Source organism: Salvelinus alpinus, chromosome 8 (genome assembly GCF_045679555.1).
Source record: "Salvelinus alpinus chromosome 8, SLU_Salpinus.1, whole genome shotgun sequence".
In the NCBI taxonomy this organism is placed as follows: domain Eukaryota; kingdom Metazoa; phylum Chordata; class Actinopteri; order Salmoniformes; family Salmonidae; genus Salvelinus; species Salvelinus alpinus.
The window spans coordinates 76,182,805-76,471,162 of record NC_092093.1 but is presented as its reverse complement, the minus strand read 5'-3'; the positions used below and the strand labels follow the sequence as shown (position 1 = coordinate 76,471,162).

Below are 288,358 nucleotides of genomic sequence, written 5' to 3'. Positions count from 1 at the left end.
GGGTGTCAGGTGCTACACCTGAACTAACAGGCCTGTTAATGAGACTGCTGGGTTTAGACAGCTAACACCTGCCTGTCTGTCCCTACAGAGCAACTCACAGGCTCTGGGAAGTCCCACTGGAGACTGAAGAGGGAAACTGAAGGGCTGTGGCCCTTAAACTGAAACCTAAGCCAGGGGAACATGGGAGAATGTAAACGGCAACAGGGGATTGGAGAGCAGGCACACAAAGAACCAAAATGGCCACCAACAGATATGAGGGGGGAGGGAGAGAGAGCGAGAGCGAGAGCGAGAGCGCGAGAGAGAGAGAGAGAGAGAGAGAGAGAGAGAGAGAGAGAGAGAGAGAGAGAGAGAGAGAGAGAGAGAGAGAGAGAAACAGAGAGAAAGACAGAGAATTCTACAACTGTAACATTCCTAGCCTAGTGATACTTCTTGGCAGTTAAATATAAACAGTGTACCATGATGTGGGAAATCTCTATTTTCTCTCCTCTCCTATTCTTCTCCTCTCAATAATAAGCGTCGAGGCTGCTGAATAAAAGATCAGACGGAGTTGAGCAGCCCGTTTGTGTGTCTCAGCGGGATACTGTCTCTGTGTGTGTACCATAGCGCACCAAGGTGTGGGTGAGGCATAGTACTGAGGTGTGTTTGAGAGACATATGGTAACACACGTTCCCCTGACCAAACACCACCATGCTCTCAACCTCTGCTCCTCTCAATCCGCTAACAGGTAGACACGACCACACACACGACCACACACACGCACTCACGCACACGCACACACACACACACACACACGCACACACGCACTCACGCACACGCACACGCACACACACACACACACACACACACACACAGCATCAGCACCGAGCCTTCACAACGCACAATGTCTGATGGAAAAACAACATGAGACAAAAAACATCCCACCCCCCTGTCACTGTCTGATTCAGAGGGGTGTAGTCCCAAACAACGTCTGACTTTGGAGGGGTGATTCTCCCAAATGAAAGACCGAAGAAAAAAAGATCTGGAATAGAAAAACAGGTGTCTTTCTATTGTCTGGGTATGGCTGGTGAATACGGTGCACAAATGCACAGACGCGTTACAGATATGCGAGACACGGTTCCAATTTATAATAAGAAATGCAGCTCCAAAATATTTGTTTTATGACGCATTATTGAAAACCCTGTCATCATGCTAGGCATGAAATGAGCATTACTTGACTTCTGAATAACACTCGTTGTGCCACCTCCCTTGTTTTTTGGTCAACAAGAGACAATTTCAACTGCAATCCGTATCCATGTTCCACAATGACAAGCCTATATTTCTGTACCAAACCAGAGCGCATAGAAAAACATCATCAGCGTGCCTGTGTGTATGCACGTGCGTGGGTTTGGCAGGTGTGTGTCATGAAGGGGGCAGATCAGTGGCAGAGTTCCTCCTGGCAGGAGAGGATCAATACGTAAAGGACCTGCGAGGCTTATGGGAGTGGGAGTTCGCCGTCTCTCAACTAGGTCATCTAAGGAGAGGACACACACACACACACCTTCCAGAGCCCTAATGGCTGCTGACTGGGCTGCTTTGGCCGGGGCTCACTTGGGGGTTGACAGCAGGAGGTAGGCTACACTGGATCTCATTGGTCGACATTAGTTTCAAGTTTTATTAGTCGTATGTACAGGATACACATGGTACACAACGAAATACTTACTTGCATGTTCCTTCTCGACAATGCAACAACAAAAAATAAAGAAATATTTATTTAACCTATATTTAACTAGGCAAGTCAGCCAAGAACAAACTCTTATTTACAATGACTCGCCTAGGAACAGTGGGTTAACTGCCTTGTTCAGGGGCAGATCGACAGATTTTTACCTTGTCAGCTCGGGGATTCGATCTAGCAACCTATCGGTTACTGGCCCAACGCTCTAACCACTAGGCTACCTGCCGCCCCAAAATATAATACGAACATAAAGTAAATGGCTCAGTAGAATATATATATATTTTTTGCATAAGTATAATGCAGGAAGGGACAATTTATAGTCCAATATTTACACATGTATCAGAGTAAGGGGGGATTTAGGGGAAATAGTTTAAATTGCGTGGGGTCCTTGATGATGCTGTGGACCTTCCTCAGGCACCGTTTCAAGTACATGTCCTGGATGGGTGGGAACACGGCACCAGTGATGTACTGGGCCAACTTCACTACCCGCTGGAGGGACTTGCGGTCTTGGACGGAGCAACTCATGTACCAGACCGTGATGCAAACGGAGAGGAAGCTCTTGATGGTGGTAGTATCTGGAGAGGACCTGGGGTGGCATGACGAATTTCTTTAGCCGCCTACATTACAGCATCCTTAACGTTATGGTAGACATTACACCAGACGTTATGTAGACATTACACCAGATGTTACGGTAGACATTACACCAGACGTTATGTAGACATTACACCAGACGTTACGGTAGACATTAAACCAGACGTTACGGTAGACATTACACCAGACGTTACAGTAGACATTACACCAGACGTTACGGTAGACATTAAACCAGACGTTACGGTAGACATTACACCAGACGTTATGTAGACATTACACCAGACGTTACGCTAGACATTACACCAGACGTTACGCTAGACATTACACCAGACGTTATGGTAGACATTACACCAGACGTTATGTAGACATTACACCAGATGTTACGGTAGACATTACACCAGACGTTACGCTAGACATTAAACCAGACGTTATGTAGACATTACACCAGACGTTACGCTAGACATTACACCAGACGTTACGCTAGACATTACACCAGACGTTATGGTAGACATTACACCAGACGTTATGTAGACATTACACCAGATGTTACGGTAGACATTACACCAGACGTTACGGTAGACATTAAACCAGACGTTACGGTAGACATTACACCAGACGTTATGTAGACATTACACCAGACGTTACGCTAGACATTACACCAGACGTTACGCTAGACATTACACCAGACGTTACGGTAGACATTAAACCAGACGTTACGGTAGACATTACACCAGACGTTATGTAGACATTACACCAGACGTTACGCTAGACATTACACCAGACGTTACGCTAGACATTACACCAGACGTTACGCTAGACATTACACCAGATGTTACGGTAGACATTACACCAGACGTTACGGTAGACATTACACCAGACGTTACGGTAGACATTACACCAGACGTTACGCTAGACATTACACCAGATGTTATGGTAGAAATTACACCAGACGTTACGCTAGACATTACACCAGACGTTACGGTAGACATTACACCAGACGTTACGCTAGACATTACACCAGACGTTACGGTAGACATTACACCAGACGTTATGATAGACATTACACGAGACGTTATGCTAGACATTACACCAGACGTTATGATAGACATTACACCAGACGTTATGGTAGACATTACACCAGATGTTACGGTAGACATTACACCAGACGTTACAGTAGACATTACACCAGACGTTACGGTAGACATTACACCAGACGTTATGATAGACATTACACGAGACGTTATGCTAGACATTACACCAGAGCCTCACTAAAGTTGAATCCTTTGTTTATATGTAATTTAAGTGCCTTAATATGTTTGGATCCCAGGAGAGTACAAATAAATAAAAAGCATAAAATATTTGACTGATTCTAAATAATAATTGACTGACTCTTTCTACAGCCAGAGACACTGTGATTGTTAGGCACCCATCTCTATGGTCAGTGTGATGGAGCCCCACTCTCACATGAAGAACCATGGATTACTGTCTTCAGCTCTAATGGATGTCTTTCGCTACTCTAAAGGAAGGTTCCTGCGGACTCTCAGGTGAGACTATTATGCAGGCCTCTCCATCTCTCACTCACACACACACACACACACACACACACACACACACACACACACACACACACACACACACACACACACACACACACACACACACACACGCACACACACGCACACACACGCACACACACGCACACACACGCACACACACGCACCCACACGTACCCACACGTACCCACACCATGAGCAGCAGCACATCAGGGGTCCTAGGCTGTGGATACCACATCTGTTATTAAAGAGGATAGAAGCATTCAAGCAGAGTCCTAAAAATGTGTTAATAACACACACGGTGTGAGTGAGGGGTTAGACTTATTTTTGTATTTCTCTGTGCCTATAACACGGGCTCAGAAACCATTGGCAATGACATATACATATTCTCATGTCAAATGCATATAGAAATGAATGCAAAACATTAGCTCGCATGAAAACAATCTTAAGCTGAACACAGAAAGCACTACAGCATGTGTCTAGTAGCAAGGAAGAATGTAATGGAGAGAGGGAAAGAAAGGGAGAGAACAGGGGGAGAGGAGGAGAGCATGCCGTGTGGAGAAAAAAAAGAGTAGGAAATAGGGGAGGGGGGAAAGAGAGATTTATCCTTTAATGAGAGAGAGGATTGTCTGCAGGCTCTACAAATTTCCATTCTAATTTCATGTGGCACAGTCACGGAACTTCTGTCTGTTTTGTCTCTGTGTGTGTGTTTGACTGTGTGTGTGTGTGTTTGACTGTGTGTGTGAGTGTGTGTTTGACTGTGTGTGTTTGTGTGTGTGCACGCATGCGTGTGCGTGCGTGTGTGTGAGCACAAGTCAGATTTAGAAAGGCGGAAGGAGGGTCTCTTTGCCCCACAACCAAAAACCCTTCTGGAAAAAAGTATTGTCTGCACGCACGGGTTAAACACACTCTAAAATTGGCCCAATGGCGTACACTTCCCCTCATTACTAAACAGATTTGAATGTGCCTGACTGTTGGAAATAATCATAACATATGTTGTAGTCTCAAAAACGTTGTCAAAGAGAGTCAAAGTTATGAATTAGCCATTCTCTCGTATTGCCATTGTAGACTAACTTAATCCTGGATCATTTAAATGCGTTTTGAATCAAATGAGAATTCAATTTCTCACGGACCTAACTGATGTTTCTAACAGGTTTTTTTTCTTCAGCACCTATGAACATGTCCTCCATTCCAGAGCCCATCCAACAGTGTCCACAGAGCCTTGGTGGTGGGGTTTAGGTACCCAGGCCTCGTCAAGTCCTAGAGCAGCTCATGGCACTGTGTGGAGTGCTGCATCTGGGTGGAGAAGACTGATCCCCTTGTAAGGGGATGAGAGTCAAGCCTCGTGTCTTAGAAAGGATACTGTCTAACTGACTGCAACAACAATACGGTAATACCCCTCTGTGATGACTGACTAACGGCCTGTCTGTGCGCAAGCCTCTCCACTTCAGACTCAGACAAGCTAGGCCCCTGGCAAAGTCAGCTGCACCTTGGCACTGCCCCATACCCAACATCATCATGCCCAGCACGGCTTATAGCCTCTTCTGCCACCTTGTTGTGGCTGGCGCCACGGAAACGGATGTCCACTGCTTGCTAGCTTGTGTCCTTCACATCGTAACAAATCCTCAAATGAGCCACGATAGATATCATACAGAACACGTAGCATGCATATCGCCTTGGCCTATGTCAAATCAGAACTAATAAATTAACTTAGTTTAAGACCCAGGCTGAAGCTGTGACAAGGTTCCCCCCGAGTCAATTTGAGAGGCAATTTGAAGTGCCGACCTTGGAGCGACTTTGAGGCAGAGAGTAATTACACAGAGAAAGTTTCACAGAACCATGCGAGAGAGAGTGTTTCATGGTGTATGGCCACTTGAGACCTACCGGTAAGCTTCCACAGTAGGCCTATTTTGAATGCAAAAACGGTTACCCCCTGGTTGCATCACATGGTGCAGTATAGAATAGTGATATTTGACATTGGGTGTTTCTACATTCAGAGATTAGCCAAACCAAATTCCGTATACAGCAAAATCCCCTGAAAACCCCATTGTTTTAAAAGGAACAATCCTCTTTGAAGATCCAACAACAAAGGGCAATGGCGCCCTCCTCAGGAGAGGTTAAAAATGAGTCAACCATGTCAGATTATAACATATAAGCAGGATATGCTGAATGTACTAAGCCTAACACATCACTGATTTAGACAAATACAATCCCAAGGTATGCATAGCACAGATAACTAGTTCACCAGACACAGCCACTGGGTAAAAAAAACACATCAAAGTCATTGAGTGCCACATGAGGAGAATCCAGCCTCTCCTATCCTCTGTGTCAGGATGTCAGTGTATCAGTCCCATATCTGTCCCATATGCCCATAGTGGGAAACGGGGCTTTGTTATCTTACCAAGTCCTGGAAGGACCTGAGTCCTCTGGGGGTGGGGTAAGGGCTAACGCGGAGCCCTATCTCAGCAGGGGGCCTGGGACTGTCACCTCTATTTAGGTCCCCCTGTGCGGTGCCCGACCTAAATCAGCCTCTCGGCTGTGCAGGGCCGGCCCAGTGAGTCCACGCTGGCAGTTAAGAGGGCCGTTTGGCAAAGTGCTTAGACACTGGAGCCAGACTAGCCCTGACAGCTGTCAACAGAGACAAACATCCCAGCCTGACACAGACAGAGGATTGGGGTAGTGTTTATGGGGAAGTGTGTGTGTGGGAGTGGGGGGGGGCTGCATGTGCGCGTGTGTTGTCTTTGGTACAGTAGTGCCAGGTCTGGGTTGAAGCACTAGTGTTACAGACACTGTGCACCGCAAGGCAAGCAGACACGTTGTCAGGAATCATTTGGTGAATGGCAACGCCGCAGCAAGCTGTCAAGCTAGGCACATCATAACCACCTACATGCCCAAATCGTTTGAGTTCCCCCTGAAAGGAAAGCCCAGTGACTTGACCTGATTTTAAAACAATGTTCCTAAAAACACAAGCCCTCCTGGCAAAAGCGTAGAGTGTATTTTAGCTGCAGACAGTCTGAAAGAAGAAGGGATATCATATGGTTCCTTGGTGGGGCAGTTCTGTTTATGTCTGAAAACACCATTAAACGTGTCTGGTTTGCAACTTCATCTGTAGGGTTCTACAACTAAATGCATTGTTCCAATATTTCCTTACAAGGAAACATAATGCTGCTGTGTGTGTGAACGAATCAAACTGCCTAAATATGATTATGGGGCTCCAGCAGCAGAATAATGTTTTTAGCCAGAGAGAGAGAGAATAATATTTATACCATATTTATGCTTATTTATTTTAACTTGTGTGCTTTAACCATTTGTACATTGTTACAACACTGTATATATATAATATAACATTTGTAATGTCTTTATTGTTTTGAAACTTCTGTATGTGTAATGTTTACTGTTAATTTGTATTGTTTATTTCACTTTTGTATAATATCTACCTCACTTGCTTTGGCAATGTTAACACATGTTTCCCATGCCAATAAAGCCCCTTGAATTGAATTGAATTGAGAGAGAGGAGAGAGAGAGAGAGAGAGGAGAGAGGAGAGAGGAGAGAGGAGAGAGGAGAGAGGAGAGAGGAGAGAGGAGAGAGGAGAGAGAGAGAGAGAGAGAGAGAGAGAGAGAGAGAGAGAGAGAGAGAGAGAGAGAGAGAGAGGAGACTTGCCACATACTGTAGTATGAGTAGAATCCGAATAATGTCCTATGATTGCGTCAACATTGTGTTCTTTCAGGACACTTGAGTGGATAACTCTGTTATTGTCCTCTTTCAGAACACTTGAGTGGATAACTCTGTTATTGTCCTCTTTCAGGACACTTGAGTGAATAACTCTGTTATTGTCCTCTTTCAGGACACTTGAGTGGATAACTCCGTTATTGTCCTCTTTCAGGACACTGAGTCGATAACTTTGTAATGGATAACTCTGCTATAGTGTCTCAACCTAGCAAACTAAGTCTGTTCTGTCTCATTGTCTTCCTCCAGGTGACTCTGGTATTGTCTCTTCTCCTCCCTGAGCTGCAACAGCAAGGTTCCCCAACTGGTGGCCCGCAGGCCAAATTTGGCCCGTGGCTATTTTTATTTGGCCCCCCAAGTTTCCTGAGCAATTTTTTTAAATTATTGTTGTACATAACAGACTAAAAACACCAGGAAATCAGCTCCAAGTGATTTGAACTTAAGAAATCTGTTCAAATATTCACAGGCATAATAGAGAGAAAAATGTGATCGGATACAAATGTAAGCAAGGTTTCAAGTATGTTTCAGTAAAACATTATCTGTTTTAGGGTTGTCCCCTAAATCTTGGTCGACCGAAAGTCGTCTGTTCTTTCGACCAATCGATTGCTAGGAAAAAAAATTGTGTTTTTTCCCCATATATAAACACAACCTACACTACCGTTCAAAAGTTTGGGGTCACTTAGAAATGTCCTTGTTTTTGAAAGAAATGCACATTTTTTGTCCATTAAAATAACATCAAATTGATCAGAAATACAGTGTAGACATTGTTCATGTTGTAAATGACTATTGTAGCTGGAAGTGGCAGATTTTTTATGGAATATCTACATAGGTGTACAGAGGCGCATTATCAGCAACCATCACTCCTGTGTTCCAATGGCACGTTGTGTTAGCTAATCCAAGTTTAACATTTTAAAAGGCTAATTGATCATTAGAAAACCCTTTTGCAATTATGTTAGCACAGCTGAAAACTGTTGTCCTGATGAAAGAAGCAATAAAACTGGCCTTTAGACTAGTTGTGTATCTAGAGCATCAGAATTTGTGGGTTCAATTATAGGCTCAAAATGGCTAGAAACAAAGAACTTTCTTCTGAAACTCGTCAGTCTATTCTTGTTCTGAGAAATGAAGGCTATTCCATGCGAGAAATTGCCAAAAATTATCCTCCCGCTGGCTAAGCAGATTCTGCCATTACTCTCCTGAAGTTGCCTGTAATAGGTTACACGAGGAGTCAGCAACCTTTCTCATGTGAAATGACAATTTATCTTACCATTTCTACCCATCTGCGTGCCAGTTATGGTTCATATGCATATTTTCGTGAAACAGTTTCATTTAAATCATAATAACGTCTACATATCTCAAATTCATTGTCATGTGTTTAATCAATATTCTATCCCAATCTAAATGAAAATGATACAAACCTAAAAAGTAACTTCTATTGCCATTGCCAACTACGCAAAAATAGCCTAAGGATAAGAAGCAGTGCTTGTGTTGGGGAGGAGCTCACCGGAGCTGATTACCGGCACCTCAAATGTTCTACTGCTTGAGCTCCTGTTCCTCTTAAAGAATATTAGCTCAAAGGTATTGTGGAGCTGTTGCACCTAAAGGTAAACAGTACCAGCACCCAAAATGAGTACCGGAACCTGTTTCAGACCAAGTCTAGCACTGATAAGAAGACTATTTTATGACATTTCCACCGGATCAGAGCATGACATTTTTCCCTTTCACGCTGAGTGGTTATTGAAAGGGAGAGAGCTGGAAAGATTGTTCAAATACATTAAGGAACTATTGTCATTCTCAACGGATGTAAAAACAGACTTTGTTTGCTTGCTGTTTGAGGTGAAGAAAACATTACTTTGAGAAGCTCCACAGGTCATTAGTGGTGGTGCGTTAAGCCAATCAGAAATACTATCAGACCCCCTAGTGGGTGCATTTACATGTCTACATTTGCGCACAGGCCAGGTAGCCTATAACAGGCTGACCACACCGCTCATGTCGCGTGTGTTGCAAAATAAATTTAGAAATCTATGTTATTCAATTATTGCAGGCACACTGCTCATGCGCGCTAACGAGCGTCTGAGTTGCCAAGGGCTAAAATAGAAATCAGTTCTATTTCTGATGCATATCGCACTGCAAGTCCTGCCTCTCCCATCTCCTCATTGGTTTATAAAAGCAGGTACCCATGTGCCATCTCCTCATTGGTTATACCCACGTGGGTGACTGAAAGACAAACAAGGTCAGTGGCGGTAATGCACCTAATTTATGAAAGTTGCCAATCGCAATATAAAGTCAAGAGAAGAAAAGGTCTGGAAGGAGGAGAGATGACCAGAAACGATTCGGGTTGACCGTTTTATGTGTGGATTAATTGGTGGAGTAGAGGACCTTGTGCATTTCAGGTGAAATAACAACTCAATGTTTATATCCCAGGACAAATTAGCTAGCAACAGCAAGCTAGCTAAATAGGACAAATTAGCTAGCAAGCTAACTAGCTAAATTGACATAAATGTTTAATGCTTTTCGACCTGTCCCCAAGTTAATATAATTGGTTCAGAGTTTGTTTTGATATTTTAACATGCACGTCGTGATCGCGTTTGGTGTGGGGGGACAAAATACATTTATGCATGATGGCGCACGCGCGCAGCCGGTTTGGGTTCCGTGTAAGCCTACTTCTATGTGTACGCGTCCTTACTCAATATTAACAGGAGCACTCCAAACAAAAGACAATAATTCAATTGACAGAACTCGTAAATGGAATTAAATAAACCAAAACTTGTTTCTCACAAGTGTGTCCACTCCGACAATGAGAACAGAAAGCCTGGAATAATAGTATTGAATGCATTAAAATAAATTACCATAACCAAAGTAACAAACATTGTAGATTAGAAATTATAGGAATTAACGGTAAATCTACTACTGGTGATATATGTAATGGGGAATTGATATACACTAACAATCAAACCCAAACAATTCACACAATGAAGTTATGAAACAATGAATGTGCACAAATTGGCAGGAGACAGCGCATTCTGGAGAGAGTGTATTGTGCATCTGGGTGCGTGGTCAATCCAACATCAGCATTGGCCATGCAGCATTTATGGTGATACGGCCTCAGAAGAAGTCAGGGCATTCATACCTCTTATGCTTCGCAGAGCAGAGCAGAGCTTTTGTCAAGGAAGTGAGTTTGTGTTTATACAGGATGTACCGCCCCCACCTACCGTCAACCAATCATGTCAATGCGGAGCAATACAGAGCCCTCCGCATTGTTAAAACATTTAGGAGGGGCACGGCGATACGGTACAGAGCTTGATTTGGACTCTGCATGCCTCTGGAGGCTCCGGAATTGCGTCACACCCTCCATATGGAGCCTCCGACCACATTTTAGGATCAAGCATAAATTGGCTTTTAGTCTAGGCCTCCGCAATGGATCAGTTCACTGAGATGGACGCAAATAAATATATATATTTGTTACTGCTCGACTAAACAATCTCGGTCGACCAACTGCCTAACGACCAATTGGAGTCAGCCCTAATCTGTTTGGGCTTCTTGCAGTTAATTTGCAGTCCAAAAATGTATGTTATTATGTCGTCGTCGTCGTCGTCCCCCCCACGGCTGAAGATCCCTGTGCTACAGTCTCAGATGACACCCTATTCCCTACATAGCGCACTACATCTGATCAGAGCCCAATGGGTCCTAGTGCACTCTATAGGGACTAGGGTGCCATTTGGGACACAACCATAATGTTGTCCTCTCCCTGGAGCTGCTGATATCTGAAAGTATACAGAACCAGGAGTGGGTTTCCTCTGTATAGAGACTACCCATCAAAACTCTGATACAAACACACGCGCTCTCTCCTTCAGTCTCCCAGTGCTCCTAGTTCTTCTTCTCCGGGCTTCTATTCATCACTATCACCGTCTCTAGGCTTGGGCGGTATACCGTATACCGGAGTAAAAAACACGGAACGGTTTTTAAAACCATTTCTTTGAAGTTTTTCAAAAAATTACATTTTTACATTAGTTCCCCAGAATAGTTGAGCCAGTCACATGTTTGTTTTAATAGCACAATGGGAGAATGCGAGCTGGTGAGTGCATAGCGTTCTGTATCTACCGGCGAGTCTCTGTTGTGATGTGCACATGAGATGAGGAAGTTACACGTGTATGTAAATGTTTGCCATCAGATATCTTCTAATGGCTTTCTGTCAGAAGTCAAAGAGCTCTGGATGAGTAATCTGTACAGCTGACATTTATTCCCTATGCTTCCTACTACCGTTTTTTTCTTCTCCCATCTGCTCTGTGTACACATGCTGCTCTTCCTCCAGAAAAGGATGCATCACAACTTTGCCAATTTGCAAATTTCTCTCGTTCACTTTCGCTTGTAAATGTCCACACACCGAGCTGGATTTGCCCGTCTTGGCAATTAGTTTGTTTGTTTTCGTTTTCATTTTCTATGTGATTTCGGTTTGTGCTAATTTTGTTATCATTCTGAAAGTAATAGAAGCCCAATTTGCTTTTTTTCTCGCATGTTTAGCGCCTCCTTGTGTGCCATGCCGGTCATACCATAAATTCCGGGACGAGAGAAGGACGGAATGACGATATGAAAATCTGGATACCGCCTAAACCTACTGTGATCTCCCCATCTCCCTCGCTGGGTCTCTAATCCCCCATCCTTCCTTTTGGTACTCTGTTGGAGCGAGGGACAATGCCATCGATTAAAGCCGGCATTCCGAGGTGTATTATTCATCATTCAATTATGAGGACTGACCAACAGCCGCCACCCAATAATCAGGCATGGAGGAGAACCAACGGCAGCCAGCCCACTATGCTTCAAACAGCCCAACTATACTTTAAGACAAACCCTCTTAAAACAGACACATAACAACAGCACAGAGGAATCAGGCAGTAGGCTAGCCTGGTCCCAGATCTGTATGTGACAGATAGATAATCAGAGGAGTTGGCTAAAGTGAATGAGTACAGACACACTCACAGTAAGGGAAGAAGAGTTAAAAGGGAGGGAGAGTTGGGTGAGGTCACGTATTGACTCTCTTGGTGGAGCTCCGGTCATTGATTGAAGTCAGCGAGAGTCATTGATTAAGTGACAAATGGAGTTAACGCACTTCTCCTAGACCTCCCAACCCCGCTCTAGAGGACAGCTCTCCCTGGTTCCTTCCCAAATGGCACTCTATTCCATTTAGGAAAATGCATGCTAAAAATGTATTAGAAGAGTAGAGAGAGAAGCGGGAAGGGATAGGGAGAGGAAGAGAGAAAATGCATGCTAAAAATGTATTAGAAGAAAGGAAAAAAGGAAGAAAGAGATAAGGGGAAGAGAGTGGGAGAATAGAGATGGTGAGAGACAACTGGAGACAATAGGGAAGCTTTTAACCTTTGCCAACTAAGGAAATTGCTCTGGCACACGCAAATGCAGTGTGCCCACCAGTGCCGTTAGTATTTGATTTCCCCTGCTCTCCGGGCCACTCTCTGTAGCCTAGTGTAGTGTAGTGGGGGGCAGCTGTTGGGGACCCTGCTTAAGAATCGCCTAATTTACCTCCCGGCTTGATCTCTACTCAACACAGGTGCTGCCTTGGCACCAGAGCACTGTTACCATGGAGATACACTCAGGTGGGATGCCGTGTCCAAGTTACCCAGCCTGCTCTGATCCAGGGATGCCCAGATCCTCATCATTAACTAACATAAACAGACAGCCAAACCAGTCACAGCTGTATAGGATAGATTGTACACACAGCATAAACATGGACTTGAGTGCCCCCAAGTGGTTTGAAAACACAACTGCAGTGCCCACTGAGGAATGCATCCCAATAACTGAAGTTACTGAAGTGTGCATTTGTTCAATACATCCCTTCAATCTAAAAGCATTGGATTGTTGAAGGTAGGGAAAGGAAAGGTGGCTACCTAGTCAGTTGTACAACTGAATGCATTCAACTGAAACGTGTCTTCCGCATTTAACCCAACCCCTCTGAATCAGATAGGTGTGAAGGGTGCCTTAATCAACGTCCACGTCGGCTAGTGGGAGTTTACACCCTATTTCTTATTCCAGTCATGTCCTTTCAAATCATTAAAGGGAACTTAGTGAACAAGTGCACACTTTAGGAGGAAAGGAGAGATAATTGGGACATAGTCACTGAACTACTATGCACCTGACATGTATAACACAACACGGCAACACGGAAACACCTTACTCAGGGGAATCTACAGTAATGAGCTTTTGCGTTAGTAGCCCTTAGAGTTTCCCTTGGACCTTGTCATCATTAAGTCACGTGGTGTGTGTCTGTAGACAGACAGATAGTCCCCCTGTACAAAGCTGATCTTTCACGTCTCCAACACTTACTTCTCTCCCAGGTCCTGTCAACCAGTGGTGTAGTGCTCTTTTTTTAGTTGAGGAGGCACAAAGAAAATGTACAAAGAAACATTTGTTTAACACTAAGAGGACATTAGAATAACATTTATAGTAATGTACTGTTAAACCAAAGTTTTTGGGGAATTTACGGTAATATACTGTACCTTTTTTTACAGTAACTTACAGGTAAATGGCTGCCAGTAAGTTACTGTAAAAACAACTGGATTTTTTTTTTTACAGTGCAGCGACTGTCACAAAGTGTTACTAAGGTGACGTGAGTTAATAAAGCACCCATAAGGTCATGATGGAGCCAGTCGCCCAACAGTCTGGCTGCTACCTCAGCAGTCTACCCAGAGGGCCGTGTTTTATTTTATTACAGTGTGGAGAACCACCTTCTACCAGGGATCTCCCCGAATGTCGTTACACACACACACACACACACACACACAAACATTAGCCTGTGGGTTATGGATGGGGAGAGAGACACAGACACACTGTCTGGCACACACCACCAACTGAACTCGTCTCATTACAAAGGTGAAAATGCAAAAATATATTCTGTGGAACTAAAATAAAAATAAGACTTTACATTTTAACAGTATACTGACATACTGTGTGATTAAACTATTCAAAATTCAACGCAATGAACACTAAACATATGATACAATGTCCACACATTTTCTATGGTGTTATACTCAAGCAGCTTTGTTTTTCATTCAACACATAGGGAAACCACCTGACGTTAGCAAATGTAAGAGAATTTGAATACTTTCAAATGAGCTGCCAGCATAAAAACGGCTGCTACACACATTTAGTGGCACTAACATATACCGACCACTAGGGGGCAGAGGCATGCCATTATTGACAGGAAACAAGCCCAAAAAGGCTTGGTCTCGGACCATCTTTACAGCTATCTATCATTTGTTTTTCAACAGGACAATGACCCAAAACACACCTCCAGGCTGTGTAAGGGCTATTTGACCAAGAAGGAGAGTGATGGAGTGCTGCATCAGATGACCTTGTCTCCATAATCACCCGACCATAACCCAATTGAGATGGTTTGGGATGAGTTGGACTGCAGAGTGAAGGAAAAGCAGCCAACAAGTGCTCCGCATATGTGGGAACTCCTTCAAGACTGTTGGAAAAGCATTCCAGGTGAAGCTGGTTGAGAGAATGTCAAGAGTGTGCAAAGCTGTCATCAAGGCAAAGGGTAGCTACTTTGAAGAATCGCAAATATAAATATATTTTGATTTGTTTAACACTTTTTGGGTTACTACATGATTCCATGTGTGTTATTTGATGTCTTTATTATTCTACAATGTAGAAAATAGTCAAAATAAAGAAAAACCCTTGAATGAGTAGGTGTGTCCAAACGGACTCCTACTGTATATCTTAAAGATGTTACATGTGGTTCTGAGGGGAATGGTGGCGGATTGAATATTTCACAGACCTGACACATAGATCATCCATGCTCTGGACCAAAAACACATGCAGCCACTAACCCTAACCACATTGCATGGTACAGTATATTACCCATGTGTGTTTTGTGTAGATACCCCAGACAGTGCAATGGTCATTTATTTGCTCATAGAAAATGGGTGTTACAAAGAAATACTACCTAAGTCCCAAATGGGACTCTATTCCCTATACAGTGCACTACTTTTGACCAGGGCCCGTAATGCACTACAAAGGGAATAGGGTGCCATTAGGGACATACGCCTATCAGCATTAATGACTCTACTTGATCAACCAATCATCAAGACCATGTAGGGAAGATCCTGAGATTGTTACTGGTGCTTGAGACAGAGCAGAGTGTCACCACGACTACCCATAATGGCCACTTGACGAGGCAATGGGGTGAAAAATCCTGTTTCTGCCTTCTCCTTAACTCAGCGCTGTGACATGTTCAAAACCTTTCTGTGTGCGATGTGACTAACCTGAGTGTGTGCGCGCACACGAGAGAGAGAGAGAGAGAGAGAGGGAGAGAGAGAGAGAGAGAGAAATCAGTGTGAGACTATCAGAGACTGAAAGACAGAACTGCACAAAAAGCTCCCTGCACAAAATCTGCTGTAGTCTAAAATACTCGACAACCATGTCTATACACTCCTGGACACACACAGCATGGAATGTCTACAGGCCTTTGGACTGCTGGTCTGGGTAGCAGACTTGAGCCAACCACAGCTAGACGGACATTTTCCAGCACCTAGATGTATAACGTGAAGCTGAATGCTGGCCAAGCTTCACACTCCTCCTATTCAAATGTATTGGCAGGGTGTGGACTCAACACGTTCAACGGTAAGAGACGCACTGAGGTGCTCATGACCTCCTCTATCATTCAACTCTGATAGTGTTCCATATGCAACAACACCCTTGCAAATAACAGCTTTTTGTCACTGTCCATTCACTGAGTCTGCATCCCAAATGGCAACCTATTCCCTATTACAGTACACTACTGTTGACCAAAGTCCTATAGGCCCTGGTCAGAAGTACTGCACTTAAATCAGGAATTGGCTGCCATTTGAGACACAAACAACATCAACACACATAGTGCTCAGCTTCTCCCTGGTTCCCATGGTGACTGAGCCATAAAGATTTGTTGGTTGTTTCACTCAAGGTTAGCTAAATTAGTCTTAAAAGGATTCTTTCAACACCGTCTGTCTGCTACAGTGTTTGGTAATTAGTCCTGATTGTTTGAGCGCAAAGAGCACAAGATTGGGTCTGACAATCCTTAGAAAACCCACAACGTTGAATCCTACAGTACCGATATGAAATACACAGAGAGAGTGGGCATGCACATGTGGACATTACTCCACCACGAGCTACGCCAATTATCTACCATTAAGATCAAATTCAACCCCATGCATTTCATCTATCGCTCTATAGCTGGGAGAAAAAGTACTGACCAGCTGTAGCTTCACACAGTACATAGCCATGACAACCATTACTCCTGATGAAATCAATATAATGATCATCTAAGACAGTGTCCCAAATGGCACCCTATTCCCTATATAGTGCACTACTTTTGACCAGAGCCCTATGGCCCCTGGTCAAAAGTAGTGCACTATATAAGAAATTGACTGCCATTTGGGACACAAGTCTACAATAACTACAAGGAAGTCTCTCTTCAGGTCTGTTAGCCTGTTGGGGGCCCTGGCTGGGCTCTGGGCTGCTTCGGCTGGCATACTGTTTCTATTAAAGGTAGAGAGAGGGAGAGGGAGAGGGAGAGGGAGAGGGAGAGAGAGAGAGAGAGAGAGAGAGAGAGAGAGAGAGAGAGAGAGAGAGAGAGAGAGAGAGAGAGAGAGAGAGAGAGAGCGAGAGAGAGAGAGGTGAATATAAGCAGATGGTGGAACAAATGAGGTCATCACCCACTCCCTGCCCAGAGAGAGAGGGAGAGAGAGAGATAGGTGGGGGGAAGAGGGAGAGAGAGACGTAGAAAGAGAGAAAGAAAGACAAAGAGAGAGAGGAGAGATGTGGCGGGAGAGAAAGAAGGAGGGATGGAGGGATAGGCAGAGCAGATAGCCACTTTAAACTATGCCACTTTGTTTATATACCCTACATGACTCATCTCATATGTATATACTGTACTCTATACCATCTACTGCATCTTGCCTATGCCGTTCTGTACCATCACTCATTCATATATCTTTATGTACATATTCTTTATCCCTTTATACTTGTGTGTATAAGGTAGTAGTTGTGGAATTGTTAGTTTAGATTACTCGTTGGTTATTACTGCCTTGTCGGAACTAGAAGCACAAGCATTTCGCTACACTCGCATTAACATCTGCTAACCATGTGTATGTGACAAATAAAATTTGATTTGATTTGAGAGGAGAGGAGAGATGTCGCGGGAGAGAAAGAAGGAGGGATGGAGGGATAGGCAGAGCAGATAGAGAGAGAGGAGAGATGTCGCGGGAGAGAAAGAAGGAGGGATGGAGGGATAGGCAGAGCAGATAGAGAGAGAGGAGAGATGTCGCGGGAGAGAAAGAAGGAGGGATGGAGGGATAGGCAGAGCAGATAGAGAAAGAGGAGAGATGTGGTGGGAGAGAAAGAAGGAGGGATGGAGGGATAGGAAGAGCAGATGGAGAGTGGGTCTTTCACAATGACTAACTATGAAAACGTGATTCCAGTTACAGGAGTGCAAACGCCTTATGTGAGGACTATAACATGACATGGGTGTTTTACCACGCTCATATAACACCAGAGAACACACACACACACACAGTGTACAGACCATGAAACCACATCATGGGGCAAGCCACATTAACACACCTACAGGCCAACCAACAAACAGAGTGTGTTCGCACACACTGACTGTCTTCCAAAACCATTTTGACAAATTGAAGGGCAGAGTCACTTTAAATGTCCTCAAGTCCATGTGACATAATTGACTAGCTGAATGGATGGCACTGTTACTGCTGCACCACAGTCACAAGCAGACCCTACAAACACACTCCTGAGTATCTAAACCGTTACAGATGCCTGTCAAGGGAGTGTGCCTATCCTGAACTACCCTCCCTCACAGACCTGACTCTAGTCAGGAATACCTACTGTATGACAAATGCAAATCAACCACTGTTGAATATAAAGACAGCCTTTAACCAGCCTTGACAGGGTATATACCTTCCTCCTTTACCCCAGGGACAGACAACCATGTTAGGGGGGATTGAGTCTCTCCCTGCCTCTCTTAAACAGTGGCCTTCCCCGGTGCATAGTATGTGCCAGGGCATTCTCAACAGGGCTATGTTCCAGGCAGCACGACTATATTGCACGTAAGTTTCCGCGAACGCGCACACGCCCAGACATGCGCATTCTGTCATGCTGTATCACCGCCTGGTACGGCAACTGCACCATCCGCCACCGCAAAGCTCTCCAGAGGGTGGTGCAGTCAGCCCAACGGGGTCACACTGCCTGACCTCCAGGATACCTACACCCGGTGTCACAGGATGGCCAGGAAGATGATCAAGGACCTCAGCCAAGCAACGGCCTATTCGCCACGCTACAATCTAGAAGGTGGAGACAGTATAGGTGCATCAAAGCTGGGTCTAAGATTGAAAAACAGCTATCTCCAGACCATCAGACTGTTAAATAGTCACCACTAGTTGGCCTCCGTCCAGTACCCAGGCCTGAACCTTAGTCACTGTTACTAGCTGGCTACCACCCGGTACTCTACCCTTCACCTTAGAGACTGTCACTAGCTGGCTACCACCCAGTACTCTACCCTTCACCTTAGAGACTGTCACTAGCTGGCTACCACCCGGTACTCTACCCTTCACCTTAGAGACTGTCACTAGCTGGCTACCACCCGGTACTCTACCCTTCACCTTAGAGACTGTCACTAGCTGGCTACCACCCGGTACTCTACCCTTCACCTTAGAGACTGTCACTAGCTGGCTACCACCCGGTACTCTACCCTTCACCTTAGAGACTGTTACTAGCTGGCTACCACCCGGTACTCTACCCTTCACCTTAGAGACTGTCACTAGCTGGCTACCACCCGGTACTCTACCCTTCACCTTAGAGACTGTTACTAGCTGGCTACCACCCGGTACTCTACCCTTCACCTTAGAGACCGTCACTAGCTGGCTACCACCCGGTTCGCTACCCTTCACCTTAGAGACTGTCACTAGTTAGCTACCACCCGGTACTCTACCCTTCACCTTAGAGACTGTCACTAGTTAGCTACCACCCGGTACGCTACCCTTCACCTTAGAGACTGTCACTAGCTGGCTACCACCCGGTACTCTACCCTTCACCTTAGAGACTGTCACTAGTTAGCTACCACCCAGTACTCTACCCTTCACCTTAGAGACTGTTACTAGCTGGCTACCACCCGGTACTCTACCCTTCACCTTAGAGACTGTCACTAGCTGGCTACCACCCGGTACTCTACCCTTCACCTTAGAGACTGTCACTAGCTGGCTACCACCCGGTACACTACCCTTCACCTTAGAGACTGTCACTAGTTAGCTACCACCCGGTACTCTACCCTTCACCTTAGAGACTGTCATTAGCTGGCTACCACCCGGTACTCTACCCTTCACCTTACAGACTGTCACTAGCTGGCTACCACCCGGTACTCTACCCTTCACCTTAGAGACTGCTGCCCTATGTACATAGTCATTGAGCACTGGTCACTTGAATCATTTGACATACTGTTTTACCCACTAAATATGTATATACTGTGTTCTAGTCATGGCTCATCCTATATAACTACTTGTCTATTCATATACTGTCCACACTTTCTTTACACACCATTCAGATACATATATATTTATATTACGGATTCTGACGTTTTGATACATCTTAACTTGTTCTTTTTTTCTTAACTGTTTGATTATGTGTGTAGTTATTGTATTGCCAGATATTGCTGCATTGTTGGCGCTAGGGGGAAAAAGCCTTTAGCTGCACCTGGGATAACATCTACAAAACCGTGTACGCGACCAATAAACTTTGATTTGACACACCCACACCCACACCCACACCCACACTAAGATGTAGGGGTTGCCACTCGCTGCTGCGCTCAACTGGCATTAGTTTCCTGCTTGTACTACAATCACACTTCCTGTGAAAGCTGGAGAAGCGAAGGTCGGGAGCACAGACTGGAAAGATAACCAGAACTAGGTCTGAAATGGCACTCTATTCTCTATATAGTCCACTACTTTAGACCAGAGCCCTGGTCAAATAGTTCACTAAATAGGGATTAGGGTGTCATTTGGGACGTAATCCAATTCTGCTATAGGTAAAGGTTGTAAAGAAAGAGGTATACTAAAAAGCATATCTTCATTTAGTATAGACAACCTAATATACTCTGTTTGTTCCTACTGTCAAGGCAGAGGTGGTTGTGCTCCAAACTGGTTTTGAAGTCAAACCAAAATTACATTGTGTAAGAAGCGGAAGGAAGCAGCCTAGACTTATTTTTAAGACTGGGCCGACCAGCTCCACAACCCTGCCTGTCAGTAAGTCAGTCAGTCAGTCAGTCAGTCAGTCTGGAGGTTATATAGGCCTTAAACAATGCTGTTAGCTTTAAACTGCTCAATAATCACTGGCGAGCAGTAACACGTACAGGCGGAGTCCCAAATTACACTAATTTCCAAATATAGTGCACTACTTTTGACCAGGGCCAATAGAGCTCTGATCAAAAGTAGTTCACTATGTCAGGAATCTGGTGCCAGTTGGGACGCACAGTGCACACACAGTACAGTGGATATGCATAGCATTACACGTACAGCCACTACTGTGAACAGACCTACTGCTTTTAAAGGTACTGCATGTGTCAGTCTCATGACAATGGCATCAGTGCAGTTATGCAGACAGACAGACGGACTGTCTTTCATTTATGCATGCCAAGATACATAGGATCCTAAATATAACATTTATAGGAACTGTTTTCATGGTCTTTAAACTCAGCAGGGTATACTCTTGTCACAGCCATATATAGTACCGGTCAAAAGTTTGGACACACCTACTCATTCAAGGGTTTTTTCTTTATTTGTACTATTTTCTACATAGTGGAATAATAGTGAAGACATCAAAACTATGAAATAACACATATGGAATCATTTACTAACCAAAAAAAGTGTAAAACAAATTAAAATATATTTTATGTTTGAGATTCTTCAAAGTAGCCACCCTTTGCCTTGATGACAGCTTTGCACATTCTTGGCATTCTCTCAACCAGCTTCACCTGGAATGCTTTTCTAACAGTCTTGAAGGACAGTCATCCGTTCACCTACTCAGTGTCTCACAAAAGACACGGTGCTTGGAACCAAAAATCTCAAATCTGGACTCATCAGACCAAAGACAGATTTCCACTGGTCTAATGTCCATTGCTCGTGTTTCTTGGTCCAAGCAAGTCTTTTCTTATTATTGGTGTCCTTTAGTAGTGGTTTCTTTGCAGCAATTCGACCATGAAGGCCTGATTCACGCAGTCTCCTCTGAACAGTTGATGCTGAGATGTGTCTGTTACTTAAACTCTGTGAAGCATTTATTTGGGCTGCAATCTGAGGTGCATGTCTAGTAACTCTAATAAACGTGTCCTCTGCAGCAGAGGTAACTCTGGGTCTTCCTTTCCTGTGGCGGTCCTCATGAGAGCTAGTTTCATAATAGTGCTTGATGGTTTATGGGACTGCACTTGAAGAAACTTTAAAAGTTCTTGAAATTTTCCGGACTGACTGCCCTTCATGTCAAAGTAATGTCAAAGCTTATTTGAGCTGTTCTTGCCATAATATGGAATAGGTCAATTTACCAAATAGGGCTATCTTCTGTATACCACCATTAACTTGTCACAACAAAACTGAATAGCGCAAACGCAATCCTCTTGACACTACAGGGGGTGCTGTTTCAACTTGGACATTTAGCGTTCCCAAATTAAACTGCCTCGTACTCAGTTCTTGCTCGTACAATATGCATATTATTATTACTATTGGATAGAAAACAATCTCTAGTTTCTAAAACCGTTTGAATTATGTCTGTGGGTGAACCAGAACTCGTTCTGCAGCGAAAATCATGACAGGAACTGCGAAGGTCTGAAAACGAGGCTCTGTTCTCAGATCAGTTTAAAACTCTGTATGTATCCTATGGGTCGACATGAACTGCACCCGCCTTCCCCTGGATGTCAGTAACCAATGAGAATTGGAATGGAGTGTCTACGTAGATCTCAGAGCTTATAAAGCTCCAAGGAACGAAGGGACCTCTCTTTTTGTCGTTCGTCATGACGCGAAGCAAGACCTCAGGATGAAATTTTGGAAAGCTCAGTTATCGGCCTTAGATGTATCCGTCTGTAATTTAATTCGATATAGGTGTTAGAAACATCATAACGAAGTTATTTTAAACCGAGTTATATCAGTTTATGCGAGTATATTGCTATTTTCGGAAATTCCTTAGTATTGCATTTTGAGGATTTGGGCATGTCTGCTCCACATGGCTATTGTTAGCTGCTAATTCCGAAGTTGAAGACGACATTTTACAACCAAGCAACGATTCTTTTGGACAAAGGACACCTTGCCCAAGATTCTGATGGAAGCTCGTCCAAAAGTAAGAACTATTTATGATGTTATTCCGTATTTATGTGGAAAAATGTAAACGCATTTGTCCGCCGTTATTGCGGCACTAGTCTGGCTGTAACGCACACTGTATGTCTAGTAACGTTAATTTTAAAAATCTAACTCAGCGGTTGCATTAATAACTAATGCATCTTTCATTTGCTGTCCAACCTGTATTTTTTAGTCAATCTAATCGATAAATAATCGTAAACTTAGGTGCCTTTCCAAGATGGCGCCGGACAGAATGCATGACCTGTTGCCACTCATCACATTGTATAACCACGATTTGTGCCGCTAAATATGCACATTTTCGAACAAAACCTATATGCATTGTGTAATATGATGTTACAGGACTGTCATCTGACGAAGTATATCAAGGTTAGTCCAAAATTATATATCTTTTGCTGTATTGTTACGATCGCTAACCTGTGCTGCTGGTCAATTGCTTGTGTTTCTGGCTATTGTGCTAAGCTAATATAATGCTATATTGTGTTTTCGCTGTAAAACACTTAAAAAATCTGACATATTGGCTGGATTCACAAGATGTTGGGCTTTCATTTGCTGTACGCTGTGTATTTTTCAGAAATGTTTTAAGATGAGTAATTAGGTATTTGACGTTGGTCTCTGTAATTATTCTGGCAGCTTCGGCACTATTTCAGATTGCAGCTGCAATGTAGAACTGTGATTTATACCTGAAATATGCACATTTTTCTAAAAAAACATATGCTATACAATAAATATGTTATCAGACTGTCATCTTATGAAGTTGTTTCTTGGTTAGTATATCTTTATTTGGTCGAATTAGTGATGGCTACTGATGGAGTAAAAAACTGGTGGAGTAAAAAAAGTGGTGTCTTTTGCTAACGTGGTTAGCTAATAGATTTACATATTGTGTCTTCCCTGTAAAACATTTTAAAATCAGAAATGATGGCTGGATTCACAAGATGTGTATCTTTCATCTGGTGTCTTGGACTTGTGATTTAATGATATTTAGATGCTAGTATTTACTTGTGACGCTATGCTAGGCTATGCTAGTCAGCTTTTTTACTGTGGGGGGTGCTCCCGGATCCGGGTTTGGGAGGAATTAGAGGTTATTAAGGAAAGAAATTCCACAAATTCACTTTTAACAAGGCACATCATTCAATTGAAATGCATTCCAGGTGACTACCTTATGAAGCTGGTTGAGAGAATGCCAAGAGTGTGCAAAGCTGTCATCAAGGCAAAGGGTGGCTACTTTGAAGAATCTCAAATATAAAATGTATATATAATATATCACTTTTTGGTTCCTACATGATTCCATATGTGTTATTTCATAGTTTTGATATCTTCACTATTATTCTAGAATGTAGAAAATAGTAAAAATAAAGAAAAACCCTGGAATGAGTAGGTGTCCAAACCTTTCACAGGTACAAATATATATATTATATATATATATATATATATATATATATATATATATATATATATATATATCACACATACTGTATATATACACCTTAGACAAATACATTTAAACACTGTTTTTCACAATTCCTGACATTTAATCCTAGTAAAAATTCCCTGTCTTAGGTCAGTTAGGATCACCACTTTATTTTAAGAATGTGAAATGTCAGAATAATAGAGAGTGATTTATTTCAGCTTTTATTTATTTCATCACATTCCCAGTGGGTCAGAAGTCTACATACACTCAATTAGTATTTGGTAGCATTGCCTTTAAATTGTTTAACTTGGGTCATACGTTTCGGGTAGCCTTCCACAAGCTTTCCACAGTAAGTTGGGTGAATTTTGGCCCATTCATCCTGACAGAGCTGATGTAACTGATTCAGGTTTATAGGCCTCCTTGCTCGCACACGCTTTTTCAGTTCTGCCGACAAATTTTCTACAGGATTGAGGTCAGAGCTTTGTGATGGCCACTTTGTTGTCCTTAAGCCATTTTGCCACAACTTTAGAAGTATGCTTGGGGTCATTGTCCATTTGGAAGACCCATTTGCTACCAAGCTTGAACTTCCTGACTGATGTCTTGAGATGTTGTTTCAATATATCCAAGGCAGTTAACCCACTGTTCCTAGGCCGTCATTGAAAATAAGAATTTGTTCTTAACTGACTTACCTAGTTAAATAAAGATTCACTTTTTTTTTTATAAAAAAATATCCACATAATTTTCATTCTCATGATGCCATCTATTTTGGTAAGTGCACCAGTCCCTCCTGCAGCAAAGCACCCCCACAACATGATGCTGCCACCCCCGTGCTTCACGGTTGGGATGGTGTTCTTCGGCCTGCATGCCTCTCCCTTTTTCCTCCAAACATAACGATGGTCATTATGGCCAAACAGCTCTATTTTTGTTTCATCAGACCAGAGGACATTTCTCCAAAAAAGTATTAGCTTTGTCCCCATGTGGAGTTGCAAACCGTAGTCTGGCTTTTTTATGGCGGTTTTGGAGCAGTGGCTTCTTCCTTGCTGAGCTGCCTTTCAGGTTATGTCGATATACGACTCGTTTTACTATGGATATAGATACTCTTGTAACTGTTTCCTCCAGCATCTTCACAAGGTCATTTGCTGTTGTTCTGGGATTGATTTGCACTTTCCGCATCAAAGTATGTTCATCTCTAGGAGACAGAACGCGTCTCCTTCCTGAGCGGTATGACAACTGCGTGGTCCCATGATGTTTATACTTGCGTACTATTGTTTGTACAGATGAACATAGTACCTTCAGGCGTTTGGAAATTGCTCCCAAGGATGAACCAGACTTGTGGAGGTCTACAATTTTATTTCTTAGGTCTTGGCTGATTTCTTTAGATTTTCCCGTATATATTTGCGCACTATTGTTTGTACAGATGAACGTCGTACCTTCAGGCATTTTTTTCTGAGGTCTTGGCTGATTTCTTTTGATTTCCCCATGAGGTCAAGCAAAGAGGCACTGAGTTTGAAGGTAGGCCTTGAAATACATCCACAGGTACACCTCCAATTGACTGAAATTATGTAAATTAGCCTAACAGAAGATTCTAAAGACAAGACATAATTTTTTGGAATTTTCCAAGCTGTTTAAAGGCACAGTCAACTTAGTGTATGTAAACTTTTGACCCACTGGAATTGTGATACAGTGAATTATAAGTGAAATAATCTGTCTGTAAACAATTGTTGGAAAAATTACTTGTGTCATGCACAAAGTAGATGTCCTAACCGACTGTATATATATATATATATATATATATTCATTCTATATTTTTCCTCGTACTAGCTCTGACTCTGCTGATAGCTACTTCATTGAGATGAAATGTACTTACTATGACTGTGATATGTGGTTGTTCCACCTAGCTACCTTAAGATGAATGCACTAACTGGAAGTCGCTTTGGATAAGAGCGTCTGCTAAATGACTAAAAGATGTTATGTATGGCTCTCTGGGTATAGCAGTGTACTGTACTGTCACTGATGTTAAAGGACAGAGCTACGCGTATTGTCTCCACTGCTATTTCCTGTCCATGTGCAGGGGAGTTTGATGGGGAATAGCACAGAACCCAGGGCCTGAATAGCAGACTGTGTTGATAGGAGAGGGATGAAAACAGAAGCATGGCATGCCACCTGGAAAAACCAGCTCACGCATCCGGACCACCGCTCTAACACACACACACACACATGCACACACTCAGAGATACACATACACACACAAGCACCTGTCTGGTTGACGAACTGTCCCATAAACAGCAGCACTTCCGACAGGCCGGAGATTAACACACAGCTCTGGCTCACAACGTCTAAAGAAACACCACCGTCATAACTGGAGGTGGCATGGTCTCTCTACCCACTCTGTTTGGCTTTCAATCTAGAGTGAACCCGCACACATGTACGCAACCACACACACACATACCTACACACACACGCTGTACCAGCCAGCAGTCAAATAACGTTTGCCAGAGGAAACTGCAGTAGTCTGGGTGTACTAGAAGAAGTAAATAGTGTCCAACGGCCTTGGGCTAATATTTGGCTTGACTAAAATGTAAATGGAGAATGTGTTTTCTCAAATGTTCCCATCCTATACCTTACTATAGCTGATTAGAATGACCTCTACTGCTATTACTAAAGCTCTCTCTATCTCTGTTCGACAGTAGCATAACACCAGGTTACACTCTGATTCAACACTTAAGGCCTTTTCACACTGCATTGTTCTTAGCCCCAGGTTAAGACAGGCCCTGGGCTAGCTTAACCTGTGTTCATACAAGTAGGGCTAAGTGAAACCAACGGTCCCTTTTCTGGTGTAGAATATTCAAATTAGGTATCAAAGGAACTCTGATTGGCTAGCCCCTGGGTTAAGGTTGGTGCTAGCCCACTTTAGAATGTGCACGTGTGAACACTTGCTTAGCCCCAAGCTCAAACCTCCCTTATCCCAGTGCTTTGAGGCATTTAGCCCTCGGCAGTGTGAACGTGCCTTTAGTAATCTAATCTAACACAGCACCTAACTACCCAAGCCCTTTTGTGAGCCACATAAACCACTGAAGCCCTGTCAACAGCGTTCGTCTACTGTCCATATGCCATTAAACGGCAGCATGTTTGTAGATAAAGTATGGCTGCAATGACATCTTATGACAGGCAGGGGGCTCATGATTCTGCTCAGTAGAAATATGAAAACAGATTTTCATAAGCGAAGAGATCTCGTAAATAGACAGTGCAGCCAAAAAACACGCCCTTTCAAAGTTTACAAAGACTGTTTCTCTGTTTTATAGAGTTCATTAGTCATTCAACCAGAGGCAGCAGCAGCGTGTCACATTTAAGTAATTTAGTTATCTATTTTTACACATAAATATCTAGTTTTAGACGTTGTCATTTTCTTTTTCACTTTGTTCTCCAGTTCTCGATTTTGCGGAGATAAGACAGCTAGCATCTGGTAGGAAATGGCCTGTGAATTCATCTGAGAAATATGCCTCTGTATTTGCCAGTATTGTAAGCCTGGGCATCACTTGGCTGCTACTGTGGGGATCACAACAGGAAGTGGCAGACTAATTGGTCCAGTTATAACACAACATGCATCATAACATGGGTATATGCAAAGCAGGAAGGACATCTAAGCAAATGCTTTTACCCTGAAATAGCTCAAATAGCTTCCTGAGGTGTATCAAGCCCACTGACCACAGCGTGACTCACCCTGTCTTTGTCATCGGCCACATCACACAGCGTGTCGTCCAGATCCAGTATGCCTCCGTCCCCATGCTCCAACCGGTGCACCTGTAGCCAGTAGCCAGAATCCTAGAAGGAGGGAGAGAGGAGAGAGGTGAGACATGGCTTATTTTAGAGAAGAGAGGTGAGACATGGCTTATTTTAGAGAAGAGAGGTGAGACATGGATTATTTTAGAGAGAAGAGAGGTGAGACATGGATTATTTTAGAGAGAAGAGAGTTGAGACATGGTTTATTTTAGAGAAGAGAGATGAGACATGGCTTATCTTAGAGAAGAGAGGTGAGACATGGCATATTTTAGAGAGAAGAGAGTCAAGACATGGCTTATTTTAGAGAAGAGAGATGAGACATGGCTTATTTTAGAGAAGAGAGATGAGACATGGCTTATTTTAGAGAAGAGAGGTGAGACATGGCTTATTTTAGAGAAGAGAGGTGAGACACGGCTTATTTTAGAGAAGAGGGATGAGACATGGATTATTTTAGAGAGAAGAGAGATGAGACATGGCTTATTTTAGAAAAGAGAGGTGAGACATGGCATATTTTAGAGAAGAGAGGTGAGACAGATTATTTTAGAGAGAAGAGAGGTGAGACATTGATTATTTTAGAGAGAAGAGAGTCGAGACATGGCTTATTTTAGAGAAGAGAGATGAGACATGGCTTATTTTAGAGAAGAGAGATGAGACATGGATTATTTTAGAGACGAGAGGTGAGACATGGCTTATTTTAGAGAAAAGAGGTGAGACATGGATTATTTTAGAGAAGAGAGATGAGACATGGATTATTTTAGAGACGAGAGGTGAGACATGGCTTATTTTAGAGAAGAGAGGTGAGACACGGCTTATTTTAGAGAAGAGAGTTGAAGCATGGCTTATTTTAGAGAAGAGAGGTGAGACATGGATAATTTTAGAGAAGAGAGTTGAGACATGGCTTATTTTAGAGAGAAGAGAGGTGAGACATGGCTTATTTCAGAGAAGAGAGGTGAGACATGGCTTATTATAGAGAAGAGAGGTGAGACATGGCTTATTTTAGAGAAGAGAGGTGAGACATGGCTTATTTTAGAGAAGAGAGGTGAGACATGGCTTATTTTAGAGGAGAGAGGGGAGACGGCTTATTTTAGATAAGAGAGATGAGACATGGATTATTTTAGAGAAGAGAGATGAGACATGGATTATTTTAGAGAGAATAATAAATAAAAGAGAGAAGAGGTGAGACATGGCTTATCTTAGAGAGAAGAGGGGAGACATGGCTTATTTTAGAGAAGAGAGGTGAGACATGGCTTATTTTAGAGAGAAGAGAGGTGAGACATGGATTATTTTAGAGAGAAGAATAAATAAATAAATAAAAGAGAGAAGAGGTGAGACATGGCTTATTTTAGAAGGAGAGGTGAGACATGGCTTATTTTAGAAGGAGAGGTGAGACATGGCTTATTTTAGAGAAGAGAGGTGAGACATAGATTATTTTAGAGAAGAGAGGTGAGACATGGCTTATTTTAGAGAAGAGAGGTGAGACATGGCGTATCTTAGAGAAGAGAGATGAGACATGGATTATTTTAGAGAGAAGAATAAATAAATAAAAGAGAGAAGAGGTGAGACATGGCATATCTTAGAGAGAAGAGGGGAGACATGGCTTATTTTAGAGAAGAGAGGTGAGACATGGCTTATTCTAGAGAAGAGAGGTGAGACATGGCTTATTTTAGAGAAGAGAGATGAGACATGGATTATTTTAGAGAGAAGAATAAATAAATAAAAGAGAGAAGAGGTGAGACATGGCATATCTTAGAGAAAAGAGGGGAGACATGGCTTATTTTAGAGAAGAGAGGTGAGACATGGCTTATTTTAGAGAGAAGAGGGGAGACATGGATTATTTTAGAGAGAAGAGAGATGAGACATGGATTATTTTAGAGAGAAGAGAGATGAGACATGGATTATTTTAGACAAGAGAGGTGAGACATGGCTTATCTTAGAGAGAAGAGAGATGAAACATGGATTATTTTAGAGAGAAGAGAGATGAGACATGGATTATTTTAGAGAAGAGAGGTGAGACATGGCATATTTTAGAGAGAAGAGAGATGAGACATGGCTTATTTTAGAGAAGAGAGATGAGACATGGATTATTTTAGAGAAGAGAGGTGAGACACGGCTTATTTTAGAGAAGAGAGTTGAAGCATGGCTTATTTTAGAGAAGAGAGGTGAGACATGGATAATTTTAGAGAAGAGAGTTGAGACATGGCTTATTTTAGAGAGAAGAATAAATAAATAAAAGAGAGAAGAGGTGAGACATGGCATATCTTAGAGAGAAGAGGGGAGACATGGCTTATTTTAGAGAAGAGAGGTGAGACATGGCTTATTCTAGAGAAGAGAGGTGAGACATGGCGTATCTTAGAGAAGAGAGATGAGACATGGATTATTTTAGAGAGAAGAATAAATAAATAAAAGAGAGAAGAGGTGAGACATGGCATATCTTAGAGAAAAGAGGGGAGACATGGCTTATTTTAGAGAAGAGAGGTGAGACATGGCTTATTTTAGAGAGAAGAGGGGAGACATGGATTATTTTAGAGAGAAGAGAGATGAGACATGGATTATTTTAGAGAGAAGAGAGATGAGACATGGATTATTTTAGACAAGAGAGGTGAGACATGGCTTATCTTAGAGAGAAGAGAGATGAAACATGGATTATTTTAGAGAGAAGAGAGATGAGACATGGATTATTTTAGAGAAGAGAGGTGAGACATGGCATATTTTAGAGAGAAGAGAGATGAGACATGGCTTATTTTAGAGAAGAGAGTTGAAGCATGGCTTATTTTAGAGAAGAGAGGTGAGACATGGATAATTTTAGAGAAGAGAGTTGAGACATGGCTTATTTTAGAGAGAAGAGAGGTGAGACATGGCTTATTTCAGAGAAGAGAGGTGAGACATGGCTTATTATAGAGAAGAGAGGTGAGACATGGCTTATTTTAGAGAAGAGAGGTGAGACATGGCTTATTTTAGAGAAGAGAGGTGAGACATGGCTTATTTTAGAGGAGAGAGGGGAGACGGCTTATTTTAGATAAGAGAGATGAGACATGGATTATTTTAGAGAAGAGAGATGAGACATGGATTATTTTAGAGAGAATAATAAATAAAAGAGAGAAGAGGTGAGACATGGCTTATCTTAGAGAGAAGAGGGGAGACATGGCTTATTTTAGAGAAGAGAGGTGAGACATGGCTTATTTTAGAGAGAAGAGAGGTGAGACATGGATTATTTTAGAGAGAAGAATAAATAAATAAATAAAAGAGAGAAGAGGTGAGACATGGCTTATTTTAGAAGGAGAGGTGAGACATGGCTTATTTTAGAAGGAGAGGTGAGACATGGCTTATTTTAGAGAAGAGAGGTGAGACATAGATTATTTTAGAGAAGAGAGGTGAGACATGGCTTATTTTAGAGAAGAGAGGTGAGACATGGCGTATCTTAGAGAAGAGAGATGAGACATGGATTATTTTAGAGAGAAGAATAAATAAATAAAAGAGAGAAGAGGTGAGACATGGCATATCTTAGAGAGAAGAGGGGAGACATGGCTTATTTTAGAGAAGAGAGGTGAGACATGGCTTATTCTAGAGAAGAGAGGTGAGACATGGCTTATTTTAGAGAAGAGAGATGAGACATGGATTATTTTAGAGAGAAGAATAAATAAATAAAAGAGAGAAGAGGTGAGACATGGCATATCTTAGAGAAAAGAGGGGAGACATGGCTTATTTTAGAGAAGAGAGGTGAGACATGGCTTATTTTAGAGAGAAGAGGGGAGACATGGATTATTTTAGAGAGAAGAGAGATGAGACATGGATTATTTTAGAGAGAAGAGAGATGAGACATGGATTATTTTAGACAAGAGAGGTGAGACATGGCTTATCTTAGAGAGAAGAGAGATGAAACATGGATTATTTTAGAGAGAAGAGAGATGAGACATGGATTATTTTAGAGAAGAGAGGTGAGACATGGCATATTTTAGAGAGAAGAGAGATGAGACATGGCTTATTTTAGAGAAGAGAGATGAGACATGGATTATTTTAGAGAAGAGAGGTGAGACACGGCTTATTTTAGAGAAGAGAGTTGAAGCATGGCTTATTTTAGAGAAGAGAGGTGAGACATGGATAATTTTAGAGAAGAGAGTTGAGACATGGCTTATTTTAGAGAGAAGAGAGGTGAGACATGGCTTATTTCAGAGAAGAGAGGTGAGACATGGCTTATTATAGAGAAGAGAGGTGAGACATGGCTTATTTTAGAGAAGAGAGGTGAGACATGGCTTATTTTAGAGAAGAGAGGTGAGACATGGCTTATTTTAGAGGAGAGAGGGGAGACGGCTTATTTTAGATAAGAGAGATGAGACATGGATTATTTTAGAGAAGAGAGATGAGACATGGATTATTTTAGAGAGAATAATAAATAAAAGAGAGAAGAGGTGAGACATGGCTTATTTTAGAGAGAAGAGAGGTGAGACATGGATTATTTTAGAGAGAAGAATAAATAAATAAATAAAAGAGAGAAGAGGTGAGACATGGCTTATTTTAGAAGGAGAGGTGAGACATGGCTTATTTTAGAAGGAGAGGTGAGACATGGCTTATTTTAGAGAAGAGAGGTGAGACATAGATTATTTTAGAGAAGAGAGGTGAGACATGGCTTATTTTAGAGAAGAGAGGTGAGACATGGCGTATCTTAGAGAAGAGAGATGAGACATGGATTATTTTAGAGAGAAGAATAAATAAATAAAAGAGAGAAGAGGTGAGACATGGCATATCTTAGAGAGAAGAGGGGAGACATGGCTTATTTTAGAGAAGAGAGGTGAGACATGGCTTATTCTAGAGAAGAGAGGTGAGACATGGCGTATCTTAGAGAAGAGAGATGAGACATGGATTATTTTAGAGAGAAGAATAAATAAATAAAAGAGAGAAGAGGTGAGACATGGCATATCTTAGAGAAAAGAGGGGAGACATGGCTTATTTTAGAGAAGAGAGGTGAGACATGGCTTATTTTAGAGAGAAGAGGGGAGACATGGATTATTTTAGAGAGAAGAGAGATGAGACATGGATTATTTTAGAGAGAAGAGAGATGAGACATGGATTATTTTAGACAAGAGAGGTGAGACATGGCTTATTTTAGAGAGAAGAGAGATGAAACATGGATTATTTTAGAGAGAAGAGAGATGAGACATGGATTATTTTAGAGAAGAGAGGTGAGACATGGCATATTTTAGAGAGAAGAGAGATGAGACATGGCTTATTTTAGAGAAGAGAGATGAGACATGGATTATTTTAGAGAAGACAGGTGAGACATGGCTTATTTTAGAGAAGAGAGATGAGACATGGATTATTTTAGACAAGAGAGGTGAGACATGGCATATTTTAGAGAGAAGAGAGGTGAGACATTGATTATTTTAGAGAGAAGAGAGTCGAGACATGGCTTATTTTAGAGAAGAGAGATGAGACATGGCTTATTTTAGAGAAGAGAGATGAGACATGGATTATTTTAGAGACGAGAGGTGAGACATGGCTTATTTTAGAGAAAAGAGATGAGACATGGATTATTTTAGAGAAGAGAGATGAGACATGGATTATTTTAGAGAAGAGAGGTGAGACACGGCTTATTTTAGAGAAGAGAGTTGAAGCATGGCTTATTTTAGAGAAGAGAGGTGAGACATGGATAATTTTAGAGAAGAGAGTTGAGACATGGCTTATTTTAGAGAGAAGAGAGGTGAGACATGGCTTATTTCAGAGAAGAGAGGTGAGACATGGCTTATTATAGAGAAGAGAGGTGAGACATGGCTTATTTTAGAGAAGAGAGGTGAGACATGGCTTATTTTAGAGAAGAGAGGTGAGACATGGCTTATTTTAGAGGAGAGAGGGGAGACATAGATTATTTTAGAGAAGAGAGGTGAGACATGGCTTATTTTAGAGAAGAGAGGTGAGACATGGCGTATCTTAGAGAAGAGAGATGAGACATGGATTATTTTAGAGAGAAGAATAAATAAATAAAAGAGAGAAGAGGTGAGACATGGCATATCTTAGAGAGAAGAGGGGAGACATGGCTTATTTTAGAGAAGAGAGGTGAGACATGGCTTATTCTAGAGAAGAGAGGTGAGACATGGCTTATTTTAGAGAAGAGAGATGAGACATGGATTATTTTAGAGAGAAGAATAAATAAATAAAAGAGAGAAGAGGTGAGACATGGCATATTTTAGAGAAGAGAGGTGAGACATGGCTTATTTTAGAGAGAAGAGGGGAGACATGGATTATTTTAGAGAGAAGAGAGATGAGACATGGATTATTTTAGAGAGAAGAGAGATGAGACATGGATTATTTTAGACAAGAGAGGTGAGACATGGCTTATCTTAGAGAGAAGAGAGATGAAACATGGATTATTTTAGAGAGAAGAGAGATGAGACATGGATTATTTTAGAGAAGAGAGGTGAGACATGGCATATTTTAGAGAGAAGAGAGATGAGACATGGCTTATTTTAGAGAAGAGAGATGAGACATGGATTATTTTAGAGAAGAGAGGTGAGACACGGCTTATTTTAGAGAAGAGAGTTGAAGCATGGCTTATTTTAGAGAAGAGAGGTGAGACATGGATAATTTTAGAGAAGAGAGTTGAGACATGGCTTATTTTAGAGAGAAGAGAGGTGAGACATGGCTTATTTCAGAGAAGAGAGGTGAGACATGGCTTATTATAGAGAAGAGAGGTGAGACATGGCTTATTTTAGAGAAGAGAGGTGAGACATGGCTTATTTTAGAGAAGAGAGGTGAGACATGGCTTATTTTAGAGGAGAGAGGGGAGACGGCTTATTTTAGATAAGAGAGATGAGACATGGATTATTTTAGAGAAGAGAGATGAGACATGGATTATTTTAGAGAGAATAATAAATAAAAGAGAGAAGAGGTGAGACATGGCTTATCTTAGAGAGAAGAGGGGAGACATGGCTTATTTTAGAGAGAAGAGAGGTGAGACATGGATTATTTTAGAGAGAAGAATAAATAAATAAATAAAAGAGAGAAGAGGTGAGACATGGCTTATTTTAGAAGGAGAGGTGAGACATGGCTTATTTTAGAAGGAGAGGTGAGACATGGCTTATTTTAGAGAAGAGAGGTGAGACATAGATTATTTTAGAGAAGAGAGGTGAGACATGGCTTATTTTAGAGAAGAGAGGTGAGACATGGCGTATCTTAGAGAAGAGAGATGAGACATGGATTATTTTAGAGAGAAGAATAAATAAATAAAAGAGAGAAGAGGTGAGACATGGCATATCTTAGAGAGAAGAGGGGAGACATGGCTTATTTTAGAGAAGAGAGGTGAGACATGGCTTATTCTAGAGAAGAGAGGTGAGACATGGCGTATCTTAGAGAAGAGAGATGAGACATGGATTATTTTAGAGAGAAGAATAAATAAATAAAAGAGAGAAGAGGTGAGACATGGCATATCTTAGAGAAAAGAGGGGAGACATGGCTTATTTTAGAGAAGAGAGGTGAGACATGGCTTATTTTAGAGAGAAGAGGGGAGACATGGATTATTTTAGAGAGAAGAGAGATGAGACATGGATTATTTTAGAGAGAAGAGAGATGAGACATGGATTATTTTAGACAAGAGAGGTGAGACATGGCTTATCTTAGAGAGAAGAGAGATGAAACATGGATTATTTTAGAGAGAAGAGAGATGAGACATGGATTATTTTAGAGAAGAGAGGTGAGACATGGCATATTTTAGAGAGAAGAGAGATGAGACATGGCTTATTTTAGAGAAGAGAGATGAGACATGGATTATTTTAGAGAAGACAGGTGAGACATGGCTTATTTTAGAGAAGAGAGATGAGACATGGATTATTTTAGACAAGAGAGGTGAGACATGGCATATTTTAGAGAGAAGAGAGGTGAGACATTGATTATTTTAGAGAGAAGAGAGTCGAGACATGGCTTATTTTAGAGAAGAGAGATGAGACATGGCTTATTTTAGAGAAGAGAGATGAGACATGGATTATTTTAGAGACGAGAGGTGAGACATGGCTTATTTTAGAGAAAAGAGATGAGACATGGATTATTTTAGAGAAGAGAGATGAGACATGGATTATTTTAGAGAAGAGAGGTGAGACACGGCTTATTTTAGAGAAGAGAGTTGAAGCATGGCTTATTTTAGAGAAGAGAGGTGAGACATGGATAATTTTAGAGAAGAGAGTTGAGACATGGCTTATTTTAGAGAGAAGAGAGGTGAGACATGGCTTATTTCAGAGAAGAGAGGTGAGACATGGCTTATTATAGAGAAGAGAGGTGAGACATGGCTTATTTTAGAGAAGAGAGGTGAGACATGGCTTATTTTAGAGAAGAGAGGTGAGACATGGCTTATTTTAGAGGAGAGAGGGGAGACATAGATTATTTTAGAGAAGAGAGGTGAGACATGGCTTATTTTAGAGAAGAGAGGTGAGACATGGCGTATCTTAGAGAAGAGAGATGAGACATGGATTATTTTAGAGAGAAGAATAAATAAATAAAAGAGAGAAGAGGTGAGACATGGCATATCTTAGAGAGAAGAGGGGAGACATGGCTTATTTTAGAGAAGAGAGGTGAGACATGGCTTATTCTAGAGAAGAGAGGTGAGACATGGCTTATTTTAGAGAAGAGAGATGAGACATGGATTATTTTAGAGAGAAGAATAAATAAATAAAAGAGAGAAGAGGTGAGACATGGCATATCTTAGAGAAAAGAGGGGAGACATGGCTTATTTTAGAGAAGAGAGGTGAGACATGGCTTATTTTAGAGAGAAGAGGGGAGACATGGATTATTTTAGAGAGAAGAGAGATGAGACATGGATTATTTTAGAGAGAAGAGAGATGAGACATGGATTATTTTAGACAAGAGAGGTGAGACATGGCTTATCTTAGAGAGAAGAGAGATGAAACATGGATTATTTTAGAGAGAAGAGAGATGAGACATGGATTATTTTAGAGAAGAGAGGTGAGACATGGCATATTTTAGAGAGAAGAGAGATGAGACATGGCTTATTTTAGAGAAGAGAGATGAGACATGGATTATTTTAGAGAAGAGAGGTGAGACACGGCTTATTTTAGAGAAGAGAGTTGAAGCATGGCTTATTTTAGAGAAGAGAGGTGAGACATGGATAATTTTAGAGAAGAGAGTTGAGACATGGCTTATTTTAGAGAGAAGAGAGGTGAGACATGGCTTATTTCAGAGAAGAGAGGTGAGACATGGCTTATTATAGAGAAGAGAGGTGAGACATGGCTTATTTTAGAGAAGAGAGGTGAGACATGGCTTATTTTAGAGAAGAGAGGTGAGACATGGCTTATTTTAGAGGAGAGAGGGGAGACGGCTTATTTTAGATAAGAGAGATGAGACATGGATTATTTTAGAGAAGAGAGATGAGACATGGATTATTTTAGAGAGAATAATAAATAAAAGAGAGAAGAGGTGAGACATGGCTTATCTTAGAGAGAAGAGGGGAGACATGGCTTATTTTAGAGAGAAGAGAGGTGAGACATGGATTATTTTAGAGAGAAGAATAAATAAATAAATAAGAGAGAGAAGAGGTGAGACATGGCTTATTTTAGAAGGAGAGGTGAGACATGGCTTATTTTAGAAGGAGAGGTGAGACATGGCTTATTTTAGAGAAGAGAGGTGAGACATAGATTATTTTAGAGAAGAGAGTTGAGACATGGCTTATTTTAGAGAGAAGAGAGGTGAGACATGGCTTATTTCAGAGAAGAGAGGTGAGACATGGCTTATTATAGAGAAGAGAGGTGAGACATGGCTTATTTTAGAGAAGAGAGGTGAGACATGGCTTATTTTAGAGAAGAGAGGTGAGACATGGCTTATTTTAGAGAAGAGAGGTGAGACATGGCTTATTTTAGAGGAGAGAGGGGAGACGGCTTATTTTAGATAAGAGAGATGAGACATGGCTTATTTTAGAGAAGAGAGATGAGACATGGATTATTTTAGAGAGAAGAATAAATAAATAAAAGAGAGAAGAGGTGAGACATGGCATATCTTAGAGAAAAGAGAGATGAAACATGGATTATTTTAGAGAGAAGAGAGATGAGACATGGATTATTTTAGACAAGAGAGGTGAGACATGGCTTATCTTAGAGAGAAGAGAGATGAAACATGGATTATTTTAGAGAGAAGAGAGATGAGACATGGATTATTTTAGAGAAGAGAGGTGAGACATGGCATATTTTAGAGAGAAGAGAGATGAGACATGGCGTATTTTAGAGAAGAGAGATGAGACATGGATTATTTTAGAGAAGACAGGTGAGACATGGCTTATTTTAGAGAAGAGAGATGAGACATGGATTATTTTAGACAAGAGAGGTGAGACATGGCATATTTTAGAGAGAAGAGAGGTGAGACATGGCTTATTTTAGAGTGAAGAGAGGTGAGACATGGCTTATTTTAGAGAAGAGAGGTGAGACATGGATTATTTTAGAGAGAAGAGAGGTGAGACATGGTTTATCTTAGAGAAGAGAGGTGAGACATGGCTTATTTTAGAGAAGAGAGATGAGACATGGATTATTTTAGAGAAGACAGGTGAGACAATTTTTATCTTAGAGAAGAGAGGTGAGACATGGATTATTTTAGAGAAGAGATGTGAGACATGGCTTATTTTAGAGAAGAGAGGTGAGACATGGCGTATCTTAGAGAAGAGAGATGAGACATGGATTATTTTAGAGAGAAGAATAAATAAATAAAAGAGAGAAGAGGTGAGACATGGCATATCTTAGAGAGAAGAGGTGAGACATGGCTTATTTTAGAGAAGAGAGGTGAGACATGGCTTATTTTAGAGAAGAGAGGTGAGACATGGCTTATTTTAGAGAAGAGAGGTGAGACATTACTTATTTTAGAGAAGAGAGGTGAGACATTACTTATTTTAGAGAAGAGAGATGAGACATGGCTTATTTTAGAGAAGAGAGATGAGACATGGATTATGTTAGAGAAGAGAGATGAGGCATGGCTTATTTTAGAGAAGAGAGACATGGATTATTTTAGAGAAGAGTTAAGACATGGCTTATTTTAGAGAGAAGAGGTGAGACATGGCTTATCTTCGAGAGAATAGGTGAGACATGGCTTATTTTAGAGAAGAGAGGTGAGACATGGATTATTTTAGAGAAGAGTTAAGACATGGCTTATTTTAGAGAGAAGAGGTGAGACAAGGCTTATCTTAGAGAGAAGAGGTGAGACATGGCTTATTTTAGAGAAGAGAGGTGAGACATGGATTATTTTAGAGAAGAGTTAAGACATGGCTTATTTTAGAGAGAAGAGGTGAGACATGGCTTATCTTAGAGAGAAGAGAGATGAAACATGGATTATTTTAGAGAGAAGAGAGATGAGACATGGATTATTTTAGAGAAGAGAGGTGAGACATGGCATATTTTAGAGAGAAGAGAGATGAGACATGGCTTATTTTAGAGAAGAGAGATGAGACATGGATTATTTTAGAGAAGAGAGGTGAGACACGGCTTATTTTAGAGAAGAGAGTTGAAGCATGGCTTATTTTAGAGAAGAGAGGTGAGACATGGATAATTTTAGAGAAGAGAGTTGAGACATGGCTTATTTTAGAGAGAAGAGAGGTGAGACATGGCTTATTTCAGAGAAGAGAGGTGAGACATGGCTTATTATAGAGAAGAGAGGTGAGACATGGCTTATTTTAGAGAAGAGAGGTGAGACATGGCTTATTTTAGAGAAGAGAGGTGAGACATGGCTTATTTTAGAGGAGAGAGGGGAGACGGCTTATTTTAGATAAGAGAGATGAGACATGGATTATTTTAGAGAAGAGAGATGAGACATGGATTATTTTAGAGAGAATAATAAATAAAAGAGAGAAGAGGTGAGACATGGCTTATCTTAGAGAGAAGAGGGGAGACATGGCTTATTTTAGAGAGAAGAGAGGTGAGACATGGATTATTTTAGAGAGAAGAATAAATAAATAAATAAAAGAGAGAAGAGGTGAGACATGGCTTATTTTAGAAGGAGAGGTGAGACATGGCTTATTTTAGAAGGAGAGGTGAGACATGGCTTATTTTAGAGAAGAGAGGTGAGACATAGATTATTTTAGAGAAGAGAGGTGAGACATGGCTTATTTTAGAGAAGAGAGGTGAGACATGGCGTATCTTAGAGAAGAGAGATGAGACATGGATTATTTTAGAGAGAAGAATAAATAAATAAAAGAGAGAAGAGGTGAGACATGGCATATCTTAGAGAGAAGAGGGGAGACATGGCTTATTTTAGAGAAGAGAGGTGAGACATGGCTTATTCTAGAGAAGAGAGGTGAGACATGGCGTATCTTAGAGAAGAGAGATGAGACATGGATTATTTTAGAGAGAAGAATAAATAAATAAAAGAGAGAAGAGGTGAGACATGGCATATCTTAGAGAAAAGAGGGGAGACATGGCTTATTTTAGAGAAGAGAGGTGAGACATGGCTTATTTTAGAGAGAAGAGGGGAGACATGGATTATTTTAGAGAGAAGAGAGATGAGACATGGATTATTTTAGAGAGAAGAGAGATGAGACATGGATTATTTTAGACAAGAGAGGTGAGACATGGCTTATCTTAGAGAGAAGAGAGATGAAACATGGATTATTTTAGAGAGAAGAGAGATGAGACATGGATTATTTTAGAGAAGAGAGGTGAGACATGGCATATTTTAGAGAGAAGAGAGATGAGACATGGCTTATTTTAGAGAAGAGAGATGAGACATGGATTATTTTAGAGAAGACAGGTGAGACATGGCTTATTTTAGAGAAGAGAGATGAGACATGGATTATTTTAGACAAGAGAGGTGAGACATGGCATATTTTAGAGAGAAGAGAGGTGAGACATTGATTATTTTAGAGAGAAGAGAGTCGAGACATGGCTTATTTTAGAGAAGAGAGATGAGACATGGCTTATTTTAGAGAAGAGAGATGAGACATGGATTATTTTAGAGACGAGAGGTGAGACATGGCTTATTTTAGAGAAAAGAGATGAGACATGGATTATTTTAGAGAAGAGAGATGAGACATGGATTATTTTAGAGAAGAGAGGTGAGACACGGCTTATTTTAGAGAAGAGAGTTGAAGCATGGCTTATTTTAGAGAAGAGAGGTGAGACATGGATAATTTTAGAGAAGAGAGTTGAGACATGGCTTATTTTAGAGAGAAGAGAGGTGAGACATGGCTTATTTCAGAGAAGAGAGGTGAGACATGGCTTATTATAGAGAAGAGAGGTGAGACATGGCTTATTTTAGAGAAGAGAGGTGAGACATGGCTTATTTTAGAGAAGAGAGGTGAGACATGGCTTATTTTAGAGGAGAGAGGGGAGACATAGATTATTTTAGAGAAGAGAGGTGAGACATGGCTTATTTTAGAGAAGAGAGGTGAGACATGGCGTATCTTAGAGAAGAGAGATGAGACATGGATTATTTTAGAGAGAAGAATAAATAAATAAAAGAGAGAAGAGGTGAGACATGGCATATCTTAGAGAGAAGAGGGGAGACATGGCTTATTTTAGAGAAGAGAGGTGAGACATGGCTTATTCTAGAGAAGAGAGGTGAGACATGGCTTATTTTAGAGAAGAGAGATGAGACATGGATTATTTTAGAGAGAAGAATAAATAAATAAAAGAGAGAAGAGGTGAGACATGGCATATCTTAGAGAAAAGAGGGGAGACATGGCTTATTTTAGAGAAGAGAGGTGAGACATGGCTTATTTTAGAGAGAAGAGGGGAGACATGGATTATTTTAGAGAGAAGAGAGATGAGACATGGATTATTTTAGAGAGAAGAGAGATGAGACATGGATTATTTTAGACAAGAGAGGTGAGACATGGCTTATCTTAGAGAGAAGAGAGATGAAACATGGATTATTTTAGAGAGAAGAGAGATGAGACATGGATTATTTTAGAGAAGAGAGGTGAGACATGGCATATTTTAGAGAGAAGAGAGATGAGACATGGCTTATTTTAGAGAAGAGAGATGAGACATGGATTATTTTAGAGAAGAGAGGTGAGACACGGCTTATTTTAGAGAAGAGAGTTGAAGCATGGCTTATTTTAGAGAAGAGAGGTGAGACATGGATAATTTTAGAGAAGAGAGTTGAGACATGGCTTATTTTAGAGAGAAGAGAGGTGAGACATGGCTTATTTCAGAGAAGAGAGGTGAGACATGGCTTATTATAGAGAAGAGAGGTGAGACATGGCTTATTTTAGAGAAGAGAGGTGAGACATGGCTTATTTTAGAGAAGAGAGGTGAGACATGGCTTATTTTAGAGGAGAGAGGGGAGACGGCTTATTTTAGATAAGAGAGATGAGACATGGATTATTTTAGAGAAGAGAGATGAGACATGGATTATTTTAGAGAGAATAATAAATAAAAGAGAGAAGAGGTGAGACATGGCTTATCTTAGAGAGAAGAGGGGAGACATGGCTTATTTTAGAGAGAAGAGAGGTGAGACATGGATTATTTTAGAGAGAAGAATAAATAAATAAATAAGAGAGAGAAGAGGTGAGACATGGCTTATTTTAGAAGGAGAGGTGAGACATGGCTTATTTTAGAAGGAGAGGTGAGACATGGCTTATTTTAGAGAAGAGAGGTGAGACATAGATTATTTTAGAGAAGAGAGTTGAGACATGGCTTATTTTAGAGAGAAGAGAGGTGAGACATGGCTTATTTCAGAGAAGAGAGGTGAGACATGGCTTATTATAGAGAAGAGAGGTGAGACATGGCTTATTTTAGAGAAGAGAGGTGAGACATGGCTTATTTTAGAGAAGAGAGGTGAGACATGGCTTATTTTAGAGAAGAGAGGTGAGACATGGCTTATTTTAGAGGAGAGAGGGGAGACGGCTTATTTTAGATAAGAGAGATGAGACATGGCTTATTTTAGAGAAGAGAGATGAGACATGGATTATTTTAGAGAGAAGAATAAATAAATAAAAGAGAGAAGAGGTGAGACATGGCATATCTTAGAGAAAAGAGAGATGAAACATGGATTATTTTAGAGAGAAGAGAGATGAGACATGGATTATTTTAGACAAGAGAGGTGAGACATGGCTTATCTTAGAGAGAAGAGAGATGAAACATGGATTATTTTAGAGAGAAGAGAGATGAGACATGGATTATTTTAGAGAAGAGAGGTGAGACATGGCATATTTTAGAGAGAAGAGAGATGAGACATGGCGTATTTTAGAGAAGAGAGATGAGACATGGATTATTTTAGAGAAGACAGGTGAGACATGGCTTATTTTAGAGAAGAGAGATGAGACATGGATTATTTTAGACAAGAGAGGTGAGACATGGCATATTTTAGAGAGAAGAGAGGTGAGACATGGCTTATTTTAGAGTGAAGAGAGGTGAGACATGGCTTATTTTAGAGAAGAGAGGTGAGACATGGATTATTTTAGAGAGAAGAGAGGTGAGACATGGTTTATCTTAGAGAAGAGAGGTGAGACATGGCTTATTTTAGAGAAGAGAGATGAGACATGGATTATTTTAGAGAAGACAGGTGAGACAATTTTTATCTTAGAGAAGAGAGGTGAGACATGGATTATTTTAGAGAAGAGATGTGAGACATGGCTTATTTTAGAGAAGAGAGGTGAGACATGGCGTATCTTAGAGAAGAGAGATGAGACATGGATTATTTTAGAGAGAAGAATAAATAAATAAAAGAGAGAAGAGGTGAGACATGGCATATCTTAGAGAGAAGAGGTGAGACATGGCTTATTTTAGAGAAGAGAGGTGAGACATGGCTTATTTTAGAGAAGAGAGGTGAGACATGGCTTATTTTAGAGAAGAGAGGTGAGACATTACTTATTTTAGAGAAGAGAGGTGAGACATTACTTATTTTAGAGAAGAGAGATGAGACATGGCTTATTTTAGAGAAGAGAGATGAGACATGGATTATGTTAGAGAAGAGAGATGAGGCATGGCTTATTTTAGAGAAGAGAGACATGGATTATTTTAGAGAAGAGTTAAGACATGGCTTATTTTAGAGAGAAGAGGTGAGACATGGCTTATCTTCGAGAGAATAGGTGAGACATGGCTTATTTTAGAGAAGAGAGGTGAGACATGGATTATTTTAGAGAAGAGTTAAGACATGGCTTATTTTAGAGAGAAGAGGTGAGACAAGGCTTATCTTAGAGAGAAGAGGTAAGACATGGCTTATTTTAGAGAGAAGAGGTAAGACATGGCTTATTTTAGAGAAGAGGTAAGATATGGCTTATTTTAGAGAGAAGAGGTAAGACATGGCTTATTTTAGAGAAGAGGTAAGACATGGCTTATTTTAGAGAGAAGAGGTAAGACATGGCTTATTTTAGAGAGAAGAGGTAAGACATGGCTTATTTTAGAGAGAAGAGGTAAGACATGGCTTATTTTAGAGAAGAGGTAAGACATGGCTTATTTTAGAGAGAAGAGGTAAGACATGGCTTATTTTAGAGAGAAGAGGTAAGACATGGCTTATTTTAGAGAGAAGAGGTAAGACATGGCTTATTTTAGAGAGAAGAGGTAAGACATGGCTTATTTTAGAGAGAAGAGGTAAGACATGGCTTATTTTAGAGAGAAGAGGTAAGACATGGCTTTTTTTAGAGAGAAGAGATGAGATGGTTATTTTAGACCAGATTGAAATAGATGGAGATGGAGCGGGAGAAGGTAGATGGAGATGGAGAGAGAGAGAGGAAGCATTAGCTAAGACTTAGGCAATACAAAGAGAGTTCAAGGCAGGTAACAGGTTGAGGTTGATTTGGTTCTCTCTGGACCATGACCTTTTTTTGCAGGAAGAGAGCTGAATTGGGGGGGGTGAAAAAGGGAAAAAGTTGCGGTTGGCAGATAGGAGGCAAAGGATAAGGTTCAAAAGAGCGGTTTTATTCACAAAATGAGGATAGGCTAGTGATGGTAGCAGTATTTAGGATCAATAATAATGTTGGCAATATATACAAAAATGACATACAAAACAAACAAACGCTTTACAGAAATATACTGGCTGTGAAACCAAAACCAAACCTTTCAATCAATCCAATCTGGCCTAGAATCAGGCTACATGCCCTGTAACATCACAGACAGCCTAAGCGCATGGACGCTTTCATAAACAAAGATTACCGAACATTGGCAAAGCCCGGTAGAAATACCTTGCTTGAGCTACTACCCGCAAATTCCACGTTGCTGGGCAAAACCATTGGGTACACATAACCAGTGAACTGGTGGACATACAAGCTAAAGGATACAAACATCTCGCTCCCTCTCCCTCTGTTGTGGCACTGGGCCATTGGGCCCGCCCTGCAACCTCATTGGATAATGCTGGACCTTCTTCTTTCACTGTGCAACTTATCAATGTGCATCTTGATAGCTGTCACTCAAATACCGAGGGGCTGAAGCTCATAGGCTAGAACTCAAATTGCTAGGGGGGTGGTGGCCCAAGTGGGCCAAGCTTGCAGTGCTCAGAATATAAGCACACAGCTTCCAGAAAACAGTTGCTTACAAACGAAGGATTTTATGGCTAATTGAGGTGAAACATAACTTCTGCTGAGAGATGATCCATGTATGAGCTACACATTGACACATCCAGCCCAAAGCAGGCGCTTAATTGTCACTACAGGGGGTGCTGTTTCAACTTCGACATTTTGCGTCTCCAAATTAAACTGCCTCGTACTCAAATCTTGCTCGTACAATATGCATATTATTATTACTATTGGATAGAAAACAATCTCTAGTTTCTAAAACCGTTTGAATTATCTCTGTGGGTGAACCAGAACTCTTTCTACAGCGAAAATCATGACAGGACATGCGAAGGTCAGAAAAATAGTCTCTGTTCTCAGATCAGTTTAAAGCTCTGTGTGTGCCCTATGGATCGAAATGAACTGCACCCGCCTTCCCCTGGATGTCAGTAACCAATGAGAAGTGGAATGGTGTTTCTACGTATTTCTCAGAGCTTATAAAAGGGCAAGGAACGAGGTGCGCTCTCTTTTCGACTTCCGCCATTACGCAACGCAAGACCTCAGGATAGCATTTTGAAACGCTCAGTTATCGGCCTTAGATATGTCCGTCTGTAATTTAATTCGGTATAGGTGTTAGAAACATCATAACGAAGTTATTTGAAACCGATTTATATCAGTTTATGCGAGTATATCGCTATTTTCGGAATTTTCGTAGTATTGCGTTTGAGGATTTGGACATGTGTGTGCCACGTAGCTACTGTTAGCTGCTAGTTCCGAAGTTGAAGTGGACGTTTTACAACAAAGCAACGATTGTTTTGGACAAAAGGACACCTTGCCCAAGATTCTGATGGAAGCTCGTCCAAAAGTAAGAGCTATTTATGATTTTATCCTGTATTTATGTGGAAAAATGTAAACGCATTTTTCGGCCATTATTGCGGCACAAGTCTGGCTGTAACGCACACTGTATGTCTAGTAACGTTAATTTTAAAAATCTAAATCAGCGGTTGCATTAATAACCAATGCATCTTTCATTAGCTGTCCAACCTGTATTTTTTTAGTCAATCTAATCGATAAATAATCGTAAACTTAGGTGCCCTTCCAAGATGGCGCCGGCCAGAATGCATGCCATGTTTTGACTGATTACATAGCATAACCACGATTTGTGATGCTAAATATGCACATTTTCGAACAAACTCTATATGCATTGTGTAATATGATGTTACAGGACTGTCATCTGAAGAATTCTGAGAAGGTTAGTGAAAAAATTTATATATTTTGGTGGTGATAACGTTATCGCGCTTTTTGCCTTGAATCAATGCTGGGGTGATGTTAGCTCATGTGGTATGCTAATATAATGCTATATTGTGTTTTCGCTGTAAAACACTTAGAAAATCTGAAATATTGTCTGGATTCACAAGATGTTGGGCTTTCATTTGCTGTACGCTGTGTATTTTTCAGAAATGTTTTAAGATGAGTAATTAGGTAATACACGTTGCTCTCTGTAGTTATTCTAGTCGCTTTGGGTGAGTTTTGTGATAGTGGCTGCAATGGTAAACTGTGATTTATACCTGAAAAATGCACATTTTTCTAAAAAAACATATGCTATACCATAGATATGTTATCAGACTGTCATCTTATGAAGTTGTTTCTTGGTTAGTGGCTATATATATCTTTATTTAGTCGAATTAGTGATAGCTACTGATGGAGTAAAAAAGTGGTGGAGTAAAAAAAGTGGTGTCTTTTGCTAACGTGGTTAGCTAATAGATTTACATATTGTGTCTTCCCTGTAAAACATTTTAAAAATCAGAAATGATGGCTGGATTCACAAGATGTTGGGCTTTCATTTGCTGTATGCTGTGTATTTTTCAGAAATGTTTTAGGATGAGTATTTTGGTAATTGACGTCGGTCTCTGTAATTATTCCGTCTGCTTCCAACGCTATTTCAGATTGCAGCTGCAATGTAGAACTGTGATTTATACCTGAAATATGCACATTTTTCTAAAAAAACATATGCTATACCATAAATATGTTATCAGACTGTCATCTTATGAAGTTGTTTCTTGGTTAGTGGCTATATATATCTTTATTTAGTCGAATTAGTGATAGCTACTGATGGAGTAAAAAAGTGGTGGAGTAAAAAAAGTGGTGTCTTTTGCTAACGTGGTTAGCTAATAGATTTACATATTGTGTCTTCCCTGTAAAACATTTTAAAAATCAGAAATGATGGCTGGATTCACAAGATGTTGGGCTTTCATTTGCTGTATGCTGTGTATTTTTCAGAAATGTTTTAGGATGAGTATTTTGGTAATTGACGTCGGTCTCTGTAATTATTCCGTCTGCTTCCAACGCTATTTCAGATTGCAGCTGCAATGTAGAACTGTGATTTATACCTGAAATATGCACATTTTTCTAAAAAAACATATGCTATACCATAAATATGTTATCAGACTGTCATCTTATGAAGTTGTTTCTTGGTTAGTGGCTATATATATCTTTATTTAGTCGAATTAGTGATAGCTACTGATGGAGTAAAAAACTGGTGGAGTAAAAAAAGTGGTGTCTTTTGCTAACGTGGTTAGCTAATAGATTTACATATTGTGTCTTCCCTGTAAAACATTTTAAAAATCAGAAATGATGGCTGGATTCACAAGATCTGTATCTTTCATCTGGTGTCTTGGACTTGTGATTTAATGATATTTAGATGCTTGTATTTACTTGTGACGCTATGCTAGGCTATGCTAGTCAGCTTTTTTACTGTGGGGGGTGCTCCCGGATCCGGGTTTGGTAGCAGTGAAAGGTTAAAAAAGACTTAAGTAGTCGCCACAGTTCCAGAACTCGTCTTTAGCTCAAGTGAAGGGAGAGTGGGGCTTGGACTTCAGCGCAATCACGCCTGTCGCCATCACAGAGCGGCATTGCAAAGTAAAACGATGTAATCCGTCTCCCACCCATGTATTTAGATAAGTGTGCAAAGCCATGGCAGGGTTTTAGGACAGATACACAGACAGATACACAGACAGATACACAGACATTCATCTGTTGAGAACTGCCTGCTTTTCCAGCTTTGAGCAAAACTACAAGGTGAATAACTACTGTAGATGCAAGGCGAAGAAAAGCAGTCCCACCCCCCCAACCCTCATAGCACACAGGTAGTGAAGCGTAGACCACGCAGGTCAGAAGTGAAGCCAAACATCTCAGCTCGTTTCCTTCATATCCTTATTAGGATAACCTCTGGGGATGGCTGACTGACTACTGTGCTTTAAATGCACACACATACACACAGAGACAGACAGACAGATAGACGGACAAACTAACAAGCTGGCCTTCCCTAACGTTTTCCCCTCCACACTACAGAATAGAGTCTGTGAGTTTGATGCCTTCATGCACATTTCTGGACCCTTTCTGTAAATTGTAAACAGAGTAGTACGCCAGGCCAAGAGCTTCCAAAGTCAAACGGGGAATAATTGTGTGGTCTTTTCCTTCTATTTGTGGTTATTATACGGGGTACAAGAATTCCCCCAGTAGTTCTGACACCAGAGAAAAAGATGGGAGTTACTGTAAATACGTTTATTACAATAGATGGTCTTGAATATCAAATGATATTCATAATACACTTTAGAACGGACTTTTGTGAGGCAAAAAAAGGCAGGACAAAGAAAAGCAAGTAATAGAAATGTATATTCAAAACCAGCTCAACCACAGTAGTATTTTAGCAGTAATGTTATTTTATTGTCGTACATACGAACAAAAATCATAACACTAAAATACAGATGTTACAATTACACAGAAAACCAAGACATGAGAGAAAATTAGTGTGGAATCTGGAAGCCATTTCAGACCACAAACCCACTACAAGAAACAGATAAAATCACAACAAATTTCTGACATGGGTCTACTTCCAGATCTCCCTCAGTGAAATCGGACAACCAGCCAAGTTACAGGGATTGGAGATCAATAAATCCCCATAATGGATCAAAAGCTTAGGTTATGTCCCAAATGGAACCCTATTCCCTATATAGTGCACTACTTTTGACCAAAGTCCTATGGGCCCTACATTAGGGAATAGGGTGACATTTCGGACATAGCCTTAATATCAGTGCCAAGCGATGGAGCATGTAGCATAGGATATTCATGCTACTGTACAGCTAGATTAGATTAGGTCGATTTTTATTGACCTCCGAGACGGTCAGGACAAACTGGCCCTGTCCCAGCTGACAACCCTGCTGGGCTGTACTGAGCCGATGGCCCAGTCTGCTACCCTGTAACCCTGCTGTGTGCGTGAAACACTTAGGGACATAGAGGGGATACAGGGTTATGTCCCATGACCATAGAGGGGTTGAGGGAACATAATGGGACACACTAAGCCCATCCCAAATGGAACCCTTTTCTCCTACAGTGCACTACTTTTGACCAGGGCTCATAAGGCTTTGGTCAAAGTAGTACACTTATAGGGATAGTGTGCCATTTGGGGTGCAGACACTGTGCACTTCTGTCCCCCTGTGGCCATGGGACAATCTGTCACCCTCCCTCACCTCCCCTGGCCATAGGACACTCTGTCCCCCTGTATTGCCCCAGTGTGACCTGCCCCCCGAGGGCTAAACAGCTGGCCACATCAACTGAGCACAGCTCTGGTACACATGCTGAGAGAGCACACACAGTCAGATGGACAAACACATGCAAACTGGTGCAACCACAGAATGATCCCTCCAACACTTCAACGTACATTTAATTGAACACAGAACACACTAACACTTCAATACACCAAAACACCGTAGGCCTACATCAACTTGAATTCATTTGACATCTCTTATTTCTCCACTCACTCCAGTGATTCACCCCAGTTGGACTTCAAATAGAACGTTCATCTCCATCTCTCCATCAGACAGCAGGACCATGGCGGAGTGTGACAGTGTTTTTAGTTTTTTTAATTCCACCACCACCTACAAGCAAGACCTCCATCGTAAAATAACCATTTATATTACAGTAAAGCATGACAGTGTCTGGGAGGACAGGGGGTAGAGTTAACTCGAGGATAGTCTGCGGGAAATGGTCAACCCGAGGATCATTTGTCATGGATGCGTCCCAAATTGCACCCTATTCCCTATGGGCCCTGGTCAAAAATAGTGCACTATAAAGGGATTACAGTGCCATTTGGGTCGCAACCCATATAAAAGGTTCTGCAGAGGGATAAAAAAATAAATAATAATCTTTAAGCAGCTCCAGCTCTCTAAAGCGAAAACTGTTCTCCCTGTGAGAAATGTAGTGTTCAGCTTGTTTCTGTGTTTCACCGCCAGACTAGCCAACTGTTTCATGTTCTCTTTCATCAGGTGACAAGTTCAAACACACCAAAAGTGTGAACATCTAAATGTTTTTCAATACCTTAATTGTTACTCTGAAGTATCGTGTGAAAATACGTGCTTAAAGCAGTCCATTAAGATAAGAGCTTTACCTTTCCTGAGCCCTAAAAAGCCATTGCAAAGCCACCCATTCTTGTTATGAATCTAGTTATTAGTCTTAACAAATGACTCCAGTGACAAAGTGGGCTACCAAGAGTGATGTAGTCTCTTCAAGAGAAGAAAAACCTGAAATCTCTGATCCCGTGTTGACCCAGTGACCTGTTGTGTCACACTGTCTGCTACCTCATTCCTTCAGCCGTTATTACCCCTACCCTCGTCTCGACAGGTGTCTCTTTATCTGATCCTAAGGAGGTTCATATTAGTCTGTACACTCTTACAACCCTCTTACAACACCTCGTCGCCCAGTCTCTTCACCTCATTAGCAGGCTCTTTGTGCTGGTAGGATCTGCTTTCAGTGTGGGACCACAAAAAGACTTCTGCATACAACTCTGAGGGGTGGCCAGTATGCTGCCTGCCTGAGAAGCAAAGAGCTGATTCACAACATAATGATGCCATCTCTTAACACACAGACTGAGGAGACGGAGGTGTCTGAGAGACCGACAGCGATCAAGAGCAACAGGTTCCCTGTTTAAGTTGTGTAGTAGAATTAATCAAGATAGCATTGGGCAGACATTATTATAGACAGGAAGGAACACCATCACAGACACGAAATGAGTCTGACGTTGATTCTATTGCAGATATGCTGTGTGAGTAACGATACAGATTTTTCCCATTAACAAATGCATTAGCCGTCCGACAGGAATCTGGGGGATTTCTGAAGATGATATTTGAGTTCAGTAAGAACAGAAGGAGATATTAACCAAATCAGACCCTTGTGAATGTGACCCCCCAAGCATCACGTAACGACACAGTGCAGTCAGAGATGGTCGATGAAAGTGTCCAGGGTCTATTATCACCTGGAACGCCGGGCACAAAATGGCTGCTGTGTCAATTGAGTAGTGTTAAGAGGTGATAACAATGCATTGTGTCGCCTAGACAGAATTGCCAAACAGAGATAAGGTATTGATGACTTTATGTCCCGACAGGCCCAAACAGTCATTAATTGTGTATCCGTAAGCTTGCACAGACACGTTTGGGTCACATGGGAAATAATGATGATGACAGTGTACAGATGTGCTCTAGTTAAGCACATTCTATAGACATGATAAAATAGTGGCGCTCTACTCATGGAAGTTGAAGGATGTTCCTAATATGGGCAAACTCCTGCACTGTTACATTGAAGTGCATTGTAACACCAAAACTAGTGGCAACTGAGCTGCCACCAACTTGATGGAGACAAAACCTTAACTTTGCTGGAGTATTGAAACACATCATCCCGAGATGTTTTGAAACATGACGCCATGTGTTGTAACACCACTTACTCAAGTGTGGTGCAACACCCTGCCAAGGACTGGGAGCACTACCGGAAGAGGTTGAAAACACTAAGTTCAGCTAAGTGCAGAATTAGATACCTTCTGTTTTGGTTTAGTTTCCTCTCTCTAAAGCGTTCAAATCCTGTCTTGTGCATAGGGTTGCAAAGGGTCGGAAACTTTCCAGACATTTTCCATGGGAAGTGAAGCCTGGGAATTTTGGGAATTTTGCTTAAATTCATCAAAAGGTTAGCTTATAATAGTGAACCTCTATTTTGGGATACACATAAGGCAATTATAGGTCTTGTGGCATATTTTGGTTAAACTATCCCCAGTTCAATGGAATTGCAACCCTCTGCATGCACATGTGCAGTGCACTCTTCCATCACATGTACAGCTGATTCACAAGCTCTTGCACACTAATAAGATGCTATTGAGCCCACACTACTACACTGTCTGAGCCAAGGACTACATGCTTTCTGGTAAGTTTTGATTACAATACTGGGTGGGGTGAATATATTTTATATGACATACATTATTTTTTGTTAACTAGTAAATAGTAGCCTAAATCATTTCTAACTTGTTAACAATTTCTGCTAGTTAGTTTTTGCTACCGTGTGGGTTTTAGCTTGCTTGAGCCTGATAACTGAGGAGTGTTAATTCACCTGTTTCCATACATGTTTCATTTTAAAACATTTATTTTACAAATGAGTTGTTTAATCTAACTGCTTAACTATTTATCTGTACATGGAATTGTATTTTTTAAATAAATAAAAAATCTTTACAGGAAAATGCCACGGGCACTATCTGATGTGTGGAGACATTTCACTGCAGTTAATGTAGAAGGAAAAGCTTTGTACATTTGCAAATACTGTGCCAAATCATATGTGAAGAATGCAACAAAGATGCAGAATCAACTGGCCAAGTACATAAAGTTCCCTCAGCGCTCACACCAGCAACCTCTGACAAAAGTCCCTCTACTTCCATTCCAGGTGAAAATGATGAATCAGACACCTTATCAATAGCAACAGCTCATGGTCCTTCTGGAATCAGAAGTGTTTTTGACTCAATGGAGGAACGTAGTCAGAGAAATGCTGATGAATGTCTTGCTCGAGCTGTGTATGCAACTGGTTCACCTCTGATGCTCACAGGCAATGTGTATTGGAAGAGATTTCTAAATGTTCTTCGCCCAACATACAACCCTCCAACCAGAAATGCTTTATCTACTCATTTGCTGGATACAGAGTTCAAGTGAAGGCCAAGCAAATCATTGAGAAAACAGACTGTATTGCAATCATCTCTAATGGGTGGTCGAATGTTCGTGGGCAAGGAATAATTAACTACATCATCTCCACCCCTCAACCAGTATTCTGCAAGAGCACAGACACAAGGGACAACAGACACACCGCTCTCTACATTGCAGATGAGCTGAAGGCAGTCAAGGTATTTGCACTGGTGACAGACAATGCTGCGAACATGAAGGCTGCTTGGTCTAAAGTGGAGGAGTCCTACCCTCACATCACACCCATTGGCTGTGCTGCTCATGCACTGAATCTGCTCCTCAAGGACATCATGGCAATGAAAACAATGGATACATTGTTCTCTACAAGAGAGCCAAATAAATGGTTAGGTATGTGAAGGGTCATCAAGTTATAGCAGCAATCTACCTCACCAAGCAAAGTGAGAAGGATAAGAGCACCACATTGAAGCTGCCCAGCAACACCCGTTGGGGTGGTGTTGTCATCATGTTTGACAGTCTCCTGGAGGGGAAGGAGTCTCTCCAAGAAATGGCCATATCATAGTCTGCCGATATGGACAGCCCCATCAAGAGGATCCTCCCGAATTATGTATTTTGGGAGAGAGTGGTAAGCAGCCTGAAACTCCTGTAACCTATAGCAGTAGCCATTGCGCAGATTGAGGGAGACAATGCCAACCTGTCTGATGTTCAGACTCTGCTTGCAGATATAAGAAAATGAATCCGTACTGCCCTGCCCACTTCACTGTTGCTCCAAGCAGAGGAAACTGCAGTTCTGAAATGCATTAAAAAGCGTGAAGACTTCTGCCTGAAGCCCATACACTCCGAAGCGTTGCATGTTGGACCCCAAGTATGCTGGCAAGAGCATCCTGTCTGGTGCAGAGATCAACTAGGCCTATGGTGTCATCACTAAGCCTGAGAGGAAGACAAAGCTTTAGTTTCTAGACTATCATTTAACAGATTTATGTAGAAAACATTTTGGGGAAATGTGATGGATCATTGGGGATCATTCAATATTCCCTTTCTTTTGTTGTTCAGTGAATTCATCCCACATGAAGAGTCAACTCATTTAATTAAAGTTCAATTCGTAACTAAATACAGTAGTTTTTTTTTCTATTGGAAGGATTTAATCATTTGCAATTATGTCTACTTATGATATGGTAAATATATCCAATGGCAAAAAAAATCTACATTTAAATGGTATTAATATTAATGTGCATATATTTCCGTTAATTCCCATATATTCCCGTCAATTCCCATATATTCCTGTTAATTCCCACAGAAATTTTCCACCTCTTAATATTCCCCAAAATGTGCAACCCTACTTGTGTAGAATTAGATCACGTCTTCTGGAATATTTATATTGGTTTATGCATCTGATCATTTGCCAGATTAACCCATTTTGGCAGGCATTGCTGAGCACAGTTCCCAATCCACCAGCAGTAACTGGAGGTTTTACAGCAAGCATTGCAGAATACTTGTTCATTTATTTAACCAGGTAAGTTGACTGAGAACACATTCTCATTTACAGCAACAACATGGGGAATAGTTACAGGGGAGAGGAGGGGGGATGAATGATCCAATTGGAAGCTGGGGATGTTTAGGTGGCAATGATGGTATGAGGGCCAGATTGGGAATTTAGCCAGGACACCAGGGTTAACACCCCTACTCTTACGATAAGTACCATGGGAACTTTAGTGACCACAGAGTCAGGACACCCATTTAACGTCCCATCTGAAAGACAGCACCCGACACAGGGCAATGTCCCAAATCACTGCCATGGGACATTGGGATATTTTTTTAGACCAGAGGAAAGAGTGCCTCCTACTGGCCCTCATAAGCCAGCAGTGGGGTGCAGGGTGGTATGCCTCTACCATTAAAAGTTAGAAATATGGGAATGGGTCATCTCATCATTGAACAGAATTTTGCCTGATGGTTTTGATATACGTTCATCATGATCCATTACACCTCATGGCACAACAAGCTGCTTAATACTAATATTGAAAGTAGACTTTTCTTTCTTCAAACATTTATGTAAAATAATCATAAAGTCCCAAAAAATTTAATTACCCACAGTCCTCTAAATACAGAGCCACATGGCAAGATCCCACTCGGCACAGATGTTAATTCAACTTAATTTAGTTCAAATGAAAACAATGTTGATTCAACCAGTGTGTGCCCAGTGGGATAGGAAGTGCAAGGAGATTAAAACCAGACTTCTAATTAGTCCAATCACTCAATTATCTCTATCTTAGGTTATACTCATATTAAATATACTTAATTTAGATTTATTCTTAAATGTTTTGGTAAAATAAAATTAACAAATCATTGAAATGATTTGCATTCATTTTTATGAAGTACATGTTGGTTGTTTTTTGAATCAATTCACCCAAGACATTTTTTTTTACAGTGTGGCTGTGGTTGAGTGTGTGAAATTCCAATGAAATGTACCGTTTGACTGCCTGAGAAGTCGGGGGTTCAATTCCCGCTTCTGCCTGTCCCACTTTTACTCCTCTGTCTCCTCCTGTTTCTAATCTGTCAAAATAAAGCAATGAAAATATGAAGGTGGAATTCTACAAAAAATATTATCCACAGGCCCTCATCATCAATCAATACTTAGGCTATAAACCGTGTGGATTTCTTAACCATTTGATTGTATGAGAGACACAGTCTGCCCACGTTTTTTGTAGATTTTTTTATGCACCAATTTTATTTTATTTACCACTTTAGGTGTTTCAGAGTACTTCTATTCTGTTTTAAATACTTCCTATGTATCATAACAGTTCCATTGGGTTTACATTCAAACACCCTCCAAACAACAGCTCTCTACTTTTCATGGCTTCATCATGGTTTGAGTCTTTCTATTTTTACAGCGTGGCAATACCAAGACACTGCAGGCCAGGCAGAACAAACAAATAAGAACAAGTCCACTGTTTATTGAAAAGGTGTTAGAGTCAAGACCTTCACTATGTTCACTGTCTTAGACCCTTGTGGTAGCATAATTACAAGAGTATGTTAAGTTTATGCACCAAATGGTTGTTTTATGAAATAGAGTAAGGATCTTAGGACTCTCTCTCTTCCTTTCTGAGTTAACTGAGAGGAGTATTTTGCAGCTTGGGCTGGCAACTGTTGAAGAGATGGTTTCCACTCCAGCTTCCTGCAGTTAGTCTGCTAGAGAGAGCTTGATAGCACTCTAACAATGAAATATTTTTGTAATTTGAAAAGCTGAGGTTTAAATACAAGGTTAAATGATGAGTAGAGGGATCGAGCCATGAGATTGTAAAAAATATTAGCTGCGGTTGAAAGCGAGCAGGAAGTGGGACATTTGAAGTAGAAGTATGAGAAACAGTCTTTGACAGTTTCTGATTATTGTTGCTTGGTTTTGTAGTTTAAGTAACCCCAGTAAAATGAAGCAGGAAGGTAATGTCATTTAAAACGATAATCTGTTTCCATTACGTGGAACAGTGTCCAGTAATTAAAGTAGATTGAAATAAGTATTGAACATTAAGCTGATGAGACAACATCAACTTTTTAAAGGTTCTACATTTGTTAAACAACAGGTTCAAATTTTTACCTTAATTAATGCAACATGTTGCAATGTTTAGATTACTGGATAGGGGTTCTGGGTTTGTTTATTTTAGACGTTGTCGATTCCACTTAATGAAACACAGTATTAGGGCTCCCGAGTGGCGCAAGGCGTCACTACAGTCCCTGGTTTGAATTCAGGCTGAATCACATCGGGCCGTGATTGGGAGTCCCATAGGGCGGCGCACAATTGGCCCAGCGTCGGCCGGGTTTGGCCGGGGTAGGCCGTCATTGTAAATAGGAATTTATTCTTACCTGACTTGCCTAGTTAAATAAAGACTAACAGGAACAATCTAAGGTGAAACAGCTATTCCATATGTTGCTGGACATTGGTCTGGTAATGATACCAGGATCATTTTACATGGTTATGGAAAACAGAGACCAGTCATATAATATGACATGGGAGTGAATTGTTAGACTCGGTGGTGAGATGTTGTCATCTCTAAGGGTAGCGCATGCTAAATTAAGCGTACATAAACGTTGGGGTACATTAAAACAAACGATTAATGATTTGAGAGAGTACAGTTGGCTTATTATTATCATGTTTTGTTTGTAGTTAAAACCTTTGGGGTTGCTGATTATGATATTAGTATAGTGAATGCTAAAGAAATTGACACTTTCTCTTCCAGGAGAATGGGGGTAGTCATTTTCTCTCTCTTTGAAATGTTTCCTGAGGCTATGGCCTTGGGAGAGTGGTTAGTGAAATTAGGCAATTTTATAGGTATTAAGGTATCCGGAATCTGTGGTAAAGAGGAGCTACCAAATTAAATAAGGCCTGGACATTTTTTTTGTTTTTGCCATATGGTTTACCACACACACACACCAGCACGCACACACAACTTACTGGTTATGAATATAGGTTAGTGCCGTGTTATCTTAAAGAGGCACACACAAGTTTTTGTTTTCTGAGTTTTAATTGAACATGTGAATTATTTTGATTAAAAATGTACTGAAGAAAGTGACTGAAACCTGGAATGCGAAATGAATGAAATGTTTGACTGTTTATAGATAATTAGTATAATAGAGTAAAGTAACACTTATTTTAAGGGTTTGAATGACCTCTGACCTGACTTTCTAGTGTGGTTTGATCACCCTCACTGGAAAGCCGAGAGATGGTTGGTTGATGATTTTAAAGGTAATCTTTAATACTGATTTGAAGGGCATTTGTAATGCTGATAATTACGGAGAAGTTTTATAATTAATAGGAGGACGAGAAGGATAGACCTGTCCAGTCTAATTTACTATGAAGTTATGGGTACAAATGTTTTTTATGGAGTTATTAAGAGTTGTAATTTGAATTTGATTTGCAGTGTTGTTTTTACAAATGACTCACATGGTGAGTCATGTGTCAAAATGGGGGAATTACCAGTTTGAGGTTTTTGGGTTGAAGTTTACACACCTTGAGTGATATATAGAAATGTATTCAATGTATTGTTGCATTTTTTGTTCTGTTATGTTTCGATACATCTCACCAGATTGGGTCTGCTGGATGATCGAGACTACTCCCTAAGGATTAGCAGTCTAATTTCCTGATCCTATGACTCTGCGATGAAGTTGACAGTGTGATGGGGAGTAGAGGTCGACCGATTAATCGGCATGGCCGGTTAATTAGGGCCGATTTCAAATTTCATAACAATCTGTAATCTGCATTTTTGGACACCAATTACATTGCACTCCACGAGGAGACTGCGTGGCAGCCTGACCACCTGTTACGTGAGTGCAGCAAGGAGCCAAGGTAAATTGCTAGCTAGCATTAAACTTACCTTATAAAATACAATCAATCTTAACATAATCACTAGTTAACTACACATGGTTGATGATATTACTAATTTATCTAGCTTGTCCTGCATTTCATATAATCAATGAGGTGCCTGTTAATTTATCATCGAATCACAGCCTACTTCGCCAAACGGGTGATGATTTAACAAGCGCATTCGCAAAAAAAGCACTGTCATTGCACCAATGCAACAATTAATATTATCTAACCATAAACATCATTGCCTTTCTTAAAAATCAATACACAAGTATATCTTTTTAAACCTGCATATTTAGTTAAAATAAATTCATGTTAGCAGGCAATATTAACTAGGGAAATTGTGTCACTTCTCTTGAGTTCTGTGCAAGCAGAGTCAGGGTATATGCAGCAGTTTGGGCCGCCTGGCACGTTCCGAACTGTGTGAAGACCATTTCTTCCTAACAAAGACCGTAATTAATTTGACCATATTAATGACCTAAGGCTCATATTTCTGTGTGTTTATTATATTATAATTAAGTATATGATTTGATATTTGATAGAGCAGTCTGACTGAGCGGTGATAGGCAGCAGCAGGCTCGTAAGCATTCATTCAAACAGCACTTTCCTGCATTTGCCAGCAGCTCTTCACAATGCTTGAAGCACAGTGCTGTTTATGACTTCAAGCCTATCAACTCCTAAGATTAGGATGGCAATACTATAGTGCCTATAAGAACATCCAATAGTCAAAGGTATATGAAATACAAATGGTATAGAGAGAAATAGTCCTATAATTCTTATAATAACTACACCCTAAACCTTCTTAACTGGAAATATTGAAGACTCATGTTAAAATGAACCACCAGCTTTCATATGTTCTCATGTTCTGAGCAAGGAACTTAAACGTTAGCTTTTTTACATGGCACATATTGCACTTTCCCTTTCTTCTCTAACACTTTGTTTTTGCATTATTTAAACCAAATTGAACATGTTTCATTATTTATTTGAGACTAAATTGATTTTATTTATGTATTATATTAAGTTAAAATAAAAGAGTTTATTCAGTATTGTTGTAATTGTCATTATTACAAATATATACATAAATATCAGCCGATTAATCGGTATCGGCTTTTTTTTGGTCCTCCAATAATCGGTATCGGTATCGGCGTTGAAAAATCATAATCGGTCAACCTTTAATGGGGAGTATAAACCAATTTGGAAAAATTGTTTCAAGAGAATGTGATGTTATTCTTTTTGACATTTGTTTTAGAAATTTGTATTAAGAATATTGGACCGAAGTAATAATTTGTCATATAGTGAACACTTATCTGGATTTCCTGAATCAGAGATGCACTGAACTGAAATGTTGTTCTGATCTGTCCTTTCTCGAGGTTATGGTGGAGATGGTATCTATATACATGAAAGGGATAATTTGACCAAATGGTGTGGACCTCAAAACCCCCTCTAACCGGCTGAAGAAATGGCGTTCACTACGGACCTGTCCTGCACCAGTTCTATCGAGAAACCTGAGTCCAAGCCAGCAACTGGTGTAAAGCATACAGTTGAAGCTATCGACTGCCTTTTCTCTCATGCCTTTTCTCTCAGGAGTGCAAAAGAAGTTCACATGGAATGAGCGTGAAGAGAGATTCATTCCAAAACCTTTCTCATATTGCTTGTATACTGGTTGGCAAATCGACAAGACATAGTAGGAGTTGTGGTGGGGTTCAGGTGAGACATTGAAATTGGGACATTGTCATGGATCATCCACTTTGAACTGTGAAGCTATCTGAAGAAGAAAAATGAATAACTTCCAGAAGATTGAGTGCCAGAGAAGGGAGGGGGTTGGTCAACTGTGCACCTAATTGATTTAGACTTGTCTGAAATTGTTATTTGGGGTATCAGGTTGATCGAGAAGGTTTACACACTGCTAAATTGATAGTAATTTAGGCTAAGAATGCATGGAGATACTGATCTGTAATTATAACCCTGATAAGAGAGTTAATTGGGTTAATTATAAGGTGAATATATTGTATGTTAATATAAATTTACATTCGGCCAGTGTTGATGTGTGTTAAGTTGAGAGTTTTAATTTTGAGTGATAGAACCAATGTGAATCACTGAGGAATGTCATTCTAAATTGTGGGATGGATAATTAATTGGCTTTTGAATTATGATTTGGGAACTGAATGATTTTTAAAACTGACTGATTGATTTGAGTAAGGTTTAGTATGTTAAAAACTATATGAGTGAAGCAATTCATGTATTATGGATTGATTGTTTTGATTGTCGTTATTCTGATTGTGACATGGGTAAAGAGGTTGTTGTGTGCTGAAAATGTTGACCAATGGCTATTCTCAGCAAACCTTGATGAATGGAGAGGGTGATCTGATCCTGAGAGTGAAACTGATCCTAATCTATTTGACTTATATCCATTGCCAAATTCCAATTTTTGATGACAATGACAATACTTGGGAACTATAGTAGGTTTATGCTAATGGAGTCCATAGGCGATACCTTATACATAGTGGAATCATGATGCTTGTCCTGGGTCATGTTCATTAGGCACTAAATGGAATAAATGTATTTTTTAAACCTTGTAATTCTGCTTTTAAGTTGAGAGAATTCTCAAAATGGGGGAATGTGGTAGCATAATTACAAGAGTATGTTATGTTTATGCACCAAATGGTTGTTTTATGAAATAGAGTAAGGATCTTAGAACTCTCTCTCTTCCTTTCTGAGTTAACTGAGAGGAGTCTTTTGAAGCTTGAGCTGGCAACTGTTAAAGAGATGGTTTCCAATCGGGCTTCCTGCAGTTAGTCTGCTAGAGATAGCTTGAGCTGACAATGACTTGGTGATAAAACCTAAAAGCTGGCATTCCATAGACAAGATGTGGTGTGTGTGACCTGAGATAGAGATAGCCTGGAAGAGTTTAGAACAATGCCTCAATGACTCATCTCCTGGAATCTGGGAAACTAAGCCGGTTTGGAAGTTAAACAATATCCCGTGCAGATAACCAGGAGATGGACCAAGGCAGCTTATGGGAAGGTTGGAACCAGGCTGACTAAGCATGTTTATGTCCTTTATGTTTTTTCATTAGCAGTTAAGTACTCTGCAACACACTTCAGAGTGTGGGGTCGACAGTTTCATCATTGCAATAATTAACCAATATTAAATAAAGATGATTGTTTGAAGAAATGACCAAGTCTCTTTCGGTACTGAATTTCCACGAAACTCTGCAAAGAGAGTTTGAGCTAGTTGATCACACTCCGAGTCACACAAACACACAGCAAGCCATTGGATGTGAACTAACCATGACAGGCAGCAGTTCACCTTTCACCTCTCGTCTATGGGTCAGTATTCTCTCTCTATATTGTGACATTTGTAGGTTTCTTGTGGCCTCCACAGAGGCCATGTGTGTTTGGGTGGTATGAAAGTCATGGTGTGACTGTGTGGCACTGTGATGACTCCCTTGTTACTTATAAAACACCACAGTTACCTCATCACTCTCTTTCTCTCTCTTCTATCTGGACAGGAAGGAAAATGGCAGATCTCAAGTTCTGGTGTCCCTTCATCTGTGTGACATTTTTGTTTAAAATAAATCTAATTGAATCCATGTAATAAAGTTAACCACAGTGAAACACAGTGGAAATCCCTAATGAACATAATTTTCCTCAGGGAAAGGGGTGGCGCTGGAGTTTATATGTGATTATCTTGGGATGTGGTAGGGCTTTTGAGGATTGTTAGGTTGACCTGATATACCCAGTCATACTCTTGACACACTGGGTCTCAGTCTATTACGACCAGTCACAATAGATCCCTGCGTCCACTGCAGGAGAGATCCAGGAGAATTTGGGAGAGGAAATTGAAATTAGCCTAGCTCTAAATCAACTACTGAGCCCCTGAGAGTTGAGCTGAGAGAGAGGGAGAGAGAGAGATTTGGAAAAGGAGAGAGAGAGAGATTTGGAAAAGGGGCTAGAGTTGGAGTCAGTGAGGTCAGCCATAACTCTGAGGTTTTCTCTAAATATCCCCAGGCCTGCTTTATGTGCCAGCCCGGCTCTAGCTGAGACTGAGATGATCAGCATGGATTACCATCACACAGTCTGCTTTAGTCCCAAATGGCACCCTACTCCCTTTATAGTGCACTACTTTTTACCAGGGCCTATAGGGTGCCATTTGAGACAAGACCCCTGTGTTAATAGAGCCCAGCACATGACGTGCCACTCCAAATCCTACAGGCAATTTATATGGAGCCTCTCCAAACCCAAGGCCAACTGCACGGTGCCAAGATGCAGACTACTGCAGATTTACTAAAGTCATCAGTACTCAGAGAGACACAGACAACATCCTCCACATACACTTACAGACACAGGCTTGAACACACACACACACGCGCTCAGACAAGCACACATGCATTTAAACACACACGCCTCTTTTGAATGTTTGGATCACCACTTTGTATGTAGAGGATTTGTATGTACAGTAATATCAAGTCCTGTTTCTTCACAACTACAACTCTGTTTAAGCCCCTACAACGCACAGAAGCTCATTGCAATCAGAGCTATAAGCATCTGGTCTCAGGCTGAAACACAGGGAGGGAGGATAATGGCCCAGCATGGGAAGAGGATGCTAGGACGAAGGAAGGCTCAATAGGACATTAACATCACATGAGGATCCCATTGAACAGATCCATAATGATACATAATTAAAGTCAGTTAAAACATTACTGTTGAGTTGAGAAAAGCTTTGCCAGTGATTTAAGTGCAGTGGTAGTAGGGGCTTGGGTACACATGAAAACTTCACAAAATAGAGCTTAGAGAACTCCGCTTGAGGTTGTGTGTGTGAGTGTAAGAAGTAGCCGTGTACCCAGTGTGAAGGAATGTGAGGAGAAGAGAGTCCAGCTGTGACAGACCATAAATCACCTTCCTAAACTAGCAGCAGGCCAGGCACGCCCGGGCACCCTAAACATTCCCCTGGGACCCGTGTGTGTGTGTGTGTGTGTGTGTGTGTGTGTGTGTGTGTGTGTGTGTGTGTGTGTGTGTGTGTGTGTGTGTGTGTGTGTGTGTGTGTGTGTGTGTGTGTGTGTGTGTGTGTGTTCATGGGTGCGGTCATATTTATCCTGATGTGATTATGTAATAAATTTCTCCATCAAACTGCCATCCTTATCTCATTCGTTCAGCGACCAAGAGACATTACACTCCCTAACTATACTAAGATAGCATCCTGAGGCTACTTATGTTCACACGGTGAATGGTCATAAACAGTCTGTGGCAAAAGCTAGCCATAGATAGCATCCTGAGGCTGTGTTCACATACAGTCTGTGGCAGCAGCAGTTAGCCATAGATAGCATCCTGAGGCTGTGTTCACATACAGTCTGTGACAGCAGCAGTTAGCCATAGATGGCATCCTGAGGCTGTGTTCACATACAGTCTGTGGCAGCAGCAGTTAGCCATAGATAGCATCCTGAGGCTGTGTTCACATACAGTCTGTGGCAGCAGCAGTTAGCCATAGATAGCATCCTGAGGCTGTGTTCACATACAGTCTGTGGCAGCAGCAGTTAGCCATAGATAGCATCCTGAGGCTGTGTTCACATACAGTCTGTGGCAGCAGCAGTTAGCCATAGATAGCATCCTGAGGCTGTGTTCACATACAGTCTGTGGCAGCAGCAGTTAGCCATAGACAGCATCCTGAGGCTGTGTTCACATACAGTCTGTGGCAGCAGCAGTTAGCCATAGATAGCACCCTGAGGCTGTGTTCACATACAGTCTGTGGCAGCAGCAGTTAGCCATAGATAGCACCCTGAGGCTGTGTTCACATACAGTCTGTGGCAGCAGCAGTTAGCCATAGATAGCATCCTGAGGCTGTGTTCACATACAGTCTGTGGCAAAAGCTAGCCATAGATAGCATCCTGAGGCTGTGTTCACATACAGTCTGTGGCAGCAGCAGTTAGCCATAGATAGCACCCTGAGGCTGTGTTCACATAGAGTCTGTGGCAGCAGCAGTTAGCCATAGATAGCATCCTGAGGCTGTGTTCACATACAGTCTGTGGCAGCAGCAGGTAGCCATTGCTAACATCTTGAGACTATGTGTAGAGCTCTACACACACACTTCACACAGACTTCCTGTGTAGAGTAGCTAGTAAAACTACTCAGAGGGCTCATGATGAAGGCAGGATAGCATGACTTAGCCATGAGTCGATAACATGGCAAAAAGCATTACCTTCTCTTTACTGTAAGATAATAGATACTTTAAAAAAAAACAAGCCTATGCATATACACAGACTAGACTATAGAGCCTTGAATGAGTGGTAAGCCTATAGGAGAGTTGGGGTGTCATATTACAAACTGAAACCTTTAGCCTCAACATCCAAGCTGTTCCAAACCCCTCAACTGAGGCGCCAGTCTTCTCCTCAACCTTGGAATAGTAATAGAGACAGGCCTGGATACTATGAGAAGTATCCAGCTGTAGATTATGCGTGCTGACGCTGCGAACCTCGAAGCGCTTGCGTCTCAGATGGTATTTTTGCATCTCAAATGGTACTTGCACGCGCAACCTGTAGACGTTTGTTGGTCTCGTGTATCAGCAGATTTAACTGATACAGGCTCCTATGGAACAGGAGTCTCTCTGTTGTCTACAATGAAGACTAACCCTTAACGTAAACAATGAAGAATATGTCTAGGAGACTAACATTTGTCATTCCAGTTAAGTAGAGGTTTGACAGCTTTGGGTTGTATCACTGTAGGCCAATTATTATTAGATCTTTAATGTCACCAGCTGCTTTCCATATTCAAATCAACACAGTTGATACACAGAATAAAAGGTAACATACTGTATAGAAACATAAGCCACACTATGTGGTGATCACAAGAGTTGAATATGTCAGCCTATATGATAGGACAATGTAACATATCAAATAGGAGGCTAAGTAGGCTAATTGACTAGCATGCTAATTTGCATATCAGAGGTAGTTACATACTAGCCCTTCAAGCCAGTTCAGAAACGTTGATATAAAACTGGTTGAGCACCATAATCAAACAAAGCACTACTACTACTACTACTACTTACAGTCAGCACAATTTACACGTTTGTTTATTATTTCATAAGCATATGAAGTTATGCTTGCCAGATGGCAGCATTAAATCAGCCAAAAGCAACATCACATTTAGAGTGCATCACGAAACGTTTTAGAACAGCCCACGATGCACATGGAGGGTATGACACATAGCTCAGGGGACTGCGAATTGATGTGCATGAACACCCACCCAAATTGGTCAGGTTAAAGGCTAAGTCAAACAAAGTAATATACTTACAGCTAACATTTCTCATGAAACCGTGAAATAATTCTGAACTACACAAGTTTCAGCATACATCATTTGTCTATGTTCAGTAATGTAGGCGTCAGTGGAGGCTGTTGGGAGGCGCTATAGGAGGACGGGCTCATTATAATGGCTGGAATGGAATTAATGGAACAGAGTCAAACACGGGGTTTACATATACTTGATGTGTTCGATACCGGTCCATTTATACCATTCCAGCCATTACAATGAGCCCGTCCTCCTATTGCTTCTTGAAATGTGTATAGAAGTGAGGCTACAACTGAGAATGCCTGCCATGTTGACCGTATACAGTGAGTCCAGGCTAAGTGCTAGTATATAGAGTATACATGGAGTCCAGGCTAGTATATAGAGTATACAAGGAGTCCTCTCCCAGTGAGGACCGTTCACACTGTCTGGTTAAGGGGGAAGTTGACCTTAACCCTGTAGCAGCATTCTTGGCCAAAAGAAGCTTTAACTGGAGGAAGACACTGCCCAGTGTGAGTCACAGAGGATGGAGCTTAAGTGGTCCCATGAGAGGGCTGTGTGAGCGTGTGTATATGTGTTAACGCTGCTGAGCGATTAGTGCTTTTTGAGGTCAGTTTGGTTCCAGTTCAATTATCATAAAATAATCAAGGTCTTCAATTTCGGGTTTTAATATATTATTTTTTTAAACATGATGTATACAATGCATTATGTGGGTTGAATGCTGTGACAACAGAGAATAAAACAATGAATAAAAGTCTCATGATGGTTGTGACTGCCCATTACTTAATCACTTACTAACCATCATTTATTCACATTGAAATATGTGATTAAAAATAAGGTAGTTGTTGTGTATAGTACATGTGTTTTATTTGATGTCTTTATTATTTCATTCCAAGTCATCATCTCATCTCTATAGAGCTGCTGCCTATGCTGTCTGACAAAAAATCACTATTTGAGTAGTTCTTCAAAGCAAATAAGGCATACTTTTATGACTGCTGAATACCAACTAGCAAATCACTCAGATAATGTATTTTCAGATAGAAATACCTCAAAGCAACTGCTCTCTATCCCTCTCTGTGTCTGCACACACCCCATTGACCGGACAAGTAGGCGTGCAATGGATTATGGTCATTGTGTTTAATTACCACGTTTTCTATGTAGAATATTGGCCTGTTCAAAATGACAACTCCTTACTACATTGCACAGTTCGGGCTTGATCTGATTTATCTATATAGAAACTGTGCATTGAGCTCATAAAAAAGCTAACTAAAAGGAATTCAAATACAGTGTGGCAAAAAAGTATTTAGTCAGCCACCAATTGTGCAAGTTCTCCCACTTAAAAAGATGAGAGAGGCCTGTATGTCACGTTCCTGACCTATTTTTATGTTATTTTGATTATGTTTAGTTGGTCAGGGCGTGAGTTGGGGTGGGCATTGTATGTTGTGTGTGTTTTGTTTAGTCTATGGGTGTTGTATTGTGTATGGGATAGATAATTGTGAGGTTGTCTAGTTATGTCTATGGCTGCCTAGATTGGGTCTCAATCAGAGACAGCTGTCATTAATTTGTCTCTGATTGGGAGCCATATTTAAGGTAGCCATAGGCAGTAGGCTTTTGTGGGTAGTTGTCTTGTTTAACGTTTGTTGCTTGTCTGGGCACTTGCGTTATTTAGCTTCACGATCATTTGTTGTTTTGTTTGTTTGTATAGTGTTTTCGTTTCATGTTCATCTTCGTTCATTTAATTAAAAGAAGATGGCTTATTTTCCTCATGCTGCGTTTTGGTCCGAATCTCTTCCACACGATCGTGACACTGTAATTTTCATCATAGGTACACTTCAACTATGACAGACAAAATGAGAAAAGAAATCCAGAAAATCACATTGTAGGAGTTTTAATGAATTTATTTGCAAATTATGGTGGAAAATAAGTATTTGGTCAATAACAAAAGTTTATCTCAATACTTTGTTATATACCCTTTGTTGGCAATGACAGAGGTCAAATGTTTTCTGTAAGTCTTCAGAAGGTTTTCACACACTGTTGCTGGTATTTTGGCCCATTCCTCCATGCAGATCTCCTCTAGAGCAGTGATGTTTTGGGGCTGTTGCTGGGCAACACGGACTTTCAACTCCCTCCAAAGATTTTCTATGGGGTTGAGATCTGGAGACTGGCTAGGCCACTCCATGACCTTGAAATGCTTCTTACGAAGCCACTCCTTCGTTGCCCGGGCGGTGTGTTTGAGATCATTGTCATGCTGAAAGACCCAGCCACGTTTCACCTTCAATGCCCTTGCTGATGGAAGGAGGTTTTCACTCAAAATCTCACGATACATGGCCCCATTCATTCTTTCCTTTACACGGATCAGTCGTCCTGGTCCCTTTGCAGAAAAACAGCCCCAAAGCATGATGTTTCCACCCCCATGCTTCACAGTAGGTATGGTGTTCTTTGGATGCAACTCAGCATTCTTTGTCCTCCAAACACGACGAGTTGAGTTTTTACCAAAAAGTTATATTTTGGTTTCATCTGACCATATGACATTCTCCCAATCTTCTTCTGGATCATCCAAATGCTCTCTAGCAAACTTCAGACGGGCCTGGACATGTACTGGCTTAAGCAGGGGGACACGTCTGGCACTGCAGGATTTGAGTCCCTGGCGGCGTAGTGTGTTACTGATGGTAGGCTTTGTTACTTTGGTCCCAGCTCTCTGCAGGTCATTCACTAGGTCCCCCCGTGTGGTTCTGGGATTTTTGCTCACCGTTCTTGTGATCATTTTGACCCCACGGGGTGAGATCTTGCGTGGAGCCCCAGATCGAGGGAGATTATCAGTGGTCTTGTATGTCTTCCATTTCCTAATAATTGCTCCCACAGTTGATTTCTTCAAACCAAGCTGCTTACCTATTGCAGATTCAGTCTTCCCAGCCTGGTGCAGGTCTACAATTTTGCTTCTGGTGTCCTTTGACAGCTCTTTGGTCTTGGCCATAGTGGAGTTTGGAGTGTGACTGTTTGAGGTTGTGGACAGGTGTCTTTTATACTGATAACAAGTTCAAACAGGTGCCATTAATACAGGTAACGAGTGGAGGACAGAGGAGCCTCTTAAAGAAGAAGTTACAGGTCTGTGAGAGCCAGAAATCTTGCTTGTTTGTAGGTGACCAAATACTTATTTTCCACCATAATTTGCAAATAAATTCATTAAAAATCCTACAAATGTGATTTTCTGGATTTTTTTCTCATTTTGTCTGTCATAGTTGAAGTGTACCTATGATGACAATTACAGGCCTGTCTCATCTTTTTAAGTGGGAGAACTTGCACAATTGGTGGCTGACTAAATACTTTTTTGCCCCACTGTGAGAGACACTATCCCTCCAGAGTCTCAGGAGTATAACTGTGTGAGGCAGGGGTGTGGCATCCTTATTTCCGCACATATTCAGAGTGCTTCATTTGCACCGCAAGCTCACAAAAAGACAGACACACACACACAGTACTTTCCTCCCTCCAACCCTCATTGTTCTCATGACATCATTTGTTGACACAGTAAACTTAGCTCATTTTCACATAGGCTGAATCTTTATAAGTCCAGGAGCAACAAGTCATGTAGCCATGGTTAGAAGTACTCTGAGAAAAAGAGTTTACGTGAGTTGCAGCTTATAATTCTTCTAAAACTGCAGGACTTTTCTTGACAGGTTAACCAAGTAAGTCCATTGAAACCACTACAGCTACAGACGTACGAATAAAACGAATGACTCACTTCAACTCACAGGCATACACGATATGTTTCATACTGTTAGAAGAAATGGTGCTGGGGGCTCCCGAGTGGCGCAGCGGTCTAAGGCACTGCACCGCGGTGCTAGAGGCGTCACTACAGACCCGGGTGCGATCCCGGGTTGTATCACAATCGGCTGTGATTGGGAGTCCCTTAGGGCGGCGCACAATTGGCCCCGCGTCGTCCGGGTTAGGGGAGGGTTTGGCCGGGGGGGCTTTACTTGGCTCCTCGCGCTCTAGCGACTCCTTGTGGTGGGCCGGGTGCCTACAGGCTGACCTCGGTAGTCAGGTGAACAGTGTTAACTCCGACACATTGGTGCTGCTGGCTTCTGGGTTAAGTGGGCAGGTGTTAAGAAGCGCAGTTTGGCGGGTAACGCTTCGGAGGACGCTTGACTTGACCTTCGCCTCCCGAGCCCGTTGGGGAGTTGCAGCGATGAAACAAGATCAAAATTGGGGAGAGAAAAAAAAGAAATGGTGCCAAATAGAACAAAAAAGGGTTCCATGACTAGCATCACAGGATGACATTAAAAACAGTATATATAGAACCACAAAACACCTTTGTTTTTAGCAGCATATCTTACCCAGGGCGTAAAATATGAAACATGTTTCAACCAGGAAGGAGAGTGAATTCAATTACAGTATTGTTTATCAAATAAACCATGCATGTGGCCATACATACCAATGACCTTTAAATGCCTTAGGTCCTACTGAAGATGCTGGAGCCAACATACAGTTACAGTATCAGTCTACCAGGTATTGATGCTATCATACGTGAGTATAGACCACTGTCTTTCGCCTGTCCTGTAAGAAACCAACCACATCACATGCGCAGACTAGCTCAAGAAGAGAGTCTATTTGTAGACCGTCACATCAGGCATAAAAGCTTTGTTCTCCTAATGTTATTTGCCTCCAATTTGACATGTGGAGAGAACGTCAGTTCACTAAGAGCTTGGATGTATCTTTGTTACGGTACAAATTGCACACCGTAGATGTGGAGGCATCAAATCCAAAAGTGGTATTTTGAATTTCAAAGTAGCATTGCTTGGAATATAAAACATGTCTAAGCTGAGACACTGTAGCTACATGTTTACCACATCATCTGCAGACCATCGTGTCCTCCGAATACCCTGAATCCACATAATCTGTGTTAGAACAAATAAAGCCATTCCAACAGACACACACAGATAGAGAGACCGGGAGAAAGAGGCCTGTTCCTAAGGTGGCTGCCAAGAGAGCACCGGGCACCCGGCCAGTTATCACAAGCCCCAACGTCTGACCGACTGACAAAGAGAGACAGAGAAAGAGAGAGAGAGAAATAAAGAAAGAGAGAGGCCTAAGAGAGAGAAAAGTAACAGTAAAGCAGTAGAATCATAACACAAGATATTTATGCACACAAAGGAGAATAGAAGTCAGTCTGAAAAGAGGAGGATGAATGTGAAAAAGCTTTAATACTTGGAGCGTTTGTTTCTGTTCCCTGATTGGGACGGAAGCCCAGTCTTTTGTGAGGTGTGTTTATGCCTCGGCAGCTTCAGAACAACCTCTCCACTGTTATAATATGCTTTACCTGTTCATAATAACAAGCAGTGGCATGGTAGGATGGGAAAGAAAAACACAATGTACTGAGTATCTCATGTTAAGCCCATCGTCTTTCTCATTATTGTTTTGCATGAAATAATGGCTCTCTGTTAAGACAAGACCCATCTGCAAAATATGGAACTAGCAGAGGGACAGGCAGGCTATGACATCATACCAACAAAATAAACTATCTTCATGGGTAAAACCGTGCTGAGCCTTCAGCGTGGGTGTGTGGGTGTTTCATGTGAATTCACCCAGATACAGGGCCCACTTTAATACTGCCGATCCCGTTGCTTTTATAACCAAAGCAAGCCAGACCAAGCTCCTTGTAACATGAGAACTCACCTACATCACGCTTGTCTAACTCAGGTCGCCCACAACTCAAAGCTTAGAAAGAAGTGCATGCGGTCAACTTGAGCCTAGTCACTGCATGATGCAGTACAAACTTATAGTGAATAGCAATATCTACTACAAGATAATAGATACTGGTACACAACACACAAAGCCAGCGTCTCAAATGACACCTTATTCCTTACTTAGTTCACTAATTCTGACCAGGACCCATAGGGCTCTGGTCAAAAGTAGTGCACTACATAAGGAATAGGGTGCCACATGGGACACGCACATAATATACAGCAGGAATGCATGAATGGCTTTTAAAATGAGTGCTTTGAATTTTTGATGAGAAAAGCTCAATAACAGAGATTGTTGGCATGTGTTTGGTGTAATATTATCCCTGTGCTTTATCTCCCGACGGACTCATAAAGCAGACTGTGTCATACTTCAGGAAGTGCTCAATGACCCCTGGACAGGAAGCACACGTCTCATACAGGAAATACACTTCAAAAGGGGAACCAAGCAGAAGAGTGCGTGAAGGGTCGAAAAGAGGGGTCAGTGAAGTGAGAGAGAGAGAGAGAGAGAGAAAGAGAGAGAGACCGTTACAAAAAAACAAAGAAAATAACATGTGCAAAGAACATGTGAAAAACATGTGGCTTTGAACAAATCACTTGAAAAATGTTACATAAAATGTTTTAAAATGTTAAACAAGATAATTAAGGAGACAGATATTAATATAATAAATATATATTATTTAACTAGGAAAGTCAATTAAGAACAAATTCTTATTTACAATGATGGCCTACCCCGGCCTCCCCTAACCCGGACGACGCTGGACCAATTGTGCGCCGCCCAATCAGACTCCCGATCACGGCCGATTGTGATACATCCCGCGAACGAACCAGGGTCTGCAGTGACACCTCTAGAACTGAGATGCAGTGCCTTAGACCGCTGCGTCACTCGGGAGCCTCAATATGTTAACACTACCTTTTCACATGTGAGGAGAATAACACTATTTCACCACCACGTGAAATTGGAATTACACATGTGAAAGTTAGATTTTCCCTTGTGAATGTTTCTTACATGTAAACCTGCTAATTATATTTTCACATGTGGAGTTCTTACATGTGAAAATGCAGTTTTTTACATGTTACCTTGCAATTCCACATGTGAACATGAGATTTTCACATGATAAAGTTTTTCACACGTGAAACCGCAAATTTCACATGTGCATCTGCAATTCACATGAGGTGAAAACACATTTTTCTTCTCACATGTGAAAAGGTGGTGTTAACATGTGAATTCTACATTTAATACATGTGAAAATATGATGTCACGTGAAATTTAAGTTAATGTGAAACTACACATTTTTGTAAAAGGAGAAAGAGGAGACATTTACTGAGCTATCTTTAATCCTATGGAGTACGTGAGTATTGTTTCTCTGGGTTTCCAACCTCTATTTGTGAGCTCTGGTGTTAAGAGCAAACTTGGAACTGCCACAGTGCTTTGCTGGAGTTCGATAAGGTTGGTGACAGATGCTTGGCAACATGACTTGTCATCATGGCCAACAGACATACAGAGAGTGAGGGAAGACTGAATCACATTTAACATGCCATACAGGGTTAGAGAAAGCTTGAGTCTCCGAGCTCAGAAGAGACAGTCGAGGAGATGTGACTGGAACATGCTCCCAAGCAGAGTTCAACTGTCTGCACCATTTCATTCGAAACCTGCTTATTATGCCCACAGAAAAACCTGCCTTTTCTGTCTGTTTGACTGTCTGCCTGTCCATCCGTCCATCTATCTTTCGGTAGTTAAGATGTTTTTGCCAAACAAGCTCTATTTTCGTGGCTTCTGGTACATTTTAATGCCTTAATTCCATGTGAAATACACATCTGAAATTGATTGGGCAAATGTGTTGTGGTATTGTGTTCACAATTTAAATGACTGAAAATGTGTGAATTCAGTTTTCGGGGATATGGTCTAGGTCTAGGCCTATGACCATTTTTTAAAAGTAAGAGAACATTAAACTTCTTTTTAACATTTAACCTGTCTTCTCTAGAGATTAAAGTATTTTACTGCAAGATATGAATTTCCTCTTCAAATTAAAAAAAAAAAAGTAAATAGCACAAATTACATTTAAAATCAAACAAATTGTGTGAAGGGCATTTTTTCAAATGGAAAAACAGAGCAGATGCTCCATTAAGTTCTGGGTCCATACATGTTAAGAGAAGAGATAGAACATCCTCAGGTAAATTAGTGAAAGAATTTCAACAAGTGTTTGCAACTCTTTGTGAATTGCAGCATGTCATTTATATTTTAAAATATATTAATTTAACACCCTAAGGTTGCTGTCCGCGCCCCCGTGGAAATCCAATTAGCATAATAAATCCCCATACAAATGTCAGAGATATCGCATTGGATGTGTCTCAATCAACTGCATCTGCCTATGTCGCAATTCCGCATAGGCGGTGAAAGGTGACAGAGCAGTGTTGGTCGGAGCATGAGACATCCCAGAAAAATCGGTCTTCTCATCGTTTTGACCTCCACAAGTGTCAAGAGACTCGTTTGAAGTTGGTACAGCCGTTCTGCCAACTTCTGTATGACTGAAAATGTGTGAATTCAGAGTATCGTCAGCCTCCAGTATTTATGCGTCGGGTGGCTAGGGTCAGCCTGTTATATCTGGAGTATTTCTCCTGTCTTATCCGGTGTCCTGTGTGAACTTAAGTATTTATTTTTTATTCTCTCTCTCTCTCTCTCTCTCTCTCTCTCTCTCTCTCTCTCTCTCTCTCTCTCTCTCTCTCTCTCTCTCTCTCTCTCTCTCTCTCTCTCTCTCTCTCTCTCTCTCTCTCTCTCTCTCTCTCTCTCTCTCTCTCTCTCTCTCTCTCTCTCTCTCTCTCTCTCTCTCTCTCTCTCTCTCTCTCTCTCTCTCCTCTCTCTCTCTCTCTCTCTCTCTCTCTCTCTCTCTCTCTCTCTCTCTCTCTCTCTCTCTCTCTCTCTCTCTCTCTCTCTCTCTCTCTCTCTCTCTCTCTCTCTCTCTCTCTCTCTCTCTCTCTCTCTCTCGACCTGAGTCCTAGGACCATGCCTCAGGACTACCTGGCATGATGACTCCTTGCTGTCCCCAGTCCACCTGGCCGTGCTGCTGCTCCAGTTTCAACTGTTCTGCCTGCGGCTATGGAACCCTGACCTGTTCACCGGACGTGCTACCTGTCCCAGACCTGCTGTTTTCAACTCTCTAGAGACAGCAGGAGCGGTAGAGATACTCTCAATGATCGGCTATGAAAAGCCAACTGACATGTACTCCTGAGGTGCTGACTTGTTGCACCCTCGACAACTACTGTGATTATTATTATTATTATTATTTTTATTTTTTTATTATTATTATTTTTTTATCCCCTTTTCTCCCCAATTTTCGTGGTATCCAATCGCTAGTAATTACTATCTTGTCTCATCGCTACAACTCCCGTACGGGCTCGGGAGAGACGAAGGTCGAAAGTCATGCGTCCTCCGAAGCACAACCCAACCAAGCCGCACTGCTTCTTAACACAGCGCGCCTCCAACCCGGAAGCCAGCCGCACCAATGTGTCGGAGGAAACACCGTGCACCCGCCCCCCTCAGTTAGCGCGCACTGCGCCCGGCCCGCCACAGGAGTCGCTGGAGCGCGATGAGACAAGGATATCCCTACCGGCCAAACCCTCCCTAACCCGGACGACGCTAAGCCAATTGTGCGTCGCCCCACGGACCTCCCGGTCGCGGCCGGCTACGACAGAGCCTGGGCGCGAACCCAGACTCTGGTGGCGCAGCATAGCACTGCGATGCAGTGCTCTAGACCACTGCGCCACCCGGGAGGCCCGTGATTATTATTATTTGACCATGCTGGTCATTTATGAACATTTGAACATCTTGGCCATGTTCTGTTATAATCTCCACCCGACACAGCCAGAAGAGGACTGGCCACCCCTCATAGCCTGGTTCCTCTCTAGGTTTCTTCCTAGGTTTTGGCCTTTCTAGGGAGTTTTTCCTAGCTACCGTGCTTCTACATCTGCATTGCTTGCTGTTTGGGGTTTTAGGCTGGGTTTCTGTACATCACTTTGATATATCAGCTGATGTAAGAATGGCTATATAAATACATTTGATTTGATTTGTAGTGTCCAAACTGTTTGGGCTACACACTATGACCCTTCGGTGCAAAGGTGAGACTCTCACGAACACGTACATGTCGTTTGTTTTGCTCTAGACTGTTTTGCTCACAAGACTTGTCTGAAGGTCCCACGGTACCAGTCAAAAAGTCCAAAATTTGGACAGACCTACTCAATCAAGGGTTTTTCTTTATTTTTACTATTTTCTACATTGTAGAATAATAGTGAAGACATCAAAACTATTTAATAACACATATGGAATCATGTAGTAACCAATAAAAGAGTTAAAACAAATCCAAATATATTTTGATTTGTTTTAAATTTTAGATTCTTCAAAGTAGCCACCCTTTGCCTTAATGAAAGCTTTGCACACTCTTGGCATTCTCTCAACCAGCTTCATGAGGTAGTCACTTAGAATGTATTTCAATTAAAAGGTATGCCTTGTTAAAAGCTAATTTGTGGAATGTATTTCCTTCTTAATCTGTTTGAGCCAATCAGTTGTGTTGTGACAAGGTTGGGGTTGAATACAGAAGATAGCCCTATTTGGTAAAAGACCAAGTCCATATTATGTCAAGAACAGCTCAAATAAGCAAAGAGAAACGACAGTCCAACATTACTTAAAGACATGAAGGTCAGTCAATCCAGACAATTTCAAGAACTTTGAACGTTTCTTCAAGTGCATTCGCAAAAACCATACTTTTACAACCTTTATTTTGAGAAGAAAATCCAGTTTTGATTTGATAGAAATAAAGATTTGATAGACTACATGCCCTCTATTTATTGATTTAGCATTTTAAAGATTTTATGTATTTCTATCAAGTTAAAACTGGAATTTTTCCTCAAAACAAAGGTTGTGAAGTATGCTCGATATTTATAGAATAAATCATACATAGTTTGATGTTTCTGTGACAAACGGTGAATTAGTTATTGATTTATACCGCTTGTAATGGCATCTTATAGATTTTATGTATTTCTATCAAATCAAAACTGGAGATTGTATTCAAAACAAAGGTTGTAAAAGTATGCTAGACATTTATAGAATAAACCATATCTATTTTTATGTTTCTGTGACAATCATTTAATTAGTTATAGATTTTTACCATTTTAAATGGCTTTTGGCGAATGCCTGTTGAATGTCTGTTGAATGTCCGAATGTGTGAATATAAAACCAACTTTACCTTGGTGGACATATGTCCTGAATCGATACCATGGAGATATAAGTACGTTGTATGATTTATGAACGGCAAGGATTAATTCAGTCAGCTCAACACCTTTTATAAAACCGTGTGAAATCGGCTGTGTAGCCGACAGTCGGCGCTAGTGAAAAACACTGAAACGGAAATTACAGGGATCATTTTAGGAAAATATACTCCTTAAACTTAATAAGGAGAAAGTCAAAGATACACAAGAGAGTCAAAGGCAGAGACGAGAGAATAGACAGCTTAAGAGATCAGTTAGCTATGGCTGCTACTGGGAGATACATTCAATGCCTATTTAATTATTATAAATACATGAATTCAAACCAAAGATTTCCATGCAAACAAAAAATGACTTTGGACAGACGCCAACAAAAAAAACAAGAATACCCACTGGGCAAACACTGGTTGAATCAATGTGGTTTCCAAGTAATTTCAATGAAATTAAGTTGAACCAACGTGGAACAGACATTGAATTGATGTCTGTGCCCAGTGGGTAGTCACTGTTACAACAGCTTGACTGTTTATGCAAAGACACAAAGAATGTTTTCAAATGTGTAGTTGTGTGAAAGGCCAGAGGAGATATGGATAGAGAGAACAAAAAAATAGAGTGAAAAAGAGAAAGAACGAGGCAGGGGCTGTACAAGGTTCAATCTGATGAGCTCCGTGTTGAGTTAGGGACCCAATTACAGCTGTGACAGGAGAAAATTGTGTTACTTAAGAAACGCACCCACACACACACACACACACACACACACACACACACACACATCACCTATAAGTCATTTGTAAAGCTGTTGATCCTTGACACAAGGTTGAATGATAAAACACACATACCTCTCTCATCACACATGCCTCTCTCTGACCATGGTACCAGCCTTCACACTACTGCCTATTCAATTCCATTCATTCTGTTTTTGTCTCTCACCAATTCTTTCTCCAATTAGTACATCCCTCCTTCCTTGCAGTGTGCTTCAGGTTCGGGTTGGCTAGTGACCACTCTGCAGAGCTGCCTCCAGAACAAGATTCATGATGAAAAACGCTAACCTGCTCCATCCTCCCCCCCCCCCCCCCTGGGAAACGTGAGAATCCCAAAATCACAAAGTCTGCCATCCAAATGGCACCCTTTGCCCTACAAAGTGTACTACTTTTGACTAGGGCACATAGGGCTCTAGTCCAAAGTAATGCACTATATAGGGAATAGGGTGCCATTTGGGACGTAAACTGTCACATTTTCTCACAAAACCCTTCTCCCTCAGGAGAAATCCACAGCCAGCCCAGGCAATGCCAGCCAGGCCCAGACAAAAAAGAGCTGCTAGTATCTGCCTTGACGCTGTCTAGCCACTGCCCCCTTAACTGTGGCTGCTACCCCCATTAAAGTCAGAGGATGATGGAAGACAGCCACCATCAATCTCCCTTTAGGACCACCAGTGTGTAATGGATGTGAGGGAGAACAGACAGCTAGGGGTGAGAGTCATCTTCTTGATGGTCATTGTTGTGATTTTTGGCTGCACCTTGAGTCGACTCATGTTGGGTGAAGCGCCATTGATGCACTCCCCTAAAGGCAGGGACCAGGGAGAAGGAGAGGGGAAGGGAGAGAATGAAGGAGTATGAGAAGGAGAGGAAGAGAGGGAGTGGGAGAGGGAGAGAAGGAGAGCCACATTGCCTCAAGCCCCCAGCAGCTCAGCAGCCCTGGGCTACCCATCACCACAACACTAGTTAGCATTTAGCACCACTACACTGGGGCCGGGGCCTGGGCACCGAGCCATCATCTCAATATGGCTAGATAAAGAGGTGCCCAGTGCCCACACAGGCTACAGACAACAGCCCCTGCCCCTGGGTCCAGTACAGGGCCTCTCCTGGGGCTGGCTCTAGTACAATTGCTCCAGCCTGGCAGTGGCCAGCCGGGTTGTGTGAATGTGTTGGTGGTGTTGGGTGAGATAGGGTGTTAAGACCAAGTTGTTGAGAGAAGGGGAGGCTGGCTAGGTGGCAGTGAAAGCAAACCACCCATGGAGATTGTATAGTTCACCTCACCGCCATGTAAAACCCTGTGTGCTGAAAGCTGACTTATCTGTCAATTACAAGACCTGAATTTACACAAATATATAACGTTTTCTTTGGCATGATGTAGCCTAGATTATGTTTCAGCAGTGCTTGCTGTAAAAGGCAGAGCATTTCATCGACTTAGACATCCAGACTTTCTTCAATAGAGGTATTCAGGTTTGGCGCTGCTGCTCTAAGGACAGCTGCAGTTTGTGAACTGCTTGTAACCGGTTCCTGAAACCCTTTAACATCTGAGGGTGGCTGAGACATTCCGTCTAAAGAGGAGGGTGAGTTGAGTAACATCTGGGATTGACAGGTTTTGGATTAGAAGGTTACAACATGAAACTGGCTGAACCAGTGTTTCGAAGGTTTAAATCAGGGATGGGTAACCTTGATGGGGGTGGGGCCACAAAAAAACTGAACTCATCATGAGGGGCCGCAGTTGCTCGCAGGTCTGTGTAGCCACATCCATCTAATTTCATACAATTCTACTCATTTTGCCATGGGGTATAGAGAATATGTTGCGGTTTTAAAAGAGAGTTTGCTGCAATTCTACAAATTTTGCCATGGGGTATAGAGAATATGTTGCGGTTTTAAAGCGAGTTTGCGGCAATTCTACACATTTTGCCATGGGGTATAAAGAATATGTTGCGGTTTTAAAGCGAGTTTGCTGCAATTCTACACATTTTGCCATGGGTGGAGAGAAGAATTCGCAATTGTATTACTAATTTCATGCAATTCTACACATTTTGCCATAGGGTGTAGAGAAATGTTTGCAGTTTTTAATATGATATCTGAGTGAGACTAACTAACAAAACTAATGTGGGCCCCCTGGCCGGTAATTCAACCATGGTAGTTTAGATAGCTGGCCGCTAAACTAATTTAGCAATCTAAAAGCTTTTAGCTGACATGAGCTAATTGACTGACTATCAGTGACTGACATAACAGAAAAAATCTCAAAATTGCACCTTGTGTATTCAACTATTCTAACTCGCAACAGGGGGAATTGATCCAAGGGCCTTCAAAGGGGGGGACCGCATGGCCGCCAGTTGCTACCCCTGGTTTAGACTGAGTAGTCCAATTATTGTAGAATAACAAACTGTGTAACCATTATAAACACTCCATATTATGTCTCAGCTCCTTGCAGGAGAATAATATCTTCATATCTTCAGCTCGGGGATTCAATCTTGCAACCTTACGGTTAACTAGTCCAACGCTCTAACCACCTGCTTTACATTGCACTCCACGAGGAGCCTGCCTGTTACGCGAATGCAGTAAGAAGCCAAGTAAAGTTGCTAGCTAGCATTAAACTTATCTTATAAAAAACAATCAATCAATCATAATCACTAGTTAACTACACATGGTTGATGATATTACTAGTTTATCTAGCGTGTCCTGCGTTGCATATAATCGATGCGGTGCGCATTCGCGAAAAAGGACTGCCGTTGCTCCAACGTATACCTAACCATAAACATCAATGCCTTTCTTAAAATCAATACACAAGTATATATTTTTAAACCTGCATATTTAGTTAATATTGCCTGCTAACATGAATTTCTTTTAACTAGGGAAAATGTGTCACTTCTCTTGCAACAGAGTCAGGGTATATGCAGCAGTTTGGGCCGCCTGGCTCGTTGCGAACTGTGTGAAGACTATTTCTTCCTAACAAAGACAGCCAACTTCGCCAAACGGGGGATGATTTAACAAAAGCGCATTTGTGAAAAAAGCACAATCGTTGCACGACTGTCCCTAACCATAAACATCAATGCCTTTCTTAAAATCAATACACAGAAGTATATATTTTTAAACCTGCATATTTAGCTAAATGAAATCCAGGTTAGCAGGCAATATTAACCAGGTGAAATTGTGTCACTTCTCTTGCGTTCATTGCACGCAGAGTCAGGGTATATGCAACAGTTTGAGCCGCCTGGCTCGTTGCGAACTAATTTGCCAGAATTGTACGTAATTATGACATAACATTGAAGGTTGTGCAATGTAACAGGAATATTTAGACTTATGGATGCCACCCGTTAGATAAAATACGGAACGTTTCCGTATTTCACTGAAATAATAAACGTTTTGTTTTCGAGATGAGTTTCCGGATTCGACCATATTAATGACCTAAGGCTCGTATTTCTGTGTGTTATTATGTTATAATTAAGTCTATGATTTGATAGAGCAGTCTGACTGAGCGATGGTAGGCACAAGCACGCTCGTAAACATTCATTCAAACAGCACTTTTGTGCGTTTTGCCAGCAGCTCTTCGCAATGCTTCAAACATTGCGCTGTTTATGACTTCAAGCCTATCAACTCCCGAGATTAGGCTGGTGTAACCGATGTGAAATGGCTAGCTAGTTAGCGGGGTGCGCGCTAATAGCGTTTCAAACGTCACTCGCTTTGAGACTTGGAGTAGTTGTTCCCCTTGCTCTGCATGGGTAACGCTGCTTCGAGGGTGGCTGTTATCGATGTGTTCCTGGTTCGAGCCCAGGTAGGAGCGAGGAGAGGGACGGAAGCTATACTGTTACACTGGCAATACTATAGTGCCTATAAGAACATACAATAGTCAAAGGTATATGAAATACAAATTGTATAGAGAGAAATAGTCCTATAATTACTATAATAACTACAACCTAAAACTTCTTACGTGGGAATATTGAAGACTCATGTTAAAAGGAACCACCAGCTTTCATATGTTCTCATGTTCTGAGCAAGGAACTTAAACGTTAGCTTTCTTACATGGCACATATTGCACTTTTACTTTCTTCTCCAACACTTTGTTTTTGCATTATTTAAACTAAATTGAACATGTTTCATTATTTATTTGAGGCTAAATTGATTTTATTGATGTATTATATTAAGTTAAAATAAGTGTTCATTCAGTATTGTTGTAATTGTCATTATTACAAATACATTTTTATTTATTTTATTTTATTTAAATCGGCCGATTTATCGGTATCGGCTGTTTTGGTCCTCCAATAATCAGTATCGGTATCGGCGTTGAAAAATCATAATCGGTCGACCTCTACCCCATATATAACTGTATCGATTTTTGTATCCCAACACTGAAGTTCAACACAAGTCATGTGTGGACACACACACACACACACATGAATATACACATACACACACAAACACACAGGAGGAAGTCCCTTTGAGGTCTGTCAGTGGTCCATCTTTCATGGGTCTGTGTTAAAAATGTGAGCTGACCAGAAAAGAGGAGACACCTAACACCTGCTGACAGTCTAGTGTCACGCTGCCTAAGCAAAACACACTGAATTCCCTTACAGTGGATTCCCTGGGTTCTATGAAGAGATACCAATCCCCAGGGAAGGTTTCCTACTGAGATAACCATGTTAAAGGACCATTCAAATAGACATTTAAACTACTGTTTACAGTACACAAACTACAAAGTACAAACTGCTTACTGGGAGATGCTTAAAAGGTTATATAATTTGTATCAGACAGCAAAACTGCAAAACATAACATCAGGAGTCTGGAGCCACTCAAGGCCTTTCCTTCCACACTACTGGGAAATAACAGTGTGAACTGAAATGGTGAGAGATAAATGCATGTTAACTATTTGTTGGAGCTGTGGCTGTTGTGAACTTTGCTCAGCAATGTATCACCAAGAGGAGAGACAAAGTGTATAGTATAGCTACTACTATAGTTTATATTGGACTGCATGTTTCTATCTATAAAGGGCATAATGGCAAAATACAGTATTGCAATGAATGATCCAGACAGTATTTGGCTATAACTTTGGTCACATGGTCATATATAGAGCCTGAGACACCTCAAGACATTGAAGAACCAGTTTGTGTGAAGTGACAGTGGGAAGACTAGTTTGGGTGTGTGGAAAAAGGATCTGTCATCGTTAGTGAGACTGGTGGGCAGTGTGGCAGGTCTGGACTAGCACAAAGCATTCTGGGAGGACAAAGGGGACACACAGGACCTGGATATGGTTTGTCTTACCTAGTTAATGAGTCTAGAGTTTGGTCCTCTTGTGTTTTACATCTACGGTAAGCCATAGGGGTCAGCTTGCTACCTTCACGTTGCACCCACTGAAGAGCTATGATAGAGGGTTAAGAGACACATGTTGGTCTAAATACTATGTGAAATCACTGTATTCGTCGGCAGGGAGAGAGTTACTGTCCATTAATAACACATGATTCTTGTCAAAATTACACTTCTCCCTGGAGAGGCTCAGTTGATGCTTCCCATACGTAGGCTAAGAGCCACAGACGAGAGACATCTTCTCAAACCCTGTGATTAGGGCTCTGTAATGCCTGAGAGCACTGACAATGCTGCTTCAAATCTGCATCGCCCCTCAAAAAACACAGCTGGCTTGACTTTAGATTAGCAGCACTCGGTATTCAGTCTCTATCCATCATATTCGTTGATGAAACAGCTCATCTTCGTAACAAAGTAGTCGTGCGTCAAGTCAACATCTTCTGAAATGAAAGAGCGGCTTTAGAGAAGTACTTAGCCTGGAAATCACATTTCACAGATAAAATCGTTAGGCCTACAGCATTATCTATTAACCAATCAAACAGTTAATTGTTCCAACCGAACATGTTTAGCCTTGACGGACATGAATTGAGCCTTTAAGCATCTGACATTTTCAAACTACAGTCGGTGGTGTTGTACGGGCTTGTCATGATTTATTAATTCATTGAGAGGATTCCACGAAAAGAACAGCTCAGAAATAACTACACTGTCATCACATGACTGTGTAGCTGCCATCAAAGCAGAGAGGAACAAGGTAAATTATACACAGAAGTAGCATCTATGAAGAATAAATGGGATTCTTAATAAAATTCTAATCAAGTCATTTTGAATTGAGTTAGAAGAGGGAACGTTAGTTTACCCTGCCCTCATTTGGAGAACAATTGGGTGGAAACCATTTTGGATAATATAGACACAGCATCCCCTAAAACCCTTCAGAATGGCACACCCAGGAAACCCCACCCTAAGGGCCTGTGCCCCAGCTGTAAGCCCAACTGCAGGCTCTGAAGTGGGCATCAATTAGAGCTTTCCCACCCTGGATCACCCAGGGAGTTGGATTTTGGGGAAACCAGTAAGCAGATAATTGGATTTTCCCTTCAGGGAATACTGCCTAAGTCCCAAATGGTATCCCATGCCATATATAGTGCACTACTTTTGACCTGGTCAAAAGTTGTGCACTATGTAGGAAATAGGGTGCCATTTGGGACAGTAGAAAATAGGGTGCCATTTGGGACACACACATCCTGTTTGAAATGGATCTGGTGAATGCATGAAGAGGAAACATCGGACCAGAACAAGACAAACATCTGTAAATAACTAAGTCTCTAATAGATAACTTCTCTAAGTGGAAAAACAACCTTCAGCAAATAGCTAAACAATAGCTAATTATTGTTTACGAAACTATTTCCGTAATAGTTCTGATACTTCTTGGCATACTTCAGAGTTACTCTGAAATATTTACAAACAACAAACCCATCCCTCTGTCTGCCAGTCTATTTTCTCAACCACCCTCAGGGCATCATGCCACTTCAAATGTTAGAATACAGCTTCAGAACTCAGAATTCAAAAACTTCAGACCTGCGAATACAACTTCAGACGTCCGAATACAACTTCAGACCTGCGAATACAACTTCAGACGTCCGAATACAACTTCAGACGTCCGAATACAACTTCAGACCTCCGAATACAACTTCAGACCTCCGAATACAACTTCAGACCTCCGAATACAACTTCAGACCTCCGAATACAACTTCAGACCTGCGAATACAACTTCAGACGTCCGAATACAACTTCAGACCTCCGAATACAACTTCAGACCTCCGAATACAACTTCAGACCTCCGAATACAACTTCAGACCTCCGAATACAACTTCAGACCTCAGAATACAACTTCAGACCTCCGAATACAACTTGTATGTGGGCTTTATATCCAACCCCACTGTACTGTAACACATCTGATTCAGCTCATCAAGGTCCTGGTGAGCAGTTAATTAGTAGAATCAGATGTGATTAGATTGGGTTGGAGCAAAAGCCTGTAAGAGAGGTAGCTCTCCTGGAGGAGGGTGGAACACCCCTGGTCTAGAGCATTCCTAATCAATCATGACAGCTAGTCTCGACCTGTGACTCTGTCTGAGGGCGAACTAAGGAGAGGGATAATGTCCTCCTGTCAAACAGTAACAAGGGACAGGTGGTGACTACACACCTCATCCATCACCTCAACCAACGCCAGGTCACATTGGGCCCGGAATAATTTGGTATCACTTTATTGAAAGCCTGCAGGTGTAATGCATTATGATGTACTTACAGTATAATGCATTGTAAGACTTGTTATAAGCAGCATGTATGTGTTTACAATCTTTTCCCACAATACGTCCTTAAAAAGAGGTTCAAACCCAGACCCTGAGAACAGGCTAGTGTTAATTCCCATTGAGGGAAGCCCTACTGTACTTTGATTATAAAGCAATTAAGCCCAAGACTGCCCAGAACTTTACTTAAACTCTGGTCTAAGCTGCAGCTTGCACAGACACAACTTCACTCCACGACTGTGCTGTAGACTCACACCCTCCACCCTCCACTCCACTGCAGCACTGGAAGTTAGAGTAACCACATTTAGAACACCCATTCGTAGGACGGTGTTGCCTACATAAAAATGTTTTTCGGGGGGCAGCAATGACAGACATAGCTTATTGAATCTCATTATAGAATATGCATAAAATCCATCGTCCAATTGTAACATCTGCCTATGCCAACACATTTTGTCTCAAGAACATTTTCTATTTTTAATACCCTCAAACACCAAGTTAGGCATGCCTCATTTCAAAATGGGCCATCATCACTGACCATCGTGAATGATAATTCTTATCACGTTTTACCGGTGAAACGTCCAGTCTAACAGTAAACTACTTGCATCTGCATATTAGTCATTTGATTTCAATCAGTTTCATGTGAATATACATTTAGATCTTATTGAATTACTGTTTCGTGAACAAATTATTATTATTATTATTTTAGCTTTGTTCTGGTGTTAAAACTATAGCCGAGCCAACAGTATGTTGTTTCAATCCAAGCACATTCTGCCTAGTGGCGCGCGCAATTCACTTTTGGCAGCATGAGAGAAAAGGTGTGACTCTTCAGCTAACCATCCTAAAATCTCATGAGAAATGAGGTGTTGTTTTTGGTGTAACAGTAACGTTATACTATGCTATTATATTTGTTTATGTTATGTAGAATACTACAGAATCATTATGTGATCTTGCAAGGCATTGATTCAGCTTTGATCTAATGTTACTAAAGGAGCACCATTGTGAGAAGTGGCAAAGCGACACTCCGGTGCGCTCCAGCACCACTACACCCCTGATCCCACTGCACCCAACGAGCTAATTACTCTTTTGCCTCAAGCTAAATTTGGTGATGCAAAACGAGCGACCACATGTGACTGTTTTATGAAAATCTGTGAATATTTGGCCAAGGAAACATTTCTGGTTGGTCTCAGTTAGGAAGAGAGACTATTAAAATGGGATTGTGTTTAGTAGCAGCAAATATGTTGAGTGAGCAACTAATGAGCATGGAGAGACTCACAAGTTTGACGCAATTACCTTATTTATTCAGTCTATTACAGTCTTTACATAGGTTACTTCTGTAGGTCTTCTGTAGGTGCATTGCTGCCGGAGGGACTGGTGCACTTCACAAAATAGATGGCATCACGAGGCAGGAGAAGTATGTGGATATACAGTGGGGAGAACAAGTATTTGATACACTGCCGATTTTGCAGGTTTTCCTACTTACAAAGCATGTAGAGGTCTGTAATTTTTATCATAGGTACACTTCAACTGTGAGAGACGGAATCTAAAACAAAAATCCAGAAAATCACATTGTATGATTTTTAAATAATTAATTTGCATTTTATTGCATGACATAAGTATTTGATCACCTACCAACCAGTAAGAATTCCGGCTCTCACAGACCTGTTAGTTTTTCTTTAAGAAGCCCTCCTGTTCTCCACTCATTACCTGTATTAACTGCACCTGTTTGAACTCGTTACCTGTATAAAAGACACCTGTCCACACACAATCAAACAGATTCCAACCTCTCCACAATGGCCAAGACCAGAGAGCTGTGTAAGGACATCAGGGATAAAATTGTAGACCTGCACAAGGCTGGGATGGGCTACAGGACAATAGGCAAGCAGCTTGGTGAGAAGGAAACAACTGTTGGCGCAATTATTAGAAAATGGAAGAAGTTCAAGATGACGGTCAATCACCCTCGGTCTGGGGCTCCATGCAAGATTTCACCTCGTGGGGCATCAATGATCATGAGGAAGGTGAGGGATCAGCCCAGAACTACACGGCAGGACCTGGTCAATGACCTGAAGAGAGCTGGGACCACAGTCTCAAAGAAAACCATTAGTAACACACTACGCCGTCATGGATTAAAATCCTGCAGCGCACGCAAGGTCCCCCTGCTTAAGCCAGTGCATGTCCAGGCCTGTCTGAAGTTTGCCAATGACCATCTGGATGATCCAGAGGAGGAATGGGAGAAGGTCATGTGGTCTGATGAGACAAAAATAGAGCTTTTTGGTCTAACTCCACTCGCCGTGTTTGGAGGAAGAAGAAGTATGAGTACAACCCCAAGAACACCATCCCAACCGTGAAGCATGGAGGTGGAAACATCATTCTTTGGGGATGCTTTTCTGCAAAGGGGACAGGACGACTGCACCGTATTGAGGGGAGGATGGATGGGGCCATGTATCGCGAGATCTTGGCCAACAACCTCCTTCCCTCAGTAAGAGCATTGAAGATGGGTCGTGGCTGGGTCTTCCAGCATGACAACGACACGAAGCACACAGCCATGGCAACTAAGGAGTGGCTCCGTAAGAAGCATCTCAAGGTCCTGGAGTGGCCTAGCCAGTCTCCAGACCTGAACCCAATAGAAAATCTTTGGAGGGAGCTGAAAGTCCGTATTGCCCAGCGACAGCCCCGAAACCTGAAGGATCTGGAGAAGATCTGTAGGGAGGAGTGGGCCAAAATCCCTGCTGCAGTGTGTGCAAACCTAGTCAAGAACTACAGGAAACGTATGATCTCTGTAATTGCAAACAAAGGTTTCTGTACCAAATATTAAGTTCTGCTTTTCTGATGTATCAAATACTTATGTCATGCAATAAAATGCAAATTAATTACTTAAAAATCATACAATGTGATTTTCTGGATTTTTGTTTTAGATTCCGTCTCTCATAGTTGAAGTGTACCTATGATAAAAATTACAGACCTCTACATGCTTTGTAAGTAGGAAAACCTGCAAAATCGGCAGTGTATCAAATACTTGTTCTCCCCACTGTATCTCAAGACATCTGTCAGGAAGTTAAAGCTTGGTCGCAAATGGGTCTTCCAAATGGACAATGACCCCAAGCATACTTCCAAAGTTGTGGCAAAATGGTTTAAGGACAACAAAGTCAAGGTATTGGAGTGGCCATCCCAAAGCCCTGACCTCAATCCTATAGAAAATGTGTATGCAGAACTGAAAAAGCGTGTGCGAGCAAGGAGGCCTATAAACCTGACTCAGTTACACCAGCTCTGTCAGGAGGAATGGGCCAAAATTCACCCAACTTATTGTGGGAAGCTTGTGGAAGGCTACCCAAAAACATTTGACCCAAGTTAAACAATTTAAAGGCAATGCTACCAAATACTAATTGAGTGTATGTAAACTTCTGACCCACTGGAAATGTGATGAAAGAAATAAAAGCTGAAATAAATCATTCTCTCAACTATTATTCTGACATTTCACATTCTTAAAATAAAGTGGTGATCCTAACTGACCCAAGACAGGGAATTTTTACTCTGAATAAATGTCAGGAATTGTGAAAAACTGAGTTTAAATGTATTTGGCTAAGGTGTATGTAAACTTCCGACTTCAACTGTATAGTGTATCTTGTCATAAGTGAGAGACAGGTCGGAATGTCTGACCCAAATAAGGGACAGATCAACTTTTTTTCTAAATGAGTGGTGTTTGAATTTGTTGATCAAATGCGGGACATGATTGTTTGGTTGCAGGACGTGGGACAAAGGGACAAAATGCGGGACTGTCCCGCACAATCCGGGACATGTGGTCACCGCTCACCCTACTCTAAGTACTGTATGCCCCCGTTTGTCCCACCGGCTCAATTTCATTAGAAACAAACACATTAGCTATGGTTCATCAGCTAGCTACGATGAAGAATGGTGGTGCTTGGCTTGCTTGTATCATCTTGTGCTGACTTGTGCTTTATGTGCCTCCACTTACCATACATGATGTACTATGAGTCAATGTAGCTTTTACATAATAACTTGAGGCCCACGTTCAGATATGGGAGCATAATGGAAAAGAGAAAAGAATGGAAGAGATTCAGTTGCAAAGTATAGAAGCTTGCCCAAAACCACTGACACACAGAAACACTGGAAATCAAAGGGATGTTACGGAATATATCAGGGAAGCAATGACTAGTCAAACATTAGGCAAAGGAAAGCACTAGGCTCTCTGCTTGACGAAATAACAATAATGTAATATGACGACGTAATGGAGTCCAGACCAGGGAGAATTATTCACAAAAACAATTAGGGTTGATGAATGGAGGCCAATTCAAGGCATCGTTTGTCCATGTTTTACAGCAGTTTACAGCACAAAACTCATCTGGATCTGAGTTAAAGACTACATTTAAAGGGAGCTTATGGAAATGATATATCAACAGTAAAAATGTCCTGGAGGAAGCATTGCCATTTAAAGCAAAACTGCAATCCACAGAGGATAATTAATTAGCTAGCGAGTTCTCTGTGCAGTGATGGCTATTTTCCTTCCATTGTGTTCTTGCATGCTGTATAAAAGAGAAACAAACAAATGTTTTTCAGACTAGAAGTTTAAGGAAAACTAAAAGCATCCCAATGCCAATAAATTCTCTTTGATGCTGCAATTAAAGTATGCAGTACATAATTATTTGGTACCAATCAGGGCCTTTTCAGCCTTAGCGTGTAACTCTGTGCAGTTGGGTGTAGCTAGGTCCTCTAATAGCTAGCTCATGAATGTCAGCCAGTCCAGGGACAATTCCATCTATACTAATAACCACAGTGGATGGTTAGGTCCCAAATTACACCTTATTCCCTATGTAGTGTACTTTTGACCAGGGTCCATGGGGCTATAGAAAAAAGTAGTGCAACATTTGAATAGGATGTAAATGTGGACACAACCAATCTGTAATTAACAGTCTTTCTTTGATCAGACTGAAGGACTAAAATCCTCATGCTCAGACCCTGCATTCCAAACAAACACAAATCCAAGGCCACCTAGGAGAAAGAATCTAGCCTATAGTTTCTTTTGTCTCCTCCTCACAAAGATGTAATGTGAATGAAAAACTGAAACTTCTCTTTGTGATGAATACAGATGGATCAACCGGAGAGGACACAACAGTAGGTTTCAGTTGGCTCCTAAAACATCAGCCACATCCCATCATAGTACTCCTTAATAAAATAAGGACACATTTTAAATCATATTCAGAACCAGGCATAAAGTGTCTGTGAAACCGGCCATGAAAGTATTCAGTATCGTTTGATAAAAGTTTAGGGCATCTACTGTACTATTTATACAACAGTGTTTATTTAACTTGATCCCTCTATGAAACTACTGCAAGAGTTTCTGTGTATTCACTGGCGGGGAGTTGAACGACACTGATGTCAACAGAGAAAGATTCACACAGTCAGTTACAAGGACACCCTCTGATAATATCTACTTTTAACACCCGTATTCCATTATTCAGATGGTTCCCATATGCCCTTACATGGCATTCATGCTGGCTCCTGTAATAACACAACAATAGTAATAGTATGGTTAGCCACATATAACTTGCACTCACACAGCCAAAGTCTTACTATTTCAAATGACTTAAGAGGTTAAGCAAACAAGCTCACCTACAAGATAACCCAGTGCCTCTCTGCAGTCAGTGTAGGTCTGGGTTTATAATGGAAGATACAAGGGTTGTGGCTAGATGGTATACAGCTACGGTAAAAACAGGTTGCACGTTCAAATCGCGTCAGGGGGAGATTGTAAGCATTTTAGTTAACCGTAACCTTTTTCCTAACCTAATTCTCCTAACCTGCTGCGTAAGTTCTCTTCACCTGCTACGAAAGGTCCCTTCTGTCCCTAGCTGTATACCGTCTAGTCAAAACCAGATACAAGCCATAACAGAAGTCAATACAGTGGAGAACAGATCTGTGATCTTCCGTTACTGACATTCATGCAGAGGGTCGTGGGAACTGAAAGACTATGTGATAACATAAGCCCCGTGTCCACAATGACGTATGAAGGATGACCTTGGATAACAAGTGTTTGAGACCCTCTCTCAAACAAAGTGTTCGCCGTGCTGTACCTGATGATCATACAGTCAAACACCCCTTCAAGCGCTTTCAAACTACTTCTGACTGCAAAAATAAGCTGTTGACAAAACACTGAGAATCACACCCACGACACCAAGGACTCGCTGTAACATGTTGAAACACCACCAACCACATAGTTGGCCTCTGCTACAACTTGTAGCTGTAGGCAGGACTCGCTATCTCAGGGAGACTCAAGATCAGAAAAACAAGACCGAGACACATACTCCTACACTTGAACCAAATCCCAAACAAAAGAGAGTGGTTTTCATTTACTAGGCTTCGGCCTATGCATTTCCTAATCCATGTGTTTGGGCTGGTATCAAAACCATGTGTACTATCCCTCCTTCTTGCAGACATGTTGTAATCATAGTGCACATGATTGAACGATTAAAATACCATCAGGAATGTTTTCAGCTGTAACACTGGAACCATCTGAAGTATGAGAATCTCCCCTCGGTGATCAACAAAGTGAATATCTCAACGAAGCCAAGCTAACTATCTCAGATAGCATGACAGATGATTTATGCTGTCAATGTACAATGGACTAATAAAGTTCTATTCGATTCTATCTTGTCATTAGAGCAAAGTGGACTCAGTCAGGATAGTAAGGAGGAGAGGAAGACTGAGATGAGCCAGTGGTTAGCTCTGTGGTCCACTCCAGTATATCATGTGAACTCTCAAACTTCATTGGGCTCATGCTGCCATGAAACAGGAGCTGGACTCCGAGGCCTCTATCTCTGTCTGTTTCTCGCTCGCTCTCTTTCCTTTCTTTCTTTGTCTCGCTCTCTGTCTCTCTTCCCTGCGTCTCAAATCAATTCAATATACTTTATTGGCATGAACTGTAAAACATTTCAATTTCCAATGTAAACCTATAACAACAATGGTCCAACAAGACAGGAATATACTAGACTGTGAATAATTATCATTATTATTGCTTCATTATTATCTCTCCTTTAAGGTTATATCTCTGTCCGTGCTGTCTGCTTCCCCAGGGGAGAGGGCTTCAGCAGCCTTGACATTATTCAATGGAATAGGAATGTGTATATTTTAAGGGCAGTAAAGCAGCCTTCCAAGTTAAGACATGCTGCATGCAAAGCATACAGTAAAACTGTCAAAACAAAGCCTTCAGAACGTGTCTAGAATGTTCAGAGTGTTTTTCCATTGTCATGACATTAACAAACATAATATCGGCATTTGCCTGAAATACATTATCATTCAAAGACAAGAGCCATGTTCGCAGTTCCGTTCTAAAGCATTTTGAGTCCAAGTATGAGTGATGAACTCTTCTGTGGGAATCGTTAGTCCTTGCTGCAGGAAACACAACAGTGGCCAAACATTCTCTGAAACCATTCACTGGTCTCTGAAACCATTCTTTCTTTCTCTCCCAATAACACCACATCCCAGACAGAGCCCTTTGACACGACAGGAAGACACCAATCAAATAATTGTTCTACTGTATCTCACCAGAGCCAAACCTTGGAGAAAGCCTGTTCTGTTTGAAAAAGTACTTAGAAAACTGAGAACCACTTGACTGGGAGAAGAATAGGTTATACATGTGTTATGAAGTCCTTTAAAAAGGTACCCTTCAAATAAAGTTGCCATTACTAACCAATACTGTGTTAAAGCCTTGGGTGTCAGACTGAGTGGGTTGAGTTTTGCAGTGAGCCAGTCTGGCTGAATCCTGTGCCACTATTTGGGTGTTTAGTTGTTGTGCTCAGTCACCTTGGTGAACTTTTCCTCTCTCGGTTAAGTACATTTACCCAGGCTAACCCAGAAGCAGTTTCATTAACAAGTCGTGAAAAAAAAAATGTGTTCTTCCCTTTCCAAACAAACCCACGCTATCTGATAATGACTCACCTGTGAAAACGGGAACACTGGGGTTGGGAGGGGAAAGAGCGAGGGAGGTCAGAAACGTCACTACGTGTGTGAGTGTGAGTGAGCTCTTGACAGCCACCAGGATTAGTGCTACTGTCTTCCATATCTCAAGAGTGCCGTTACCTGGGCAACAGTACAGAAGGTAAATCTGGAGTGCCGGCATATCTGATAGCTATCATATCATTCAGCCTGCTCTCTCTCACTAAACCTGTCCCATCGAATAAATAAAAGGTTTAAAAGGTATAACATCCAGGCACATTATTCTTTATCATCCAAACATTCTGTGGGCTGTGAACCCCTACAGAAAATCCACATGAATTTCACATATGATCTTATGTGAAAACATGTGACAACATGCAAAAGCAACATGCGATATGAAACTACACGTGAAAACATGTTCTTGTGAAATAAATGTGACAACATCGTGATGAAAAATTTCAACATGTGATACCATGAAAGTACAAATTTGAGCATGTGAAAACCTGATCGACTGTGAAATAAAATGTGACAACATGGGGATCCACATTATATTTTTTATTTTAGGAGTGCCATCTCTATGGAGCCAATTTGAGTTTCAAATAATTGGCCCAAAATAAAAAACATAAATATATAGACACTACCATTCAAAAGTGTGGGGTCACTTAGAAATGTCCTGGTTTTTGAAAGAAAAGCATACTTTAAAAGGACATACAACATTAACAATGTCTACACTGTATTTCTGATCAATTTGATGTTATTTTAATGGACAAAAAAAACAAGGACATTTCTAAGTGACCCCAAACTTTTGAACGGTAGTGTTTATTTATTCATTTTTTGTAGGTGAAGTAATGCACGTTGAAACTGAAAATAATATAAAAATGTAAACAAAAAGAGATTGTATTGAATGAGAAAAAAAATGCATTGAAAATGTTTTTTAAAGCATTCAGTTGATGTATGCATCCAATCTTAAACATTTATTCGGTGAGATTATATATATATACATATATATATATATATATATATATATATATATATATATATATATATATAGAATATATATATAGAATATATATATATATAGCTTTTTTGTATATAATAGTAATATAAGTAGTGTAGTATAGCTAGTATAAGCGTTGTGTGTTTGTTAATTCCTTCAAATGTACTATTTTCGAATTCAAGTGGCTGCATCTACTGCTTGCTAGCTGACAATAGCTGATACGTGCTAGCCAGCAGTTGGAACATAACGACAACACCATGAAGAGGATCAAGACACGTAACCTGAATAAAGATAGAATACCATTTCAGAGAAGAGAGGTCAGCTCCTCCAAACACAGCTGTGTGCCACTGTACAGCTCCTCTTCAAAATTAACCAGTCTGTCACTCCACTATTTCCCTGCCGATGATGAGCTACGAAAGAAGTGGGTGACAACATCCGGCGAGAACTCCACCATCGGGAAAAGCTTTAAGGTCTCCGGCAGACATTTCTTTCCTGAAGATGTAGTTGAGCCGTGCCTCTTCTTTTCCATTGGCACAATTATGTTCTTCCCTCAAGGCCGAGTGTTTAGGAGAAGAGAGAGAAACGGAGCTCCGACCATGCAGAGGATGGTGGAGATGAAGTTGATGATGATATGGACTGTTCCCAGAACCACAACTACTGTGCTGTACCTGAGCCAGCAGCAGTTGACTTGGCTGTTGACTTGGCCTGGTCTGAAAAGGAGATGCAGACTGAGATCGCTAGGCTTGGGAGAGAGCTGGACGAGATAACTACTTCTGACAGTCTTGATCTGCAGTGGTTTGTGGGATCAGATGAGGACGTAGGATTCTACATTAGGAAGGTTTATGACTTTAAACCAACATAACTTGTATTGTATACTATCAATAGGTAGTTAATGATGAAATTATGCTATTGCCGAGTCCTTATCAGTCCTCTTTTGTTTCATTCTTCCAACAGATTGTGGCTTTATGGAGACTGATTCAGCCAGCAACTGCCAAGCTTGTGAGCGTTATTCAAGCAGCAAGAGCCACTCAGAGGAATGAGGTCACTCTTCCATCCAAGTACTCCATAAGAGTTTGATCGTTTTCATGTATTAAATCAGTTGAAACATTGTGTTATTATCAATAATAATTTTCTTGAGAAGGTGATGCATGTTAAATGAAATACACAATACAACAATATACACTGAGTGTCCAAAACATTAAGAACACCTGCTCTTTCCATGAGAGACTGACCAGGTGAATCCAAGTGAAAGCTATGATCCCTCATTTATGTCACCTGCTAATTCCACTTCAATCAGTGTAGATGAAGGGGAGACGACAGGTTAAAGAAGGATTTTAAAGCCTTGAGACATGGTTTGTGTATGTGTGCCATTCAGAGGGTGAATGGGCAAGACAAAAGATTGAAATGCCTTTGAACGGGGTATGCTAGTAAGTGCCAGGCGCACCGGTTTGTGTCAAGAAATGCTACGCTGCTGGGTTTTTCACGCACAACCGTTTCCCGTGTGTATCAAGAATGGTCTACCACCCAAAGGACATCCAGCCAACTTGACACAACCGTGGGAAGCATTAGAGTCGACATGGGCCAGCATCCCTGTTGTACGCTTGACACCTTCTAGAGTCCATGCCCTGACGAATTGACTCTGTTCTGAGGGCAATTTAATTATTTAGGAAGGTGTTAATGTTTTGTACACTTAGTGTACATCAAATACAGACACGATGCATCGACAGTCAACCTCCTGAAAACATTATTATGCTGCATACAAAAAGGCTGTGCAAGCCTTATAAAACGAACAACAATTGTGGTAAAAATGTACAGCAATGACAACGATTACATACTTGACTGTATGTTGACTGTGTTTACTGATACAGGCGTTGCAGCCAGTGGATGATCTACTCCTCTTCCTCACACATCTCGCTCTGGGGTTGAAGGACAGAGACCTGAGCCAACACTTTCACCCCTCTACAGTCAGTAGGATCATCATCACCTGGGCCAACTTCCTATACACACTGCTCAGAGCAGTGACCAGCTGGATGTCACAAGAGGAAGTGAAAGCCAACTTGCCGGAGGAATTTAAAAGCTAACCAGGCACGAAGGTCATTGTTGACAGCACATCTCTTCTGCTGCAGAGTGAGATGTTCTCAAACTACAAATCCCACTGCACAATGAAGGCATTAGTGGGGATAGCTCTTCATTTGTGTCCGCACTGTACGCAGGCACCATCAGCGACAAAGACATTTTCAAACAGTCAGGCATCCAACACCTTCTCACGAGGACATGGCAGTAATGGCCAACAAGGGGTTCTCCATCGATGACCTTGTACTAGAGAAGGTCTACCATCCCCCATTCCTCTCAAAACAGAACCAAATACTAAACAGAAGTTCAGACAGAAGAGATCGCTCGCCTGAGGATCCATGTGGAGCGGGTGATTCGGAGGGTGAAGGAGAACAAGTTGCTGGACGCCAACATTCCCCTAGCTATTGCAGGAAGCATCAACCAGTGTGGGATGCCTGCTCTCCAACTACCAGTGTAGAGCTCTTGTCAAGAAAATGGGCCAAGGAGGTGTGAGATGCAGACCTGTGTGGTTGGTGTGATGACACTGTTGTGCAATCAGTTGTTTGCTTCAGCATCGAGGGAAAAGGAGCGAAATTTGACTACTCATCGTTTATATCGATGCTGATGAATTTATATGTTGTACTGATATTGACATGCCATTTTGATTCAAATATTTGTGATACGGAATTTGACATGTTATTTTAAACCTCGATTATCATTGGATTACCATTTACCAGTTGTGAATAAATATGTCGGCTTAGGTTTTCAAATTTAAAAAAAGTTAGCTTACAGTCCCTTTAATCCTCCTAAAGCAAACCTATTCTGATTACGAGTATCCTTGCCCAGTTGCACATATAGTTTAAAACAGGAGAATTTTAGTAATTATAAACTGGATGGTTCGAGCCCTGAATGCTGATTGGCTGACAGCTGTGGTATATCAGACCGTATACCACGGGTATGACAAAACATTTATTTTTACTGCTCTAATTACATTGGTAATCAGTTTATAATAGCACTAAGGCACCTCAGGGGGGTTATATGGCCAATATACCACAGATAAGGGCTGTGTCCAGGCACTCTGCGTGACATTTCTATTCCAAACACACACATTTAGATACTGTTATAATAAATATATTTTTTATATAAATATACAACACATTGAACTATAACTTTGGTATTTTTTTATCAAACAATAGTGGATGCACAGACAGCATGATCAAAAGACTGTATAACAAATCAATCATCAACAAGAAATTAGTTCAATATACTGTAAGGGCTTCACACATTGTGGGGCTGCGATTGGGCTGAAACAGATTTAGTACTGTGGCTTCACAGACAAGTACTTCTGAATGTACACGTTGGAATAATAGGAGTCTGCCTTCTCTCTGATCACCGCTGTGACCTCAGGTTCAAGATGCAGTCGCTGCACAAGCACGTCATCCTGGGCATAGACAGTCACACCACTCGAGCCCAGGAACAAGCAGTTGGCCTTGCACCTGCCAATAGTACGCATGGCTCCTCCGTAGGGTAAAAGTGCCATGTTGCATTTGCAGATATTTATATCAACAATTTTTACATTGGGGCACTTTATTTCAACCAACCCAAAAGGTGGCCACTCCGTGGGAAACAAACATGCACTGCGATGGCCCAAGCTGGTATTCGATTAGAGGTAGGTATGGATTTTTGTGGAGCATCTTGCTGGAGTTTGATGTGCTTAGTTGTATGCTTCGGCTGCTGGTAAGATAGGACACTCCCCTTCTGCACCAACCCGGAAGCAGAGTCCACTAGAGGCTTGTCAACAGTCATGCCCATGGTTTTCACCAGGGGTTTGTCCAGAGTGTGGAGAGCCCTGTAAGTCTCATCCACCTTCAGCACAGAGAGATCCAGCAACAGTCGAACCATCCCTTTGTGTGCTTTTGTACTGTACAACATAGAAATACAAAATCAGTGAATAAATAGACAGAAATGATGAGATCTTACAACTTCATAGTTTACATTTACATTTACATTTAAGTCATTTAGCAGACGCTCTTATCCAGAGCGACTTACAACACTCCTTCTGCCATATGGTTTGGTGTAGGCTTGGATATAACCATCTTGTCAATGGGCCCGGGATTCAAACCCTGCGAGACAAATATAGAGCCATGTTTGCAACCTCTGAGAGGGAGAACCAATCGTAGACCAGGAAAACCCTTTTTGTAAACACTGAATGTGGACCACTGACAGTAAATAGTAATCAAGGGATATACATGATTATCTCAAGGAATTGTATTATTTAGCTACTGTGGGTAAATCAAGACATTGTAATTGCATATATAATTTACTGTTAAAACACTTAGTTGTTCTAGGTTTGTGCCATCATTGTTCTGCCTTTGTACAGCTGTGAACAGGAGGCACAACTGGCACACTAACTGGGAGAAAGACGTATACCGTCTGGAAGAGCAGTGCAACTGGATGATTGCAGAGAGCAGTTGCCTGCTACACATGTGCAACGGTGACGGGTGAGGACGACAGGGTCAGAATCCCAAAGCAATCTAAACTGATCCCAGAGCAAAAAAAGTATGTGATTAGAGGTATTAAAAACATTGATGACAGTGTGAAGTATAGCCTACTAAACCAAATATATTTAGGCCTATTTGTTAGTACAAGAGAATTAAGAGCACAGCATACCAAACATTTTAGGCAGTGGATATACAGCCGGCAGCGTTTGTAACCCTGTGCCGAACCTTAACTAATCCTCCCTGACATGTTTTGATCCCTAACCTTTGGATCTGCCGGCTGATTGTACACTTCCAACATCTAAACTTGTGACTGGTTGTGAAATTTGAACAATCCTATGCTAGCTTTCTCCTTACTCTCAAGACTGTGTGGCTTCTTGTTCTTCTTTATTGACCTGTAGCAACAGGCCCTCACACTGACCTCTCCACTCGTCTCTGTTTGACACGGTGACAAACAATAACAAGTCAGAAATATTACACATAAGCAGATAATCAGCAGTAGAATGCAACTTACCTGCGTACATCAAACATTATGAGCATACAGCATAAAACCTTTCTCCAGCTTGCTGGCTGGAGTCTTGATGTCAATTTTGCAATTCGATGGACATTGACAGTTCACAGCTCATTTCGGGATTTGACAGTTCATTTCGGGATTTCATGCAGAAAGCGGATGTAAAAAAAAATAAAAATAACATCCTTCCTTGAAAGCCGTTCGCTAACGATAGCTAGCTATCACTAATGTTAGATGCAGCCACTTGAATTAAAAAATACAACATTTTAAGCAACTAACTGACAAACTAGAAACACACAATATTGATACTAATTATACTTAACTAGGCAAGTCAGTTAAGAACAAATTCTTATTTACAATGAGGGCCTACCCAAACCAATTGTGCGCGCCCTATGAGACTCCCAATCACAGTCAGATGTGATACAGCCTGGATTTGAACCAGGGACTGTAGTGACACCTCTTGCACTGAGATGCCCCCAGCACCATCGGGAGCCCCCAGCACCACTTAAATATACAGTGCCTTCATAAAGTATTCATAGTAGGTTTACTGAGATTTACTACCTAAAACCACTTAAATAACTGAAAGAAACCAGTAAAATATAATAAATGATGTATATGAACAGCATAAATATACAGTTGGAGTCAGATGTTTACATACAGCTTAGCCAAATACATTTAAACTCAGTTTTTCACAATTCCTGACATTTAATCCTAGTAAAAATTCCCTGTCTTAAGTCAGTTAGGATCACCACTTTATTTTAAGAATGTGAAATGTCAGGATAATAATAGAGAGAATGATTTATTTCAACTTTTATTTCTTTCATCACATTCCCAGTGGGTCAGAAGTTTACATGCGCTCAATTAGTATTTGGTAGCATTACCTTTAAATTGTTTAATTTGGGTCAAATGTTTTGGGTAGCCTTCCACAAGCTTCCCACAATAAGTTGGGGGAATTTTGGCCCATTCCTCCTGACAGAGCTGGTGTAACAGTCAGGTTTGTAGGCCTCCTTGCTCGCACACGCTTTTCAGTTCTGCCCACAAATGTTCTATAGGATTGAGGTCAGGGCTTTGTGATGGCCACTCCAATACCTTGACTTTGTTGTCCTTAAACCATTTTGCCACAACTTTGGAAGTTTGCTTGGGGTCATTGTCCATTTGGAAGACCCATTTGCGACCAAGCTTTAACTTCCTGGCTGATGTCTTGAGATGTTGCTTCAATATACCCACCAAATTTGTCTGCCTCATGATGCCATCTATTTTGTGAAGTGCACCAGTTCCTCCTGCAGCAAAGCACACCCACAACATGATGCTGCCACTCCCGTGCTTCACGGTTGGGATGGTTGTTCACTGCAATTGTGATACAGTGAATTATAAGTGAAATAATCTGTCCGTAAACAACTGTTGGAAAAATTACTTGTGTCATGCACAAGTAGATGTCCTAACCGACTTCCCAAAAGTATAGTTTGTTAACAAGAAATGTGTGGAGTGGTTGGAAAACAAGTTTTCATGACTCCAACCTAAGTGTATGTAAACTTCCAACTTCAACTGTGTGTAAACTTCCAACTTCAACTGTGTGTGTGTGTACACACAAAGGACGCAAGCTCGTTTAACTAATTCATGACGGATTATACATAATAAGCTTCTAACTTATACCCTGTCTCTTGTGCAATGCACAGGCACTTGTGCTCAACTGGCCTCTCTCCTTATAAAAACACTTTTTTAGCTCTTGGAGGTAACAGGCTTGAATTTTCGATCAAAGCTCTAATCAAATCCAGACATAGGCCTATTTCTGATTTATAATACTTTTGAATAACACTTCCGGTTTTGACGGGAAATACTGGGTTACCCGGGAGAAAAGGGATTTATTCTCAGGATGGAACATTTGTAAAACACCGGGAAAATATTCAACCCTAATTCATACCCCTTAACTTGTTCCAGATTTTGTTGTGTTACATCCTGAATTCAAAATTGATTAAATAGGTTTGTTTTCTCACCCATCTACACACATACCCAATAATGACAAAGTGAAAACATGTTTTTAGAAATGTTTGCAAATTTATTGAAAATGAAATACATAAATATCTAATTTACATCAGTATTCACATCCGAGTCAGTACTTTGTAGAAGCACCTTTGGCGATTACAGCTTTGAGGCGTCTTGGGTATGTGTCTAACAGAAAATAGAAAATGTTGAAAAAGTCAAGGGGTGTGAATACTTTCTGAATGCACTGTATACAGTAGACAGGTGTGTTTCTTTCTAAATCATGTCCAAACAATTGACTCCAATTAAGTTGTAGTGACATCTCAAAGATGATCAAAGGAAATTGATGCACCTGAGCTCAATTTCGACTGTCATACCAAAGGGGTGTGAATACTTATGTAAATGAGATATTTCCGTATTTCATTTTCAATACATTTGCAAAAATGTTTTCGCTTTGTCATTATGGGGTATTGTGTGTAGATGGGTGAGGAAAAAATGATATTGAATCCATTTTGAATTCAGGCTGTAACACAACAAAATGTGGAATAAGCCAAGGGGGTATGAATACTTTCTGAAGGCACTGTATATAGACACACAATACAGATAGGAGAAGGACCAGAGAGAAATGTCAAGCTAATAGCTGCTAAATACAGGCAACCAATGGCTAAAAACAGGAAGTAGTTAGCCGGAAGCCAGGAAAAACACGCTCATCCCCGCTCACTATTGATTTCATTTACTTATTTCAGCAATTGGAGGTATCACTATGATATATATAAAATCTTTTTTTGTGCGTATTTTTAACAAAGCAGATTTAATTTACTTAAGTACAACGTGTAGACTAGGAATACATGTGAAATCAGTCTTTAACAGACATACTGTAGTGTCATAGCAGGAAGATCAGAATGCCGTGAACCAAGAGATTGAGAGTTCAAATCGCAGGTGACGACATGTTGAATAAGAATTACTGTATTTAGGGGTTCCCGAGTGGTGCAGTGGTTTAAGGCACGGCATCTCAGTGCTAGAGGTGTCACTATAGACCCTGGTTTGATTCCAGGCTGTATCACAACCAGCTGTGATTGGGAGTCCCATAGGGCAGTGCACAATTGGCCCAGTGTCGTTAGAGCTGGGGTAGGCCGTCATGGTAAATAAGAATTTGTATTAACGGACTTGTCTAGTTGAGTAAAGGTTAAAATAAACATACACAGTGTAATTGTGTGTCAAATATATATGTACAAAAGACTGTTAAAAGCACTGTTGTGTGTATCCTAATGACTCATTTACATTTGCAGTGTATCACCTGTCAAATCAAATAAATAAAAAATATTACTATTTGAACATTTTAATCCATGTGTGAAAGGTTGTGATCATGTGAAACTTAATGTGAAATATCTTGACGTGAAGTGTTCCAAAAACACATGATTTCATGTGAAATATCAGTACATTTAAAAAGAACATTTACATATGCAAAACCGTAAGGAAAGTGTAACCTTCCCTTTAGCTGTGTGTGTGTGCTGCATTCATTGCTACTGCGATCCTCAACAGTCCAAGGTAATGATTTCCCGTGCCTGTCTCAGCCCATCAGCTAACACAACAACAAGAATCAGGATTCCTTCATGCAAGGCCATGGGTGGGATAGAAAACATTGCTTTCCAGAGTTCTTGTTTGGCATGTCACTCTGTGTAGGCTTTCCTGGAGCCACACTATCCTTAATACAACATATTTAGAGACTGCCTCTCTGTCAAGGCCACCTTGCTTTCTGAATGGCTCAATGCATCAGGGATTGTTTTTGTCATTCTGGGTCCAGGAAATAGAGAGAAATGACAGCAAATCAATACCAATCCTTTTAATAGGACTGTTTGATTATGTGACAAACAAGATACCATTGAGATCCCAAAATGAAATAAGCCCAGTGTAGGCCTTTCTGAGCTGATTGCCCCTATGTTTAAAGGGCAATCTTTAAAGGCCCTGTACAGTAAAAAAAAAAAAAAATCTGTGTTTTATATATATTTAGACACTATGGAGGATGGAATAATACTGTGAAATTCCCGTTTAGTCTAAAAGCTGTTTGAAAAGACTGCATGAAATTTCAGGCTGTTTTGGTGGGATGGAGTTTTGACCTGTCTGGTAGTTCCAAACCTCTCTGCCAATAACAGCAAGTTTTAGGTTTCCCCTCCCCACTCAGACCACACCCAGAGAGTCCGAGCTAAATTCTTGCTTGAGAAATTGCTATTTTCTAAGAAGCTATTTTAGTTTATTTTGACCATTTTAATTTATCACAGTAAGGTACTTCATTCTTACCCAGAAATGATTTGATATAGAGATAAAAACATCTGCATTGGACCTTTAAGGCTAACTATCATGTACAGTATTCAGCGTTAGTACGTATTAACATACACACCATTACAATCGAAACTTAGCAGATATATAGTCTTGCTGACTGACTGACCACTCATGAGAAAATCCATGATTAATGAGGGCATGTAAATGAATAGAGAAACAAAGTTTGTCTTCAGAAATATTAAAAACGCTGCATGACCTAAAAAGACCACTCACATCGCACCAAACGTTGATCTGATGATCATCCAGCGCGCTGTGTTTTAGGGACCACCCACTGGTGAATGTAAAATCGGTTCGCACTCGGTTTGCAAATTGCCAAGTACTCTCGGCTGGCAAACGCTATTGGTGTGACTGAGTCTTAACTGACTATACTATGCTATTGATCAGACTATGTGATGGTCAAAATGTGTGTGTGAACCAAGGAATAGGGCTAAAAAGTAATCAGGTTCATGACCCTAGAGTGACCCCGGGCTGTAGAGCCAAGTGTTAGGGACTAGATAAGGCCAGACCACAGCTGGTGCCTTTATAATGCCTACATGACTCTCTGATCCCCGTACTTAACCATATAGACCCACAGATGAATAACTTCCACCATGTGTCACTTACAGACCCAGGAAGGACACAAACATTATTCTGTTTGAATAGGAAATCTACTTGAACTGTGTTTATTTAGAATTCACTGCTTTATGAATTCACATTATGGAGCATTCTGTATGTGCACTGTACAGCACAGCGTCTCCTTTTTCTGTACTGGAGTATAATTGTAGGGTGGAGCAGGTTGAGAGCTTCAAGTTCCTTGGTGTCCACATCACCAAACTATCATGGTCCAAACACACCAAGGCAGTCGTGAAGAGGGCACGACAAAGCCTATTCGACCTCTGGAGACTGAAAAGATTTGGCATGGGTCCTCAGATCCTATTTTTTTTTTTTACAGCTACACCATCGAGAGCATCCTGACTGGTTGATCACCACCTGGTATGGCAACTGCTCGGCTTCCGACCGCAAGACACTACAGAGGGTAGTGCGTATGGCCCAGTACTTCACTGGGGCCAAGCTTCCTGCCATCCAGGACCTCTATACCAGGTGGTGTCAGAGGAAGGCCCAAAATAATGCGAAAGACCAGCCACCCTAGTCATAGACTGTTCTCTCTGCTACAGCAAGCGGTACCGGAGCGCCAAGTCTAGGTCCAAAAGGCTTCTTAACAGCCTCTACCCCCAAGCCATAAGACATCTGAACAGCTAATCAAATGGCTACCCGGAATATTTGCATTTTCTACACCCCACCCCCCATTTTTACGCTGCTGCTACTACTCTGTTTATTATCCATGCATAGTCACTTTACCTACATGTACATACTACCTCAATTACCTCGACTAACCGGTGCCCACGCACATTGACTCTCTACCGGTACCCCTTGTATATAGCCTCGCTACTGTTATTTTATTATTGCTCTTTAATTATTTGTTATTTTTCTTATTTTTTTTTTATATACATTTTATACTTCAGTTTATTTTAGTAAATACTTTCTTAACTGCATTGTTGGTTAAGGGCTTGTAAATAAGCATTTCACAGTCTACACCTGTTACATTTTGCGCACGTGACAAATAACATGATTGATTCGATTTTTTACACACTGTACTGCTCAATCGGTTTTAAAATGGTCTTGTTTGAACACGACGTTCTGTTTTTGTAACTGTTTCACTCCTATTATTTCACACACGCCTATCATTTCACAAAGTAGATGGTGCCTGTAGCCTCTGCATGTTCCAGCACTAGTTCTCAGAGAGGAAAATTACCTTGAATGATGTTTGACCCAAACTAAACACTGACTACTAAGCAAATTGGATCGCATTAAAGTTTTAGCTCACGTCTCACCACGAGTCTGCAGTGCACATCCTTTCTTGCTGGGTAGCTCAGCTCATAATTTCTGCAGCAGCGAGGACTGTGTTGGAGACTAAGACACGATGCTATTCCCCTGAAAGGAACTAGCACGGAAGGACAGGAGAATGAAGAGCTTACTTAACCAGGTGGAAAGAGCACCGGGTACCAGCAGGGGATAAGAGTTTGTTAGGTTCATCCTTTAACTAGCCCCCTGTCACTGATCATGTAGTGAAAATGAACAAGGCCTATGAAAGTGTCCTAAATTGCACCGTATTACCTACAGTATAACGTGCCCTACATAGTGTAATGCACTATGGGCCCTGTTTAAAAGTAGCGCATTATATAGGGAATAGGGTGCAATTTGGGACTCAGATTCTTTCTTCTTGACCACCGTTGTATCAGTGAGGAAACATGTCATCATACTATGGGGGCATATTCATGGTGGTTCCAGTGATATAAGGACATAACAGCTAATTAATTAGCTATATCATTACCATAATGTCCCCATTTGTCAGTTGTAACAGCTCTGATATAACTCAAGTGCTTCGGTCTTATGTAATGAGGTGATGAACCAGAGTCAATGAGCAGAGCACTGACATACATTCCACTGGCTCATCCCAGTTTTTCTAGTGGTGTTTCACAGGCAGCTGACTCTCTTCTAATTCCATTCACTGGCTGAGAACAGCCAAGGATTACAGCACAGCATTCCCACGTTTACATCCTGACTGGAATATCAAATGGGAAGTACAATACAGTACAGGGATGGGATCAATTCCATTTCAATTCAGGAAGTAAACTTAAATTCCAATTCAAATGTTCCTCATGGGTCATTCCTTTAATGTCCTGAATTGAAATGGAAAAGACATCAACCCTGTACAATTTACTTCCTGATTTGAAACCCCAACTCTGTTATCCACAGGATTGCTACAGTACACAGATCATGAATGCTTCCCTTTGCCTCCCTGTTGTTTTCAGTCATGGAAAGCCTAGATATTTCAGTCCACTCAAGTTGCATCGGGTCTAAGGACATCCAGGAGCCAGTCGGGCTGGGCTCTAGAGGTAAAGGGTCATTGGCTGCCTCTGGGAGGGGTGAGGAGGCAGAGATGACAGAGCTCATTCATCCAGAATAGGATGTGAGACATGTTGGTCTAGGAGACAAAGGGAGAATTCTGAGTAGGGTCGTAAGGAGACATACGGTGACAGTGTTATGAGGGGCAGGTGGAATAGAACAAGTGTAGCCCCACAGAATTCAAATGCCATGTATTGCCGCACAGAAACACTGTCCTTGCTTCCTTAACGATGCACTGCAATAACAAATGTAAAGACACGGGGGATTAGGGGTACAAAAGATTCCAACCACTGTCTAAACGTCCACATCGAATATGAACTCCTGACCAACAAGAGCCTTGTTAACCTAAAACCTGTGACCTCCCCAAACGATTCCACCACGTGTTATAATGGTCCTCTATTTATTTACGTGGCTGTATCCATGCTTACCACAGAAAGCTTAGTCACCATTATCATGAGGTGTAAAAAAATAAAAGGATGATGCGTGGGTGTCTGTCACACACACACACACACACACACACACTGATTTGAAGATGAAAGAAACAAACAGAGCGCCTTTTAATGTGGCTCTTCTCAACTGTCTTCGGGCCAGGCACTGAGCCACATGTCACTTCACACGACAGCACTGGAGCCCTGGGTGAATATGTAGCATCATAGTGTTGTCCACCAAACAAATGTTCTCACGTCAACATTTCAGCTACTCCTGTCCTAACAAGTCCCGACTCCACATCATATCATAAGGGTAATTATGTCATTTCATGAAAAAGGGCATGAATTGTATGGCAACACTGCAAACGAGTCAAACAGGTTGGTGATTCTCCACAGTTCACGACATACTGCATTTATAAAATAGGCCCACCACATGTGATGTTTCCTTGCCAGAGCATTTTCAAAACAAATTTTTAAAAAATAAAAAAAAACTCACATTTTCACATTTGTTGCGACACATTCAATCAACTATTTTCCAACAAAAAAACATTTCCTGAGAATCAATAGATTCATGACTTACTCACTGAGCAGACTCCATCCACCACAACAGTAAAAAGTGATATATCTCAACTCCTACACTGAAGCCAAGTGCTTCTTGAAAGCCAAGAACAGCATCAATTAAAAGCCAATGCTTCATGACTCTGCATTCATTGGCTGAGGTTAAGAGTCCTTGAGTAGGTAATTCATACAGCCAAGTGGTACTGTACCACTGAGAATAGGGAAGCCAAGAGGTTGGTTCCTACTAAAGCAGCCTGCCTGGCTCTTCTCCTCCTGCTGTGACGATAACACACAGCAAGAGACTGACTCGGTTTGATTGGGTTCACCACTGATAGGCGCAATCAGGCTGGGGCTCAGGAGGCGAGAGCATCTGCATGCCTGATACCCATCAGTCAGTCTGACTCTTAATGTTATTCAGAATGGGCAGCATAGAATAAAACATGTATCTTTTTGCACAGAAATGTCTGTAACACACAGTATCCAACCCGATACACCACACATGCACAGAGCAGCAGCTTCCTTCACACTCGTCACACTGTTAAAAGGCATATCACATAACCAGCACAACCAGGACAGGTTCAGAATTGTGTTTTTAAGAACTTTTTAAAAAACATAATAAGTAACAGATAAACTTGAATTTCCCATAACCAATGAGAGGTAGTAGAGCAGGGATCATCAAATAGTTCAGCCGGGGGCCGATTCTTTCTTGAGCGGATGGCCGGGGTACCGGAACATACTTACAAATAACTAGTTGACTGCAAATTGACCGCAAGAAGCCCAAACAGATATAAAATTTGACTAAAACATCATTTTAAACCTGTTATATATCTATTCTGCATGGGAATACTTTGGAACAGATTCCCTAAATTAAAATCACTTGGAGCTGGTTTGCTGGTGTTTTTACAGTTATGTCCAATTATTATTTACTTTTTTATAATAATTTTGCTCAGAAAACATGGGGGACCTCTTCAGTTTTGTATTTATTCCAGATCCCCATTAGCTGTTGCCAAGGCAGCAGCTAGCCTTCCTGGGGTCCAATCACATTTACATACAATAAAACACATTATTACCACTCTACCATAACATATACTACCTTTCAAAAGTTTGGGGTCACTTAGACATGTTCTTGTTTTTGAAAGAAAAGCACATTTTTTGTCCATTAAAATAACATCAAATTGATCAGAAATACAGTGTAGACATTGTTCATGTTGTAAATGACTATTGTAGCTGGAAACGGCTGATTTTTTAATGGAATATCTACATAGGCGTACAGAGGCCCATTATCAGCAACCATCACTCCTGTGTTCCAATGGCACGTTGTGTTAGCTAATCCAAGTTTATCATTTTATAAGGCTAATTGATCATTAATTAGAAAACCCTTTTGCAATTATGTTAGCACAGCTGAAAACTGTTGTTCTGATTGAAGAAGCAATAAAACTGGCCTTCTTTAGACTAGTTGAGTATCTGGAGCATCAGTCTATTCTTGTTCTGAGAAATGAAGGCTGAAGATCTCGTACAACGCTGTGTACTACTCCCTGGACAGAACAGCTCAAACTGTCTCTAACCAGAATAGAAAGAGTGGGAGGCCCCGGTGTACAACTGAGCAAGAGGTAGTAGTACTCACAAAACACCAGTCTCAACGTCAACAGTGAAAGGTGACTCCAGGATGCTGGCCTTCTAGGCAGAGTTCCTTAGTCCATCTGAATCTTTTATTTTTATTGGCCAGTCTGAGATATGGCTTTTTCTTTGCAACTCTGCCTAGAAGGCCAGCATTCCGGAGTCACCTCTTCACTGTTGACGTTGAGACTGGTGTTTTGCGGGTACTATTTAATGAAGCTGCCATTAGAGGACTTGTGAGGCATCTGTTTCTCAAACTAGACACTAATGTATTTGTCCTCTTGCACAGTTGTGCACCGGGGCCTCCCACTCCTCTTTCTATTCTGGTTAGAGAGTTTGTGCTGTACTGTGAAAGGAGTAAGACACAGCGTTGTACGAGATCTTCAGTTCCTTGGCAATTTCTCACATGGAATAGCCTTCATTTCTCAGAACAAGAATAGACTAACGAGATTCAGAAGAAAGTTCTTTGTTTCTGGCCATTTTGAGCCTGTAATCGAACCCACAAATGTTGATGCTCCAGATACTCAACTAGTCTGAAGAAGGCCAGTTTTATTGCTTCTTTAATCAGAACAACAGTTTTCAGCTGTGCTAACATAATTGCAAAAGGGTTTTCTAATGATCAACTAGCCTTTTAAAATGATAAACTTGGATTAGCTAACACAACGTGCCATTGGAACACAGGAGTGATGGTTGCTGATAATGGGCCTCTGTACACCTATGTAGATATTCCATTAAAAAGAATATATATATACACGTTTCCAGTAGTCATTTACAACATGAACAATGTCTACACTGTATTTCTGATCAATTTGATGTTATTTTAATGGACAAAAAAAATGTTAATTGAAAGAAAAGCACAAGGACATTTCTAAGTTACACTACCGTTCAAAAGTTGGGGGTATCTACAATACAAAATCAATAATACAGGAAAATAACAATAAATGGATGTGTGTGTGTATGTAGAGTGTGTGTGTTATCATGTGTGTGTGCCTGTGTCCCTTCACAGTTTGTGTGAAGTGTGTCTCTTCAGAGCTTCAATGGGCATAGTGCCAAAGCTCAGGCTCCATTGTGTTAAGCCCTGGCAGACTCATCTGGATAACAGCCTTTTTAGCTAACAGTCCACTCCTTGCCCCTCCTGTCATTTGCCAAAAAATTGTATACACATTTTTGGCAAATGACAGGAGAGGCAAGGAGTGGAACGTTATCTAAAAACAATGGTACCCAAGGCTAGCGGCAGACCAGGCTACCTTAAAATAGTCTAGCGTTGATAGAGGATAGAGGGCAAAGTGGAACACCAAAGGGAAAACCTACACTTGCTGGATCAATGGAGCAGTCGCCTTCATTCTGCTGAACCATGGAAAAGGAGCAACCATGTCCGACCAGGGGAGTATGTTAGCGTTTGTGTTACAAGTCAGTGGAGGAGGGAGGGAGAAGTTCGTATTTATATGACCAAAGTCATTGTTTGACTTCGCACTGCACAGCATGTGCTGAACAGAAAGTGCCCTTCTGTGTATAATGAGGTGTCAAGATGTGAGGTAGGTAGCCTACCAAGAGTGTATGGTGCCTGAAGCGACAGCACTTGAAATGCAAAATGTATATTTGTGTAAAAAGTTGGAATTTAAGAGACATGGGCTTCATAAAATGGAATAGTGTGGACAAACTGGTTCAATCTAGAGTTAACCTCTCAGTTAGAAGCCAGGAAATTTGGCTGAGGGACCATTTTGAAAGGAAACAGTTGAAACAGTTTTCCTTTCTCTTATAACCTGCCCAGGGACTGAGGTTGAAAATTAGCCAGCTGGATAAAACCGGCACTTTTACTGAAACGTTGATTAATGTGCACTGTCCCTGTAAAAATAAAATAAACTCAACTCTCTTTGACAAGCAATTCAATAACAAAACTAAAACATTTTAAAACATAATTCAATCTTAAGCACTCCCCAACCTCATTCCTGTCCTCACCGTAAAACGCACCCTTCTCATACCTTCTCATAGCCTTTCCAGTCACGTCCTCTCTCTCTCTCTGGTAGAGGGAAAATGTTGAACAATTTTCCATGCAAAAACAGCTCCCTGTAAAGAAATATCTTTGCAATACCAGCTTTGGTTCACCAAAGTATTTAGACAGAGCTCTGTCAAATAAAAAGGTCCCAGTGATGTGACTCCAATAGTAATGTTGTCACACATTGTTCAGGGGCCAGTCAATGTTGGCACCGGCCATAGCAACAGTAACAAATTTGAATTAATTCAGTAGTAATTTAATGAGCCTAAACCTGACCATTAAAGTGCCACAAAAGGAAATGCAATCAGGCCCTATTCAGCCCTGGGCTAAAAGCCTGGCACACTGACACTTAAAACAAGAAGCCTTTTAAGAGTATTACTAACATATGCTTAGTGGTGATAGGCTACTTAAATTAAGGAAATAATGGAAACAAATTTCGAAATTTGTGAAGGATCCCTTTCTGATTACATTACTAATGGAAGTGTTCTTGCTAAATGGCATGTGGGAAGATGGATCAGTCTGGGCAATATGTGCAACATGAAGTTCAAAAAGTATACACTAGTCTAGACCATGTATGTATGAACATAAACGTAAGTGATTAATGTTTTAAACATTAGTAAATAATGTGGCAAACTTGAGTAAATGTAAGCTAGAGTGTAGTTGATTAACATTTGGTAGCCTAGGGCTATTCATGAATACGATAACATTACATTCTAGACTATAATTGACAGGCCTTTGATAAATAAGCACGTCAATAGTAGGGTAGGTTATGAATAAATATTGCAATATGAGTGCGTTTAATTAGACCAGTTCCAGAGGAATCCAGAATAATCGTCCCGTACAAACACCTCCCACCTCTGCTCCAGGCCCTGCCTGCGCAATACAGGAAGCCTGAATTCGGGATTCTAAACCGGTGAGAACTTTGCGTTGTGGCGCGAAATGACACCTTGATTGATAGTTGTCAATCACATTCACCGTCCGATCCGTTCATCAGTCCAAAGCACGCACAAACACACACACACACACACTCACTCGAGCTTCTTGTGATTGTACCACAACACTGCTCTAGCGTCGTTGCCATAACATCTGTGGACGAATGCAATAGCATTGTTATAGCCTACACTTTTTAGGCTACCGCCAGTTTAGACGCGAGGACTCGCTTATATAAGTTTGACAACATATTTATCTTTTGCACCTAATGTTGTTGTAACATTGTTGGCACAGTTGATACAATGTTCACATTTTAGGATTTGCTATCTATGGGATAGGCTAGGGCAACTTTGTGCATCGTCCTGTTTTTAGCGCCACTCCACGTCAATCATGTCGATCAATCAATCATTCAACCAATAATGATTTTCTGTATTCCCCTTCCCCATCTTTCTCTAAGAAAATCGCCATATTGAGTAAACTGCACCAGCCGTACTACAATGTTACCGCAGAAGAACAAAAACACCCATTGCAAAAATTCATAAAACACTTCCTACCTTCGCAATAGCCTTTTTATATCTCATGGCGGCTTGCTCGATAAGACTGTGGACTTTAATAGTTCCATTGCCACAAGGAACCACCACCCTGGTCCTCCCAAAACACACTGTCACTTTCATATTAGTTCCCGAATCCCGATGTACTTCCGTTGAGGTGTATTCCTTACTACTTTGTAGATGTTCCAATTATGAATTTCCTTTGGTGTCAAAAAGATTGTATTCCAAACAAGCAGACAGCAATAATCTTCATCGTCTCTTCATACCGTCTAAACGTTAACGTTTTACCGACCACCTGTTCTCTAAAGTGTTCCTACTACGATCCTATTCCTTGGACGAATAGCCTGCCTGCATCGCGGCAATCATACACAGCACAGTGCTGGGAGGGTGGCGTGACTGGCGTCTCTCTCCCCGCGCTGGTGACCACGAGTACTGTGGTGACTCACCATGAACCGAAACTTCCCAAGTCTCTTTCAGAATTCCATGTGATAGTTAGTAGTAGTTGGAGCCGTGTGTCATCGCTGGGCATTTTATTATGGACACGTCATGTATTCTGAACAAAAATCTAAACGCAACATGTAAAGTGTTGGTCCCATGCTTCATGAGTTGAAGTAAAAGGTCCCAAAAATGTTCCATACTCACAAAAAGCTTATTTCTCAAAAATGTTGGGCACAAATTTGTTTACATCCATGTTAGTGAGCAGTTCTCCTTTGCCAAGATAATCCATCCACCTGAGAGGTGTTGCATTTCAAGAAGGTGATTAAACAGCATGATCATTACACAGGTACACCTTGTGCTGGGGGCTATAAAGTGCATTATAATATGTAGTTTTGTCACACAACACAATGCCACAGATGTCTGAAGTTTTGAGGGAGTGTGCAATTGGCATGCTGACTGCAGGAATGTCTACCAAAGCTGTTGCCAAAGAATTGAATGTTAATTTCTCTACCAAAAGCCACCTACAATGTCATTTTGGAGAATTTGGCAGTACTACCAACCGGCCACACAACCGCAAACCACATGTAACCACGCCAGCCCAGGACCTCCACATCCAGCTCCTTCGCTTGTGGGATCGTCTGAGACCAGCCAGCTGATGAAACTGAGGGGTATTTATGTCTGTAATAAAGCCCTTTTGTGGGGAATAACTCATTCTGATTGGCTGGGCCTGGCTCCCAAGTGGGTGGGCCTATGCCCCCCAAGCCCATCCATGTGAAATCCATAGATTAGGTCTTAATTGATTTATTTTTACTTTAACATTTATTTAACTAGGCAAGTCAGTTAAGAACAAATTCTCATTTACAATGACTACCCCGACCAAACCCTAACCCGGGCGACGCTGGGCCAATTGTGTGCCGCCCTATGGGACTCCCAATCACGGCCAATTGTAATACAGCCTGGAATCGAAGCAGGGTCTGTAGTGATGCCTCTAGCACTGAGATGCACCACTCCGGAGCCCAAATTTCAATATTTCAATTGACTGATTTCCTTATATGAACTGTAACACACTAAAATCATTGAAATTATGGCATGTTGTGTTTATATTTTTGTTCAGTATATTTTATTATATTTTAGCCTATTCTGTTCTTTTCTACATTATTCTGTTATGTCCTACTCTATTCTATTTTCATTAATACATTTTTGGAAAAATTATCAGGTCCTTAAACAGTCTCTTAATGTGCAAGAAAAATATCACAACAGGCAAGACTGTTGAAGTTTTAGATTATTTATTTTTTGCTCGGGTCAGCGCTTCCAAGTTTTTCCTCACTTCATTATAATAATACACCAGTGACCTTTACACCATAGACAATCTATTGTAGGGTAAAAAATAAATAAATCTCTAAAGCTGTCTATGCTTACCTAAAAAGGTGTTCAATGGTCTCAACTTAAACAGTTTCTCATGTTATGCACATTTTTGTAAGCACATGTAAATATTCCTCCACTCCGGTAGTAGGGCTATGCAATAGCATATATTGGGAATCGTGAATTACTTCTTGGCTTCAGCCCATGGCTCCTATTAGGAACACAGGCCATTGACGAATATCCTCCCTCTCACTCAGTTTAGGACAAGTTTTTCCAGGATGCAGGATGCAGCAGCTCTGTCAGCTCTGCTTTTATGAATAGATATTCTGAAGCCAAGTATTCAGTTGTCTAAATTGCAGCGCTAATGGTCCTGATCAGCAGAAGACGGCAGATGACGGACACAGATTTTTGGAGAGGGACAGAGCACATCTGGATAGATGTCCATGCTGCATGCCTCCACTAGAACGGTTTGTCACGTTATGCAGACTGTTTGTGACTGAGGACGAAAACGTCTTCAAATATGCCTCTAAACCAGTATGCAATAGCTGCACGCCTCATGTGAATAGAAATATATGCTATTATCCAGCCAAGTTCTATTGTCCAAATGAAAGTTCTAAGGGCCCTGATGAGCAGCGGACGACAGACGTGTGAGAGAGATCTGTGGAGAGACGGACAGAGGGAGGACAGATGACCACGCTGCATGCTAGTGACGAGGGAGCACGTCCAAGTCAGCTGGAATGCAGTCCCACCTCCCAAATAAACCATCACATTAATTCAAATGGTAATACATATTTTATTCTGTAATACATCCATTGTTAGATTAATCAGATGAGGCTAAGAAACAAACCTATATATTCGTAATGGATCCCTCCAAATGGGTGGTATTTAAATGCACCTTATACTAAGTTGTGTGCTTACATGCATATGGTGGCCAAATGCCAGATAATGGCATGCCATAGCTCTCTGTTAATCATGACAGCTGGTTGCTCCTCTGTTTCATGTGGTCTTCCAGGAGGTCTTCAGGGTACTCACAATATGAGACTGCTGTCGCCCAGCTCAGGATGCCTGAAACAGTGATCAGTAAATCTCAGCCTCCTGGCCCTGGGGCTGAATGTATCAAGCGCCTCACAGGAGTGCAGATCTAGGATCAGTTTAGTCTTTTAAATCCTAAAATGGGATTATATGGACAAGAGTTACCTAACCCTAGATCAGCACTCCTACTCGGAGATGCTTGATACATACGGCCGTAGATCTTCTCACTGGTCCTTGGGCAGAGCTACTGGTTGGTCAGGTGTTGTGACCAGTGGACCCTGGTTTTCTCGTCTTATGCATTAACAAATAAAGCAATCAACAGCATTGGAATACAAGAAAACAGGATTGTAAATGACATAACAATGTGTAACTCCGTAAGTAATAATAATGTGTCCCCTTGCACTCCCCCTGGAGGTAGGCTTTGGTATTACAGAGACAATACATCCATCCTGTTCATTTTTCATCACACGGATGCATACACACTCCTTTGAAATATTTACCAAAAACCGCAGTATTTTATTTATTTATTTGACAAGCAGCAGGATCATGTTTGTCACCTCAATTTGTTTTTTCTTTACATTTGAAAGTAGATACAATTATCAGTTTAACGGTTTTATTACAATATTTTTTTTAAACTTCGATACATTTAAAAACAACTGCAAACGTGAGAAAAGAAAGCATGGTTTTCCGCGTCTAGTCTCTAACATTTTTGTCAATGTCACAGCTCACTCGCTTTTTTCCCCCCCATTCTTTTTTTGTTTTCAGCTAAGTCGACCAAAAATGTATTATCAGCTTTGCGCTCAGATACCTACAGGCATTTTCCATTGACGCAATGGGTGCGTGGCACTGGTGATGTTGTAAACAGCATAAAATCAGATGAGGGGGGGGATGGGGGCCAGAGGGTGTCATGACTCGGTGGGTGTCTGGGTTGAACAGTTTTGTTTGTTTCCAAGATGGAGGCCCACAGACCTGCTTCATCCCTCCCTCCGTATAGGAGCATGCGAGACAGCGACAGCCCAAAAATAAATGAAGAATGGCCCCTGTCGTTCTTTGCTTAGCCAGCAGTTGGTTGGGGTAGGGGCCTTATACACCATTATCCCGTCATTACGCCACGTAGCTATACTCGTCTGCAGAGCTCTGGCTCCTCTCGATGTACTGCTTGTCGATGAGCACCTCAATGCACTTCTTGATCATGCTGATACTGGGGTTAAATCTGGCTTTGGACTGGTTGATGACCTGAGTGGAGAAATAAACAGGCAGAGAGAGAAATTAACAAGCTGCGTTACTCTGTCCTTGGTTAATAGATCCATCGTCAACGCAGTGAACATTCCCTCCGGATTCCATTTTGTTGTTATTTTTCCTGTTGCAGCATGCCGTTTATTTCTCCAGCTGGATATTAACAAAAACAAACCTTAACTGCCTTTGCTTGCGATAGTACAGCTGTGCCCAATGGAATTGTCTGTAAAGCCATAGCTCACTATGAGAGGTTTACTGGATGTGTAAAGAAATCCAGTCTGTACTGAAAGGCCGTTCTGATACACTCGTCTTCCGTTCAATTTGCTACAGAACCTCCCTTGGAGCGGTGCTCAGTTATCTCACGCACCTAGTGATAATACATCTCTTCTCTTGCGCAATCACGTACTGCCCCATGACCAGTGAGAACACATGCAGGAGTTAGAGACCACATCACAGGTTGGCCCCGGGCAACCAGCATCTCGGTTATGTACCAATCTCTCCATGGAGAGGTGTTCCAAGCATGGAACAGTATGTGATTGCTCAAGAGAAGGGGTACATATGTGGTGGGAAAGGTAAGCCACTAAAGCAGTCACGTATGTGCTTTGACTGAAATAACAAATATTGAACCATTAAAGTACAAACAGAAAAAGAAAACAGCGGTTGGAGGTGGTGTGTTGTTAGGAAGAAAGAATATAGTGAGTGAGTAAATGAGAGAGAGCAAGGGAGAAAGAGAGGGAGAAAGAGGTGACAGCTGAGAGCAAGGGGCCCTCTCTCCAGTCCGCAGGCGTGTTCTGACATCATCCCTAAGGAGAGACACTCATTCCATCCTGACACATCTCTCTGTTCTGGGTTCTCGACTCACAGATGGCATAACAGTATCTTATCATCAGGGAAGGAATTCACCCACCTGACAACAAAGTAGAACATCAACACAGGAAGACAGCAGGAAGAGACATAGGCTAGAGAGGCACACCAGGGAGGACACAGTGCTCCCTCTGGCAGGGGAAAGACAGAGCTGTGCCCTCGGGGAAACCATTGGATCTCTCCATTCCCATGTCTCAACCTGTATCTCCCTTGCCTGTTCCCAAATCTGTTGGTGCGGCGTAGAAAACTCCTTTGGCCATTGACAAGACAGCACAAACAGATCTGGGACCAGGCTAGTGTCTCCCTCTATCTCAGGCGTCTGTACAGCGTGTGTACAGTAACTTGTGTTTTTATTTATTTATTTTTTGTATTTCTCCTTTATTTAACCAGGTAGGCTAGTTGAGAACAAGTTCTCATTTACAACTGTGACCTGGCCAAGATAAAGCAAAGCAGTTCGACACATACAACACAGAGTTACACATGGAATAAACAAACATACAGTCAATAATACAGTAGAAAAAGTCTATATAAAGTGTGTGCAAATGAGGTAAAATAAGGGAGGTAAAGCAATAAAATAGGCCATAGTGGCGAGGTAATTACGATATAGCAATTAAACACTAGAGTGATAGATGTGCAGAAGATGAATGTGCAAGTAGAGATACTGGGGTGCAAAGGAGCAAAATAAAGAAATAAATACAGTATGGGGATGAGGTAGTTGGGTGGGCTATTTACAGATGGGCTATGTACAGGTGCAATGATCTGTAAGCTGTTCTGACAGCTGGTGCTTGAAGTTAGTGAGGGAGATAAGTGTCTCCAGCTTCAGTGATTTTTGCAGTTCGTTCCAGTCATTGGCAGCAGAGAACTGGAAGGAAAGGCGGCCAAAAGTGGTGTCGGCTTTGGGGGTGACCAGTGAAATATACCTGCTGGAGCGCGTTCTGCGGGTGGGTGCTGCTATGGTGACCAGTGAACTGAGATAAGGCGGGGCTTTACCTAGCAAAGATTTGTAGATGACCTGGAGCCAGTGGGTTTGGCGACGAGTATGAAGCGAGGGCCAGCCGACGAGAGAGTACAGGTCGCAGTGGTGGGTAGTATATGGTGCTTTGGTGACAAAACGGATGGCACTGTGATAGACTGTATCCAATTTGTTGAGTAGAGTGTTGGAGGCTATTTTGTAAATGACATCGCCGAAGTCGAGGATCGGTAGGATAGTCAGTTTTACGAGGGTGTGTCGATCCCCTGTACATGGTTGGACGTGTGAGACATTAAAACTCACCTCCTGTATGAGGGCATTGTGTCTGAGCACTTTGCGTGCCTTCATGATTCTCACTATAGCAGCTTGTAAATACATTTTGCGGTCCTCGTCCACTGCACTCCTCGTCTGCTCCATCTCCTGCAGGGTTGGAAACACAGAAATAGGGCTTTACACAGAGGCAGACATATTGACAGCAGATGTGTTTGCATTGTTGGATGAGCTATCAAGGGTATAGGGTACTGTACCTGTGGTGTGTCTTTCTGCATTGACGTTGTGATCTTGAACTTCGTTCTTTTACTGGTGAAACTCATATTTAGTGAAAATGTGGACTCTGCCTCGATTTCCTCCTGAAGACGAGAAAAATAGTTACCCGCTGACTGATGAGAGTATCCAAAAGGACTGAGGATTAACACAAATGCCAAGATGAGCTACTTTTAAATCCTCCTAACCAATAAAGAAGACCCTGCTGACTCCAGATCTCCGGGTGACTCTGTGGCTGCTGACACCTGACCCCTGACCTTTTGGGAGTCGTGGTTGAGCATCTTGACATCCAGCAGGGACTTGATGGTCTTCTGAAGCTCTTTCTCATTCATCTGGGTGGAGTCCTGGAGCTCCTTGTAGCCTACCTGTTAGGATATGATAGTGATCTAAGTAACTACTTAGTTAAGGCACAGTTAAGACAGCCCATTTCCACTAAACACGTTGGTTTGGTAACACACCGTCTCACTGTTGTTGAACGCCAGCAGCACCGCCATCTGGTAGGTGGTCACCATGGCAACGTAGGGCTTGGAGAGATAGTTCATCTTCACCTCACCTGAAGAAGAGGGGTGCCAATCATTATCATCACCACCAATGCTGTATATCAATACCACCATCTAATTCACCACACCTACTGATAACAGCATGTAAGAAAAACCAAGGAGAAATCAGACAAAAGTAATCCCCAATCCTGTGTTCTCTGGGTATTCTTGTAACTGCAAAGAGGGATTTAGTTCCAATCCATTAATTGCAGTGTTTGTGTGGGGATGCTGTTGTAATGTTTGAAGGAGTCATCACGGTCTTAGCGCTGTGTGATTTCATGGATCATGTAGTAGCAGTGCCAGGTGCAGCTCAGTGTTAGGTAGAATCCAAGCCTCTCTAACATGGACCTGTAGTAGTGTCACCCTGATTTGGGATAAAACGCCCTGCAGTGCATACAGACAATCCATTTCAGACTACAGAAGTCTCACCCTGTTACTCTTGTTGAGCTATGGATGCGATTTCAGTTTCAGTGAAACATAAGGTAGGGAGAGTGGGGGGTAAGTTGATCCAGTTTATATTCAGCATCACTCTGTCAATGGAAATATAACAAAGATATCTACATATGTTTCAGGATGTTGTGCATCCCTGGAAATAATCCGAATTCATGTAAACATTAGTTTTGAAAACATAGCTTGTCTAAAAAAAAGTGGTATGGGGTAAGTTGAGCCCTGGGACAGGGTAAATTAAGCCCTCTTCAAATGTCTGTACTGAATGAAATATTATACTTCCCAAACACAATGCAATCGCTTTTTTGTCTTTTAATAATTTTAACACCTAACAAACACTGTACTTTTTTTTATTTATTTTTTTACACTTTTAACATAGGCCAGGCCTTGTTACCTCATGTCCCAGCGACAATGTGCCATTACGCCTGGGAAGAAAACACTTAAATTAAATTTGCTCAACTTGCCATTGGATCAACTTACCAAGGCAAACATTTTGACTATATTAGCCCACAGCTAGAAGGATGCACTTTTATGCTAGGTTAAGTACCTCATATTGTAGCTTATAGAGACCCCAACTGATGTATAGAACAATCTTAAAATGATCTACTTAGATTCAAGCATCTTGAAACCTATTAACACAAATTAATTTGACTTGGTGAAAATCTGTTTTTTGGACCTAACTTGTTTACCAATTTTTCCATTTTGTTTCTTCCTTCACATACTCAATGAAATGATGACCTTTTCCTAAATATTTGGTAAAATTATACATTTTGTGTATGGTTTCCTAGTAACAACTCTCACCTTTGGCTCAAATTACCAAACTCTTCCCAACTGCTGCCAACTAAACATTCCACATCTTTTGCACTGGGTATCTGTACTACCATTATCTGCTGTATATACGTGTGTGTGTGTGTGTGTGTGTGTGTGTCTCTACCTGTGCAGAGATAGTGCAGCCAGGTCAACTTCCTCCCGCTGAAGTGCTGATTATAGAACAACTCAAACTGCAGAGAAAAACAATCATGTCAGAATGACATAAGATTAACATCTGCAGTTTTGTTGAACAGCCATGTGTAATCTTTGGGAACCACAGAAAGATACGGTTATATCTCTATGGGCACGGCCCTCTCTAAACAACCACGTCTCCTGAACCACTACTCACCATCTGAACACTCTTCTCCAGCTCTTGTGGGATGGCAAAGGTAGAGGAGGGGACGTGCGTGAGGGGCCAGGCTCCTGCCTGCAACGAGACGACACACACGCGCGCAGACACACACGGTAAGATATCTCCACCACCATAGTCATTGAGCTTCTCACAGCAAACATGCCTGAAGTTGCCTAATCTTTAAAAACGACTTTAAAAACCACAGATAATTCACCAATTACCCTGTTTCACAGTACTGACACAACAACCAATTTATTGGGGAAAAAAACACATTGGTGTTTTCTTTCCTAGCAGGGAGTCCAGTTGTACTATTGGTAATGGCTATGATGTCATTTGTCCACTCTGTCCTCTGTTTTGTGTTATATGTGTAACCTCAAGTATGCCTAGCCTATGTTAATTTAAAAAAAAAAAACACCACTCCAGAAGTTTCCTCTCAGGAAAAACAAAGTTATTCTATTCTATGATGTGACAGTAACAACTACTGATTTGGGGGGGATACATTTTAAAACACCTGTATTTTTCATTCTATAGCTTGTTCTCAATCTTTTTAAATAGTGAGCCAACATGTTTTCAGCACTTAATTTCCCTGACTGATCAAAACTCATTTTCATCATGCTCTCTCGTCTCTCTGCAGCATTCATATAGTGAGCAATATGTTTGGAAAAACGAATCGAAATACATATAGAACCGTGATAATCACAATAATCGTACCAGCACCTACTGTAAGTATGGTGATAATATCGTATTGCGAGGTCCCTGGCAATTCCCAGCCCTAGTAACAACCACCTCTCACCTGTAATACGTAGATCTGGAAGCTGATGCCCAGTTCGACCGGTGATTCCTGGGTCTTGATGAAGTTGTTGAATTTGTTGTTCAGGTCTGCGCTGACGCTCATGTCTGTGTACATTCTGTGGAGCTTGCTCGTGAACTCGTAGCCACACGCTTGCTGCAGGGGGGAGAGTGAGTTCACAGGGTGATACAGGGGAGAGGGAGAAGTGTGTGTGGGGGAGGGGCCTTCCTCTTTTGTTCTCTAATGCTCCTCTATTGTTCCTCAAGGGGAGGTCGATGACATCACGGATTCCCATAAGACCAACTCATTGAATGTCTACTCCTTGAAGTTTGCAGTTGTGTTAAAAAAACACAATTTTTACCATTTAGTGCGTTTACTTTACTGTATTTATACTTGAAATATCGCTTTTCAACAGTAAATGTAAAAATAAATAAAAAAAATCACTGGAGGACGTCTTGGAGGCAGTGATATTCATACTCTTTCAGCGATGACCACATTTTTCCCATCAAGAATTTCTCGCGACCCGACCCATGACCCATAAAATCATAAAATTAAAATGTTTACATCAACAATAACCTTAAATTCATTACATCTTGATCTCTTATTAAAAATAAAATAAACCAAAAATACATTTACCCAATTTTTATTTTTATTTTTTATAATCTTTCTCAAAAACATTTGTATATTGTTCCATAGACAATTTTTTTTTATATATAAACGTTTTTTTTTATTTTTTTTTTTATAAACGTTTTTTATTTTGTCTACCCCTCTGCAGTTCCCCTACGATCGCACTAGGTGTCGCAACTCTGACTAAATACCACTGCTTTAGGGTTGGTTTGAGAGTTATGTGGAAAAGTATTTTAAAGAGAAAAACTGACAGTTTAGAGAGTGATGCTTAATTATGGCATGAATTATTGGCATTCCGTTAGCATCTTGTCCAGGGAGTGTACTTGTACGTCAAGGTTTTTGCCGTTACAGAAACAGGAGATTATCCCACACGTCAGAAGCCTTTCGGTCTTGGAAAAAGCTTACTTTATGCAAGAAAGACCTTAACTGGCGCCTGCTAAAGTTGAAAAGAGTCTTATTTCACCTTTAGTTTGTTGATCATGGCTTCTTCTGAGTCCATGGACAAAGACAGCCCGTGTATTAACCTCTTTGCTAACATTCTTGCATAAAACTGTGCGAAAGAAAGAAAGGAGGGAGAGAAAAAGAGAGAGTGAAAAACATAATTAAGTTGAAAACAAAACACCAATTCATTATCTCAGCTTCCAAATAAAAAAAAACATCTGTTTGTTTAATGCTCTTTAGTGAATCACAAATTCAGTCTGGAAGGAATAAAAAGCAGCCATACTAGCAGTCGATATCCCTGGTCATGTGAGATAATGATGCTAATGCCCGTCTGCCAGCTACCTTTTGAAAAACGTCCTTGTCATCTATGTACTTGAACACGGTAATGAAGCTGGTCAGCTTGTCTTCCACCTCGTTCTCTGTCATTCCCTTTGCAGACTTCTTCAGCAGATTGTCACAATACTTGGCGAGCTATATGGATAAAGAGCAAAACACCACATGGTCAGACATTACTATGGTCTAAAAAAATAAAAAACAAACACACAGGTAAAGTAGTAGAGATCTAGACCCACTGCTGTGCACAGGGTTTTAACTTTGTCTATTACCAGGGTATGATCTTATAACACCACACATGTCCAAACCTCAGGTGTCATGAATGAGCCTCACCAGTTCAGGTGCTTTGCAGATGGATTTGGGCTCCCTGTGGTTCACCACTGACGTCAAAGCCTGGGGAGGATCAAACGAGGCAGTCATTTTACATCCTCAGTTTCAGTACATCTACAGCTTAGACATCAATTTATACCAAGAGTTAACAGTTATGATTTAACCAACGAAGAGCCTTCATATATACAAACTTGATTCTTTCCCGCAGGGAGTGAGGAACAATCTGGAAGCACATCCTATAGTGAAGACAAACATCTCACTGCCACCACCTACTGGTATTAACGGTCTAGTGTCCACATTGTGATTTTGCCAGGGAGTCATAATGATAATACCTTATCAAGTGCGCTCATGAAGTGCTGATCCCCATTCAGCACTGTGTTAATGAGCTGAACGAATTTACTGTGAACCTCCAACACGGACTCCACAAACAGGGTTGGCATCTGGGGAGGGAACCAAATGAAACAACAGGAGGTTTAGCAGTGGCCTGTTATATTATGTTAGCGATATAATCAGATACCGGTAACTGCCAAAATAAAGGAAACACCTGAGTAAATCAGGGATATAAAGTATATTGAAAGCAGGTGCTTTGTTTCCATTAGTCAAAACTGCCTATATTAAAACAAATTGAACAAAAATTTGCTTTTTGGTCTTAATTTACAGTTAGGGTTAGGCATAAGGTAAACAGTGTGGATAAGGTTAAAATCACATTTTAAGAAGATAAATTGTAGAAATATGGTAACGGTGTGGCAATTAGCATTCCATCATGCTTAGGGTCATGTATAAAAATGCCAAGTTGCCCATTATTTTGACTACCATGGCTAGAAGAGACCTCAGTGACTTTGAAAGAGGGGATTTAAAGGAGCATAGGGGGTTTAAAGGGTTGTGTGTGTGTGTTAGCCGTGAGTTATTGATAATCTTGATCACGTATAGCTAGTGTTTTAAGCCCCCAAAACAACCCATCTAGGACTGTCGTTTTACTGAGACGGGTTACTGGTTATTCTTGTCATATCAGGTTTATGATAATGATCATCCGAGTCAAATATTGGAGTCAGAAAAGGATACACATATGAAAGGTTAGATATGCAAAACCTTGCAGAGCCTGACAAAAAAAAAAAAAAGATGAACTATTGGAACCAAGATGTAAAAATAACTGAGGTTGGAACATAACTTACGAAATTACAGTTAACAAAAAATGTATGCTTAATCCAGTATAAAACGAATGTATAGAATATATTATAAAAGATACTACATTCCCAAATTGTACAGCACAATGGCAGAGTCATGTCTTAAGTGGAAAACTAATAATGACTCAATAATCCATTACTTCTAGGAACTTCTTCCAAAAGTTACGGACGCAGTTTGAAAGATGACTGTCAGAAGTATTACAATGTAATCCGTCTGTCTGCATATTATAAGACATGGCAAATGAGGGTGCAGTGAGATACCGAAGGATTGGACGATACTTTTCTTGCCAATCATCGTGAAAAAATTTATACTTAAAAACTGGAAATCAACCAATCCTCCATAATTAACACAATGGAAAGGTCAAATGCTTTCTTATCTTAAATGTTGAAAGTGTGTGGGTGACAGAGAGAAACAAAATGGTGCAGTTTGAGGCCATGAGGCGGAGAGTGATGCGGGCGCTGGAGATGGGGGTGTGAGCAGGTGGGTCTGGGCAGGTGTGATGTCGTTGATGTTGGTGTGAGTCTGTATGCTGTTAGTGTATGTTTTGTATTGTAAAATAATGTAAAATATAAAAACATCATCTGATCATGCATACTGATAATGTAGAGTGATAACTTGGTGGAGATGTGACGTACGTTTTCCTGAGAGAGGTTACTGGTGGCTCGGATGCCCTCGTCGTGGATATGAACCTGGAGCTCCTGGATCATGTGAGGTAAACCACTGGACACGGCTCGCAGCAGGGTGTACATGTTAGCCATGTCTGTAGGGGGGAGAGAGAGGAAGAGATGGCGGGGGTGTTATGGAGCTCTTCAGTCAGCCACAGCTGGATGTTCTATGGTCAATTTGAAATCTGATAGCTATTTGGTATGGTAATCGGCCAGAAACATATGGTATTTAGCCAGCCAGGTCAAATACAGCCTGCTCAATCGCCAAAGAAAGGATGACCTGTGCTTAATTAACACTGGCTTTAAGCCAGCCCCTGGATCTATAAGCTAGTAGCTACCAGACTGACCATCTAACTACAGACTGACCATCTAACTATACTGCCCATCTACACTGAACAAAATTATAAAACGCAACAAGTGTTGGTCCCATGTTGCATGAGCTGAAATAAAAGATCACAGAAATGTTCAATACGGTTGAAGTCGGAAGTTTACATACACTTAGGTTGGAGTCATTAAAACTCATTTTTCAACCACTCCACAAATGTCTTGTTAACAAACTATAGTTTTGGCAAGTCGGTTAGGACATCTACTTTGTGCATGACACAAGTAATTTGTTCACAGACAGACACATTGAATTAAAAGTGAAATAATCTATCACAATTCCAGTGGGTCAGAAGTTTACATACACCAAGTTGACTGTGCCTTTAAACAGCTTGGGAAATTCCATAAAATGATGTCACAGCTTTAGAAGCTTCTGATAAATGATGTCAATTAGCCTGAGTCAATTGGAGGTGTACCTGTGGATGTATTTCAAGGCCTACCTTTAAACTCAGTGCCCCTTTGCTCGACATCATGGGAAAATCAAAAGAAATCAGCCAAGACCTCAGAAGAAAAATTGTAGACCTCCACAAGTCTGGTTCATCCAGAATTGGGAGCAATTTCCAAACGCCTGAAGGTATCACGTTCATCTGTACAAACAATAGTACGCAAATATAAACACAATGGGACCACGCAGCGGTCATACCGCTCAGGAAGGAGACGAGTTCTGTCTCCTTTCAGATGAACGTACTTCGGTGAGAAAAGTGCAAATCAATCCCAGAACAGCAGCAATGGACCTTGTGAAGATGCTGGAGGAAACAGGTACAAAAGTATCTGTATCCACAGGAAAACGAGTCCTATATCGACATAACCCGAAAGGCAGCTCAGCAAGGAAGAAGCCACTGCTCCAAAACCTCCATAAAAAAAGCCAGACTACGGTTTGCAACTGCACATGGGGACAAAGATTGTACTTTTTGGAGAAATGTCCTCTGGTCTGATGAAACAAAAATAGAACCGTTTGGCCATAATGACCATGTGTTTGGAGGAAAAAGGGGGAAGCTTGCAAGCCAAAGAACACCATCCCAACCGTGAAGCACAGTGGTGGCAGCATCATGTTGTGGGGGTGCTTTGCTGCAGGAGGAACTGGTGCACTTCACAAAATAGATGGCATCATGAGGAGGAAAATTTGGTGGGTATATTGAAGAAACATCTCAAGACATCAGTCAGGAAGTTAAAGCTTGGTCGCAAATGGGGCTTCCAAATGGACAATGACCCCAAGCATACTTCCAAAGTTGTGGCAAAATGGCTTAAGGACGACAAAGTCAAGGTATTGGAGTGGCCATCACAAAGCCCTGACCTCAATCCTATAAAAAATTTGTGGGCAGAACTGAAAAAGTGTGTGAACAAAGAGGCCTACAAACCTGACTCAGTTACACCAGCTCTGTCAGGAGGAATGGGCCAAAATTCACCCAACTTATTGTGGGAAGCTTGTGGAAGGCTACCTGAAACGTTTGACCCAAGTTAAACAATTTAAAGGCAATGCTACCAAATACTAAATGAGTGTATGTAAACTTCTGACCCACTGGGAATGTGATGAAAGAAATAAAAGCTCAAATAAATCACTTTCTACTATTATTCTGACATTTCACATTCTTAAAATAAAGTGGTGATCCTTTTTACTGGGATTAAATGTCAGGAATTGTGAAAAACTGAGTTTAAATGTATTTGGCTAAGGTGTATGTAAACTTCCGACTTCAACTGTACGTACTAAAAGCTTATTTCTCTCCAATTCTGTGCACAAATTTGCTTACATCCCTGTTAGTGAGCATTTTTTCCTTTGCCAAGATAATCCATCCACCTGACTGACAGGTGTGGCATATCAAGAAGCTGATTAAACAGCATAATCATTACACAGGTGCACCTTGTGCTGGGGACAATAAAAGGCGACTCTATAATGTGCAGTTGTGTCACAGAACACAATGCCACAGATGTCAAGTTGAGGGAGTATGCAATTGGCATGCTGACTGCAGGAATGTCCACCAGAGCTGTTGGCAGAGAATTTTTTTGACCATAAGCCGCCTCAAATTGTTTTATGCATTGTTCACACCAATAGCGTCTTTGCGCAAAATCATATGCAGCATCATCTGGATGTGTGTGCAGCAAAAGTTCAACATTCACCTTCTACTACCATTTCTGTCAAGCCGTCTACACATACAGTTCGATGCATACATTCGATAAATCCAGCGTATGCACCACACAGAACGCACTGCCTCTGTAACACAATGCTGCAAGGCAAACGCAGCGTTCCATTGGATATGCAATGACGTTGTCGGTGTGATCGAGACGTTAGAAATTTTGGCAGTGCGTCCAACCGGCCTCACAACTGCAGACCATGTGTAACCACGCCAGCCCAGGACCTCCACATTCGGCTTCTTCACCTGCAGGATCGTCTGAGACCAGCCACCCGGGCAGCTGATGAAACTATTGGTTTGCACAACTGAAGGAATTGCTGCACAAACTGTCATAAACCGTCTCAGGGAAGCTCATCTGCATGTTTGTCGTCCTCATCAGGGTCTTGACCTGACTGCAGTTTGGCATTGTAACTGACTTCAGTGGGCAAATACTCACCTTCGATGGCCACTGGCACGCTGGAGAAGTGTGCTCTTCATGGATGAATCCCGGTTTCAATTGTACCGGGCAGATGGCAGACAGTGTGTATGGCGTTGTGTGGCGAGCTATTTGCTGATGTCAACATTGTGAACAGAGTGCCCCCTGGTGGCGGTGGGGTTATGGTATTGGCAGGCATAAACTAGACAGCGAACACAATTGAATCGAAGGCAATTTGAATGCACAGAGATACCATGACAAGATCCCGAGGCCCATTGTTGTACAATTAATCCGCCACCATCACCACATTTCAACATGATAATGCACAACCCCATGTTGCAAGGATCTGTGCACAATTCCTTGATGACGAAAATGTCTCTGTTCTGGCCTGTATACTCACCAGACATGTCACCCATTGAGCATGTTTGGGATGCTTTGAATCTCCATGTATGACAGCATGTTCCAGTTCCCGCCAATATCCAGTAAATTCGCACAGCTCTTGAAGAGTAGGACAACATTCCACAGGCCACAATCAACAGCCTGATCAACTCTATGTTAAGATGTGTCGCGCTGCATGAGGCAAATGGTGGTCACACCAGATACCGACTGGTTTTCTGATCCACGCACTTAACTTTTTTTTTTAAAGGTAACCATCAAAATCCATGGATTTTGTGACCATCAAAATCCATGGATTAGGGCCTAATGAATTTAAACGGATTGATTTCCTTATATGAACTGTAATTCAGTACAATCTTTGAAATTGTTGCATGTTGCGTTTATATTTTTGTTCAGTGTAAGTACAGACTGACCATCTAATTTAGAGACTGTCCTAACTCTCAGACTGACCATCAAACTACAGACTGACCATCAAACTACAGACTGACCATCAAACTACAGTAATACAGTCTAAGCCAGCCCCTGGATCTATTAGTATCAAACAAACTGACCGTCGCTCCTGTAACCTGACTGACCGTCTCTCTTCTCCTGGCGGATGATATTCTGACACTCCCCATGGAGGAACTGCAGGTGGTCCGCCACCATCCTCTGCTGGCATTCGTGGATGACTTTGGCGTAGGAGCTGGGATGCAGGTACTTTCGACATCGCACCTCCTCGTCTTTCAACCGTCCTAAAACCTAGGTGGAGTCAGGGAGGGAAGGGAACACATTGGATTGATTAATTTGTTAAATACAGTTAATTATGCACATGTCAAAGACGCTACTTGCTAACTGGCCCAGGCCCAATAGGGCTGAATGACTGCCAAAAAACATAAAATGGAACGTATAATTAAACAGAATTTCCAAACGTGGATCTGCTGTAGACCCATGCAGTTCCTAGGTGAGGTCAGTTCCTCTCTGCTTACATCATGTCAAAAATAAATGTCCCCCACAAGTTATTTTTTAGTGCCGATATGGCACACATTCAGGACTTTTACTTTGACATGAGGTAAGTAGAGAGGAAATGGGTCTACAACAGACGCCCGTTTGGAAAGTCTTTCATTTATGTTCTATTAGATGTTTTTGTATCAATTTCCCCCCTATATAAGGCCCAACCCTATGGAAGATCAGCAGAGTAAGTTGAAATTAAGTGTTATTTAACGTTGACTTCCGGCACACTATTCTGTTTTTTTGGAAGCTAATTCCTAGCAACTCTAGTGTGCAAATACTAGTGTTGCTAAAAGCAGCTAAAGGAACGCTAATGCGGCAGGGGTTTTCTGAAACAGAAAGCTTCCTCAGTTTGATCGCGTTAGGCTGGTCTGGACATGAGAACCGCAGGCCAGGGCAGCGAGCGAGGCATATCACATTTATAGGGACTTCAGTCACGCTCAGCACAACAACAGATGGCCAGACATTCCTACACACTGCCGACTGCCCCATTGCCTTTTAAAGCCAGTGTGGTGTTTATCCTGGTTAAAGGGCTATCAGATCACCGATTTACAGGTCCATTCGTGAACAGAGGCCAAGTCCCAAATGGCACCCTTCTCCCTATTTAGTGCACTACTTTCCCACAAAGCCCATAAGTAGTGGACTACAGTTTATAGTGAGTAGGGTGCCATTTCAGACACACGAGGCGGCAGCCATGATGCGAGTTAGCTAGCTAATGTAAGGGACTGTCTGTGATCTCTTTTCATTAGAGTCAGTCAGTCAAACAGTAATACACAGATTAAACTCTGACGGTGCTACAGCTTGTTGCTCCATGGGTCTCCGCAGACTCACAGCAGAGCAATGCCTGTGTACAGCTGCTCCAAGAGTCACCGAGCCTCTGATAAACTAACACCAAGAACACACAGCAAAATACACAATATCCATTTGTAGCTATGAAAGGGCCCACTATTTAACTGAATTCATAATTTATAATACCCGAACATCAACGGTTTGACTACATGCTTCCAATGAGACAACAGTATTTCTTAGGGTCACAACAGAGAACAGTAGAGCCCTTGGATTCTATGTACAAAGAATAAAACAGAGAGCAGCGGGTAACTATCTCCTGATTCTGCCTCCTCAACCCTCCTCTCCTCCCTTTCTGCATCCTTTGACTCTCTATGTCCCCTATCCTCCAGGCCGGCTCGGTCCTCCCCTCCTGCTCCGTGGCTCGACGACTCATTGCGAGCTCACAGAACAGGGCTCCGGGCAGCCGAGCGGAAATGGAGGAAAACTCGCCTCCCTGCGGACCTGGCATCCTTTCACTCCCTCCTCTCTACATTCTCCTCTTCTGTCTCTGCTGCTAAAGCCAATTTCTACCACTCTAAATTCCAAGCATCTGCCTCTAACCCTAGGAAGCTCTTTGCCACCTTCTCCTCCCTCCTGAATCCTCCTCCCCCCTCCTCCCTCTCTGCTGATGACTTCGTCAACCATTTTGAAAAGAAGGTCGACGACATCCGATCCTCGTTTGCTAAGTCAAACGACACCGCTGGTTCTGCTCACACTGCCCTACCCTGTGCTTTGACCTCTTTCTCCCCTCTCTCTCCAGATGAAATCTCGCGTCTTGTGACGGCCGGCCGCCCAACAACCTGCCCGCTTGACCCTATCCCCTCCTCTCTTCTCCAGACCATTTCCGGAGACTTTCTCCCTTACCTCACCTCGCTCATCAACTCATCCTTGACCGCTGGCTACGTCCCTTCCGTCTTCAAGAGAGCGAGAGTTGCACCCCTTCTGAAAAAACCTACACTCGATCCCTCCGATGTCAACAACTACAGACCAGTATCCCTTCTTTCTTTTCTCTCCAAAACTCTTGAACGTGCCGTCCTTGGCCAGCTCTCCTGCTATCTCTCTCAGAATGACCTTCTTGATCCAAATCAGTCAGGTTTCAAGACTAGTCATTCAACTGAGACTGCTCTTCTCTGTGTCACGGAGGCGCTCCGCACTGCTAAAGCTAACTCTCTCTCCTCTGCTCTCATCCTTCTAGACCTATCGGCTGCCTTTGATACTGTGAACCATCAGATCCTCCTCTCCACCCTCTCCGAGCTGGGCATCTCCGGCGCGGCCCACGCTTGGATTGCGTCCTACCTGACAGGTCGCTCCTACCAGGTGGCGTGGCGAGAATCTGTCTCCGCACCACGTGCTCTCACCACTGGTGTCCCCCAGGGCTCTGTTCTAGGCCCTCTCCTATTCTCGCTATACACCAAGTCACTTGGCTCTGTCATATCCTCACATGGTCTCTCCTATCATTGCTATGCAGACGACACACAATTAATCTTCTCCTTTCCCCCCTCTGATAACCAGGTGGTGAATCGCATCTCTGCATGTCTGGCAGACATATCAGTGTGGATGACGGATCACCACCTCAAGCTGAACCTCGGCAAGACGGAGCTGCTCTTCCTCCCGGGGAAGGACTGCCCGTTCCATGATCTCGCCATCACGGTTGACAACTCCATTGTGTCCTCCTCCCAGAGTGCTAAGAACCTTGGCGTGATCCTGGACAACACCCTGTCGTTCTCAACTAACATCAAGGCGGTGACCCGTTCCTGTAGGTTCATGCTCTACAACATTCGCAGAGTACGACCCTGCCTCACGCAGGAAGCGGCGCAGGTCCTAATCCAGGCACTTGTCATCTCCCGTCTGGATTACTGCAACTCGCTGTTGGCTGGGCTCCCTGCCTGTGCCATTAAACCCCTACAACTCATCCAGAACGCCGCAGCCCGTCTGGTGTTCAACTTTCCCAAGTTCTCTCACGTCACCCCGCTCCTCCGCTCTCTCCACTGGCTTCCAGTTGAAGCTCGCATCCGCTACAAGACCATGGTGCTTGCCTACGGAGCTGTGAGGGGAACGGCACCTCCGTACCTTCAGGCTCTGATCAGGCCCTACACCCAAACAAGGGCACTGCGTTCATCCACCTCTGGCCTGCTCGCCTCCCTACCTCTGAGGAAGTACAGTTCCCGCTCAGCCCAGTCAAAACTGTTCGCTGCTCTGGCACCCCAATGGTGGAACAAACTCCCTCACGACGCCAGGTCAGCGGAGTCAATCACCACCTTCCGGAGACACCTGAAACCCCACCTCTTTAAGGAATACCTAGGATAGGATAAAGTAATCCTTCTAACCCCCCCCCCCCCCCTTAAAAGAGTTAGATGCACTATTGTAAAGTGGTTGTTCCACTGGATATCATAAGGTGAATGCACCAATTTGTAAGTCGCTCTGGATAAGAGCGTCTGCTAAATGACTTAAATGTAAATGTAACAAGGAAGTGAACTACACTACCTGTCCGTCAGACATCTTACCTTTTCCATAAAGCTACTGTGAACAGTTAGACCATAGAGATCCTATAATTCATAGAGCACTATGGATCTCTATTAGGTGGACTTACTACAGCCATCTTACCTTTTCCATATACTGTGAGCAGTTGGACTCTTGCAGTAAATTGGAAGCTTCCTGTTTGTAATACTCTCCTGTTTTCGTCAGAAATGGCCCTTCGAAGATTTCCTGATAAAACTGAAACATAGGAAAAGCCACGAGTGAGTTTAGAGAACACACACATCGGCATGGACATTCAGTATACTGTACATTCATTAACAAAAGCAAGCATGAACAGTTTCAATTATTCAACGGCATTGTTGCTATATAGAAAAACGAGTTTCAAGACTATCGACTCCAAGCTAACTTAAAAGGAAATAATTCACTGTGGGAAAACAGGCTATAGAGCAAACAGAAATTACCACTGTCCAGAAATATCTAGAAACCAACATATGACAGATGCTTACTCACCTTGAGAGGAAACTTTTTCTTGTACTGTTCAACATGAACAAAGGAGTTGATAACACCATGGATTACTTTCTGATTAGGGTCCTCGCCGCACCGGTCACTGGAAGAGAACACGCTCCATTAGGGGTGACTCCATTTCCATTGAGCATTTACATGTATCTTGCAAAATATTTGAATTAAAAGAGTAAAAGGTGACTTGTGGTTTTCAATTTCATTTCAATAAATAACCTAACAGTAATAACCTAAACTGGATTAGCCTGCTACAACAATACTATATGTCAGAACAGAGCAAAAGGTTCTTTCTTTATCTTCACAAAAACGAACCTTTAGGCCAAGTCATTATGACAATAACAAATCACTAAATACGAGAACTGTGCATTTCACCTCAAGAGCTTCTCCTCCAATGCTAGCCTTGTATAATCAGTGCACATTTGAACCAATAACTACTGTACATATAAACCAAGAACCAACTTTTTGACTTCATTCAGCAGCATCCGTATCAGAACAGCTTGCAAGGGCTCGATCATCAGTTTCCTCCACATGTCTAGTGCTAGCTGAAATTACAGTAAGGAGAATTGTATGAGCACATAATATTGTATGTAAGCACTCAGAAATGCAAACTGATATATTGTGACATTTGTACTGAATAACTGAGAATGTAAGTAATAAGATATGATTGAGACTTACCTCTCCTATCTCCATAAGTGGTTCGTTCATGTCAACCCCTCCATAGCCATACTGCAAGTCTGCCTCTGTCAGTTTGTTCTTCTTGATGAACTGTGTGTTGAGGTACCTACATTAGAAAAAGGGGAGAGAAAGTACATTATACAACATCATATTAAAATAATAACACTTGATAACTCTTATCTAGAGTTTTACCAAAGTGTTGGTAAGACTAGCTCACTATGGGCGACCCATAGGTCTCTACAGATTCACTAGTGTGTGAATGGCCAAGTTCCCAGGGCCTATCAGGCCACAGAGAGATAGCAGACAGAAATGCTGGCTCTGATGGCAGTCAGACTATCTACAAGTTGTTTTCACAGCTGTGCTGTCCACTTAGCATCAGCAGGACAGTGATGAGAAGCGATATGAACTCAAATTCATATATACAAAATTATGGGATGACAACGTGCTAAATTACCTCTCAAATTGATGAGGAGCTTGTTGTAGAAAATGATGATATCTAAAGCTGTCACAGTGGTGAGGTAGCCAAAGTCTTACATTTCCCAAAACATCTACCAATTTGAAATATAAAATATCTGCACCTGAGAAAATGTAGCTTAGCCTAAATTGTAGAAGAGGCAGTGTTCTTTATATAAGGTGACAATGGCAGGGTAGGTCAGGAAATAGACATGACTGGGTGATAAGTGCTGGCAGCTACACAATAGCAGTACTCTACTACAGTACTATCAGATTCCACACACACACAAACACATTACCCGCCCAAGTGCACTTGTAAAAATAGATCCAATACCTCTATGGGGTATTGATTTTCAAATGGAGAGGACACGCACAGAAACAGTCAATGGTTGTTGGCACTTCAAAGACAAGCGTTTCAAGGTAAAAATCCCCAATAATGTGGGGAGCCTATGGGAGAAGCAAGAAGGACTGAACTCCACAGTAACTACAGTGCTCATGCACCTCATACCGTATTTCTGTGGAAAACGCCTACAAAACACAGTCATGTTTACTGGCAATAAACAATAGGAGAGATAAGGCTTACAGTAAGACTGAACTTATATAAGATGGTCTGTATTATTTCAGATTTAGTCAAGCCTGGTGTATTGGCTCTCCTATTCCTCGGGATTCATCAAAACATTCATAAAAAGGCTGATGGATATTACCTGTACAAGCAATCCATGTAGTCTGCTCCCTTGCTATACTCCTCCCAGTATCTGTGGTACATAACTAAAACCTTCTCCTCCGACTCCAGAACTTTCTGAAATTACAGACAAAGAATATAAGTTTAATACCTTGGCACCTCAATGAAAAGCAGACACTCTACAAATACAGCTATTAGGCTATCCAATGTTAAGCAATGGGAAATTTCTCTGAATCAAGTGAAATCAATAGCTTAGTGGACTAACATTTAGTAGATAACAGATCAAATATATTTCCCCCAAATGATGAATCGTATTTACCTTGTACAACTGTCTGACATGGTTCTCCAGGAACACCTTGGTCTCTGTGTACAACTTTTCACCCAGAGGCTCTGGGTAAGCAACACACAAGGCATAGATGTCACTGATTTTAGAGTAAAGGAGTCAAACGCATTCATATGTAACACTGAATTAGAAAAACACGCAGACATTATTTTCTATTTAAAAAGTGACACGTGAACTTGAAAATGTCCCAAAGTTAACTTTGGCTTGTTTTAATGGCTCGACTACGTAAGCACAGACCAGTGGCATTTTTGCCTCCTAAATCATAGGCAAACTAAAACGCAAAAAAAAAAGACAGTTCAGGAACTCATTATCGAAAAGAAAAGAAAAAATCTGTAGAGCTGAAACGGAAAGGATACGAGAATCTGTCGTTCCATGTGGCCCTCTCCACATAATCAAGCATCACCACAGCCTTGATTGTCGTCAGTAGCTTGTTCCATGTTTCATCAAAGTCCACCACCCGCGGCTTCAAGGACATCGTATGGCTTCTTCTTCAGGCTGAGATAAAGAGGGGGAAATAACAGTTATTGGTGTGATTGCACAGCACTGTAATATTGGAGAAAACTATTTGAGAATTATTAGAGCAGATGAATAATGTATGGTTGTCAAATCAGTTAATATACACTCCAATTTTAATCAGTCCAACATCAGACTGCGAATATGAATGGTATTTTTCCTCTTCAAATTGGATAAACTGTTACATAATATGTATCAATAATTAAACAATAATTGGAAATACAGATCATTTACTGATCTGCCTGTAGCATAATGATATTAACTCTGATTAGAAGTACTGTTTGCACTTACAATCTCAAACATTGTGTTGTGATAACAAGGTTAATGACATTAATTGAACAAATTACAGTTAATGTAACAACTTAAACTAAAAGCCATATCACAAATGTGTCATGTAACGTTAAAAAGGGAATAAAATCGACTGTTCCACCAAATTCACGGGCTGTTACTAGAAAACTAATTGACAAACAATGCATTTCGCTAGAATAATCAGTAATCATGTTACCCAACGTTGCTAGCTAACTACATCAGCAATGATATATGCTAACAATATTCAGTCATTCATGACATGAGTTGAACTGTCACAGGTAGCAAGAGGAGTTTACTGCTCACGTTAGATATCCCGCAATACTTTTTTTTAGGCCTGGCTAGCTAGCTTGCAGCTATCCATTCCATTCGTCATTCAAGCTAGCTTGTCACTTTCGCAGAATGTTGCTACATGTTCCAGACATAACTATTTCGCTTAGTTAGCTACTCATTGATATCAAACAGTCATATTTTTTCTCGAACAATGTCTTAAATGTACTAACTAACCATGTAGCTAGGAAGAAGCACCAAAATATCTAGCTAGGTATAGCAGCTAGCTGCTAGCTTAGAGATACAGTTAAAGCTTGGCACTTCTAACTAGCGACCGATTTGGGGTAGCTTCCTAACGTTAGCTAGCTAGCTGCGACTTCAATACATTTGCACTGACAACACGCTACATCACAGTATCATGGTTTACAGAAACATGTCAACAAGGTTACGTGAAGATTTCCAATATATACATACCTCTAACCAATATGTGTTAATAAAAGTCAAGTTTCTTCACTGTCACAGGCTTGATCGCTTTCGCTTAGCTACAGCTCTCCATTACCCTACCTTATGGAAAATACCATTGTATCAGCTGTAGGGTGTACTGTATTGGAGTAGTAATTATTTGCATTTAATATAATAATAACAGAGAAGGTAAATGTGTATCGTACACAATGAAAACATGTATATCTAATAAAAGTCACAATTACAGAGGGCGTCGAGTCAAACACCTATAAAAAAAAACAAGATTGTAAGGCAAGAACATCCCTATTTTGTAATGGTGTCGGCACCAACTACGGGTAACCGTTAGGGAGCTGTAACGTAGAGCAAAAAGTCGTTTAGGAATGCGTATGAAAACGAATGTACATTTCTTCAGATGTACAAATGCAAGATGTGAAGTACAAATACTAAAATATATACGGTAGACTATTATTCGTATGATTGGAAGGGTTAAGAACCAGTCTACTTTAAAAATTGTGTGTCATTCAAGTGGTCTTGAATATTGACTGTGTCACACTGTATACTGTATAAAACTTGTTTGGCTCCTGGATGCTGATTGGACGAGCAGAGTTCCAAGCCGTGCTCTATTGGTCATCAAATACACACCTATGCCTGCTAACAGTTCCATCTGAAAAGTATCACTGCGCCTTCAATGAGAATATCATGTTCATGTTGCTGTCAGAATCATCTCTTGTATTGATCTCAACTCGCATATAATTTCCCCTTGCTTCCAGTCTAACATTTCGTTTGGTACAGCCGGGGTTAATATCTCTTAGTACCATACATAGAGTGAACAGTGCCCAGAGGAGACAAGACAACTTTTTCTGAGCCATCACGCAACAACGTCAATATCATGGAAGTATCCAAGTAATTGTTAATAGAAAAAAGCTCAAACAAACGAAAAAGCTAGTGTACTGTCATTCCAGGTTCATTGTTTGACGTGAGTGACTAGCTAGCGAGTGACAATAACTTTATCCAGCCTGCATAGCAACCATTTTGTTTAGAATGGACGACCAGTGCAAATAATTTTATAACTAACCCAAGATAGACCAGAGCCTGTCGTTTCCAATGGGAGCAAATTCATCATAGTGTGCAGAACAAGCAAGGAGGTTGGCAGACCTAGTTCAATTGATTCGTTCTAGCATGTATTTGCATAATAAAAATAATTTAAAAAACTTTTTCAACGGGTAAAGTCTACAAAACGCAGTCCACTTTGTTTGGTACCGATTCTAGTTTTGGAAACATAAAAATTGGAGATCAAATGTTTCATCGATGAGAAAATTTGCAGAATGTTTGCCAAAATCCATCTTCTCCCACTGCCGAACACTGGCCATATTTGGTAGTGAGTGGAAACGCCAACCGGATGCTTCACATGTATACATCCGGTGAAATATCTGACTCATTGTTCTTTCTGTGACAAAACCTTTTGCATAGCAACGATGCAAAAATAATTCATGACTGCATTCGCGTCTGTAGCAACATGACCAAAAGAACAAACAACCAGATTTTTGTCCGGACTATATTTTCTGGTGGAAGAATGAAATTGTATGAATTGACTCATCAAAATAACTTTGAAAATATGTAATTCATTGTTACTTTAATATGTTGGTAACAGTTTTATAAAAGCAATAAGGAACGCGAGGCAGTGTTACGAATACAGCGCCATTTACCTGTGACTGTATTCATTGCTTAATTCATTATTTAGGTTCTATTCATAACATATTACATTTACACGAAATACACATATATTTGATTTTACACTGTGTCAATGTAATGTATTTGCCTAGAGGCACATTTTTATTAAATTAGGAGATCCAGAGATGCATCTACAATTTAGAACCTGTCTGCCCAAAATGTTGAAAATGAACATAACATACTCTTAGCACATAAACAACATTCAATTACAATTAGACTGAATTACATTATATGTACTTTAGTTTCAAAGTTAGATATAAATTGTAATCTCATGTAACAATCTCTCACAGATACTTATACAAATATTTGGCAGTATTGTGTTGGTGGGAAGTCTGTCTGTAGCCAAAGGGGTCGATTTACTGACCTAAAACCACCAGATGTCGCTCGCTACTCACTTTTATTAATTGACGTGTCGATCGATACTCTGCTACAAGTAGTAGGCTTAGCTACAGTAGCTACGGACAAGTGGTAACAAAGTAACACAGACCTGAATGGTGATGAGCCTTCCGGATCGGACAAATCTCAACCATGTGAAACAGTCACTGAATGGGTGTTACAGGGTAGATCGGGTGAGCAGTTTGACTGGGATGGGGATTTGGCGGCAGGAGTTCAACGTTCCAAGAAAGTTAGCTCTGTCCAATCAAAAACACTTTAAATGATATGCATCGCGCGCGTACGATCTATTATGATTTTTAAATAAATACGGTTAATTTCCATTTAACTCTAATCGACAGCGATATTTGTTTATATTAATTTTGAGGTAGTTAGCCACATATTAGTCAACAACGCACCTAGACTCCGTTCACAGCCAGCTAAATTAATTTATATTCGCAGTACTTTTCGAATTTGGTTAGGACGCCATTGAGTTCCTCGCAGATTTCAGCTGCATCAGAGCTGACGTGGTGTTACGTGTGCATTGGTTCTCAGACCATCCATTCGCGGCGTAATCAGTGATTTAACGTTAATCAGTGGCTGCATTCGCTATCTATTGGTAAGTTAGCGGGAAAAAACGATACTACCCGGCTAGCTACCTAGCTAAGTTAGTAAATAGCTAACTACTGCTTATTCAGCTTGTTACTTAGCTAGCGACGGTACCAATCTAATAATGTAACATCCAGTGGCCTAACTGTAATGTTAGGTTGCTAGCTTTAGCTGCCACCACCACCACCTTGAGCATGCCAACGGACAGGATAGCTTGAAAGTGGAAACAATATGGTTGACTATTGTGAACCTTGCTAGCACCACTTGCTAGGACCATAATAGGTCCTTAGTGACATGGAAACCGAAGAACTTGAATTAGCCAATCATTAATTTGCCCGCCTTTTTGTTTTTTATAGGACGATTATCATGGCAAGCAACGCCTGTCAAATGCAGGAGCAGGGCAGCAGTGGTTCGCTATCATCACTAGCACAGGTATTTAAAATGGAGATAGACATTCCTCAAAGTGTTATGATCTGCAGATGTCCATCATCCCTAAGCATAGTCTCCAGATGACTGATGCTGTTAACTTGCATATAAGCCAGACATATCAACTGTTAATGGAAGGTTTAATTTCCCAGGTAGCAACAAGGAGCGCAAAATCAGAGGACAGAAACTCAAACGAAGATGTTTCTAATGCACACAACAGGAGAGAGATTACCCCCAGAAGACAGCCATACAGGTATTACTTTAAATTAAAGTGTAGAATAATAGAGCTGCAATACATTTATTTCACAGTCGTCTTTGCAAATTTGTTTTTCTCCTCAGAAAAGTGTCTTCAGATCCAGCAGGTCCAAAAGTTGAAGAGATAAAAGAAGAGGTAGCGCCTTGCAGTGTCCCACCAGGGCCCGGCATGCCAGCCTCTATTTATCAGACAAACCATGGCCAGTTCAGTAAGTCTCACTGGAAGGGACATGTGTTTCAAAAATAAATATGTTTATTAAAAAATCCAGATGTATTTGACACATCTCAGTCTCTGATAGTCCATAGTTGATTTGGTTATGTGAAAGGACAAGACCGCATACTGCACGCTCTTAATTAATAAACTGATGTAATTGGCAGCTGTTTGCACCATTTCTGCATAACCAAATCGCATGTGATGTCTGTGTAATGCTCAAATGATGACATTCCTGTCGAGTGCCTTTTCCTTTTTAAACACATAGGCATAACGTTTTCACTTAATTTGAAGTGTCCAAGCTTAAACAACAAAACAAATCAATGATTGTTTAATTTTTCCTACCTGGATATATTTGTCAGTGGTGGCAAAGGTCATGAGGCCCCAAAAAATTAAATGTAGAGGTTCTGGTGACTTTCTAAAAATACATTCTACTCCAAAATGAATGGGGGGAAAATTATGCCGACAGATATAATTTTCCTCTCTGTAATTAAGCCCAGTAACATATTGGTCCATATCAAATGAAATGTCACATGCACCAAATAAAACAAGTGTAGACTTTACCGTGAAATGCTTACTTACTTATGACGAGCCAATTCCCAACAATGCAGTTAAAAGTAAGAAAATGAACAAATAGATAAAAATGAAATAGTAACAGAATAAAGAGGCTATATACAAGGAGGTAGTTGGGGTGATACATTTAGTTTTTTTAGCCTTTTATATAACTAGGCAACTCGGTTCAGAACAAATTCTTATTTTCAATAACGGCCTAGGAACAGTGGGTTAACTGCCTTGTTCAGGAGCAGAACGACAGATGTTTACCTTGTCAGCTTGGGGATCCGATCTTGCAACCTTTATGTTACAAGTCCAATGCTCTAACCACTAGGCTACCTGCCACCCCGAATGATTAAGGTAGTACTGTATGTACATGTAGGTTTGATTAGGTGATTGATTGAAGTACATGTAGGTAGGGGGGAGAAAAGCAGAAAATCCAGGTAGTCGTTTAATTAACTGTTCAGCAGTCTTATGGCATTGAGGTAGAAGCTGTTCAGGAGCCTATTGGTCCCAGACTTGGCTGTGCAGTCCCGTCTGGACCATAATAGGTCCTTAGTGATATGGAAACCGAAGAACTTGAAGCTCTCGACCGTCTCCACCAAAGCCCCGTCGATGTGAATGGGGGCGAAGTCGGCCCTCCGTTTCCTGTAGTCCCCAATCAGCTGACGTTAAGGGAGAGGTTGTTGTCCTGGCACCACACTGGCAGGTCTCTGATCTCCTCCCTGTAGGCTATCCCATTGTCGTCGGTGATCAGGCCAATCACCGTCATGTCGTCAGCAAACTTAATGATGATGTTGGAGTTGTGTGCGGCCATGTAGTCGTGGGTGAACAGGGAGTAGTAGGAGGGGGAGGAGGCTAAGCACACACCCCTGAGGGCCCCCCATGTTGAGGGTCAGCGTAGTGGATGTGTTGTTGCCTATAATCACCACCTGCAGGCGACCTTCAAAGACCAGTATCCAATTGCAGAGGGAGGTGTTTAATTCCAGGGTCCTTAGCTTAGTGATGAGCATGGAGTGCACTATAGTGTTCAATGCTGAGCTGTAGTCAATGAACAGCATTCTCACGTAGGTGTTCATTTTGTCCAGGTGGGAAAGGGTAGTGTAGAGTGCAATAGAGATTGTGTCATCTGTGGATCTGTTGGGGCAGTATGCGAATTGCAGTGGTTCCAGGGTGTCTGCGATGATGGTTTTGATGTCTAGCCTTTCAAAGCATTTCATGGCTACGGATGTGAGTGCTACACAATAATAACACAACCTAGTCATTTAGACAGGTTACCTTGGCGTTCTTGGGCACAGGGACTATGGTGGTCTGCTTGAAACATGGGTCAGGGAGAGGTTGAAAATGTCAGTGAAGACACTTGTTGTTGGGTCATCACATGCTCCAAGTACGTGTCCTTGTAATCTGTCTGAATGTTAACCTGTTTTTAAAGGTCTTACTCAAATCTGCTACAGAGAGCGTGATCACACAGTTGTCTGGAACAGCTGGTGCTCTCATGCATGTTTCGGTGTTGCTTGCCTCGATACAAGTATAGAAGGCATTTACCTAGTCTGTTAGGCTCGTGTCACTTGGCAGCTCGTGTCTGGGTTTCCCTTTTGTAATCCATGATAGTTTGCAAGCCCTGCCATATCCGACAAGCATCAGAGCCAGTGTAGTAGGATCCGATCTAAGTCCTGTATTGACACTTTGCCTGTTTGACGGTTCGTCGGACGCCATAGCAGGATTTGTTTATTAGCGTCTGGATTTGTGTTCTGCTCCTTGAAAGCGGCAGCACTAGTCTTTAGCTCAGTGTGGATGTTGCCTGTAATCCATGGCTATTGGTTAGGATATGTTTGTACGGTCACTGTGTGGACTATGTCGTCCATGCACTCAAGCCCCGTTTCCATTGGCACTTTGAAGTCGGTAAAAGGTTAGCGTTGTCGCTAGCATAACAGGCTAGCTAGCTTAATTTCTACCTTGCTTGCCATGGCATTGGCTATTAGCTAGCTAGTTAACCAAGCAAACCAGACGACAGGTTTAATACATTATGATGTAGCTACCTAGCTTTTAATACGACCTGGCCAGCTAAAATTCCTGCTAGCTCACGTTAGCTAACTAGCTTGTTTCAACTTTGATTTGCATGCTAACGTTAGGTAGCTAGCATTCGAGGGCTGACTGTTCTCATACAATTATATTGTGTATTGCAAAAATGAATGGATCCAGCTATGGTGGTAATTTGTGTCATGTCTGACTACTGCAGTACTGTTTGTCCATGTGCTAACTAACAGCAACAAGCCCAGATGAGCTAGCTAAACGTTGTCAGCATCCAGCAGTGATCAGCTTGGTGGTTCAATAGAAATGGTGTCACCAGCCCGAATTCCATTTGAGCCGGCACCAGTTGTGAAACTGGGCTGCGCTGGCCCGGTTTTCCTCGACCCAGCTCGAATTTGAGAATTCCATTTGAGCCAGCTCGAATTTGGCTCTAATTGACCCCCCTTTTAAGTGTCAGTGGAAACGGGGCTTTATTAATGAAGCCAGTGACTGATGCGGTAAACTCCTCAATGCCATCGAATAAATCACGGAACAAATTCCAACCTGTGCTAGTGAAACAGTCCTGTAACTTCATCGGAAGACTTCCCTATTGATTGCATCGTTGGTACTTCATGTTTGAGTTTTTCTTGTAAACAGGAATTAAGAGGATGGAGTTATGGTCAGATTTGCCAAATAGAGGGCGAGGGAGAGCTTTGTATGCGTCTCGTATGTAGAGTAGAGGTGATGGTAAATAGACGGCTACGAAAAATATAGATGAAAACTCTTGGTAAATAGTGTGGTCTACAGTTTATCATGAGGTATTCTAACTCGGGCGACCAGAACCTAGAGACTTCCTTAATATTAGAGATCGCGCAACAACTGTTGTGGACAAAGATACACAATAACCTTTAGTAGCCCAACTGATGCAGCGTAGTCACTGGCTATGAATAAATAAGCTGAAGCAGATAGTTGCCGATCTGCATTTACCTCATTGGGCCAATCATTACCTATGGGGTAAATGCAGGCCCTGGCCCAATTTAACCCCTATTCGTTTGTTGTCCTCAGTTGCTTTTACTCAGGATGGTGCCATCCAGATGACCAGTGCTCTACCTAGGGGTCTACAGGCCCTGCAGCCTCTGACCATGTCCAACTCTGGAAACTCCCAGTCTGCTGCAGCCATCGTCCAGTATTCCCAACAGTCAGGAGATGGCACTCAGCAGTTCTATATGCAAGGCAACAAGGTGATGGTAAAAGGTAAATGCTCTAGTCCCTCACCATCAAGGTCTGCCATCAATTGGATTAGATTGGATTATTAGCAGGGATTAAATTGGGCCAGAGCCCGCCTGGGCTGAGAACGGCACCTATGATCCAAACGAGAGCCAGGTGGGGATGAGCCCCAGTACCATTGCTTATGCGAATTTTGCCTACAACGATATCTCATATTGTTGTCCACATTTTATTTTCCTCAACCAACAATACGAGTAACCAACAGCAAAATCAGACAACCCCATAGTAGAATAGTTTCCCTATTTAGTTGGTCAGCTTATAAAAAATAATAAATAATCCTATTAAATTACTAGAAGGGCTATGTCATAAACCCTCGAAGATCCAGAATGGGGTGAAAATGGCAGCCATATTGGTCATGGAGAAATCCAAACCACTCTATATAATTGGAATGAATGGCACTAGAGGCATAATCTTGATTTTACTTATGCAAGAAAAATATAACAAAGGCGTGATATATCAGAAATTGTGTAATATAAATATTTTTGTCAACTTTAAAATATTGTCATATAATCATAAATACATTTTATATGGGTTTTATACAAATGTTCTGTATAAATAGCCCCTAAAATATGTCAACAGACCATAAATGTATACATTTTTGTTTTCTTGGTAAGCTGAGCGTGCTGTTGTATGATACAATATCAGTACTTGTTGCATTTACAACTTGTCTAAGGCTGTGGATTGACTGCATAGGTGCCGTTAAAGAGGTCAATGGAACGCAGACCGTGGGGGATAGAAGGACGCTGGATTGGCGGACATTCAACAAATCTAACAAAGTGGATATTCGTGAAATTCGTCATGGTTGATGTATTGTAACAGGCTCACAATGTGGTTACTAAAGTTTGATTTGGATATACACTGAGTGTACAAAACATTAAGAACACCTTCCTAATATTGAGTTGCACCCCACCTGTTTGGCCCTCAGACTCTACAAGGTGTCAAAAGCGTTCCACAGGAATGCTGGGCCATGTTGACTCCAATGCTTCCCATAGTTGTCAAGTTGGCTGGATGTCCTTTGGGTGGTGCAACACTTTTGATAAACAAGGGAAACTGTTGAGCGTTAAAAACCCAGCAGTGTTGCATTTCTTGACGCAAACCGGTGCACCTGGCCCCTACTACCATACCCCTTTCAAAGGCACTTACATATTTTGTCTTGCCCACTCATCCTTTGAATAACACACACACAATCCATGTCTCGAGGCTTAAAAATGATTCTTTAACCTGTCTCCCCTTCATCTACACTGAAGTGGATTTAACAAGTGACATCATGGGATCATAGCTTTCACTTGGTCAGTCTATGTCATGGAAAGAGCAGGTGTTCTTAATGTTTTGTACACCAAGTGTATTTGGCTGGTTTCGCTGCACAACATTTAGAAGTTGTCCCTTTTTCAGGTTTAGAAGAAGTGACTTCGTATGAGCTGGTAGCATAGCTAGCATACAGACATTGGTGGTGGTAGTCAAAGTTATTTTTAACTCTAATGCAGTTGATTGATGATGACATCAATATGTATTGGGGTTGACATCCATACATGCGTTATACTCCCATTTTTATTTCAACATAGTGTTAAAATACACATATAGCCTCCCGGGTGGCGCAGTGGTCTAGAGCACTGCATCGCAGTGCTATGCTGCGCCACCAGAGTCTGGGTTCGCGCCCAGGCTCTGTCGCAGCCGGCCGCGACCGGGAGGTCCGTGGGGCGACGCACAATTGGCTTAGCGTCGTCCGGGCTAGGGAGGGTTTGGCCGGTAGGGATATCCTTGTCTCATCGCGCTCCAGCGACTCCTGTGGCGGGCCGGGCGCAGTGCGCGCTAACCGAGGGGGGCGGGTGCACGGTGTTTCCTCCGACACATTGGTGCGGCTGGCTTCCGGGTTGGAGGCGCGCTGTGTTAAGAAGCAGTGCGGCTTGGTTGGGTTGTGCTTCGGAGGACGCATGACTTTCGACCTTCGTCTCTCCCGAGCCCGTACGGGAGTTGTAGCGATGAGACAAGATAGTAATTACTAGCGATTGGATACCACGAAAATTGGGGAGAAAAGGGGATAAAATAAAAAAATAAATAAAAAAAATACACATATAACAAGGCCTAAATGTAGGCTAATTTTACTGGGGGGGCAATAAGGAGATTAGGGATCTTTCCCCCACACTTTTCCATGCATTTCCATTGTTTTGGTCGAGTTTCATAGAAGCGGTAAAAAGTTATATTGTTTGAATGGAATGTTGGTATATTGGCAGTTAATTGAAAAGTTAATGGAATTATACCTCTAAAACTGTCTGGCTAGCTAGCGAACAAACATACAGTGCAGATACAATCTTCTAATTAATTATTTTACGCAATGTCTTATCACAGAACTGGCAAACCATTGTTGACCAACTACTTGAACAAAATGGCTTACCTTTCTCCCACCATAAGAAGGTTCATGTCCATTCTGGTATTCTAATGCCTAATTCTATAGGGGTGACCTCCAGGGGGGTTTACTGTTTGTGATCTAAGACTAGGTAATGATTTGCCCAATGGGGTAAATGCAGATGGAAAACCCTCTGCTTCAGCCTATTTATTTATAGCCACTGACTATGCTGCATCAGTTGGGCTACAGGGGATCATGCTTATTGCTAAATAGCACACCTTTCTGATCATATGGACCAATATGTGATGGCCTTAATTCTGAAATTATATTTTAGTTGTTGTCAGCATAATTTAATTTTCATTAGTTTTGGAGTAGAATGTCCTTTTTAAAAGTCACCGGAACTGACTCTCTCACAGTCGTTCAACCCAAATCACAGTTGTATAACCCCAAAGAATTGTAGGCCTCTACGGCCCTTGCCACCACTGCAAAAAAAATCCAGGGAAAACACTAACCAGCTGTTGTTAAAGGTCCAATGCAGACGTTTTTATCTCTATATCAAATAATTTCTGGCAATTAATTACCTTGCCGTGATTGTTTAAAAAGATATATAAAAAAAAATCTTAGCAAGAATTGAAATGGTAAAAAATAAACTAAAATAGCTTCTCAAGCAAGAATTGTGCTATTGTCTGGGAGTGGTCCAGTAGAGGCTGCTGAGGGGAGGACGGCTGGAACGGATTAAATGGAATGGCATCAAACACATGGAAACCATGGGTTTGATGTGTTTGTTACCATTCCACTGATTCCGCTCCAGCCATTAAGGGGAAAACTGAAAATGAGCTGTAATTGTCAGAGTGGTTTGGAACTCTTTCATAATGACTCATTTTCCGTATGGTGATGTCACCATGGTAGGCCAAAACTCCATCTTACCAAAACAGGCAGAAATTTCAGGCAGTCTTTTCAAACAGCCCTTACACAAATTTCATTTTTTAAATTGAACCTTTATTTAACTAGGCAAGTCAGTGAAGAACAAATTCTTATTTTACAATGACGGCCTACCGGTGAACAGTATGTTAACTGCCTTGTTCAGGGGCAGAACGACAGATATTTACCTTGTCAGCTCGGGGATTCAATCCAGCGACCTTTCGGTTACTGGCTCAACGCTCTAACCACTAGGCAGCCTGCTGCCCCAAAAAGGGCATTATCATAATTTTCACAGTATTATTCCGACCTCATTGTGTGGAAATGTATATAAAACCCAGGAAAATCACGTTATTGACTGCACTGGACCTTTAAATTAGTCATCAAGGCTGTACTACTGCAAAGTACTCTACATCGGGATCTCTGACAGGAGTCTCCAGAAGCGCCAATACATCCAGAACAGCGCTGCCAGGATCTTGATGAGAGTGCAGAAACACCGTCACATCACCCCCATCCTGGAATCTCTGCACTGGCTCCCTGTCTCATTCCAGATTGAATTCAAAACCCTCTTGCAGTCTTTCCAGTGTATTCATGGCAGTGCCCCTCCTTATCTCAAAGAACTGCTCTCCCTCCATAACCCCACCCGCACCCTCAGGTCAAGCAATATTCTGCTCTTCGACACCCCCCAGGACCAAGTTCCGCTCCTTGGGGGATCGGGCATTGAGCACGACCGCCCCAAACCTCTGGAATGCACTCCTGGACCACCTGAAAGCACAACAGACTCTGGGCTCCTTTAAAACGGGCCTAAAGACCTTTCTCTTTAGGAAGGCGTTCTGTTGATAGCTGCGCTCCTTGGTGTCCTTGTCTCTTATAGTGTCAGCTGGGTTCTTTGTGTCAGTTGCCCTGTCTCGTTGTGTCCATTTCTTTTTCTATTTGGTAAAAAAATATAGATTTTATGCACTTAGAGATTATTCTGTATAATGAAAAGCGCTTTAAAAATGTATTAAATTATTATTATTATTAAAGCTTGGACACTTCAATTTAAGTGAGAAAAGTCACTCAACTGGAATGTCATAATTTGAGCATTACATAGAAATCACATTGTACAGAAATTATGTTTACAGCAGTTTAAGTATTTAAGTAGTATTAAGTAGAGTGATGTCATGTGTTTTTGTCAGTTGTTTATGTTAGTGTATTATCTAATTCACATCCAATACCCAATCCAATGTTTTAAAAAGCCATACAAATAATCTTAACTTTTTGGGGTTGGTAATATGAACACATTTGAGTAGCAACTCAAACCTTTTGTTGGACCAAAAAAACACAAAAGCAATACAGTGTAGGGGGAGGACTCATAGAGCAATGCATGTCATCATTGACATCAGGAGGCAAATGATGTCATAGTGATGTCAATGCCCTTAATTGTGATTGCACACATAGCTGGTGGTTTTGGAAACATTTCTGTTAGAGAGCTGAGATAAAGGGTTTCTTTTGGACCTCTTAAGAACAGATATGGCTGTTGCTGGGGATGAGACTGAGTCAGGTATGTTAACTTTAATCTTTTACTTCATGAGAAAGTTAAAGAGAAAATGGTAACTGTAGAGGAACTCTTCTGCCTTTGTGCTACACTAATACTGTACAGCCTGCGTAGCCTCTGCTTTTTGGATTAATGATTAATTTTGACTCTTAACTGTAGAAGATTGTTATTGTATGATAATATCACAGTTGTCTACAGACATTAGCTAATAAAATAGAAAGAACATGTACTATAAAGGTATTGAACTCACCATGAAGTAATAAAGGTATTGAAAATGTGTTGATATCCTGAGAGCTGAGGTTTTTAAGATATGACACAGTTGTTGTATTGCTTAGGATTTATTTTCTTCTCAAAGCAAATACATTAGAATTACATGTCATTTAACATGAGGATCCTTGAATGTCTTGGTTTGACTTTTATAAAACTGCAAAACAGCCTGAGAAAAATCAGTCTTGTGAAATAAAAAGCAGATTGCAACACGCTGAATACGATTGGAATATTTTCAGTGTTTCCCTGTGCGCTCTGTCTGTCCCCCCCCCTCTCTTCTCTCCCTCTCTGTGAAATGCTTCGATGCTCTGCCCACTCAAAGCGCGTACACACACACACACACAGTGGCTGACGTCACTTGTTTTCCTGGAACAGGACCCCAGCAGGGAAATGTAAATGCTAATCGGCAAATAAGATGGACATTGACGTCAGTCCCAGTCATGCTGTGATTACAGGCAGTTCCTTTTGCGAGAGCAAGACGTTACCAAATGAATCACCATATGCAATGATATGCAGGCAGCTCCCATAGCACAGAGGAGGTTTATTTAAGGAGAAGTAGGCTACTGTACATAGAGATGGCAATAACACTCTCTCTCAGTGCTTCATCAAATGGTTTGCTTCTACAAAACAATGTTCTTTGTTCTCTGACTGATTTTTGGATTGAATTATGCACAAATTGAAACAAACATGTTGAATTGAAATTCAAATGGTCAAATTCCTAGGCATTTTATTTTGTTCAGCTCTCTGTAGAGCCTGTCTGTGTAGCGATCATGTCCTCTCACGTCACCACTCACACCCATAGTAATCGGATGACATCAGAACCTTATTGCGTAATCCACCGACGTATTCTTCCATACCTTTTGAGTCACTGTGAATTAATTAGACAACTTACCTTCCTGTACTTTTAAGGCGGTGGATGCCTTCTGTTCAGCAAGTTAGCAGCTAATACAAATGGTAGTGCTCTAAGAAGTGTTCCCCATTTCTGTGTTTCTGTCAGCTTCCACTGGTGACATGTCAGGCTACCAGATCTGCACTCCCACCTCCAGCCTGCCCCAGGGCGTTGTGATGGCTGGCTCACCAGGCTCTCTGCACAGCCCCCCACACGTGGCTGACGAGACCACACGCAAGAGACAACTCCGCCTCATGAAGAACAGGTAGACTACACCCACATAAGAAAAAATACTACAGTTTACTATAGAATACTACAGTACTTACTATAGAATTATGTAGTATACTGTAGAATACTATACCACACACTAGTATCCCTCGATCATGTGTAGTACTTAGTATAGATTTTTGTAGTATACTGTAGAATACTATAGTAAATAATATGGTATTATCCACCAAAAAAAGACTAGTAAATAATACAGAAATGTCAGCAAAAACACTACAGTCCACAAAAACAAGACCTTTTTTAAACTACAGTATTTAATTTGCATGTACACTGCCAATTCCCCTCCTCCATATTCTAATTTGTGCCACCCGTGCCAAGTATAGACTATGTGTTGTGTTCCATATGGTTACATACCTACAGGTTATGGAGCATTTACCCTTATTTCTCCAGTAGATTTCCTCAAGGAGAAAGTTCCCCACTTTTTTGCAAAAGATAATAAAACAAAAACACAAAAGTAAATTCTACAGTATGCTAGAGTCCGCAAAAACACTACAGTAAATACTACACTATACTACAGTCCCCCAAAAATACATTAAATACTACAGTCCACAAAAACACTACAATAAATACTATAGTATACTACAGTCCAAAAACACTACAGTGAATATTACAGTGAAGTCTGCAAAAACACTACAGTGAATACTATAGTATTCTTACCATGGTATACACTATAGTATTTTTTCATGCGTGTACTAAACAGCCTTATAATCGATGCGGGTCCTGCATGAGAATGTTGTCTAATCATGATGGAACAGATAATCATAAAAATGCTAATAACATGATTTTTCCATTCATAAATGCTACTAATTAACATGCATGTGCTGTATACTGCATTCTTGGCCTGCCTTTTTTGAGTGCCACCATTTGCCTCAGAACACACACATAGTTGTGCATTTTTTTGCTTTGTCGTGCTTTCACCTGAATGTTTGTCACTAAAGACTATCTTTTCTGTTGACATTTACACTCTGCTATTGCATGTAGTATTATGTCACGATTTTACACAGGCAATTGTAGTCTCCTGCATGTTGATTTTTGTAAAATGCAGTCACTCTGTGGTGGTGCTATTGCTTAAGTTCGTTACCATTATCAGTCTTGACTGAAACTTACTGCGAGTGATTGTTAAAATACTGGATGTAAGCCTTTCTTGTTATGGACGTATGGCCTTGGTATCTTTGTCTGTAGCTACCAGTCTTTTCACGGAGGCTGTGTGTTGTTGCTTCCAGGGAGGCTGCCCGCGAGTGTCGCCAAAAGAAGAAGGAATATGTAAAATGTCTTGAGAATCGGGTGGCTGTGCTCGAAAATCAAAACAGGACTCTCATTGAGGAACTAAAAGCGCTTAAAGACATCTATTGCCACAAAGTTGAATGACCACAGACTGCTAATGGCTTGATGGTGTGCTCCGCAGTAACAGTTTACAGATAACTGTAAGGGTATCTTGGAGAATGCGCTTTGACTCGATGTCCAGCATCTGCTCTCACACACCAAAATATAAATAAAAAAACACCTATTTTCCCGATCCACTTGTTTAGAAGACATATTCCGTACTGTCGTCATACCACATTTACAGTATCTGGCCCGTTGTGGCGCGAGTACAGTGAGTATTATGAGGTGCCCCTGTTGCTTTTCCTTGTTGCAGGCAGGCAGCCAAAGAGTGCCGGCGGAGGAAGAGAGAGTATATTCGCTGTCTGGAGACTCGCCTCACCATGCTGGAGGCCCAGAACAAGAAGCTCATGGATGAGCTAAACTACTTTAAGGAAATGTATGGGATTAAGTCGAGTCAGTAACAGTACAGCATACTGTACATACACGCCCTGTAGAGACATGTTATTTATGCCTATCATAACCAGCTACTGTATATAACATTCCACAGTAATGTGTTTATTTTCAATAAAATATGCCATATGAAAACACAATGCCTATGGTTGTGGCATTTGCTTTTAAATTGTTTTAAACATTCTCATCGAAGATCTGTTATTTGAAGATTTATCAGACAAAATGCTCCCAGAGTTTTATCTTGAATGACAAGTGGAGTCTCAGGCCTGCACATATAGCAATGTATAGGCATTATTTTGTAGAGACTAGGGCTTGTATAGAGAGCTCTCTCTTAAATGACATTTTACAAAGAAACTAACCAGCATATATTACTGTTCTATAAGAGGGATAAAAAATACAAAATAAAAAGTTTATTGTACTATTTCATGAATATTTATTTAGTTGTTTTTTATTGTTAGAAATCTTAAATGCTTCATGCACAGTGCTTTTTTGTTTTACATTTCTGTATTTAATCTTCGTAAAGAGACGTTTTATTGGTTGAATGTAAATGAATATATACCCTGATGTCACAAAGCACAAACCTGCCGAGATTTTGTTCATAGTTCATGTGTTTGTAATGTTGTTAAAAGTTTGTCTAAAACAATTCAGCTAAGTTAACCCATGACCCTTCTTGAATGTATTTCTCTAATCTGCACTATTGTTCAAATTCAAGTATATTGTTTTGTAAGTGAAAAACTCCTTATAATGCTTTGATATCAATTTGATTATCAAATAAAATGTTTTACACAGCATTAAAAATCACATTTTTGGTGTGATTTCTCTGTATTTTACTTAACTGACGTTGAAATAGTTTTCATATTGCTCAAAGTAACCATTTTAATGTTATTTGCAGTAACACATGATTTTAATGCAATAATGGGGTCCCTGTCCCAGCTACTTTACAATGAATGAAAACATTTGCTTACTTACAAAAGATGCATCATAATATGCCTGCCTGTACCAAATCTCCAGCTGTGAATATACATTTGTTTAATTACATTTGATACATATACAGTGCATTCAGAAAGAATTCAGACCCCTAGACTTTTTCCAAATGTTGTTACGTTAAAGCCTCTAAAATGTATTAAATACAATGTCCTCAGCATTCTACACACAATAGCCCATAATGACATAGCGAAAACGGGTTTTTAGAAATTTTTGTAAATGAATAAAAAACAGAAACACCTTATTTGCATAAGTATTCAGACCCTTTGCTATGAGACTAGAAATAGAGCTCAGGTGCATCCTGTTTCCATTGATCATCCTTGAATTTTTCTACAACTTGATTGGAATCCACCTGTGGTAAATGCAATTGATTGGACATGATTTGGAATGGCACACAACTGTCTATAAAAGGTCCCACAGTTGACAGTGCTTCAGGATAAGTCTCTGAATGTCCTTGAGTGGCCCAGCCAGAGCCCGGTGGAAAATCTCTGGAGAGCAGTTTTTGCTTTCTCATTATGGGGTATTGTGTGTAGATTGATGAGAGAAACATTTTTTACAATCAATTTTAGAATAAGGCTGTAACGTAATAAAATGTGGAAAAAGTCAAGGGGTCTGAATACTTTCTGAAGGCACTGTGTACCTGAAAAGTTAGTTTTCAATTTAATCGCAGTATCATATAAGAGGCTATTGGATAACTAACATGGACTACTTGTTATAATGCCTGGCACAGACACATCACCATCAATCGGGTTATTTAACATTTGCCAACTTAATCGCTTATCCAAGGGCCAAGCTGTGTACTGTATGTGTACCACTCTGTTGACTTGGGTGGGAGATTTATCACCTTGTTCTGTTGATTGTCAGTCTTGGCTTGGTTTTCTTTACAGAACATGCTGTGCTGTACTTTGAATAAGACACTATGATTGTACAGTCCTCAAGGCTGCCACGGTATTGATGCAGGGAGTCTTTTTTCTCCCTTTTTGCTCCTGTCGATAACAATTTAGCTTACTGTACAAGCATACATGCCTCGACGCACTTATCACAAACGTTGTTGAAGGTTCTAGGAATTTGAGATAATCTCTAGGCACCAGTGCACCTAGAAAATGTTTATGTAATGGCAAAATTATATTTGTGCCACTGGGTGAAAGCGAAGTTGTTACATTTGGGGGGTTTTTGTACGGTGAGCTCTGGCTGTTACATTTTTATCATCTTTGGGCGACGAGCAAAGTCGATACGTTGTATCATTCATTTTACCTCTGATTGTGAGTGTGAAAAGGAAATTCAACTCCACCTTCTTGAGGGTTTACGGATTTTAAGGTTTAAGGAGGTTTATATACGTTTCAAAATCGCCTCCTTTTGGTTAGATTTCTAACAATCACATTATGTTTTGTGTTGTATTCCCATTGTTATTGGTCCCTGAACCCATTGGCAACCATTTTTTAAATATATAAAAGCCTCCTTCAGTTTTCTGTTCTGTGAACCATGATTAATGAAAACTGCTCGCCTCCATCCAAAACTGTTAAAAAATTATGATATTAGTGGAGCTACATTTTTTTATTTCTATCTCAGAATCACAGGTCAAATGTTATAATTTTATAAACCATGTCACTGGCCATTTTAAATTAGCTTATTCACGGGCCGCTAACTATTTGTTTAACAAACAAACTTGTCCAGTCATTTTACCTAGCTGGCTAACAACCTGTAACTTGCCCAGGTGGCCTATGATGTAAAATGGCACCGGGAGACAGGAAAGGGGCTGATAGGCTAGTCCAGGTATGTGCTTCAAAGGTATGATTTTTCTGGTGCTCCTATACTGTTTGGTGCACCTAACTTTAAAGTTGTGAGCACCAGTACCTTCTATAAACAAAAAAGTTGTGTTTGAGCCCTATAGATATATTTGAGTTTCTAAGCAATTTCACTATAAATCAGATTTGATAGAATGGAGGTAGGGTTGCTGCAATGGCTATCTGTTGAGAAAAGCCTGCATGTGGCTAATGCTGTTCCAATTCTTGCTTCACTGTATTCATGCACCAACATATACAGCACCATTTGGGGGCTTTTCTTTCAAATTGTCAGTATTTTTGGCCGGCACTGGTAGTTACGTTTGGGATGTGCATATAACCCACAGACATACTGCTATTGAACCAGCTGCAAAGGAAGAGTCAGCCCAATCCCCTAACCCTAGCTTCATGTCCACATCCCGGTTCAACCCAAATCCTGGCTTCAACCACAACCTATAACTACTAAACCTAACCCTAGCTTCATATCCATATCTCAGTTCCACCCTAACCCTAGCCAAACTGGACGGGACGGGACAGGGGGGACGGAGGACCGAGATTTTATTTTTTGGCTGTGCTACAGACGGCTCTGTCGTTCTGCCCCTGAGCAAGGCAGTTAACCCACTGTTCCCTGGGTGCCGAAGACGTGGATGTCGATTAAGGCAGCTCCCTGCACCTCTCTGATTCAGAGGGGTTAGGTTAAATGTGGAAGACACATTTCAGTTGAATACATTCAGTCTGCTGATACAGGACTAGTAAAGGCCCAGTGCACTACTTTTGTGAGAGAAAGAAAAATCATTTTGTTTAGGATTGTTTCTTTTTTATTCAGATTTTTCAGGGGGTGCTGCAGCACCCTCAGCACCCCTAATTCCTGTGGCTATGTCCCTATTTAACCCCTGATTATGAAACAACAAGCTGAACTCAATACCATTCAGAGAGAAAAGACAGTGCAGTAGAACATGAGGAGAGGATTTCTGAAAGTAATGTGTCCAATATCTGAGGCTGAACAGTTTGACAGTTTAATGTGTCTGTGGTTGAATTGCAGAAAAGCAGTATAGACTACTATTTTGAGGCTCATGTGTAATTTTCCATGTAAGATGCTTGCTCTCCCTAGTGGACAGTGGATGGCAGGTAGCCTAGTGATTAAGAGCATTGGATCAGTAACTGGAAGTTTGCTGGTTTGAATTCCTGAGCATTCTAGCTGAAAACTCTGTTGATGTGCCCTTGAGCAAGGCACTTAACCTTAATTGCTCCTGTAAATCACTCTGGATTAGAGTGTCTGCTAAATGACAAAACTGTGTTACTTATCACATGATTTTGATTTGAGATCCTTTCTCCACCATGTGGATACATTTACAAGTACTACTTGACCATTCAAACGTCATCTTCATCCTCATAACAGTGCAATGCTTTCTTTAGCCTATAACCACTGACCTATAAGTAAGGGTATGCAATAAAGACCTACAACCCTTTACCCCTAAAACTTCTCCCAGAGTAAGCAAAGTCTCTCTCACAGATCCTCTGTCACTTTGCACTTTCAATTTTTATTTATTTAACTAGGCAAGTCAATAAAGAACAAAATATTTTTTACAATGCCGGCCTACCCCGGCCAAACCCGGATAACGCTGGGCCAATTGTGCACCGCCCTATGGGACTCCCAATCACGGCCAGTTGTGATATAGCCTGGAATTGAACCAGGGTCTGTAGTGACACCTTTAGCACTGAGACGCAGTGCCTTAGACCGCTGCACCACTCGGGAGCCCAGATTTTCAAACCATGCAGATTTCAAATTGTGCATCAGTTGGTTTTGTGTTTACTGAGCCTAGTGACGGTGAATGTAAAATAGCTTGCAGTAGACCTGCACTGCTCCCCACTCAGTTCAACAGCATCACAAAATAAGTCTCTTGATTTAGCCTTTTTCAACATTTGTATTTTGTTTCTGACTTGTAATGAGATGTCTGCACCAGTAGGACGCACTAAAGCACTACAGCAGACAATATATATAGACCTACTGATATCAATGTAACTCTACTACAGTACATTATAGTTCGTATTTCACATATGTCCCATTTCTATACATTGTCATGAACACAGTTCAGTCTATAGAGGCATGTCAGAACATTGAACCTCTGCCAGATGAAAGTGTGCCATTCACTATAATGGATTATACATCAGGATTCCTTTCTGTTTACATTAACATTCACTAATCCCAGATAATCTCACAGAGGCATTTACTGTTAATGGCAACAGGCCATTTTCAACCACATTCAATAGGTCTACAATAGATTAACGGATGGCTGGTCTTCAATCAATTGATGGGAGATTCAAATATAATTTTTAATATTGTAGAATGTTTTGAATGGCACACAATTATGAGCAGAGCCAATGTTTTTGTTTGTACATGTTTTATGACATGTATTGATTGATTTTACAATTGGGTCACAATTTGTGTACATTCTTTGATACAATAAATCTAATCTACGCATTTAAACATGATAATAAAAAGAACAGTTATTACTGTGTAGCCTAGATAGGGCTACTATTTCCCCATTTCCTAGACCTAGAATGAGGGCACTACTTGAAGAGAGGGAAAAGTAAACTTAGGCTACAGTATGGTAGGGTCCTTTCTCATGTATTTGAGCGAGCTAGTTTGTAACCACCCACTTGAACCGGAACCTTTTCCATCAAACGGCTACAGTGTTGCTTGCTGTAAGTGTTGCTTGCTCGAAGTGTTGCTTGTATGATGCGTCGGTTACAATGTAGCGCTGTATCTTGAACGAGATCAGAGTTTTATTCGAATAGTTCTAAAATGATTAAAACGACATTGCAGATTTGGTTCAAATTGTAAGGCAACAGCCGACGGTAAACCTGGAGATTGCGTGGGCAGAGCAGATTTCTGGGTCCGCGGGGGGATTTGGCTCTGGGGGAGTAGCCTAGCATTCTGATGTATTTGTTCCTTCTAGTTTTAAATGGCTCTATGTTACAGCTGCCGCAAGTCAGGACCGGACAAGGGTGTGTAATCGAATGAATATTTCTGCAGTTCTATCTACCCGCGCGCTGACAAAGAATCCGCGTTTACGCCCTATCTCTCATCCATCCGTTTCGAGACCTAGGAAGACGCTGACGGGAAATATACTTTAGCCTTTCTAGCCTACTACAGGGACCTAACGATGGGGAACACCGCCTCCTGCTGCGTTTCGTCGAGCCCCAAGATCCGGAGAAATGCCCATTCGAGGCTAGAACCCTACCGCCCCGAAGCGGAGCTGAGTAGAGAGGATACTGGCTGCAACCTACAACACATCAGCGACAGAGAGAATATGGACGGTAGGACATAAGTCATGTGTTCTTCCCACACTCATGCGAGGTTTAAGTATTATTGAATGGGATTTTAATAGCCTATATTAGGTTAGGCCTATAACATGTTAGGCTAAAGGAAATTGATGGTTAATGTCATGATTATGGAAAACACCATTTAAATGGGACAATGCACATGAAACATAGAAAAAACAACTAAAACAAAAACTGTTCTTGCAATGCAGCTATGCAATGCTCCGAAACCAAAAATCCCCTAACTTACTCATTCAGTTATCCATTATGAGAATCCCCCACCCCCAAATGGCACCCTATTCCCAAGGCCCAATATTGCACTATATAGGAAATAGGGTGCCATTCAGAATGCATCCTGTGACGTCTGTCAGTGCCTGTGGGACCGGGGCTGGGCTGGGCAGGGCTGGGCTGGACTGCCTTCCTGGGTTTGTGTGTGTGTTGGTCGGAACTGGGGAGAGTCTAGTCCTCTACTCTGGGCCCCTCCATAGGGCCGTTCCATGCAATGGGTGTGTTATGGGAGGACCAAAGGGCTTATGGAGTCCACTATCCGTGTGTGTGTGTGTGTGTGTGTTAGTGGTGTGCGGGTCAGCTGTTTGTTCACCCGCACCAGCCTGCAATTTCTAATAACCAACCCGCAACCGCCCAACTGTATATGAAAATCTGAGGCCTGCACCTGACCCTAAAATGCTAATATAGAAAATGAGCTGTGGGCTACAGTCAGATATTGCAGAAGGATTTTTTTTGACAGGGGGTGCAAGATTTTTTGTTGCCTGATTTAGATGTTTCTGCTGATAATTTCCAACATTTTGGTAGGCTATTTGTTAGTCAACTTGTCTATAATTAGATACATGCAGCTTCTCTTCTGTCATTATATGTTGCCCTAGAAGACTAACTAAACCCTTGCTCAACAGAATGTCATAGATTGATAGAATTCAGTTTGGCTTGGATGCATATTTTATGTAGTTGAAATAGCCTACTATTAGCTTTTATGAAGCTGATAATGATAGCACCTCTACAGATGGTATCTGTGGCAGGTAGCCTAGCGGTTAAGAGCATTAGGACAGTAACCAAAACGTCGCTGGTTTGAATCCCTGAGCCGGCAAGGTGTAAAAATCTGCCGCTCTGTTCTTGAGCAAGGCAGTTAACCCCCAACAACAACAGCTCCCCAGGCGGCGTGGACGTCGATTTAAGGAGAGGTTGGGTTAACTGTGGAAGACACATTTAGGTTAAATGCATTCAGTTGTGCAACTGACTAGGTTTCCCTTCCATTTCCCTTATCTAACTGTGCATTTGCGTTCTCTCAAGATGGTGAAAGGAATGCATCATATTTCTTCACTCCTGTTCCTGAGTAAAAATGTTGCTTACATTTGGTGTATAATTCTACTGCAACAAATGCTCCATTTTGCAGATGTTAATATTAAGGTTATGTGAGAGGTTATAGACCTACAGTCAGTGTCCAGATTTCAGTTTAATTTAAGAAGTGGGGGGACATACATACATACATACATACATACATACATACATACATACATACATACATACATACATACATTTACATTTACATACATACATACATACATACATACATACATACATACATACATACATACATACATACATACATACAGCAGCAGTCAAAATTTTGGACACACCTACTCATTCAAGGATTTTTCTTTATTTTTACTATTTTTCACATTGTAGAATAATAGTGAAGACATCAAAACTATGCAATAACACATATGGAATCATGTAGTAACCAAAAAATAGTTATTGGCTACTTCTTCAAAGTAGCCACCCTTTGCCTTGATGACAGTTTTGCACACTCTTGGCATTCTCTTAACCAGCTTCATGAGGAATGCTTTTCCAACAATCTTGAAGGAGTTCCCACATATGCTGAGCACTTGTTGGCTGCTTTTTCTTCACTCTGCGTTCCAACTCATCCGAAACCATCTCAATTAGGTTGAGGTCGGGTGATTGTGGAGGCCAGGTCATCTGATGTAGCACTCCATCACTCTCCTTGGTCAAATAGCCCTTACACAGCCTGGAGGTGTGTTTTGAGTCATTGTTCTGTTGAAAAACAAATGATAGTCCCACTAAGCGCAAACCAGATCTGATGGTGTATCGCTGCAGAATGCTGTGGTAGCCATGCTGGTTAAGTGTGCCTTGAATTCTAAATAAATCACTGACACTGTCACCAGCAAAGCACCTCCACACCATCACACCTCCTCCTCCATGCTTCACGGTGGGACCCACACATGCAGAGATCATCCATTCACCTATTCTGCGTCTCACAAAGACACGGTGGTTGGAACCAAAAATCTGAAATTTGGACTCATCAGACCAAAGGACAGATTTCCACTGATCATGTTTCTTGGCCCAAGCAAGTCTATTCTTCTCATTGGTGTCCTTTAGTAGTGGTTTCTTTGCAGCAATTCAATCATGAAGACCTGATTCCCGCAGTCTCCTCTGAACAGTTGATGTTGAGATGTGTCTGTTACTTGAACTCTGTGAAGCATTTATTTGGGCTGCAATCTGAGGTGCAGTTAAATCTAATGAACTTCTCATCTACAGCAGAGGTAACTCTGGGTCTTCCTTTCCTGTGGCGGTCCTCATGAGAGCCAGTTTCATCATAGCGCTTGATGGTTTTTGTTACTGCACTTGAAGAAACTTTCAAAGTTCTTGAAATTTTCTGGATTGACTGACCTTCATGTCTTAAAGTAATGATGGACTGTCATTTCTCTTTGCTTATTTGAGCTGTTCTTGCCATAATATGGACTTTGTCTTTTACCAAATAGGGCTATCTTCTGTATACCATCCTTACCTTGTCACAACACAACTGATTGGCTCAAATGCATTAAGAAGGAAAGAAATTCCACAAATGCACTTTTAACAAGGCACATCTGTTAATTTAAATGCATTCCAGGTGATTACCTCATGAAGCTGGTTGAGAGAATGCCAAGAGCGTGCAAAGCTGTCATCAAGGCAAAGGGTGGCTACTATGAAGAATCTCAAATATAAAATATATTTTGATTTGTTTAACACTTTTTTTGGTTATTACATTAATCCCATATGTGTTATTTCATAGTTTTGATGTCTTCACTATTATTCTACAATGTAGAACATTGTAAAAATAAAGAAAAACCCTTTAATGAGTAAGTGTGTCTAAACTTTTGACTGGTACTATATCTTTTTTTTATTTTATCCAGTCGGATAAACACTCCAAACAGCCTCCCCGACGCTCGGAGGCATCCACTTGGTCCTAAAGCACTCCGTCACCTCATTTTGTATCACATTCCAAGGATAAAACGGGGGGACTAAAATAATTTTTGGGGGTCCCCAGTGGAAGTTGCACCCCTGATTTGAAGTCCCCTTCTTGTGACAGTCTTCTTGTTATTGCCGATTTTGTATCGAGCCTCACAATCATCACATAACATAGCAAGCACTTCTATCATCCTCTTTTACCACTTTTACCACTCTTTTACCACAACATTACTTTTATGGCCCTCCCTTCTCTTTATTTTCAACTCTCCTTTTTGAAGTGTTTCTCTTCATGAATTAAACTCTGACGTTGTCCATTTTGCCTCGGTGGATCGGCATTCACTTTTTCTGCCCGTTCCCAAAAGCATTTGGTGATTGGTGTGTAGGCTATTTAGTGCGTGTATAGTTAGGCCCCAAAGCTTAGGCTTATGCACTAATGCCAGATAGCCTAAAATAATGAAATAAAAACCGAAATGTAGCCTATAGATATAAATTGCACAATAATTATATATTTATGGATTTTTTAAAGTGTCAGTATGTCACTTTTTGGGCGACCTGACCAAATTCACATGGAAATGTGAGTTATATACTGTATCTATCATTCTACTTGAAAGCAAGACTAAAGCGGTAGATCTGTTCTATGTGTGCTATTTTTATGCTTCCCGTTCTTAAGTTTTTGTTTTTTTACTTTCGGTTTTGTACACCAGCTTCAAACAGCTGAATCAACCATATTTTTGCTTATGGAAAATACATTTCACAGTGGTGTAGATGGTACAATGATTCTCTACACTATAGTAGCTTATTCTCTCATAAACTGAAATTAAGCAAACTATTAAATTTTAGCAACCAGGAAATGGCTGAGCGATTTCTCCATAGTGCAACTTTAAGGTAGGATATTCTTTGCTCTTTATTCAACCCGCCACCCGCCCTTCATCCACACAGTATGTCATGACTTTAAACCCGCCCTCCCTGCGGATATGACCGCGAGAACTGAGGGTTGTGAGTCAACCCGCGCATCACTGTTGTGTTTGTGTTTATCCCACACCAGCCTGTGTGTGTTTGTGGAGCTGGCCAGGCTACAGCCCTAATCTGGTGTGTGTTTAATGCAGCGAGTGTGCTCTACAGCTGTTAAATGTTTTTAAGCAAGCAGAGCTCCCTTCCAGACAGGCAGCCTCCCTCCATTAATGCAATTTATGCCTCTAGAACGAGACGGACAGAATAAAAGGATCATGTGAGAGCAGACGCTGTTTAGGGGCAAGAGGAGAACTGTGAGTGGAGATCTTAGTTGGCACAGGTATTCTGTGGAAAGATCAATGTATAACCTGTATAGTTAGGACATTTATAGCCATCATAGTATTGTGTTGATGCAAATGTCTGGGGGTGAGGCTGACTACACTGCTCGCGTCGCGTACGCGAGCATTGCAAAATAAATGTAGAAATCTATATTATTCAATTATTGCACCCACACTGCTCACTCGCGCCAACAAGCGTCTGCGCTGCCAAGGGCTAAAATATTTCTGACGCAGATCGCGCTGCAAGTCCTGCCTCTCCCATCTCCTCATTGGTTTAAAGAAGCAGGTACCCACGTGCCATCTCCTCATTGGTTATACCCACGTGGGTGACTGAAAGACGAACGAGGTCAGTGGCGGTAATGCACCTAATTTATGAAAGTTGACAATCGCAAAATAAAGTCAAGAGAAGAAAAAGCCTAGAAGGAGGAGAGATGACTAGAAACGATTTGGTTGACTGTTTTATGTGTGGATTAATTGTCGGAGCAGAGGACCTTGTGCATTTCAGGTAAAATAACAATTCAATGTTTATATTGAACAGCAAGCAAGCTAAATGGGACAAATTAGCTAGCAAGTGCAAGCTAGCTAGCTAAATTGCCATAAATGTTTAATGCTTTTTGACCTGTCTCCAAATTAATGTCATTGGTTCAGAGTTTTTGATATTTTAACCTGCATGACGTGATCGCGTTTGGTGTGGGGGGGACAAAATACATTTCTGCACGATGGCGCACGGGCGCAGACGGTTGGGTTTCCGTGTAAGCCTATAATGATGATATGTAGATTTTAGAGCCCGACCGATATGTTTTTTGAGTTACATTTTTTGGTGAAAAAAAATTACCTATGCCGATATATGGACCCGATATACTGTTTACTATAGGGAAATGAAAACGTGTCATTTTTCCACACTGAATTCTCATCAATTGCCATCCAAAAGAGCAACTGTCCAATAACTATGCTTTAAATGTTGATTTAATACATTGTGACAATAATGACACATCATGAGAATGAACAGAAGTTTTCAGATCAGCATGAGATTCCCTTTTCTCATCCTATTTATTAAATATTAGTTATTGTGGATTTATCGTCAGGTATCGATGTAGAGATGAAAGGCTAATATCATCTGTTAACATCGGTGAACCGATATATCGGTCTAGCCAATTGTAAACTGGGGATTATTAGGTGACCGTGATGGTTTGAGGGCCAGATTGGGAATTTAGCCAGGACACTGGGGTTAACACCCCTATTCTTACGATAAGTGCCATGGGATCTTTAATGACCTCAGAGAGTCAGGACACCTGTTTAACGTCCCATCCGAAAGACGGCACCCTACACAGGGCAGTATCCCCAATCACTGCTCTGGGGCATTGGGAGACTTTTTAGACCAGAGGAAAGAGTGCCTCCTACTGGCCCTCCAACACCACTTCCAGCAGCATCTGGTCTCCCATCCAGGGACTGACCAGGACCAACCCTGTTTAGCTTCAGAAGCAAGGCAGCAGTGGTATGCAGGGTGGTATGCTGTTAGTAGCACGTATGTGAGAGAGTGCTCCCGTACATTGGCTAACCGGGCTATCTGCATTGTCTCCCTCCACCCGCCAACCCCTCTTTTTACGCTACTGCTACTCTCTGTTCATCATATATGCATAGTCACTTTAACCATACCTACATGTACATACTACCTCAATAAGCCTGACTAACCGGTGTCTGTATATAGCCTTGCTACTCTTATTTTTAAATGTCTTTTTACTGTTGTTTTATTTCTTTACTTACCTACACACACACACACACACCTTTTTTCCGCACTATTGGTTAGAGCCTGTAAGTACGCATTTCACTGTAAGGTCTACACCTGTTGTATTCGGCGCACGTGACAAATAAACTTTGATTTGAGAGACCATTGTGATGTGATGAGTAGGGTGGTGTCTCAGACAGTTTGTCCAGTCAGTAAGCCCCTGGGAAGCTGCATAGGAAATGACTAATGAGATGAGTCACCAGTCATTAACACCAGCATTGTTACTGAGACCTCTTCTGCGGCCCACATGGCATCCTATTCGCTATTTAGTGCCCAGCTTTTGACCAGGGCCCACAGCACTCTGGTCAAAAGTTTTGGGAATAGGGTAGCATTTTGAGACGCAGCCTGTGACCTACAATCAGAGAAACCAACCGTTATTCACATAACACAGATGTTGGGTAAAAAAACACACTACATCCTCAACTCCTAACCCTGTTACCTACCCAGTGTTTTAACTCAGTATCTGGAGTTCCAGGCTTCGGGCACAGGAATTCAGTGATGTCAAATAAATAATTAGTCACATGCTTCGTAAACAACAGGACTAACAGTGAAATGCTTACTCACGGGTCTTTTAACAACAATGCAGAGTTAAAGGGATACTTCGGGATTTTTGCAATGAGGCCCTTTATCTAGCAGATACCCATAGACATCCAGTCATTGCGCTAATGCTAATTAGCATTGGCTCGCGAAACTACCTCTAACTGCCTTCATACTGGACACAGAGACATAAAAATGGTATCCACGAGTTCATCTCACTCTGGGGAAGTAGATAAAAGGGCATTGCTAAAATCTTGAAGTATCCCTTCAAAGATACAAAAGCAAATACAACATTGAAATAGTGACACGAAGAATAAATACACAGTGAATAATGAATAGCAATAATGAGTAAACATAACTTGGCTATATACAGGGATTACCAATACACAGGGATTACCAATACAGAGTCAACGTGCAGCTGTACGAGGTAATTGAGGTAGCTACGTTATGTAAATATGGGTAGGGGTAAAGTGAGTGAGTGCAAAAAAAGGTCAATGCAGATTAGGGTTGCACATTTTGGGGAATATTCAGAGGTGGAAACTTTCCGTGGGAATATATGGGAATTAACGGAAATATATCAAATAAAATGTTATTTGTCACATACACATGGTTAGCAGATGTTAATGTGAGTGTAGCGAAATGCTTGTGCTTCTAGTTCCGACCATGCAGTAATATCTAACAAATAATCGAACCTAACAATTTCATAACAACTACCTTATACACACAAGTGTAAAAGAATGAATAATAATATATGAAAGAGCGATGGCCGAACGGCATAGGCAAGATGCAGTAGATGGTATAGAGTACAGTATATACATATGAGATGAGTAATATAGGGTATGTAAACATTATATAATGTGGCATTGTTTAAAGTGGCTAGTGATACATTTATTACATACATTTTTTCATTATTAAAGTGGCTAGAGATGAGTCAGTATGTTGGCAGCAGCCACTCAATGTTAGTGATGGCTGTTTAACAGTCTGATGGCCTTGAGATGGAAGCTGTTTTTCAGTCTCTCGGTCCCTGCTTTGATGCACCTGTACTGACCTCGCCTTCTGGATGATAGCGTGGTGAACAGGCAGTGGCTATGGTGGTTGTTGTCCTTGATGATCTTTTTGGCCTTCCTGTGACATCGGGTGGTGTAGGTGTCCTGGAGGGCAGGTAGTTTGCAATTTAAATGTAGATGTTTTTGCATTTGATATATTTATCATGTCATATGGAGACAAACCTTTTACCTTATCATAAGTAGACATAATTGCAAATCTTCACAAGGGATGATTTCACTGAAAAACAAAAGAAAGGGAATATTGAATGATCCCCAATGATCCATCGCATCTCCCAAAAACATTTTCAACATACATCTGTAAAGTGATGGTCTAGAAACTAAAGCTTTGGTTGTCTTCCTCTCAGGCTTCCAAGTCTTCTCACTGGACCTCCTCAATGTCCACCTCTTGAACATCAGACTCTGAGGCCTCATCTTGACTGTCACTTTTCAACCTTGTTGAGGATGTCTCGTTGTCATGCTCAAAAAGCCTCAAATTTGCCCAGATGGCCACACATTTTTCAACCCTTGTATTGGTCAGCCTGTTGCTTTGGTGTGTGTGTTCCCAAACAAGGACCAGTTGCGCTCTGAGGCGGCTGATGTTGGTGGGATTTGGAGGATGATGGAGGCAACAGGGGAAGAGCCTCAGATCCAGAAAGTCCATTCCACCAGATGGCTGATGAGATATGTTGGCACGACTGCCATATTGCATCTCCATCCCAGACACTGTAGTGATGACATCATAGGCCTTTTTGATCTCTGCACCAGACAGGATGCTCTTGCCAGCATACTTGGGGTCCAACATGTACGCTGCGGTGTGTATGGGCTTCAGCAGAAGTCTTCACGCTTTTTGATGCATTTCAGAACTGCAGTTTCCTCTGCTTGGAGCAACAGTGAAGTGGGCAGGGCAGTACGGATTTATTTTCTTACATCTGCAAGCAGAGTCTGAACATCAGACAGGATGGCATTGTCTCCCTCAATCTGTGCAATGGCTACTGCTATAGGTTTCAGGAGTTTCAGGCTGCTTACCCCTCTCTCCAAAAATACGTCATCCAGGAGGATCCTCTTGATGGGGCTGTCCATATCGGCAGACTGTGATATGGCCATTTCTTGGAGAGACTCCTTCCCCTCCAGGAGACTGTCCAACATGATGACAACACCACCCCAACGGGTGTTTGCCTGGTAGCTTCAATATGGTGCTCTTATCCTTCTCACTTTGCTTGGTGAGGTAGATTGCTGCTATAACTTTATGACCCTTCACATACCTAACCATTTCTTTGGCTCTCTTGTAGTGTGTATCCATTGTTTACATTGCCATGACGTCCTTGAGGAGCAGATTCAATGCATGACCAGCACACTCAATGGGTGTGATGTGAGGGTAGGACTCCTCCACTTTAGACCAAGCAGTTTTAATGTTTGCAGCATTGTCTGTCACCAGTGCAAATACCTTCTGTGGTCCAAGGTCATTGATGACTGCCTTCAGCTCATCTACAATGTAGAGACCGGTGTGTCTGTTGTCCCTTGTGTCTGTGCTCTTGTAGAATACTGGTTGAGGGGTGGAGATGATGTAGTTAATTATTCCTTGCCCACAAACATTCGAACACCCATCATAGATGATTGCAATAGTATTTTCTCTATGATTTGCTTGACCTTCACTTGAACTCTGTTGAACTCTGTATCCAGCAAATGAGTAGATAAAGCATGTCTGGTTGGAGGGTTGTATGCTGGGCGAAGAACATTCAGAAATCTCTTCCAATACACATTGTCTGTGAGCATCAGAGGTGAACCAAAAAATAGAGTAAAAAAATAAATACATTCTATGTACAGATAAATAGTTAAGCAGTTGTATCTTACAAAGGAGTTGTTTAATCTATGTTTCAAAATGAAACAGGTGAAATGGAAACAGGTGAATTAACACTCCTCAGTTAGCAGGCTCAAGCAAGCTAAAACCCACATGGTAGCAAAAACTAACTAGCAGAAATTGTTAAAAAGTTAGAAATGATTTAAACACACTTTGCTGTAGGATACTATATACTATTTAAAATCACGTATGTCATATAAAATATATTCACCCCACCCAGTATTGTAATCAAATCTTACCAGTAAGCATGTAGTCCATGGCTCAGACAGTGTAGTAGTGTGGGCTCAATAGCTAGATCTTGAGAATCAGCTGTACATGTGATGGAAGAGTGCACTGTGCATGTGATGGAAGAGTGCACTGTGCATGTGATGGAAGAGTGCACTGTGCATGTGATGGAAGAGTGCACTGTGCATGTGATGGAAGAGTGCACTGTGCATGTGATGGAAGAGTGCACTGTGCATGTGATGGAAGAGTGCACTGTGCATGTGATGGAAGAGTGCACTGTGCATGTGATGGAAGAGTGCACTGTGCATGCAGAAGGTTGCAATTCCATTGAATTGGGGATAGTTTAACCAAAATATGCCACAAGACCTAGAATTTCCTTATGTGTATCCCACAAAAAAGGTGCACTATTATAAACAAACTTTTTTGAAGAATTTATATAAAAAATTCCCCAAATTCCCGGGCTTAACCTGTCTAGGACTGGGGTTCCGCCAACAGCCAATAAAATTGCAGGGCGCCAAATACAAATCAACAGAAATCTCATCAATCACATTTCTCAAACATACAATATTAGGCACCATTTAAAAGATAAAATTCTCGTTAATCCAGCCACAGTGTCTGATTTAAAAAATGCTTTACAGCGAAAGCTCCACAAACGATTATGATTATTGGTCCCCACCAAGTCACACATAAACCCAGCCATTTTTCCCGTCAAAGAGAGGAGTCACAAAAAGCACAAATAGAGATAAAATGAATCACTAACCTTTGATGATCTCCATCAGATGACACTCATAGGACTTCATGTTACACAATACATGTATGTTTTGTTCGGTAAAGTTCATATTTATATCCAAAAGTCTTATTTTACATTGGCGTGTTAGATTCAGTAGTTCCAAAACATGCAGTGATATTGCAGAGAGCCACATGAATTCACAGAAATACTCATAATAAATGTTGATGAAAATACAGCTATTACACATGAAACTTTAGATACACTTCTCCTTAATGCAACCGCTGTGTCAGATTTCAAAAAACTTTACGGAAAAAGCATAATCTGAGAACGGCGCTCAAAGCCCAAACCAGCCAGAGAAATATCCGCCATGTTGGGTAGTCAACATTATTCATAAATAGCATTCGAAATATTCACTTACCTTTGATGATCATCATCAGAATGCACTCCCAGGAATCGCAGTTCCACTATAAATGCTTGTTTTGTTCGATAATGTCCATCATTTATGTCCGTTTATGTCCAATAGCTTCTTTTGTTAGGGTGTTTGGTAAACAATCCAAAAGCGGAAATTTCCCGGAAAGTTTCCGACCCTTTGCAACCCTAATGCAGATAGACGTTCGAAATGGTATCCACGAAATCCTCTGACTCTGGGGAAATACATAAAGGTCTTCATTTCCAAAATCCTGAAGTATTACTTGAATTATTTATGATGTGGATACCGAGGAACTTGAATCTCTCGACCCGCTCCACTACAGCCCCATCGATGTGGATGGGGGTGTGCTCGCCCCTCCATTTCTTGCAGTCCACGATCAGCTCCTTTGTTTTGCTGACGTTGAGGGAGAAGTTGTTGTCCTGGCACCACAAGTCTCTGACCTCCTTTTCTATTGCTGCCTCATTGTTGTCGTGATCAGTCCTACCACCGTCGTGTTGCCAGCAAACTTCATGATGGTGTTGGAGTCGTCCAAGGCCACGCAGTCGTGGGTGAACAGAGTACAGGAGGGGACTAAGCACACACCCTTGAGGGGCCCCCATGTTGATTGTCAGCTGGTGGATGTGTTATTGCCTACCCTCATGCGGCCCATCAGAAGTCCAGGATCCAGTTGCAGAGGGAGGTCAGGGTTTTTTCTGGAATTAAAGGGGCTTAGGTGGTGGGCGTGGGAGGAGGCGTGACAATGGGAGAGGTCGGCCCATGAATTTTAGAGAACATTTTAGAGGCCCCCGCCTTGGCTGTGTAGTATTTTTAAGCTAATTTTATGCCATTCCAAAAAATCTCCATGGAGCTGATAGATATTTGTGACCTCTAAAGGTAATTTCCTGATATTCTAAACATTTTGCAATGCGGCTAACGAAAATGTTGCTGTTTTAAGCAAATATTCTGCGATTCTACATTCTGCCACGGGGCAGAGAACATTTTTTTCAGTTTGAAATTAATTTACTGCAATTCTATGCATTTGGCCATGGCTAATGCTGTCTTTTTTTTGCTCAAACATAATAACAAAACCAATACTGCTAAATTCATTGTTTTTGAAATTATCAGTTCTCCCTGACTGTCTAGCTTTCTTCTACATACTTTATATCTGGGTTTAGTCATTTAAGTTAACACTGAAAGCATTTTTCCATCCTGAAAATGTGTAAAACATTTAATTTATTGTTGTCCCCGCAGGAGGCCTTTTGCCTTTTAGTAGGCTGTCATTGTAAATAAGAATTTGTTCTTAACTGACTTGCCTGGTTAAATAAATAAAATGAATGTAAAAAATGTCAGTAAAGACACTTGCCAGCTGGTCAGCACATGCTCTCAGTACGCGTCCTGGTATTCAGTCTAGAGTTTTGTCGCCTCTAGTTGCACAGGTGACATGCTGGTAAAAAATTAGGTAAGTGGTTAGAGCGGGGCGGCAGATAGCCTAGTGGTTAGTGTTGGGCCAGTAACCGAAAGGTTGCTAGATCGAATCCCTGAGCTGTCAAGGTAAAAATCTGTCCCTCTGCCCCTGAACAAGGCAATTAAACCACTGTTTCTAGGTTAAATTAAAAAATGAGTTTGAATTCATTATTACAGGTTCCAACTTTCATTCTTACACATGGTAGTTCTTCAAGCCGATGCCACAGATTGGCAGCCCAGTAGATAGTACAGCAGCCCAGTAGATAGTACAGCAGCCCAGTAGATAGTACAGCAGCCCAGTAGATAGTACAGCAGCCAGTGCTATACATCATAAGAAGCATACGATCTAGAACGGAACTGCTTACCAAACCTAATCCTAACAACATCATAGCAGCAATTGCCAGCAAAGTACTACAGTGATGTTATTCTAAAGATGATGTCAGTATCTTATCTAGTGGGTATCCCAGATCACTATCACACTATGTGGGTGGGGGTCCCTGCCATGTGAGGGCTCAGGAAAGCCGCAGGCTGTTCTCCCTCACCCTCAGCCTCCAGGAAAGCTCCAGCATAAAGCAGCCAGCCACAGTCTTACTAGGTCGGCTAGGATTAAACTTCTAGCTGCCAACCTCTACCCTGTCCAATCTCTGGATCATGTATTGTGACTTTCCCCAATACCTTAGCTCTGCATTTGTAGTAATGCAATACTTCTTTATAATATAGTCAACATATTTTTGGAGAATCACTCGTATTTACACATATGTAACCAATATATATATATTTTTTCACCTTTTATTTAACCAGGTAGGCCAGTTGAGAACAAGTTCTCATTTACAACTGTGACCTGGCCAAGATAAAGCAAAGCAGTGTGACAAAAACAACAACACAGAGTTACACATGAGATAAACAAACGTAGTCAATAACACGATAGAAAAATCTGTTTACATTGTGTGCAAATGAAGTAAGGAGGTAAGGCAATAAATAGGCCATAGTGGCGAAGTAATTACAATTTAGCAATTAACACTGGTGTGATAGATGTGCAGATGAGGATGTGCAAGTAGAGATACTGGTGTGCAAAAGAGCCGAAAAACAAATATGGGAATGAGGTAGGTAGTTGGTTGGATGAGCTATCGTAAGCTGCTCTGACAGCTGATGCTTAAAGTTAGTGATGGAGATATAAGTCTCCAACTTCAGTGATTCTTGCAAGTCGTTCCAGTCATTGGCAGCAGAGAACTGGAAGGAAAGGCAGCCAAAGGTGATGTTGGCTTTGGGGGTGACGAGTGAGATATACCAGCTGGAGCGCGTGCTACGGGTGGGTGTTGCTAAGGTGACCAGTGAGCTGAGATGAGGCGGACCTGGGGCCAGTGGGTTTGGCGACGAATATGTAGAGAGGACCAGCCAAAGAGAGCATACAGGTCGCAGTGGTGGGTAGTATATGGGGCTTTGGTGACAAAACGGATGGCACTGTGATAGACTGCATCCAATTTGCTGAGTAGAGTGTTGGAGGCTATTTTGTAAATTACATCACCGAAGTTAAGGATCGGTAGGATAGTCAGTTTTACAAGGGTATGTTTGGCAGCATGAGTGAAGGAGGCTTTGTTGCGAAATAGGAAGCCGATTCTAGATTTAATTTTGGGTTGGAGATGCTTAATATGAGTCTGGAAGGAGAGTGTACAGTCTAACCAGACACCTACAGTAGGTATTTATAGTTGTCCACATATTCTAAGTCAGAACCATCCAGAGTAGTGATGCTAGTTGGGCGGGGGGTGCAGGCAGCGATCAGTTGAAGAGCATGCATTTTGTTTTACTAGAATTTTAGAGCAGTTGGAGGCCACGGAAGGAGTGTTGTATGGCATTGAAGCTCGTTTGGAGGTTTGTTAACACAGTGTCCAAAGACGTGCCAGATGTATACAGAATGGTGTTGTCTGCATAGAGGTGGATCAAATAATCACCCGCAGCAAGAGCGACATCACTGATATATACAGAGAAAAGAGTTGGCCCGAGAATTGAACCCTGTGGTACCCCCATAGAGACTGCCAGAGGTCCGGATTGATGTCCGATTTGACACACTGAACTCTATCTGAGAAGTAGTTAGTGAACCAGGCGAGGCAGTCATTAGAGAAACCAAGGCTGTTGAGTTTGCCGATAAACATACGGTGATTGACAGAGTCGAAAACCTTAGCCAGGTTAATGAAGACGGCTGCACAGTACTGTCCTTTATCGATGGCGGATATGATATCGGTTAGGACCTTGAGCGTGGCTGAGGTGTACCCGTGACCAGCTCGGAAACCGGATTGCATAGCGGAGAATGTACGGTCGGATTCGAAATGGTTGGTGATCTGTTTGTTCACTTGGATTTTGAAGACTTTAGAAAGGCAGGGCAGGATGGATATAGGTCTGTAACAGTTTGGGTCTAGAGTGTCTCCCCCTTTGAAGAGGGGAGATGACCGTGGCCGCTTTCCAATCTTTAGGGATCTCAGATGGTTGAACAGGTTGAACAGACTAGTAATAGGGGTTGCAACAATGGAGGCAGATAATCTTAGGAAGAGAGGTTCCAGATTGTCTAGCCCAGCTGATTTGTAGAGATCCAGATTTTGCAGTTATATCAGAACATCAGCTGTCTGGATTTGGGTGAAGGAGAAGCGGGGCGGGGCTTGAGCCAGTTGCTGCAGGGGGTGCAGAGTTATTGGCCAGGCTGGGGTTGCCAGGTGGAAAGAATGGTCAGCCGTAGAGAAATGCTTATTGAAATTCTCGATTATCGTGGATTTATCGGTGGTGACAGTGTTTCCTAGCCTCAGTGCAGTGGGCAGCTGGGAGGAGGTGCTCTTTTTCTCCATGGAATTAGCGCTGTAGGATGCACATTTCTGTATGATGAAGAAAAGGAAGGCTACCGTGGTGTGATTGAAACTAAAAATTTACAGTGAAGCTGGGGGGGACAGGTCAGCTCCAGGCCAGGAGTCAGTAGTAGCTAGTAGCCTCTGCTGTGTTTGAGGCCGTTGTTTGAAGTGTGCTGTTTGTTTTGGGCCAGTGTTTACTGTGCTCATTGGGACCAGCCATTCAGCCCTCCAACTGTCTCCTAATTACATTCCTAGGTCAGGTGACGCAATACATAAGCTAAATGAATTTCTCTCTAAGTGTGTGTATGTGTGTTGTACTGTATAATTTATATACTGTTAACAGAAGACAAGGGGGATGTTATCATGTGATTTGGGACATTGCTAGTGTTGATATGTTGATTGAAAGTGCTAAGTTGATTTGTAATGGAATATCTACATAGGCCTACAAAGGCCGCTTATCAGCAGCCATCACTCCTGTGTTCCAATGGCACGTTATGTTAGCTAAGTTTATCCAAGTTTATCATTTTAAAAGGCTAATTGATTATTAGAAAACCCTTTTGCAATTATGTTAGCACAGCTGAAAACTGTTGTCCTGATTTAAAGAAGCAATAAAACTGGCCTTTAGACTAGTTGTGTATCTGGAGCATCAGCATTTGTGGGTTCGATTACAGGCTAAAAATGGCCAGAAACAAAGACCTTTCATCTGAAACTCGTCAGTCTATTCTTGTTCTGAGAAATGAAGGCTATTCCATGCGAGAAATTGCCAAGAAACTGAAGATCTCGTACAACGCTGTGGCCCCAGAATCTGCAACACCACTACGCAAGGGGCACCACCAAGCAAGTGGCACCATGAAGACCAAGGAGCTCTCCAAACAGGTTAGGGACAAAGTTGTGGAGAAGTAAAGATCAGGGTTGGGTTTAAAAAAATATCAGAAACTTTGAACATCCCACGGACACCATTAAATCCATTATTATAAAATGGAAAGAATATGGCACCACAACAAACCTGCCAAGAGAGGGCCAAACTCAGACTCAGGGACCAGGCAAGGAGGGCATTAATCAGAGGGGCAACAAAGAAACCAAAGATAACCCTGAAGGAGCTGCAAAGCTCCACAGCAGAGATTGGAGTATCTGTCCACTTTAAGCCGTACACTCCACAGAGCTGTGCTTTACGGAAGGGTGGCCAGAAAAAAGCCTTTGGTGTTTGGTGTTCGCCAAAAGGCATGTGGGAGACGCCCCAGACATGTGGAATAAGGTACTCTGGTCAGATGAGACTAAAATTGAGCTTTTTGGCCATCAAGGAAAACGCTATGTCTGGCGCAAACCAAATACCTCTCATCACCCCGAGAATACCATCCCCACAGTGAAGAAGCATGGTGGTGGCAGCATCATGCTGTGGGGATGTTTTTCATAGGCAGGGACTGGGAGACTGGTCAGAATTGAAAGAATGATGGGTGGTGCTAAATACAGGGAAATTAGTGAAGGAAACCTGTTCCAGCCTTCCAGAGATTTGAGACTGGGACAGAGGTTCACCTCCAGCAGGACAATGACCCTAAGCATACTGCTAAAGCAACTCTTGAGTGGTTTAAGGGGAAACATTTAAATTTCTTAGAATGGCCTAGTCAAAGCCCAGACCTCAATCCAATTGAGAATCTGTGGAAGATTTCTGTTCATTAGCGGAACCCATCCAACTTGAAGTTGCTGGAGCAGTTTTGCCTTGAAGAATAGGCAAACATCCCAGTGGCTAGATGTGCCAAGCTTCTACAGACATACCCCAAGAGACTTGCAGCTGTAATTGCTGCAAAAGGTGGCTCTACAAAGTATTGACTTTGGGGTGGGGGGATGAATAGTTATGCACGCTCAAGATTGCTGTTGTTTTGTCTTATTTCTTGTTTGTTTCACTCAAAAAATATTTTGCATCTTCAAAGTGGTAGGCATGTTGTGTAAATCAAATGATACAAACCCCCCAAAAATCTAGTTAAATTCCAGGTTGTAAGGAAACAAAATAGGAAAATGCCAAGGGGGGTGAGTACTTTCGCAACTGTGTGTGACCTGGGCACTGAGCCTGTGACTGAAAGGTAATCAGCCATGAGAACTACTGACTGCAATGATGACACAACTTTTATACATAACACCCATCCCCTACACACACACACACACACACACACACACACACACACACACACACACACACACACACACACACACACACACACATTGTTGTTATCTAAGCGGTATATCATATATATACAGTGGCAAGAAAAAGTATGTGATCCCTTTGGAATTACCTGGATTTCTGCATAAATTTGTCATAAATTTTTATCTGATCTTCATCAAAGCCACAACAATAGACAAACACAGTCTGCTTAAACTAATAACACACAAACAATTACACGTTTTCATTTCTTTACTGAACACACCATGTAAACATTCACATTTCAGGGTGGGAAAAGTATGTGAACCCTTGGATATAAAAGCTGGTTGACCCTCCTTTTTGCAGCAATAACCTCAACCAAACCTTTTCTGTAGTTGCGGATCAGACCTGCACAACAGTCAGGAGGAATTTTGGACCATTCCTCTATACAAAACTATATCAGTTCAGCAATATTCTTGGGATGTCTGGTGTGAACTGTTCTCTTAAGCTCATGCCACAGCATCTCACTCGGGTTGAGGTCAGGACTCTGACTGGGCCACTCCAGAAGGAGCATTTTCTTCTGTTGTTGATTTACTGTTTTTTGTGTTTTTTGTCATTGTCCTGTTGCATCACCCAACTTCTGTTGAGCTTCAATTGGTGGACAGATAGCCTTACATTCTCCTGCAAAATGTCTTGATACACTTGGGAATTAATATTTCCGTCGACAATAGCAAGCTGTCCAGACCCTGAGGCAGCAAAGCAGGCCCAAACAATGATGCTCCCTCCATCATACTTTACAGTTGGGATGAGGTTTTGATGTTGGTGTGCTGTGCCTTTTTTTCTCCACACATACATAGTGTTGTGTGTTCCTTCCAAACAACTGAACATTAGTTTCTTCTGTCCATAGAATAATTTGCCAGTAGCGCTGTGGAACATCCAGGTGCTCTTTTGCGAACCTCAGTAATGCAGTAATGTTTTTTTTGGACAGCAGTGGCTTCTTCTGTGGTGTCCTCCCATGAACACTGTTCTTGTTTAGTTTGTTACATATCGTAGACTCGTCAACAGAGATGTTAGCATGTTCCGGAGATTTCTGTAAGTCTTTAGCTGACACTCTAGGATTCTTCTTAACCCCATTGAGCATTCTGTGCTGTGCTCTTGTAGTCATCTTTGCGGGATGGTCACTCCTTGGGAGAGTAGCAACGGTGCTGAACTTTCTCCATTTATAGACGATTTGTTTTACCATGGACTGATTTTAACATCAAGGCTTTTAGAGATACTTATGTAACCATTTTCAGCTTTATGCAAGTCAACAATTCTTAATCTTAGGTCTTCTGAGATCTCTTTTGTTCGAGGCATGGTTCACATCAGGCAATGCTTCTTGTGAATAGCAAACTCAAACTTTGTGAGTGTTTTTTATAGGGCAGGGCAGCTCTAACCAACATCTCCAATCTCGTCTCATTGATTGGACTCCAGGTTAGCTGACTCCAATTAGCTTTGGAGAAGTCATTAGCCTTGGGGCTCACATACTTTTTCCTACCTATACTGTGAAAGTTTAAATGATGTATTCAATATAGACAAGAAAAATACAATAATTTGTGTGTTATTAGTTTAACTTCTCTGGGATATGTGGGACGGTAGCGTCCCACCTAACCAACAGCCAGTGAAATTGCAGGGCGCCAAATTCAAAAAAACAGAAATCTCATAATTATATATCCTCAAACATACAAGTATTATACACCATTTTAAAGATAAACTTCTCGTTAATCCAGCCAAAGTGTCTGATTTCAAAAAGAATTTACGGCGATAGCACACCTTGCGATTATGTTAGCTCAGTACATAGCCTTAGAAAAACACAGCCATTTTTCCAGCCAAAGTGAGGAGTAACAAAAAGCAGAAATAGAGTTAAAATTAATCACTAACCTTTGATGATCTTCATCAGATGACACTCATAGGACTTCATGTTACACAATACATGTATGTTTTGTTTGGTAAAGTTCATATTTATATCCAAAAATCTGAGTTTAGGCGGGACGCTACTGTCTCACTTGGCCAAAGCCAGAGAAAATGCAGCGTGCCAAATTCAAATAAAAATACTATAAAAATCAAACTTTCATTAAATCACACATGAAAGATACCAAATTAAAGCTACACATGTTGTGAATCCAGCCAACATGTCTGATTTCAAATAGGCTTTTCGGCGAAAGCACACCAAACGATTATGTTAGGTCAGTACATAGCCTTAGAAAAACACAGCCATTTTTCCAGCCAAAGTGAGGAGTAACAAAAAGCAGAAATAGAGTTAAAATTAATCACTCACCTTTGATGATCTTCATCAGATGACACTCATAGGACATCACGTTACACAATACATGTATGTTTTGTTCGATATTGTGCATATTTATATCCACAAATCTCGGTTTACATTGGCGCCATGTTCAGAAATGCCTCCATAATATCCGGAGAAATTGCAGAGAGCCACGTCAAATAACAGAAATACTCATCATAAACTTTGATGAAAGATACATGTTTTACATAGAATTAAAGATACACTTGTTCTTAATGCAACCGCTGTGTCAGATTTCAAAAAGACTTTACGGAAAAAGCACACCATGCAATAATCTGAGACGCTCAGATATAACAACATTTCTCCGCCATGTTGGAGTCAACAGAAATACAAAATTACATCATAAATATTCCCTTACCTTTGATGATCTTCATCAGAATGCACTCCCAGGAATCCTAGTTCCACAATAAATTGTTGTTTTGTTCGATAATGTCCATTACTTATCTCCAAGTAGCTACTTTTGCTAGCCCGTTTAGTACACATGTCTAAACGCTCGCGCAGATGCAGGCGAACTCGGACGAAAACTTTAAAAAGTTATATTACAGGTCGAATAAACTGGTCAGACTAAGTAGAGAATCAATTTTCAGGATGTTGTTATCATAAATATCCAATAACGTTCCAACCGGAGAATTCCTTTGTGTCTCTAGAAGTAATGGAAAGCAAGACGATATCATTTGGAATGCGCATGACCAGAAACTGGCATTCTGCCAGACCACTGACTGAAACACCTCCCATCCGGCTCCACATCACAGTAGAGGCTTCATTCAACGTTCTACAGACTGTTGACATCTAGTGGAAGGCGTAGGAAGTGCAAACAAATCCATATCTTACAGGGATTTGAATAGGCGATAAGTTGAACATCGACCAGCCTCAGAATTCTCACTTCCTGTTTGGATTTTGTCTCAGGTTTTTGACTGCCATATGAGTTCTGTTTTACTCACAGACATCATTCAAACAGTTTTAGAAACTTCAGAGTGTTTTCTATCCAACAGTAATAATAATATGCATATATTAGCATCTGGGACAGAGTAGGAGGCAGTTCACTCTGGGCACGCTATTCATCCAAAAGTGAAAATGCTGCCCCCTATCACAAAGAAGTTAAACAAAACGTTTATTCTTTCAGTGAAATACGGAACCGTTCTGTATTTTATCTAACGGGTGGCATCCATAAGTCTAAATATTCCTGTTACATTGCACAACCTTCAATGTTATGTCATAATTACGTAAAATTCTGGAAAATTAGTTCGCAACGAGCCAGGCGGCCCAAACTGTTACATTATACCCTGACTCTGCGTGCAATGAACGCAAGAGATGTATATAAAAATATATACTTCTGTGTTTTGATTTTAAGAAAGGCATTGATGTTTATGGTTAGGTACAGTCGTGCAACAATTGTGCTTTTTTCGCAAATGCGCTTTTGTTATCATCCCCCGTTTGGCGAAGTTGGCTGTCTTTGTTAGGAAGAAATAGTCTTCACACAGTTCGCAACGAGCCAGGTGGCCCAAACTGCTGCATATACCCTGACTCTGTTGCAAGAGAAGTGACACAAATAAATTCATGTTAGCAGGCAATATTAACTAAATATGCAGGTTTAAAAATATATACTTGTGTATTGATTTTAAGAAAGGCATTGATGTTTATGGTTAGGTACACGTTGGAGCAACGACAGTCCTTTTTCGCAAATGCGCACCGCATCGATTATATGCAACGCAGGACACGCTAGATAAACTAGTAATATCATCAACCATGTGTAGTTAACTAGTGATTATGATTGATTGATTGTTTTTTATAAGATAAGTTTAATGCTAGCTAGCAATTTACCTTGGCTTCTTACTGCATTCGCGTAACAGGCAGGCTCCTCGTGGAGTGCAATGTAAAGCAGGTGGTTAGAGCGTTGGACTAGTTAACCGTAAGGTTGCAAGATTGAATCCCCGAGCTGACAAGGTAAAAATCTGTCGTTCTGCCCCTGAACAAGGCAGTTAACCCACCGTTCCTAGGCCGTCATTGAAAATAAGAATTTGTTCTTAACTGACTTGCCTAGTTAAATAAAGGTGTAAAAAAACAAAAAAACAATTCGGCCAAATCGGTGTCCAAAAAAAATGATTTCAGATTGTTATGAAAACTTGAAATCGGCCCTAATTAATCGGCCATTCCGATTAATCGGTCGACCTTTAGTACCAATTTTTTTAGCTAACATTCCCCTCCTTGGCACTCCTGTCATTTGCCAAAGAGACTGGCCTTTCTTCAATCTTCAAATATGAACATTCTATTATTGATGGCCTCAAGGAGATCCGAGGATTTAATCCTGATTCGATAACCCTCATAGCTATCCTCTAATCACAAAGGTTATGCAAATATAACTTTCCCCATCATCGAAAATATGAATGTTATTCCCTACAACCAACGAGCAACTCCGACGTAAAAATCCAGCTGCATGTTGAACGTTGAGATTGCCGAAAGGCCTCTGGAAAATGACAGGGGTGGCAAGGTGTGCAATGTTAGATAAACAGACTGGTATGCAGACTGGTCCCCTGTAAGACTGCTGTTAGAGAATGTTCTCCATGAAACTGAGAATGAGGCTACGTCTTTTGAAGGGATGGGACCAATGTGTAAGATTTAGAAGGGTGTCATCTAGTACGTATTTTGTTTAAACGTGACATCAGTAAATGAGCGGTGTCCTCAGGCAGTCCCTATTAAACTGGTTACAGTGACACACTTGAGTCTCTCTAGTAATTAATATCTGTGAATTGATTAATGATGCCAGTCAGGCAACATCAGTATTCAGACTGCCGTTGGAAATAACTAATTTAACCTCGTGATGACATAATCCTGTTTCATTGGATGAAACTCTTGTTTGTTGACAATGTATTTCTTGATTCTCTCCAGCCCTGATATGATGAATTGCATAGTGCCATGGGCCTGACTCTACCAGTGGGCTGTAGTGTCCTTCCTGTCCCAGACTCCATCTCTCCCTAGGGGTCTCAGGCTATGGCAGCCAGGACATCCCTTCCTCCTGAGAGTGGATGTGTCCCAAATGGCATCCTATTCCATATCGTGCACTACTTTTGACAAGCGGTGCACTATGTAGGGGATAGGGTGCCATTTGGGACACAGTCACTGTCTCAGGTGCCAGTCTGATTTGGCTACTTCTGTCATCTCTTGGCCTGGTTTGGCTCAGCTTCGCTCGGGGGCTCTTTCTCCCTCATCGCCTGGCACGGTGCCCGTCTCGGTGAGCCCGGCATAGTAAGCAGTCAGCTCAATTATCCTTGTCATAGGGTCATTTCCTCCTGTGTGTCCTCCTGTGTGTGTGTCTCTTCGGGGGAAGGGGGAGGGTGGCTGTTGATGCAAGGAAGGTTTGATTTGAGTCCTGTTTGGTTCAGGTAAGGAGAGGGAGTGAGATGAAGGTATTATGGATGATGATGAAGTGAGAGGTAGAGAGTAGTTGCTATTCTTAGATGAGATGATTTGTGTCCATCCAGTGATGCAGTTAATGGGCTCGGAAACGGCACAGAACCTTTGATAGACGTTGAACCTATACACATCCTACTGTAATATTTCTGTCTTGGGTGTAGTTTACAGTTATAGCAAGGTTACCTGAAATAGCATGCCTTGTCGACGTTTTCCGTGTAGGCTAGAAGACATACGCTCACAAAAGGAAACCGCTTAGGCAGAGTGACTGTTCCATGAATATATTAAGCACCTAAGAAGTATCTCTTGGGAAATGGCGAATGGGGAGGAAAGATTTTTATGTGATTTAAATTTATTTTTATTTTTATTATGAGTAGTCACAGCAGAAACATCATGTGTAACGTTTATCTCTCAGAATGATTTTGGTCTCATATTGCCTCCAATTTCACCAAGGAATAGCATAGCACATTTATTCCTAGAGAAAGGATTCCATTTCAAGACAAATTGACTGATTCGTGAAGCGGTAATGAGTATGCAATTGCCTGTAACAACCTCATCTAGCTGCACGTCATTCAGTGGTGAAGGCCAGTGTGGGATCTCTGTTGATGCTGAAGCTACAGTCAGTTCGTCCCCTATTCACCTCTCAGAAGAAATCAGTCTACATATTAGTTCCTGTAAAATGAGATATCTTTAGTTGATGGTGGGAATTCACATTTTCTCTGAATAAAAAAACTGTTCTTCTGTTGAAATTAAAGGACCACTCTGCCTTAGTCTATAAATCAGGGTTCCCCAACTAACATTTTTGATATATTATTGTTGGACATAAGACTATAAAAACACCAGCAAATCAGCTCCAAGTGATTTTAATTTTGGAAATATGTTCCAAAGTATTCCCACGCATAATAGAGAGATGTGATCGTATACGAATGGAGGCAAGGTTTGAAATGATTGTTTTAGTCAAATATTATATCTGTTCTTATGGTCGATTTGCTGTCTGCATATTATTTGTAGTTATGTTCTGGCCCCCTGACCATCCGCTCAAGACAAAATTGGCCCGTGGCTGAATATAGTTGATGATCCCTGCTATAAAGCCATTGGTGCTGGTGATGATCGTAAAATGCTGTCTATCTACTGAAGTGTCTTTCAAAATGTGATTTTAGCGTACCATCGTAGGGATGACTGGTCATGGATCAAGGATGTGTAACTTACCAATTTAGTAGGATAAATATAATACTTTAATCCTATACATGTCAATCTGTTAGTCAAGGTGAACTTCCATATACTCACATATGCTGTCTGAAGCATAGGGTCTGAATCTTACAACTGCCATGGAAAGATTTGCACTGCCTGTATAAGGCTTCATTTGATTTCCTTGTTTTACCATCGCTTCTTGAAATGTCCCTGGGTGCACTTTGGGGTCTCAATTCCTAGTACCTGATGCCATGGCAGATTCATGAGTCCCTATGGCCTAGATGCTTTGTGTGTCTGCTATATTAATGCTGTAAATTCAGCCCGACAAGTGCGTTTTATGATCGCTGCTGCTGACTGTTCAGCACAAGTACAGAAACCCTTCAACCGTGCTGTAATGAATCTACCAATGAAAAACATCTGGATCATCTGAAAATGTCCATCCATCCCAGTAGTAAATAAATTACCTCTGAAATGTGAACAGAAAATGACCTAATGAAGGTGCAGGGTCATATTAGAAAGCTTTACACAGGATGTGTCTTAAGTTTTCAAAGAGGGCAAAGGATTCTGTAAAAGGGTAAGGAGCCTTTAAACAGCGGAAGTCCGACCCCGACCACTCTCAGGCATTTACAGACCTGTTTGAAGTCTTCCCTCAACGTATCCCACGTTAGAGGGTCCCCCTTGTTACCCCTGTAAATGCGTTGGTTCCCCCCGAGGTAGACGGTAGTTGATGCTGCTCCTCGGCTAAGGCAGGAACAGGCACCATAACTTGGCCCACGATGCTCTTTCTGTGGTCCATATGGCGATTTTAAAAAACAAACATCCAAACTTCTCATTCAAGAGAGCTGTGATATGTTAGGCATTTCCACTTTTAGTGTATTATTAAGCAGAGGTTGTCTGGTAGTCACTAGACATTGTAATTAGGGATGCACAATATATCGGTGAACATATCGGAATCAGACGATATTAGGTAAACATGCCAACATCGGTATCGGCCGATGTCAAGTTTAACGCCGATGTGCAAAACCGATGTCAAAGCTGACGTGCATACCTATATAACGTAGGTAGATGACGTAATGACGCCACGTAAAATGTAGAGCTATACGTGCAACACAGCATTCCTAAACTAGCCCACAATGTCTGCTGTGTGGATCGAGCAGTCAACAAGTCGAGCAGTCATTTGAAAGAGTAACAAAATTTCAGCGAGACAACTCGAAGGCGAAATCCATTAAAGCCAAGATAATGGGATTCATAGCACCTTGACAATCAACCTTTCTCTGTAGTGGGTGATGTTGGCTTTCACTGACTGGTTGAGCACCGGTACACACTACTAAGTGCGCTATTTTTCAGATGTTGCCCTACCGGAGTTACACAGTAATAGCGTCACTGCTATTAGTTTCACGACATGCATACTATGGAACACCGTTTGGGTCTTTGCGTGTCACAAAAGATACAGTAGCACTGTCAAAGCTGTACAAAAAGTCTGCAAACACCGGCCACAAACGATGTGTTTACAATACCGCGTTGGTAATAAAGAATCGTTTGTTCGACCGCAACTTCTGGGGTAGCTAGCTTTAGCTTGGTACCTAGCTAGCACCAATACAACCAACCTGAAAACAATGATCAGTGGAAACTGCAGTCATTTTCATTATTCTTAGCAATGATTTAGGAATCCTTGTGAGTAAGAATTAGCTAGATTGCCACTTGTTGTTCACCTATTGAAATTGAACTTCAGTTCATGAAAATAAATGGCTAGCCAGCTACTTAACCCTGTTTCCCAAAGCTAACGCTATAAGCAGCTAGCTAGCTTAATCTGGCTAGTGAGGCTCGACCGGACCGGGTTATGTGTTGTGAAGCTAGACACAATAAGGTTTTTGCACAATAGTGGAATTTGCAGTTTGTCATCAAAATAAAAGTATGTCATTGACAGTGATGCAAATGAATACAAATAGTAGAATTATGCCATTTTTATTTTGAAGGCTAACCGCAAAGCCCACTATGGTGGATAATCCTTATTGTGGCTAGCTTCACATAGATGGGTCCCGACCATTAATCAAATAAGAACTGTCTTATAAATTAGGGTTATTTTAGATGACACCTGGCTATATAGTTGGCTAGCTAGCTAGCTAAGGACATTGTTTGCATCCATGAGCTAGCTAGCTTTTTTAATGACCAGCACTGTAGGTGCGCGAGACAACTTTAACAACATCATAGCATACGTATCGATGAATCATTGTGACATATGAAATACGAGTGATAGTGTAATCAATGTGTAATAACTACGTAAAAAATGTATGAACACGTAAAATTATTATGTGACGTGCCGTCATATTCAGGTCCTGATTGGTCAACAAGTTTATTTGACACGTCAAATAGTTTTAAATAGTATGTTTTATGACACGCAAAGACCCAAACGGCGTTCCATAGAAATCCTGGTTGAGAATGAAATGACTGAACAAATTAACAACAAAACAGCACAGCAAGTAAGGGACAGAAATAGGTTTTGATTATGTTTACTGGTAATGGGACATACGTAAAAGCCATAACTTTTTTGTGTGTGTTTGTGTAACCTTTATTTAACTAGGCAAGTCGGTTAAGAACACATTCTTATTTACAATGACGGCCTACCCCGTCAATTTATGCGCCGCCCTATGGGACACCCAATCACGGCCAGATGTGATACAGCCCAGATTCGAACCAGGGACTGTAGTGACACCTCTTGCACTGAGATGCAGTGCCTTAGACCGCTGCGTCCGTGTGTGTGTTAACTATTAACTATTTAACTGTACCAGAATGCTTAAAAGGCCGCAAAAATGTTAAATATCGGGTAGCGTTTTTTTTTTGGCAAGGAAAATATCGGTATCGGCCAAAAATGTCATATCTGTGCGTCACTAATTGTAATGTGTATATAACATCCATATGTGAGTGTTTTTGAAATTTGGCTCTAATTTGATGTAGTACTTGTGTATGAAAGTAAGTACATTTTCACGTGGTACGGCTGTACGCTCAGATAAGAGCTTTTTCTACTCTTCAGTGTGAAATGTAATGGATGATATGTCTAGTCTCTTTTTGCTCGAGATAGTGAGTGCTTAGGGCTAGACTAAACAAACTGAATACTCTGCATTTTTTTATCCAGTTACTGTCTCTGCATTCCACCCCTGATGGCACATGTAAAGTCCTCCACTCTTCTTCTATGGTGTTACTGTTTACTCGAGTGAGCTGCCGTAATGCAGTATTGGATGAATAGCCGTCAGCGGCATCAAACGCTTTGTCAGTGCGTCTCGGCAGCCATTGTTTGGGGGTGTAGGAGTCGGAGCAGTGGCATTGTTCTGGAGCTGTGCATAAATATCTCCCAGCAGCCTTTTCATGTGGCCGCGACTAGAAGGGGGCCACATGAAAAAGCTTCTGGCCAGGTCTCCATCCAGCCGTCTCGCTCTCTCTATCTTGTGGTGAAGTAGGGCTTAGCTAGGCTAATCTAGAGAGCTAATTGACCATGCAGTAAATCAGTCGTATATATGAGCTGGAGCTATCAGAGCAGGTGTGTAAATAATTACCTGCAGCGGTGATTGCCTCCCTGCACCAAGGCTGCAGTAGATTGGCCAGAGCAACCAACCAACCCTCACTGACAGATGGGGAAAGACAGGGCCAAAAATGCTGCTGCCCAATGTTTGTCATGGTTTTTGAGAGAGGAAAAAAATTACTCAGTGAATAGTTTGTTGTGATGTTACCATCGGTTACCATGCCAAACAATATAACTTATCCCTCTCTTAATTTTGTCTGAGCTCCAGCCTGTGTTGACCTTTTCAGCGTTAACTTCAACACTGCTAGCTGGCTCTGTGGTCCAACCCACACATTCCTCCCAGGCTGTTGTCCTTCTGGAGTCAGGCAGATAATTGGCCAGCTCTCTTACATGTGTCAGCGCTTGCAAGACCCTTGTTGACTTCACACAGCACAGATGCATCCTAGTGCCCTGCCTGCCTGTGTTTGTGTATATGGTTGCGTGTGCCGGGACCTCACACAGAGGCATCCGCGTTCCCTGCCTGTGCAGCTGTGGCAAAACATGCCCTTTGGGGGCTCTGTGATGCAAGCTCTACCCCTAAGATGATACCGTGTCACGGGTAGGATAGGTTTTCTCTCCTCCACTGTGAGCTTTGACAGATTAGACCTGTCTGTCTAATAAGCTATGTAATGTACTCCAGCCAGTGGAGCTTCCAATTGTGTCAATTCTGCTGCAAATTGAATATGGTGTATGTGAATGGAGCTCCCGTGATAGTCAACATTGTCTGTTCATTGTTGAGAGCCGTTAATCCTGTGGCAGCATAATGGTGAGATGTACAGTGGTTAGGCTACCCAGAGAGGTCTTGTTAAATGGCTGAGCATTGGGAGAGTCTGTGTCTGTCTGTCTCTCTGTTTCTGTCTATCTGCCTGCTTGTCTCTCGGCCTCTCTCTTTGATGAGGACAGCCTCTGCAGACCCAGTCTTTTCAAGCCTCCGTTGCTTAGTTACAGGGAGCGGAGTGGGAGGGGAGTGCCTGTGGGTCTCAGCTGGGCTTGTTGTGTAGCTTGGGGGCGAACCAACCACCCCCTCGCCCCTGCTCCCCATCCTTGAATCCCAGTCCCCTGAGCTTCAAAGGCAGGCAGGGTGCCGGATCTTTACGTCCCCCCTTCATCCTCCCACCCTCTCACATCCCCACCTGCCCTATGATCTGCTCCTCTCACTAGATCTACTGTTGCCCCGATGATGACTTATTATTAATGGTGGAAATATGTTGACTTGAACCTTGGCCCACGAGGAATTTAAATCTGTTAGAGGGAATGAGTCAACTCAAGAGCTGTGGAAACGATGGTTCAAACATTATCCGAAATGAGGAAGTGATTTGTCTCGCATGCATTTACTTCGACATGCTCCACTCATTTTGTGTGTGTGCGCGTGCATGCCTGTGTAAGCTGGTCTTCTCATTGTCCCTGTTCCAATACTGTGAACCAGATTCCTCCTCATGGTTTCCTGGGACTATGAGCGGTACCTAGTGGGGCTGTAGCTACTCATCTTCCATTGGAGCTGGGGTTGGCTGGAACCTGGCGGAGCATGATACCTCACTGTCACCACTGGCTGCACTGCTTCAACTCCCGGCTAATTGCAGCCATCCGTCTCCTCTAAACGATCCGTCCTCAGCACTAAAACACCAGGCTCTACAACGCTAACTAACCACATTGGTATGTATGACAAGATATATGCCACAAGGAGGGAGGAAGAATATTACGTGAATCCAGGGAAATTTAGGCCCGGTTTAGAATTGTATTTATTTTTTATTTCACCTTTTATTTAACCAGGTAGGCTAGTTGAGAACAAGTTCTCATTTGCAACTGCGACCAGGCCAAGATAAAGCATAGCAATTAGACACATACAGCAACACAAAGTTACACATGGAATAAACAAAACATTCAGTCAATAATACAGTAGAACAAAAGAAAACAGAAAGTCTATATACAGTGAGTGCAAATGTGGTAAGATAAGGGAGTTAAGGCAATAAATAGGCCATGGTGGCGAAGTAATTACAATATAGCAATTAAACACTGGAATGGTAGATGAGATGATGAATGTGCAAGTAGAGATACTGGGGTGCAAAGGAGCAAGATAAATAAATAAATACAGTATGGGGATGAGGTAGGTAGATGGGCTGTTTACAGATGGGCTATGTACAGGTGCAGTGATCTGTGAGCTGCTCTGACAGCTGGTGCTTAAAGCTAGTGAGGGAGATATGAGTCTCCAGCTTCAGTGATTTTTGCAGTTCATTCCAGTCATTGGCAGCAGAGAACTGGGGGTGACCAGTGAGATTTACCTGCTGGAGCGCGTGCTACGAGTGGGTGCTGCTATGGTGACCAGTGAGCTGAGATAAGGCGGGGCTTTACCTAGCAGAGACTTGTAGATGACCTGTAGCCAGTGGGTTTGGCGACGAGTATGAAGCGAGGGCCAACCAACGAGAGCGTACAGGTCTCAGTGGTGGGTAGTGTATGGGGCTTTGGTGACCAAACGGATGCGCTTTCATTGAGTCATTCCGAATTTTAGAAAATGGGGTTTGGTCTTGTGTGACTTGGTAACTTCTCTGCTTGTTCTGTCTCACTGGATGATTATCTGTTGTATCCTATCTGTTGTATCCTATCCCCTGCTGTATACCCACTGTCCTCTATCTGTTGTATCCTATCTGTTGTATCCTATCTGTTGTATCCTATCTGTTGTATCCTATCCCCTGCTGTATACCTACTGACCTCTATCTGTTGTATCCTATCTGTTGTATCCTATCTGTTGTATCCTATCTGTTGTATCCTATCTGTTGTATCCTATCTGTTGTATCCTATCTGTTGTATCCTATCTGTTGTATCCTATCCCCTGCTGTATACCCACTGACCTCTATCTGTTGTATCCTATCTGTTGTATCCTATCTGTTGTATCCTATCCCCTGCTGTATACCCACTGACCTCTATCTGTTGGGCATTGCTAATTTATCTTCACCAGACTCTCTCTCCCTCGTCTTTCTGTTGCTGTAGCAGACTGCCTGGTGTTTGTAACACAATAGGATAACAGTGATTCATGTCAGAACCACACACTTAGGAAACTATTTGATACATTTGTTTGTTTTTTTAAGTTGGTGACTGTATAGCTGGAAAGCTGGGTAAAAACATATCAGGCTCTTTACCTCCAAGATAAATCTGTTTCTTTTGTTAAGATGTGGTTTTGATAGATACATGGCAAGGTGTCTTCTAGTATTAGGCATGTTGTGGTTATATAAAGTATGGTAGTTACTAGTTTCCCTTATGAATGTTTTTGAATGCCTTATTAAGTGTTGTAAGTTGACATTATCTTATCAGTTGCCTCTACTACTATAGCGTCTTCCCAGGGCGAGGAGAGGATATGGCCCGTTCTCTAGACAGGAAATGCCTTCCCATCTGTCCACGCTCACAGGAAGTGTGGGACAAGTGAGTGTGGCACAATGTGTCGGCTTACAGATGGCTTCTAGAACAGACCATTGGAAGCGTCCCTTCAATAGGCTAAAGACGTTGGCTCTAATGATGTCATTAAATGGCAAGAACTGCTCATCAGCTTTGACTCACAGCTTTACATTTTTGTGTGGCTAAAATAATAAATGAATAGCACTTTTTTCTCATACTAGGATGACACTAACCTTTATCATGCATTTAGTGTGAAAACATCACCAAAGGCAGTCGGTCATTCATATTGCATGTTGGGTAAGTATACCTATTAAGCATCAAAATCTAAGTTTAGACATTTCTAACACATACTACCCTAATTTTTGTAAGAAAAGGGGAGATCAAATGAAAAATGTATCATGTGAGGTTGTATGACTATACTTACAACATTTGTTGATTATAAGACATGCAAACTGACATGTATTATGTAAATTGATATTATATTAATCTACACGCATAACTTTCAATAAATTATCTGAACACTGATTTACATTTGCTGTACTGCTATTCTTGTTAATTAGTTAATCTTGTCTTCCTAAAGCCTGTCTGAAGACTGTTTCAAATCTCCCTCTCTACTGTTGTATTACAAAGGTACAGGTGGTGGACAAAAAAAAAACAATCACCTGGATGAATGAAGGATAACAATATGACAATGCCCCTACCCAAAAGTGCACGAGTAGTCGCCCAATAGTCATCTTCTTGTCCCTCATTTGTTAACATTTTTATCCACCACTCTATAGAACTTCTGTCCCTGATATCCCTCAACCCTGGTCTTATTCTTCTCTCTGCATCAACGACTACTTGTTTACGCCAAACGTCTTGGAGAGAGTACAGAGGTTTCTAGTTGTTCCTAATTGTTACTAATCTTGGTAACGGCACCATGGCTAGATGCATAACTGTAGTTTTTGTGTGTTTTTAAAAAATGTATTACACTTAAATCTGAACAAAAAACATTTCTGCTCATGATCATGTTAGGGATGTTAACGTACTATCCCCATGTGTTTCAAATTAATCCAGGATTAATGGGAGCATACTGGGCTGAATTGGAACAACTGTGATTTATGGTGAAAAAGACAGAATAGCAAAGTCTACTCATAAAATATGTGGAAGCCAATGATTTGGGGTATACATATATACTATAATATTATGCAGAGTTAGTATTGATTATGTTGAACAATTATTTACATTTGTTCCATTTATGTTCTGTCTAGAGTGTTTTTTGTGCTACTGTACCCTTTCAGCTCACCTGAGATTAATGTCAAATTTACATTAATGGCATCTACAGTGGGGCAGTGGGCTCCCGAGTGGCGCAGCGTTCTAAGGCTTAAGGCGTCACTATAAAGCTTATCATTTTGAATTAATTTGTATAATTCCACTTTGACATTATGGAGTATTGTGTGTAGGCCAGTGATTAAAAAAAATCTAAATTTAATCAATTTTTAATTCTGGGTTTAACACAACAAAATGTGGATAAAGTCAAGGGGTGTGAATACTTTTAGAAGGCACCGTATGTATAACAATGCAAGGTTAATTTAATAGTGAAATAAGACAAAATATATTTAAAATATGTAAACTGTGAATACCTGAAATCTATTGTCTTGTTGTAGTTTACCAAGTTATGATGATACTGTGACATGCAGGCACGACTGCTAGCATGAAAAACCCATCTTTTCAATTGGTATGAAATGGTCATTAATACCCATGAAATATGTTATTATGTGTATATATCAGCACTTTAATCTCTTCATTTTACATAAAGTATGATCACTTATCTAAGAAGGTACTAAAAATATCTGGAAAATGTGTATAACACAAGTTTTTTTTTTGCAGCTTGGAAATTGACCACTAGTGGAAACTTACAAAACTGTCAGTAACTTCATTATAAAACATCTGATTGGCTTAGAAAAAAAACTGTTATTGATATCACAATCAGATTAATTGGTTCTTCATTAAACAGCAGGGGGGAAGTATATTTTCTCTTTGAATCCAAGATAGAAGTTGGCTTAATGGGTACCTGGGCTTAAAGGGTATGTTTATCCATTAAAATATTAAAACCTTTACAGTCAATGCCAATGCACGTGTCTGGTCTCTGTATTGGCTGTGACCACTGTTAATACGGCCAGCCATAGTAACCACTATCAGGGCTAGAGTCCAGGCCAGGGTGCATGTGTAAACACTGACCAGGGTTGGGCGGGTGGGCTGCTGGCTTCCTGTATAAGGATTTAGTGGTCCATTGTCGACGAGACCCGCTGAGTATTGACCTTCAGGTCTGGCTGTGTGTGGTGCTGCAGCGAAGGTCAGCAGTTTCCCTTCCTCTCCCTGACCCCCTGCTGGGGCTCCATTCACTTGGCTCCAACTTAATGAGAAACCACCCCTGAAGAAGAGCAGACACACCCACGGATACTCTGTCCCCATACCAAGGACTTTTTGGTTGAACACAGAATGAGACGTTGCATTTTTATTTAGAAATGGGAAAATAATTACATAAATAACTAATATTCTCTATTTAATATTTTCTATATCTTCCCCATATTCCTCTGGGATCTCATTTGGTACTTTATCAAAATGACTCCCCTTCATTTGAATTTTGTGACTGCAGATAGAAGTTGGTGGAATAAGTACTTTTTACATAAAGTATCCGGTCACTTTCATAAGTTTGTGCTGGTCATGTACTGTATTATCTAGGCTTGGATTTCAGTAAATGGTGATAGTGACTGACTATTCACATTCGCAAAAAAACTTTATAGAAAGGGAATTAGATTAACAAGCAACAAGTGTTACATATAATCTTTGTGACACTGGAGGTATTAACTACAGGATAAGGGTGAATGCACTGAGGGGATTTGATATTCAGTCAATGGTAGGTTCTCAGAATGATATCAAATGAATCGACTGATACTACTATTTACTCTCCTACTTGTAGTTGTATTGTATGCATTACTCACACATTCCATTAGTCTGGCGAGCAGATTTGTCTTACAGTATGTTTCTGTGATGGAACGTGGTGGCGATGCAGCGGGATGGAGTGTTACTGTTGATCTCGCTTTAGCCTGACTGTGATCATTTAGCGTTGTTGGCATTGTTAGCCGTTCTGGGTGCTCTGCACCGTGTGGGAGGAAGTCCCATTATCTCTCCCCAGTCTGCCTAGAGAAGTAGGCATAAACATTGCCTGGTTGAATTGATGTGGGGATAATGATGGAGAACGGAGAGAGATAACCGGAGAAAGAAGTGATCACACTCCCAGAGTCAGGAGGCAGATGGTAAAGGAACAGAGGGGTGTGTGAGGTCAGTTAGCCATGTCATCTCCCAGGCTGTTAATTAAGCTCTTATTGACTCCATTTATCAGGCCTTTATTTGACATTACACTGCTTTTCCTCCTCACTGCACATTCATATAGGGGACACTTAGCATCTCTCTGTTTTAACACTGAGTTATGACCTTGTTGGTTCACACACACACACACACACACACACACACACACACACACACACACACACACACACACACAGACAGAAATCTTGGTACTGAAATATACATTTCTTCATGAGGGTGTTTATTGTTCTGAAACTGAGACTTAATGAATCTCAATGTGTCAGTGTTGACTTTCATCAAGTTCAGGGTTCATTAAGTTCAAATATCACAAAGTAAATGTTTAAACCTACATTAATGCAGAGTTTAATCACTCTTGACATTAAAGCCACATGAAAGAGAAGATAAAGCCAGATGAATGAAATAAACTAAGCATAGTTATCTTTGTCTCTCTAGCCAAGAACACTGAGGGTCATGTTTCTTTATGAGTGGAGTTACACTGTGTTCAGTGTTTAAACCAGCTTCATGAGGAAGTCACCTGGAATGCCTTTCAATTAACAGGTGTGCCTTGTTAATTTGTGGAATTTCTTTCCTTCTTAATGTGTTTGAGCGAATCAGTTGTGTTGTGACAAGGTAGGGGTGGTATACAGAAGATAGCCCTATTTGGTAAAAGACCAAATCCATATTATGACAAGAACAGCTCAAATAAGCAAAGAGAAATGACAATCATTACTTTAAGACATGAAGGTCAGTCAATCTGGAAAATGTCAAGAACTTTCAAAGTTTCTTCAAGTCCAGTCGCTAAAACCATCAAGAGCTATGATGAAACTGGCTTTCATGAGGACTGCCACAGGAAAGGAAGACCCAGAGTTACCTTTGCTGCAGAGGACAAGTTCAAGAGTTCAGAGTTCAAGTAACAGACACATCTCAACATGAACTGTTCAGAGGAGATTGCGTGAATCAGGCCTTTTAGCCGAATTGCTGCGAAGAAACCACTACTAAAGGACACCAACAAGAAGAAAACAATTCCTTGGGCCAAGAAACACGAGCAATAGACATTAGACCAGTGGAAATCTGTCCTTTGGTCTGTTGAGTCCAGATTTGAGATTATTGGTTCCATCCGCCGTGTCTTTGTGAGACGCAGAGTAGGTGAATGGATGATCTCTGCATGTGTGATTCCCACCGTGAAGCATGGAGGAGGAGGTGTGATGTTGTGGGGGCGCTTTGGTGGTGACACTATCTGCGATTTATTTAGAATTCAAGGCACACTTAACCAGCATGGCTATCACAGCATTCTGCAGCGATACGCCATCCCATCTGGTTTGTGCTTAGTGGGACTATCATTTATTTTTCAAAATGACAATGACCCAACACATCTCCAGGCTGTGTAAGGGCTATTTGAACAAGAAGGAGAGTGATGGAGTGCTACATCAGATGACCTGGCCTCCACAATCACTCGACCTCAACCAATTGAGATGGTTTGGGATGAGTTTGACCGCAGAGTGAAGGAAAAGCAGGCAAGCTCAGTGTATGTGGGAATTCCTTCAAGACTGTTGGAAAAGCATTCCTTATGAATCATTCCTTTTGCTTACTGTGTGATTCCATGTGTTATTTCATAGTTTTGATGTCTTCACTATTGTTTTACAATGTAGAAAATAGTAAAAATAAAGAAAAACCCTTGAATGAGTAGGTGTGTCCAAACTTTTGACTGGTACTGCATATATTTACAAAAAAATATATGGAGGATTGGAAATGACATAACTGTTGATTTTTCTCATTCATTAAGAAAGCTAAACATCTGTGTTTTGGTTGTTGAGTCAATTAGATAATGCTCATTTCAACCATAACTGTCATAACCATAAAGCTTTTTCAGAATATTTAGCTGGCTAACTCCTTGGTCCTACTTTGTTGCGTACCCCTCTGTAGTTCCCTCCTCTCCTCCCCCTCCCTCTCTCCCCCTCCACTGATCTCTGGCTGGAACAGTACCATAAACCATGTCATTCTCCATGACAGAACACTATTGTTCTGTGAAACATGGCAGTAAATAATACCGTACCTTGGTGCCTTGCCATATGCGCAATTCCACGATAACAGAATCATGTTGAGACTCATATTTTTCACAGCAGAATGTATGTCAAACAAAAAACTTTAACAAACCAGCCATCTCAAGGACAAGGACAACTTTTAACAATTTACACAGCATTTTACAAAAACACATTTACTTGAAGAACAGTGCAGATGCAAAGTTTGGTAACATATTGACCGCACAAATGGCACAAACTGTAATTATTTTATCAAACTTTGCATCTGCACTGTTCTTCAAGTAAATGTGTTTTACATGAGGATTGTAGGCCATATGCTATAAAATATAGAAAAATTACGATTACAACCAAATGCTTTTTGAATTTGCTCATTCAATGAATCAGGTATCAAATGGCTAAATTAGGCTACTTCAAAGCGAGGTATCTAAGACATGTTTATCTATAACATTGTAAGGCAAAAATATTCCAAGTTTCAGGGGAGATCTATTGACTGCATGGGGGAGATTCCTCAATTAGGCTATTCTAAGAATATATTTTAAAGGTGTCAGAATGACATGACCCAGTGTCAGATTTATTTCTCAGACTTAGAATATTGGGCGCTGGAGAGACTGGTTGTAAAACAAAGTAAACATTGGTTTATCAATGCACCCGTTCATCGACGGTTGCCATTTGCGGTTATGCCGGTGGAAAGTTTTAAGGACATCGGACATGACAATTACAGTAATACATGATAATAGCTAAATAGTTAACTACTGAGAGAGCTAGCTAGGCTACACAAAATATGTTGAATTGGCTATCTAGTTAGCCTGTTATCATTATTTTATAGGCCTACCTGCTGTAAAGTATATCTCTCTCTCCTCTGGTCCACTTGCACTGGAACACATGCAGTTGATGCATACATCATGACTTTTCCAGGATTTTCATGACCGTACGAAGCCTGTTTGCTGATAAAAAAATATGCTATAACTGCGAGTAAGGCACTAAGTTGCAAGGAATATCAACAAATGTGTACACGCAGATCTTCTCTTTTTGAATAGTGCTTCACAACTGGGGATGATTGAGACTGCTCTGCCTGTCAATACAATACAATCCTACTCCGATATGCTCTGCAGAAATTAGGAAGACAGCAATACGTCGCATCCAGAGGACACTGATCCAATTCTGATCAAAGTAATTGTTTGATATTATGATTTTTTCCCCCCTTACTTGTCCATTCAGACGACTCAAATTGACACTCACTGGCCAGTTTATTAGGTACACCCATCTAGTACGGGTCGGACCCACGTTTGCCTCCAGAACAGCCGGAATTCTTCAGGACATTGATTCTACAAGTCGGAAACGTTCCACATGGATGTTGGTCCATGCTGATGCGATGGCATCAAGCAGTTGCTGCATATTGGACGGCGGTAGACCACCACCACCAGCCTGTACTGTTGACACCAGGCAGGATGGGGCCATGGACTCATGCCGCTGATGCCAGATCTTGACTCTGCCATCAGCATGACGCAACAGGAACTGGGATTCACCAGACCACGCAATGTTTTTCCACTCCTCAATTGTCCAGTGTTGATCGCATTTCCACTGGGGCCGCTTCTTCTTGTTTTTATCTGATAGGAGTCGAACCCGGTGTGGTCGTCTGCTATAATAGCCCATCCGTGACAAGGATCAATGAGTTGTGCGCACTGAGATGCGGTTCTGTACACCACTGTTGTACTGCTCTGTTATTTGTCTGTTTGTGGCCAGCCATTCTCTTTCGACCTCTCTCATCAACAAGCTGTTTTCACCCACAGGACTGTCGCTGACTGGATGATTTTTGTTTGTCGCGTCATTCTCGGGAAACACTAGACACTGTCGTTCATAAAAGCCCTGGAGGGAAGCCGTTTCTGATAGACTGGATCTGGCATGCCTGGCACCGGCGATCATACCACGCTCAAAGTCGCTTTGGTCACTTGTTTTGCCCATTCTAAAATTGAATCGACTAACTGAATGCCTCAATGTCTGTCTGCCTGCTTTTTATATAGCAAGCCACGGCCACGTGACTCACGGTCTGTAGGAGTGATCCATTTTTGTGAACAGGGTGGCCGGTGAGTGTATATTCTTCTTGTCAGACTATTATTTTTCTTGTCCCGGACAAGCATTAATGTCGAGTCCTGGAGATTTAATCACCATCACAGGGGTCCACACACACACTCAGCCATTAGTATAAGAGATGCAACCAGAGATTTGAGACAGTCACAGCAGACTGCTGAAGTCATGGAAAAGAGAGTCAGGAGACGTGCATCTCCTTCTGTCTAAATCACTTGACTAAATGTCCCTTCTTTGTTTGCTTTTCCTCTCTTCTCGGAAGGATGACTGTGAGTGTGTGTGTTCTACTCAGCAGCAGTTTCTTATGATACATTTCAGCACAGTGATACACACTGTACACATTTCTAAGTTTTGAAGGTTAAGTTTAGGCATTAACTCAGAATGGTTCAGGTTTGGGATAGGCTTAAAACAAAAATTGAAAAACAACTTCCTATTGCTGTATTTGAACTTCCAAGCTTGGGAATCAGATGCAGATGCTGACTGCTCTCACTGTTGCCCCTAGTGGCCGGTTTCCCTGTAACCTCCTGACGTCCTCAGACATAGATGGACGTCGAATACTGACTTATATCACGGGTGACCTGGCTGTATATCAACCAGGATTACCACTGACTGCTGAGCTACTGAGTCTCACTGAACTGGTCATACACTACCATCACACATACTGGTATTGCTAGTGTCATGCTCGGTGTAAAGTAAAGGAGACTGCTGTTACTGCTGTTTATAGGGTCATTCATAAGTGAGGAATCACGTTTGGGTTTGAAAAGCCAGTGGGGTTAACACAGTCCTGACTATTTGCCCAGGCCATTTAGCCAGCGGTGTCAGGGTAGGCTCTAGCCTCAAATGCTTTACCGCTTCAGGGTGAATTATCTTCAGAAATACCCGTTTAACCCCAGGCTCTCTGACTCTATCACACAAGTCCCTTACTCGTTTTCCAATGCTACCACCACCACCAGGCTCAGGAGAAATGGAACATATTTTATCAACCAGTTCACCAGTCCAGTGAGGAAGCTCCCATGGGCCTGATAAGTGTGAGAGAGCCTCCATCAGTTCACAGCGCTAAGCTGCTCTAAAGTGGCTATTTCAACTTGGAGAGGAGACGGACGAGATTTTAGTGGAGGGGCATGGTGAATATATAAAATACAGGGAAATCAAGTTTTTGACTGCACTGGGCCTTTTTAAAGTGCACTTCTTTTGAACAGGACATATGCCATTTGTGAGCCTGGTCGTCTGTAATGCTCTGGTACACCTTGTCAGGCACGTTGTCAGGCACGTCCTGCAGCTATGAGGAAAACATGCTTGAAAGGATCGGTTCGAATTATCGGGTTGAGTGGAGTCAACCTTGTGACTCTATGTCCTTGTCTTTGTGCCTGTCTCTCCACACTGAAAGGTGGCGTCATGCTTATCCTGGATCACATTCATGTAATTGAATTGTCTTTATTTAGACAGGATAGTCCACCCAGTAACACTTACCACTATGTTCCAGGGAGTCCTGGGTTCCATGGAATCAATAAAAACAGACACGTCACATAAAAGTTTACTCTAAAACACACCATACACAGAAGCATATACAACATGTGCAGTAGCATACATACAAAAGCAAGCTCACATTACATCTATCTAGATTTGTGTACTGCTCTTGTCTCCTCTCCTTGTCTCCTTTCCTTCCAGATTGCAGATTACAAAGACTAGTTTCATTTGCTAACTAAGGAAAGGAGGCATACGTATAGGGTTAGTCAAGCTCAGGACCAAGTGTTACATGAAAGAAGACTACGCTCTCTACCAAGATAACAACAGAGATCCTATAATTTGTGAATAACAGGATCTCTGACACACAGTCAGAGATGCCATGGAGGTGGCGCAGCCATCTGGTCTCTCCTGGCTGGTGTCTCTGTAGTAAATTCTTGATGAATCATTGGGTTTTCTGCTCTTTGTACTGTCTGTCTGGTGACTTGTAATGACGGACTGCCAGCCCTTGGCCTATCTGGTCCAATGTGCTACAGTGCCAGGACAGGACCAGCCTGCCAGGCAGCCTGCCAACCCACACTGCCCTCGGTGATGATGAAGGGATGGAGGGACAGCGAACAGGAGCTGTGGCCACTGTCCATGTAAGTCTGCAGCTGTTGTGCGTAATGTATAGGAGGGCTCAGACAAGGAGCAGCAGCAGGGACACTGATGTACCTCATTGATTTATCAGCTTGGCCAAGCACCCTGTGATCGTTGGGAGAGAGTATTAAGTGGCGTTTTGATGTTGTCATTCTCTCAACACCGGTGCCCAATAAGACCCTTGGCTCACTGAGAAATGGCCCGTGAATCCAATGTGTTTGTTGGATGCTTGATTCATTTGAACAAACGTTTGTTGGCAGCGGAAGTGGATGGAAGTTGAGCTGCACAGAAGCAGGACTGACGGTAGGATTATGGGAGTACAGGGTGTGTGCGTGTACAATAGTCTCACTGGGTATGATTATTTGCACACAAAATGCAATTATTGTGGATAGTCAGATTAATATTATAGTTTGATTAAGACCTTCACATGCTTTGAAAGAAGAATGATTTCCCTAATAATCGTGTTTACATGGCCACATCTGAAATCAGGCTACTTGATGGGACTCTGATAAATGCAGAACATCTCAAATAAAAATAAGAGTTCTACCACTGCTACCATGTTATTTTTGGGAAGCCTATTGATTCCGAGTTCAGACATACAGTGCATTCGGAAAGTATTCAGACCCCTTGACTTTTCCCACATTTTGTTACATTACTGCCTTATTCTAAAATGGATGAAATAAAACAAAATCCTCATCAATCTACACATAATACCCCATTATGACAAAGCAAAAACAGGGTTTTAGAAATGTTTGCAAATTTATAACAAATTATAAGTTTCTACAACTTGATTGTGGTAAATTCAATTGATTGGGCATTATTTGGAAAGGCACACACCTGTCTATATAAGGTCCCACAGTTGACAGTGTATGTCAGAGCACACCTGTCTATATAAGGAATTGTCTGTAGACAGGATTGCGTCAAGGCAAAGATCTGGGGAAGGGTAGCAAAACATTTCTGCAGCATTGAAGGTCCTCAAGAACACAGTGGCCTCCATTATTCTTAAATGGAAGAATTTTGGAACCACCAAGACTCTTCCTAGATCTGGCTGCCCGGCCAAACTGAGCAGTCGGGGGAGAAGGGCCTTGGTCAGGGAGGTGATCAAGAACCCGATGGTCACTCTGACAGAGCTCCAGAGTTCCACTGTGGAGATGGGAGAACCTTCCAGAAGGACAACCATCTCTGCAGCACTCCACCAATCAGGCCTTTATGGTAGAGAGGCCAGACAGAAGCCACTCCTCAGTAAAAAGCACATGACAGCCCGCTTGGAGTTTGCCAAAAGGCAGCTAAAGACTCTCAGACCATGAGAAACAAGATTATCTGGTCTGATGAAACCAAGATTTAACTCTTTGGCCTGAATGCCAAGTGTCACATCTGGGGGAAATATGGCACCATCCCTACGGTGAAGTATGGTGGTGGCAGCATCATGCTGTGGGGATGTTTTTCAGCGGCAGGGACTGGGAGACTAGTCAGGATTGAGGGAAAGCTGAACAGAGCAAAGTACAGAGAGATCTTACAGAGAGATCTTTGATGAAAACCTGCTCCAGAGCGCTCAGGATCTTAGACGGGGGCGAAGGTTAACCTTCCTACAGAACAACAATCTTAAGCACACAGCCAAGACAACACAGGAGTGGCTTTGGGACAAGTCTCTGAATGTCCTTGAATGGCTCAGTCAGAGCCCGGACTTGAACCCGATGGAACATCTCTGGAGAGACCTGAAAATAGCTGTGCAGCGACACTCCCCATCCAACCTGACTCCCCAAATACAGGTGCGCCAAGCTTGTAGCGTCAAACCCAAGAAGACTCGAGGCTGTAATCGCTGCCAAAGGTGCTTCAACAAAGTACTGAGTAAAGGGTCTGAATATATAAATGTGATAAAAATATATATATATATACATTTGAAAAGAAAAAAAAAAAAAAATGTTGCTTCATCATTGTGGGGTATTGTGTGTAGATTGATGAGGGGGAAAAAATAATTTAATACATTTTAGAATAAGGCTGTAACGTAACAAAATGTGGAAAATAAATTGAAGTCTAAATGCTTTCCGGGTGCACTGTATATAAAGTTTTTATGTGAAAATGTCTTCAAAGATGCATACTTTCAGTTGTTCCGAACTCACTTCACTGGCGCTAAAGAGGGAGGCTTGCTCGGCTGGTGTTAGTACATACACAGATCAAATACACATCTTCACTGGCGCTAAAGAGGGAGGCTTGCTCGGCTGGTGTTAGTACATACACAGATCAAATACACATCTTCACTGGCGCTAAAGAGGGAGGCTTGCTCGGCTGGTGTTAGTACACAGATCAAATACACATCTGTAACTCCGATTTTAAGGTCTTTCTTTACATGTCCTAATAATTTGAAAGATGCTGTTTTTTAATCGGCGTATGCTTACTTCGATTATGACCGTACCAATTAAGATCAGCAGAGTAAGGTGTTTGCATGACTAATGCCATACTCGGCCTACTGCCATAATCAGTTTAATATCGAATTATTAGTGTGCATGTAAACATACTCATGGATTTACCTCATTGTCGGTAGCGCAAGACAACTCCCCCTTTTGTCACAACTCTAAAACAATAGAGCTGGTTAGTTTTGTGTAGCAGACCCCGGTGTGACTTCCTGTCCAGTTTCCTGAAACACAGGAAGTTAGAAGGGTAGAAGCGTGGACGTGCACCACTGTACAGGCTGAGAGGAAGAGGGCCACTCCTAAAAAAAAAACTAAATCAAAGGGTACAGAGACAACCATATTGTGTGTGTGTGTGTGTGTGTGTGCCTGTATTTAACACTAACTTTTCATTGAGTAGAGTTCTGAAATACGGATCAGACTGTTACAGTACACATTGGACTAATAAACCTTGTTTTCGTATCTCGCGTCTTCTGGCTCCTTCCCACACCGTTGATAAACTACCCCATCTTTTATTCATCACCTAGTTCTCCTCCTCCTTGGAGTGCTGCCTGCGCCGTACGTAGGTCACTGGAGTGTGTGGAGGGAGCTTGCTGTATCTCCTTTGAGCTTTAAGTGCCTCTTACACACAAAAGACTGCAGTTCAAAAGAGTTGGAGCACAATAGTAGCTGCTCCACTCAGATGACCTCGTATCGGAGTTATTTTCCCCAGCTAAACTAGGTCTCCTCATATCACTATCATGTGATCCATCAGTTCATTTGTAAAGCAATAGCTCATATCCATATCAAGTCACAACTCCCACTCTGTTAAGACCGGCATAGAGCGCCATCTGATGTATGTGTGCTCTGGTAAGACAGTAGTATTATGCCAGGGCTGAAGAAAGAAAGCAGGACATCTCAACCTACGATGACTCATATTTCTAAGGCTTTGGGTCTGTAGGCGGGCACTTGAACCCTGTCTTCCACTCCTCTTTCCCACTCTCTCCTCTCATCTATCACCTCTGTTGAGGAGCTGTTCTTCGGGCAGTGGCTCTCCTCTCCTCTCTGCTGCAGCTGGTGGTATGGCTGGGTGTAGCCCCTATCTGGCCTTTCCTGCCGGGATGACATTATGCTTGGATCCCTGTGGCTGCTGACAGGGTCAGGACCCAGGGCCTGGACTAGGGCCAGAGACAGGGGGGCTGGGTAGTGGATGTCAGGACTGACAGCGGTCCCCTGGGTGGGATCCTGGCCCAGAGCCAGAGACAGGGGGACTGGATGTCAAGCCTGAGGCAGTTAAAGTAATACAATTATCTGCTAGTGCACTAAGATAAGTTGTCTTGGTAAGACGTCAAGTCAATGCATTCTTATGGTAAGAGATATCTAGGTAACATCATTTTTTCTTTTGCAGTGTAAATAATATGTTAATTTTTATTGCCTGGCTCCATGGTAACTTCCGCAATATTCCATAATTTATGCTGATGGGCCTGTTATCAAGTTAACACCCAGTGTGTAAAAGCATCACATAAAAACAGGCAATTGATCAAATAAGACGTTTTCATTGCCGTACCAGTCTGCCTCAATCTCCGGCCAAACCACTGCTCCTCAGCGTTACGCCGCTTGGTGGTTGCTATGTTTATCTGCATGCTCTCCTGAAATGGACCTTTCAGTCAGAATGTATTTGCATCCCATTTGGCACCCTATTCTTTCATCTGGGTCCATAGGGCTCTGGTCAAAAGTGGTGCATTATATAACATTACATTTTAGTCATTTAGCAGACGCTCTTATCCAGAGCGACTTACAGTAGAGTGCATACATTTTATTACATTTTTTACATACTGAGACAAGGATATCCCTACCGGCCAAACCCTCCCTACCGGCCAAACCCTCCCTAACCCGGACGACGCTATGCCAATTGTGCGTCGCCCCACGGATCTCCCGGTTGCGGCCGGCTGCGACAGAGCCTGGGCGCGAACCCAGCCCAGCCTGGGCGTGAACCCAGAGACTCTGGTGGCGCAGCTAGCACTGCGATGCAGTGCCCTAGACCACTGCGCCACCCGGGAGATAACAAGGGAATAGGGTCCCATTTGGGACAAATCCTATAGTACTGGTATCCCCAGACAGTCAGTATTCAATACTTGTATTCAAGGCAGTCTTTCTGTACACATGATCACCCTTTTCTCATCTGTTCAACAAATGGCTATCTGTGTGTGCTACGCCTCTTTCTCATCAGCATGTGTGTTGTTCAGTCATCCAGCTCTATAAAACATCCAGCTCTCTGAATTGATATACAACCAGCAGAGTATACAGTACATTGAGCAGTATGCTCCGGAGCTGATGGCTGTTTCTGTTTCCTTCTTCATCAGATCTGAACATGGAGTACAACCCTTCAGACCATCCCAGAGCCAGCACCATATTCCTCAGCAAATCCCAGACAGATGGTGAGTGTCCCTCTCCTCTCACTCTTTCATTTTCAATCTCTCCTCTCTCTCTAGTACATTGCACTCTCTCTCTTTCTTTTTTCAATCTCTCTCTCTCTCTCTCTCTCTCTCTCTCTCTCTCTCTCTCTCTCTCTCTCTCTCTCTCTCTCTCTCTCTCTCTCTCTCTCTCCCACCGCTCTCTCCTTTACAATCTCTGTGTTTCTCCTTCTCACTCTTTCTCTTTTTAATCTCTTTTCATTCCTCTCTCGCCCTCCTTTTCCTTCCCACTCGTCCTCTTCCTCCCTCACTCTCTTCCTCCCTCTCTCTCTCTGAACACTAACTTCTCCACTACGCTGAGTCATGGATATTATCTGTGGCACTATGAAGCCTTTTCATAAAAATCCTTATTTTCTAAGCGAGTCAATTTTTACAGTGTGAGAAGACAACGTCTGCAGGAATGAATTGAAGTCACAGATGCAGATCGTGTTCAAACTATACTAGTGGTTTAATCACATGAATTTCTAATTTCTAATCTCATGCCTTGCATCATGGATGATTTAGCATACAGCTCATGTGTAGCCGACCGCGGGTTGATGTTGTAGTAAAGTATTGCTTTAAGCGCTGTAGATAATTATCCGTTTGTGAGGTGCTTTCTTTATTATGTAACAGTATGCTGTCCTAGTTAGCGATGGGTGTGTCCCAAATGGGTTCCTAGTCCTTTAACTGTACACTATGTAGGGAATGTGGTGCCGTTTGGGATGCAGGCTCATTGATGCAATATGAGAAAGATAAAAGACAGGAATCCAGCTGTATTTGTTACCTGTCCCTTTTACATTGCTAGGTAAATAGATATATTTAGAGACAGCTTCAACTTTGTCTTTTTCAGTTCCTGTCCTCAATAAGAAAGGTAAGTAGGTTTGGTATAGGCTGGTGTGATGGGTGTGTATTTGGCTTGTGTTTTGGAGTATAGCCCTGCTCTGTAGTCTCAAGCTGTGTGCTTCTGACGGAACACCGCAATATGTCTTTGCAGCAGATTTCTGTGTGTGTGTATATACAGTATATGTATTCATGTTTTGTGGATTATTGTAAGCTGTGCTCAGATGTAATCTTTACCTCCTGCATGATGCGTGTTATCTGTACAAACCTAGCCACTTCTGCTAAAACTGGTATGTACTGATGATCATGAGACACTCTCGCACACATGCACACACCCAGCCCTCTGTGCCTTTAAGAAGCACACTCAGAGTTCTTTCTCCCAGCTAGATCAATATTTGAACATGTAAAAATGTGTGAAGCCTTATGATGTAAACGCTCGCTTCCACGCTTTATTTTAGAATGTGCACAGCCATGATTCCTCACAGGGTTTAGGTGTGTGTGTGTGTGTGTGTGTGTGTGCTGATTGTGTAGCAGGGTGCCAGAGCTTCACTATGTCAGTGTTGTGTATCTCGTTCTGCCCTGCTGCTTGGCCACGCAGCGCTCCTTCTATGTCGCTACTTCACTCACACACACAAACGCGCACACACACACACACTGGATCTCCGTTACCCAATCAGAGTACTTGGAGTGAACCCATCAATCGCAGCAAGCCCCAATGAGGAATCATCAGATTACTGATAAACAGTATGAATGCCCTCTATTCACCACATGAATACAATGACATGATTGAAATAAAGGCAGATAGCGAAGTGGAGCTATAGTTATAGACATGACAATATTTGCGTGAATGAAGCATTTAGATTTGATGTAATCCCCAGAGATTGTTTTAGGGGCAAACACATGAAAGGATTAATTAAGCAATTAACTCAATTGCTTTGCTTTCTGCTTTCACACAGTTCAGAGTGCTAAACATGACGTTAATTTAAGGCCTTTGAGGAATGAAAAGCATTTGTATTACCCCACAGATGAATGGCTATGTCAGCAATTAGCAGAAGTGTAATTTGAAGGAAATGTTGAGTTGTAGCGATTCTTTGCTTGAACAGTACTTTGAGCGATATGTTTTTATTAAGTTCCCACAAAGCTGATATTGAAAAATGGCCAATCCATATAGTCACTCTTCCTTAATGTGCCTTTGACCATACTGCACTCCCAGCTCTGTATGGTGCAGGACAGCCTTGGGATTGACTGCCCCCTGTCAGTAATGGCTGTGTACTGCAAACTGCCTTGACCCCTGACCAGCGTGTGTTTCAACTCCAGGGGATGAACTCTGCTCTATCTTGTGTGCCTAATCATTGACTGTTACCATGCTGTCACTGATTTCATCTCGCTCTCTCTCAATTTGCAGTGCGAGAAAAACGGAAGAGCGTCTACATCAATCATGTGAGTATCAATCTCAGATTGGACGCCATATTGAATATAATGCTGTATTTGCATAGAGGATGATGATGCTGATGAAATGGTGTCTTCTGGCGTTTGCATGGTAATATGCTATGCCTTTTCATTGATTTAATCAGGTCATTGATGTACGCCCTACTGAATACAGAATATTTGGTTAGCAGTGTTCCTCTGTCATTTGTAAGACTGCATTATTTCTTTGAGCACATGATTGTTCCTGTGATTTTGTTTATGAAGATTTTAATCAACTTTATTATTTTGCAAGTTAACACACATTTCGGAGAACAAGGTAAAGTATTATGTATCCCTGGCATTTGTGTGTTTAGATATAGATTTAGTCTAGATCTGCCTGTTGTATCCACTCCTGTCTCTTTTGTCGTCTGAGTACAGAAGCAACGTGTATGTATGTACAGTATGTATGTACAGGTAAATGCCAAAATAAAGGAAACGCCAACATAAAGTGTCTTAACCACGAGCCAGAACAGCTTTTTTAAATGTAACCTTTATTTAACACGGCAAGTCAGTTAAGAACAAGTACATATTTACAATGACGGCCTACCGGGGAACAGCCTTGTTCAGGGGCAAAACGACTGATTTTTACCTTGTCAGCTCGGGATTCAATCCAGCAGCCTTTCAGTTACTGGCCCAACGCTCTAACCACTAGGATACCTTCCGCTCCAAAAGCAAAAAGAGAAATGTCCTCCCACCGTCAACTGCGTTTATTTTCAGCAAACTTAACATGTGTAAATATTTGTATGAACATAACAAGATTCAACAACTGAGACATCCCGGCTCTTCGCTGGCCATGGCAGAACACTGACATTCCTGTCTTGCAGGAAATCACGCACAGAACGAGCAGTGTGACTGGTGGCATTGTCATGCTGGAGGGTCATGTCAGGATGAGCCTGCAGGAAGGGTACCACATGAGGGAGGAGGATGTCTTCCCTGTAACACTAAGAATTGAGATTGCCTGCAATGACAACAAGCTCAGTCCGATGATGCTGTGACACACCGCCCCAGACCATGACGGACCCTCCACCTCCAATTCGATCCCACTCCAGAGTGCAGGCCAAAATGCCTTACAACAGGCCTACAAGCCCTCAGTCCAGCCTCTCTCAGCCTATTGCTGACAGTATTGCCCTGGCCACATCTGCAGTCCTCATGCCTCCTTGCAGCATTCCTAAGGCACGTTCACGCAGATGAGCAGGGACCCTGGGCATCTTTCTTTTGCTGTTTTTCAGAGTCAGTAGGAAGGCCTCTTTAGTGTCCTAAGTTTTCATAACTGTGACCTTAATTGCCAACCGTCTGTAAGCTGTTAGTGTCTTAACGACCGTTCCACAGGTGCATGTTCATTAATTGTTTATGGTTCATTGAACAAGCATGGGAAACAGTGTTTAAACCCTTTACAATGAAGAGCTGTGAAGTTATTTGGATTTTTACAAATTATCTTTGAAAGACAGGGTCCTGAGAAACGGACGTTTCTTATTTTGAGTTTATATTCTACAGTGTCTGGAACTCTATTGAAGGGATGTGACACCATTGTTCCACGAGAAATTCCATAATTTGGTGTTTTGTTGATGGTGGGGGAAAACGCTGTCTCAGGCGCCGCTCCAGAATCTGAGACCGCCTTGGCATTTGGCTTTCATCGTTTTCATGCTCGTCAAACCATTCAGTGACCACTCGTGCCCTGTAGATTGGGGAACTGTCATCCTATGGGGGCGTAGCCATGGTAGCCAAAATAATAGCCTGCCCAGCATTTTTATACAAGAATGATGGAATGTTAATTACTTAAACAACTCAGAAACCACACTTGTGTGGAAGCACCTGCTTTGAATATACTTTGTATCCCTCATTTACTCAAGTGTTTCCTTTACTTTGGCAGTTACCTGTATGTCTGTCTATCTGCATCACGCTGATTGTACATGACATGCTGTACTAGGTCGATGAGATTAGTAGAGTGAAAGGGTTGGTGATTGGCCGATATAAACCATCTCAATGTGCAGTAGACTGATGGATTAAAATAGAAGCTACTGTTTTTAGCTAAACCCATTCCGTCTGTATGTACAGTATGTCACTCTCATATAAAACCACAAAGCAGGGGTATTAGCTGGGCTACAGCAGTTGTTTCAAGGCTTTTTACAGGACCTGCTGTGAGTGTGCGCATGCCTGTACGTTTTGTGTGTGGATGCATGCGTTCTAGCCTGCCTGCGTCCCTGCGTGCCTGCGTGTGTGTGTCCCTGCGTGCCTGCGTGTGTGTGGACTGTGGACATGACAGTAACAGAGTGTGATGTGTGTGTGTGTTGCAGCACCACGCTGCTCCAGTCAGACGGAAGTACAGCTCCTGTTCAACCATTTTCCTAGATGACAGCACCGTCAGTCAGCCTAACCTCAAATACACCATCAAGTGGTAGGTTAATCACCAATCAGTCAATCCATCAAAATGTACTTATGATGCTAATCTTTGTCATGTGTGTTATGTTTGTAAGAATTCTGTTTGCAGTTATCATTGGGAAAGATTAAATTGCAACTTCATTGTAATGATTTGTCTTTACAGTGTAGCCATGGCGATATACTACCACATAAAGAACCGGTAAGAATGACCTGTTAGGATGGGGCTAAAAACAAACCACAGATGACTATTGTAAAATATACTATGTCTGTAAAATGTACTGTATATTGTATGTATAAGAAGTAGAAGTCGAAGAGTTATTGTCCATTAGTTTACTCGAATTAGGGGAGGGATGGTAGGGTTAGGGGGAAATAATGAAGGAAAATATATTTGGGAAGAAAAAAAAGTTTGCCGTTTACACTTAGGTTGGAGTCATTAAAAGTGGTTTTTCAACCACTCCACAAATGTTTTGTAAACAAACTATAGTTTTGACAAATTGGTTAGGACATCTACTTAGTGCATGACACAAGTCATTTTTCCAACAATTGTTGACAGACAGATTATTTCACTTATAATTCACAATTCCAGTGGGTCAGAAGTTTACACACACTAAGTTGACTGTGCCTTTTAAACAGCTTGGAAAATTCCAGAAAATGATGTCATGGCTTTAGAAGCTTCTGATAGGCTCATTGACATCATTTGAGTTAATTGGAGGTGTACCTGTGGATGTGTTTCAAGGCCTACCTTCAAACTCAGTGCCTCTTTGCTTGACATCATGGGAAAATCAAAAGAAATCAGCCAAGACCTCAGAAATTTTTTTGTAGACCTCCACAAGTCTGGTTCATCCTTGGGAGTAATTTCCAAACGCCTGAAGGTACCACGTTCATCTGTACAAACAATAGTACGCAAGTATAAACACCATGGGACCACGCAGCCATCATACCGCTCAGGAAGGAGACGCGTTCTGGTCTTCTAGAGATGAACGTACTTTGGTTTAACATTCTTAAAATAAAGTGGTGATCCTAACTGACCTAAGACAGGGCATTTTTACTAGGATTAAATGTCAGGAATTGTGAAAAAACTGAGTTTAAATGCATTTGGCTGAGGTGTATGTAAACTTCCGACTTCAACTGTAAACTAATATGTGGGGGATTGGAAATGATGCAGACAATTCCATAGATGGAGGCCACAATCTTTCGGCAATATTAAAGCTGAGCTACCCCCCCCCCCAAAAAGGAAAAGAAAGAATGATCTGTCACATTCAGCTAATAGAATCAGCCCCTCCTAGTACTATTGCAGAGCCTGTTATACTGTTGTCCTTCCTATGTGTTGAAAGAACATTTCCCCCCCCCCGTCACTGAAGGTTATTACATTCTATTTGGACATCCAGCATCAATAATGGGTGAGGGAGGGTCACACATAAAAGTCAGCCTTTGATAACACGAACAGACCCCCATAGGCCCCTGGCATGGGTCCAAAATTCCAGTCTTTAGATGTCTAGTACTTTAGGTACTATGAGTGTGTGTCCAAAATGACACCCTTTTCCCTTTATAGTGTACTATATTTGACCAAGGCCCATAGGGCTACTGTCAAAAGTAGTGCACTACGTAGGGAATAGGGCGCCATGTGGGACACCTTCTGAGTGTTCTGTGGCAAGATGGATCAATGTGCCTTTCAAACAGAGTGGAGAGGTCACTGAGGCTGTGTTCCCCTATTGGTCTACAGCCTGACTGACTTTGTAGAGGATCGAAACAGCATCCCTCTCCTCTCCTCAGTCAAAACAGTCAAAGCCACAGTGTGTTTGTGAACGAGCCTTCATACTTAGGTCTCGTGACTGGTTACTGTCATCACTTGTCATTCAGCAACTGCCCTGCGTGGCCTTTTTTGTCATTCCAGGGAGATCGATGGGAGAATGGTATTAGATATTTTTGATGAAAAGCTTCATCCACTTACGGTAAGACTTTTGTAGTTATATATAATACATTATGGATATGAGTGTGTATTAGGCTGAATTTACACAGGCAGCCCAATTATTATTTTGACACTAAATGGTCTTTAGAACAATTCAGAATTGGGTCAGAATTGGGCTGTTCCCATGTTTCATTACTGTATTATCCGTCTCTTTGCTCCTCTGTTGATTACAGAAATCAGAGATTCCTGCGGACTATGAAAAGCACGACCCGGAGCAGAAACAGATCTATCGCTTTGTCCGGACGCTGTTCAGTGCAGCACAGCTCACTGCAGAGTGTGCTATCGTCACACTAGTGAGTGACATCGTCATCACACCCTGCCACACAACACTAGGAGGGAGTGTTGCTCCCATTTAATAACATCTTAACTAAATGGCACCATATTCCCTATATAGTACACTACTTTTGACCCGGGCCCATAGGGCTATATATGGAATAGGGTGCAAGTTGAGGTACATCACTGTCACTTTGGGCCTACTTGTCCCTGTTCAGTTAAAGTACATGGGTCTTTCTAAACACTGAGGATTTACTACACTGGACAACTTGTTATAACTTATTAATAATAATCTGCATAAAATGTTAATGTCAAGATACAGTATATGGCCGGGGGATCATAGCTATATTCAATAAATTCACGAGTTGATTAAAAAGCTATGTTTAACCCTTTATCATGTTTGGTGTCTTAACGGATTTGTCCAAAATCTACCAAATGGCAACCTATTCCTTTATGAAGTTCACTGCTTTCAACCAGGGCCTTTCAGCAGTAAACCCCCAAAAAACAGAAGGTGTTATTGGGGTGAAGGGCAGCCTAGTGGTTAGAACTTTGGGCCAGTAACTGAAAGGTTGCTAGATCGAATCCCCGAGCTGACAAGGTAAAAATCTGTCGTTCAGCCCCTGAACAAGGCAGTTGTTCCTAACCAACTGTTCCTAGGCCGTCATTGTAAATAAGAATTTGTTCTTAACTGACTTGCCTATTTAAATAGAAAAACTACAAGTAAAAATTGAGATGGATGTTTCCGAGCAGAGTGGAGAGGTGTTCTGCTCTACAATGGTTTACACGGAGTACACAAACCATTAATAACGTGTCCGTGACTACGGAAAGTATTCAGACCCCTTGACTTTTTCCACATTTTGTTACGTTACGCCTTCTCCTAAAATGGATTACATTATTGTTTTTCCTCATCAATCTACACACAATGCCCCATAATGATGAAGCAAGTTCTCTCACGTCACCCCGCTCCTCCGCTCTCTCCACTGGCTTCCAGTTGAAGCTCGCATCCGCTACAAGACCATGGTGCTTGCCTACGGAGCTGTGAGGGGAACGGCACCTCCGTACCTTCAGGCTCTGATCAGGCCCTACACCCAAACAAGGGCACTGCGTTCATCCACCTCTGGCCTGCTCGCCTCCCTACCTCTGAGGAAGTACAGTTCCCGCTCAGCCCAGTCAAAACTGTTCGCTGCTCTGGCACCCCAATGGTGGAACAAACTCCCTCACGACGCCAGGTCAGCGGAGTCAATCACCACCTTCCGGAGACACCTGAAACCCCACCTCTTTAAGGAATACCTAGGATAGGATAAAGTAATCCTTCTAGCCCCCCCCCCCCTTAAAAGAGTTAGATGCACTATTGTAAAGTGGTTGTTCCACTGGACATCATAAGGTGAATGCACCAATTTGTAAGTCGCTCTGGATAAGAGCGTCTGCTAAATGACTTAAATGTAAATGTAAATGTAAGCAAAAACAGGTTTTTAGGTATTTTTGCTAGTTTATTAAAAATAAAAAACTGAAATATCACATTTACATAAGTATTCAGACCCTTCAATCAGTCTTATAGCAAAGGGTCTGAATACCTATGTATCTAAGGTATTTCTGTTTTTTTTATATGTAATAAATTTGCAAAAAAATTATAACCTGTTTTCGCATTGTCATTATGGGTATTGTGTGTAGATTGCTGAGGATTCTTATTTATTTAATCCATTTTATAATAAGGCTGTAACATAATAACATTTTGAAAAAGTCAAAGGGTCTGAATTCTTTCCAAAGGCACTGTACAGTATGTCATGGAGGTGTTCTTAATGTTTTGTGTACTCAGTGTAAACCATTGTAGAGCAGAACACCTCTCCATTCTGCTTGGAAACATCCTCCATCCACCACAATAACACCTGCTGTTTTTTTGGTTTACTGCTGAGAGGCCCTTGTTGAAAGCAGTGAACTACATAAGGAATAGGTTGCCATTTGGTATGCAGCCCGAGTCTGATGGAGCTGTGCTCTCTGGCCCTGAGATGTGTGGTCCTCCTGCTGTGTTCTGACACTCCATTGTCTGGTTATGACTTCACTGGCCTGTCATCTCTGTCACTTGGGATGATCTGGTTTCCACAAACACACACACACCGCACGCCTGGCCCACAGACTGTCCCATTGACTCTCCCATTGGCCCCACACCCTAGAGGGAAAACAGGGATGGATGCCGACAGTAATTGAATAGGGAACAGGACCAGTTTCAGCTGGAGAAAATGGGGAGGTTGTGCTGGGTGGGCGGGTGGGTGGGTGAACTGGTGTTTTACTTTACATACTGCCAGTGGTTAACAACACAATGTTTCCATGTTGGAGAGTTTCCGTCTTCACTGTGTGAAGCCATGACAGTGATGCCGCTGTGCATCACAAGGCAAACTCTCCAAAAATGTGGGGTCACATACCCTGCCACCTCCGCTGTATGTAATTCTACGCACACATTTCCAACAAGTTGTTTTGTGTGGAAGACTAGCTGTGTATCTAGGCTTAGGTGAATCTAGATGTACAGATAGAGAGCCGTGCCATCCATGGCTATGCTGAATCTGAAGCTGTAGGTGAGAAATGAATTCTGTGGACAATAGATAAACGGAGCACAGTCCTTGGAGACTGCTGGATGGAATAACTGAAGTGTGTGTTCTATTAGCAAGTCAGACACATACAGTACAGGCCTCTAGATTCACCACCCACCTACCACATAGCAAGGACTGTGTCTTAAGACAGACCAAGCACATTTCCCCAAGGAAATTACTCAATTATGATACATGGAGAGAATATAAAATAAATTGCTGTAAATTAGACTACTCCCAATATATTGTGCCTAAAGGTTCAGTGCATTTTCTTTCACTGACGTACTGAATGGAGACTGTGGCTGCGATAATGGAAAGTTTTTTTGATTGACATGTATATTTTATGAGAAAGCCCAGAGAAACTGCACTACATCAGGATTTGAAGTGGTCTGTTATTTTGGCTTTGTGGAGACGGAATGCCAGAGGAGTTTGGAATGGAACATTAATTCCAGAATCAATTCAGGCACACAGAGAAGAGGGTAATTATCTGGATCTGAAGTAATTATCTTAGATGAGGAAGAACTGTACTGTATATTGTTGTTCATACATCATCTGGGAAATGTCAATTTGTTATTTGAATTATTCACAATTCAACAAGATTCTTATTTTTGCTGCAATTATGTATTGAATTGAGTCTATTGGAGTTTCACACACCAGACCAGAGGATAGTTGACGAATGTCTTTGACGTCAGACATCTTTAAAAGGAGGACTGTCTTTGACATCTATTTCTTTATTTCTTCCATCTATCTTTTTCTCTCCCAGGTGTACCTGGAGCGCCTGTTAACTTATGCAGAGATAGACATCTGCCCAGTCAACTGGAAGCGTATCGTCCTGGGAGCCATCCTGCTGGCGTCCAAGGTGTGGGACGACCAGGCTGTGTGGAACGTAGACTACTGCCAGATCCTCAAAGACATCACCGTGGAGGACATGTGAGTCTGGGACAGTTTAACCCCAGTCCATGAAGCCCACTAACCCAGATCAACCAGCAGCCAGCTAGTCCATCTGACAGTTTTCAGCAGAGGTTAAATCTGCTCTGTCTCCTTTTTACAACAGACTTTCAATTAGCCTTATGCAAATAGACAGGGTATAGACCGTCTATTGTAGGATACATGCATGCATAATAACAGTATACATTATCTCATGTAGGGATAGGCATGAGTAATCGAGTACTCGAACGGACGTCAAAGCTCGGTCTCTAACCAGAGATAGTTTTACACTATTTGGTGGAATGCTCGTTCATTTGCCTTGACTCTAGTTTTCCAGTTGTGCATGTGCATTTGCACAACTAAAAAGAAACCAAGACAGGCATCACACTGTCCTTCTCCCTAAATTCCCTTTCCACTCCGTGTCTCATTCACCAAGTTGCGTTCCACCCGCTCCCTACACAGGTGTGCCTGAGTGAGCACACAAGCTCCCGTTAGGCCTACAGAAATAAATGTGTACAACAACACATCTAACTGATGGGACACACAAGCTCCCGTTAGACCTACAGAAATAAACGTGTACAACAACACATCTAACTGATGGGATACACAAGCTCCCGTTAGACCTACAGAAATAAATGTGTACAACAACACATCTAACTGATGGGACACACAAGCTCCCGTTAGACCTACAGAAATAAACGTGTACAACAACACATCTAACTGATGGGATACACAAGCTCCCGTTAGACCTACAGAAATAAATGTGTACAACAACACATCTAACTGATGGGACACACAAGCTCCCGTTAGACCTACAGAAATAAATGTGTACAACAACACATCTAACTGATGGGACACACAAGCTCCCGTTAGACCTACAGAAATAAATGTGTACAACAACACATCTAACTGATGGGACACACAAGCTCCCGTTAGACCTACAGAAATAAATGTGTACAACAACACATCTAACTGATGGGACACACAAGCTCCCGTTAGACCTACAGAAATAAACGTGTACAACAACACATCTAACTGATGGGACACACAAGCTCCCGTTAGACCTACAGAAATAAATGTGTACAACAACACATCTAACTGATGGGACACACAAGCTCCCGTTAGACCTACAGAAATAAATGTGTACAACAACACATCTAACTGATGGGACACACAAGCTCCCGTTAGACCTACAGAAATAAATGTGTACAACAACACATCTAACTGATGGGACACACAAGCTCCCGTTAGACCTACAGAAATAAACGTGTACAACAACACATCTAACTGATGGGACACACAAGCTCCCGTTAGACCTACAGAAATAAATGTGTACAACAACACATCTAACTGATGGGACACACAAGCTCCCGTTAGGCCTACAGAAATAAATGTGTACAACAACACATCTAACTGATGGGACACACAAGCTCCCGTTAGACCTACAGAAATAAACGTGTACAACAACACATCTAACTGATGGGACACACAAGCTCCCGTTAGACCTACAGAAATAAATGTGTACAACAACACATCTAACTGATGGGATACACAAGCTCCCGTTAGACCTACAGAAATAAACGTGTACAACAACACATCTAACTGATGGGATACACAAGCTCCCGTTAGGCCTACAGAAATAAATGTGTACAACAACACATCTAACTGATGGGACACACAAGCTCCCGTTAGACCTACAGAAATAAATGTGTACAACAACACATCTAACTGATGGGACACACAAGCTCCCGTTAGACCTACAGAAATAAATGTGTACAACAACACATCTAACTGATGGGACACACAAGCTCCCGTTAGGCCTACAGAAATAAATGTGTACAACAACACATCTAACTGATGGGACACACAAGCTCCCGTTAGACCTACAGAAATAAACGTGTACAACAACACATCTAACTGATGGGATACACAAGCTCCCGTTAGGCCTACAGAAATAAACGTGTACAACAACACATCTAACTGATGGGACACACAAGCTCCCGTTAGGCCTACAGAAATAAATGTGTACAACAACACATCTAACTGATGGGACACACAAGCTCCCGTTAGACCTACAGAAATAAACGTGTACAACAACACATCTAACTGATGGGACACACAAGCTCCCGTTAGGCCTACAGAAATAAACGTGTACAACAACACATCTAACTGATGGGATACACAAGCTCCCGTTAGGCCTACAGAAATAAATGTGTACAACAACACATCTAACTGATGGGACACACAAGCTCCCGTTAGGCCTACAGAAATAAATGTGTACAACAACACATCTAACTGATGGGACACACAAGCTCCCGTTAGACCTACAGAAATAAATGTGTACAACAACACATCTAACTGATGGGATACACAAGCTCCCGTTAGACCTACAGAAATAAATGTGTACAACAACACATCTAACTGATGGGATACACAAGCTAAATTCCTTGCCAAATGACGACAGTTTAATCACAAATATAAAATGAACTGGTTGATTGAAGTAGGAGAATGTGCATTCCAACAACGAGCTGCAGTTTTGGAATAATTGCGTCCGTCTATTTTCTACTTCAGCTACTTTGTGAACTGCTAGAGCCATTTAGAGTTGTTTAGCCAAGGCTATAACCCTCCTAAACATAGACCGGTTCTACACTGAAAATACGCAAAAACATTAGTTTGGTAAAGACAGAGCGTATTTTCATCAGTATCATTAAGTCGATGCCTATTCACCAAACAGATGTTGTAGCCGTAATTCCTCACCGTACAGTGTTCAATGTGAAACTGTTCATCCATTTACAAAATTACAAAATGATTTTCTAATGATCAATTAGCCTTTTAAAATGATAAACTTGGATTAGCTAACACATCGTGCCATTGGAACACAGGAGTGATGGTTGCTGATAATGAGCCTCTTTACGCCTATGTAGATATACCTTAAGAAATCTGCCGTTTCCAGCTACAATAGTCATTTACAACATTAACAATGTCTACACTGTATTTCTGATCATGTTGATGTTATTTTAATGGACAGAAAAAGTGCTTTTCTTCAAAAACAAGGACATTTCTAAGTGACCCCAAACTTTTGAAAGGTAGTATTTATTTTTTCAGCATAAATCACATGTCTGTATATCAAAAATAACACCGATGTTTAAAAAAAAATTATTTTTATTTTTTTGTCTTTCAACTCACCAACTCACATCATTTTACTATAAATTAGGTGTATTGACTGTGATAAGGGCTCGGTAAATAAGAGCGTCTTGTCTGCTAAATGAACAAAACAAGGCTATGCCATTGCACAGCCATAGGCTTCTACAACCAAGTGCCACTGCTGATGTTCCTGCCTTTTTGAAGATTGTGTTCCACGATATAATATAACCAGTTGATATTACAGTTTCAATAAATTCATCTTAAATGGCACTTGCTTTTTTATTGACACACACACATATATATATATATATACACAGTTGAAGTCAGAAGTTTACATACACCTTAGCCAAATACATTTAAACTCAGTTTTTCACAATTCCTGACATTTAATCCTAGTAAAAATTCCCTGTCTTAGGTCAGTTAGGATCCCCACTTTATATTAAGAATTTGAAATGTCAGAATAATAGTAGAGAGAATGATTTATTTCAGCTTTTATTTCTTTCATCACATTCCCAGTGGGTCAAACGTTTACATACACTCAGTTAGTATTTGGTAGCATTGCCTTTAAATTGTTTAACTTGGGTCAAACGTTTTGGGTAGCCTTCCACAAGCTTCCCACAATAAGTTGGGTGAATTTTGGCCCATTCCTCCTGACAGAGCTGGTGTAACTGAGTCAGGTTTGTAGGCCTCCTTGCTCGCACACGCTTTTTCAGTTCTGCCCCATGATGCCATCTATTTTGTGAAATGCACCAGTCCCTCTTGCAACAATGCACCCCCACAACATGATGCTGCCACCCCTGTCCTTCACGGTTGGGATGGTGTTCTTCGGCTCGCAAGCCACCCCCTTTTTACTCCAAACATAATGATGGTCATTATGACCAAACAGTTCTATTTTTGTTTCATCAGACCAGAGGACATTTCTTGAAAAAGTACAATCTTTGTCCCCATGTGCAGTAGCAAACCGTAGTCTGGCTTTTTTTATGGCGGTTTTGGAGCAGTGGCTTCTTCCTTGCTGCGCGGCCTTGCAGGTTATGTCGATATAGGACTCGTTTTACTGTGGATATAGATACTTTTGTACCTGTTTCCTCCAGCATCTTCACAAGGTCCTTTGCTGTTGTTCTGGGATTGTTTTGCACTTTTCGCACCAAAGTACGTTCATCTCTAGGAGACAGAACGCGTCTCCTTCCTGAGCGGTATGACGGCTGCGTGGTCCCATGGTGTTTATACTTGCGTACTATTGTTTGTACAGATGAACGTGGTACCTTCAGGCGTTTGGAAATTGCTCCCAAGGATGAACCAAACTTGAGGAGGTCTATAATTTTTTTTCTGAGGGCTGATTTCTTTTGCTTTTCCCATATTGTCAAGCAAAGAGGCACTGATTTTGAAGGTAGGCCATGAAATACATCCACAGGTACACCTCCAATTGACTCAAATTGTGTCAATTAGCCTGTCAGAAGCTTCTAAAGCCATAACATAATTTTCTGGAATTTTCCAAGCTGTTTAAAGGCACAGTCAACTTAGTGTATGTAAACTTCAGTCCCACTGGAATTGTGATACAGTGAATTATAAATGAAATAATCTGTCTGTAAACAATTGTTGGAAAATTACTAAGTAGATGTCCTAACCGACTTGCCAAAACTATAGTTTGTTAACAAGAAATTTGTGGAGAAAGATTTGTTTTAATGACTCCAACCTAAGTGTATGTAAACTTCCGACTTTAACTGTTTGTATATATATCTTTACACACACACACAAACACACACACACACACACACACACACACACACACACACACACACACACACACACACACACACACACACACACACACACACACACACACACTCTGGAGTAAGTCAAAGGGTATGAATACTTTCAGATGTATTTTATAATCATGCGAACAGTAAAAACAATGTCAAATGCCATTCCCCAATCTCATGCTCTACTGCCAACCCCACTCAGTGCTGGGAACAGTCGGGGACATTTTGCGTTGTGAACTCAGAATAACCTTGATATGGGGTCAGTGGTGGTTTAGTCGGTGTTGGGACAGTCCGGTTTTGGAATCAGGTCTGCTTCCCCCAGTTTGGTGCCCAGGGCTGGGGCTTGGGTATAGGGCTGCGACAGGGGCTGGACCTGAGACTGGGGCTAGGGCAGAGGCTGGGGCTGGGGTTAGGGTAGAGGCTAGAGCTTGAGCTGGGTCTTGAGCTGAGATTAGGGCTGGGGCAGAGTCTGGGGCTGGGGCTGGGGCTGGGGCCAGGGGCTGGTGTCTTGGGCTGGGGTGTTTTCAGACAGGCGGTATCTGCGACATGGGTACAGTCTGAAGTCTCATAGCCTGGTAGACAATAGTTAACTAAGGCCACAGGCCACTGGGGCTTCGACCTCCTGCCCCAAAATGAATCACAAAGAGACAAGGAGAATCTATGTGGATTATTTAGAGACGTTATCTGACACCTTGAATGTGTAGCCACCAGTAAACCTCCTGACCCATCCTGAATACACAGTTAGTATTAAGACTGCTTGTTGTCATGACCCCCTCAGTGGGCTCATAGAACATAGCCCTGAACCCAAAACCAATGCATGAGATTCTTTCTCTTGGTCTCTCTCTCTCTCTCTCTCTCTCTCTCTCTCTCTCTCTCTCTGAGGAGTAGGTGGAGGAGAGGAGTTTTATTAGGCAGAGCCTCCACCACTCCACGGCTGGCTAAATTTAGCTCGTCTGTTGCTGCATGAATTAGAATATCTATGTAGGTGGTGAGAAAAGCCTGATGCTTGGTGTAGCAGACGTCTTTAACCTTGTGAATCAAAGACCGGGGCTTTGCTACAGAGACACAGACCGACCAATTAGGTTGTCTAAAGAATGTCAGAGAAACGGTCAGGGGAAACAGTCAACTGAAGCGAAAGCTAAGCTGCAACCACAGTTAATTGACTTGATACCATGGAGTAATTTTGTATAATTCTAAAAGCTTAGCACATAAGATAGTTGGTGACGTCTCTTTTTCAGTTGTTTAGTTCTTCTTAAAGATCAGTTCAAGACTCTGACTGGTGATCATTTCTCTTTCTCTGTCTCTCTCTGTCTCTCTCTCCGTATGAAGGAATGAGCTGGAGCGTCAGTTCCTGGAGCTGCTGCAGTTCAACATCAACGTTCCGTCTAGTGTTTACGCTAAGTACTACTTTGACCTGCGCTCCATGGCCGAGGCCAACAACCTCAGCTTCCCCCTGGAGCCACTGAGCAGGGACAAGGCTCAGAAACTAGAGGTGAGTAGCAGTGATGCATACAGTCGCTGCTTCTCCACAATCCCATCAGCTGTGAGGATGGTGATCTTATTTTTGTTGACACCCAGCGTTCAAAGGACCTACACAATGCTACTTGTTTATCGACACTACTACCACTGCTACTACTGTCATCACCAACTAATTGTAGCCTCTTTGAAAACAGCATGCACAATTGCTTATCATTCATTTGTGCTCCAGAGGGAGCTTTTCTCCTTCCCCTTTCATCAAGATATTAACTCTGTAAAACATGGCTGGAGGATGCACAAACACAATGGCTAGATATAGCCTGCTAATTAGTGTGCAGTGAGCACAGTGTGCATTTGACAGAGGTGGTGGTGTGTTCTCTGCGTTCGTTTTGTGTCTGTGACGGAGGACGTGAGGCGGCATTCGTTGCCATGTAATTATCTCCCCAGCAGCACCAGCGACCCCCTTCTCTCCCATCCGCTCTTCCTCCTCATCCCTCCTTCCTCCCCGTCCCCTCTTCCCCTCGTCCCCCTGCCTCTCCGCTGGGCAATTAAGGTCTGAAATGAGCCCTTGTGGTATTGATGCTGGTTGAGGCGTCGTGTCGTTCTTTGTTCTCTGTCAGTGGAGCTGTAATAGAGGGAAACAGGCAGAGTTTCGGATCGTATTCAATATTGATCTGACTTGTTAAAGAAATGCCACCAAAGAAAGTAATAAGTGATCTTGCTCTGTTTCAGAGCAAAATGATGAATATCCCTACATTTTTGTTATTAGGCTTCCAGTGTAGTTTATGTAGCTCTGTGTACATGAACATAACGTTAATTCTGTTTTATATTATTCTATGTCTTATTGTGCATTTTTCCATGTCTCAGGCCATCTCCAGGTTGTGTGATGACAAGTATAAAGACTCGAGGAAAGCGTCCAAGAAGACTTCTGTGAGTGCAGACAATCTGACGGTGGTGAGGTGGAATCCGGCCATCATATCCTAACAGCGTCCTTCACCACCAGGAGGAGGACAGCGCATCCACCATGACGGAGACATGACATGGCTGCCTGGCCTGGGAGGTCGAGGGTTAGGGCAGAACTCAGTTGTCCAGTTGTGTCTGTGTGGTTTGTTTCACACAGAAACGACCTGCTGGCACTTTTGTGGATAATAAGTGTTATTGTTGCTCTGATGGTCCACTTGTGTACTGTACATACAAGATGTCCCTCTGGTTGTCTGAAGTTGAACTTGAGTCCTACAGGTGACTTGGTGACCAATGGCAGAAGAGCAGTGGCCAGATGGGAAAAGATTAAAAGAACATTGGAAAGATCAAGAGACAGTGGAAAGATTTGAAAAATCCTAGAATAATAACCCATAAACTCAAACAACAGCATTCCAATAGCCATTTTAAAGGTTGACTGTCTTGTATAGAGGAGAAACCGCTCGGGTATACTGTACATTCCTATGATTTTCAAGGATTTCAGCAAATTCCTCTCTAAAGCACAAATGTTTTTTCCCAGGTAACAGGCAAACCTAATTGGTACACATTCCTGAAATATAGAAATGTCTCTACTTTCCTTGGAGGCAGTAACAAGAGCTCATCAAGTGTTATTCTTACTGTGTTTGGTTGCAATGAAATCAAACTGCCAAAACCTCAAGGGTTTCTTTCTCTGTAACGTTCAACAAACTGCACCTGTGTTTGAGTTTAAAATGGCAACTGTTTTGTATTTACATTTACATAAAGACACCAAGATAGGGAATGTGAAGTGAGAGATATACAGTAGAGAAAGAGGAAGACAGACATTTGAAGAATAACTTAATTAGGGCGATAAGACTGATAAATGAAGTTCAGTTGAAGGTGAACAAAGTGATCTTTATCTTTAATTGCGTTCCGTTCTATCTAGCTATACCAATTTGCCACCGAGTGATGATTATCTAAAACTATTTCACACATTAGTTCTATCTCTCTCTTCCTCATGGCCAAAATGATACATGCTGCGTACCCAAATGGCACCCTTTTCACTATATAGTGCACTACTTTTGACCAGGGCCCATAGGGTGCCATTTGGGATACTGCCACAGTTAAACATTCCAGTGAACATTGCGCTCACGCCAAGCAATATTCATGTACCGCTTTGTTTCATGCTAGGTCTCGAATGACGTACAGGGATGAGTTTGAATGACAAGCACTCGAATAGAAGGGAGAAAAACATCTTCCAAGAACAGGAAATAACTATAGTATAAGTAAGACAAAAGGGTGGGTTTGAGCGTCCATATAGTGTATTCACTGCCGTTGTTCTGACCTGTGGTGCCTGTAACATGCTAGTGTAGTTTTGTTCTTGAATGCTTTTTTAAATTACTGATCTTCCATCTCCTAAAGAAACAGCAGAAACATCATTTCAGAAAACCAATTTGCATGATGATTCTTCAATATATTGGAAATGTATTTCTAAAAATGTCCTACAGTATATTAGAACAAAAGGACGTTTATTGATTAACAAACACTGTTCACAAAACCATTAGGAATAAATCAAATATAATTATTTAGCAAATTCATTGATTTTGTACAGTAAGATATGATATCAGTGTACAGACAAAGAGCACATTAACTTTCAAACATGGAGAATTGGGGTGAAGTATTTATAAATATCTGATCAGTATTTACATTTTAAAAAATTGCGATGTCTTATTATACCAGATATGAGGAGAGTTTAGAACTATGGGTTATATGGAAGCTGGTATTATTTCATCTAGAATGTAGATGGTAAAACCATTGGAAGGAATCTGAATCTTTTGTCAGGATCTAGTTTTTCATATCAAGTTTGCAGAGCTACAGTGAATGATGGGTTCATGGGTTTTTCAAACATTGAATTGAGACCGTTCGGTTAGACTCTCTCATCTTATCATACATACATTTTCTGTTACCATATGAATTATGTTTTCAGTGTTACATGGTTTTATGATATCCCTGTTGCAAAACCAGGTGAAACATTCCTCTCGTTCTTGATGCTGTTTTATTTTAAAGTTGTTGAGTTCACGGTGTTTCCCCACTCTTAAGCAATCTTAACTATTGAAAAGATAAAAGCAATTCCTTATCAAGGGTCTCTACAGTTGTTGTTGTCATACTTTTATTTGATAGCATTCCGTGAATACCAATCAGCATTCATTCAAAACATTCGTCAGGACCAACTATCTGCCAGATGTTTCACTTTCATATGTAAAAAAGGGATGGAGTTGAACCAAAGTATCAGACAATGAAGGATTAGCCTTTGAATATGTATTGTTGTGATATAATAGATCCCCTTTGCACGTGGTCGGAATGGTATAAGGACTCTGAAGTGGAACTGTTGGAATGGTATGGCCTTGGAAACGGAACTGTTGGAATGATGTGGGGACTCTGAAACGGAACTGTTGGAATGATGTGGGGACTCTGAAACGGAACTGTTGGAATGATGTGGGGACTCTGAAACGGAACTGTTGGAATGATGTGGGGACTCTGAAACGGAACTGTTGGAATGATGTGGGGACTCTGAAACGGAACTGTTGGAATGATGTGGGGACTCTGAAACGGAACTGTTGGAATGATGTGGGGACTCTGAAACGGAACTGTTGGAATGATGTGGGGACTCTGAAACGGAACTGTTGCGTTCTATGGAGCTGTGACTGTGAGCGACTGAAGTTCAAATGTCTTCGGGCGAGAAGAAACAGGTGTTGTCGTGAGGAGACAGTAGAGGTATTTTTAAGATTGTATATCTTATTTATTGTATGTATGTGTGTGTGCATACAGTCTGATGTTGACTTCTAGAAATGAAAATGAACTCATGCTCTACAGCCCGAGCCTGTGGTATAACCTAGGCTAGTGACTGGGGTGATAGTCGTGTGCACTAGACTCTACCTCTGCATAGAGTTTTTACTTCTTCTACCTTTTCTCTTTCTATCTCTTCTACGACAATGTTAGGATTTACCAATGCAACTCTCAGTTGTCAATGATTTCCTGTGCTAATGAAAGAAACTGCTGTAGTTGTGTGAACTCTGTTTTTATGTTTTGTTTTATAGTTTATTTCCTGGGGTTTTATTGCTGTTTTTATGTTGTTTGTTCCTGTTCTCAGTTTGCCCAATGTGGTTAATCTGTATCTTTTTGAGTACTAATCTCTTAGTTCATTGTAGCCTACATTCTAAGAAGTGATCCCAGGACCAACAACCCTAAGGGACTGGAGTCTGAATAAGCCGCGGTCTCTCTCCCTGTATGGACTGTTCTAACTATGATTTTAGTTCAACTGATGTGCCCAGATCAGAAGCAATGTTTAGAAACCTGCACAATAAATAAACGTTTAAACCTTGCAATAAAAATACCATGGTGTCACTTTACTTGGGCGTGACAATGTAGCATTCATCAAGTCTTTATATGCATATGTCAGTCTCTGTGTTTATATAATCTTTTATATATCTTTTGTAGTTTTTTGCTGTACTTGAACGGTATCACTTACATTTTCAATGGCTGTACTCCTGTTTATGCTGTACGCGTCTCCAAGTCAAGTGTATACTACAGTGTCACCCATTTGAATATGAACCTGGCTTTGGTTCTGTGGTGGTCAGGTCTACTTAGCACGTCTATCGGTGTCTCTGACTGAGCACTCCTGGAAGAGCGGCAATGATTATGTCATGTCGTCCCAATGTAAAGGACTGGGTCGGTGTCAGTGACAGAGAGACCGTTTGCATGAGAGACCGTTTGCATGAGAAATATGAACGTATAATTCAATTAGTTAGCTGCTCGACTATCTTCCGTCAATGTTATGTCCTATTATGCCATTCAAAGTTGGTCACTCACAACGTTAAGTATCTGGATTTGAAGCAGGGCCTATTTCTAAAGAAGATCACCACTACACATGACTTTAGGCCAAAATCAAAGTAGTTTTTAAAAAGAAAAGTGAGTCGTTTCTATTATTTTGCTGATGTAGCCCATGTTGTGATCAGTATGCAGGTTTTTTTCTCTCCCTAAGAAACAAAGATTTAAAAGGCAGAAAAGCTCTCTGTTTACACTCGCAGTCACATTGTCACTAAGGACCGTGTATAATCCTCCATATTAGCCCAGATTTACATTTCAAATACCGAGTGGTAATTGCTGCGCTAGTCAATTGATTCTCTGCCGTGACATTTACTGAAGGAGAGCTGTGGGCTAATGAATAACATGCTGCCACATCTCTTATAAACACACACCTGCAGGACCATCTCTGCGCGCAACGAGCCAGGAGTACTAATATGTTACACAGGGAAAGCTTCATTTTATGAAGTATTGGTTCAAGTGATGAGTGGGTATGATATTAATAAGTATACAAAGCTGAGGGAGAGATGATAATCAGTTAAGATTACAAGCCAATGAGGTTGAACAAGGACCAAAGCAATACAATCTGTTCATCTGACGTAATGCCCACCACAAAGTACATGTATTCCTTTGGTCCATTTCTTTTAGTTTGGCCATTGTGTATCCTTAACGTGCACGTTTGCTGATTGAATGGAACCATTCAAATAGCAACATACTAACCTGTTTCCCAACCTTTTAAAATAAGTAATTACCCATGTTTTACAGACATTTACAGCAAATCCACTGTGGTCCTCAAACACACATACAGACACACATGCAATGGCCCCCCACGCTCAACCTAAATCCCCCCGGGTATTCACCACAGCCCGTAACTTAATCCCCACAAAGCAGCCTCCACACATGGAAGACTTTTCCACACAAGTACATGATAACAACTGGAACCCTTTATGACTGCTTATTGCCTGGCATCTGCCAATACTAATCAGCATAAATCTCCAGTCATTAATGGGACAAGCCTAGTCTGTACCCCATGCCATGTGTCCAGTAAAGATGTCCTTCTCTGAGAGGATGAAAGGATTTATGACAGCAAGGCCACAATACAGGGGAATACCACTGTGGGCCTTCTTCCCCATGGCAACAGTTAAAGCTTCCATCCTTGCTTTTCCTCTATCCTTTTGTTTATTATATTATATATAATTCCAGAGTTTTTTTTACAAGTCTCACACAAAAGCCATTTTAAAACTTGCCATGAATTATCCCGATTCAACACAATTCATCATTCACCATGGTATCCAGCCAACATGACAATGTGAAGAAGATGCCACATGGACCCTCTATGTCCTTGGCAGGGATATACCTTGGGACTAGCTTTGAAATGCTTTCCATTGTGCTTGAGAACTTAATACAGCAATTTAATGAGTAATCCTGCAGCTTGTTATTCTCCTGGAAGGACACCCAGCCAGCCACCAAAATATCTCAGCAATGCCAGGATGGTGGACATGCCTCTCTTAACTGGTGGGTAAGAATAACCCTTACAATGGGGCTCACTCCCATCTCTTGTTCTGTTGTCTGAGGACAGTGGTCGCTGGGACAGGACAGACGTTGAGAAGAGACCAGAGGTAAGACAGGACTGGCGTTGGGCTGACGTCAGGCACGGTCGACTCCACGGACTCTGGAGGTGTACGGACTCTGGAGACTCAAGAATTTGGGAAGATGTTCAGATTTGTATCAGTTGTGTTAGAATAGGTGGCTAGTTTCTCCTATCTGATCACCTGGAGCTGACTGACTGATGGAGATTCTAGAAGAGAGATTGTACTATTCTAAACGAAGAGAGATTCATCTGTTAGAACTGGACTCTAGTGTCTAGTTAATCTGCTCACCTGGAGGTCACTGGCTCCTGTGGAACAATTTTTGCCCTGGTTTGGAGGCGGGTTAGGGTGGACATTGTCCTGGTGATCGAGGAGAAGAGGCTCAGACAGGCCTGGAGGGGGACAGCGTGGCTTCAGAGGGCCTTCATCATCATCATCTGCTAACATGGGCAGACAGAGTGCTTCGGAGGTGGTCTTCATCTGTCTAAACCACAACATAACGCTTGTAGGTGAGTATCTTGTGGATCTTTCACTGAGCGGAATGCGGACTGGATTTGTCATTGTAAGAGATTGTCAGTCAAATATCAGAGAGAACATCAGCTTGCTTTGCATATACGATTATGTATGTTTAATGCAGTTCTGTCAATTCTGGAAGTTATATCCTTCCATTGGTTTGATTTGACATCTGACAAGGGCTCGTAGAATAGATCATCGGAATGCCAATGTTTGTCAGTCTGTCTAAACTCAAACTCAAGGGGAGAACTTTCCCCTATCTGTTAGTTATGAATGATTGACAAATGTTTGACCCATATAGGTAAAATAAGTGCAACTTATTAAACTCCCTGTCAGACAAAATTCTGTTTTAAAGTTTTATGTTTCGGGATATTTTCCATTTAGAATATATTGATATTCCCCAAAATAGCTAACAATTTTGATGAAAATGTACAGGCAAGATATATTTTCTTGGTAAGCTTATAAACACATTTATTAGCAGTTAAACATAATTTAAGACTTTACCAGTCCTGCAATATGAAATTAAATTAAACTACGTGATTTCAACAAATCTGTAATGTTTATTGCAATATAAATAGCAAATGTGAGCGGTTGTGACTAACTCTGACATTCTTTACTTCACCTTCACTGTCTTCCAGGGAAGATATGGTTGATCCTGATGATTTTACTGAGGATCCTGGTCCTGCTCTTTGCAGGATACCCCCTCTACCAAGATGAACAGGAACGCTTTGTGTGTAACACCATCCAGCCGGGCTGTGCTAACGTCTGCTACGACATCTTCGCTCCTATCTCTCTGTTCCGCTACTGGCTTGTTCAGCTGCTCGTTCTCTGTCTCCCGTACGTTATCTTCGTTATCTACGTCATCCATAAAGTCACATCACGCCTCACCATCGACACTACTGACCCCTCAGATAGAGTTAGAGCTGAACCGCTCTACCAGATCCAGGAGTCATTCAGGAAGACGGCCCTGACCAAGACAGCTCTCCAGGTGCAGCATGGCAGGAGTCAGTGCTTCTCAGGAGCATACACCCTCCATCTTCTGTTCAGGATACTGCTGGAGGCCGGGTTCGGGGTGGTCCACTACTACCTGTTTGGGTTCTATATCCCCAGGAGGTTCCTGTGCCAGCAGACTCCCTGCACCACCCAGGTAGACTGCTACATCTCCAGGCCCACGGAGAAGACCGTCATGCTTAACTTCATGCTGGGGGCCGGAGCCCTGTCGTTATTACTCAACTTGGCTGATCTCATCTGCGCCATCAAGCGCTCGGTGACGCAGAAGACCAAGAGGAAGATGTTGGTGGAGAAGATGTACGAGGAGGAGCAGTACTACCTCTCGTCCAGCGGGGGGAGCAGAGGCGTGGAGGCTAACATCCCTCTACTTCCCCAGAACCTGGTGGTGGAACCTATAACCTTTCGGAAGAGAGGGGCTAGTAAGTCCAGCACCGCTGACCAGGGAGCCTATCCCCATCTGGGGGAGGCTGAGGACGCCTCTGCCCCTCGCTGTGGTTCTAGTTTCTCCTCGGGGCATCCAGGCGCCAACACCAATGGGAACAACCTCTACCCTGCAGCCCAGGAGGAGGGCCGCGAGGCAGAGGGGAGCGAGGTGGCTCTGTGCCCTGTAGAGCCCATCGGGACACCCAGGTCCATCAGGGTTAGCAAACGTAGCCGCCTCAAACCGCCCCCGCCCCCACGACGGGACCTGTGCCCCCCAACGGCAACCGCTGCGGGCGTTCCCCCAGGAACAGCGGTGTGCACCAGGAGAGTGGGTCAGTACACCCTGGTAGAGATGACAGCCTCGGACTTGCAGTCCAACACCAGCGAGGGCCAGGAGAAGAGGTCTGAGTGGGTTTGATTGGACTGAGATGATGAGGGAGCTGCAATCACAGGAGAGTGATTTTATTTATTTCCATGATGGAGACGTGAGAACCAGTGTTGGGGAAGCTACTCTGAAAATATAGTTTCTGGAGTTAACAATTACTTCACACTGAAATAACTTAATTAAGCTACACTAAAGCGACCCTTAAAAATAGAATTAACTTAACTAAAGTTACTTAGAAAGAGTAGTTCACTACATCCAAACTACTTCATGATAAATCATATCTAAATATGAAGTATCATAGACTACATATTGCAAGAACAGATCACTCTGGAGTCAGATAATAACAGAATGTTTCATTTTGCCTACTAAACACAAAAACGATGTTTCAAGTGAGAACTAGAAAGGTCTGATGCCAAAAAGAAAGGAAATGATTGCCTACTTCAATAGTTAGCTACACCACTACATGGCTAAAATGTAATACAAAAAAACACTGCCAAGATTTGAATGTAGTTCAACTACCACCAAGCTATTGCAAAGGGTAGTTGCATTACTAGTTGAACTAGATGTAGTTCACTACTCCCAAATGTTGGTGAGAATGTCAGGATCAAACCCACCTGCCTCTCTGGGATGTGGTGACAGATTCTTATGTGGCTAATACAGCAGCAACTGTTGGAGAAATGAAATCCTATAGGCCCACTGTGTGCTGTAAGACTGAAGTTCATTCTGACATTCAGACTACGCTTTCACACCAGGATAATTACATGAAATACGTGTCTGTCATTTCTATCTGACCATGTGATAAATGCACATAGTTACGGTGTTATTATACCATCAGTGCGTTGGCATAACCTGTATAATGTATATTCTTTAAGGATGACGCGGAGAGAAGATAATCCAGTCGTGGATACTGTCTTACTGCCAGGGAGTCACTGCCTTAGTGCCTATCATTATAGCCGAGTGTCCTTCAGTAAAACCTTTAGTAAAAAGCTATAACTGTTCTGCCCACCTGTTCTCTCTGTCTACGTTAGATCCCCTATCACTGTCAGTAAACAAAGACAGGCCTTGACCTGTCCTGGCCCTGCCCCCAGCTAGATCAAAGGTCAAAGAATACTGTAGAGCCTAGTTCTTAGCTCTGGGGTCAAGGTGGACATGTGCATACAGCCTGCGGATGGAGTCGTGTTTGGATGGACACAAGGTCAGGTGGTCAGGTGGAGTTAAAAGACAATGACCCTGTAAGGTGCTACTCCTCCAGGCCAGGGTCTTCAGTAGGGAATGATATACCAGACCTGGCATCAAATAATATTCAAAATCATTTCAAATACTTTCTGTGCTTTATTGAGCTTGCCTGGCTTAATGGAACCAACAGAATAGTCGCAAAACTTCAAACCTTGTCCCTCTGGCATTTCAGGCAGGCTCAAAGTATTTGATTTAGAATAGAATTTGAACCCAGGTCTGGAGGATATACTTCCCCTCAGATATAAAGCCCATCCACAGTTGGAATCTGCCACAGTTGGAATCTGTATTTATGGAGATAGATTGTCACTCTATTTCAAGGCCTCTGAGGGCTTCAGACATATACAGAGTCTGGAAATAGAGTGAGTTGGTGCAGGGTGTAACTCAACTGGACACTACTAGAGCTGCATCCCAAATGGAACCCTACTCCCTATACTTAGAATGTTTTTATTTAACCTTTATTTAACTAGGCAAGTCAGTTAAGAAAAAAATATTATTTTCAATGATAGCCTACCTCGGCCAAACCCTCCCCTAACCCGGACGACGCTGGGCCAATTGTGCGCCGCCCTATGGGACTCCCGATCATGGCCAGGTGTGATACGGCCCGGGATCAAACCAGGGTCTGTAGTGACACCTCTAGCACTGAGATGCAGTGCCTTAGACCGCTGCGCCACTCGGGAGCCCTATATAGTGCACTACATTTGGCCAGAGCCCTATGGGGTAGGTCGAAAGTAGTGCACTAAATAGAGAATAGGTTTCCATTTGGGATGTAAACTTGACGTGGCCTACCTAGCTGCCTGCCCTTCAGTATGTCATTGTAGCATTTGTTTCACCTCGATGGTCAGATTAATTTGTGCGAGTCGGCGTGTGCACGGTGCAGTGTGCCATTACTCGTGGCTGACTATCAATCGGAGTATGTCATGAAAGACGCATTTGATTCCTTTTACACATTGTGGAACCCTGTCAGAGCATTACTGTTTAATGTTTTATTAACCTTTATCTTAGCTGACATGTCCTTTGGTTTAAAATAGTTTTTGTTGAGATGTAATAAAAAAAATTCTTGAAAGGTTATATTTCATTGTTTCGTTATACAATGATTTCTTTTCTAGGGCAAAGAATCCAGTCATCATCATTGTGACTGTCAGATACAGGTCATAAGCACTTCATATGTATTTCTAAACATTTCTAAACATGTATTTAACCAGTGACTAACCAACAAAGGATTGCACTGTATACCACCGCCCAGTTATAAATGATCCCCATAGATTGGGGTACAATCTGATTTGGCCATGGGGTGAAACTCTGTGTAAAGGGATAGCTCTTGATCTTGATTTGCCATTATGTCTCCTCCTATGGTCCCTTTGAAGGTGACAACAAAGCTTGCTCCTACCTCAGAGTCTCTAACGACACTGTAACGTGAGTGAACTGAGCTCAGCGCCATAGGGCAATAAGCTCAACCTCTCTGTTGAGATGCATGATGTCATATGATCTGTCTTCATCTAGGGTACTTGTTGCAGATAAATGAGTTCTGTGAAACAGGATGTACAATTATAAAAGTGTTTTATTTGTTTGTATTAGATAAGAAACAGACATTCAATTCCTTCTGTCTTCATCTACTTTTTGCAGGTATCTGATCAACTTCTTTGAAATATGATGCAACATTTTTTGATCGTTTTATTTGTTTGTATTAGCATGAAAACAGACATTCAATCCCCTCTGTTTCATTGGTGTTATGATTGGTTGGGTGAAATGGGTTTGGAGGCCATTCAATGCAATCAAGAGTCTGTGAAGGTGATTTTGGGTCTCTACAGATGACTATTTATTACTGTGTTACAACTACTTTATTGTCCCGCCACATTCTTTCAACAATTGATTTCATAATATTTGTTTCATTATCTGTTTGCCATGGTCAACTGAAGAGCTCTGCCCTGGCCTAGTATTTGTATCTAATAGTGTTTACACTGAAAGTCAGCTGACAAAAGTTTATTAGAAATATCAAATCATGAGGTATCCTTTACTGAAATAAGGTCTGTGATGGAATGGAATAATGTTTTTTTTAAGACTACATATAGAATTTGTTTTGATGTTTTCTTGAAACACCTCACTGCCCCCCAGTGGTATGAACCATGAAGTATTTTTTTTCATTTAAAATCATACCAATTTGGTATCTAACCACCTCATAATACTTTCTTTATGATGATAAATATCAATGTTTATATAAATGTATATTTATATTTCATGAACTCTATGGGTTCAGTTCGTTCAGTCTGAGGGAATGTGAGACAGTGAGATACGTACTGCGTTGATAGACGATCAAAGACTTTCTTCCTCAGCTTTCAGATTCAGAGTATATTTATATATATATACTCTGAATCTGAAATATATATATATATATATACTCTGAATATATATATATATACAGTACCTGTCAAAAGTTTGGACACACCTACTCATTCAAGGGTTTTTATTTATTTTTACTATTTTCTACTGTGGTAAACATGCTAGTTAACTGTGCCTTGAATTCTAAATAAATCACTGACAGTGTCACCAGAAAAGCACCATCACACCTCCTCCTCCATACTTCACTGTGGGAACCACACATGTGTAGATCATCTGTTCACCTACTCTGCGTCTCACAAAGACACGGCGGTTGGAACCAAAAATCTCAAAGGACAGATTTCCACCGTTCTAATGTCCATTGCTCGTGTTTCTTGGAACAAGCAAGTCGGTTCTTCTTATTGGTGTCCTTTAGTAGTGGTTTCTTTGCAGCAATTGGACCATGAAGGCTTGACTCACGCAGTCTCGTCTTAACAGTTGATGTTGAGATGTGTCTGTTACTTGAACTCTGTGAAGCATTTATTTGGGCTACAATCTGAGGTGCAGTTAACTCTAATGAACTAATCCTTTTCAGCAGAGGTAACTCTGGGTCTTCTTTTCCTGTGGCGGTCCTCATGAGAGCCTGTTTCATCATAGCGCTTGATGGTTTTTGTTAATGCACTTGAAGAAACTTTCAAAGTTCTTGAAATGATCCGGATTGACTGCCCATGTCTTACCAATCCTTTGTAAACTTCTGGAAAAAATTGGGTTTCACCAGATACAATGCTATTTCACAGTAAACAAATTGACAACAGAATTTCAGTATGCTTATAGGGAAGGACACTCAACAAGCACAAGACTTATACAAGTGACTGATGATTGGCTGAGAGAAATTGATGATAAAATGATTGTGAGGGCTGTCTTGTTAGACTTCCGTGCAGCTTTTGACATTATCGATCATAGTCTGCTGCTGGAAAAACATATGTGTTATGGCTTTACACCCCCTGCTATAAAGTGGAAAAAGAGTTACTTGTCTAACAGAACAAGGTGTTCTTTAATGGAAGCCTCTCAAATATAATCCAGTTAGAATAAGGAATTCCCCAGGGTAGCTGTTTAAGCCCCTTGCTTTTTTCAATTTTTACTAACGACATGCCATTAACTTTGAGTAAAGCCAGAGTGTCTATGTATGTGGATAACTTAACACTATACACGTCAGCTACTACAGTGACTGAAATTACTGCAACACTCAACAAAGAGCTGCAGTTAGTTTCAGAGTGGGTGGCAAGGAATAAGTTAGCCCTAAATATTTCTAAAACTAAAAGCATTGTATTTGGAACAAAACACTCACTAAACCCTAAATCTCAACTAAATCTTATAAGAAATAATGTGGAAATTGAGCAAGTTGAGATGACTAAACTGCTTGGAGTAACCCTAGATTGTAAACTGTCATGGTCAAAACATATTGATGCAGTAGTAGCTAAGATGGGGAGAAGTCTGTCTATAATAAAGCGATGTTCTACCTTCTTAACAACACTATCAACAAGGCAGGTCCCACAGGCCCTAGTTTTGTCGCACCTTGACTACTGTTCAGTCGTGTGGTCAGGTGCCAAAAAAAAGGACTTAGGAAAATTGCAATTGTCTCAGAATAGGGCAGCATGGCTGGCCCTTGGATGTACACAGAGAGCTAATATTAATAATATGCATGTCAATCACTCCTGGCTGAAACTTTTATTTATGAGAGGTCTTGGCATGTTGAATGCACGGAGCTGTCTGTCTGAACTACTGGCACACAGCTCGGACACCCGTGCATACCCCACAAGACATGCCACAAGAGGTCTCTTTACAGTCCCCATGTCCAGAACAGACTATGAGAGGCACACAGTACTACATAGAGCTATGACTACATGGAACTCTATTACACATCAAGTAACTCATGCCAGCAGTAAAATTAGATTTACAAAACTGATTAAAAAACACCTTATGGAACAGCGGGGACTGTGAAGCAACACAAACATTGGCACAGACACATGCATACACACACACACACACACACACACACACGATAACATACGCACTATACATACACATGGATTTAGTACTGTAGATATGTGTTAGTGGTGGAATAGGGGCCTGAGGGCACACAGTGTGTAGTGAAATCTGCTAATGTATTGTAATGTTTTTAAAATTGTATAAACTGTCCAGGAAGAGTAGCAGCAGCTAATGGGGTTCCATAATAAATACAAATACAAATGATGCGGTCGTTTTTCTTTGCTTATTTGAGCTGCTCTTGCCATAATATGGACTTGGTATCTTACCAAATAGGACAATCTTCTTTTTTGGTTACTACATGATTCCATATGTGTTATTTTGTAGCTCTGATGTCTTCACTATTATTCTACAATGTAGAAAATAGTAAAAAAAATATATATATATTTGAATGAGTAGGTGTGTCCAAACTGTGTCCAAACTTTTGACTGGTACTGTATATATGAGTACTTGGCCATACAGTCTGTTCACAGTTAGGCATTCCCCTGCAAGATGGTATGAGATGTATTCTCCATGTAGCAAGTCTCCCCTCCTGAATATCATAGTGGTCCGACTATAAACTGTCCTTTGTGGAAGAACGTCTGGGAAATAGCTCAGTCCTTTAGATAAAAGGAGAACTTTTCCTTTTGTGTGTGTGTCAGTCACAGGGGGACCGAGGGAAAGGAGAGCTGTGTTCCTCCTTGCCGTGTGGGGGACAAGGGGGTTGCATGGGAACTCTTGAGAGGCAGGATGTTGTACAGACCATTCTCCCTCTGCAGGGTCATTGTTGTCATGCTAACATGACATCTTTGTCACACACAATAACAGTTCTGGCTCTGTTGACACCTGTCCTTAAGTTAGAGAGGTACTGTAACGACAAACTTCTTAATTGGACTGGCAGACGGTCAGACCACTTGTCAAGTGGTCTTTGAAGTTTAAATCGCTTAATTGGATCAGAGGATACTTTGAAGAAATGATATTTCACAACGATAGAATTTCCCATTTGGGAAAACAAACTGGGTGTGGCAGGTGGTAGAGTCAGGAATCGGGGAAGCCTGTCTTCTAGTATTTTTCAAAATCATAAAGCAACTTTAATCCCAAGCCCAACTGTAACAGTTTCTGTGACGTTTATTTCCCTCGTGGTATAACTCCAAAATCTGAGAGAACACAGATGTCGCTGAGCTCTTTATTTCTCAACATCTGCGTTTTAAACAGGCCTGTTGGGAATATGAACATAAAACCAGTCTAGGGGTCATGAACCCTCCCATTCTATATGAGCAAGTCACAGAGCACTAGGGTCAGGGCATGCTCTATCTCATACAGTAGATGTAGTCATACACTCGGATACACAGCTGTGGGGTCTTTTTATTATGTTGTAAATGTTGTCGTCTTCACTGTAAATGGAAGGGACAGGGCGGCAGGTAGCCTAGCGGTTAAGAGCATTGAGCCAGTAACCGAACGGTTGCTGGTTCAAATCCCTGAGCCGACTAGGTGAAATATCTGTCGCTCAGGATAAGAGTGTTTGCTAAATGACCAAAAAATATATAATAATAAAAAAAAAAATATCCAAATGAGTATTCAACAAAGCTGTGGTATAGTCACAGATCACCGTGTTGAAATATTAATCCAATACCTAATTACATTTGTGTCCCTTTTACTCTTTTGTGATTTTCGCACACCACAACGTGTTGATTGGGGTTGGTGACATATAGACTGATTATAGCCAAGAGATCAGTTTTGATTTCTGGCTAGCAAATGATCTGAGGTTGGTGTCAGAGTTGCTGTGTGTCCTCCATCCTCACTAAGGCTTTGTACTAATGTATAGGTCTACTCCACTCCACATCTCCCCTCACGCACTAGGAGATGAAAAGGCTGTGTGTGTGTGTGTGTGTGTGCGTGCGCATGCTTGCGCTAAAGATCGATGGCGTTTAATAAGCATAACCTGGCTCTGACCCTCTGCAGTCCTCTGTGTTGCTCCTTCATCAAACACTGTGATTAATATTTAATGGCCTAGCCATGTCAGAATGCATGCATCTCTTAACACGTACGGCAGAGAAAGGAACAACATAAAGGCTACGAATGCTTCGCCTCACTGCAGCCACTGATTAGGAAATCAGACAAGTCAATCGCTGCAATGCAATGGGAGGTTGTTTCTTGCCTCACTGCACAAAGCTAGAGGATTCAAGATGAGATCTGTAATCTTGTTGGTGAGGATTTCACTCTGTTAATGGTTGATATTAGGTGGAAGGATAGGCTAGCTACCTTCTTCTCTGTCTGATACCACAGTGGTGATACATTGTAGGCTATTTACACACTGTATATAGATTTTCTTCTATTGTGTTATTGACTGTATGTTTGTTTATCCCATGTGTAACTCTGTGTTGTTGCTTGTGTTGCACTGCTATGCTTTATCTTGGCCAGGTCGCATTTGTAAATGAGAACTTGTTCTCAACGGGCCTACCTGGTTAAATAAAGGTGAAATAAAATACAAATAAATGTGCCTATTATTCTGAGTAGAACACAAAGGTTATTTCCACCAAAAACACATGCATGCTTTAATAAATACAGATTTGAAATGGATTCAGGTAGCAATCCATTGTGTGACGAAAAGTGTCATCTCAGAAAACAAAAGGGAACTATATGGAATCCGAAATGTGGCTTTCAGCAACCAGAGCCCAGTGTGTGCGGTTCATAAGGCCAGAGTGGACAGCCATTTGGCATTTTGGAGTCACTTCTGATTACGATGTGAAGCTCATCTTAACGACACTCCCAGGGAGTCGCAGGGTTCAGGTTTTACTTTCTTAGATAACATCCCCAGATTTGGGTTACGATCCTCTTAAGAAACAGACGGCTCTCCGATAATTACATCTTGTGACAATCAGCCAAGCCAGGGCTTGCCCCATTGCCCTGAACCGCCCGCTTGCTCAATAGACGTACGTGTTAAGAGGAAATCAGATGCACAGCTTTCTTTTTACCACTAGGTGGGAGTATGAAATCATGTCTGCGTCAACAAGGAGTGGTTTTTAAATTAAACTGTATAGACCTAAGTTACCTTTGCAGGATAAGTTTGGCCAACTTCATGTGCGTAAAGTTAATAGTAACACAAATGAATAATTGTTTCCTCAAAACTGATAGTTGAAGCTCCAGGTCAGAGCATAGATCCCGGTAAATGAAAACAAAAAGTGTCATAACTTTGTAATAATAGTGTTATAGCTGTAGGCTTAGTTGTTAGTTAATAGGCCTATCTTCATTCCAGACATTCTGTTATGGACACACCTCATTTAGGTCCAGTGTTTTGACTCTAGCTAGCTTTAAAACACTCTCAATTGACATCTCTGTCCATTGCATGGATCTTCATCCAACTAACGCTTAGCCCGGCCACAAAACATATAAGAGCCTTGAAAAATACCTAAAATATCAGAGGATCACAGTCACATTTGACATTTTGCTGAAAAAAATGTGCTTATTTTATGTGGGGTTATATTGTATCATCTTATGCCAATGCATTGGGGTTACTTGGACACAAAGATACATTTGCTGCAAAAACGTCTGTCCCGGGGCGTCCTAAGATGTGACATGATGTGAACAGACCAGCTGTGGAGCATTCACTGCCATTTCAATATCATGTCAAAACCCTACGGTCTTAATAATAGGCTACATAGAGAGTTGAGGCAGAGATGTTTTGATTCAGCTTTTTAAAATGGGAAGAGTTGCAGCTTCAGCAGCTCTGCTCTGACAAACCAAAGCGAGAAAGGAGCCCTAAAGTTCTTTTAATTCAATAACGGCGTCCATCAAAGCAACAACAGCCGCGCAAATTGGACATTAGGGGATCCTTGGCGCATCTAACGGACACTTCTAACTACATGTCACCTTTATTCTCTGCCATTAAAAAGTGAGATCAAAGTCTCCGACAGATGAAAAGAACCCATTCCCTACATTTAAACTCTATTCAACTTGGTCCTCTTTTAATCAATTAAGTAGCGGGCCTATGCAAGCATGTGAAGAGGTTGAACCATTATAGAGAGGGGATGCTTCAACTCAACCCCTGCCTCTAATTACGAGGCCGATGGTTAAAAGGGTTCTCTTTGCTGCTCAGATTCACAAAAGCATCTATTACAGCGGTCTTCAACATGGTGACTGACTGACCGCAAGGAACCACCAAATACCGAGTACCAGTAGGGAGTGATTTGTAGCAGAATCAAATAGCTTTAGAAAAGTTACACGGAAGTTTTACATTTATCAAAATGTTTATTTTTATTGTCAAAATAAAAGTCATATTTGCTTTTTTTTTTACAAAGAGACATCTTCTACACTTTATACACATTTACAATAGCTTATACATTTTCTTTTATACAGAATTTACAAGTTTGTACATAACCATTATATAAATACATCTTTATAATTAAAAAAAATGACACGTATAATATTTGGGCACTATTAAGGCTTAATTTAAACCATCTTTGATATTGTTCTGATTGATTTATACAATTATATCTGACTGGCACTGTGTTAAGGTTATCAATCAGTCCTTATAGGGTTATGAACTAAATGTTTCTTTGCGTAAAATGAAAGAACACATAATACCCATGCGCCCAGAAATGTCAGTCTGCGCGTTCTATACATATGAATGGGTAGGAATGAACCCTTGTTAATGCCAGGTAGGTTACAATGTTATAACCAGTTCTTCAACAGTATGTTAAAATGCTAACTGGTATTAAAAGAGTGCTAGCCAAGCTCCGGAACAATTAGTCCATTAGTCCATCCATGGGTTTCTTTTCAAACCTGTGACAATGGCATTTGCTTTGGGCAAGATACAGAGCTGGCGGTACCCGATCTCCAGGTTAGTCCTGTGCTCACGTCACTATACATTGAGCCACTGGTGCCTTTGCTACCCCAACAGCAGCGCGTGCAGAAGGTCCTCCATGATTCCAGGGTCTTCCCCGACCATATCCACACGCCGGACGTGATGCCCACCAGAAGGCACATAAAGTACTTTAACATGAAGACAGCATAGTCCGGCTTGTTCAGTTCATGCTCCAACAAACAGGAGCAGTTGTGGGTTATCTCCCAACTCTGTCTGTTGTGCTGCTCATAGAAGTAACAGGCCACTATAATAGTGGCAGGTACGGTGTACAACACTGTGAATATCCCTATCCTTATCATCAACTTCTCCAGCTTGTCTGTTTTGGTGCCACCCTGTTTGATGACGCTGCGTATCCTGAACAGGGACACAAACCCGGCCAGGAGGAACATAGTGCCGATAAATAAATATATGACCAGGGGGGCCAACACGAACCCTCTCAGATTGTCCAAGTTTTGATTACCAACGTAACAGATTCCAGCCACTGAGTCCCCGTCCACAGAGCTGAGGGCCAAAACAGCAATAGATTTCATACTAGGGATAAGCCAAGCAGCCAGGTGAAAATATTGGGAGTAGCTGGCTATGGCTTCGTTTCCCCATTTCATCCCAGCAGCCAGGAACCATGTCAAAGAGAGAATGACCCACCAGATAGAACTGGCCATGCCGAAGAAATAAATCAAAAGAAACACAACAGTACAGAGTGCAGGGCCAGTGGTCTCATAGTGAATGTGTTCCACGTCATACTCCCGGTTGCAGGCCACCTTTTCGTGTCCAGCGATTAGTCTGACGATATACCCGATGGAAACAAACATGTAACAGGCGGAGAGGAAAATAATGGGTCTCTCTGGGTACTTGAACCGCTCCATGTCTATGAGAAAAGTGGCAACCGTTGCGAACGTGGACACAAAGCATAACACGGACCACAGACCTATCCAGAACGCGGTAAACGTTCTCTCGTCTTGCGTAAAATAGGGGTTATGGCAGGGCATGGCGCAGTTTAAAAGCTGCCCGGTCTTCACCCGGTTGTAGAGGTGATGCCGGTCAGTGTTTACCGGGACCATGGGCGAAAGACACTTGCACTGCGGCTCGCAGGGAGCCGGCGGTTTGTATTTACCGGGAACACCGGGTCGATTATGTCCTTTGTTGTTTTTATTAGGGTTAAACGTCTTACCCGGATAGTTGGTGGGCTTAGAAAGGACCGGTGAAACTGTGGTCGAGTGAGTCCTATTGTAGTCCATGCATAACATCTCCGGATTGCCTTGAACCGGTAGCGAGTCACATTTCATTCTGTCTGGCCAGGGAAAACCATACTGCCTCATAAGAGGCGCGCAGCCTGCCTTCGCTCTCTCGCAGACGCTCCGGCACGGTGGCAGTGGTTTCTTATAGTCCTCTAGGCAAATAGGAGTGTACATGCTGCAAAGAAAGAACTTGAGGTCCGGCGAGCACTGGATTTCAACCAGAGGCCAGAACTGGTGTACCTCCAAACCCGCCTCGTCCTGGGTGTCGTGATTGAACTGGTTGGGCATGTAGGTATAGTTGTAGCCGATCCCCTTGCACAGAGGCACGGCAATCTCTTGGCAGGTGATCTCCTTCGCCGTGGTGCCGCTGGATCTCGGTAAAATAGCAAGTGCGAGAAGCAGGTATATCCCCAACAGGTAGCACTCCATCCTTTATCGGATCCCTCTCCTCTGTTGATAAAACAGCAGTACAGTAGTCCTCCTCTGCTTGCTCCTGTCTCTTGCCAGAACCAGAGCGCAGTCCAATTAGATCGTGTACAGTGAACCCATCTCGCTTACTCTTTTGGCACGGAGTTGCAAGCAATTTGCAAACCGTGTATACTTTCAGAGGAGGAGCGGGAGGAGAAAATATAGCCTTCAGGCGAGCAGGAGCAGTCAAGATGGCTGAGGACTGAGGAGAAGCGAGAGATGCAGAACACCCGTCTTTATTTCCTTGTAAAAAAAAGTGCTATGGTTATCCTGTAGCTTATCCTCGACCAGGCCTCTTTCCCCTCAATTGGTTTGCATGCTCCGTTTAAAACAATTATAGAAGTTTAAAATTCGTGGCTACTGTTTCTCGAAAAGCAGTGGCTACATTCGTTGTGTGTGTTCTATGTTCTATTGCCCATACAATTCGTGGTGCCACAGACGCCACGTTCAGTATTTATATTGGAGACGTGAAGTCCTTCCCCCATGCTCCGTTGACAAATCAGACAGCAGGGGCGGGACTTTGGGATAAGTCAATCAAGTTTTCTTCGAGCGTTTTGTTTAATAGCCGTAGTTTGTTTTTCAGTTGCCTACGGTAATTTTTGACCAATTCCATTATATATGCGATGGAGTGTTCGTGTAACACAAGGAGTAAAGGGAGGTGATTATTGAATAGGTTTACCAGATGTAGAATAGAAACACCATAATAGTAACACAGTAATAACACAATATTGATCACATTTATATAGGCTACTGTAATTTGTATGAAGCTAGAATGAAAAGTAGCCAGTAGCCACACTAAAAGTGAAAATGCACCTTTAATGCACACGGTATTTTCATTTTATACCTTTGTCGATTTTCAGTTTTAAAAAAAATCACGATTGACACTGATAAAAATACTGTGTTCAAAAGAATTCAAATACCACCACGACCCAGAATGAAATGGGAGCCCTTCTTCAGCAGGTTCATTTGCGCATGAGAGGGCTGCCCAGGGGGTTGTCTGTCTGTGAGAAAGGGGTATTTATTGATTAATTGAGGTGCTGATGTTTTGTTTAGCGGTTGTATAGGGCTCACGCAGGGGAGGTAATTGCGTGAACGCCAAGAACAAGCACCACAGTTTGTAAAACACTGGCAGAGCACCACGTACCCCCTGCTTCCAACTAGTCCAGTCCAGTTTACTCTTTGTAAAGTGATGGTGTAGTTTGCTTAAATGAACTTACAGCCTACTGCAATAAACAATTGCTACTTTGTTTCATGACAATTCAGTTTTTCGACATAAGCTACCCTGATTAGTGTCGAGCTTTGTTTAGGCAATACATTAATGAACATTATATGTTAATGTGACAAACATTGGATAAATCAATGTATTTTTACAAAACATATTAAAGGTGTAATAATATGTTTATAAATAGCCAATGGCTCGCCTGCCTTAGCCATATAGCCTACCCCTGGCACGGTCCTTTAGTATCTATTAGTATTGAATGCAGAACTAAAAACAAAACCTCTTATTGCAGAGTGTTTAAAGGCTGACAACAGGTGTTTGGTTTCTGAACGGACCATTATGAAACAAACTAGCAGAGAGCGAGCAGATGACTATCAGAATCACTTACACTGGGATAGGGTATTACTGCTGAACACATATTAATTAACATGGAGATGGGGGCTATGTGTGTTCCCTCCATCCACCAACTGGACCCTCACCACCCTGGCCCAGGTTTTCATCCCAAATGGCACCCGATTCCCTTTATAGTGCGCTACTTTTGACCAATGCCCTACAGGACCTGGCCAAAAGTAGTGCACTGTATAGGGAATAGGGTGCCATTTGATACAACCCACATCCGCAGACTAAATCCAGAGTTGGGTTACTCACAGCTCCAGCATTCCAAGTTTGAAAGGGTAGAAATTTGATTACTGCATCTGTTCGTAATGTTATTATTTTCAATTCACTACTGAGACTCTCGGGTGGTGTGGTTGGGTTCCGAAGTGATACATGCTTCCCTTATTCCTTTATGCTGCACTTCCCGCATTTGTGCTCAAAGACCCAGCGTAGCAGACCCAGTGTAGAAAAGCAGAGCCCCTGTCTGAGGGGACACAGAAAGCATTCTGTTACCTAGATATGCAACCTCTGAAGACTTTTCTATGTAGCCTGCATTTGGCTTTAAGTGTTTGATAAGCTATATACAATATTAAAGCCACGTCAACTCAAATTGCACATGTTGACCTAGAACTAGAGTAATATTAAATGCAACGTTTATTTACATATACATCAAACGTGGTATCTTGTCGTGTTACGTGATGTTTAACAAGGATGATGTAAGAATCAGTGTATTTTATTCTCCCGTTATCATGTCCAAGAATTCGGCGAGAGCTTGGGACTATAAGGTATTTTTGTCAAAATGGAGTTATTGATATAGCCTTGTTCTGTTCAATGTTCTCAAAATAATATAAGATAAAATAACTGACATCATTCAAACCAATGAGGGTTCAGAACTTTCAAGCCAATTATCTCAGAACCATCTTTTTGCAGATGGAACCTTATAGTCCCAAGAACTCGAATGAACGATTGAAGCAGAAAGGTGGTGGAGTTAAGGTTGAGTAGTATTGTGTTTGGGTTGGGGCCAGGTCTTTGTCATGTGAGGGAATTTTCACATGCAGCAGACACACTAATCTAATAAAATAACACACTTTAATTCATCAGTCTGCCTGTGTGTGTAGAGAGATGCTACCTATGTTCTTTAAAGACATAGTGTGACTGGGATTAGATCTGGCTTACTATATGAGATAAGAACAGTCTAAATGGGTGTTTACCTTTGATTAGGCTCAGAGGCAGGACAATATCAACCAGACGTGTGGTGTGTGCGTGTGCGTGTGCGTGTGCGTGTGCGTGTGTGTGCTGGAGGAGAGATATCCATTACTCTTCCAGAAGCGCCAATAAACACCAATGATCGAGATGTGTGAAAACACACACACACACACACACACACACACACACACACACACACACACACACACACACACACACACACACACACACACACACACACACACACACACACACACACACACACACACACACACACACACACACACACACACACACACACACACACACACACTACAACAATAATAAGGAGGGAGGAGGAGGGAGGGCATGGTCGAATAGGTGTGATGTGAGACAGTGTGTTGTTGCCACTGTACTCAGTCTGTTCCAACAACAGGTAATGATTCACTGTGTGATAAAGGGTTCCATCCTGATTTACAACCCAGACTGAGACACTGAGTTACTCAGTGTCAGGGAGCATGTGAAAATGGCCCCTATAAGACCTAGTCAACCAAAATACAATTGAACTCATTAAACTAATGAATGTGTTGACCCAAGCAGTTTTTTCTTCACATTGAAAATAAGACTATTTGTGTGTGCGTGTGTGTGTGTGTTGTATGTGTGTTTGTGTGTGTGTGTGCATTGACTTAACCCAGAGATGGTGGGAAAGATACGGTAATACAACTTTATCTTGTATAGGGCTAAGCACTCAGACAGAGAGACGTTAGCCCAATCTACCAAACACAATTCCAAGAACCTACAGTGGGGAGAACAAGTATTTGATACACTGCCGATTTTGCAGGTTTTCCTACTTACAAAGCATGTAGAGGTCTGTCATTTTTATCATAGGTACACTTCAACTGTGAGAGACGGAATCTAAAACAAAAATCCAGAAAATCACATTGTATGATTTTTAAGTAATTAATTTGCATTTTATTGCATGACATAAGTATTTGATCACCTACCAACCAGTAAGAATTCCGGCTCTCACAGACCTGTTAGTTTTTCTTTAAGAAGCCCTCCTGTTCTCCACTCATTACCTGTATTAACTGCACCTGTTTGAACTCGTTACCTGTATAAAAGACACCTGTCCACACACTCAATCAAACAGACTCCAACCTCTCCACAATGGCCAAGACCAGAGAGCTGTGTAAGGACATCAGGGATAAATTGTAGACCTGTACAAGGCTGGGATGGGCTACAGGACAATAGGCAAGCAGCTTGGTGAGAAGGCAACAACTGTTGGCACAATTATTAGAAAATGGAAGAAGTTCAAGATGACGGTCAATCACCCTCGGTCTGGGGCTCCATGCAAGATCTCACCTCGTGGGGCATCAATGATCATGAGGAATGTGAGGGATCAGCCCAGAACTACACGGCAGGACCTGGTCAATGACCTGAAGAGAGCTGGGACCACAGTCTCAAAGAAAACCATTAGTAACACACTACGCCGTCATGGATTAAAATCCTGCAGCGCACGCAAGGTCCCCCTGCTCAAGCCAGCGCATGTCCAGGCCCGTCTGAAGTTTGCCAATGACCATCTGGATGATCCAGAGGAGGAATGGGAGAAGGTCATGTGGTCTGATGAGACAAAAATAGAGCTTTTTGGTCTAAACTCCACTCGCCGTGTTTGGAGGAAGAAGAAGGATGAGTACAACCCCAAGAACACCATCCCAACCGTGAAGCATGGAGGTGGAAACATCATTCTTTGGGGATGCTTTTCTGCAAAGGGGACAGGACAACTGCACCGTATTGAGGAGAGGATGGATGGGGCCATGTATCGCGAGATCTTGACCAACAACCTCCTTCCCTCAGTAAGAGCATTGAAGATGGGTCGTGGCTGGGTCTTCCAGCATGACAACGACCCGAAACACACAGCCAGGGCAACTAAGGAGTGGCTCCGTAAGAAGCATCTCAAGGTCCTGGAGTGGCCTAGCCAGTCTCCAGACCTGAACCCAATAGAAAATCTTTGGAGGGAGCCGAAAGTCCGTATTGCCCAGCGACAGCCCCGAAACCTGAAGGATCTGGAGAAGGTCTGTATGGAGGAGTGGGCCAAAATCCCTGCTGCAGTGTGTGCAAACCTGGTCAAGAACTACAGGAAACGTATGATCTCTGTAATTGCAAACTAAGGTTTCTGTACCAAATATTAAGTTCTGCTTTTCTGATGTATCAAATACTTATGTCATGCAATAAAATGCCAATTAATTACTTAAAAATCATACAATGTGATTTTCTGGATTTTTGTTTTAGATTCCTTCTCTCACAGTTGAAGTGTACCTATGATAAAAATGACAGACCTCTACATGCTTTGTAAGTAGGAAAACCTGCAAAATCGTCAGTGTATCAAATACTTGTTCTCCCCACTGTATATGGCATTTAGCAGACTCGTGCTAAACCAGCAGTGCTTGTTAAGTCTTAATTAGCTGTGTTTGCTCAGCCTCTCCTTTCTATAGAGATGGAGGAGGTGGCTGGAGGCCTCAGTGTGCCCGGTCGTAGCCCCACTTGGAGACTCCCCATATGGGTCTGTGTGCTCAGGGGTTGGCCTGCTAATCAGTTTCAGGTGGGGCTTGGGGTGAGGCTGGGGTTGAGGCTTGTGGCTAGAGCTGGGGGCGGGGATGGGGGTGGGTGCAGGGGTTGGGGGTGGGGGCTGAGGGCTTGGTGGCTGGGGGTGGTGGTAAGGTTGAGCCTGTGGCTGAGGCTGGGGGGGAGGTTGAGGCAGGGAGTGTGGTGTAGACTTAGGGAGTGGGTGTGTAAAGTTGTGGGAGAGCCTCCTCCACTGTGGAACTCCGAGGTGTCGGAGTGTGTACCCTGTGAATTACCTCACCTTCGGTCCATTACCTTAACAAACATGGCCAACCCCTCGTCCCCTCCAATCAGTCTACTGCTGGGAAGAGGCAGGGCAGGAAATCCTCCCTTAGCTACCTCTGTGTGTGTGTGTGTGTGTGTGTGTGTGTGTGTGTGTGTGTGTGTGTGTGTGTGTGTGTGTGTGTGTGTGTGTGTGTGTGTGTGTGTGTGTGTGTGTGTGTGTGTGTGTGTGTGTGTGTGTGTGTGTGTGTGTGTGTGTGTGTGTGTGTGTGTGTGTGTGTGTGTGTGTGTTCATTCACACTATGGGCCATTAAATGCTGTCAAGGGAACTTTGGTGCACAAATCAACAGGGTTCATTATTTACGACTATGTACTGTCAAAAAATGTTCAGGCGAGTAACACAATTATGCTTAACAGAAGCTGTTTTTGGTTATAATCTTGGAACCACTGTGCGCTGTACGTTAAATGAAGCGTTGTGCTACATGATTATTCCGTTTCCCTATGTATTCTTTGGTATGTGTCTGGCTGGTATGGTCTGCTATTTGACACCCATGTCAGATTTACCGCTCCTCTTGTAAAAGAGAATGCATCTTGTTCTTTCTTAGTGAGCCCAATGAGAGTTCCCTTCCTCCCTCCAGGAAACACACACAGTGAAAAGCTTTTTTAACCTGGTCCGTAACTTGAGAGGAGGCCTAGTTTGCCTGACACATGGAGAGCGAAGTTGCCTTACTGGTAAAGAGAGAACAGATGGAGGGAATACTAACCTAGAGAACGCTATCCCATAATTACTTTTCCTGGCCTCAGTGCCATCATTATACCATAGATAGACATTAGACATTCTGGAGGGTGATATATGTTCTACCAGAGCTGACCCCTGACCCTGTCTGGATGTCCGGGTTACGTGCCTGGGTGTGTGATGTAGTGTCTCCTCTTTGTAGGGCTAGCGAGCTGGGGTGGGCTGGACAGCCAAATTACTTTCCTTTTTCGTATGCATCCAATTTTAGAATATTTGATTAATTCCTCTCCCCTATCCCTCTCTTGAAATTGCTTTTCCTCTGTCCTTCCTCTTTACAGTAGAGTGTATAGTCACATGTCAGACAGAGTTCATGATGTCCTCCTGACCGTGGCAGCTGGGTGGGACAGGTGTCGCTGCAGGTTGTTAAGTAGACACCACCTTTACCTGGGTGTCTCAAAGTGTCAAAGGTCGCTGCTGACTAATTTAATTGTTTGCTTGTATCTCTCTCTCTCGCTCTCTCTCTCGCTCTCTCTCTCTCTCTCTCTCTCTCTCTCTCTCTCTCTCTCTCTCTCTCTCTCTCTCTCTCTCTCTCTCTCTCTCTCTCTCTCTCTCTCTCTCTCTCTCTCTCTCTCTCTCTCTCTCTCTCTCTCTCTCTCTCTCTCTCTCAGGGAACATGGTCTCCCTTCCCCAATACCACCCACCCAACCAAGAGTCTCCTCTCTGCTCTGCTCACCCCAACTCACTACAGATGTTCACCAGGAGAACTTCAAACACAGATCTCTCCTCGTCTGCAATTCCCCAATTCAGTCAGTCATCATATGAACTGGATATGAAGGCAAAATTAATAAATAAGCCCATGTTTACTCACACTGTTTTTCTATATAAATAAACATCTCTTAATCCTAGTGCTAATGAGCATTACAGGTGCCCAGGGAGGTTCGCTTGAGGTGTCTGCCTGCCTGTGTGATATGTTTGTGTGATATGTGTGTGTGTGTGTGTGTGTGTGTGTGTGTGTGTGTGTGTGTGTGTGTGTGTGTGTGTGTGTGTGTGTGTGTGTGTGTGTGTGTGTGTGTGTGTGTGTGTGTGTGTGTGTGTGTGTGTGTGTGTGTACAAGGGGAGTGAGGGCAGCCCAGCCTGTCTGGTGAGAGCTGAAATGTCTGCAAGGTTGTTGTGTTGTACATCTGCTCTTGCTCTCTCTTTCGCTCACCAAATTTTGGATCCCGTCATTCTGCTTTGACGTTCTCTCCTCTATATAGTAGTTTTCCATCTGGTGGTCATCCTTGCCCTCGCCATCTGTTCTGCAGTCCACACAAAAAGATGGAGAGAGAGAGAGAGAGAGAGAGAGAGAGAGAGAGAGAGAGAGAGAGAGAGAGAGAGAGAGAGAGAGAGAGAGAGAGAGAGAGAGAGAGAGAGAGAGAGAGAGAGAGAGAGAGAGAGAGAGAGAGAGATGGGGAGAAGGAGAATGAGAAGGGTAGAGAGAGAGAGAGAGACAGAGAGAGACAGAGAGAGAGAGAGCTGGGGGGAGAAGGAGAATGAGAAGGGTAGAGAGAGGGGGGAACTTTAGGAGTGAAAGATCTGTCTCTCCCATCGGCCCTAACACATGGACATGGATGACCTGAGACTACATGTGATCATGTGTTACACACACACACACACACACACACACACACACACACACACACACACACACACACACACACACACACACACACACACACACACACACACACACACACACACACACACACACACACACACACACACACACACACACACACACACACACATACACACACACACACACACACACCATTCATCTCTCCATGGACGTGTAACACCCCCACACTTCAAACTGGTTCATCTGCCCCCTTCTACCCAGAGTGGCAGGCATGTTGATGCCATACTGAATAATGAATGATGGACATGATAATGAATACCACAATTACCTATGTGGCTTGGATATGTTTACCATATTATTATAGATGAAATACTGTGGGGGACTCACAACTAATGGTTGACTCTCTGGTGTTGATGGTGATGCACTCTGAGGTTGTTGAAATTCTGCTCACGGCTGTGTGTGTGTGTTGCTTTCTATTGCTGTGTGTGTGGTTGTGTGTGTGTGTGTGTGTGTGTGTTTATGGTTCCCTGTAGCTGATGTTAACCTTTGAGCAGCACTAGTAAACCAAGGTTTATTTATTTAACCTTTATTTTAACAGGGAGCCATGCTAAGACCAAGGTCTCTTTCACAGATGAGCCCTGTAGATAAACCTTGACCTCTTGCTGGTCCTCCCACAGCAGTTGGCTGTGTCCTCCCACTGCATCCACCATGAAAACATTACAACCCTTTCACTTTCCTACATTCAATGTTATAAAGGCACTAAAGACAGTTACACATTCAGAGCCCCTGGGATTTGAATGGAATCAAGAAGGGGTTATCTTTATTGCACAGTGAGAACTTAGTAACACATTCCAATTACAAACATAACGTGCTGTGCTTCATAAAATGTCCTTCTGTTGCTGCATCTCCCCTGTTGTAAGTTTCCGGAACTTGGTGTTACTTTTGCAGCCGGGGACACAGAGATAGATACAAATGGGATACCACTAACTCAGCTAAAAGGTCACATAGAGAATATCAGTTTGTTCTCTACAGATAGGTAACATTTTACCAAAGAGATGATGATTAGACCAACCAGCCTGTGTAAATGTAAAATGTACAGAGTGAATCATTTGGATAAATATAGCATCAGATCATTAGACACGTCTTTGCCCCAAATGGCACCCTAACACCTTTATAGTGCTCTATGGGCCCTGGACAAAAGTAGCCCACTATAAAGGGAATAGGGTGCCATTTGGGATGCTGGCCACTTCTGTCCTGATAAAGCCCACATGACTGTTCGGTATCAGAAGCCATGTTGGTGGTGCGATCCAATTCCTCTCCAGTGTCACTCTGGTTTGTCACAGACGTAATTAGGGGTGCTGGCCTTTTCATTCGCACGAGAACAGGGAACACAGACAGTGACAGCAGAAGTGTGTGTTTGTGTTTTCTGGTGTATTTCCCAGACTAGAAGGAGTGTGTTCATGTTGATAGACGTGTAAGTCGCTCTGGATAAGAGCGTCTGCTAAATGACTTAAATGTAAATGTTTAAGGAGTGTGTGTCCTGCCTTCCTCAGTCCTTGATCAGCTTCTATAATGATACAATACAGATTAAAGCAGGATTTCTGCCCAATGATAATTGGACTAATTGAATTCACGTATAACGACACGGCTAGGCGTTTCTGTATTGGGGTGCATGGCACAGGGGTGTTACTTAAATTAGGTAGGGGGATGACAGAGCGGAGCTCCTTTGAGGTGAAGGACTGTTTTACTATGACTGATTGAATCAGCGAGGTAAGGTAAGATGGAAACGCAATAAAGATTTCACTCTGAGTTGTAGATGTTATCTGGCTGTATAGATATAGAGGGAATCACAGAGGCCTTTATCAGTCAGTGACAACATTAAGATAGCTATCTCCAGACAGAATGGATTAGGTAAGTGGACCATTGTACCACAGACTGAGATAGTTGAAGTGCAAAGTCAAGATCAATATTGTAACCCAGCAGTAGTGTAGTAGTACACACATTTTGGCCAAAAATTCTCAAAGGATCCCTGTGTGAAAAATTCTATGAGAAACAGTGACATACACTCAATGACCTTAAATGATGTATCCCATATTGGTTTTTCACAGTCAGGCCAACCTAAACTGTACAGTCAAGCTGTCTTATACAGTAGTTGGCCTACTATTGAAACAGATAAATTAGGCTGTCAACTGAGTCAGAAATTCACAGGTTTCTGATAAAGAAAACCTGCTTTTTTGCACTCAAGTCACACTTTTTTTTAAAGAGAAAAACAACAAAATTGGATGTTCTATGTCCATAACAATACTTAAACTACAGCTGGAGACCACTTTTGACGTCTGGGAAAAATCTAAGAAATGTTGATTTGTTTTGTGTAGTTACCCTTTAATTCAAATGCACAGGCTCATAGCACTGTTTTTTGGTTAGCAGTGTTTCTGCAGCACATGAGATTAAGTTTGCAAAGATGGACACTGTATTGATGTAAATAATCATGATATCATTCTGTCAGGTAGGCATAGGATAGTTTGTAGCTACACTGAACAAAAATATAAATTCAATATGCAACAATTTCCTAGATTTTACTGAGGTACAGTTCATATAAGGAAATCAGTGAATTGAAATAAATTCATTAGGCCTAATCTATGGATTTGACATGACTGGGAATACAGATATGCATATGTTGGTCACAGATACCTTAAAAAAAAGGTGGGGGCTTGACACATCTCCTTCGCATAGAGTTGATCAGGCTGTTGATTGTGGCCTGTGGAATGTTGTCCTACTCTTCAATGGCTGTGCGAAGTTGCTGGATATTGGCGGGAACTGGAACATGCTGTCGTACACGTCAATCCAGAGCATTCCAAACATGCTCAATGGGTGACATGTCTGGTGAGTGTGCAGGCCAGAAGAACTGGGACATTTTAAGCTTCCAGGAATTGTGTAGAGATCCTTGTGACATTGGGCCATGCATTATCATGCTAAAACATGAGGTGATCGAGGCGGATGAATGGCATGACAATGGGCCTCAGGATCTCGTCACGGTATCTCTGTGCATTCAAATTGCCATCGATAAAATTCAACTGTGTTCGTTATCCGTAGTTTATCCCTGCCCCTACCATACCCCACTGCCACCATGGGGCTTTCTGTTCACAACGTTGACATCAGCAAACCTTTGGCCAACACAATGCCATACACGCTGTCTGCCATCTGCCCAGTACAGTTGAAACCGGGCTTTATCCATGAAGAGCACACTTCTCCAGCGTGCCAGTGGCCATCGAAGGTGAGCATTTTCCCACTGAAGTCGGTAACGACGAAGAACTGCAGTTAGGTCAAGACCCTGGTGAGAACGACAAGCATGCAGAGACGGTTTCTGACAGTTTGTGCAGAAATTCTTTGGTTGTTGCAAACCCACAGTTTCATCAGCTGTCTGGGTGGCTGGTCTCAGATGATCCCGCAGGGGAAGAAGCCAGATATGGAGGTCCTGGGCTGGCATAGTTACACGTGGCCTGCGGTTGTGAAGCCGGTTGGACGTACTGCCAAATTCTCAAAAAACGACATTGGAGGTGGCTTATGGTAGAGAAATTAACATGAAATGATCTGTTAACAGCTCTAGTGGACATTCCTGCAGTCAGCATGCCAATTGCATGCTCCCTCAAAACTTTAGACATCTGTGGCATTGTGTTGTGTGGCAAAACTGCACATTTTTGACTGGCCTTTAACTGTCCCCAGCACAAGGTGCACCTGTGTAATGATCATGCTGTTTAATCAGCTTCTTGATATGCCAGACTTGTCAGGTGGATGTAAACAAATCTGTGCACAACATTTTTGATGAATACGTTTTTTGTGCGTATGGAACATTTCAGGGATCTTTTACTTCAGCTCATGAAACATGGGAGCAACACTTTACCTGTTGCGTTTATATTTATTTCATCTAATAGTTAACATTTAATTGAAATGGTTTTTGGGAAAGCCTTTCCATCTACCAGAAGACGGTTAGCACTGCTATATTTTTCCTGTTCCTATATTGTTTTAAACCGGGAAGTTTTACTTCATATTATGAGGCCTATAATAAAAATCTCCCCATAGAAACGTGGAGGCAATTATTTTATAAAGACTTCCTCAAATGCGTTCTCCCGTGCTATTGGTCTTCTTTCAACTTTTTTCCATTTTCTAGCAGCCAAAGGCATTATCCTAGTCATATTAACAACCCATGATAGTTTCTGCATCTTTAGATCTCCCCTCTTTCAAAATGTCTAATTCATATTTCCATCTCTGCCCATGAAAATGCTTGCATGTGTGCAGGGCATTTTAGAACAGTGTTTTCCCTTTGAATTGCATTTTCGAACATTAGCGCAGGTGTGCACGTTGCTGCGCCTAAAATGTGAAGAAATAAAAGTTTATCAACATTTTTGGCTAAATATTCGAGTCTGTTCCATCAACCTTATTTATTGATACGGTCTATACCTCCACTACAATAGTTTGATATGCATCGTGGGGATTAAGAAGGGAGTATACACGATGGCCACTGAAAAAATAAGTGGGTATACGGCGTATACCTGCGTATACCGTCCACTACACCACTGGGACCCAGCTCTTACAGTGTCGTTATCACTCAATTTAATAGAATTATATTTATCTATGGTGGTTACGATCGCATAAACACAATAATCTATACAAAGGGCCTTAGATTTGACTTCTACCACCACCTCCAATCTCAAGTCTGCTATGGTTTATTATGACCTGTCATTCTAATTAATTATTACTGCTTTCTTAATGAATGAAGAAGAAGCTGTTATTTTTATAACTCATTCTCAGAATGTGCTGTAGCTGAGAGATCTTCTGCCAGTGTAAATAAAGGAATACTTGGGTCTGCTGTCCCAGTGTATGATTTATGGTTGTATGGATCTTTATATATAGATATCAAATCAACAGTGCCAGTATCAACACATTAAGCATAGAGAGATCAACAGGGAAAGGTTAAAACAAAGAATTACATATAGAGCTGATTTATAGGATCTCTGTAGGGTGAACAAACCCTAAAAAGTCCAAACCCAGTTGGTTGTGTGGAATTTTGAAGCCTCATCAAAATCTCATTTTTTTTTACCACAAAGCTTAATTCAGATATGAAATAGTAGTTTGTTATTCTGATATTTCAATCTGCTAAAAAGTAAAGAAAAAATCACAGATTGTATAGTTTAGGCCCTGAATGCATTTGCATTTATAAAAGACACAAAGAAAGAGGCTGAGAGAGACATAATCTGCGGCCCAAATGGCACTCTATTCTGTATGTAGTACACTATATAGGGAACAGGGTGACATTTGGGACATAGACGTTATGTCGTCAGACCACAAGTTCTACTGAGGGACAGGCATACTGCCATAGTGACTGATATTTGATTGACAGAGAACATGGTGGATTTACCTAAGCTTCTGAACCCTCTCTTTCCTCTTCCCCTTCTCCCTCTACCCCTCTCTCTCTCTCTCTCTCTCTCTCTCTCTCTCTCTCTCTCTCTCTCTCTCTCTCTCTCTCTCTCTCTCTCTCTCTCTCTCTCTCTCTCTCTCTCTCTCTCTCTCTCTCTCTCTCTCTCTCTCTCTCTCTCTCTCTCTCTCTCTCTCTATTCAATTCAATTCAATTCAATTGACTTTATTGACATGGCAAGTTATTATTACTTACATTGTCAAAGTATACATATCGAAAAATTTTAATAAAATATATATGTATATATATACACAAAATATATATATATTTATATATAAATAAATGGTGGGATTAACAGCAATAATAATAGTAGTAGTGGACATGGGATTACCATTAATAACAGCTACAACAACAATATTAATCAGAACAACAATACATTAAAGCAACAGTAGTAGACCAGTGTCAACATGACTGAGAAGACACATGACCTGGTACGAAAGACAAAACAAAACTAAGCTAAATGGGAAATATTATCAACATTACTTTGCATTTTTCACTGGCTGTCCCTCAGGCTGTGGCAGGAGGACACATATTTGGCTGCCAAAACTGCACATTTTGGCTTTTCACCCAATAAATATTTGAATTTTTCTTCATCTTTTATAGTTTCAAATTCTTTGTATTGAATTATAATTTTGGGAAAGAAATATGCTCTTAGGTCTGAGTATTTGTCACAGTGTAGTAGGAAATGCACTTCTGTCTCTACCTCTCCCCTGGAGCAGAGTGAGCACAGCCTGTCCTCCCTGGGCAGCCAGGTTTGTCTGTGACGACCGGTCTCTATAGCCAGACTGTGCTCACTGAGTCTGTACCTAGTCAATGTTTTCCTCAGTTTTCTATCAGTCACAGTGGTCAGATAGTCTGCCACCATGTACTGTCTGTTTAGAGACAAATAGCATTGAAGTTTACTTTGATTTTTTGTGGTGTCTTTCCAATAGGTTATATATTTTTCTTTTTGTTTTGTGATGATTTGGTTGGGCCAGATTTTCTGAGGGCTGTCCCGAGGCTCTATGGGGTTGGTTTGGGTTGGTGAACTGAGCCTCAGAACCAGCTGGCTGAGGGGACTCTTCTCTGGTTTCATCTCTTGACATTGTAGAGCTGTGTGATGGAATGTTTTAGGGTCACTTGTTTTTAGATGGTTGTAAAATTTGATGGCTCTTTTTTCTATTCGAATGAGGAGGGGATATTGGCCCAATTCTGCCCTACATGCGTTATTTGGAGTTTTTCTTTGTACTTGCAATACAGTCTTGCAAAACTCTGCATGCAATACTTCAATTGGATGTTTGTCCCATTTAGTAAATTCATTATTAGACAGCGGACCCCATACTTCACTGCCATATAGAGCAATTGGTTCTATAACTGATTGAAAAATTTTGAGCCAGATTCTAATTGGAATTTCAATTTTGATGTTCCTTTTAATGGCATAGAATGCTCTTCTTGCTTTGTCTCTCAGCTCATTCACAGCCATGTGAAAGCTACCTGTGTTGCTGATATTTAGTCCTAGATATGTGTAGTTTTTGGTGTGTTCTAATAGAACTGTGTCCAAATAGAATTTATATTTGTCATCCTTATTTCCGGACCTTTTTTGGAATATCATTATATTTGTTTTTTTTAGGTTAACGGTCAGAGCCCAAGTCTGACAGAACCTGTGAAGATGATCTAGGTGTTGCTGTAACCCCTCTTTAGTGGGAGACAGCAGCACCAGGTCATCTGCGTACAGCAGACACTTGATTTCAGTGTTGTGTAGGGTGATACCAGGTGCTGCCGATTCTTCTAATGTTTTTGCCAATTCATTAATGTAGATGTTAAATAATGTTGGACTTATTGGGCAGCCCTGTTTCACTCCCCGCCCCTGAGAGAAGAAGTCTGTTTGCTTGTTTCCAATTTTAACCGCACATTTGTTTTTAGTGTACATTGATTTAATAAAATCATATGTTTTCCCTCCAATACCACTTTCTATTAGTTTATAAAAAAGACCTTCGTGCCAAATTGAATCAAATGCTTTCTTGAAATCTACAAAACACGAGTAGATTTTGCCTTTGTTTTGGTTAACTTGTTTATCAATTAGAGTGTGGAGGGTGTAAATGTGGTCTGTTGTACGATAATTTTTAAGATTGGTGTAGATCTCTCTCTCTCTCTCTCTCTCTCTCTCTCTCTCTCTCTCTCTCTCTCTCTCTCTCTCTCTCTCTCTCTCTCTCTCTCTCTCTCTCTCTCTCTCTCTCTCTCTCTCTCTCTCTCTCTCTCTCTCTCTCTCTCTCTCTCTCTCTCTCTCTCTCTCTCTCTCTCTCTCTCTCTCTGAGAGGTTGAAACCTGATGAGTGTAAATCCGGGGTGGATTGGCTTGGGGCAGCGACCTCCTCTAGAGAGGGTCAGTGGGAAACAAAGGCCATTCAGGTGAAGGATCCCGGAGACAGCTAGGGCTCCCATGGAGATAAGAATAAGACTGAGTGGAGCGGCTAATGTACTAGCGTTTGCATAGGCAACGCTTAAGACTTGGCAGCGGAATGTGTGTCTCTGTGTGTGTGCGAGTGTGTCTGTGTCTCTCTATATCTGTGTATTTGTGTGTGTGTGTGTGTGTTAGAGAAGGGAAAACAGATTGACAGGTGAGTAAACACACATTAAAGCCCAATAGACATTCCAAACATTTCTACCAGGGTTGAACATATGCCATACAGGGGTGCTAATCCTCCCTATGGCAGCTTGGCTTGAGCAAATTCACAACTTTTTCAAATGCATAATAGACAACTTGAGAAGTCAACCCATTGGCCAATTGTAGTGAAATACTGTATAAATCTGTGTAACTAGCAGTCCTCTAATGGCTAATTCCAGCCATTTCCCACTGTCAGTGTGTCATGCCAAAGGCATTTTGTATGATAATGCAAAAGTAGATTTTATTCACTCTAACCTTTCCAAGTTACATGCCGCAAAGAAAATGAGAGAAGAAGAGAGAAATCATGACTATTTAATAGTCACTGCAGTGAGTAGGCCTAGGCTATGTGTCAGGAGGAGTGGTATATTAAACGTAAGCGTGTGTTCGCTGATTATCCTTCATTTGTGCCTACAGCTCTAGTGTTCCCTCACAGTCTCCTATCTGCTCTGAGCAATAACACTCGGTTCCCATGTGGAACCATACAGGCTCCAGAAGAGCAGAACTTTAAACATTACTGTCACTAGCATCAGCTGTTAGCGCTGAAGAACTCTAACTCACTCCCAGCACACAGAAATGTCTTCCAACAACTGTATAACTCAAAATATAATTGTGCTTGTTTGAATTTGTGACAAGCACTTTCGGGGGTCTCCCTCTCTCTGTGTCTCTCTCTCTCTCTCTCTCACTCATTTTAGGTCCTAATTATGAGGCAGCTTCAAATAAATACATTTTAGCTACAGTGGGGAGAACAAGTATTTGATACACTGACAATTTTGCAGGTTTTCCTACTTACAAAGCATGTAGAGGTCTGTAATTTTTATCATAGGTACACTTCAACTGTGAGAGAAGGAATCTAAAACAAAAATCCAGAAAATTACATTGTATGATTTTTAATTAATTAATTTGCATTTTATTGCATGACATAAGTATTTGATACATCAGAAAAGCAGAACTGAATATTTGGTACAGAAACCTTAGTTTGCAATTACAGAGATCATACGTTTCCTGTAGTTCTTGACCAGGTTTGCACACACTACAGCAGGGATTTTGGCCCACTCCTCCATACAGACCTTCTCCAGATCCTTCAGGTTTCGGGGCTGTCGCTGGGCAATACGGACTTTCGGCTCCCTCCAAAGATTTTCTATTGGGTTCAGGTCTGGAGACTGGATAGGCCACTCCAGGACCTTGAGATGCTTCTTACGGAGCCACTCCTTAGTTGCCCTGGCTGTGTGTTTCGGGTCGTTGTCATGCTGGAAGACCCAGCCACGACCCATCTTCAATGCTCTTACTGAGGGAAGGAGGTTGTTGGTCAAGATCTCGCGATACATGGCCCCATCCATCCTCCCTTCAATACGGTGCAGTCGTCCTGTCCCCTTTGCAGAAAAGCATCCCCAAAGAATGATGTTTCCACCTCCATGCTTCACGGTTGGGATGGTGTTCTTGGGGTTGTACTCATCCTTCTATTCCTCCAAACACGGCGAGTGGAGTTTAGAGCAAAAAGCTCTATTTTTGTCTCATCAGACCACATGACCTTCTCCCATTCCTCCTCTGGATCATCCAGATGGTCATTGGCAAACTTCAGACGGGCCTGGACATGCGCTGGCTTGAGCAGGGGGACCTTGCGTGCGCTGCAGGATTTTAATCCATGACGGCGTAGTGTGTTACTAATGGTTTTCTTTGAGACTGTGGTCCCAGCTCTCTTCAGGTCATTGACCAGGTCCTGCCGTGTAGTTCTGGGCTGATCCCTCACATTCCTCATGATCATTGATGCCCCACGAGGTGAGATCTTGCATGGAGCCCCAGACCGAGGGTGATTGACCGTCATCTTGAACTTCTTCCATTTTCTAATAATTGTGCCAACAGTTGTTGCCTTCTCACCAAGCTGCTTGGCTATTGTCCTGTAGCCCATCCCAGCCTTGTACAGGTCTACAATTTATCCCTGATGTCCTTACACAGCTCTCTGGTCTTGGCCATTGTGGAGAGGTTGGAGTCTGTTTGATTGAGTGTGTGGACAGGTGTCTTTTATACAGGTAACGAGTTCAAACAGGTGCAGTTAATACAGGTAATGAGTGGAGAACAGGAGGGCTTCTTAAAGAAAAACTAACAGGTCTGTGAGAGCCGGAATTCTTACTGGTTGGTAGGTGATCAAATACTTATGTCATGCAATAAAATGCAAATTAATTACTTAAAAATCATACAATGTGATTTTCTGGATTTTTGTTTTAGATTCCGTCTCTCACAGTTGAAGTGTACCTATGATAAAAATGACAGACCTCTACATGCTTTGTAAGTAGGAAAACCTGCAAAATCGGCAGTGTATCAAATACTTGTTCTCCCCACTGTAGTTTATTGAGGAAAAATGGACTTGACTATGACTGAGATATGACTATGACTGAGATACTGTAAGTCACTCTGGATACGATCTGCCAAATGACTAAAGTGTTCTTTACTGTATGTTTACCTACAGAGAGAGAGAGAGAGAGAGAGAGAGAGAGAGAGAGAGAGAGAGAGAGAGAGAGAGAGAGAGAGAGAGAGAGAGAGAGAGAGAGAGAGAGAGAGAGAGAGAGAGAGAGAGAGCTCTTATTCAGTGCATGGGGGACCACCACTTAGGGATTGTTGGCCGGACTGGAGAAGGAAGGAGATTTCCTGGGTGCCACAGTATTTGTGTCTTGTTAATTCTTACAGTAATGCAGAGTAATGCAGGCTAGCTATACAGGCTATGCAATTAGCAAGCTGAGCTCTGAATAGGCTGGCTAATCAGGGGACAAAGGCTGGGGCTCAGCCACCATTATAGCCAGGGGTGAAAGTAGATTTACTTTCTTCCCGGTACAGAATTTTTTTTGGGGGGAGGGGGCTAATCATAGAATAACATAGAATCCCTATTAATTTAATAGGATCTCTGTGGGCCTAATAGTAAAGATATGTTGTTTATCTTTAAAAAGGTATTACCTTTTAATGTTGCATTAACATACCAGTCATGCTGTTTTCAACGGATTGTCAAACAATCACTTCAAAAGGCTTATGTAAGCCTGACTATCTCCCACGTTCGTCCACTCTAAAACAATTACCTCATCCATACAGGTCAGTGTGCACCCGTCATTTGAGGAATGGAAAGAGACATCTCTAACAAAACACCAACAAGTGTAATCAATCACATTCAGTTATTCTCATTCAGTAGGTCTACACTTGGAACCTGAATTCATGAGTCCACTGTCTGCGCACGTCTCGGTCTCGGCCATCTCTGCGTTTTGGAGCGTATTCCACACGTTTTCATGTTAATTCGCACATTTTTCATGTGGGTGACATGCAATAATGATAAGTAATAGTGTAATAGCCTACAGTTTTCTTGGCATCTTTGTTTAATTATTATGATAGGCTCATGCTTTACCGGCACAGTGTACCCCCACTATTTAGTTTGTCGGTACTCTGTACCTGACAGTACCGGCTTACTTTCACCCCTGATTACAGCCCTAAGGATGTTTTGCCATTGTCAGGAAAACCTACTGAGATGCCTTCATAGGACCAATCAGAGAGAGTAGAATTGACACGTTTTCTTTTTTCCTCTAAACCAAACTTGCTGGTTTTGCTGTGATTCAGGATAATATGGTATAATAATACCTAGATCAGGATCAGGACTGGCTTTTATCCCCCCAAAATATTATATTACCAGGAAAGTTTTTTGGCATTTTGAGGAGCAATACAATCTTGTTCACATGCACCTTTTGAGATCTGTAGGTTTTTAAGCAATGGCTAAAAGGGGAGGGTATGCATGATGAATGAACCTGACTGGTATAGCTCATGTACATGTTTTCATTCTTACATTCACCTGCTCATGAAGACAAGAAGACCATATCTCTAGCATGCCCCTCCCCCTCACCTCTCCTCCTTCCTCCCCCTTCCCCTCCCCCTCTCCGTGTGCCCCAGCCACACTCAAATCTGTCGACTCAGTAGTCTGTGGGACCTTTTGCCACCTCGGAAGGGTGAGGGAGGAAAAACAGAATAGCAGATCCTAACGTTATCTTCCCCTCCCTTTCTCTCCTTTTCTCTCCCTGCAGCTTTATCTTTCATCCCTTCATCCCTGCTAATCACATCGGCAGCCAGGCTCCGTTCCTTCCTTCGTTCAGCAGAGAATAAAGGAACTGAACTCTCCTGCATGGTCATTAAAATTAAGCATTGAATTATTGACATGTAATTAGCCTGGTCTTTATGTGGGAGACACTGGAAACTTTCCCCCTGCGGTGCGCTGAGGAGGAGAGAGAAGAAGTCTCAGTCTCAAATGGAACCCAATACCTATTTAGTGCACTACTTTCAACCAGGGCCTATAGGGGAATAGGGTGCCATTACGGACGTAGACATAATATGACTTACAGCTGTAGTCATCAGAACTAGAAAAAAACAGATGACAGAAAATCCCAACTCCTAACTTGAAAATCCTATTTATCTCATCATAATAATACGATTGAGGGACTAAGCCTGGTTCGTTGGTTCCATCTCATTTAACAGAGTTTCTAGTCCCATAAGGAGTAGAGTCTTGTCTTCAGCTTGTTATCTGCTTCTTCGTTGGATTATGTTGTGGATTATGCAAATGTGGGCAAAATATATGCACATAGATAACTAACATTTAGGTGCTCAATTGCCAAGCATTTATGTGTATGGTATACTTATTTAAACTAATCTTGTTTATCTGTTTATATTTAATTATATTGTTACATTCCATATTCTAATTCTGTTTATCCCCCGTCACTCAGATTCATAGTGTTTAATAGTCACATGTACAGGGTTGCAGGTGTGATTGCAGGGTACAGTGAAAATCTTACATGGACTCACACACAATAAGTAAACGACAACATGTCAACAATATCCATCTGGGCATTATTATTGAGGGGAATCGTGCTAAATATACCCTTTTCACTGCAGATGGCAATTACAGCGACAAATGCCAAATAGCATTTCTCAACAATGAGAAAGAAATAATTCCTTGGCTTGTTGACTAAGTCAAATACACATTTGGAGTATTTTTAAAGGAGTTTGACAAGCTGTTTATGTTAAGCCTAAGTAAATCAATTTCTGAATTTGCTGTCCTAGTAATCTCATTTTGTTTACCGCTAACGCTAAGTACATTAGCATCTTCATTGCCTTGACTTAATTTACCCCTACTGTATACAGGATTTATTAAGCTTAGCAGGGAGTAGCCTAATGTTGTGGAATAAGGCTAACCTACTGTATTACAGTTACATTTTAGTCATTTAGCAGACGCTCTTATCCAGAGTGACTTATAGTAGTGAGTGCCTACATTTTCATACTTTTTCGTATATTTATGAAGTGTTCACTGGCATAATCTGACATTGAGACAGGATAGAATTCAGTGCTCGGAGAACTGGATGCCTTCTGGGTAAGAAGTGATAGCAGAATATGTTTTTCCTTTAAGGCAAATGGACATATATTTGGGAGTTGAGGACCTGGCAAATACTCCAAAGCACATTGTTGAAGAAAAGTGTCAAATTAAATCACACTGCCAGATTATAATGAGTTTTACAGTATTTTTTGCACAGATTTAAACTATTTAAACTATCTACTGTACCATGGAGACGTGGCCGTTAGTTTCTCTCCTGTCTGTCTGTTGGTGTTTATAGGAGGACGTGAGTCACCACTGAGAGGGAAACCACCAAACCCCTGCTCAGGAAACAACAATTTACACAATGGGAAATAATTATTTGGTTAGCTCATTCCGGCGGAGGAGTTTTTTTTAGTGGGGGGTTTAGTTGACCTTTAGGAAGGATGTAAACATTAGTTCAAAGGTCACAGTGTTTCCAGGTTGTTGTGGTTTACGTCCAGGCATCCATCCATTCAGAGCGAATGGGAGCAGGTTTCATGTCTCACCTAACTGTGGCTTTCCTGTTTGTCCTGTATAACCACAGTTCCAGTGGTTGACTACAGTGCTGGTTCCCATAACCTGGCAGTAATCTGGACTCTATGGATCATTAGGTAGCCATATCACAGCCCTATACAGCTCTGTGTCACACCCTGGATCCTAATATCTTCCATTCTACAGGATCTAGCAGCTTCCGCAATGTAGCAGGAGGATAGATTGGTTCCATGTCAACAACTGTGTAACGGTCTCTTTCAATGGCTCCTTTTTTTATGGTTGGTGCTTGGCGAATGAACTAAGTAGACCAGACCCAGCTGCCATCGCATTGGTGCCTATTGGTACCTTAAGTAGACTGGAACTGTGAAAATTTTTTCAATGGTCAAAGGCCTTTTTGCGTCATCTTTATAATCCACCCTCTTTGGTGCGGCCTGGCTTTTACTGACTATGCTGTGGTTGTTTGAGTGAGCTATTTGCTAATAACCCTTGGCAAACACTAACCCCTCTTGTATGAATGAACAATGTTACAGACAGGTGTCTGGTAGAATAGGCTAAGTGTAGGCTAAGTGGCGTGTGTTGTTTACTCACCGGAATTAGGACATTATCTTTATAGATAGTAGATAGATAGTAATTAGATAGTAATGTTTCAGGCAATCTGCTCACACTGAAGCCACCATTAGCAAAACAATGAGAATGGGTTCGCAGAGACAAACGAGGCAATTCGTTAACACTAACGTTAATCATTTGTTTGCGCTTTGTGGCTGCCAAATAATCATTAGCACCTGTGATTGGACAAGGAGGGTGGGCTGCTACTTAGAATGGCAAGAAAATGAAGTGAAGCAACACTTGTCCATTCTCACAAGACAATACCCTTCGTTGTATTTTCAGGAGAAACTATACCCATCTTACACATTTTCACAGCTCTTCAAATGAAAATAAATAAATAATATATATATATATACAGCACCATTCAAAAGTTTGGACAAACCCCTACTCATTCAAGGGTTTTTCTTTATTTTTATTATTTTCTACATTGTAGAATAATAGTAAAGACATCAAAATGATGAAATAACACATATGGAATCATGTAGTAACCACAAAAGTGTTAAACAAATCAAAATATATTTTATATCTTATTAGACTCTTCAAAGTAGCCACCCTTTGTCTTGATGATAGCTTTGCACACTCTTGGCATTCTCTCAACCAGCTTCATGAGGTACAATGTAGAAAATAGTAAAAATAAATAAAAACCCTTGAATGAGTAGGTGTGTCCAAACTTTTGACTGGTGTTGAATATGTATACTACCGTTCAAAAGTTTTTGATCAGAAATACAATGTAGACATTGTTAATGTTGTAAATGAATATTGTAGCTGGAAACAGCAGATTTTTTATGGAATATCTACATAGGCGTACAGAGGCCTATTATCAGCAACCATCACTCCTGTGTTGCATGTTGTGTTAGCTAATCCAAGTTTATCATTTTAAAAGGTTAATTGATCATTAGAAAACCCTTTTGCAATAATGTTTTAATTTTTTAAATTTAAACTTTTAATATTTTTGAATTTTACCCCCCTTTTTCATGGTATCCAATTGTTAGTAGTTACTATCTTGTCTCATCGCTACAACTCCCATACGGGCTCGGGAGAGACGAAGGTCGAAAGCCATGCGTCCTCCGAAACACAACCCAACCAAGGCAATTGCTTCTTAACACAGCGCGCATCCAACCCGGAAGCCAGCCGCACCAATGTGTCGGAGGAAACACTGTGCACCTCGCTGCGATGCAGTGCCCTAGACCACTGCGCCATCCGGGAGGCCCCCTTTTGCAATTATGTTAGCGCAGCTGAAAACTGTTGTCCTGATTAAAGAAGCAATAAAACTGGCCTTCTTTCGACTAGTTGAGTATCTAGAACACCAGCATTTGTGGGTTCGATTACAGGCTCAAAATGGTTGAAACAAAGAACTTTCTTCTGAAACTAGTCAGTCTATTCTTGTTCTGAGAAATTAAGGCTATTCCATGCGAGAAATTGCCAAGAAACTGAAGATCTCGTACAATGCTGTGTACTACTCCCTGCACAGAACAGAGCAAACTGGCTCTAACCAGAATAGAAAGAGGAGTGGGAGGCCCCGGTGGACAACTGAGGAAGAGGACAAGTACATTAGAGTGTTTAGTTTGAGAAACAGACGCCTCACAAGTCCTCAACTGGCAGCTTCATTAATTAGTACCCGCAAAACATCAGTCTCAACGTCAACAGTGAAGAGGCGACTCCGGGATGCTGCCTTCTAGGCAGAGTTGCAAAGAAAAAGCCATATCTCAGACTGGCCAATAAAAATAAAAAATTAAGATGGGCAAAAGAACACAGACACTGGACACAGGAACTCTGACTGAACTGATTTCTTTGCTTTGCTATTGGCATAGGAGGTTTGTGTCACGATCGTCTTGAGGATAATGAGTGGACCAAGGCGCAGCGTGTGAAAAATACATTCTCTTTTATTAGAGACGAGTGAAACACGAAACGAACACTTATAACAAAACTAAACAAAACAACAGTGACGCTACAAACATAAGTGCAATACAAAAGCTACAAACGTTCTACATAGACAATTACCCACAAAACCCAATGCCTATGGCTGCCTTAAATATGGCTCTCAATCAGAGACAATGAACCACAGCTGCCTCTAATTGAGAACCAATCTAGGCAGCCATAGACATACAAACACCTAGACAAGACACTGACCCATTCAACATACAAACCCCTAGACAATCCAAAAACACATACATTCCCCATGTCACACCCTGACCTAACTAAAATAAAGAAAACAAAGAATACTAAGGCCAGGGCGTGACAGTTTGAGATTTAACGTGAAGGACAATCATAATTATTCTAGGAAGGTATTTACATTCAGAAACACAGTCAATTAAAGAAATGTTCACAATAAAACAGTTAAATCTTTAATATGAGTTGTGGATGTGAGTATAGGAGTATTGTCTTTCAGTTGGATGTTTATATCTCCACAGTTCACACAGACCATCTCTTTGATGTTGTGGTTTAATACCTTAGACGTGTTAGGAAGAGGATATCGTTTAGTTGATGACCTGTCTAGAGTTGCATCCCGTACACAATTAAAATCATCATTAATTCGCTTTGAGTCGTCTTCATTTTGGCAATAACAGTTCATTTAAGTGACTTTTTTCTGTGCCAGTTTTCTTTGAATCATTATTGAACTTCCATTATGGTCTGTAGTAATTTCTTTAGACTTAAATTTGACTTTTTTTTTATCAATGAGAATTGACACTCCTCTGGATCATGAGGAGAAGGTGGAGGAGAATGCCAACCCAAACCTTTCACTTTCTATTGCTGATTGGTGAGTTTCTTGTAAAAAACAGATGGTGTTATTCTTGGTGTTATTCTTTTTCAAATAACAAATAACAAAACATTTTCAAATGCCTTCATTATTGTGGCTGGCTGCGCAATTTCATTGACATTCCATGTCACACATGTTAATGTATTCATATCTTAATTATTATCCATAACACGTGATATTGAGATGGGTCTTTACATATTTTTTTGTTTCATATTGACACCATACATTATATAAGGTGTTTGAAACACTACATAAACAGCTACAATGAAAATAGTGTTGATCAATGTTCAAGCTTCTAAGTGGGACAAAAAAAAAGGTCTTCCCCTTTCCCCTTCGATGCTTCCCACACAAATCTGTCCTGTACGGTTGCACAGGTAAGAGAGCGACCTTATTGGTGCCTCTGTGGTGGCCAAATGAAATATCTTAAACAGTCATCCTTTCCATTTTACTGTATCACCTTTATCACTGCCTTGAATCATAGGTTGAATAATACATTTTCACAAAATAGTTTAGCATTCACAACTCATAATGCTAGTATTTTATATCTACAGCTTTGTCTGAGGAAAATGAATGTTTTTAGACTAATTTAACCCAGTTAGATTTGCAGTAGGTGTACAGTATTCCAGTTCAATCTTTTCCATTGCTATTTCTATACAGTTTGTGCATCCATTGACTTTAGTGTACTATACATTGAAGTGGCTTCTCTATCTGTCTGTATGCATTGGTATGCATGGTTGGCTACACCAACAGATCACATGTTCTCTCCAGTGATGAAAGAGTAGAAAAAGGATTCTTCCACTTCATGGCGCCACTTGATTCTCTTCCATAATACGAGGATCAAACACAATCCAGACCAACTGTAGCTTTACTATAGTTTCATTCAGCCACCAAGGAGTTTTAGTGGTGGTGGGTTATGTTTCTGCCCTGTGGCAATGCAATCTCAATATCCCAATGCAATTATCAGGATGAGACATTTCATTTCTATAGCAAAGGCCAAAGTCTCAAGCATCAAGACTCAATTTGATTGAAGAACCATGCGTGCTTATTACGTCTCCACAGACTTCAAACTAAGGCCCCTCAAACTTCAAACTAAGGCCCCTCAAACTCCATAACCCTCCCCTGCACTTCTCTGTAAAATGTATTTTATTCCAATTTCTCCATTCTCTGTTGGAATGTATTTTGATAAAAAAAATCTGCATATGCCTTCCCTATTTGGCTAATTTTCATCTGAAAAACATTGTGTGTGAAAACAAAAAGGCTGTTTCCAGGGAATATAGATGTGATCAGTATATCTTCTGTCTCAGTCAGTGTCCTTGTGGGTAATAGGATGTAAGAACTTAAAACAACAACAGCTCCAGAAAACTACAATGAACTACATCCTTCATTGAAAAAGCCATCAGATACGACACCAGCGTGTCCGTTTGGACTTTGTGATTCATTTTTAAATTCCCTGCATGCTTTCATGTTGTGTCCTAATTCTGTATGCTAAACCAGAAATGCCAGAGAACACAGCTGAATACATTCCTGCTTGGCTGGTTAAAAATTAATACTCCTGTCAATGTTGGAGTATTATGTTACTTTTTAACCACACACTCTGTTAAATATTCAATCTCAGGAAAGCAAACAGTGCATTCCTTTACCTTCAGCTGTGCCTTGTCACCTGGTGTGTGTATATGTGTGTGTGTGTGTGTTTGTGTTTGTGTGTTTGTGTGTGTCTTTGTGTGTTTTCATCTGTTTACTCTGATGCCAGAATTTCAACGTAATTGGGATATCTGTAGAGGTTTCCTTCGAGTGCGAAACACAGTGGACCTCCAACACCTCAAATATTTATTCATTATTTGTACACACAGTTTTCTGATAGCGGGAATTCTTATTAGGCAACCTCATTTAAGGGGTGACTACCAATCCAATTAGTTGTAATTGGAGGCTGATAAAACAGTCTTCAGAGGTAACCTGTGTTGACACAGGCTACATCCTCACACCCCGATGCTCCTCTCTCTCCGTCTCTCTCTGTGTGAAGGCTGTGGACCTGCAGAGAGCGAGAGACAGAGATGGAGACGGAGAGAGTGAGAAAGAGCGAGAGAGAGAGAGAGTCCAGGCAATACTGACATCCTTAGCAATTACATAATAATGAGAATGTTATATTATGTGTGGTGACAATGCTGATCTATTCATCAGTGTTCAGCTGACCAGAGAACCAGTTGGTGTTGACAGTTTAGCTGACATCATGAGGAGAGAGGAGACAAGCGATGCCAGGGGCTAATTCAACCAGTCCTACTCCTAGTCTCCCACAAAGCCCCCAGGATCCCAGCACAATGCCCCAGGACCGGCCTATTGTCCCAGGGCCTGGACCACCCTGCTCAACCCTCAGTCACACATACAATGGACCCTGGTGTGGTGGTCCTTGTGGCTCTGTCTGTCTGTGGGCCATATTCACTGACAGAGACTGATAAGAAACCAAATCAGACGTCATGTACATGTATATAGACTGGCGTGGTGATCGTATTGAGAAGATATGCTGGCCTGTTATGCCCTTGGTCTGTGGAGATTGTGAGGTTTCTCTGTAGGTGACAAGGGAATGTCAGGGTCATGTCGGTGCTACTGTGTCAACTAGGCCAATGTTAATGCTACTTCTTTGGTAGTATAGAAAATGACAGATACACATACAGATGTACATCACACACCGACTGATTTGACTGATGTGTTCTCTGATGAATCCCGCTAAGCTAGATCACTGCTCTACTGGAGGTCCCCGTCCCAGCTCTCTGGACTATATAAACAGCCAATCAGAACATGGGAGTAAATACTAGTTCAACATTAGAAGTGGTGTGTGTAGTGTTGAGTTGGATATTTAGCGACGGAGCTCCAGACTTTGTTGAAGATGGACGGGCTGTCACTGCTGACATCTCCCCCACTTTGATGATCCAACACGGAGGTCTAATCACAAGGCAGAGGCTTGAGTCTGGAGGATCTGGGCGGTTACACCAAACCCTATCCAGCGGGAAAGATTAAAGTCATCGCTGCTTCCTATCAGCACGGAGCCAAGTACCCGGGGAAATACTATATAGCGTTTCACTCCCCCTAATGTTTCCTCTTTGGGATCAAGTGGGGATTTCATATCTGATTGGACGGTGTCAGGGTTTGGAACATGATGTAAGGAAACACGGAAACCTTTGAAATGCCTGACGCACCATTAGCTATTCTTAACATCCCAGTTTACGTTTCCCCCCTGTTGCTCCGCTCAATGCCTGCCTTGCTGTGTGGGGATGTGTCGGGTGTGTGTTAGTGGTTTTAAATGTGGTATGTTTCCATTTAAACAGAAGCATGTGGTAAAGCTGCGGACTTGGAGGTTGTATTATTTGTGTGTGTGTGTGTGTGTGTGTGTCATTTGCATGACAAATGGGTGCACACTCTGTCGTCTCAATCTATGTAGATCATGTTAACCTGATTACCAAGGTAACCTACGACCTGACAGGCCAAAACCAAGCATGCACACAAACACATATGCACACGTGCGCGTGCACACACATACACACAGATAACCTCACACTTTCATTACAGTTTTTTGGTTATGAGCGAAAAAGAAAAAACGGCATCTACAGTATACTACAGTATATTATGGACGTGACGATAGTCCCGTCTATCTTAGGTTTTGAGCCAGCAATCCATGTTAAAGTGAGTTTTTCCCTTAGTCATTTCTCAGTCAATACTCCATATTACGGAACAAAATTTGGCACACCGGTTGAGAACTCAACTCCCTAAATGGTCAGCAGATGGCACCGCGATCCGATCGCTAGTTTTCTTGCTGGAAGGATGTATAAAAATTTTGCATTCAACCCGTAGGAATTCGTTAAGAAGGCAATTAAGAAAATCCACTAAATTGTCAGTGACACTCGAATGACCAAGAAAGATTACATATCAGAAGTGCCTTCCATTTGAATATCTGATAAATATATTTTCTCAGCAATTTTTCCCAGCAAAGAATGAAGGTAAGCTAACTAAATTAACTAAATTACATGGGGGCTATCAAGCAAATTATTTCATTTTTGTTGAAGGAGAAACAGAAAAAGACAAACAGAATTAGGATTACATACAGTATAATTCAAAGTGACAAATGCAGCATGCTCTCATTGTAAATCTACAGTTGAAGTCGGAAGTTTACATACACTTAGGTTGGAGTCATTAAAACTATTTTTTTAACCACTCCACAATATCTTGTTAACAAACTATAATTTTGGCAAGTCGGTTAGGACATCTAATTTGTGCATGACACAAGTCATTTTTCCAACAATTGTTTACAGACAGATTATTTCACTTATAATTCACTGTATCACAATTCCAGTGGGTCAGAAGTTTACGTACACTAGTTGACTGTGCCTTTAAACAGATTGGAAAATTCAAAAAAATGATGTCCTGGCTTTAGAAGGTTCTGTTAGGTAATTGACATCATTTGACTCAATTGGAGGTGTATCTGTGGATGTATTTCAAGGCCTACCTTCAAACTCAGTGCCTCTTTGCTTGACATCATGGGAAAATCAAAAGAAATCAGCCAAGACCTCAGAAAAAATTTGTAGACCTCCACAAGTCTGGTTCATCCTTGGGAGCAATTTCCAAACGCTTGAAGGTACCACGTTCATCTGTACAAACAATAGTACGCAAGTATAAATAAATTCTTACCTTGATCCTCGGTATGAGCTACTATTTGGCCGTATCGCAAATTATTTTGAGTGTCATCACAAAATCATACCAGGTTCCAGGCAATGTTGTTCTGCACAAAGATGGCAGTAGACTGATGTTGCAGTATCTTAGCCTGATTTATCCAGACTTTCTGGCAATTGTGTAAACAGGGCCGGTTTCAGGCATAAGTGACATAAGCGGTCGCTTAGGTCCCCCGGCCGCTAGGGGACCCGACCCAAAACATGTAAACATTTAGGAACTCAGTGGGGTCTCAACTAACTATTGAAAGTAAGACTAGTAGATGTTATGTCTGTCACTGACAGTCACTCAATTAGCCATGTTAGCTAACAATTGTTAGATTGGTGTTTAGTCTAGCCAGCTATCTAAACTTGTACCAATGACCGTATACCAACTGGGCACGCAGGTCACATGCCCAGGGGCCCTGACTTCCAGGTGGCCTGGTGAATAATCTGCCAATGTGCTCTTGAGCAAGTCACTTAACCCTAATTGCTCCTGTATGTCGCTCTGGATAAGAGCATCTGCTAAATGACTAAAATGTAAAGATGTCAGTGGTGACCCTCCCAAAAGGCTAGAGCTGCCACGGTGTGTAATTTATAAGCAAATTAGCTATTGAAATGCAAACAATAGGTGATGAGACCAGTACACCCATGCATACCCCATAAGACATGCCACCAGAGGTCTCTTCACAGTCCCGAAGTCCAGAACAGAAAATGGGAGGTGCACAGTACTACATAGAGCCATGACTACATGGAACTATATTTCACATCAAGTTACTCATGCAAGCAGTAAAATTTGATTAATAAAATAGATAAAATACACGTTATGTAACAACGGGGACTGTGAAGCAACACAAACACAGGCACAGACACATGCATACACACACACACAATAACATACACACTATACACACACACATACACATGGATTTTGTGCTGTAGATGTGTGGTAGTAGAGTAGGGTCCTGAGGGCACACACTTGATGTGTTATGAAATCTGTTGTAAATGTTTTGTAATATTTTTTTATTTTTATAATTGCCTTGATTTTGCTGGAAGAGTAGTTGCTGCCTTGGCTAGATTAGGGTTGGAGAAAACCTACAAGACGGTAACTCTCCAGGAGAGTATCAGATCAAGCACTCGGGGGCCTGATTGGTGTTACATTTTCCCCCTAGCCCCTGCTAACACACCTGATTAAACTAATTGCACTCAAGGACTAGATTCCTCTAGAGAAACACTCGAAAAACATAGTGTCACATTTACTTTGATTGCAAACTGTAGCAACACTGATACTTAAAAAAAAACAAGCAATGCTCTCATTCAATACATGCTTGTGGTTGGCAAAGAAAGCAAACAGGTGCACATAACAAATATTAATTGATGTATTGTCAATGTGTTCACAGAGTTGGATCATGTTTACATATGGTAGCCAGGGAGAGGTGAGGTGGGGAATGTGATTAGTCTAGATAGAACAGTGTTTCTTAACCTAAGGATCTGACCATTTTTTTCAATTTTCGACTGAAATGACGTACCCAAATCTAACTCTCTGTAGCTCAGGACCTGAAGCAAGGGGGTGGAGCCAGAGACAGTGGGGTCAAACTGTAGAACCCAGTTTCTACATTTCAATTTAAAAATACAAAACTACACTATATTTTATCTCTGGGACCCTCAGGATGACAAATCAGAGCAAGATTACTGAATGTAAGTGTAAGGACCGACACTGGAATCGAGAAGCAGGTACGGGGAGTCAAACATTTAATGAGGAACAGACAAGGAACAAGCCAGGAACAGAGTCAGCACACGGGTAACAAAACGACATACGAACGTTAATGCGGAAGTGGGGAACAGAGCTGGGGAACAGACAGATATAGGGAAGGAAATAACACAGGGGATTGAGTCCAGGTGAGTCCAAATGATGGCTGATGTGCGTGACGAGGGAAGCAGGTGTGCGTAATGATGGTGGCAGGATTGCGTAATGCTGGGGAGCCAAGCACCCTTGAGCGCCAGGGGGGAGGAGCGGGAGCAGGCGTGACAGTACCCCCCCTTTAGGGGAGCCAACCGGCGTCCCACCTGGGCGAGCCTGATGGGCCGGCCGATGCACGGTGGCTGGACAAGCCGACTGGATGTAAAATCCCGACGAACCGGCAGAGGCGTGGGAGCATGGCGAGCCGGCTGAGGCATAGGAGCCTGACGATCCGGCTGAGGCGTGAAAGTCTCCTGATCCTGCTGGAACATGGGAGCCTGATGAGCCGGCTGAAGCGTAGATGCCTAGGGAGCTGGCTGAGGCGTAAAACCCTGGTGATCCAGATAAGGCCTAACGTGGGATGGGCGCCTGCCGAGCCAACTGGGGCAAGGAAACCTCTCGAGCCAGCTAGGACGTGGAAGCCCGACGAGCTGGATTAGGCACACCCGGTTCCATCGATGGTGGCCCCCGGACCCAATGTCACCACCAACCGAAACGCCAGTACACCTCGATGCTTCGTTTGATGGCTTCCGCATTCTATAAGAACCGACACTGGAGTCGAGAAGCAGGTACGGGGAGTCAAACATTTAATGAGGAACAGACAAGGAACAAGACAGGAACATCATCAGCACACGGGTAACAAAACGATATACGAATGTTAATGCGGAAGTGGGGAACAGAGCTGGGGGACAGACAGATATAGGGAAGGAAATAACGCAGGTGATTGAGTCCAGGTGAGTCCAAATGATGGCTGATGGGCTGTACGAGGGAAGCAGGTGTGCTTAATGATGGTGGCAGGAGTGTGTAATGCTGGGGAGCCCTGCGCCCTCGACCGTCAGGAGGGAAGAGTGGGAGCAGACGTGACAGTAAGTGCATTGTTTACCTTCAGAGGTGAATGTATCAAACCAGTTGCCGTGATAAAAGTGTTTTGTTGTTGTGCACTATCCTCAAACAATAGCATGGATTTTTTTCTCTGTAATAGCTACTGTAAATTGCACACTGTAGTTAGATTAACAAGAATTTAAGCTTTTGCCCATGTAAGACATGTCTATGTCCCGGAAAGTGGGGTGTTGTATACAATGTTTTCTAGTCACATTATTGCATATTGAGCAACAACCGTCCCGGTTTAGGGACACCTATCCTGTAGAGGTTTTAATCCTGTTCCTGGGGACCCAAAAGGGTGCACTACACAGCCAATTCAAATTATGAACTTCTCATCAAGTGTTGATGATTTGAATCAGGTGTGTAGTGCTAATGCAAAAACAGTATATCTTCCTCCTTTGTTCCTGTTCCACACTCAAACTCGCAAATACATGTGACCGTCCTCCTTGACAACGTACCAATGGTTAAGCCACCCAAAAGGTACCACTTGGATGGCCCCATCTGCGACATTTCAAGCTAGCTGTGGAGTGAGTTTACGGCACGTTCTTAACTCTGTTACACGTTTGTATATGATCATGTAGTAGTGTATGTCTGTGATTCTTCTCGTGACCCACCTGCCCTCGGCACCTCTCATTTATGTCTCCTCTCTCTCTCTTAGACCATGGTACTGTACTTGTACTCCTCAGTTTTGCCTTCATTGTTCTTCAGTGAGATGAGGTGGTGGTCTTGGGGGGTTTCCCTCAGTCTCATTCACTGAGGGGGGAAAGTGGGATAGATGGAAAGGATAAAACATAAATACAGTTATTCTGGTTGGAAATGGGGTGCTTGACGAGGCAAATAATGCATTACTACACCTTCTAAAAAGACATTGAGGAGCCATTGAGGAGATGAGGGGAGGATACTCCACTCTACTTTCGGCGCCGACAGAGATCCTAGGAAACTATGCAGTATTTTGTTTTTTTACGTGTTATTTCTTACATTGGTACCCCAGGTAATCTTAGGTTTCATTACATACAGTCGGGAGGAACTACTGAATATAAGAGCAACATCAACTCACCATCATTACGACCAGGAATATGACTCTCCCGAAGCGGATCCTGTGTTTTTCCTTCCACCCAGTACAATGGATCGGATCCCAGCCGGCGACCCTAAACAACGACGCCGTAAAAGGGGCAAACGAAGCGGTCTTCTGGTCAGGCTCCGGAGACGGGCACATCGCGCTCCACTCCCTAGCATACTACTCGCCAATGTCCAGTCTCTTGACAACAAGGTTGATGAAATCCGAGCAAGGGTAGCATTCCAGAGAGACATCAGAGACTGTAACGTTCTTTGCTTCACGGAAACATGGCTCACTCGAGAGACGCTAACGGAGTCGGTGCAGCCAGCTGGTTTCTTCACGCATCGCGCCGACAGAAACAAGCATCTTTCTGGAAGAGAGTGGCGGGGGGGGGGGGGGTATGCCTTATGATTAATTCTTATGGCTGCAGTCCCGGCAACGGGACCGATATGAAAACAGCCAGTCCAAGTGCAGGGCGCCAAATTCAAAAACAAGAGAAATCTCATAATTAAAATTCCTCAGACATTCATGTGTCTTATATCATTTTAAAGGTAATCTTGTTGTTAATCCCACCAAAGTGTCCGATTTCAAATAGGCTTTTCAGCGAAAGCACTACAAACGATTATGTTAGGTCACCACAAAAATCACAGCCATTTTTTCCAGCTAAAGATAGCTTCACAAAAACCAGAATAGAGATAAAATGAATCACTAACCTTCGATTATTTTCATCAGATGACACTCATAGGACTTCATGTTACACAATACGTGCATGTTTTGTTTGATTAAATTCATATAAAAAAATCTGAGTTTACATTGAGGCGACTAGATTCACTAAATGCAAAAACATCAAGTGACTTTGCATAGCCCATCGTTTCAACAGAAATACTCATCATAAATATAGATGATAATACAAGTTATACACATTGAATTATAGATATACCTCTCCTTAATGCAACCGCTATGTCAGATTTCAAAAAAACTTTACGGAAAAAGAAATGCACGCTATAATCTGAGACGGTGCTCAAAAATAGCATACCACAGCTGCAAAGACGGCGTCACCATAAACACAAGAATACATGATAAATATTCCATTACCTTTGATGATCTACATCAGAAAGCACACCAGGAATCCCAGGTCCACAATAAATGTTTGTTTTGTTCGAAAAAATCCGTTATTTATGGTAAACATGTCCAAACGCTAATTCTGGTCAGCTTTATATCGGACAAAAACTTCAAAATGTGATATTACCGGTCGAAGAAACATTTCAAACTTAGTACTGAATCAATCATTAGGATGTTTTTAACATATAGCTTCAATAAAGTTCCAACCGGAGTATTCTTTGTTCTCTTCGTGATCAATGGAACGTCAGTGGCTTCCATGAAGAAAAAGCATGATCAGGAAATGGCTGCTTGATGGACACCTGACTGATTCTGCTCTCATTCTCTCCCACAACATCATAGAAGTCTCATTGACATTTCTATTGATGGTTGACATCTAGTGGAACCCCTAGGCAGTGCAACATCATCAATAGCTCAAGTGGATTTCTTTAGGGACTCTGGTGAATACACACAGGCTCAGATTTCTGACTTCCTGTTTTGATTTCAACTCAGGATTTTGCCTGCCAATATGAGTTCTGTTAATCTCACAGACATAATTCAAACAGTTTTAGAAACTTTAGAGTGTTTTCCATCCAATACTAATAATAATATGCAAATATTAGGAACTATGACTGAGGAGCAGGCCGTTTGATATGGGCACCTTTCATCCAAGCTACTCAATACTGCCCCTTCAGCCATAAGAAGTTAACGAGACGTGGTGTGATCATAACAACATACAGGAACTCAAGTCATTCTGTTCACCTGACTTAGAATTCCTCACAATCAAATGTCGACCGCATTATCTACCAAAGGGAATTCTCTTCGATTATAATCACAGCCGTATATATTCCCCCCAAGCAGACACATCGATGGCCCTGAACGAACTTTATCTGAATCTATGTAAACTGGAAGCCACACGTCCTGAGGCTGCATTCATTGTAGCATTTTAACAAGGCTAATCTGAAAACAAAACACCCTAAATTCTATCAGCATATCGATTGTGCTACCAGGGCTGGTAAAACCCTGGATCATTGTTATTCTAACTTCCGCGACGCATATAAGGCCCTCCCCCGCCCTCCTTTCAGAAAAGCTGACCACAACTCCATTTTGTTGCTTCCAGCCTACAAACAGAAACTAAAACAAGAAGCTCCCGCGCTCAGGTCTGTTCAACGCTGGTCCGACCAATCTGATTCCACGCTTCAAGACTGTTTCGATCACGGGGATTGGGATATGTTCCGCATTGCGTCCAACAACAACATTGACAAATACGCTGATTCGGTGAGCGAGTTCATTGGTAAGTGCATCGACGACGTTATACCCACAGCAACGATTAAAACATTCCCAAACCAGAAATCGTGGATTGATGGCAGCATTCGCGCGTAACTGAAAGCGCGAACCACTGCTTTTAACCAGGGCAAGGTGACCGGAAACATGACCGAATACAAACAGTGTAGCTATTCCCTCCGCAAGGCAATCAAACAAGCTAAGTGCCAGTATAGAGACAAAGTAGAGTCGCAATTCAACAGCTCAGACACAAGAGGTATGTGGCAGGGTCTACAGTCAATCACGGATTACAAAAAGAAAACCAGCCCCGTCGCTGACCAGGATGTCTTGCTCCCAGACAGACTAAATAACTTTTTTGCTCGCTTTGAGGACAATACAGTGCCACTGACACGTCCCGCTACCAAAACCTGCGGGCTCTCCTTCACTGCAGCCGAGGTGAGTAAAACATTTAAACGTGTTAACCCTCGCAAGGCTGCAGGCCCAGACGGCATTCCCAGCCGCATCCTCAGAGCATCCGCAGACCAGCTGGCTGGTGTGTTTACGGACATATTCAATCAATCCTTATCCCAGTCTGCTGTTCCCACATGCTTCAAGAGGGCCACCATTGTTCCTGTTCCCAAGAAAGCTAAGGTAACTGAGCTAAACGACTACCGCCCCGTAGCACTCACTTCCGTCATCATGAAGTGCTTTGAGAGACTAGTCAAGGACCATATCACCTCCACCCTACCTGACACCCTAGACCCACTCCAATTTGCTTACCAACCCAATAGGTCCACAGACGACGCAATCGCAACCACACTGCACACTGCCCTAACCCATCTGGACAAGAGGAATATCTATGTGAGAATGCTGTTCATCGACTACAGCTCAGCATTTAACACCATAGTACCCTCCGAACTCGTCATCAAGCTCGAGACCCTGGGTCTCGACCCCGCCCTGTGCAACTGGGTACTGGACTTCCTGACGGGCCGCCCCCAGGTGGTGAGGGTAGGTAACAACATCTCCACCGCGCTGATCCTCAACACTGGGGCCCCACAAGGGTGCGTTCTGAGCCCTCTCCTGTACTCCCTGTTCACCCACGACTGCGTGGCCATGCACGCCTCCAACTCAATCATTAAGTTTGCGGACGACACTACAGTGGTAGGCTTGATTACCAACAACGACAAGACGGCCTACAGGGAGGAGGTGAGGGCCCTCAGAGTGTGGTGTCAGGAAAATAACCTCACACTCAACGTCAACAAAACAAAGGAGATGATTGTGGACTTCAGGAAACAGCAGAGGGAGCACCCCCCTATCCACATCGACGGGACAGTAGTGGAAAGGGTAGTAAGTTTTAAGTTCCTCGGCGTACACATCACGGACAAACTGAATTGGTCCACCCACACAGACAGTGTTGTGAAGAAGGCGCAGCAGGAGGCTGAAGAAATTTGGCTTGTCACCAAAAGCACTCACAAACTTCTACAGATGCACAATCGAGAGCATCCTGTCGGGCTGTATCCCCGCCTGGTACGGCAACTGCTCCGCCCACAACCGTAAGTCTCTCCAGAAGGTAGTGAGGTCTGCACAACGCATCACCGGGGGCAAACTACCTGCCCTCCAGGACACCTACACCACCCGATGTCACAGGAAGGACATAAAGATCATCAAGGACAACAACCACCCGAGCCACTGCCTGTTCACCCCGCTATCATCCAGAAGGCGAGGTCAGTACAGGTGCATCAAAGCAGGGACCGAGAGACTGAAAAACAGCTTCTATCTCAAGGCCATCAGACTGTTAAACAGCCACCACTAACATTTAGTGGCTGCTGCGAACATACTGACTCAACTCCAGCCACTTTAATAATGGGAATTGATGGAAATGTATTTAAAAATGTATCACTAGCCACTTTAAACAATGCCACTTAATATAATGTTTACATACCATACATTACTCATCTCATATGTTTATGTATATACTGTACTCTATATCATCTACTGCATCTTGCCATCTTTATGTAATACATGTATCACTAGCCACTTTAAACTATGCCACTTTATGTTTATATACCCTACATTACTCATCTCATATGTATATACTGTACTCTATACCAACTACTGCATCTTGCCTATGCCGTTCTGTACCATCACTCATTCATATATCTTTATGTACATATTCTTTATCCCTTTACACTTGTGTGTATAAGGCAGTAGTTGTGGAATTGTTAGGTTAGATGACTCGTTGGTTATTACTGCATTGTCGGAACTAGAAGCACAAGCATTTCGCTACACTCGCATTAACATCTGCTAACCATGTGTATGTGACAAATAAAATTTGATTTGATTTGATTTGATACTCACATGTAGAGGAAGCCATAGGTGGAGTTGACTCCATACCTCTCCTAGTTGAACATCTCAGAGGCATCCCAGCCATTAGACTAACACCAGCCATTAGACTAACAGAGAGATACAAGGGAATGGGGGTTAGTGTATGTTTCACAATGTGTGTCTCACTGTGTATCACCAGAGTGGTATACTACTTAGGCTTTTATAAAGCCAGCCAGCTTCAGTTAGCTTCACATTCCAGGTCAGGCTTCATCTGTACTAGGACAGTGGATATTGCTCGCCTGCCTGACGCTAACTCTAGCAGGCTTGTAACTGCACGTGCATGTCACACATGGCTAGTCGAATGCTGAACTCTTCATTGAGACAATGCTGAAACATCAATCCATGGGAGAATCAGTGTAACATTTTCATTTGTGACAAAATCTAAATGAAATAAAAGTTATCTTGCAAATTCAGCAGGCTATGGTGTGAAATGGGCTTTAAGAATTGCCATCTTTATCTTATTATTTATTGTTAATTGCGTCTTTGGTGTGCTTTTCCCACTCCTGTCGCTCCTTCTATCTGTGGAACAGCTTGTTGCATTGTATGGCACTTTGTGACATTGGCAGATGTAAAAAGGGCTTTATAAATACATTTGATTGATTTATATAATCCATAGAAGGGTTTTGGAACCTCTAACCCTGGCAATTTGACTGTTAAACTTATGGATACAGTAGCAATGGCTGCCTGTCTTGACTAGAATGGGAACTGCCATCTATGGATTGATTATACAGTGCATTCGGAAAGTATTCACACCCCTTGACTTTTTCCACATTTTGTTACATTACAGCCTTATTCTCAAAAGGAATAAATACATAAAAATACTCCTCAATCTACACACAATATCCCATAATGATAAAGCAAAAACAGGTTTTTGGACATTTTGGACAGTTTTGCAAAGAACGCTATGAGACTTGATTGGAGTCCAACTATGGTAAATCCAATTGATTGGACAGGATTTGGAAAGGCACACACCTGTCTATATAAGGTCCCACAAACCAAGCCATGAGGTCGAAGGAAATGTTCGTAGAACTCCGAGACTGTGTCGACGCACAGATCTGGGGGAGGGTACCAAACAATTTCTGCAGCATTGAAGGTCAAAAAGAACACAGTGGCCTCCATCATTCTTAAATGGAAGAAGTCTGGAACCACCAAGACTCTTCTTAGAGCTGGCCGCCTGGCCAAACTGAGCAATCAGGGCCGAAGGACCTTGATCAAGGAAGTGACCAAGGACCCGATGGTCACTCTACCAGAGCTCCAGAGTTCCTCCATGGAGATGGGAGAACCTTCCAGAAGGACAACCATCTCTGCAGCACTCCACAAATCAGGCCTTTATGGTAGAGTGGCCAGACGGAAGCCACTCCTCAGTAAAAGGAATATGAGTGCCCACTTGGACTTTGCCAAGGCACCTAAAGGACTCTCAGACCATGAGAAACAATATTCTCTGGTCTGAGGAAACCAAGAATGCCAAGCGTTGGCCTGAATGCCAAGCGTTACGTCTGGAGGAAACCTGGCACCATCCCTACGGTGTAACGAACGTCGTCGGGAGAAGGAGAAGAGGACCACGGTGCAGCGTGGTAAGTGTTCATATTTTTAATCAAATAAACTGAACACTGAACAAAACAACAAAAGACGACAAACGAACAGTTCTGTAAGGTGACGACACACACTAAACAGAAATTAACCACCCACAACCAAAGTGGGAAAACAGGCTACCTAAGTATGGTTCTCAATCAGAGACAACGATTGACAGCTGCCTCTGATTGGGAACCAATACCAGGAAATAGAACACATAGAAATAGAAAACATAGACATACAAACATAGAATGCCCACCCACATCACACCCTGACCAAACAAAAAATAGAAACATACAAAGCAATCTATGGTCAGGGCGTGACATACGGTGAAGCATAGTGGTGGAAGGTTCATGTTGTGACAGAGTTAGAGAGTATATGCACTGAAGAATGGGAGAAACTACCCAAATACAGGTGTGCCAATCTGTAGCGTCATAGCCAATAAAACTTGATGCTGTAATCGCTGCCAAAGGTGCTTCAACAAAGTACTGAGTAAAGGGTCTGATGACTTATGTAAATGTGATATTTCAGGTTTTTGCTTTGTCATTATGGGGTATTGTGTGTAGATCGATGATATTTTTTTTATAGAGTAATGACTCATAATGGCAGACACTGGCTGTGACCCCAATCTCCGAGGGTGTCTCAGGGAGAGTTGGGATATGCAAAAAAACACATGTTAAATTCACACATGCATATGAATACACACTTATACATGTGTGAAATAGGACAAATATAACACCCACCAATTTTATTTTATTTATTATAAATATAGCCTATTAATATCTGCATTTAGAGATAAAGCATGCCAACCTATTGGCCCTGCATGACCCCAATGCATTAAAAACGACACCATGTCCAGGCCAGTCGAAATTCTGGGCCAGTATGTTTTTGGCCAACTGGTCCAGTTGTGACAGTGAGAAAAAAAGTTAGCGTTGGACCCTATCATAGCCTACGAATAGGACCAGGGGTTTACCTGACCAAGTGGTATGCTACCTGCATACCACTGTTGGCTTGCTTCTGAAGCTAAACAGGGTTGGGCCTGGTCAGTCCCTGGATGGGAGACCAGATGCTGCTGGAAGTGGTGTTGGAGGGCCAGTAGGAGGCACTCTTTCCTCTGGTCTAAAAAAATGCCCCAGGGCAGTGAATGAGGACACTGCCCTGTGTAGGGTGCCGTCTTTCGGATGTGACGTTAAACAGGTGTCCTGACTCTCTGAGGTCATTAAAGATCCCATGGCACTTATCGTAAGAGTAGGGGTGTTAACCCCGGTGTCCTGGCTAAATTCCCAATCTGGCCGTCAAACCATCACGGTCACCTAATAATCCCCAGTTTACAATTGGCTCATTCATCCCCCTCCTCTCCCCTGTAACTATTACCCAGGTCGTTGCTGTAAATGAGAATGTGTTCTCAGTCAACTTACCTGGTAAAATAACGGATAAATAAAAAATAAAATAAAAAATGAGATCAGGAAAAGCTCCAGGCCACAGAAAAGACACACATTTCCTCCCACAACATTTGAACCAGTGGTGCCGCCTCTGCTTTAAAAACTATAACTTATATATGTCCCAAGAGTATAGCGTAACTCTCATACCCTATCATAACCCAAAATATAAGATTGCATTACTCCATTGTTTATAACAGGAACATAAACCATGTATAGCTTCAAAATATCTTAAAAAGCTGTCGTCTACCTTGTCCATTTCACATCTGAGTAGGCTTATGTATTAGGCTAGGTCAGTTTCGCAGTTTCAAGGACACCTAGTCTTGGACTAGAAAAAATGTAGGTTGGAGATTTCCGTTCATCTTGCTTTTTTAGTCCAGGACTAGGCCGTGTCCGGGAAAAGCTCCCCATAATGTTTAAATGAGTGAAATGAGAAGATGTCTTCCATGAAAAAAGACGTTTACATTACCAAGTACATTAATGGGGTAAACCTACTCTAAGAGTATGTATTAGGCAGTTTGAGAGAAAGTTTGAATCCTAATCAACCCATCCAATGTTAGTACATCTGTTGTTGAAGTACTTTTGAATTTAATTTGTTGTCTTTTTTGGCTTCAGACGAAAGCTTTAACTTAAAACATAGTTTTTTGTATTAATAACATTTATAGACAGGTAACAGTCAAGAACATCCTGTCAAGCAGATACTCCGCACAATAAATTACATTAACTTCCTCTACGGCAGTAGACAAAGCTTACAGTAAGTTACCATTGACTTGTGACTTTCAGCATGAAATGTACTGTAAGTGCAGATTGTTGCAGCCGATGACAAACAGATTACTGCCAGAAAAAATACTTGTCTAGTTTTATGACAGAGAGGGAGAGACCATGTCAGTCTAAAGTATAGGTCTGGGTAGGTGTATTTCACTCATGACAAGCACCCTCAGTGTAATACAATGACATGAGGGAGGGTAAGAATGTGAGAAAGGAGACAGTTTGGAGGATGTACTGTAGCCGTGAATTATGTTGCACAGCATGACTCCTCAGACCATTTCCTTCTTCTTTCATAAGAAAAAAGCAATGCATGTTAAAGCATTTCCCCCCCTTTTATTCCTTATTTTTGCGTTGGAATTCATTAAATTGTTCTGAGTGAGTTCTGAACACTGGAACTCATTTGAAATGGTATGAAGGTTTTATCATTTACATTTATTTACCTTCTCGGTTTCTTGGGATGTAATTACTGATACACAAACACCATTTTAAAAAATCATTCAAATTCATACAGTCTGATACATGCGGTGGATTTTAGCAGCTTGGAGAGGTGTGGACAGATAGACAAGCTGTCAGAACGAGTATCTACTGGAACTCATCTCGTTAATTCGGTAGATGGGAGACCGGGTATTTGCCCTGTGGAAAAAATAAACACATTCACAGGGGTTTCTCCAAACTCTCCCCAGCGCAGACAGGCAGACAGACAGACAGGCAGACAGACATACAGGCAAGCAGGGAGGGAGGGAGGAAGACTGACAGACAGGCAAGCAGGGTGGCAGGCAAACCACAGACAGACAGGCACTAGCCTAGATGGATACTAGCCTAGACGGCAGCCAACAGACAGGCAGGCAGAAGCCAGCCCACACATAGCCTGCAGTCATTTCAGCCCTGGCTCGGCAGCCTGCAGTCATTGCAGCCCCTGGTCCCGGCAACCTAGCCTGGCTGGAGTCAATATGACTGGAGGCTATATGGTGGAACTGGTCCCGCTCAATCAGTGACCTCACTATGGAGAAACACTCATTCATCACTCCTCTCTCTATCGCTCTCTCTCTCTCTCACTCCATCCTCTACCACTCCATGATTAACTCTCTCCCTCTCTCCTTCACCCTCTGTTTCTCTCACTCACCCTCTTTTTTCTTGGGCTGCATATTTTGGGCTGCATAGCAAGATGGCAGAATTGGTCGCCTCGCTTCGAGTCCGTAGGAAACTATGCAGTATTTTGTTTTTTACATTGTTACCTCAGGAAATCTTAAGTCTTATTACATACAGCTGGGAAGAACTATTGGATATAAGAGCAATGTCAACTTACTAACATTACGACCAGGAATACGACTTTCCCGAAGCGAATCCTCTGTTTGGATCACCACCCAGGACAATGGATCTAATCCTAGAAGCCGACCCAAAACCAGGGCGCCGCAGAAGGGGCAGACGGAGCGGCAACCTGGTCAGGCTCCGTAGACGTGCACATCGCCCACCGCTCCCGAGTATACTACTCGCCAATGTCCAGTGTCTTGACAACAAGGTATACGAAATTCGAGCAAGGGTTGCCTTCCAGAGAGACATCAGAGATTGTAACATCCTCTGTTTGATGGAAACATGGCTTTCTCGGGATATGTTGTCAGAATCGGATCAGCCACCGGGCTTCTCCATGCATCACGCTGACAGAGATTTTATCAGCATATTGATTGTAGTACTCACCAGGGTAATACACTCGATCATTGCTACTCTAACTACCACGATGCATACAAAGCCCTCCCCCGCCCTCCCTGCGGCAAATCCGACCACGACGCCATCTTGCTCCTACCGTCTTATAGGCAGAAACTCAAACAGGATGTATCAGTGACTAGAACCATTCAATGCCTGTCTGACCAATCGGAATCCACGCTTCAAGATTGTTTTGATCACGCGGACTAGGATATGTTCAGGTCAGCCTCAGAAAACAACATCGATCTATACGTTGACTCGTGAGTGAGTTTATTAGGAAGTGCATTGGAGATGTACCCACTGTGACTTTTAAAACCTACCCTAACCAGAAACCGTGGATGGCGGCATTCGCGCAAAACTGAAAGGGTGAACAACCACATTTAACCATGGAATGAGGTTTAGGAATATGGCTGAATATAAACAGTGCAGTTATTCCCTCCGCAAGGCAATCAAACAAGCGAAATGCTGGTCCAGTGACAAAGTGGAGTTGCAATTCAATGGCTCAGACACGAGACGTATGTGGTAGAGTCTACAGAAAATCACAGACTAGAAATAGAAAACCAGCCACGTCACGGACACCGACGTCAGGCTTCCAGACAAACTTAACACCTTCTTTGCCCGCTTTGAGGATAATATAGTGCCACTGTCGTGGCCCGCTAACAAGGACTGCGGCCCCCCTCTCCTTCTCCATGGCCGACATGAGTAAAACATTTAAACGCCTTAACCCTCGCAAGGCTGCTGGCCCAGACGGCATCCCTAGCCGCGTCCTCAGAGCAGGCGCAAACCAGCCGGCTGGTGTGTTTACGGACATATTCAATCGCTCCCTATCCCAGTCTGCTGTCCCCACATGCTTCAAGATGGCCACCATTGTTCCTGTACCAAAGAAGGCAAAGATAACTGAACTACGTAAATAACTATCGCCCCGTAGCACTCACTTCTGTCATCATGAAGTGCTTTGTGAGACTAGTCATGGATCACATCACCTCCACCTTACCAGCCACCCTAGACCCACTTCAGTTTGCATACCGCCCCAACAGGTCCACAGACGATGCAATCGCCATCACACTGCACACTGCCCTATCCCATCTGGACAAGAGGAATACCTATGTAAGAATGCTGTTCATTGACTACAGCTCAGCATTCAGCACCATAGTACCCTCCAAGCTCATCATCAAGCTGTAGGCCCTGGGTCTCAACCCCGCCCTGTGCAATTGGGACCTGGACTTTCTAACGGGCCGCCCCCAGGTGGTGAAGGTAGGAAACAACATCTCCACTTCACTGATCCTCAACACAGGGTGAGTGCTCAGCCCCCTCCTGTACTCTCTGTTCACCCACGACTGCGTGGCCATGCACGCCTCCAACTCAATCATCAAGTTTGCAGACGATACAACAGTAGTGGGCTTGATT

The 288,358-nt window shown here is 41.9% G+C and overlaps 7 protein-coding genes across 15 annotated transcripts in view; 4 read left to right on the top strand and 3 right to left on the bottom strand.

Annotated features, from left to right (window-relative positions):
• Positions 1 to 113,553, bottom strand: part of LOC139583730 (partitioning defective 3 homolog) — a 599,078-nt gene extending 485,525 nt beyond the window's left edge. Inside the window, exons 1-2 of one of the 4 annotated variants that reach the window (XM_071415128.1) lie at positions 112,904 to 113,553; positions 28,109 to 28,210 (exon numbers count right to left, since the gene is read on the bottom strand). In XM_071415128.1, coding sequence (XP_071271229.1) covers positions 28,109 to 28,210; positions 112,904 to 113,023 — 222 coding nt within the window. In that variant the 5' untranslated portion in view covers positions 113,024 to 113,553. The remainder of the gene's footprint in view (positions 1 to 28,108; positions 28,211 to 112,903) is intronic. The other 3 variants (XM_071415130.1, XM_071415129.1, XM_071415131.1) reach the window with 3 other exon arrangements.
• Positions 113,554 to 116,242: 2,689 nt separating this feature from the next.
• Positions 116,243 to 138,073, bottom strand: LOC139583733 (cullin-2-like). Of its 2 annotated transcripts, none has more exons than XM_071415138.1 (22): positions 137,714 to 138,073; positions 136,507 to 136,645; positions 136,127 to 136,229; positions 135,830 to 135,924; positions 134,673 to 134,778; positions 134,457 to 134,539; positions 133,989 to 134,085; positions 133,605 to 133,715; positions 129,737 to 129,923; positions 125,835 to 125,959; positions 124,347 to 124,454; positions 124,018 to 124,077; positions 123,694 to 123,822; positions 123,374 to 123,460; positions 122,287 to 122,439; positions 121,491 to 121,568; positions 121,266 to 121,332; positions 119,804 to 119,898; positions 119,534 to 119,710; positions 119,330 to 119,431; positions 119,106 to 119,222; positions 116,243 to 116,968 (listed from the first exon to the last, which is right to left on the bottom strand). In XM_071415138.1, exons 2-22 carry the CDS (start codon positions 136,623 to 136,625, stop codon positions 116,837 to 116,839), a joined length of 2,331 nt encoding a protein of 776 aa, XP_071271239.1. In that variant the 5' UTR covers positions 136,626 to 136,645; positions 137,714 to 138,073; the 3' UTR covers positions 116,243 to 116,836. The 2 variants fall into 2 exon arrangements, with proteins under 2 accessions (XP_071271239.1, XP_071271240.1); XM_071415139.1 differs by having other exon boundaries at positions 129,761 to 129,923; positions 137,714 to 137,980.
• A 2,293-nt stretch (positions 138,074 to 140,366) lies between these two features.
• Positions 140,367 to 145,960, top strand: LOC139582334 (cAMP-responsive element modulator-like). Its single transcript, XM_071412324.1, has 6 exons — positions 140,367 to 140,423; positions 140,770 to 140,845; positions 140,992 to 141,092; positions 141,179 to 141,303; positions 144,933 to 145,121; positions 145,848 to 145,960. The coding sequence occupies exons 2-6, from the start codon at positions 140,780 to 140,782 to the stop codon at positions 145,958 to 145,960; spliced, it is 594 nt and encodes a 197-aa protein (XP_071268425.1). The 5' UTR covers positions 140,367 to 140,423; positions 140,770 to 140,779.
• Positions 145,961 to 149,813: 3,853 nt separating this feature from the next.
• On the top strand, positions 149,814 to 153,968 carry LOC139583732 (cAMP-responsive element modulator-like). Of its 2 annotated transcripts, none has more exons than XM_071415136.1 (3): positions 149,814 to 149,959; positions 151,218 to 151,374; positions 153,031 to 153,968. In XM_071415136.1, the coding sequence occupies exons 1-3, from the start codon at positions 149,929 to 149,931 to the stop codon at positions 153,176 to 153,178; spliced, it is 336 nt and encodes a 111-aa protein (XP_071271237.1). In that variant the 5' UTR covers positions 149,814 to 149,928; the 3' UTR covers positions 153,179 to 153,968. The 2 variants fall into 2 exon arrangements, with proteins under 2 accessions (XP_071271237.1, XP_071271238.1); XM_071415137.1 differs by having other exon boundaries at positions 152,618 to 153,968.
• Positions 153,969 to 158,599: 4,631 nt separating this feature from the next.
• On the top strand, positions 158,600 to 226,296 carry ccny (cyclin Y). Of its 4 annotated transcripts, XM_071415124.1 has the most exons (12): positions 158,600 to 159,253; positions 205,044 to 205,118; positions 205,984 to 206,004; positions 207,379 to 207,413; positions 207,694 to 207,717; positions 209,735 to 209,835; positions 209,983 to 210,018; positions 211,714 to 211,771; positions 211,962 to 212,081; positions 215,407 to 215,573; positions 221,804 to 221,966; positions 222,818 to 226,296. In XM_071415124.1, exons 1-12 carry the CDS (start codon positions 159,100 to 159,102, stop codon positions 222,932 to 222,934), a joined length of 1,071 nt encoding a protein of 356 aa, XP_071271225.1. In that variant the 5' UTR covers positions 158,600 to 159,099; the 3' UTR covers positions 222,935 to 226,296. The 4 variants fall into 4 exon arrangements, with proteins under 4 accessions (XP_071271225.1, XP_071271227.1, XP_071271226.1 ...); XM_071415126.1 differs by lacking the exon at positions 207,694 to 207,717; XM_071415125.1 differs by lacking the exon at positions 205,984 to 206,004 and having other exon boundaries at positions 158,601 to 159,253.
• A 2,033-nt stretch (positions 226,297 to 228,329) lies between these two features.
• On the top strand, positions 228,330 to 236,259 carry gjd4 (gap junction protein delta 4). The gene is made up of 2 exons (XM_071415122.1): positions 228,330 to 228,848; positions 229,491 to 236,259. The coding sequence occupies exons 1-2, from the start codon at positions 228,785 to 228,787 to the stop codon at positions 230,702 to 230,704; spliced, it is 1,278 nt and encodes a 425-aa protein (XP_071271223.1). The 5' UTR covers positions 228,330 to 228,784; the 3' UTR covers positions 230,705 to 236,259.
• A 4,214-nt stretch (positions 236,260 to 240,473) lies between these two features.
• fzd8a (frizzled class receptor 8a) lies at positions 240,474 to 243,234 on the bottom strand. The gene has a single exon (XM_071415121.1). It carries the CDS (start codon positions 242,771 to 242,773, stop codon positions 241,022 to 241,024), a length of 1,752 nt encoding a protein of 583 aa, XP_071271222.1. The 5' UTR covers positions 242,774 to 243,234; the 3' UTR covers positions 240,474 to 241,021.
• Between the last annotated feature and the right edge of the window lie 45,124 nt (positions 243,235 to 288,358).

What these genes read in the sequence shown, in the direction of transcription:
- LOC139583733 (XM_071415138.1), bottom strand. Translation starts at nt 136,625, where the DNA reads ATGTCCTTGAAGCCGCGGGTGGTGGACTTTGATGAAACATGGAACAAG. An exon ending in CACTTATGGAGATAGGAGAG is followed by an intron (nt 134,540 to 134,672) that starts GTAAGTCTCAAT and finishes CTGTAATTTCAG; the next exon opens with CTAGCACTAGACATGTGGAG. An exon ending in CTGCTGAATGAAGTCAAAAA is followed by an intron (nt 134,086 to 134,456) that starts GTTGGTTCTTGG and finishes GTTCTCTTCCAG; the next exon opens with TGACCGGTGCGGCGAGGACC.
- LOC139582334 (XM_071412324.1), top strand. Translation starts at nt 140,780, where the DNA reads ATGGCAAGCAACGCCTGTCAAATGCAGGAGCAGGGCAGCAGTGGTTCG. An exon ending in CCCAGAAGACAGCCATACAG is followed by an intron (nt 141,093 to 141,178) that starts GTATTACTTTAA and finishes TTTTCTCCTCAG; the next exon opens with AAAAGTGTCTTCAGATCCAG. An exon ending in CAACAAGGTGATGGTAAAAG is followed by an intron (nt 145,122 to 145,847) that starts GTAAATGCTCTA and finishes TTGACTGCATAG; the next exon opens with GTGCCGTTAAAGAGGTCAAT.
- LOC139583732 (XM_071415136.1), top strand. Translation starts at nt 149,929, where the DNA reads ATGGCTGTTGCTGGGGATGAGACTGAGTCAG. An exon ending in TGGGGATGAGACTGAGTCAG is followed by an intron (nt 149,960 to 151,217) that starts GTATGTTAACTT and finishes TGTTTCTGTCAG; the next exon opens with CTTCCACTGGTGACATGTCA. An exon ending in CTCCGCCTCATGAAGAACAG is followed by an intron (nt 151,375 to 153,030) that starts GTAGACTACACC and finishes TCCTTGTTGCAG; the next exon opens with GCAGGCAGCCAAAGAGTGCC.
- ccny (XM_071415124.1), top strand. Translation starts at nt 159,100, where the DNA reads ATGGGGAACACCGCCTCCTGCTGCGTTTCGTCGAGCCCCAAGATCCGG. An exon ending in CGACAGAGAGAATATGGACG is followed by an intron (nt 159,254 to 205,043) that starts GTAGGACATAAG and finishes CTTCTTCATCAG; the next exon opens with ATCTGAACATGGAGTACAAC. An exon ending in CAGCAAATCCCAGACAGATG is followed by an intron (nt 205,119 to 205,983) that starts GTGAGTGTCCCT and finishes TGTCTTTTTCAG; the next exon opens with TTCCTGTCCTCAATAAGAAA.
- gjd4 (XM_071415122.1), top strand. Translation starts at nt 228,785, where the DNA reads ATGGGCAGACAGAGTGCTTCGGAGGTGGTCTTCATCTGTCTAAACCAC. An exon ending in CCACAACATAACGCTTGTAG is followed by an intron (nt 228,849 to 229,490) that starts GTGAGTATCTTG and finishes ACTGTCTTCCAG; the next exon opens with GGAAGATATGGTTGATCCTG.
- fzd8a (XM_071415121.1), bottom strand. Translation starts at nt 242,773, where the DNA reads ATGGAGTGCTACCTGTTGGGGATATACCTGCTTCTCGCACTTGCTATT.